Raw genomic sequence first — 288,358 nt, forward strand, 5'->3', positions numbered from 1 at the left:
TGATTTATTTCACTTAATATAATACCTTCTAGTTCCATCCACATTGTTGCAAATAACAAGATTTCATTTTTTTGATGGCTGAGTAATATTTCATCTCATATATATATATGAGATATATATATCTCGTGTATATTACATCTGCTTTTATCCATGCATCTGTCAATGGACATCTATGCTCGGGAAAATGGTTTTTAAGGCAGAGGAAATCATATGTGCAGAGGTCCTGAAATAGAAAAAATTACAGAGTTTGAGAATCATAAAGTATGCCTATTTAGCTGGAGGTTGAAAAGTGAAGAAGAGGACAGAAGATGGAACTGGAGAGGTGGGAAAATAATAAATTTCCAGTGCTTTGTAAGCAATACGAAGGATTTTATCCTAAGTACAATAGGAAGCCACTAAAGGTTTTAAAAATGGAAGAGGTTGGGCGCCTGGGTGGCTCAGTGGATTAAGCCGCTGCCTTCGGCTCAGTCATGATCTCAGGGTCCTGGGATCGAGTCCCGCATTGGGCTCTCTGCTCGGCAGGGAGTCTGCTTCTCTCTCTCTCTGCCTGCCTCTCTACTTGTGATCTCTCTCTGTCAAATAAATAAATAAAATCTTTAAAAAAAAAAAAAAGGGAAGAGGTATGACCCAATCAGCACTAAAAAAAAACAAACAACAACACACTCAAGCTGATCTGTGAGACACCGACAGAGAGAAGTCCGCGTAGAAGCAGGAAGGTCACTCAAGAGTTCAGGAGTCAACAGACGGGAGGCATGACAGTGGTTTGTCTTGGTGGCTTGCAAAGCAAACGGAGGAAGACTCTCTGGATATGTATGGAGATCAAACTGACACAGCTTAATGACGAATAATATTCCGGAGACAAGGAAGGAGAGGCAACAAGAATGACGTCAATTTTATGCTTATGCAGATTTCGAGAAAAAATCACAGGAATAGGTGAGAGTGACAGAGGTAAGAAGACCTTTTTGGCATGTTAAGCTTGAACTGCCTTGGAGACTCCGAGCAGTCATGTCAAATGTTGATATATATAGTTCTGGCATTCTGAGGAGAAGTCTTGGTTAGAAATAAACTTGTGGATATGGACATAGACACTGTATTTGAAGCCTTGGAGAGGAGGAGACAAGATATCTGGTAACTCCTGAGTCTCTTAACCTGGAGAATAGACAACAAAATTGTACCATCCACCCACCGACCCACCCATCTAACCAGGTTTGGACTATGTTGTGTCCCTCTAAGCCCTGGCCTTTTAAGCAAGCCAACCCTTCCTGCCCTACTTGGCCAGGACACAGTTGGAACGGCTCCCTCTGTTCCCAAAACTTCCCTCGCTCCCCTGTTGTTTCCCCTTACCTTTCAACCCTCTTGCCTGGTTTTTGGGTGAAGCAGATTTGCTCCTTCTTTCCAAATCTGAAGCCAATTGTGTTGCTCTAGTGCAGCCCCTGGCTCTCTCCCTCAGCGGCTCATGCCAATTCTAATCTGTGGGTTATTTCTGCTTCCCTACCTGATCTAGCCTGGCCTCGGAGATGTGCCCCTGGTGGGCTCCAACCTGTGAGAAGTAGCATCGGGCCCTTACATCACTTCATGGCAGCTGGTCACTGGCCTGACTACTGCTTTCTAGAGTTGAGGGAATGAGTAAAGCAGAGAGAGAACAGCAGATGCTGGCTTCTGGGAAACCAGCCTGGTGACCTGAAACTGGAGAAGTTCCCCAGACGGTGTGAGGGGGATTGTCCTTCTGACCCTTCACCTCCCCACAGCCCTGGGTCGCCTTCCTCTGTTTACTGAGAACACGCCTGTGAGAAAAACAGGGCCTGCCTGGGCGGGTGAGCAGTGTATGAGAGAATTTGAACTTTATCGATCTTGACATTTCTGCCTTGGTATGTGTGACTATTCTTACACATATGGATTGGATCAAATGAAATAATTTATGCGAAAGCACTTTGAAATTTTTAGAGGGCTATCTAAGGTATTGCTTGTTGTTATTATTACCATCCCACAGGAAAGACTTTCCTCTTTAACATACCTACATATTTGATTAAAATTAGGTGGCAAATTGGCAAACCCATAAAGTGATTTCTTGTTGTCACAAGGCATCACCTATACCTATGGTGACCATATGGCCTGCCTTTTCCAGGATGGTGCAGATTCCATGTCATTTTATTTTTTATAGCAAAAGTGATTTGTAAATTCTCAACTAAATGTCACTCAGTTATTAAACCTCTATAAGATTTTTCTCAAAAATAAATTCATAACTCAAAAATAAAGAACTTTGTCAGACCATGCATTTTAATTTTGGGGGCAAGACACACTCCATATTTATTAATGTCATCCATGTAGAGTGGGATGTACTCTGAGAAGTCAAGTCACCTCTTTTATCTTGAGTGTTCCCATTTGGGGAAAATGAGAGGACACCAATTCTCCTCCTTTTTACAAATGAATAGATTCAAGCCAGAATGGCCTGTATGTTGCCATGACATTGTGAGGACAGCCACCCTGCAAGTAGTCAGAGTTCAGTGGCAGGGAAATGAAGAATGAAGACTGACCACAGTACCTTTGTCCCTCATTAGTGCTCCCTCTTCTGTTTCCTTTCTGGTCATTCAACACTTGCTGACAGAGACCCTGCAGCAGGGGCAGTGATTTGGGTTCTCATTGTCCACACATGCTCCGTGTCCAGCTATGGAAGTAAGTCATGAATGGAGACTAAGAGGGGAAGATGGACTTTGGCCTCATGCATGTTACCCACAGGTTTATTCTATAGGGAAGAGAAGGAGGTCTGTGGGTTCCTTCTCTGGGACATCACTTTCTGATCTATTCTGATGTATCTGGCCCAATAGGCACCTGAGAGATGTTTCACAAATGGCCACCTCCTCTTCACTACTTCCTCTTCTTCTTCCCCTTTCAAAACACAGGCTCCTTTGAACAGCCTTCTCCTAAAACCTAGCACAGGGGCTTAGGACATATTGTTCCATAAGGAAGTCAGTGGAGAGGTCACTTTTGGTCTTTGAGTCAAGAGAATTTCTATGAGGGAGAAGAGTCCAGTTTCGAGAACATTGTATGACAGTTTGCATTTGAGCTTGAGTTAAATCTGGCCCTGACACCACTACCTGTGAGCCAGAGCAGCCCAAAGAGCACAGGAGGCCTTACTTTTCTTAACTGTGCTGTGAAGGAATGGCCCTTCGAGTTCCATGGAACCGTTCACAGAACTGAAGGCTCTGTGTCCCGGATACTCTTCACTGGGTTTCACAGTTTAAGCTTCTGTACTCAGCTCTACCACCAGGTCACATGGCTGCAATTTTTCTGCTTATATAGATCAGGTTTGATGAATGTTGGGACAGACGCCTGCTGGATGCTTAGCACTCTTACACACCTTTTTCTCCTTGAAGCTCATCTTCTAAATAACAGTATAGGGATGAGATATAATAACATGTACAAAAGTATACAAAAGAGAGAATGAGGACTCTGAGTTTCATGGACCTCATACTCCTTGATGAAGGTCGCTCAGATGAGAAGTGGCCAAAACAGGATTTCAACCTGGGCCAATGTTCTTCCCTGTGAATCACTGCAATTGCATTCAGAAGTTGTTGCTCTTTAAAAAAAAAAAAAAAAAAAAAAAAAAAAAGAAGTTGTTGCTCTTTAAAAGGGGGGGGGCGGGGAAGAAGAAGAAGAAAGAAAGAAAAGAAAAGAAAATTCTGTAATCCAGTAAGCCTGAAGTCTTCTAAAATTAAAGTTTAGGGAAGAGTGTAAGTCATTTTGAAAAGTGAATCACCACAGCATTGCCAGGCCAGAAAAACTTTTGAAAGGAAACAACTCACAAAGATATAAATTCTGACTTTTTCTGACTTTTGGTAGTATTTAGTTCATTTCATGTCCAATAAATGTGCAGTTTATTCTTCAGTATTCAGGCTGGCCATGGGGACTCTTCTCATATAGACTTACAGAAATAAACTCCATATTCTACAAGGGCCTAAAGAAGGACATTTGGAACAACTCGTTCCAGGCCAAAAGTCATATTTATACTACATGGATTGGAATCCAAAAGGGTTTTGGGGACACATAGAGCAGGATTTGGAAGGATGGAAGGAGAGGGAAGGACTATTTTTGATCCTCTAGTATATGCCAGAAAATGAGAGGTGTGCTTGCACATACGCTGTCTCGTATCATCACCCCCGCAGAGCCATGGGGCAGGCAGTGTGATCCTAGTTTTGCGAACGAGGAAGCTGAGGCTAGGCAGGATAGTGGCTTGCTCGTGGCCACTCAGCCAGTGGAGAAAAATGGAAGAATCCTGCATGAATCCCAGCATTTTTGCTTGAACAAAGGGATGAATGGTATTGCCATTTGCTGATATAAAAAACTTGCATGGGAGCATCAGTTTTGGGGTGACTGAAAAGTTTATTATGGGCACGTTGGGTTGAGCTTTCTGTGAGATATCCAAATAGGCAGCTGTCTAAACCTCAAAAGAGGACATATATAAGTGAGACATGTCAGCATATAAACAGGTACTAAAAGCCAGGCTCAGGCTGAGCGTGTAGACTGGCGCAGGTTCTACAGATAGAGGCGACCATGTAGTTTGTCATCCAAACCAGACACTTAAGAACAAGAGGTGTTATTGTTAATAACTACGCTGGGACAAGGTCCTTGGCAAACTAGAGCAATTGTGTCTTCTCTCTCTAGAAGGTAATCTGGCAATATTTGAAAATGACAAATGCACATGTTCATTCACACACTTCTGGGAATTTATCCTGCAAATTAACTATACATATTCTCACATATGTGTAAACATGGCACATTTATTAAGTATTAATTATATTATTATTGATAATGGCAAAAAATAGAAAACAACATAAATGTCGATAAATAGGGAAATGGCCAAATAAAATATAGACCCACAAAAATGGAAGGTATGAAAGGGGGAAAAGCACCACCCCCTGGGCTTGGGGACACAGCCAGAGAATGGGGTGACCCCGCAGCCTCTGCCACAGCTGGACCCTGGGCTTCTTTCCTGGTCCTCACCCTTCCTGCTCTTGGGGTGGGGAGCACCTCCCTCTTGAGAGAACTCTTTAGAGCTTGGGCTCTGTTCTGGGTTTAAAGAAAAAAAAAAAAAAAAAGGAATACAATATGGTCATTAAAAGCCAAGCTTCTAGTTACATGCAATGGAAATCTTTAAGATGTATAATTATGTTTTTTATAAGTGTGTAGTATTTGTTACTGCTTGTGGAAAAGGGGCCAGAAGATAATTTGTGCATGTATATATAAAAACTACCTCTGGGAAAATACACAAGAAATTGGTAAAATTGATTACCTACAAAGAAGGAAATTGGGTGGCTATAGAACAGTTTCCAGAAGGAAACTTTACAGCATACTTTTGTCTATCTTGAATTTTGAATCATGTTAAAATATTACTTCTTAAAGAAAAAAAATTAACTTAAAATTAAAGATCAACCAGTAAAATAAACTCAGCCTCAACTTTAACCTATAGAAGAAATGGATTGTGAAGTTGGTCATTATTTTTCTTACAAGGTGAAAACCACAAACACTTAGATCATGCAGGAAAAACAGTACTTCTCATGCATGGTGACCAAGATATCCTCTGGTGGCCACCTTGCCTGGGTGGCCCAGTTGGTTAAGCGTCGGCCTTCAGCTCAGGTCATGATTCTAGGGTCTTGGGATCGAGACCCAAGTTGGGCTCCCTGCAGGGAGTCTGCCTCTCCTTCTCCATCTGTGTGCTACTCCCCCTGCTTGTGCTTTCTCTCTCTTTCTTTCTTTCTTTCTGTCAAATAAATAAATAAATTCTTTAAAAAAATATCCTCTGTCAAACCAACAGACTGACACTAAAAAAAAGATGGAAAAATGCCATCAATCAGCATTCCAGATGAATACCTAGAAAAGGGCAATAATAGCATCCAGATGGACAGTGAATGTTAGAAAAGAGACTCCATGCACACTTGTACCCAGTACACCAGGATGGCACGGCTACCTGTCTGCTCCCGCATGACTGAATAGAAAATCACAACACAAACCAATACAAATGTTCTGCAAATGTAAAGGTAAAGAGTATAGAGGCCAAGATGCAGAGAAAGAGCATATAATTTAAAATAATTTAAAAGTAAAAGGAACTGACTAAAATGTTAGGCTGAAATTTTAAAAAAGAGTAATGTGAAATAAGAAAAAAGATATATCTATCACTCTATATAGACACATACACATATACATACACACACACACATATACACACAAACATCTATATATACACAGTTGCTGGCTGAAATTAAAAGTTGTAGGGGCACCTAGGTGGTTCACTGGGTTAAGCCTCTGCCTTTGGCTCAGGTCATGATCTCAGGGTCTCAGGATCAAGCCCCACATCCAGCTCTCTTCTTAGCATGGAGCCTGCTTCCCCCCTCTCTCTGCCTGCATCTCTGCCTACTTGTGATCTTGCTCTGTGTGTCAAATTAAAAAAAAAAAAAATCTTAAAAAAAATGTTGTAAAAAGTTTCAGCCTTCATGGATAACTGGTACCAGGCTAGTCCTTCTTTCTTAAACAATGAGGAAACTAGACAAAATACATGAAATGACTCCTTTCAGACACTGGAAAGGAGCAGAGAAGGACTGTGACAGTGAAGGAAAAGAAACAGTGGGAGAAATCGGGGCCCTACAATTACTGTGGCCTTCTGCCTGAAGGCACTTTCAGGACCTCAGCACAGTGAGGAGGAGCTCAAGCAGAACAGGGTTGTCTCGCGGGGTTGAGGAGACAGAGATTGGAATATACATGGTCTAAAGTGGCTGGAAGTTGTGAGTCAGACTATTGGAGAAAAAGAAGCAATGCAGAGAGACAGAGAGAGAGATGCAGAAATCTTCAGAGGAGTGTCTTAGAGTCTGATGTTGAATATTAAGCTATCCATACATAGGATGCAATTCCACGAAGCCATATAAAATCTACTGGTAAAGCTGAAAAACTGGCAAAGCTCACAAGATGAGAGAGATTTTCAACTTTCAACCAGCCAAAGAGAAGAGACATTGTTGAACAACTAGGCATTCAGTAGATACTCCAGAAGGGTCATGTTTTAATGGGAGGGCTAATTCAACCCAAGAAAAAAAGGCTATTCCAGATTTTCCCTTACAAAGCTTAACCAAATCCACAAAGGATCAAGCTGATCCTTTTCCAAATAAAAAGCAACTCTCTTTAAAGACAACAAAATCCAGACACTCAATAATGTTATATTCAGAATATCTAGGATCAAATAAAAAAATGACTAGACATATAAAGGAGCTTGAGTATATGATCCATAACCAAGAAAAGAATCAGTTGGTAGAAACAGACCAGAAATTATAGAGATAATGGGATTAGGAGAAAAAGGCTTTAATATAGCTATTATAAAGATGTTCAAGGATTTAGGGGGAATTATGAACATAATATGGAAAGAAAAGGGTATAAAAAAGAATCAATTGGAAATTCTAGAACTTAAAAATGCATTATCTGAAATTTAAGAATTAAATGTGCTCAGCAGAATATTACATGCAGAGCAAGAAGAGATTGGTGAATTTGAAGACAAGGCAATAGAAACTGTTCAAACAATAGAAAGCAAAACATTGAGAAAAATGAATAGAGTTAAGTGGCTCACAGGACAATATCAAATGATCATATAAATGCAGTCTCTGAAAACATTGCTCAAGTTTTAAAAAATACCTAAACACATTGAGGAATACACTATAATTATCTGTCAGAAGACTCAGTATTGAGACATTCATCTTCCCTAAATTAATCCATAGATTCAACACAATCAAAATCTCAAAAGGCTTTTGCTAGGAATTGACAAGCCAATTCTAAAATTTATACAGAAATGCAAAGATCTAAAATAGCCAAAATTGTTTTTTGAAAAAGAATAATGTTGAAAGGCTGATTTCAAGACCTATTAAAAAGCTCAGCTTAAGACCAGTGTGGTATTGGCATAAAGGTGTATATATATAGATTAATGAAACAGAATACAAGAAATAGGCCCACATCAAATACAAGCTCAAGCTATTTTGACAAAAATGCCAAAATAAAACTCAATGTGGAAAGAAAAATCTTTTCAATAAATGGTTCTGGAACAATGGATATCCTTATGAGATTGGGGAGAAAAAGAACATTTCACCCTTATTTCAAACCAAACACACAAATCCTAAAATAGATCATAACTTATATATAAATCTAAAATTCCAAGTTCTAAGAGAAAACAAAAAGAAAATCTTTGCAACAGTCAACCAGTCAACATCGGAGAAGGCAAAGAATTCTTAAACCAGATGCATAAAGCACTATCTGTAAAATTGAAAAAGACTGGCAAATTAAATTCGACAAAAATTAAAAATTTCACCTATCCAAAAGACATTTGAATTTTATATCCATATGTAAAAAAAACCCAACCCAACCCAACCCAAACCAAAACCAATCCCAAACAACTCCCTCACCTTAGACCTAAGCCTCAGACTTTTACAAAATTTAACTCCAAATGGCTCATTATACAAATTTTAGGAGAAAACTAAGGAGAAAATATTCTGGATCTAGGACTAGGTAAAGAGCTCTTAGACTTGAAACCAATAGTACAATCCATAGAAGGAAAAACTGATAAATTGGACCCCATTAAAATGAAAATTTTCATTCTGCAGAAGACCCTCTTAAGTGGAGGAAAAAACAAGCTACAAACTGGGAGAAAACATTTGCAAACTTCTTATCCAATCAAGAACTATTATTTAGGGTATATGAAGAAGTCTCAAAAGTCAAAAGTAAAAACAAAACAAAACAAAACAAAACAAAAACCACCAAAAATTCATTTAGAAAATGAGCAAAAAATCACAAAGAACATTTCACTGAAGGTGACATTTAGAAGGCAAAAAGGCACATGACAAGATATTCAACCTCATTAACCATTAGGGACATGCAAATGAGAACTACAATGAAAATCACTACATACCTATCAGAATGGCTAAAATAAAAACCAGTGACAAGATCAAATGCTGGCAAGGAGGCAGAGAAACTGGATCGCTCGGACTTTGCTAATGAGATTATAAAATGGTACAGCCACTTTGGAAAATGGTTTGGCAGTTTCTTATGGTACCAGGCATGCAATTATCATATGACCCAGCAATTGCACTCCTGGGCATTTATCCCAGAGAAATGAAAATTTATATTCACACAAAACCTGTACATGAATGTTCATAGCAGCTTTATTCATAATATCCTCAAAGTGGAAACAACCCAGATGTCTTTCTATGATTGAATAGTTAAACAAACTGGTATGTGGAATACTACTCAAAATTAAAAAGCAACAAACTACAGATACATGCAACAACTTGAATGAATCTCAAGGGAATTACGGTGTGTGGGGGGAAAAATCCCAAGAGATTGCATCCTATATGATTCCATTTTCGTGACATTCTTGAAATGAACAACACTGAGATGGAGAACAGATGAGTAATTGTCAGGGTATGGAGACAGTGCATGGGTAGGGGAAGGAAGATCTGTGGGTATGGTTATAAAGGACAACACAAGGGAGCCTTGTGTTCTGCATCTTGATTACAGATCTATGAACCTACACAAGTAATAAAATTGTCTAGAACCAAATCTACACACACACAAAGAAGTATACATAAAACTGGGAAAATCTGAATATGATGGGTAGACTGCACCTATGTCAATTTCCTGGTTGTAATGCAATACTATAATTTTACAAGATGTCACCACTGGGGGAGACTGAGTAAAGGGTACAAGAGATCTCTCTCTACTATTTTTCACAATTGTATGCAAGTCTACAATGACCTCAAAATAAAGGTTTAATTTAAAACAAAAGTTACTTCATTAAGAAACTGAGAAGGCAAGCCATAGACTGGGAGAAAATATTTTTAATGAATATATATGACAGTGGAATTGTATCTGGAATAAATAAAGAATTTTAAAACTTAATAATAGTAAGACAAACCACCCAGTGAAACAATGGGCAAATAATTTGAACACACATTTTACAAAAGATGATAAACAAGTGACAAATACAATGGGTTTTGAAAAGATGCCTCACATCATTAGTCATCAGGCAAATATAAATTAAAACCACAACGAGATAGGCTATACACCCATTACAATGGATAGAACCAGAAAATCTGAAAATACCAGCTGTTGCTGAGGATCTAGAGCAACTGGAAATCACATACATTGCTGGTGTGAGTGAAAATGGTACAGCAAATTTGGAAAACAATTTCATCTTTTAAAAAAAATAAAATCAAATACATCCTTATTATATGATCCAGCAACTCCATTCCTAATTCCAATTCCATTCCATATTCAACAGAAATGAAAATGTAAGTCTACAGAAAGATATATGTGAATTGTCATACTGTTTTATTCATAATATCTCAAAAAATAGAAGTACAAATGTTTATCAACAGGTGGATGAGTAAATCAATTATAGTATATTCACACAATGGGATACTACTTCTCAATAAAAAAGAATGAACTGACACATGCAACAACACAGATGAATCTCAAAAGCATTATGCTTGATGAAGAAAGATACAAAAGATTGCATACTATATAATTCCACTTATATGAAATTCTAGAAGAGACAAACTAATTTATGGAGGTAGAAAGCAGAGCAGCAGATACTTGCAGTCAGGTGGAAGCACTGACTGCAATGGCCAGGAGAATGTGTTTAGGGATGATGGAAACATATATCTCAATTGGAGTGGTGTGAATTCACCAACACTCATCACACTGTGTACTTTAAATAAGCATAAAGACTGGAAACCATAAAACTCCTAAAAGAATACATAAATGTAAATATTTTTTGACATGGGTCTTGGCAATGATTTTTTTATTATGACACCTAAAATACAGGCAACAAGAGAACAAACAAGTGGGACTACATCAACTACAAAGTCACGAACAATGCAGTGAAAAGATATCTTATGGAATGGGAAAAATATTTGTGACTCATATATTTGATAAGGGATTAATATTTCAAATCTTATAGAGAACTCATGTAACATACATATTATGAATAGGCATTTTTCTGAAACTATATGAATGGCCAACAGGTACATGAAAAGATGCTCAACAGCAGTCATCATTAGCTGAAGTACAAATCAAAACCACAATGAGATATCATCTCAAGCCTGGTAGATGGCCATGATTAAAGAGACAAGAGATGACAAACCATAAATCTTCTAGAAGAGAACAGGCAGTAATCTCCTTGTCATCAGCCACACAACACTTTTCTAGATATGTCTTTTCAGACAAGGGAAACAAAAGCAAAAATAAACTACAGGGACTACATCAAAATAAAAAGCTTTTGCACAGCAAAGGAAACCATCAACAAAATGAAAAGACTACTGAATGGGAGAAGATAAATACTGTATGACTTCACTGATATCTGAAATTTAAAAAATAAAAAACTCCCCAGTAGTGGGGAGAGGGGTGGGAGGGGTGAGGTCAAAAGGCACATACAAGAGTAGTCAAAAGACACAAACTTCCAGTTATAATACTGGGCATGTGATGTACAACAAGCTAACTATAATGAACACCGCCACGTGATATATAGGGCAGTTATGAAGAGAGTCAATCCTAAGAGTTCTCATCACAATGAAAAAATATTTTTCTTTCTTTGTATCTATATGAGATAACGACTGTTAACTAAACTTATTGTGATAATTATTTTACAATGTATGTAAATCAAGCCCCCCACATAGTACACCTTAAGCTTACACAGTACTGTGTGTCAATTATGTTTCAACAGCACTGGGGGGAAAATATGCCTCTTTAGCCTATATAATAAAAAGGAAGCTGGGTACAATTTGGGAGCACAACCCTTTCAGTTCTTGATAAATGATAAACAAGGCATGCATAAGGCTGGAGAATCTTAGTAACGTAATAATATTGATTAATAAATATCTTTCTACCCTAAATCTTCACCCTTTCCTCCAATATCCTGAACTATTTATTTAAATGGTCACACGTTAGGCTACAAAGAAAATGGATTTAAAAAAAGCTTGAATCAAAAATTGTACAGTCCACATTCTGAAATAATGCAAGAAAAAATAGAAATTAATGGCAAAATTATAAAATAAAAGTCCCCATTGCTTAGGAATTAGAATGCACAGTACGTAATACTTGGGTCGAGATGCAAAACTAAAATTAAGAATATTCTGTCAGTTGCATGGTTAAGCAACAAAACCTGATCAGATTATATGAAACTGAGGGATATATTGAGGTGATCCTGATGTAACACAAGGAACTGAAAGTCAAGAAGATGCCAGGTGTCTCAGGAAAGCCAAGGAGGGCTGTTCCAGGACTCTCACACTGGGAGCTCATGAGTTTTCACTAAGGCTTTAGCTAACCCTGGAAGTAGCGGGTTCAGTAGACAAAAACAATAGCTCATAGATGAGAAATTAAAAAACATTAAATCATTTCATTTTTAATAAGTGAAAAGGTAAATAAATTTCACTTAAGTTAAAACAGGAAACATCCTCACTACACCATCTCCCAAAAGGAAAGAAATAAGAAAAAAATAATAAAAGCAAACTGAAATTTTAATAGAGAATTAGTATTAAATCTAAGAATTGATTCTTTTTTTTTTTTTTTTTTAAAGAAAGAGAGAGAATGCATGAGTGGGATGGTATAGGGGAATGGGGAGGAAGGACAGAGGGCAGAAGGAGAGACTGAATCCCAAGCAGGCTCCACACCCAGTGCAGAGCAGACATGCAGCTCGATTTCACAACTTTGAGATCACTATCCAAGCCAAAATCCAGAGTCAGATGCTCAACTGATGAGCCACCTGGGCACCCCTAAGAATTGATTCTTTGCAAAAAATAATCAAGTACCAAATCACTAAAAGTTTAACCAAAAAATACACTTTTTTTTTTAAAGTTTTTATTCATCCACCCATTTGACAGGTAGAGATCACAAGTAGGCAGAGAGGCAGGCAGAGAGAGAGAGAGAGGGAAGCAGGCTCCCCACTGAGCAGAGAGCCTGATGCAGGGCTCGATCCCAGGACCTCAAGATCATGACCCAAGCCAAAGGCAGTGGCCTAACCCACTGAGCCACCCAGGCACCCCGAACCAAAAAATATACTAAACTAGACCACCAGAGAAATCCAGTAGGAACTGTTTGTAATTCTATGCTAATCAATTTGAAATTCTCAATGCAATGGTCATTTATGCAGAAAAATTTTAAGTAATAAAATTGACAAAAGAGGAAATAAAAATCCTTAATTAGTCAATAATTATGAGTAAAGCAGAAGGTGTCAGAATATTACCTCTAACAAAAGCTCCAAACCCAAAAGTTTGATGAACAAGTTTTAAATGGTTTTTAAGAAAAATAATTCCTGTTACATAGCTAGAAAATAAGGAAAGTTTTCTAATTTATTTTATGATTCTACATATCCCTCAAGAATATAAACTTGGTACTTGTAAAACTGAAAAATATAAGCCAATCTTACTTTTGACTTGAGTACAAGTCAAATACAGCAGCTTATTTAAACAAAGAACACAGCAAAATCAGGAATTCTAAAATGGTTGGCTGATAGAACGTCTATTGATATAATTCATTTTCTTCATAAACAGAAGAATGAGTTGCATGATTATCTTCCTAGAGGCCAAAATCCACTTGACAATTTTCAATGTTGTTGTTGATTTTTACCAAAAAATGTTAAAACAAAACTTCTTAGCAAAAAGAATAAGAGACTTCCTTAATGAGAGAAAGAATATTTATGTCTAATTGGCAGATATCACATTTAATTGGGCAACCTGGATATTAAAGTCAGACCTAGCCATGGGAGCTTGCTCTCATCACAACTTTTTAATATTTTCCTGGAACTCTTAATCAACAGTACATCAACAGAAAGAAATATGGAGTATAAATATTGGAAAGGAGAGAAACACTGTGATTTGCCTCAGAGGTTATGAGAATAATATTCTTGATGGGCTCAGGCTTTTGGAAACCAAATTCTCCTTATTTTCTGTTTTTTTTGCCTAGTTCATTTCTCCCCTGGGGCAATGAGCAACAAGGCTTCTATCTGCTTCAAGTAGAGAGGGAAGGAAAAGGGTTATATACAGAAAAAAAAGACAAGAGGAACTGGGAACTGCTCAAAAATATTACTGCACACATTCACACACACACAGAACACAAATCTAGAGAAAAGGGTAACAGGTCATATACCAGGACGTATTCCTTGACAGTAAAATAACAATTGATTTTTTCCTTTATGCTGTTTTACAATATCCAAATTTTCTACAGTGACCATTTATTACTCATGTAGTAGGGAAAATTTATATTACTGAAAAAGAAGAGGCAAATGAGGGGATTGTAAGAAACCATACCAGAGCTGTGAGGCATTGGGGAGCAGAATCCAAGGGCAATGGGTCACTGTGGTGTATTGAAAGAACTGTGACTCTACCTACAAATCTGGATGCATTTCTGGTTGTGCCATTGATAAGCCTGTTAACTCCAGGGAAATCCCTTAAATCTCTGAGCCTCAATTTCCTTTGGGGAAAACTCCAATGCCCTGCTCTTCATGTTCCCTAGAGATTTAAGGTCTTCCTTTGCTAGACACTGGGGCTTATGGTTCAAGTCACCATACATCACAATTTGCCCAGTCCCATTAATGCTCTTTTCTCATGATATTTATTCATTTCTTCCCTTTTCACTCTCAAAACTCTCTTGGCCTAAACACTAAATTATGTGGTCACTCTACCCATGGCAGTTTTATCCATGGGAAAATGGCCATTTTCATAGTTTTAAATAAACATGGACTATAGCAAACTGTGACTGTCAGAATGAGAAGTCTGCTGGGGTCTTGGTGAAGCCATGTGCCTCTGTGTCTTCTGCACATCACCTGTAACTACCCAGGCATGAGGAATTATTGTCACCTGTCAGGCATCAGTAGGCATAACTGTGCTTGCAGCTTTGACTGTGAATCACAGACAAGTGTGCAGGCCAAGAATTTAAATTGTGTAGTCAGCACTCATCTATAGAGCCCCAAGGTGTCTTGTGCCGGGCACAGGTAGATCAGATGTCTCAGATGTCATCTCACTGTGTTGCTTTGGATCCCATTCGGAGCTAAGGGAGAGAGAAGAGGGATTCAAAGCCCAGTTGGATTCACCTGGCTTATTCACACTTTCCAGAAGTCACCCCAGTTTGGCTCTGATTTGTTAAATACACAAGCACCAACCAAGATTTTAGATTTTAGGACCTATATTGTGAGTTAATCCGCAGATTTTTCTCCTTCCCTCAAATAGTGCTGGCCTCTGGCAACACTGAATACTGCATTCTGAAAAAAAGAATTGTGATAAGTTAACTTCTTTGGTGGCTGGAGATTTCTTGTGGTTTTAAATTTTGCGGAATATGGGCCTGATGCGATAATAATCTTATGTGTTCCATTAACTCTTTGAACTCTTTAAAAATGGGGCTCCTGAGAGACCATGAAGAAGCCACACCCATTCCCATGGAAGACAGCCCAGTCTGCAGCTGCTAGAGGCCAAGACCCTCTGTTTGAGACTGAGCAGGACTGGAAATGGAGAAATGAAATTTTGGATATGAACTCCTTTGCATATCAAGTCTCAGGAAAAACTAAAAATTCAAATTCATCTTTAATTTCTTTGGACTTTTAACCTCACAAGTTAAGGAAATTTAACTTTGGACTTTACTTCTGTTGGACTGAAACTTCTTTGGACTTTCTTTAGAAGAGTATTATTTAATTTTTGGACTTCAAGATCTCCTTTGGAATTTCCTAACGGGCAGGAGTTCATATTCAAATTTGGTCCCCTCTATGTTGCTGGCATGATGTAATTGAGTATATTGTTATTTTACCACACTGCAAAACTTCTGAAAAGAATTATATCAAAGGACATGGCTGAACAGTCTTGTGGGGAGGAAAGCAGAATCACAAGCGCATTTGCACTTAAATTAAGGTAGTCTTTAGATCCATTCAGAGTCTCCTGAGGGCAAATTCCAAACTGTCTACCTGTGATCCCAGAAGAATTTTCTAAAGGCGATGTGGCTAGTACTGGAGGGCTGATCTTATAAAGTGGGAGCAGCAATGCTATGAGAAAAAGCCTTCTTAGGACAAAGAACCACATCTGTGATGACCATGAGCTTGGGGGTGAAACTCAGTACTTTGAACAAAAGAGCCGCGATATACCAGGAGAAATCACCTCCCGTCCTCTCCTCGTGTTTCTATGAGTAATATTGTGGGCTCTCCCGCCCCCTCACCCACTCATCCCTGCAGGAGGATGGAATTACCCATTCATGAAATGACAGCCTTTAGCAGATGCTTCTCAGTTGCAGGGAGCTCACCTACCAAAAGCCTTTAAGCATGAGCTTGTGCTCCTCCTGGATTCTTGATCATTGAAATCTGCTGTAAAGACCCGAACTCGTGCTTAAATGGGCGGCCCCGGGTCTATGCTGATCTGAGTTGTGTGTGTGCTGTGGGGACTGGGGCAGGAATGCTAACTGACTTCTTGACTACGTCTGCCACTCTGCCTGGTAACTTTTATCAGTAACAAAGCTGACGGTTTCCTCTTCACTGGCCTGGCACCTGTAGGTTCTAAACTTGGGCAAGAACAGGGGTATTTGTTTAGTCCATAGAACCCCCAAGAAACCTCACCTTTAAAGGCTGAAATAAGGACTGCTACCACACAGAGCTGTATCGGAAAGTTAAGCAGATAATGGATATGAACATATTTTGTGGATTCCTGATGATGATGTAGTTTGGCCAAAGACCGTGGTTAACCTTTATTAGTTCTAAGATAAGCATCGCCCACTTTGAAAACCAGAATTTAAAAGGGCACTGCAGGCTGTCACGTACTGGTAGAGTGAGTGGGCACCACTTACTCTCTCCCTACTCCGTGCTGGGCACTCAGGACAGTTTCCCACTCTGGGCATCTCCGGCTCTCTCGACAGGACAGCTTTCCTCAGACCGTGAGGGGAGAGGAAGTCCGTGAGAGAACGCTGCAGTGTGTGCCGAAGGGAGGCCCCGGGTGCCCTTTCTGCTAAATACAGAATAAATACATTTGCTATTGACACTGCCTCATGCAAAAAGAGCTGGGGAGGAACCGTTCCCGCTCCGCACTCTTCTTCAAGGTTGGAAAGGGGCATCGCTCACCCACCTCTTCTCTCTGAACCGGATATCTCTGTGTGTCAACTTCCCATTAGCTATTCTGCCGACAGGGCCGCCGGCCCCAGCTGCCCCGTGCACCCTATCCCCCAAGCAAAGATAATGAGACAGTGCTACTTATATAACCTGGTCTGATTAGAGTCTCAGATCTTTGCACCTCAACAGCTGTGTGTTGTCACCAATGGAAATTTTTAACTCGTCTGCCAATTCCCAGGTCGCCCAAATAAGTGGCTGAAAGAGTGGTTGCTGTTTCATCGTTTATTAGAACGGAATTTAGGTTCTGATAAACCCTAATGCTGAAAATTAGCTCCGAGGAAACTGGCTGCAGTTCCTGGTCTCTGGCTGATAGGAACAAGTAGAATTTATTCAGGTGGGTTTTTTTTTATCCTGTAGCCAGTTCAGCACACAAATTACTTCAGAGCTATTTTTAAAAACGTAATAAGACCAATACTTAGGAGAGCCAGATGCAGTGTGAGGAGGATCAGAAAGCATCTATTATGGGCTCGAAGTTCGCTCTCCCACAAAGCCTCGAATGATATTGAAAAATCTCTTCCTGGTCTTCCTGGTGGCTTAGCCACGTCGCTGGAATCCTCTGGGTGTTGGTGGGACTTGCCATGGGTGGGGAAGTCATTTTAGCCTGCAAAGTCATGTTGGAATTAGCCTTTTGATACAGGCCGAGTGAGAGGGGTTGAGAGTGAGGCTTTTCAGACTGGGTGTTACATGGAGAGGTTGCCTCAAGGACGATGGTTCTACATTCCGCTCATTCAAAACTCTGGCCCTTGAACATTCTTTTCAAGGTCTGCAACGAAAGAGGCTTTGCCTCCTTTGGTCGTGTGTTCGAGTGTCTCACATCCACTTCAGGGGGAAAAGGCAAAATTATTTTTCAGACACCTTCTAGAACTTTCCTTCTTGTTCTGACACTAGGAAGCACAAACATTCCTCTATCACCACGCCCCTCTGATTCCTTTATGCACAGTTCTTGGAGGTTGTAATGAAGTCCCTCCCCTCAGCCTTTCCTTTTGCAGACAGAATGATCAGGAGATCAACCAGGATACTCACGTTCCCAGTGGGGACCCTCAGTGGGAGAGGCAGAGGCCAGCCACTGAGCAAAGTTATAGGACACTGTTCCTGGCCTCTTTGGAACTGACCATTTAGTGAACAAATTCTTTAATTTTTCCCTGTCAGGCAGAGTTTTCTTGCCTCTCCCCCGAGCTCTTGTTCATTTTGGCCTTGTCCTTCCCAAGCCTTTCCAAGTTCTCCCGATTCCTTCTTCTTGTTGGACGTCCAGCTTGAAACTCGTACAGGAAAACAATAATCTTATTTTAAAACATTTCTAAATTCAAAAAGCTATAATATCTTGCTTACATTATTTTAAAATTCAAATGGGAAATCAGGGGGATTTGAAGCTAGTTTGAGTTCTGGCTCTGCCACTGCCCGGCTGTTCAAGGTCAGGTGAGGCCCCTGACCTTTCTCAGCCTCAGTTAGGCCACCTCTGAACCGTGGCTAACCAGTCATTACAGGCTTGCCTGGAGTATCAGAGATGAAGTAGTGAAAGCTCCCTGCACCGACTTTTTCCTTTTAGTGAAAAATTAAAAATGCTAAAAATTACTACTGCCTTCTGTGGATTAAAATAAAACAGGCTCAGGGCGCCTGGGTGACTCAGGTCATGGTCCCGGGGTCCTGGGATGGAGCCCAGCATGGGGCTCCCTGCTCAGCGGGGGTCTGCTTCTCCCTCTCCTTCTGCCTGCTGCTCTGGCTCCTTGTGATCTCTCTCTGTGTGTCAAATAAATAAATAAAATCTTTAAAAAAAAATAAATAAAACAGGCGCATGGTTCTCAAAGGCAACAGCAGTGTCCCCAGTACCTCCTCTGGGACAACTTTCCTAGGTCTGGATTTGCACAGCCAGCCCCTATGGCCGTGTTTCAGGGGTGTCCTGTTCACAGGGTGTCCTGGAACTGTGTGTCCATAAACCAGCCCCTCCCTTGGGTAATGAAGCCCCCGGGCAATGTGGCGCATCTCCCCCTACCCCCAGCGGTCCCCAGCACGTCCACACTCATCTCCCAGCTTATAAAGCACTTCCTCGTGTACAATCACACGATCTCATTTAATCTTTCCAACACTCACGTGAGCCTGTTCCTTGGGTCCCATGTTACAGAGAATAAAATGCGCTTAGAAAAAGCAAGTAATTTTCCCGTATCAGAAAGCTCATGAACAAGGTGACTTGAACATGCACCGGGGCCGTCTGATTGTAAAGGTTGTGTTTCTATGGCCTCTCTGTCCCACAGGCCCGGGGCTCTCTGTTTCTGCTTCCCTGGCTATCCCTTTCACACAGTCAATACCCTCCTCTGTGGCCTGGAGCTGAATTCCACCTCTCGCCGGACCCCCGCACCCAGGTAGACTGGAGGCTCAAGCAGTCCCCGGTGTGTGAAATCCAGGAACATGGTTCAAGTCCCCGGGTCCCCACAATGCACCGAAGCCCACACACTTGCTTGGCAGCCCTGTTTCTTCTGAGCACTAGAATCCTTCCTGAAAGGGCTCTGTAGGATCCACAAAAGCATCATGAGTAGTTTTAAACTCCTAAGAAGGGTTCCTGGGGCTATCAGGAGACACATTGTTGCGTTAGACTCCGAGTCTAAACAACTTCTGGTGGCTTCTGACATGAAGTCTGATTAAGCATTACTGCCTCATCACCAAAATGCTTAGCAAGTGCAGAGAAGGAGATCTCTGGGCGGAGCATGACCAGATTTCTTTTTCTGAGTTAGAGCATGCCACAGTTCCTCCCCATTATGGATCCCGGGACACCCCCAGGTGATATTCCTCGGCCTCTGCGCAGTTCCTTGCTCAAGGCTCTGTCTGAGCGGAAGTGTGGCCAATCCCTGTGTGCTCCACAAAATGCTTGTCGCTTCCTCCTCTTGGTGAGAGGGAAAGGGCTCTTACTGCTCCCTTAACCCCTAGTCTTACATCCCTACTGATTCTGGAAGCTCTGTGTTGTCTGCCTAGCTCTGTGTGTGTGGCAGGGAGGGAACAGGAGCTGTCTTCCACTCCTTTCAGACAGAACCTAGGTTCCGAGATAAAAATGGATTCCTTGGTGGACAGAAGCTTTCCTCTTCGTTGCCAGTCTAGCTGATTATAGCAGCCTGCTCTGGAACACTTTTTCTACTCATTTCCACTTGTGGGTGGCTGGCGCTGTGTGCAGGGACCAGACCTTTGCTGACATCTTCACCTGAATAAGAAGGGAACTGGCATGCCTCCAGCGTCCTTGAGTGCCGGAGTGAAGTGCTCCTTTTCATCCCCTGTGTCCTGCATACAGCCCAAGGACAGCAAAGTGGGGAGCCAGATAAAGGGGGAACGAAATAGGGAGGATAGCCCTGGCTGCTATAAGGCTTAACTACTTTTTCCCGTGGATTTATCATCTTGTGTCTCTTTTTCCTCTCTTTTTCTTTCTCACCTTTAAACCGTCGTATGAAGGTATGATTGACATACAATAAACTGTACATATATAAAGTGTGCTCTTTGATAAGTTTTGACGTATGCAAACCCTCATGTACAGGTCACCACAGGCAAGCTAGTGAATATCTCTATCACCCTGTCAAGCTTCCCCATGCCCATTTTTTAACCTCCTCCTCTACCCCAGCCACTGCTGATCTGCTTCCTCTCACCATAGATTAGTTTACCATTTCTAGAATTTCATAAAAAATGGAATCCCAGGGGGTGCCTGGGTGGCTCAGTCATTAAGCTCAGGTCATGATCCCGGGATCCTGAGATAGAGCCCTGCATGGGGATTTCTACTCAGCAGGAAGCCTGCTTCTCCCTCTCCCACTCCCCCTACTTCTGTTCCCTTTCTCGCTGTGTCCCTCTCTGTCAAATAAATGAAATATTAAAAAAAAATGGAATCCCATAGTGCATAATTAAAAATAAGCAGTTTATTGAGATGTAATTCATATACAATACAAGGTACTTATTTTAAGTGTAACATCCGTCAGGGTTCTCCGGAGAAACATAGCTAATATATATATGGGGAGAGAGCGAGCGAGAGAGTAATTTTAAGGAATTGGCTCATATGATCGTGGGGGCTGGCAAGTCTGAATTTCTAGAGTAGGCCAGGAGGCTAGGAAGAAACAGAAGTTGATGTTACAATCGTGAGGCAGAATTTCTTTTCCTGGAAACTTCAGTTTTTGCTCTTATTAAGGTCTTTTCACTGATTTCACAAGGACCATCCACACTATCAAAAGGAAATCCCTTTTTCTTAAAGTCAACTGATGGTAGATATTAACTGTACCCATAAAATACCTTCACCGCCATACCTAGAGAAGTGCTTAATGAAATGAATAGGTACGGTAGCCCAGCCAAGGTGATATAAAACTAGCCAGCAGGTGTACAACTCTGTAATTTTCATCTCTTCATTTACTAGAGTGTGTCACTATCACCTACAACCCAATTTTATTTTATTTTAGATTTTATTTAGTTATTTGACAGACAGAGGTCACCAGTAGGCATAAAAGCAGGCAGAGAGAGAGGAGGAAGCAAGCTCCCTGCTGGGCAGAGAGCCCGACATGGGGCTTGATCCCAGAACCCTGAGATCATGACCAGAGCCAAAGGCAGAGGCTTTAACCCACTGAGCCACCCAGGTGCCCCACCTACAACCTAATTTTAGAACAGTTTTGTCACCCCAAGGTCTTGAACACATTATCGTTAGAGTTTATCTATGTCTCTTCTTTCTTTCTTCCTTTCTTTCTTTCTTTCTTTCTTTCTTTCTTTCTTTCTTTCTTTCTTTCTTTTTTTTTTTTTTTGCCATCTAGGTTATGAGATGGAGAAGGACCAAAGCTACCTCTAGTCTAATTCTTTAGATCTTCTAATCTATTTTAGTAAGGCTTTTCTGTAATAGCTTACTGAATGATCTATTACTTATCAATATACCAAAACTGAAAAAGTTAGTCTCTAACATGGGCTGGTTTCTTTTCTTTTCTTTTCTTTCTTTTTTTTTTTTTTTGTTAGTTTTTTGTTTGGGAAGATTATTTTGAGAGAGAGAGTGTGTGTGTGTGTGAGCAAGGGGTTGAGGGCAGAGGGAGAGAGAATCTTCATGCTCAGCTAGAGCTCTGCCCAGGGCTTGATCTCACCACCCTGAGATCACGACCTGAGGGAAAATCAACATTTGAGTGCTTAATTGACTCAGACACCCAGGCGCCACAAGGGCCAATTTCTTGATTCACATTTAAGAGCACTGAAGTCTCCTGGTAGGTGTTGAGTTCTGCTCTCTGCCAGGTATGTTCACAGGAGTCATCCCATTTGATTCTTACTACAACCTCACAAAGAAAGGAGGAGTCAGCCCATTTTGCAGAACACAGGGGAGTCCCAGAGAGGCCAAGAACTGACACATTCAATCAATAGATAAACTGAGATTTGAAAAGAGCCCTTCTGATCATAAGTCTTTCTGTTGCCCCCGAGACGCCGACTTTAGAAGTCACATGTTGTATGTACTTTCAAGAGCTTGGCAGCGTGTCCTGCGCATGTGATTAAACCTTGCAGGGTTGAAGACAAGCCTTATGAAGGTCCTGAATGCAGGAAGCTTGGTGGGGGGGATGTGAGAATTCCCAGGCTTGAGAAAGGATGCTGCCAAAGGGCGCTGGCATAATTATGTAGATTTCTTTGTTACAATTGCTGAAGTCCTTGGATTTTAGAAAGCTAAGTTAGAGCATGTTGGGAAAAGCACCCTTCCCAGATTTATTCCCTCTTGTCGCTCTCTTACCAACACAGTGCTCTGTTAGGCAGAAAGAGCCCAGCACCTTGTGAGGGACCTGGAGCATTTTGCCTAAGGCTTTGTGTCTCCTTTGCTCCTTCCCCACTTCCTGCACCTGCTGCCTTTGCCACGGGCTCCTTCTCCTCTGCCATTCTGATGAATGTCAAGGTGAAGCTCCACGTTCTGCTGTCATTTCTGAGGAATGGATGCCATCAATCATGTCTCCTGTGCTCCCACAAAGGAACAGACTTCTCTTTACTCCCCGCATCAAAATGTGTCCTATAGGACAGAACCTCGGTATCACTTCTACGTGTGCCTAAGGCCTCTGAGAATTTACTTAACTGAACTTCTCTTCAGCATGAAACTCTGTTCCATGCCAGCATAACCTGCCATGCTAGAAAATTTCTTCTGTTCTTGTTTTAAGATCAAATACATATTGTATCACATATCTGAATGTTGCTAAGAGAGTAGATCTTAAAAGTTTTCATCACAAGAAAAAATTTTTTTAAAGATTTATTTATTTATTTATTTGACAGAGAGAGAGAAAGAGAGATTGGAAGTAGGCAGAGAGGCAGGCAGAGAGAGGGGGAAGCAGGCTCTCCACTGAGCAGAGAGCCGGATGCCGGGCTTGATCTCAAGACCCTGAGACCACGACCCGAGACAAAGGCAGAGGCTTTAACCCACTGAGCCACCCAGGCGCCCTCCCCCCAAAAGTTTTTGTAACTATGTGTGGTGACAGATATTAACTAGACTTAACTATGGTGATCATTTTGTAATACATACAAATATTGAATCGTAATGTTGTACACCTGCCACTAATAAAACATTGTATGTCAACTATAACTCAATTTAAAAACATCAAGTACATATACCGGCCTTTCTCTTCGTTTTCCCTCTTCTTCCACTCTGACATTCCTACTTACCAAAATACAGTCAAACAATTAAGGGAAAAGAGTAGTGGCTGGGATGAAAACTATATGCTATGCAAATTAGCATATGCTTACAAACTTAAAAGGCTTTGGCCAGTACAATAAGATTCAACATGGAAGAAAGGTTTAGCCCGATGCACAGGCACTTCCCGGAGCTTCTGAACATACCACTTCTCTACCATCAATATGCCAACTCTGCTAAGCCTGAAGAAAGGGCCGATTTTTAAAAGGCTCATTATACAGGAAGAGATTTCTTTTTGGTTTCCTTGCAAAGTCAGGGTAAGTTTCCCAGAAGAGCTGGTTCGATTTCTGTTCTCACCTCTTGCCCATTCAGTGAACTTAGGGAAGTGATAGATTCTTGGGCCTCAGCCCACACATACGTAAGGATGGTGAAGACAAGAACCGGTTGTTTTAATAAGTTCTCAAAAATAAGAACATGAAGGCACCAGTGCATCACTTAGTGGCTGATTTTGTGGCTTATACCATGGAACTTCAGAATTTTCCAGGACAAACCCAGTGTCAGATACAGCTCTACTTGTCAAGCCCCGAGTTCTGATTCTTGGCTTACAAAATATGATCACCTTGGTTATAGGTGAGCCTGTGTTAGTTGAGGTCATTTTGGTAACGAAATTTTCTTGGATGGTGTCAAAGATGACTCTGAGCTCTACCAAACTGTACAAATGAGTCATATTATTGAGATGATACAGTGCAGTTACCAGGTGGTTCTGCTAATAATTAGAAACACATTTCCATATTTCACAGAACCAAGGCAAGGAAAACATGACCAGGAAAATGTTACATGTGGGGACAATTATTCAATAGGTCCTTGGCTGAGATTTGTGGATATGAACATAATTCAGAGGCAAAAATGAAATACTGGAAGAATACATGGAGATTTCTTTTATTGATGCTGCATTACGGAACACAGGAATTAGCATTCAGCCAAGTCTTGATTATTCAAGGACTGATGACCCAATCTGCAGATTACCAAACCTTTTCCTCCCTTTTCTCATTGCCATAGTCCAGGGCTTCTCAAATTTGAGTAATGCGTTCAGGGAAAAAAAAAATCCCTAAAAGGCCAGAGTATTTCTTAAATTATTTATACTAAAACTGTAAAATTTGCATAGAATTATACTTTAAGATGGAATGCTTATGCTTTCATAAATAAAAGTAATTCAGAAAGTAAAAAAGTAAAAATCACAAAATCAATCGAGCATTCACAACACTAATTTATACTGGCAGCTGACGTCGTTTTGCTGAAACAACATGGGACAGACATCGCAATCTCTCCCTGTGACCAGAGCAGAGGAGAAGGAAATATTAGAGACCAGAGTGAGAGACCCACAAGGCCCAAATCCTCCCAGAAGACAGCATGTTCCCCCGCCCCAGGGATTTAGGAATCTTGGCTTGAGAAATACTGCTTTTATCCATTTAGAACTGATGATCTGTCTCTCTAGCTCAAGATATGCAAGGGCAAGGAGAAAATGTGAAACCCAAATGGGTCTCTGTCCTTCTTGTTGGTAAAGTTGTCACTAAAGGGAACTGAGGGTGATTTGCAGATTTCAATCAGATCAATTTTTGACCTCCTTTTATTGGTTTCTCATTGGCCTGGCTATTAGAGGATTATCTAAAATACCGCATCTCCAGAATTGCGGGCCTCCTGCTCAGAATGGTCCGTAGCACAGCATGCAGACGCATGGCCTTTCCAGAAACTCTCACATTGATTTTTGCAAGACTGGAGCACATCTATGAGGACTCCCTCACGTTGTAAGCAGATCCCCTTGAAGGAGCAGCCAACTCATGTATTGTAATGTAAATGATGTTGTTCCACACCCAGCACTTTCATCTTCTAAGAGTTTCACAAACACTGACTAATTAATAAGCCTCCCTTCAGGGTTGGCAGGGAGAAGTTGTAAGGAAAGAGTGATGGGTGGTTTTCCAGAAAAACACATGTTCGTTTTTATCTAAGGCTAAGGAGAAAGAAACCGAAAGGTATAGAGCTGAACGCTTGCTGTGTTTGCCACTTTCACATTCTTTATTTTATTGAAACCTTTCAACAGTCTTGGCAGGGAAAGATCTTGGCACAAAGATCTTCCTGTCACCAGTTTTACAGCTGGGGAAATTACAGCTCCTAAAGATACTTTTCCGATAGTTACACAGTTATGAGTGGAGGCTGGAGGGGGGATTTGAACTCAGGTCTGCTAATTTCCAGGACTCACACTCTGTTACTCCATCGTACACAGGCTAGAAGCTTCGCGTTTTCGCTGTATTGGTCATTATCATTGTTACTGTTAGCAACAAGTGTTATTATTATTCGATGACCATAATCTTTCTAAATTATTTAGTCATGATCTTTGAGGCACTTAGAGTTTTACATAGCTATTCTGCTCTTGCTCACTTCAGAAATGGCAAATATTTGGATTTGATATTAGAAGTCACTTTGGTCTCATTTCTGTCTTACGAGCAATTTTTCATGGGTTCAAACTCTTGGAACTCGCAAAAATCTGGAATTGAAAACAATGCTTGCTCTGTCCTCAAAAATTATGTTCAAGACACACCAGATGTTCTGGTCTGTGATTAAAAACAAAACAAAACAAAAAACCCAACTCTTCTTCATTTTGAATGGAAGAAATCATAGACTGGTGTTAAGGACACATCTTTCACTCTCCTATTATCATTTACAAAGAACTGAGACTGTGGCTTCTCCTGAGTGTGTCACTCCTGGGTATGCAGAGTGCTAGAGAACTTCCTGGCATGGGGCTGGTTCCTCCACCTTGAAATTTACCATTGGTTCACAGCGCATCATGACCGAATAATGGTCCCAGTGCCGTTCACTCTTTCATCCACAAAAGAGACAGTGCCCTGACTCTTTCCCTTTTGAGCACCTGGCTGAGAGGCAGCTGAGGCCCTGAGGGAGATGTGAACTGATCCCAAGGCAGGAACAGGTGCTGTCGCTCTGCTCTTTCAAAGACGATAAACTAGTGTCCATTGGGTTTCAGTGCTCACTCAGTTCTCACACTTGCCAGTGGGAGACCTGGGTTGCAAACCCGAGTCTGGGGGAGTCTGATGTGTATATGTCTGTATACATAGATGTGTATACATATACATATATACATATATGTGTATATGTCTGTATACATAGATGTGTATATATAATCCTCAGCTATGTGCATTTTTAGTCATCAGCTGGTACAGCTTATGAAAGGGTGAAGGAAAAAAATAGAAGCATCTGGAAAATTAAGGCCACATTTGAGGGAGTACAGAGGAGGACAAGCATGTGAATAGAAATCTACAGGTGTATTAAGAGTCCATGGTGGCTAGAGACCGTGATAGGTATGAATGATGGATACTGGAGATCCAGCATATGAACAACTGGAGTCTCCAGCAAGAAGGACCAGAATGAAGGAACAGAGAACGTATTTTAAGTTACAATTAAAGTTTCCAAAATGAAAGAAGCCTTGAAGCTACACATTGAGAGGGAATGCTGCATCCCAAGGGGAAAAAAAATACACAGAACATCAACACTAAGACAAATCACTGGACTTCATCTACAAAGAAAGGTAGTTTTGGCAGGCAGATAAAAATATCAAGGGTGATCAACTGTCAGTTTGCATGTTTTCCAAGCATCATTATTTACTGGGCCCCCTTGCATGCTCAGAAATGTCATGACTTACACGACAAATGACAGATTTTCTTGCTTATATAGGGGAATAAAAGAGAAGAATGAGGAGAGACATGACTTAGGACATCACCACGGCAACATTCAATCTTGGGAACTTGCTTTACAAAATACCTCTCATATGAAATTCTCAGAGAAAGAAAGTGTAACCCCAGAAATTTTATACCCAACCAAACAGACATTCAAAGAGAAATAGAGCCATCATTTAAAAAAAAAAAAAAATATATATATATGTATTTGTATATCCATCCACTAAAGAGTATAATTCTCCAGAGTTCTTAAATAAACTGTGGAAAACAATCTTCAGTTAACCAAGAAAGAAAAAAGGAACCAGAGTAGTTATGCCCCAATTTATAATCATTATATCTCTCCATTCCCCACACTACGTTCCTCTTTATTCCCTACTTCAGTTAATGTTAGCACAGAATCCAATTGTCTAGCTAGCAGACTGGGACTTATATTAGTCCTGTCTTCTCCCTCATTCCCACATCTAATCAGTCAGTAAAGGCCTGTCAAACTGAAAGGCTTTCTTTCAAATCTTTCCACTACTTTCCATCTCTACTGGCAATCCTCAGGTCAGGTATGAGTCACTTTTATCGGGATTATTATAGTGAACTGCAGGGTCATTTAAAAGCACTTACTGGCTGGCATGGCGCAGGTACTGACCAGTCAAAATAGGTGTCTGTTGTAGGCACTGGTATAGCACACTGGTGCGTATCAGCTGTCTTTTGTCCCTCATCTGCTTGGTCTCTTTGCCTCCAATATCCACCTGCTTCAATCCAGAATCCATATTATAGCTACTGTGATTTTTTCTACAACATACAGTGTATTGTCTCACTCCTTGACAGGTTCCTGGAAGTTTCCCATTACCTGCTGCATGGTCCTGGTGATGCAGTCTAAACTCTCTGGCATAAAGATCCTTTAGGACCTTGCTCCCACCTCATCCGTAAAGTCTCACATTCACTCTGTCTTATTCATTGCCCTACAGTCGCTGTGAACTTGCAGTTTGGTGAAGGCACTATAAGCTCTTTGCGATTCAAGTGTGCAGCCAACAAGTCGAGCGTCATATCTGGAACAGGAATGGAATGCACATTTTCCTAAAAGGCCCTGGTTCTGGTTCTGGAATTACATCTGAGCATCATGAAAGTCCATATGGGATAAGTTCCAGGGCCAAGGGGCAAAGCAACTGACCTAAGAGGCTACCAGCCAGAGGCTTCTGCTTCCTCACTTCCTCCCTTTTTGAGATTTCTATGTTTATTAAGCAACAAGCCACATCACATTATAGACACACTTCATCACTTTTTTTGATTAGTTGACTGACAAGATACTCCCTAAGGAGTGGACTCTCCAAGTGATGCTATTTCCTCTCATTTGTGACAGATTGGCTACCTCTCCCACACGACAAGGCAGAGCTGCCTCTTGGGCTCAGCATCCAATATGCTCATTCACTAATTTAACAGGTATCTGTTAGGCACCTCTGGCACTGAACTAGGTGCTCCACAGGAAGTACTGAGAGTTATAAGGCCCTTGTACTTGTGAGCCTTCAGTCTAAAGTACACAATGAGTGAATACAAATTGTGATAAAAACACAAGCAGAGCTCAGTTAAAGAGAGTCACTGGGAAGCTTGCATGGTCAGAGGTCAGCCAAGACCTCCATAAGTAGAAGATACTTGAACCAGGCCCGAAGGAGGAGAGGATGCCAGGCTGCACAGAGCAAGCTCTTCCCCATGAGAAGATCAAGGGTGAGCTCTGTCCAGGCAGACATCTTGTCTTCACAGAGAAAAAGAAAACTGCAGTGGGGGCTTTCTCAGAGTCGTGCTCAGCAAGAGCATCTCATCCACTCATGCAAGGGACACAATTTATGTTTTCACGATAATTTGTGTTTTCAAGAACACTCTACCCTTGTAGAGAGAAATGAGATAATCCAATTATGTGTATGCTTGTGAACAGTCTGCTAGAAAATGACATTTAGAATCACATTCACCTAAATGTGCTTTGTGAACTTCCCTTTACAGGTCTTGGTTTGCGATGGCTTTCCCATCTGCAGTGCTCCCTACCAACCTCTGCAAGCAAAATTCCTACCATTCTTGGAAGGCTCATCCAGCCTTACCTCCCCCATGGAACCTTCTCTGATCATTCCAACCCTCTGTGATTGCTGTGTTCTCTGAGCTCCTGCAGCCTTTCTATCTTCCTGTATGAACCATTGCCTATGGGTCATCCCCTTCCAGGGGTATACATCTTGCTGTCTTCTAAGAAGAGATCTAAGATTGGCCTCAAGCCTTCGTGTCCAGCCTCTAGCTCTTCACTGTCTGACGAATCAGTTTTAACATTATTCAACATGCAGTTTCAAACCTAAGCAGACCACCTACTTACCTACCTCAAGAATTCCGTATGACCAAAGACCAACTTAGGCAGTAGGATCCTTTTGAGTATTTATGAAGGAATTCGACCAGATGGATATACAGGTGAATACATAGAGAAAAATGACCTAAAGTCATACATATTCTTTCTTCCAAGTGAACAGCTCAGAAAGCTTTCCATGTAAGCAAAAGCTGTAGTAAGATTTCCTCAACCAGAGCTCAGGGACTAGCAGTTATGAGAAAATCCCCAAACTGAAGAACAAATCCCAAACTAATTTTTTTCACTTCAGGAAAAAAAAAAGGCAAAGTTCCAATCATTTTTTACAGTACAAAAATTTTATTTTTTGTTAGGATAATTTAAAGTTTAAAACTGAAGTAGACATATTCATTTTACAAACAAGATATTCTTTAATAAGTAAGACCATTAAAAACAGTAAACAAAAAAGCTGTCTTTACAAAAAGCTCTGTGCATAGCAACTTTATACTGTATATAACTGACAAAGCAAAACGATAAAATGAAACTATACAGTTTGAAAATGAGACTTTACTATACAAAAGGTAGAGAAGATAATGGTTTTTAAACCATGCATATTGAAATGTGCAAAGAAAAACTGGAAAAAATATGACGCTATAACAAAAAATGAGATAAATAATGAAGTAAATTGTCCCCTTAAATGGAAAATCTTACACAGCTCCTCTTACAAAGATAGGATAGAATTTGTAGTTACCTATAGAAATACTCGTATTCCAAGTGGCACAAAATTAACCTGGGACTGGAATGATTCAACAGCAAGACTGAAGAGGACCGAGTAGCTTTGTTCTTAATTTATTAGTACACTAAAAATAATCCTTACACACATTTGTACAATTAAATAGATCTGTTGCTGCCAAGATTCTAGCTCAATGGTCAAGGATGTCTGGTATTTAGTTACACACATTTTTCGGTGTAAAGCTACCAACAAATTCTACAATCAATTTGAAGACAGTACTGCATCATCTTCATGCAAGAGCAAAATTCACAGATTCTAAAAGCAATGCTACTTAAAAAAAACATTTCCTTATGTTGGATTGGCTCGAATCCAGGTTGAAACATGCTTAGTTTTGTTCCACCTTCACTTTGGGACGGTCATGTTTGTATTCTGCACACCCTTCCCCTTCGATCAGATTTCTCATGGGAGAGCTTTCTCTTGTGTGCCTGTGTCTTGGTGCCATAAGCCCTGACCACGAAGGACCATCAGCAGTAATTCTAAGCATGCCAAGTTTCCAAAACTTTGGATTCTCATGTGCATAGGAATTATATTTGGGTCATATTGAGTAATTCCAGAATAGTTGAAGACAAATGAGACTGTTGGAGGCTGAATAGCTGTGAACAGGTATCAATGTGACAAACAGAAGGGAGGCGGCATTTGTGAGGTCCTCTAAAACTGGCTCAGATGCACGAAAGATGTTCTTCCATGAGAGCTGCCACAACTTTCACTGTTAGAACCCCAGACGAAAATCTGTATATGGATTGTATTATGGTACTAATGAGTCAACAAGAAAAACCCTTACTGGATATCCAAGTAGGAAGAAATGGCATCCTTATTGGAAATCCAAATAAGTCCAGATACATCTTCAGGATCAAACAGACTTTCAAAACTCAGCCACTGTTAGCAGCTCCTGCAACATTTCTTGGCCTAAGAGCTAGTTCCAGAAGTATGGAGAGCCCACTGCAGCCCTGGGTCTTTGTGCTGCTTGGAACACAGAAACCCCTAATCTCTAATCCTGCTAAGAATCTGGGTTTCCATCTTTTTGAACATTAGGAGAGGAGTTTAGGGCTTTTAACACTCCTCTTCCACACACCATCCCTTTCTTGCCTGGAAACTGTCAGCTAAGATACGTATCTTTTTAAGTGAGTTGAATGCCATGAGAGGGGAAATCTGCAGAGAGAAGAAAGGACATGGACATTCTAAGATTCATGCTTAAGAGTCCAAGGAACAGGATCATCTTCCTTAAATCCTGTCTCTGAAGTTCTGTGGGGCTCACACCTCTGTGCTCAACCAGGTAACCAAAGAGGAGGGGGTGTGTGGCTCTGTCAAGGGAGAATTCCAAAGGGGCCACTTGGTTGGGAAAGTCACATGGCTTTGGCTCTTCTTTTAGGTGAGACACGTGTCTCTGCTCGGGAGGCAAAGCCTGGGATGCACTACCACATGGGAATTCTCTGCACTGCTCAAGAGGAGAAGGTTGAAAGCTAATATAAATTTTTAAAAAATCCACAAAGAGTGAATACCAAAAGGGACATGTAGACTATTTAGAAAGTGGATGGAGCTGGGAATGAATGAACTGATGAGTTTGAGTATTTGTGTACACACATGGACCGAATCACTGTTTCTGTATCAGGCTGTTCTGTAGGAATCTATATAATGTACATGTTCTTGCCCATGGGTCAATCAAATGATGGAAAAAGAGGGGGATGCAGGATGGGGGATAAAAGTCTAGTAAGTAACTGCAGTAATAATCACACACCTTTTAAACTTGTTACTACTGGTTTGCATCATTTTCATTTTACAACAGGAAGAGAAATTCCTCTCTCTTCCAAAAAGGTCTTAATTTCTACCTCTACTTACAATAAGTTACACGTTTATTTATTTAAATAATTGTAAAACATTTTAAAATTTTTCCCTTTTTTTGTTTTTTTTTTGTTGTTTTTTAAAGAGATTAAACTATAAGCAAACACACATACAACAACATTTCATCATTCAATTCAGGTTTTGTTTAAGAAAGTCTTCCATGCTGGTACCCTGTTTTGTTCAATTTTTTTTTCTGCATAAACTAAATTGGTATCTGAAAGGCTTCATAGAAAATAGAAACTTTCAACTTTTTTTTTCCTACAAAGAAAAACAAATAGTATCCAAAATATTAAGCATGAATTGTTTGCCAATTTTTTTTCTTAAATATTTTACAAACATAGGAAGGTGGTTCTCATAATGTTCATTAACAAAGAGTTGCATTTCTGCTCTTAGCACTGACTACGTCAATGACATCTTTTGTCCTTGTCCCCAAGAGGGTCAGTTTGTGTAGCCACCATGAGAGCTAGATGAGAAACGTGAGACCAGGTAAGATGCAGGTCCTTGCATACCTAAATCTGTCCGTCATGTTCATTCTGGGGCACAACTATCCCCGAAGAGCTCCTAGTGCTTTCTTCATTATTGGTCCATCAGAGTAAGTAGTTTTGTGCTCTCAGAAAGCAGTTCTTCCTCTTCTTTACATTGGGGGCACGACAAGCCCGGTCATGGCTGCAAGGAAAGAGAGAGATGGGAATGAGACTCAGAGATGCTTGTGCTTTGGTTTCTAACCCAGAGAGAGGGGCAGGGGTGGGGACTGACAGAGTCCGGTACAACGCAGGGAGATGGTGTGCTCCGCTGATGTGGGAACCCATTTTCTCCAGGTTTGGTCTAAACACAGCCTATCAGTGGCACGGAAGCCTTATTATCAAATCACTGCAATATAAACAGGCTGGTTGAAATTCTGCGGGGAGGCCAAGAGCTAGGTTTTGCCTTGTGTTATATTAATGGTTTGTATACTTGATATGATAGACACAAACATACAAAAAAACTATGTTTTAATGTATTTGCAAAATATATATTTTTCATCATTAGACTATCCTAATTTCTAGATTATATCTAGATTACATATTCTAGAACTATCTAGAAAACTCCAGGTGCCAAGCCTATCAAGTAACTTTCCAGGCATCATTTATAACATCATATATAACATTTATAACAAACAGGGCTTTCTATGATTCTAGGTTTCTATCCACTCTGGCTGAAATGTGGTGGGCTTCCCCCCCAACCCCCAAGCTCATCTGTCTTTAATGCTTACTACTGGTATGTGATGCTTGTTCACTGATGAATACTGATCCACTGAGATTGAAGACTTAATTTAGTTACTAATTTGGGAGTCACCCAATCTCCACTCTTCACCCCTCCCATTCCCTAGTAGTGCCCAATGTTTCCTCCAGCTAATGAAGACACAGATAATCCTTGTGCGGGGTACTGGGTCCAAGGTTTCCCCTTGATGTGGGAAACAAAGCAGCATCAGCAAAATGGGGAAAAATCACACAGCAAAATGCACCCCTCTGACCTTGGCTTTCAGGTGATGAACCCATAGAATTTTCACATTCTTGGAAATCACCAGAGTAGTTGCCTTGTGTCAAAACTTCAAGCCATATCTAGTATTTGATCCTTTGAGTTTTATTGTCTCTGGCTCATCTGGAGCTTATCAATGATCACAGAAGTATTTTGCTGAGTGGTGCTTACTAAACTGACAAGCAAATGGCCAAAATTCTTCCAGCTTGCCCCCAACACCCCCCCCCCCGCCGCCCCTTCTCTCCATGCCAGCTAGTCTTCTCAGGCAAAGCTGTCAGCTGCCTATTTCCCTGCCCATACAGCCTTTATTGAATGTTTGTGAGATCTGGATTAAGGTCTTACACAGCTAGCAAAGCCTTAATTATTTTTGCCTGTATTACTATATATTGAATCGATGTAACTTTTCAATAAAGGGAGTTCAATTCTGGACACTCCCTGATGATTTGGAGACATAGCAACCCTGGTAATTATCCCAGAGTGTAGGAGGGTTTTTTTTTTTTTTTTTCTTTTCCTGGAGGGAGCTGGAAAATGAATCAGGCACATAGTGCATAATATTATCTTGACAATCTATACTCATCACTGCAAATGCCTGATAAATGAGGTAGAAGGTGGGACAGTGAACACTGCACATAAGCTCTCTGGCAGTAGGATTCTGGCTCATTCTTTCAACTTGAACTTGTCTATTACACTTAAAACTCATCAGCCACTTCTTTTTTCTGGGTCCTCAGAGAGTTACCGAAGGAGCTCATTAAAAGGGCAGAATGCTCAAAGAAGAAGATCCAGTGCCATCTCTGCTATGTGGTGATCCTGAATTTCTGCTTGTAGAAACCATAGCCAACAGACAGAAAGCAGAAGTTAATTGGGAAAAAAGTAAGCTTGTGTATGGCGTTGGGGGTGGGGAGTATGTGGACCTGCACTTTGTCCAATTTCTTTCTGCCTTTGGCATTTCATGAGAAGGCAATAATCTCGCTTTGGTCCAGGTGGAAAGTAGGTATGGGTGAAGGGTGCGGAGAGGAACTGCACTATTCTTGTCCGTGGTGAGACAGTGGGCTGTCACAGCACAGGCCCTGGAGCCGAAATGTCTGAGGGTCATTTTACTGTGTGGCCTTGGGGAAAACTACTTCACTGAAGATGATGAGGATGGTATGACCTTCCCCTTCCAGTCACATGTGAGGCTTGAGCAAGATAATTTGTGTAAAGCGCTTGGTTCAAGGTCTTGCTGAAAACCAGCCAGTCTCAGAGAGGGCTGGTTGTACATGGCCTCTGCAGATGACTGAGACCATCTCACCTTACAAGTCACGAGCAGAACCTCTCCATCAGCCTATGATCACTCAAGCACCTCAGAACACACTTTGCCTCTCCTACTGTCTGTTTCTAAAAAGGTGAAGCTTCGTGTTTATCACCCCTAGAATCCCAGGAATCCTTCACTCAGTAACCATGACTAGAGCATTTGATGTCAACTCATTTTCTCCCTCTACGCATCGGACCTGGATGCAAACTGAGGAAGCATGGGAGTCTGTATGCTCTTCTCCCCTTCCTCCTCACCCTCCTTTCCCAGTCTTCCTTCTTCTTAAGATTCAGATCACCAGAGAAATTGAGAGGGAATTGTAGGATCTAAAGCAGGCTTCGGGGGGCACCTGGGTGGCTCAGTGGGTTAAGCCTCTCCCTTCAGTTCAGGTCATGATCTCAGGGTCCTGGGATCGAGCCATGCATTGGGCTCTCTGCTCCGCAGTGAGACTGCTTCCTCCTCTTTCTCTCTCTCTGCCTGCCTCTCTGCCTACTTGTGATCTCTGTCTGTCAAATAAAATCTTTTTAAAAAAATTAAAAAATAAAAAATAAAACAGGCTTGGGAGTTCTCAGTGTTCTATAGAAATGAGACTAGATCCCAGAGCCTACGTGTAACTGATGACATCATCACGTCCACAGACAAAGAACGGATGGCTCAGCCACTTCCTCGGTCTAACTATTCTGACCTGTGCTGACCAGGAGCTCACATGGCTAAGGACCCTAGAGAGATCCTTATTTTGGCTATTTCAGCTACTGCTACCTCCACAGAGAGACCTCACTATGACCACACAGATACTTCCAGCTCTTTGAGCCAACTCAACCCGGAGCAGGTAATACCACAGCAAGACTTGGGCATGCAGCAACAGGCAGGGTAGGGATTCGAGGCCATGGGAGCCAGTGAAAAATTGATCCTGGCCTAGTGGGTGGGCCAAAGCCAAACAAGCCCTATATGTGAGTCTCTCTGGACAGTACAGACCCAGAAGATCTGGGACCACCAGCTCAACTTCCCCAATGTGCTAGAGAGGAGGTAAGGGAGGGGCGGTAAGTGGAAGTCACGTTATACTTTTTCTCCTCAAAGTGAAGTTGAAAATGTTGGCCAGGGCTGTCTGGAACAAGGAAAGGTCTGCATCCCTCCTGACTTTCACCTACACCTATACTCCCTCTTAGCCTTTCATGGGGTTCCCACTCTGCATTTCCCCAATGAGACCTGTGGGCCCCCACTTGGTTAAGGAATGGACTAAAACCACAGAACTTAGAAAGGGGAGATATTGCCACTGAAGTAGGCATGCAGAAGGGAAAGATAAAGCAAAAACTTAACAGTTGCCAACAGTTATCAGTCTGGAGATGAAGCCATTCATAGAAAAAGTTCTGAGCATATCCACGAAGGGTGAGATGGAAACCACTGGCCCTTGAGGAGAGACAGGGCAAGTGGGCAACACAGCTACAGGCTGAACCTGTTTCCCTAGGGATCCGACATCTAGATGAAAATGAAATATATATATATATATACCTATTTTTCCCTCTCAAATAGACAGATGCTTCTGGATGTTCACACACTGGGTGGCATGTTACCCAGCTGCTTTGTCTAGATGGAAGTAAGACTTTTCAGGGACTCTTCTGAGTGCTGGGTTTCAGTTCCTATTTCAGAGTTTCTCTGTCAAGTCACTTGATTTTGAGGAGACACCCCTGTCTTTTATGGTAGAATGACACAGGAACCTACCATACCTCCCAGAGCTCTGCTCAGCCACAACTGGTGGATGAACCTTTACATGTGACCCAGAGGATCAGGAATCTATGCACAATCGTAAAGCTACTAGACAGATGCCGTCCCAGGGATCACACAGCTCATGCAAGGCTCTGCTGTCCTCAGAGGCTTTGAGAGGCAAGGGGTTAACCAACTTCTGCCCTGCTTGGTTTTATCAAACACTTGCTTGTCATGAATGTTTTCAGGTCAAGACATGAAGAAGAGCCTAAAAATAATGTGGCTTGTCAGGATCCATAGTCTTCAACAGGTTCCAATTTTCTCTTTCATCTTCAGCTGCCTCCCATTCACAGTGAGATGATTAGATTCTCATGTATTCATCACACTTCCTTTATGTTACGTCATGCTATATTTTCAGACATCGCTCAAAAATTGGTTTGATGGGTGATATTAATTTTTGTTCTTAGACAGTGTATGTCTTTTTTTTCTTTCTTTCCTGCTCCACCCTTATCTGACACCTGCTATCAATGTGACTGGCATGGAACCAGATTTCTCACAATGTGCTGGTCGCTCCTATCCATGTATACCGTGGGCATAGGTATGCACTGCAGATGGACAAGCCTATTAGGTAAGTAGCAGTCACCATGTGGTCTGCTGTGATCTGATGTGACCAGGCACCCTCTAGGAAATCATGACATGGGCCTATGGAAAGCAAAGGTCTGGGAATTCCAGACAGTCCTGGAAGATACATATGGCTCTATCATACTTAATTTTGTGACCTTGAAGAGCTGTCCGACTTCTCAGTTTTCCCCCTTCTTGTTCTCGGGTGGTGCAGTGGCTCAGTTGTACAAGCCTTCTGTGTCCCATGATGGAAACAACAAAGCATCTCTTTGTAGATAAATGGCTAGAGATAGGGACCGATGCTGTGCTGTCTGCTCTTACTTTGTTGGTCCTGTGGCCCATTTATTATGGTGGTACCAAAGTGATATCTTTGCTTACCTCTGAATCCATTTCCATTGCCACTGGAGCAGGCAGGTGAAGGGGAGCCTTGTGGCCTGATGACAGGGGCAAAGGCACTCTTCTGTTTGACAGCAGGAAAAACTGAAGAGGAAAATGGGAGGATGGAGGACGTGCTAGAAGATCCAACAGTGGGACTTGATGACATGACTGGAAAGCAAACGCACAATCTTCTTAGGAAAGGACAAACCTCTGAGTTAAATTCTGTCTTCAAGACATATAACCTGTATACATTCATTGAGAAATTACTCATTCACTCCAGGCACTATCCCAGATTCTAGGGATTATAACAAGTTGAATGTGACAGCATCCCTGCCTTGCCCTGTGGGGGGAACATACAAACAAAACAATGTCTAGGGTAACAACCCTACTGGAGGAATGTACACAATGCTGGCGAGACTCAGCAGGGAGACTGTTCTTCTGCCAGGGAATCAGGAAGGCAGCAGCAGGAGGTAATACTCTGATAGGTCTTTGTTCATGAGGAGAAGCCTTGACAGGAGAACATGGAGATCAACATGTGAAAAATCATCAAATCTACTCAAGAATGGAAACTTTTTTCACCCTAGAAAGAAGTCCTGTCTGGGTTCTCTGTGCTTTCCTGGCAATTCTCAGGGCTCCAGAGGTTTGATCTATGGAGTTAACATCTCTGAGAGTGCCATCTCTATGGGCCACTGCCTCATTAAATGTAAACGTTTATTAATATCTAGATTACCTCCCTCTCTCTCTACTTTCAGAGCTCCTGGGAAATGAAGTTGCAAGTCAGACCCCTCTGATGTAATGCTCAGAAAAAACACCAATATTAACAATAAAATTACTTAAAGGAAGCCAAAAGCTAAGTGTTTTAATTTCCAAGAAAAATAAAGGCGATTTCCACAATGAAATGCCCTACCTCTTAATGTCAGATACTCTACCAAGTTACATCATACAAGAAGATAATTTTATCTTCTATGTTCAACTAGCTCAAGTAAGGGGTAAACTAGAGTTCACAAGGGTAAAATTGTCAGATACAGCATCTTGTGGAATAAGGTCAAGTTCCAGGGACTTATTTTAGCACAATCTCCAGATTTCTGAGCTGTCACATGAGTTGGTACAAGAATTACTGGAACCTAGTGGTCAAAGCCAGGAATGGAAACTTCTGGTTCATATCTCCAGTGACCCAGCTACTCCACAAAGTAAATTTTGAAAGTGAGGACATGAGAGTGACCGACGATTCAAAGGCCAAGTCAAGGTGAATTGAAGGTCAGCTGTTCTGATGACCTGTGTAAGATTCAGTCCCCATTTCTCCCCTCTTACTATAAAGATATATTTTGTGCTAGGTCACAGAATTGCATATATAAAGCAATCATACAGCATACCTCCAATATGATGTCTTATATAGACAAACCAAAGACTTCAAACAAAGAGCTTTATCTAAAAACTGCTCATCCTTATATAGTCCTGATTTAAAGAGCTATGTAGAAGGAAGTATCCAAGCACATCTCTTTCTTTCCTCAAGTAACATAAATCAAAAGAATTGGAAAGGAGGGTAAAGTCTTGGAAGAATCTCACATAATACTTGAAGATGAAAAGGAGGACAAAATTGGGCTAATTCACTATTATAGAATAGGATACAGGGTTAAACATTGAGAATGGATTATAGTCACACTCTCAAGCAAAATCGCCTCTTTTCACATTGGCTTCAGCGTCAACGAAATGGGGTCAGGGACCTTTCCTCTTTGTGTAAGGCGCAGAATTAGAGGCCAAAGAAAAGCTGAGACTCAGGAGGCCCTGATTCTGACCACAGTCCAATCTCTGCTGCCATGATATGAACCATGAAGGCATCAAGATGGCGCCTTGGTTTCTGTGTCTGCTATACCACCACCTTCCCTCCTACACTGTTACAGAGGAGGGTTTTTATAAGGTGAATTAAGCCTACATATACACACCTGATTCTGTTTATATTCAGTGCAGGACTCACTTTTACAAATATTTCTTTTCTAAATAACAGTCCTCAACCTAAAGTAGATGCATTAGGTCAAACGTGGCTGCCTCAGTGGAAGAGTCACCTCAAACTTCACTTTAAGTGACATAAGACAACTGTTGCAGGATTGAATAAGCACAGGGCTATAAAACGCCCATTTAAAATAGGGGTGTATTTTTTTAGGATTTTATTCATTTATTTTATTTATTTTTTTATTATTTTATTTTTTTAGAGTTCCAAGATTCATTATTTATGCACCACCCCCAGTGCTCCATGCAATAATATGTGCCCTCCTTAATACCCATCACCAGGCTCACCAACCCCCCACCCTCTCCCCTCCAAAACCTTCAGTTTGTTTCTCAGAGTCCACAGTCTCTCATGCTTCATCCCCCCTCGGATTTTCCTCAATTCACTTATCCTTTCCTTCTCCTAATGTCCCCCCTGTTATTCCTTATGCTCCACAAGTAAGTAAAACCACATGATAATTGAAAGAGCCAAGATGACCTTCAACAGATGAATGGATAAAGAAGATACGGTCTGTACATACAATAGAATATTATGCCTCCTTCAGAAAGGATGAATACCATTTAAAATAGTTTTTATGTAATTTTTGTAAAATGCTAAATTAACTTCCAAATTAATTTAAAATTTAATGCCACTATATTCAAAATCCCAAAAGGAATTTTAATTTGTGTATTTCAACAAACACAATTTCTATGTTTGTCTGTTTAAAAAACAACAACACTGTAAGACCCAGAAAGTTTTGTGAATACTTCATAAGTACTAAGGAGGCATTTATCTTAACAGATATTAAAACTTAACAAAAAATTTACATCAATGAAGTCAGTGTTATACTAACACAGAAACAGGCAGACAAATCCCTGGAGAAAAAAGAGGCCAGAAACAGACCTGGATATATATGAGAACTGAAACTTAATAAAGGCGACATTTCAAATTAATGGGGACATAAATGCATGGGAACAATATGCAAGTCCCCCAGAGACAGAAATTTAAAGCGATTCCTCATGTTAAACACTAAGGTAAATGTAAGTGGACTAATCAGTTATTTGTTAAAACAAAATTATGAAGGCACTAGTAGAAAAATTAGGAAGGTTATATAATTTACATAATTCTTTCAACCTCAAAGCCTAAGGAGAACATCACAAGACTGGTCATGTGACCAAAAAAACCTTCCATAACAGAGAAAAGACAAGTTAGAAAAATCTTCCTGATAATTATTTAGATATGTTCATATCCTTGATAACTGATAGGTTTCTTACAAATTAATTAGAAAAAAGAAAACATCCCAATTAGAAAAGTGGGCAAAGGAAAGGAAAAGCAAAGTCACCAAAGGAGACAGGAAGGAAAATGACCAAAAGGTCTTTACAGACCTGAAAACCTTCAAACTGCTAAGTAATCAAATGCAAATTAAAACAGTAACAAGAGGATACTTACCACTTTGCGAAATTGACAAAGATTAAGAAGAAATGAACAGGCCAGGGAAACAGATACTCTTCCTTTTCTAAGGGGAGCATTCATCTCTCTGGGGAGGACTTTGGCAATGTGTATTTAAAACCAAAGTGTTTTAAAATGTGCATATTTTTTAACCTCGTAATTTAATTTTGAGAAATTAATCCCAAGGAGATAATCATAAATTTGCAAAAAAAAAAAAAAAAAAATAGATTCAAGGACATTTTTATAATTGTGAGAAATTGGGGAAAAAAACCCAGAAGTGACTAAGCAACAGGGTAAAGTATATTCACTCTATAAAATAGAATGCTATGCAAATTTTAATGCTAATGTTGGAGAAGAATATTTGATGACTCAGAAAGATATGCCTCCTAAGATGAATAATGCAAATTATGTCATAACATGTACCTCAAACCCAGGCTTATTTTTTAAGAAAACATACAAAGTAAAAGTTTAGAAGGATGCGATATAATCCAAACTTTTAACAATGTTCTCTCTGGTCAATGGATTATGAATGCTCTTGAATTTACTCCTTTCACTTGTCCCTATTTGCAAAGTTTTCTGTAATGAACTTGCATTACTTTTGATGTAGCAAAAACCAAAGCTGTTAAAATAAACAAGTGGAAAATCTCCATTGGGGGGGGGGGTGTAAAAAAACCAATATAACCCTTAACAATAGGCATAACAGATTTCCTGTGTGTTAATGCTCCTCTTCGATTTAAGGCTTTACTACCTGCAAACCAGGTTGCCTTTTAACCTTTCTGCTACACACACACACACACACACATACACACAAAGGCAAAGAGACTAATAAATTCTCAAATTCCTGGGAAAAGCTTCTTGATTGCCGTGAACTTCGCAAAGCAAACATCACTTCTCATCTCTGTTCCCCAGTCTTAGGATACAAGTCTGCATCATTGACAGATTTTACGGAGCCTAGCTTCATATCTGCGACTTTGATAATTCTGCCACTTTTCTTCCACTCCCTCTTTCATTTATCTCATGGCAGAATCCCATTAGCTGTGCATCAGAGTAGACATTATAATTTCCAAAATGTATCCTTCTATGGCTGGAAGGCCATACTTTAAAAGTTAACAATGGTCATGCCTGCACAGAAATAAAGTGTGTCATTTTTCTTTCCTTTTTTACGTATACATGCTTCTTAAATTGTGCATAATGAGAATGTTACTATTGTAACAGGATTTTTTTCTTTCCTGGAGAAGAAGACAATAGCAATATGTCAAGATGTTAACAAGGTTGGGTTGTTTTTTATGGTGGGAGTAGGCTTTCTTTTTGAAACTATTTCCATATGTTCTAAATTTTCTATAATCATCATTTAATACTCTACAATAGAAAATGTCTTGATATTTATTTTGAAAATATAAAAATATTGAGCCCCAGGGCATAGTCTAAGGCGATGTCAATGAAGTAGGACTCCCTGAACATAGGTTGGATTTCTGTATAGATTCTGTCCCAAACTTTGGAACTGTTTAGTGGCGATTCTGCTTTGGAAGAAGTGGGCCCATGGGTGTTGCAAGCTTGTCGAGTAGACCAACTGTGGGGACACCAGAGTGCACCATTTTAGGAAAGCTGATCACAACTGAGAATTTCTCTGGACATCTCTCTCTCTCTCTATGGACAGAGGCCAAAGAAAAGGCGAGGAAGTCTGGCCCCCAAATCTCTGTGAACATGGGGAGTTAAGGAAAAACCACTTTTCTTCTTATAAGGATTGACTGGCTTGCCGAGTCCCAGCTGGAACTCACCGGCCACCATATCCTCCTTTGCACTGAGCCATTGCATTTGCTGGCGCTAAGGGGTCTGTCAGCATTTCATTATAACCCCCTATTGTCAGGGGTTTAGAATTCAGCCATAAAAACTTGCACTGAGCTGGAACTTGGCACACACTGCTACCGCCAGGAAGTGAAGTTTGTATGTGAAATTGAAAAAACATCTGTTTGGCCATTTTTGAAGTCGTGTGAGAGCAAGAGCAGTAAAGATGCAGGTTTCTGATACTCTGCATTGGCCGCAATGCGAATCAACTTGACCGAGAGGCTTGGCTTTATTTCTTCTGAACGACTCTGGCAAACGATTGCTCCATGCCCTGGTCTGGCCGCATCGGACTCGTTTAAAAAAGACAACGAAAAATTGTAGACTGGTGTTTTTTAGACACAGGCAACAGAATTGACAAAATGGTTTCCCCTGGGCTGTTTTTTGGTATTTCCCAGAGAAGTTAAGACTTAGCTGGCTAGAAATACAGGTCAGATGTTATTGTAATGAACTCCGTGGGGTATTCAGTATTTTTGCAGTAGGGGATTTTATCGTAATGCAGGCACTGTTTGGAATCCATTCCCAGTCTGCGACTTCTTCAGACCCTCCTTCAGAAAAAAAAGGTGCAGATCAGAGGGACCCAGTAGGCACAAGGAGCAGGTTTGCTGTTGCGTTTCCCCCTTCCCGTGGGCAAGGGTCCTCTTTCTATTCTGCATACACTGTCTTGTTTTAGTGGGTGACTTAATGGGTGCTATCATTTTCCTTGCGGCAATGGGACTGGATAATCAAGCAAGGCTAGTGGAAGGAAGTTGTTACTTGCTGGAGTGGGACGGTCCCTTTCTGACTAAAGGAATTACCTTGTAAGAAACATCAAGCAATTACCCAGTGGATATATTCATTTATCTCTTCATCCTCTCTCTGTGTCTGTCTGTCTCTCTCTCTCAACCCTACTCACCTAACCCCTCCCTGTCTGTCTTTTGCTCTCTCTCCCTCATCACCACACTACTACTACTATATTATTATATTGGCCATTTTTGAGCTACAAAAAATGACAATTTATGTGGTTCAGCCTCATACACAGATGCTTGTTCATAAATGGTACATCAAACATGTAAAATTACCATTTGGAGAAACAAAACAAGTAATTCTATAGGGGTCAGTTTAATTGTATATTATAAATACATGAAATATTTCTTATATTATTGAATGATTTTAGAACATGGTCTTCTGAATCTGACCACCTATTTCTATTCCTATTTTTACTTTTATGAATCGTTAAGTCATGCTTATTCTTCATATCTTATAGGGGAAAATGATAGTAATAATTATGATTATAGCATGGCATAAGGTTGTTCTGAGGAGGCAATTGGACTCAATATGTGAACACGCTTTCTAGGCTGCGAAGCAGAATGCAGTTGTGGGTTACTCTTATTGTTGTCGCCATCATTCTATCATAACCTTTCATAGTGGCTCCCCTGCCCTTGTGTCACTTGCTGAAGATGTGGTCCCTTCTACACATGGGGTAACCTCTCTACAGTGATTCATGGGACAAGTCTCTCCACGATCTCAGCAACAGAAAAATCATGTTTCTCCTGTGCTACCCTACCCCCAACCCCAGTGAAACTGTGTGGACATAAAATCTGATAACAAAGAGTGTTTCTCTCTTTGCTTTCCCTTCTTGTAAGCCTCCAAACCAAGTCAATGGCTCCCTTGAATACACTGAATAACATCCAGACTAGACCTTGAGTTCATCTGATTTTCCTATCCATATTTTTTTCTTTTATCTCAGTTTCTTATAGCTGTTATTTTATACTTTCATAACACTCATCTCACTATTAGTATCTCCCAAAATGTTTTGGAACAAGAGAAGGTAAAAATAAGTAAAGAAATAAATCAAGCCAGCACAAGTTTATTCATCGAGACCACTCGGATCTAATAGATCTGGGCCATCCAACATGACACAACATAGAACTCATGTCTTGGCAGCAACAAGATTTTAGTTTTAGTAGAAGAAACAGCCTCTATTACCTCTGCTGTTTGGTCACTATGTCCTTAACACACTGAGTAGACTCTCAAGGCTAATGAAGTAAATAGGGAACCCAGAAGTAACCCCTGGTTGTATGTCCCCAGGGAAGCAACAAGGCTGCAGAAGAAGCCTCCAGACCCTTGGCATGTCACTCCCTGAGCTGCGTGGAAATGGCTGTGTGGTGTCCTTGACTCATGCTTGTTCCTGGCATAGGGGAACCACTACTCTGGGTGAAGACAGGGTCTGCTCTAGAGCCTTGCGACAGGAGCCAGCATTTCAAGAACATTCCACTCACTCACACAGACCCTCCATGGTGGTTTCTCTCCTGGCCTAAAGTATTATTCTCTAGGTAGGTTTGAGGACACATATTCTCTCAGGCTTCTTAGTCCTCAAAGCACCCAAATGAGTTTTCACAAACCCCTAGGACATCTAGCTAGCCCAGATTAAGATCAAGAAGTCCATCTCAGATCACTCTCTCATGAGTAGCTAAATTCCATCTCTCAGAAGGTACACAAGGAAGGGAGGGCCATGTAACAAAGTGACCCAAGAGTGTGGTATGACACACAGGTGACCAAGCCACAAATTGTGTTCAAATGATGGCTCTGCACTATCCTACTGGTGTGATCTTGGATGAGTAAACTGCTGTGCACCTCATCCCCCTCACCCACAACAATGAGAAAGTTCTCACGAGGATGAAAGAAAAACCTCTGAAATTGCCTAATGAAGAGCATAATAGTAACTGAAATGGAAACTTCATTCCTTGTTCCCATCCACACAAGCCACATACATCTGCCCTCTCTTTATATAAAGCAAATAGCTTCACTCCTTTTCTTCCCTTCAGAAGGTTTGGAGCAACTAAGTGCACCAAAGTCTAGCTAAGGGAAAAGAACAAAAGGCATGAAAGACATTTCCTTGGAAAATTGGGCTACTCCTCAAGAAGTCAGTAAGACATCGGTAGGGGTGTAAGTCTCCCTCAAAAGGCTGAAGAGTAAAACCCAGGGACAGAGACACGGGGAGAGCCGGAGAGATGGAAAAGCCACTTACTTCCATAAGGGGAGCCTGTGGGGGAGCCGTTTAGAAATCCTGGTGACCCTGGGACGCCCAGATTGGCCATGGGGACGTTGCTGTAGCCATTCATACTGTTACTTGAGGTGCTGTAGTTAGACTGCTGGGGGGTGGAGCTGGAAGAGTAGCCCCGTGGAGAGATGCTGCTTGTGTTGCGGATGTACCCTGGACAGCAAGGAAAAAGCCCAGATAAATGAAATGGCAGAGACCAAATATGGCGGCATAGGCCCACATGGTCCCCCTGATTATAGATTATAGGTCCCCCCGATTATAGATTATAGGTCCCCTTGATTATAGAGCGCTCCAAGCCACCCCTGGGCAGGGGCGGAAGGTCTGCAGTTTGTCTTCAGCGTTTATATCCTCCTTTCCCTTCCCCATCCTACACAAGGCCATGTCTCTGAGGGTCCCTCCTTCCTCTTTGTTCCCATTTGCCGTCAACATCTCCAGCTCACACAAAGGAGTGATGACTAATCTTCCTAACTCATGAGAGCCCTATGAGATCTTAATGACTATCACTGAGGCAAGCATTTTGTGATCAAGTAAAGCCTGGCAGATATTGTGTGCTATAGCCATTCCTTGAAGATTCGCATACGTGGGTCCCAGAGAATAAATAAACCAGTTTAACTTTGCTAACCTAGTGTTTCCCAAATTTAGCACACCACAGTATCTTTTCTGGGAATGGTGAGCAAAAGGCATCCTAATAACATCTCAAGGGCCACTCGTAATCTGCAGATCATACCTTTAGAAAAGTTAGTTCAAGGCTATTACCATGCCCGAGTGGAGGTGGGGAACATCTTTATTTAAAAATTGTTGCCAAGTTCATCTAAATGCGCTATTCTTTGACCAAAGACGTGGAAGCATCAGCAATTGATTATAGGGAGATCTGGTCTGTGGGAGGAATGTGGAAGGAACAAGTCCTCTCCATACTTCCAAAACCCTGGCACGGAGAGACCACCTAAACCATCCTGAAATAACCCACTTCAGGTAATAGTCCCTAAAGCTATTTTTTGAAAAGCTCTTTTTTAAATTTGAAGGGGAAAAAAAAAAAAAAGGCAATCATCTGTCTGCACCCACCCTGCTGTAAGAAAAACTCACCCTGGTCATGAGAATGAGGACTTCCCTTCCAGTGGATGAGTGAAACTGGAAATACAACTATGCCAAGGTTAGGGACATCCTTAGGAAATTTATGATTTAATTTTTAAAAATGATAAAAAATGATTTGTGATCAACTTAGCCCCTTAGCAAAATCAACCTCAGTGACAAAAATCTTTATGCAATATACTTCACGTGTGAAAAGCACAGATAACTGTAAAGTGTGCTGCTCTGCATTTGCAAATGAGACGATACACAAACAGAAGTCACTAAAGGAGACCGAACCACTCTGCCTCTGCTGCTGCGAAGAGAGGGTCATGCATAACAAATGACAATGGCAATGACTCATCTTCCTTCCACTGTCGAAGATGATAATCACAATAGCAGAACTGCACATTTTCGTCAAACTACACCTGTAAGTCTAGTTTCAGGAAGTCAAAACCCTTTGAAGTTAATCATAGTTCATCTTAACCTTAAATATTTGCAATTAAAGGGTCCCAACTGGGCCCAAAATAGCCCCCCAATCTCACAAAACACCACCTATCATGTTGAGATAATCCAATATAGGATGGTACTGCTTATCTGGGGACATGCTTCTTTGATTGTATACGAATCAAGCTTTACCTCCCTCTGCTTAAGCAAAACCAACCTTGTAAATGGATAGGATGTTTGGAATTTCGACTCTGAGAAAGGGTAGTACCTTGATTATTTCCCTGTGTTGACTCTGAGATGCTGACCCCAAGCTGGCTGCTGTAGGAATTGATGCCCATCATGCCACTGTGAGCCGGGGAACTGGAGAGAGCTGGGAGCTGGCTGGGGTTCCTGGGGACGCTGTACAGGGCTTCAGCAATGTCTGCAGCTCGCTTCAAAATGATGTCCTGGAAAATGGCAGGTGGAGGTGAACATTTTTAGGCAGCGCCAAGAGTCATACTCAACAGTGTAAGATGGGAGCATCTAACCTGGTTATTGTGTGGGGTGCCATAGAGGGCCTCCACTAGATCCGCCGCTCTTTTCAATAGCATCTCCTAGAAAAAAAAGCAGAAGGGGTGAGGAAGAAGCAAAGGTAAAACCCGCAAATGGCCAACTCAAATGAAAATTATGTATAAAAACAAAAAGTCTAGATGTCATCCCTAAAATATAAATAACTGGCTACGAGGTCCTCTATTTGGTTTGACAGGCAGAATTTAACTGCACATATAAATCCCTCTCTAAATACATATGTACACAGAATCCATCTAGACAAAACGGTTCCTTCCATCCGTGATTGCGCCACCAAAATAAAAAATGACCAGATGAAAGATGGAGTTGGTTGAAATTACTAAGTCATGGAAGTGCCATTAAAAACTTTCAGACCATTCCATTAAAGAATCTGGTACTCTAATTAACCAAAAATTCTTAGAATGATTGACTGACCTGAGTTTAGCTGCTTGCCAAGGAGTTGTTCGTAATACTGAAATTATCTTGGCAGTGCCTTCTGCAAAATTCTATTCTAATAAAGATGAATTCTTTCAATAATATTTCCCCCTGTTCACTTTAACCAGAGAGAATTAGTAATCAGTAATCCCTTTCGTCTCATTTTGTCTTTTCTACCTCCTGTTTTTAACAGCCTTTTAAATTGCTATTAACCTACTTTCCAGATATCATCTAATTTAATGGTGGGGCTGGGGATTTTTCCAAGAGGAAAATGAAGGTGTGATGCAGAAGCAAATGTGGTACTTGAATTTTACTCACAGTACAGAAAAGAGAACATGGCATATGATAATTTGTGTGCTCAAAATGCAAATGTAGATGTTAAAATTTAATAACATCTCATTAATTGAATAGCTAATAAATTAATGTATTTTTCAATGACAAAAGCTAGAATAATGGGCCAGATTTATGATATGATTGTCATAAGCAAGTTCACTTAAAAGCAAAACACTTCATAGACATTTTCTATGGAGGCATTTTTTGCTTAATTTAATATCTATATACAGGGTAGTTCCTCGATGAATAAATGACTGTAGATTAACGTGTCCCTGCAATTATGGGTGAATAAAATTATATTCAAATACAAAGGAGCGGGAACTTACATTTTTAAGCCATTACGCAATTATTTATTTTCATAAAGTTGCCAATGTTTCATAAGCTGGATACTTGTAGTGTATCTATTTCATAGGACCCAATTTTCAGATTTCCTATTCCCTTGGATATTAATCACACTATATCTCGGAGTTAGAAGATATTTTATGTGTACCTAAAGCTTAGCCAAATTTCAGGGCCTAATGTAATTTTAAAGGGACTTAATTTGCTGGATTTATCTAAGTTTGCTGAAATCCCATAATAAGGTTTTCACCTGTCAATTTCTAAAAGGTTTTTGTTTTTGTTTTTGTTTTTTTTACCTTAGCTAATCTCTCTGGGTCTCCAGGATGCCTTGGGATGACCTTCTGGAGTCTCTGAAAGCCATAGTCTATGGTGGGTTCATTTAATGCTGAAAAAGAAAAGTCCTCTTTTTGAGTATGTTTCATGGCCATAAACAAAGCCTCTAATTAAGTCTTCCACTGGTAATAGAAAGGTGCTGGTATTATCTGAGAATTGACGCATAATGGATACGATTAGTTAAGGATAAAGGTGACATTGGTTAATTCACATTTATAAGTCTGGAATGCATAGTAGTTTAATGTCTTTGCACTAGAATGATATTTCAAAACATCAGGTTGATTACACTTACTTTATTATTTCTGCCCAAAGTGCACACAACTTAAAATTTTCTGCTCACTCTCAAATAATCAGAAATATTACACAATTAACCATATCCCAGTTTTTTATAAAGATAATAAACTACCCTTACATGTGTTTTCCTCCTTCCCCCTTCTCTTTCCCAAGTATACCTTTATCATCTATTCATTCTCCTAATTATCACTTTTTCTTATTCTCTCAAATATTTACATACATCCATATACAAACCTTCTGTGAGTTTATTCTCATAAAGCCCTGTTCTTATGCATAGTACACTTGCAGAATTTGCAATTACCGTTTGCTACATGTACATTCATTCGATGTCAGGCTCTACCATAGCCGGAAAGAGTCATAAAATAGGATGCATACTTGCTTTGTGTTGCGGAAGACAGTGTCGGGCACATAGGAGGGGCTTAGTGCTTAATGTCAGTGGTTGTACAATGAGGGAGGCAGGGCATGAATGAACGCTTAACTTCGCATTTCTACTGTGCTGAAGAGTTTTTGGAGTTGAGCCCCTTCTTCTTTCACCTTCCTCTCTTCCTCGACTTCTTTTATTTTTTTTAAAGATTTTATTTATTTTTATTTGAGACAGAGATAGTGAGAGAGAGCACGTGAGCAGGGGGGGGAGGGAGAAGCAGTCTCCCCACTGAGCAGGGAGCCTGACTCGGGGCTCTATCCCAGGACTCTGGGATCTGAAGGAGGTCCCCCAACTGATTGAGCCACCCAGGTGCCCCTCTTCCTCGACTTCTTAAAAGTCTTTTGTTTAAATTTTATAGTTTCAAAGTTAATGCATAATCAAAGTAAAGAAAAAAGATGCAAAAGATAAAATAATAACCACCTGCACTCCCATTAGGCAGCAGTAAACACAGGAGGGTGTACTTCCTTTTTAATCTTCCTTTTTGCACATGTGTTTTGTGAATATTTGTTGCTGTTATTCTAAGTATCAAAGCAACACCTTTTGTTTTAAAAGAATTATAAAAAAATTTAAATGTGGAAGTAAAAATACAATCATCCATAACCTCACCATTTCAGAGATGATCTGGGTTAACATTTTTGCTTATATCTTTTCAGATTTAAACACATGCACATACTTAAAATCATTCAGAGACATCCTATTCACACCATTACATAACCTACTTTTTATCAATTTAACAATATATCAAAATTTCCCCAGGTTATTAATTATTCTTTTATAATGTTATTTAAAATTCCTGAATATTTTTCCATGACATGGTCTATAATTTATTTAAATGGCTTCTTAATGTTTGGCATTTAACGTGATCCGTAATTTCTCACTATTATAAAAATCAGAGCAATAATTATCCACCATGTATAGCCTTAATGATTTCAATGGGAAAACTCCAAGAATCAGAATAACTGGACCAAAAACTGTATTTAAGGACTAACACACATCACGTCGAACACTTCTCAGAAGAATGTATAAATTCATACTCCCTCCAGCAATGCATGTGGTCACTTCTATTTGGTTATTAATCAGTGAGATTGAAGAACTTCTTATACCAGCTGATAGTTTTAATTTTTTCTTTTATGACCTGCTCATTGATACTTTCTGCATTCTTCTGTTAGGGGCTAGTTAGGGGCTGTTAGGGGCTAGTCATTTTCTTTTTTTTTGTAAAAACACTTTACATATTCATATTTTTAATGCTCTGGCACCATGTTACAGTATCCTAACATGTCTTTAGGTATTATATGTAGAAAGACCATCCCAATTCCACAGTAAGTACGCATGCGTGCGTCTGTGCCCACACACATACACACACAATATGTGTGTGTATTTGCATATACATATACCAACATATATGAATTCCTCTCCTTTAGCTCTACCAGTAAAATGTGTACTGCTTATCATCTAGGTAATAAGTTTTTTATTTTTTATTTTGTTTTTTGCTATGTTTTTATCATCTTCATGTTTTATCATCTTTTTGTAAATATGATTACTCCCTCTTCACATTTTCTACAAGTTTTACTGGTGCCTAGAAACCCTTTTGGTTTTTATATGTCTGTTCAGGCAGCTTGTGAGGGGAGTGGTGGCTGAATATGGCAGAGTCATTAAGAGAATCAGTTTTAGAGTCAAACTGATCTTGGGTTTGAATTCCAGCTCCACTATTAATTTCTCTACACTTATGTTTAAGATCCATTTTATGGGTCTGCTGTAAAAATTAAAAGGAACCACTTATAGAATGCCCCCAACATAGTTCTTGGCACAGAAAAGTTCTTAACCAATGGTAGTTATCTGCTATTTTGTAACCAACCCCCTGTCAGATATCATTAATTATTTCTGTTCATTCTTAGGATCATACGTTCACAGCATCTATGTATTTTATCTGTATATTAATTCCAATTAGTTCTTTAATCCCACTCTTGTGTTGGCTAAAATGTCCCCTACTGCCTAAAAATGAGGATGATGGTGGATATCCTTGCTTATTTTTCTCTGAATGGGAATGACGCTAACATTTTATCATCATTATCTCTTGGCTAAAAGTTTGAAAGAACCCTGTGAAATTTCTCTTGTCAAAGTCACCGAAAATATTTTAGTCAAATGAAGAGGAAATTTTCCATTCTTTTTTTTTTTTTTTAAGATCTATTTATTTGAGGCAGGGGGAATAGCGAAGAGGAGAGGGAGAGGAAGAGAGAGACCATCCCAAGCAGACTCTCCATTGAGTGTGGAGCCTGACTTGGGGCTCCATCCCATGATCCTGAGCTAAAACCAAGAGTCAATTGCTTATCCAATGGAATCACCCAGGTGACCCAGAAATTTTCCATTCTTATCATAAATGTGAGTTATGACACTGAAAATACTCTCCTGCTGGAAATGTATCCACCCACACCTTTCCTAAATGTGTACTTCCCTGTTTCACGCCTACCTCCCCAGCCACGCATCTCAGTCCACATTGAGGGCCACTCTTCCTCCATCTTACAAGCACTGCTGCTCCTCACACCTGTTTACCAAGCCGCTCTTCTGTCTGGTTATATGTTCTCCTGCATCAACCTCATCAGTGCCCCTGTGATTTCCATGTCAAACTACACGCTAACTGTCACAAATCTTTATCTCTAGTCCAGATAGCTTGCCTGAGATTCTGCCTTATCTTTCCAAGTATTGGCTGGAAATTTCCCCCGGGATGGCCCATAGACTCCTCCCACCCAAGATACCCCAAGCTCACCCGACTTTGAGAGAATAGCCATCATCCATCAGATTGCCAATCAGAAACCTTAGGGTCATTCCTTACTTCTTAATATCATTTGTATTTTTCTAGAAAACTCATGTACCTCATCAATATTTTAAATGTTCTAGCACAGATTCTACACAGATATCTAAAATTTCTAATCTATTTGTGGTTTTCTCCCTCCAAACCCTGATTTTTGCAACTTTCTAAGTAATCACATTTCTAATTTTATCTTCCTTTTGTTCCGAAGAGAATATCCTAAAATTTTGAGATGCCTGGATATTAGTTAGTTATTCTAGTTCATTGCATTGGATTCAAAAAGGTGTCCTTCAGAATATCTGTCTTTTGGAATTTATGTTTTTTATGTATTAGTACAAATGAATTTTTTCTGTGTTCCATGGGTAAGGCTTTAAATGCATTATGTAATGTATCTCTTTGACTCTATTATTTAACATATTGTTATTGCTACTCTAAATTTACCCTTCCACATTCTCTTCGTATCTTTCTGATAGTTTTTTAGTGAATATATTTTTCTCTAGTAATGGGAAAGGTACACATCCTATTTTAATTGAAAGTAGTACTTTCAGATTTTTCTAAAAATATTTCTATATTTCTAATTGTTTGAGTCTGATAAGCCCCTCCACATATAAGGAATTTTGCCCACCTTTCATTCCTGCACCTCACACTTTCCACTTTTACATTTTGGTCAGTCACTTTCTTCAGCTAATATTACTATCTTTAGATCTTCTATGATCTGTATCTTTTAGACTAGTTTTCACATTGACATTAAGCTTTGCCATTATATTAACAATAATTGAGATATCTAATTTCACTACTTTTTCTCCCGGCCAGGAGTCCTGTGATACTATAACTTTCCCATTCTTGGGTTCTTTCCTGGTTCAGTCCTCCAGCAATCAGGGTCCGTTGGTAAGAATAAGAGTTGAATCCTGTCCATGCCCTTGAAATAAGAGAGTATCTTTGTGTTCCTCCCATGTAAATGACAGTGTCACTGCATGCAGCATTGTTAGGAACGCTCTCTCTATTCAAAATCGAATTTCTGTCTGTGTTCTCGTTCTTACCCTGAGAGGTGGGGACGGAGGAGGCCTAGAGGGAACGGCGAGTCCAGCTTCCACACATGCTCCGAGAGGACTCTGTCCACTCCCACCAGTACGACAGCACAGAATTTCTGGAATATTGATGACACCAGCCTAGCTTCAACCACGAATACTAGATTTCCCTTTTTTGTTGTTGTTTTGTTTTCTTGAAAATATCCTCTGGTATATTCTGGGACTGGGGGCAGAATAAACACTTGGACTCAAATTACCATTTTACCCGGGAACGCATGTAAAAATAGCTGCGTGTATCATTGGAATCATTCTGTAAACTTTTTTCCCCCCCACTTAGCATTATAACGTCAGCAGGTTCTGAAGTTTGTTTGTTTGTTTTTAATAACAGTATTTTCCACGGCTGTATTCAATAATGAAAATCGTTACTGCCGCTGTTAGAATTTACCAAAGGCTTGCTATAGTACGGGCACTGTGCTAAGCCTTTTACATATGTTAGCTCATTTAACCCTCATTACAATCCCACAATTTGGGTTTTATCTCTATTTTCAATGCAGTTCCAGGCAGTAAAGGTGGAATTTGTACCCTCGTTTCTCTAACTCCAAGGCCTATGCTTTAACTTTTTCTGCTGAATTAGAGATGTTGTTCCAAGCCCTATCTATATATGCCAACAGCTGCCTGGGCCAAAGCCTACCTCTCTGCTCTGAGCTGGTGAGGAGCAGAGAAGAGTGCTGAAAAGTGGCCATGCCATCTCCTTCCACCCACACCCCTGCACCCACTCACCCCCCATGCTTCCTCTTCAGCTTCTAGCAAAGGGCTGCAGATCTGCAAAGTTCAGCCCTGCCGGGTTGCCTGACTTCTCAATCACGGAGTATGGGAGAAGGGCCCCATGTGGTATCAATCAGCAAGCACAAAAAGCTGCCCCCCCCAACCCGTGCTGCATGGCCAACAGACCTAGTGACAAAATGCTCTAAATCAATCATTGCCTCGTCTTTTTTCAAATAGGCACTATTTCATTACGTAGGGTACCGATTTTCTTACATGGAGAAAATGGAAATGATAGATATGGGTGTGCTCACAATATGTTGGCTATAAGGTAAGGGACTATCCCCTGAGGCAGACTGTCTAACCCCTCCAAGGCCCCTCTGGTCTCTACTACTGTCTTTGTCCTTTCTTCCCATTTGCACAACCACTCCCCCAAGCAAGCTCTCACTCCCTCTCACTAGAGCTCCAGGGGTCTCCCCATGACCACCACTAATCTCATTATCCCTTGTCCTTCCTGCTGCTTGCAGATGAATTCTCTAAAGCCAGGCTTTAATCAGCACGGGGAGGTGGGATGTAGATGGTGCTTTCTCTTTCACAGAATTGATCCCACATTTGTACCCACTGTTGTTCCCATTAAATAGGAAACTGCTGGGACACATGGGTAATGTCTGGTTTATCTTGCCTGCCCTCCCGTTCTCAGTCCCAACCCAAATCCGAAATAGCAGACTACCTTGACCACACTGGTTTAGCAACTCGTGTTTTAAAATGAGTAAGTAGACTAGGCATACTCATCTATTTCTGATGTTGAGCGTTTTTTGGCAGGCCCCTGCCAGACTTCATAGCGCAAACAGTGGGATGGGCGGTGTACCCCAGAGGACAATGGTAAAAACATGCTGTCATCTATACAGACAGGGAAAAAAAATCTCATGCGCGTGCACACACGATTTCATTTAATCATGTGCTCTCTTGAAATACAAACCGTGAAGTCGAAACCATTTAGTCAATACCAAACCATAAGAAGGAAAGTTAGTCAATCCTTACAGTTTTCAGCCTTCAAAACATGGAGATGAGGTTGGACAACTTTGACTTTGGTTCCAAACTGACTTCCCAACTGACCAGTTGCTTTTTGCATCCTACATATTCAGCCTCATGTTGAATCCCAGTTTCATTCCATCTACCACCCCCAACCCCCAACCTCCCTGGGTGTTCTCTGATATTTCAGGCCTGGTGTGAGCCAAGCAAACCTCAATTAGCTAATGAGGTGCCCAAGACCAGCACCAAGACTGCCTCTAAGGGCCGACCAGATCATTAACCGCCATCATCAGTGTGAATTTACAACCTCTCCTACCACATGGGCGGGGAGTGGAGGGGGGTGCTGTGAAGTGCTGCCAAGCCCTTGGCTGACAGGGACACAGAGAAGTGCTAGCAAGGCAAAAACAGAGTAAATTAAAAATACGCTTCGATCTATAGGCTCTATTTATCTATGTCTTTCTTTAGTAACATAACATTAAGGTAAAAGGTCATATCCCCACTGAAATATAATTTATATTTACCTTTTATTAAATAATTATGGCATGGCATGAAGTTAAATATTACAGAAGCTAATCAAGGGGGAATTCAATAGAGAAAACTCAGACATGAGAATTTCGTCTTTGCTATACATAGAATGTCTTAATCCTCCACTGGGAGTCATTCGGGTTTGCTTAAGGAGTTTAATAATACACATTTCAACTGCCACAGAATCTAAATCCCATTTGGATCAGCCTTGGAAAAACTTTCATCAATACCTTGAGATTTCATAATATTTCTCCTGAGAGCCTGGATCTTATGTGTCATTTCTCATTTTGATTGCAGGTATAATATATGAGGTTACTTACATATCTTGGACCCAGCAAATAGATATAAAGTTTAAGCAATGTGTAAAGGTTTTATTTTATAAGTAAATAGTATTTAACTAAAAATATGTACTGGGAACTACTCATTAAAAAAAAAAACTGGCTGGTGTTCAATATTAATTTTCCCAAGAGGCTGGTGAGATGTATAAATTCTGTATGTTTTTTTTTTTTCCTTAAGAGGAGGCACAGAGACCAGATAACGCTTACTCTAGCTAACACCTCTACTTGTTTCCCAAAAATATAGGGGACACGGGCTAATATGGAAAGGGGACTCTGTTAGAGTTCTGGTCAACCCTGAACAAAGACAGCATTGACATTGCAGGCAGGATCATTTATGTTCTGACCAATAGGAGTACTCGTCACAAAAATGGCAGCATCAAAGGCTGATCAAATTCCTTTGCAAAAATTTGAGATGAGACAAATAAGATGATGGAGTGAGGGAACATCTGAGTGATCAGTTGGGTGGTTGCTCTGGGATTTTGGATTTTCTCACTAGTAAGTATCTAGTTGGAGCCTAGGATCATCATGGAGTGTATGGATGTCCATCAAGAAGCCAAGAAAATTCCAGAAGTCAGAGCCTAGCTGTATGTTTGCACATATGTGCATTCATCTGCAGCAAAGGATCTTCACTTTCATCAGGTATGCATAAAGCCCACGGTACCCTGAGGACCATGTGGGTCTAGCCCACAGAACCAGAGGCTCTCTCCAGTCCTAACTTGAATTCTTATCCTTCTCTAATAATAAAGAAAACAATGGAAAAGGATCCTGCCTAAAAAACCTAAAATCTATATAATGTGACTGCCAGACAAACACCAGATCAGAAGATGGACTTTGATAAATAAGCAAAGGAGAAACCATGCATCAGGAATGCCTCTCTGTGTGGCTCTGGTCAAAGACAGTTACTCTGGTAGCAGGCCAGGAAGGTGTAGAGCAATCTAGCATTGGGAAGAATTCAGATATACAGACTCCAGCTCTTGCCTTCATGTTACTTCTGGGACTTCTCTATTCTGCTTTCCCCCCAGGATCCATGTCTTCAAAGAGCCTTGAGTCTCCACATTGATTCCTGTAAGGTCTGCCTTCTTTGTGCTTTGATTGCGTTCCTCTGTCTCTCCCACCACTTCCTCCCAATTTCATTGTCTAATTGTCTACCTTCTTCCCTAGTGCTTATGGGTCCAGCGTGCAGAGCCTATGTTCAATTAGCATTTTAATGCTCTCAAGCTATATTTTTTTGTAGCATCTGATAGTCCAAGGAGATAAAAACTGGTCTGGCCTGGTATCTGCTTTACATCCCACCCCTGACTGACCATTCATCACCTTCAAGGCCTGGTGGACTTTGGTTTATCTCCCTGCAGAGAAAAACAGTTGGGCTAAATGGCCTCTAAGATCCCTTGTGAGCTCTTGCATTATATGATTCTAAGACAATTACCTACTTGGCACAGTGAAATTCTGCGAGAAGTGGAGATGGGTGGGGTTGAAATCATAGGCTGTTGAATTATGTTGTTGTTAACCGTTGCTACATTGAAATCTTTCCCTACATCCGTTTATTTCAATGCAGCAAAAGTTCAGTGTCACCAATTAAAAAAAAAGGACAAAGATAATATAGGAACACATTATTAAGAGGCAGCACCTGCCTTTGTGGATACAGGAACAAGAACACGAGGTGAGAACCAGCAGTGCACAAGTGAAAGATTAGACGGAAGCTTTTGATATTTAATTTAAAATGAAATATTAATTTAATATTTAATTATGCTTTGGCTTCAAGAAAAACTGCAGCAGGAAGACAGATTATTTGAAGAAGGGAGTAATATACATGGTTAAGGAGACAACTGTAAAAATTAAAGATAAATTTCAAGGGTAAATCTAAATGCCACAATGGAGCAGTTATGAATGTGCTCCTGCCCTCGGTAATGTGTATTTAGAATATTATAGCCGAGATCACCAGGCCATTAAGGGGCTGGGATGTCTCCGGTGAAACACCAGCCCCCTATACTGGGGCTTCCAACGGAGACATCATTCTTCAGACTCAGCCGGAGGACGGATCTGGATTTCACAAGAGGTGAGGGTAGAAGCAACCTCAGTAAAACTACGGGCTACCAGGAGGGCTGTTGAGTCAACCTGTTTCCAGTGTGAATGGGGAACAATTGTACTCAGGCCAGTTTTTGATGTTTGAATGGGGTATTTTTAACTCAAAATCAGATTCGTTTCTTAAATGGGATTTTTTTCAATCAGGGTAATGTTATATGAAAAAAAGAAAGGAATGTGAAGTAGCTGAGCTATTAACATTTGCAGTCCTGCATGCACACCTGTCCACAGAAGCTTTATGCAAAGAAGACCCCACACCCCACACCGAGCCTCGGGAACAAGACTGTTCAGGGTATGATCCGGTGATTTGTGGAAAAATCTAGGCCTCCCATTTCTCCTCCAAACTGCTGCCTGTTCCTGGTCATTTTCTTATGAACCCTTTCTCCCAAATAATAAACAGGGGTGTGTAATCAAATGCATTTGCTTGTGCTAGAGTAAAAGATAAGAAGTTTTCTAATCTTTGGGGGAGGAGGTTAGTTGACATGGATTCTTCGGTTTCTCAGTGTCTCCACTAGTTCTCATTTGCCAGCTTCTAAGGTCCACCACACACCTTGACAAGCAGCTCTTCCGTGTGCACCTGGGCTCATCTGGCCAAGTGAGCATCTCTTGCTCCTTCTTTCTTTCTCCATTGAAAACCCGCTCTCCCTTCACTTCACCTACAGAGCCATGTTCTCAGGTTGCCTTGGCCTTCTTCATCACCGACAAAATCCTCATTTCTAACTAGATCCAGATATTAAGGGCACAGTATTGTAGGTCTTTCAAGAAGCCTCTTATAGAAGGGGAGACATGCAAAAACATCCATACTCCCTCCAGCAGTGATGAGGGCAAAGCCACCTAGAACTCATCCCAGGAATTGTATGCCTCTGCCAAATGCTGACAGTAGTGAAGTAGACTTTTAGTTTTAAATTTCTGTCCATAATGCACTTGTGTATCTATCATTTCATTTTCCCTGTAAGAGAAATACCTTCCTGTTTGTTCACTCAGAAAACCGAGGTACAGAATGGTTAAGTGATTTGCAGGAATGTTGGGGCTCAGACCAAGGCCTCTAGTCTTGGTCATGGTCTTCCATCCTGGCGCTGAGTTCTCTGTTAATAACAGAGTGGAGGGGCGCCTGGGTGGCTCAGTGGGTTAAGCCGCTGCCTTCGGCTCAGGTCATGATCTCAGGGTGCTGGGATCGAGTTCCGCATCGGGCTCTCTGCTCAGCAGGGAGCCTGCTTCCTCCTCTCTCTCTCTGCCTGCCTCTCTGCCTACTTGTGATCTCTCTCTGTCAAATAAATAAATAAATAAATAATCTTTAAAAAAAAAAAAAATAACAGAGTGGAGCTAGTACTCCTTTGCCTTCCGCAGGTTCAGTTACTCATGGACAGGAGAGTTTCTATGCCTTCCAGGGAACTTGAGGCACTCAGAAGTTTCCAGCCTATCACATAATAGAAACATCCCACTTTGCAATGTGGAACACCAGGCAGGGCATCCTCTGAGCCCCCTCCGGGCTCACTGGCCAGGCGTGTTTCCTGTGCATTTCCTTAGAAGAACAACCAGAGAGCCAAGGCCATTGGCATTTGCAGGTAAAACTACTGGGTGAAGTCAAACAGATAGGCTTTGTTTAATTTCTCCTATGAAGCTACACGGGATTGGTCAGTAGCACAGATCAGTGGTGGAGAGAGCAGCTTTGGAAGTAGACCGCTATGACTGCACCTAACTTGCTGACCTCAGGCCACAGGATTCTTATCTCTAAAGTGGATACACTAAAAGAACCATGGCAGCGAGGAAAGGCAGTGATGACAGGAGCTCATACGACAGAGCCCGGCTCTACCTCCTCAAACAATGACAGGTGGGAATACTGAATTACTATCACCATTTTTTTCTTCTTATGAGTTCCACCTGATGACAGAACTTACAGGAGAGTTCTTAACCAACAATCAAATGTTTCAACCAGACTCTGCACAGAGCCATAGGAATAATACTGAAAAGCTGTGCTCATCTACCCCCGCACACTCAGTGACCTGCCATGGCCACATACATCCTGGCTTTACACTGGTCTCGGGGGGCGGGGGGTGGGGGTACAGTGGGCAGATTTTATCATTATACACAATGGCCATTCCACCAGAAATGCATGCACCAGACACTCTCTTCCTGCATCCTCAAAACAGCCAAGCAAGCCCGCACAGCCAATGACCATGAACCCACTGGGTGCCCCACCAGGATTATTTTTCTGCCCTGCCGGTTCTCTGTGGAGAAGTGTTCGAGGAAAGCAGAGGACCCTCTCTCCTCGGCGCCCAGGCTGGCATACCTACCACCCCTAGGTCTCCAAGCAGACCTTCCCAGAGGTGCTATATTCTCATGTGGATCTCTCAGCGCTGAAGCAGCAAGCTGCACTTTAGCAAAACCATGGTTGGAGGAAAATAGACCTGCAAAGTCACACGTGTGAAGAAAATGTGTTGTTTTTCAGAGCCCTGATGTTGTTTATGCTGTACTTGGCAGCAACAGCCATGGGGACTGATTACTGCGTTTTGGCTAATTATACAGGTAAGTTACATTTAATAGGCTTGGGTTTATTGTGGTGGTGTATCCTTGGATACAGGAACAATCAATGGTTGGATCTGCGAGCCTCCTTTCCCACCTCTTGCTTTTTGAGTCTCCTTCTAGAAAGTTCCACTTAAGAAGAAATACTGCGCTCACCAGGGGATGAACTGCCCCATGTGCAGAGTGCTTTACCAGCCAGAACATCTCCACAACGGCCCGATGAGCAGGACTCAGGTTTCTCAAACTCCTTTCTTTGTTTAAAATACAGATTCTTAGACCCTCTCAAAAGAATATGATTTGGTATGTCTGGAATGGAGCCAAGCATGATTCTCATACTCAGCCAAATTGGGGAAACACCTATGGGTAATAATATAATTAGTACCAGAGCTTTACAGATGAAGAAAATGAGGCTCGGCGAGGTTAGGTGACTTGTCAAAAGGACAAACAAGTCACTGATGCTCCTGCCGTCATCTGAAAGCAGGTTTTCTGGCAGAGTCTGGTGAATCCTCCTCTCAGATGCCACCCTCACGCTGGTCTCACTCTGTCCCCACTAAAGCTCTCAAGACCTCTCAAAATTTTCTTTTCCTCTGGAATCAAGATGATATTTTCCACCTGACCAATGGAGCAGAGTATTGGTCTGGATAGTGTATCCAGACTGGATAATGTACCCATCCATCGGCAGATGGATATGGCGGTTTCTGATACTCTGTCCTGCAGTTGAGCACGTTCTGAGGCTCAGAACGTGTGGCTCAAGCAGGCTGGACCCCCACAAGTTCTCTGCCCATCCCCCTCGCCCCACCCCCCACGAAAGAGAAGGCCGGGATTCTCCAGGCTCAGAAAAGGTAGGCCTCAGCTCTAAGAAAAGCCCCACCCCCAGTCACCTAGGGAAGCCACTGCCTTTCCAGTTATTGGACTAAGATCCCCAATGGATTGTAAAGTGGTTTCCATGCCGGTTGCTTCTCCTTGAGTGGGCCAGACTAGAGATCACCAATCCATTTCCTCTAGTGCTTGGGCCCCTCCCTGAGTAACATTCGCCAGGTGTCTCTACCAACCTGAGTTGCATTTGGCTCAGTAGTCTCACGTGGAAGTTTCTAGAGGGAGTGACCAGCCTCCCAAGTTATCCTTGACAGAGTTTGTATTTTTATTTTCTTCTCTGCTTGTGAAAGAATGTATAGCTTTTCCCCACCCTCCTCACCCTTAACTGCCTCCCATGGTCCTTCCTTCTCCAAAGCAGTCTTCAGGAAGAAGCTTCACTGCTTCCTTGGCTGGAAATACTCTTTCTGTACCTAAAGAACCAAGTTTACCAATGTATGCTGTTTCAGTATTTCAATATGTGGGACACTAATTTTTTACACCACATTTTCTTTCATTATTAATTAATTTTTTCAGAAAATGATACATATAAGTAAGCAAAGTTTAAACAACAAATAATAATACCAACATCTAGAAGCCACCATTGGTAGTGCCTTCATATGCAGGTTTCTATATCTTACTTGGGTTTTTTACACAGCTATTCTTTTTTCATATATATATGAATTGGACCATACTGTGCATATAGTTTTTTAAAAACCTCTATCACAGACATCTTTCATGCAACTAAATATCCATTCACAGCACTACTTTTAGTGTCCAAAAAGTGTTTCAGTATAAGGATTGTTCACTGTTTATTTAACGAGTCCCCTCATGGACACTAAGGATATTTTCAATTCTTCACTACCACAAACAGTGCTCCAATGAACAGCCTTCAGGCAAACTCAGTGATTTCCTAAGTATACGTTCCAGAAAAGCAGAATTGTTAGGTCAAAGGGTATATACGTTTTTCTGAATGGTAATTTTAATTTTATTACATTGATATAAATAAAAATCATTTTTAAAGCTAGTACCATCGAGATACTCTCCTAGAGCCTTCTACCCTCCTACAGGAATATGTTAGAAAGTCCCCACTTTCTCTTATTTTGCCAATTTGGAGATTTTCATTTGTTAAAAAAGAAAATCTTTGCCAACTTAATGGGGGGAAATGTCATCCTGTTGTCTTAATTTGCATGTATTTATTTATTAATGTGATTGGGATTTTAAAAATGTTTACTGTTAAATTCCTTACTGAATTAACTCCTGATATTCCTTGCTAGCTTTTCATTTACATACTTCTTTTTCTTTTTAATTTGTGAGATATCTAACATTCACCTCTTTATCTGCGATGCATAACTTAGTTGTTGACAAATATAGGCATAAAATAAGCTTTTGCTGAACAAATGAGTGAATCTCTTTACACGTAAGACAGTATGTCACACGTAATGAATATGTTCTCACTTTGTCCTTTTCCTTTTGATTTAATGACCATCACCTCAAGATGCGAAAATTTTCTTTTTACATAATCATAGATTTATGCTTGATGGTTTCCTTGGGGTCAAGCTTAGTAAGGCTCCAGATTATAATAACAATATTTTGCAAATGTGTACATTTTTAATTAAAAGACTTAATTCAAATGTTTTTGTTTATAATAAAATTAGCTATCTAACTTTTTTTTTTTTTTTGGATACTTAGCTAGTTGATCTAATACCATTTGTTAAACATTCCATCTTTTCCACATTGCCTGGGATGGCTTCTCACCTATACACATGTTTAGGTGTTTATATCATTAATGTGTATGAGAACTGTTTATTTTTAAATGTTCTCTTCCATTGAATAACATTTCTACATGTACCTCCAAAGCCCCATATTCTTCTAATTACTCAAAATAGTTTTAAGTCTGGTAGGGCATGGCCCTCTCATTTTTCAGAATGAGGGGTCCTATTTTAACACCTTTATTTTTCCAGGTGAACTCTTGTAAATTTTCCCCAAACATTTTGTTGGTACTTTGATTGGCATTGTGTTAAATTTATGCATTAATTGACATCTTTACAATATTAAATCTTCCCACCTCTCCACCAGCTGGAAGTATTTTGTCCTTCCTCTGAACTCCCTTAGCAATTTATACCTTTTTAAAAATCACTTTCTACACTATACCCACCCAATTTTTCAAACCTGAAACCTGAGAGGCATCTCTTCCCCTTCCTCCTTCAACCTTCATCCCGTCCAATCCATCATCAAGCGCTGCCAGTCCGACCCCCTAGCTTCCAACCCCTTCTGCCTGTCCCCACTACCAGTATTCTAGTCCAAGATGCCATCATTTCTGGCTGAGGACACCATACTGGCCTCTGACTGACCTCCTTGAATCTACCCTGGCTTCCAAGGCCATTCTCTGCAATTCAACCAGAATGACCTTTTAAAAGGCAAATCTGATCATTGCACTCCCCAGCTTTCAAATAGTCCAATAGCCCCCCACAGCTCTTAGGGTAGAGCCAAACAAGCAGGTCCCAACCCTACCTTCCAGTTTGAGACCAACCGTTCTTTAACTCATTTTTTCTGCCCTGTTCATAGTAGCCATCATATATACCCCATGTCCTTTCTTACTCCAGGGCCTTTGCACATTCTGTCTCTTGTGTTTGCACTATTCTTAGCCTTCCCCATTATCTTAGTTTAAGAAGGTTCAATTTCCCAGGTGTATATTCCCAGCATCTTGTATAACTTCATTTTAGTACTCATCACATTTGTAATTACTTGTTCAAGTTTCCATGGTAATAACCCTAATAGAAGAAGTTTCCATGCTGGTTACCCAATAGTAATCATAAGAATATTATTAATAATAAATACCCTTGAATAGTAAGATACAGTCATTGTCTATCCCAAGTACTTACATGAAGAGGTGCTCTAGACTTGGATTCTGCCAGCCTGTGACAGCAGGTTGTTAATAGTTCAGAAATAATGTGAGCCAGCTCATGTCATACTGGTAGCTTGAAATCAGCCATAGTCAGAGTATTTGCACCATGGAAATCAGCAAATACCACCCTCCCGCTTCCTCCCCACCACTTTTCCCTGGAGAGCCAAACACCACTGTTGGTATGCACAATATTATTTAGTCTCACCACAGTCCTGTGAGATAGATGGCCCATTTTACAGATGGGGAAACTAAGAAGTTAAGTCACTTACATGAGATTTAAGAACTAGAGGCATCCCAGAAGCCCAAACCTAGAGCCCAAGTAGTTCATCTTCACATCACTATACCATATTGAAGAAAGGATCCTGCTGGTCTGACTCCTCTACAGTGTTCCCAGCACACAGCACAGAGCTGAGCATGGTGGGTGGGCTCAGCTGACATTTGCTTCATGAATAAGTCAATAAAATTTCAGCACGTCAGGAAAACAGAGATATTTGCTGACAATAATTGCTAAATAAGAGATACCAGGCAGCATGGCCAAAGACCTGAGTCCTTGTTCTAATTCCACCTTGATTTCAATGGACAATTGTGAACAAATTGCTTCTGCCTGGGTCTTAGTTCTCCCATCTGCAAAAGAGGGAGTTTGATCAGGTGACCTCCAATGTCTCACCATCTCTATAATTCTTTGAATTTACAAGTAGCATAATATCTATTATTTTCATGGTTATGTGGGCTCCCCTTTCAGCAGACACTTTGTTTCCACAAACTGTGGATCATGGCCTCCTCTGTTCTGTGTGGCAAATTCCCACTTCACTGTAGAAATGTCACTCTTTTGTCACCTCCTCCAGAAAGCCGTCACTGAGTCCCTAAAGTCAGCCACTCCTTGCTCAGTGCTTCTTGCATTTATAACTCATATGGGACTTAATCCAATTATCATAATCTCCAGGTGTCTATCTCCCCTTCTAGAACTGTAAGCTGCTAGAGGCATACTGAAATTACTGATTTTGTGCCTTGAGCATAATTTAGAACTGATGTTTGTTGAATGAATAGATCAAGTACACTGATACGTGGGTCCTGCCCTCAGAGATTCAGAGCTGCTTGGTCTGGGGCCCAGGTGTTGGTGATTTAAAGTGCAGCCAAGGGTGAGGACCTGTGCTGCAGAGAGAGTTTTCACATGTATACACACATGTGCGTGCACGTGCACACAACACCAGGCTCCACACGTCCACAGCCTCACTGAGTATCTTTCATTACTTTAGAAGAGAGTTGAGGATTGGTTGCAACCTGGTTTGTCCTACCTGTCTCCTCACAGCCCAGATGGTCATCCATATACAGTGGGTAGATAAAACAGAGATGCCAGAGCCCTAGAAGTGGAAGTTATCCCAAAGTGAGACCCATTCCTCACCTAACCTCAGGGACAGGTTTCCCCCTACCCCACCAGCCACTTCTTCTCAGTCACCTTCATTGGCTCCTCCTGTCACGCTGAGCCCTATATCCTGGAGCTCCTGAGGTGCCATCTCGAGACTTCTTCCATCCTGTAGTGCCACTCTCTTCTGGGGCCATCCCCTTCAGCCCTGTGGCTTCAGATCTTGTCTGGATGCTGATTGCTCCCTTACTCAACATCCACAGTGTCTTCCCATCCAAACCCCTTGCCCGACCTGCGTTTCCTCCCTCATCTCCCACTGATCTCCTCCCCACCAGCACCACTCTGGCCAGAGGTATTCATGCCCTTTCCTGATGATGCCGGGCTTATTCCCACCTCTCAGGCTATAATCAGTCCTCTGCCTGGGACACTCACCCCCAATTCACTGATAGTCAGTCTATTCTAGAGAACACTGGTGAACCAAAGAGAAATACAACCCTGGAGAGTTCCAGGCACAGAAGGAAGACAACGTGAATGCAGAGGAGAAAAGGTCAGAAAGATATGGGGCAGGGGGACAGATTTCCACACCTGTAATATGGGTCTCCATTCAGAGTCCCTTCCTCAGAGACCCTCCCTGCACCCAAAAGCCCCCCTCATTCTCTATCCCTTACTTATTACTGTTGAAATTATATCATCTATTTTCTGTGTTGTCTGTCTTCCCCTCTAAAAAATAAGTTTTATCAAGACGAGGGATTTTATCTTGCCCATTTCTATATCTCAGAGCCTAGAGTTGTGCCAGCCCATGGTACTAGTCATGTCATAAATACTCATTTAAATGAATGAATAAACTATGTCCCTTTGGGGGCTAGAACAGTAAATATTTTACTATGATTACAATGGCATCTTCCATAGAAACACGCACACTATAACCCAACCAAGATGCATCTATCTCAAGAGAGAAAGTTCAAAGATGAAATTTTAAATAAATATACCTAAAAATTACCCTCCTCCATCTACCCTCAGTGATATCTAACCAGGCATTTACACATAAACAAGAAGGGGAGGCTGGATCCAAACGAGAGAAGACACTATAAAATATTATTAGAATTTCATAGTGTCCCTGATATATTTTCTAAGTTTATATATTTCTTTGTCCATAGCCCTCATTTTCTCCTTCAAAGTACAATGTCCTAGTTGATCCTCCTGTCTTCAATCATTCTCCTGACTAACTCAATCTTTATATCAATAGCATTTGTGTTTGTTATGAGAACCCCTTTGAGTTACTCTCCATTGCATGGAAACACTTGATGTGGTCTTACGAATCAAGTCTCATTCCCATACTAAGCTTTGCGGTGTTTTGTTTTGTTTTTCATTTTTTAAAACTGTGGTAAAACACACATGATAATATTTACCATCCAAAGCTATTTCTAAGTGTATAGTTTAGTTAGTACCTTCACACTGTGCAACCAATCTCCAGAACTTCTCATCTCACAAAACTGAAACTCTGTTCCCATTAAACATCACTCCCTTTCTCCCTACCCCAACACCTGAGCACCACCATTTGATTTACCATCTCTGAATTTGACCATTCTAGGTACCCTACAGGGCTTTTAGGCTGTTTTATGTTTTCCTTCCCTCCCATTCCTCGCTCATGTGGGCTGAATTGTGGTCTAAGTTCTACCCAAGTACATTGCCACAGCTGTAAACCAGCCTTCTCTCCTTCAGACACATGCTCACCTTACTCACTGGGCTCTAGCACATGAGATTCCCATAGTTAGGACATTCTTCCTTCTTCTCCAACTATTCAAATCCTTCCCACCCATAGAAATAATTTTTGATTTCCACCTCCTCCTTGAAAACCCTTCTGTCTACCCTAGTCCACACTAAACTCTGTCTTTCTGTAACTCATATTCCATTCATTGGAAACACGAAACATTTTGAATGTTCTAATTCCCCAGCTGTTCTGTGCAATATACCATTGCCTCCTCTAAAAATTTCTACATTTCCAAATAGGGACCGTGTCTCATAAGTTATTATGCCTTCCACCTAGAAAAAGTAGATATTCAACAAATTTTAAACAAATAATCAACAAATTTCAACAAAAATTGAAATCATAGATAATTCCAACTTTCATAAAATTTTAAAGTAATTTGAATCATTCTGCAGCACCACTGGGCAATTTTTACGGACCCTTTTCAAGAAAATTCAGCTCTCAACTTGGTCTAATTTTTCATCCGATCGCTTAGATAAAAGTCTGTTCTAGCATGGTTGTAGCCGAGTCAAATTTATAAAGATGCACATGAAATGAGCTCCCATGATCATCTCCCAGACTATTCAGAAATTGATTGAATAAAATAAAATTGAAAACCAAGTCTACACTTCTCCCATTCAATGCCTATCATTCAGTCCATTCTTCCCACACTAGTAAAAAGACCTAGAAATGTAAAATCATTATAAAGCGGAGACACTGGGAAGTAGAGCAAAGGTGAACCAGGAGCCTGTCTCCCTTGGATCATTTTCTCACCCACCTGTGTAAATGAATCTCCCTGGAGCTCCTTTGCAGAACTGTTTGGATTTATAAGATAATGTCACTTCCACTACTCCAGGGATGTGCCGAGGAGGGGTCTGCACTCTGATGGCATGAGGAGTTATTAGCTGAGGAATGAACAGGCAGAGAAATAAAATACCTCTTATACAAGTTATCACCGAGGCTACAGAGGACAGGAGCATCTCTAACGACAACCCCCTCCCCCCCCCCACCACCACCCAGGGACAAACTGGCTGTACTCTTGGCGCCAAAGGCCCTGTCCCTCTCTCTCACATTTCTCCCTCCCACCCTGGAATTTCCTCGCAACTTAACCTGTCCAGATCCTTCCTTCCCAACAGCCCAGCTCAAGACTACCCCCACCTCCAGGGCCCAGCCCTGTATTCACTCCCTCCCTGTTTCCTACACTGCTATTCTCTCCTGTAGTGACTTGGCAATTCCCACATTCAACCTAGCACTGTTACTTTTCTTTTTGTAATGTCTTGTTGGTTTATGAAACTAGAACATATGCACCTTACAAAATTAGGAAATTACAGAAAAATATGAAGAAAAAGATTAGCCTTGTGTAACCCAGAGATGGCCATTGTTAATTCTGGTGTGTTTCCAAGACTTTTCTGTGGATAGCTGTTATATAATGAGATTTTATATCTGTAGACACCATCGTCCTGATTTTTTTTTTCCACTTAGCATGATAGCATAAATATATTCTCCTGTGCCATTAGAACTTTTTCAAAACCAAATTTTTAATGGTGGAATTGAACCATTCTCCTATTATTCAATATTTAGGCTGTTTCTAATTTTTAGGCTATATTCTAATATTTAGGCTGTTTCTAATTTTTCACAATTATAAGCAATGGTGCAATAAATATTTATTTTTTAAGGGATCCATGCCTACAATAAAGTGTAGTTTACGTCTTAATTCTTGGTGCCTTGCTCATAGTAGGTTCTCAGTAATGCACATTCATGTCACTGATTCATGTCACTGATGCTCCAGGAATTACATTTCCCCAAATCAAAACCATCTTCGGGCCAAAGAAAATCACGGAAGCCAGTAGCCTTTGCCTACCTCACTCCATACAAGCATGGTCCCAAACACCACTTGGAGGCCATCAAAGAAGTTGTCTCCAATGATGATGACCATGGCTCCTCCTGTGGTCCAGCCTTCACTTGGGCTAATGGCTTTGATGCAGGGGGTAGCTAAGAATATAGAAAAGAAAAAGTCAAGGCTGTCCTTTGTTGGTTGAAATCTGAAGTTTTGAGGATTGGTTGCTCTTGCAAGCTGTTGGTTATTCCAGGTTCAAGTCGAGCTTTGCTGACTTGCCATCATTCCCTAATTGGTTGTTGGTTTTCACCAGATCATTAAAGCTTAATGAGTTGACCACTATGTATGAAAACGTGGAACACTTAACTAATTGTGCCAGGAGTGTTTTTAAAACCATGTTGTTTTTCCCCATATTTTTATAAGTTGATTACACTGGAAATGTGTAAATCCCTTTTCTCTCCCCACCTCCTCTGCCCCAAGACGTTAAGATTTACAAGGCCTGCTAATGTGCTAGAGAGAAGGAGAAAGTAAAATCTATCATAGTTGGGTTTTTTTTTTCAACTCTATCAAGAGACAATTTCTAATCACTTTCCTAACTTTGTAGGACAGATTTAGCACCCCCCCCTTCCATATGTTCAAGGCCTCTGGACTTTGCATCCCAACAGGAACCCAATATGGTTTTCAGGCCATAACTAAAGTCAATCCATCACTCCATTTCCAAAGTTGACAGGGTCAAAGGTGGAGGAGAACTTTGGCAGGACTCCAAAAACATGAGCCCCCTTTGAACAGCCAGTCAATCACATCCAATCAGTCAAAAGAAACTGGATGGGTTCCTAGTTCTGAACCCTGGGATTTTCTTCTCCCCTTTCAGTGCCCACTGTGGGAGAATTAACACCACTCCAAATTCTTTACTGATTCAATCATTTTCTTTCAGTTCATTAATTCCTATTTAAATTGATACAAGACACATTTTAAGGGCCAAGCTGAGCTGGGAGCTGGTGGGTAGTATACAGCAAAACATCACACTAAAATAGTAGCCTAGGTTAGCCATTCACCCTATATTATAAAGCCTTACTAGCCCAGTGAGTTGGGGAGTGTAAAAGATGGAATTTACTCAGGTATTTGTCAGTTATCTTCCTTGATATGCTTTAATTTTTTTGGACAACTTGAAGTTGAACAGTTACCAGTATTTCTGACGACTTTAATGCACATGGAAAAGTACCCAGAGCAGATCATGATTTCTTCTTGTCCAAGCAAACAAAAATCAATTAGTGTCAATTTCATTCTGCACATTGTTTTGTTCTGGCCACAATCTGTTTAAGGGCACATCTGACACTTATTCATACACGTCTGCACTGTAATGTTCCTGTTTAACTAAGATGTCATAGGCTTAGGTTTGCCTCAATGCCCGTCTAGCAAAAAGAAAAACATAGGACTGGATGGCAGAGGCAGGGATACATGGAGGCCAGAGCGTCGGCTGGGAGGCATGCGGGGTTGCAACAAAACAGGCAGGAGTCAGTGTTTACAAGTTCACTTAAAACCCACATGATCTTGTGTACTTTCTCCATGCCCTCCCAGAGAGAAATTTAAAATTCAAACCAAGACCATGGCGGAGACCTTGATTTGTTGGCCCATTCTCAGCCGGGATGACAGGCAGCCTTACCTTCTGATGGGTCCAGCCTTCTTGCTCGCCGGCCATGCTTGGAGTTGTTATGAACAAACATGTTGTCGGAAACAGCCAGCACATGTCCATCCACGTTCACCGTTGTTGACAACACAACCTGCATATTTAAAGTAAAAAATTGGCGGGGGGAGTTAGCTGTACATAAAGTAGGAAAAGTCACAGTCTACTGTCTTGCAGACTTCCCTATGGCTAATAAGAGATGGAACAGAATCTTGGGCCAGGGCCATGCCCTTGGCATCTCAACAGGTCATCCTCCCCCTGTGATTATGGCCGAACTTCCTGGAAAAAGAGGCCACACTTCACTCGCATGCTGTTACTTATTTGCGTTCAAGGCATGCCCTGGTGATGGAGTGGGGTGATGGAGTTCTCTCTTACAGGACCTGGACAATCCATTCCCAGCTGACCCTGGAGCTGTGGTCACGCCAAGGAGCCAACTGTGTGCACTCGGGAAGGGAAGACCGCAACACCAGCTGGGAGGACATGTCTCCCAGCTTGGCAATGGGTTCTCGCACTTCTAATGGCTGCTGACGTCATGCTGGGTGCAGAGATGGGTCTGAGGAGCCGTTGGTGGGTTGTCCCCACCCGCTAGAGAGCAGTGGCAGAGAAGCTCTGATTTCTGGTGAGGAGATGAATTTGCTGGAATTCGGTGTTGAAAATGTAGGATATTTAGTAATCTAGGCAGAGGGAAGGGAAGATTTGGGTGTGGGGCAGTGGAAGAACGTGGATTGGGAGTCAGAGAGAACTAAAAACACAACAACTGTTGTTTTGCCACCCGGTAACATGAGACAAATTACCTCAACTTCTCTAATCTCCATTTTTCGCATCTGTAAAACGTAATCAACAATGACTATCTCCAGGGCTCAATAAATAAACTAAGGATAAAATAGGATATTACATGTAAAGCCCTAGGTGCAGGGCCTGGTGCATGCCACACGGAGATGAGTTCCCCCCTAACTGCCTCTTCTCTGCCTCGTTTGGCCTGTCACCAGGACAGGCGACATTACTCATTGAGCCCCTTCTATAGTGTAAGCTCTGAGGGAGGCTCTAGAAAGGCAGACACACAGGCTGGACCCTATCCTCAGAGAGCTCGCTTTTGGGTGATCAAGTAGAGTTCGACCTGTGTGCTGTAGTTCCAAGAGGCAGAGGTCAGGGAAGACCAGAGCCATTGGGAAAGTATAGAAGAAGTGTGTGGACTTGAGTGCACCCATTACCTACTTGACCCAGGAGGATGGGCTGTCTTAGACATGAGTCTGTGTGTCTGTTTTGCATGTCATTTTTTTGGAGAAAAAAACTTGTTATATACATTTTCATATATACACACACACACACACCCCTCTGAAGGAAAGGCATTGAATAGGTATGTAATGGGAGCTCTATTTAAAAAATGACTCTTCCTGTCTACTCCCAAAATAAATTTGCTGATATTCTACTTATAATTTTTCTGCCACCCTTCCTTCTCATGAAATGAAGGTGAGGGGAACCTCGGCTCTACTTTATCTCTAATGTGAAGTAAGATTCATTAGATGGCATTTAAAATTTTCAACTGTGAGTAATTTCAAGCAAACAAAGTGAATGGGGTAGTATAATAAATCCATCCTTTTTTTTTTAAGGTGAAATTTACATACATTGAAATGCACAAATCTTAGCTGCACAGTTTTGACAGATACGTCCAGGTAAGACAGACATCAGGGTACAGAACATTTCCATCTCCCCAGAAAGTGTCCCTTTTCAGTCAATCCTCCCCACTCCCTAACCCCCACCCCAAGGAAACCCTTCTGAATTTTTTATTTTTTACCTTCAATGGAGTTTTAGATGGTAGCTTTTAATTTTTTAAATATATATTTTAATATATTAGAGGTTCAGGGGAACCCTTAAAAGCATGAGTCCCCAAAATGTTTCACCTAACCTTGGTCCCATGGGCATGACAGTAGCATACAGGAATTTTCCACAGACATCAGCGGGTTTCAATCATTCATCCCAAAAGCATTCACTGAACTCCCACTACATGTTGGGTATTACATCAGACCCTGGAGATTCAAAGACGACAGAACGTGTTCCCAGTCAGCTATGTGTCTCTCCCATACTTCAGTTCCTCTCCTGTGAATACACTACAGGTATGGTGTCCCCACCTCTCTGTGACATCAAAAGGAACTTAACAGAATCTCCATTGTCATTCAGAAAATGATTGTCCATAGCCCATAATTCAGGGATGCACCCTGTCTAGCTCTGGATCTGGATTGTCCCATGTCAACATGTTCAGAGTCTGGGGAAAATGCTTTCAGAAATTTCCTATCGTACGGTGGCCACCGTAAGATGTAGACGTCCGTCGCTGTCCACGAGTGTTTGGAGGCCCAAGTCCTTGTCAGGGCAAGCACAAGATGGCATCATAGTCAAAGGAAGAGAGAAGCCCAGGCTCCTGGCATGGGGTTAAGGGGAGTATGAGGGTTGAAAGCATTCACCTCTGCAAGCGCTTACCCTCTGAAAATAACAGGAGAAGGTGTAGTAACAAGAGGAATCAGGTAACTTTTATAAATTGTGTGTGTAAACTGACTGACGTAGCTGCCATCTCCGGAAAGCCTAGAAACAAGAGGGCGCTTCAGGCTTTAATTGCTAATGAGCTGTGCTAGGCACAGGGAGGGGAACCCCAGGCTGTCTGAGGATTATGGGGAGAGAGAGAGCATTCTCTCTGAGACCATTTTAATTCATTCCACAAGCTTCTTGTCATACTGTACTTTCGTGCTCCTCATGCATTCCTGCCACAAAATATGGGGCTTTCTCGAGCCAGCTGATTTCATCATTGTCCATTTGGGTGGAGTGAGATTCAGTTCCAAAGTGAACATTTCCCGAATGACATACCCTGATGGTTCAGATGCACTTCATTATTTTCTATTAACAATGGAAATAAATTTTAATCTCTTGCTGGCTAGCGCTGGCCTCTCATGACAGCAAGGGAATTAACCTGAATTATTTCAGTGTCTGCAAAATTTATTACAAGATTTTAAATTATGTCCAAATGTATGTGCGTGTGTGTGTATATATATAGATACGAGGCAAGTTCCCATTTTTAATATTTCAAATATCTTGGGCTGTGGGATATCTAGAAGAGTCTGTCAATTAAAAGGAACTGGGAAAACGTACAGAATTTAATCCTCCAACTTCAGCATGCAAAACAGGACGTGTTTGCTCATTGTTTTTATACACACACACACACACACACACACAAACAAACACAAATACTGATTTTTACATACATCCACTCTCCTTCTGGAAGAAAATGAACTACATTATGGAGGTGAAGATACATTTGGTCCATTCAAAGCTTTGAATTTAACTTGGTCCATTCAAAGCTTTGAATTTAACTTCCTTCCCTGTTTTCTGATGAATGATGACAACACTGATATTATTCTATTCAGACAAGTTAAAGTTTCTGAATGTTTGGGGACTAAAGGAAGTGGAATGTGCATTCCAGCGTCGTCTCACTCCCAGGCCTTCCCTTTCCACAAGCCAACTTCTTTCCCCTAGTGAGTATTTCCTGGGTCACGAAGGCTGACCTTTTCCATCTGGAATCAATCAGTCAACCCCTGACAACTTCCTGAAACACCTCACTCCATTTCCTGTTCTCCCCCCTTCTCTCTTTTCCCCTGGTTTGCTTCACTCTTCAAAACTGCAGGCCACAGCAGCTTAATGTTAGAGGGTCAGACACAGTTAGACTCCAAAACACTACACAAGGACACCTTTGACCTTCAAAAATCTTTACATCTTAGCTAAACAAATCAAGGTCAACATTTCTTACCATTACCTTGTTAACTATTTGTATGCATCTTTGCCAACGATCTTCTGATCATATAACCATCAGTACCACTTGTTCTCCCGAGCTCATGAGCTGATCTGTTTTCAGGGTAGCAAATTTAGTCAAAGGGTGCTGTTTTGGAGGTAGCAGAAACTAGAAGTCACGGGCCTTATAACAAACATATGGAGAATATTGCCGACAAAGGAACTTCTATGTCTCATCAGTGTCTCCTATCACCTAAACCTGATACCTGGTCTTTTCTAAAGCTGTCAGCCTCTCTTGGCACTGCCGTTATGCTGGCATGGCCCAAAAGAATGCCAATTAGGAATACAGATGTCTATAATTTGTGTGGGACGGACCCCTGGTTTTTGCTGCTGACACTGTGACAGCTTTCATTTGTTTCTCATAGTTGAGAAATATCTGTATTTTAGCTCAAAGCTCCGAAGGGAAAGCCTGCAGGTCAGAAACCCAAGCTACCATGGATTACAGTTCTCCTCGACTGAGACATTTCAACACAAAAGCAATAACCCATGATACTCATGCAAATATTTTTTATGACATGGCACTTTAAAAAGACAAAATTCCGAGAGAGAGAAGTAGGGATCCATTGAAATTGCTTGCATTTTTTAAGTGGAAGTAGTTTCTCCAATTTTTGCGATTCCTTATTTTGCTTCATGTGATCTCGAATTTTTAGTGAGTTTTCACACAGAGCAACTGGAGAGTGGCAGTGTAGGTTCTGTTCTGAATCATTCGATGTGGCAGTTTTAGCCACATGAAGAAAAAGTCAGTAGCTCCCCTTGAAAAATACAAGACAGTTTTGAGACCGAAATCTGCAACTGTGTTAGCAATCTGCTGAAAGTACTCAAGAAAACGGATTGGCTTTCTCAAATTATTTTTTTTTTCTTCTCATTATCTAAAAGTACTCCCACGTCCCTCACTCTAATAATTTACACGAAGCAGGAGCTGAGTTGTAAAGCGCTCTTTCCTGCCCATACAAGGCCACGGTGGGAGTTACTCTTTAGGTGGGCACATCCGTTAATCTGTACAATCAGGTTTCCAATGGAGGAACGGCTCCTTTGGTATTGGAATGATAGCAGGCGACATGGGAACCCTTACCAACCTGACTTACTTACATAAAAATGCCCACCCATGGGGCATTTTTATGTCTCACTCTAAAATGTCTTCGGCTTTGTTGGAACATCACACTTTAAATTTTTTTTTTTTTTTTAACATCTCTCTTTCTCCAAGCTATAACTGTATGATTCGGTTGAATTACTCAAGTCAGAGGGACGACCAGCTTGGAGTCTACCCCCAGCCAGCCTTTCTCAGCTCATGCCCAGGTGTTCCTACAAAGGCCTTACGTCTCACATAGAAGGGTAAAGGAAAAAGAGAAGTCGTTATGAAAAATGTGTGGAATGACTACATGATCTGCTCTTTGAAACAGATGAGTATCCTAGCGTCTGTACCCACGGGAGAATAATTGCACTGGGTTAGAAACCTTCCCATACGGATCAGAGTCCTTGCTTTGAAAACACACCCATTTCAACCATTTGGCGGACACATTTCCCCTCCGTTTCAATGAAGGTCATGTACCTTCTCGCTGAACGTGGATCTTTGGTAGTTTAATCTCAGTAAAGCCCGGATGTGTAGCATTTAGAGCACACCCGAGGTGCAAGGCTTTCTGATACCTACCCACAAACACGCATCCACCAAGCTAAATAAAATGGTCTTGAAAATTCCTGTTATTTTGCCAAGTATGGAAAAAAAATTCTTTATGACATTTTACATCTGGAAATGGAATTAAATTCATGATGTGCTTTTCCCTTATAACTGTTCAGTTGCTATATATGTTATTTCAGCTTTCCCAAAGCGTAACTATTATGTGGGATTTTATTTTCCACCTGTGGTAGGAGGAAAGAGACATAGAGACCATTAAAGGGACAGAGAAAAGCAAGACAGACTTCTGGTTGTGCTGGCAACCAAGTCTGGAGTCTACACCATGAGGAAAAAATACTCCGTTGGTGTTTTTATACACTGGCTAATTTTCGCATTCGACAAGGGGACTCTGATGAAACAATTTTGTCTAAGCCTCCATTAATCCAACCCAGGCTAACAACAAACAATTGGCTACTGCAAATTGTTTCTCCCCACCACTTTATTCTTGGCACACATCGTATTTTCAAACCAGATTTAAAGCCTAGATTCTTCTTTGTTACTGGACTCCAGGGTCTCCAAAATTACCTTTAAACACCTACCCCACAAGTATGGATTTTGTCATCTTTTTTTTTCTTTTTTAAAGGAATTCCCAGAATTCTTAGCAATCACTGTTGTTTCATATTCCCTAAGGCTAAATTTTCTGTTCGTTTAAGGATCAAGTGCCAAACGAGAGAACACGAAGTTGATTGCTGTCGAGACAGATGTGGGGCGTGTGGGAGCTGCTCACACCAAGGGAGGGGAGACTGTGGCATTAATGATATAGCTCCTGAGAAGACACTTTCTTTAGTAAGAAGACAGCCCTATGTTTTGATCAGTCAGATGTGGTTTTTGACACTCCCGGTGACGTTCCCAGTGACACGGTACTGCTGCGTGCAATGGAGACTCACAGAAAACATTGTCATGACTTCAAGGAGCTTACCAGGGAGTTGATGAAGCATAACAAACACTACATATAATCAGAAGAGATGACTAGATAGCAATGCATAACTGAGGACTAAACTGTGTGGCCACCGTATAATCCAGGAGCCCAGAGGTGAGAAAAATGAACCTATAATGAAGGCGGTGACTATCAATTCCATCAAGGAAATGAGATTTGAGAGAGGCCTTAAAGAGTTGAAAAAGTTTTGTTACACAACTCGAGGTCACTGAAACCATTCTTCTGGCACTTAAAAAATAAAATCTAATTGGCATAAGCGCAGTAGTATACTGAAGACCATTTCCACTGGCACGATTTGCAAATTTGGCTTAGGATAGCCATCTTTTAAGAGTTTGTTTTTTAAAAACCAGTTAGAATGTGGCAATTTTTTTTTCAACCAGCCTCTCATGTCGTCAGGAAGCCTGCTTTACTACTAAATTCCCCCATCTCAAAGGTCATACATAGACACTGGCTACATCTACCCTACCTCATTTTATTCCATTGAACCCATTGCTTTCCCCAAGTGGGATGGTTATGGTCAAGGGCAGTATTTTACTAGCAAACATTTTGAGAGCCACAGGGGAGCCTTAACATATTTGATGTAGTTCTTGACTCGCTGGGCCATTCTCTTCCACCAAACCCTGCCCCCCAGGGACCTCATGAATCACCTCTCGTTCATCAAAAACCAGGAGCATGTAGTCCCCATAAGCAGCTACAAACCGATGTACTCCTATTGCAAAACTAAGAAAGCTTTGCTTTCCAGGAAGTTCTGCATCTGATTGTTCTGGAATGTGTTTGGTGTTAGGCTTTAGCACCCAAATTTGAGTCTCCTGAAATGTTTCAGCCTTTAAGCTTTGTTTCCACCTGCCTGAAATCTGACAATCTTTCCCAAGAGTTACACGCAGGCAGCTACTTTCTATTGCTTCTCTTCCTTTTCTCCCATGAATAACTCAAAACACATTCCCTTTGTGGGTTGGTTAAAATTTTTATCACCCTGGTTCTTGTCCCCATTTGAGATGCAAAAAGGCATGGGGTAGGGATGGCAGAAGGGTATCCTATGAGAAGACAAAAGCTTGAAGTAACGCATAGAAAACCTTCCCCAAGCTTAAAGCACTGGACCAAGGGAAATATCCTCAGACCCTCAGAGGTTTTTTGTCTTCTTTTTTCCTGACTCCAAGTAGATAATTATGATTTCTCAGACTATCTGGTTTGTTTTACCACCAGATAATGGACTCACCTGTTGATTAGAGAGGCCATAAGTCAAGTGATTTTCATTATGAGCTTTAAAACTGCTGCTCGGTAGCACAGCAACCTTCAAATGGTGCATGAGATCACAGAGCAGCTGGAGTAGCTCTTGAATTGAAAGATCTGAACTGAAGAGACCTGCAGGCAGCTGGAGCTGTGTTAAATTTTTACCATTTGGAGTTAATTTAAACTCTCGTTTCCCTCTTCAATGGGTGTGAGAGAAACACTCAACGTTTTTTATTTAAGGAAAATAGATGGTGGTGCCATTAAAAAGTTTTATATAAGAACTGGGGGTTTAAGAAATCATAAGAGTTTGTTGGATGGCTCTTGGCCCCGTTCCAAGACATGAGTAGCCGTGCCCTTTGCTCCTGCGTCGTTCAGTCAAACAGACTGGTGGCTAACGCCCCGCTGTGTGGACTGGGTGTCTCTGTCATCCACATTAATTTCCCCATTGTTCCCGTGCAGTGGCTGCATCCAGGCCCAAGGCCTCTCACAGTATCAACTACCCCACTGATGCCAGTTGGTGCTCACATGGCCTCACTTCCTTTCTTCATCCTGATAGAGATCTTTGCGTCTTCCATTCCCCTCTCCCCGCCACCATGCACTGCTCTCTCTTCCTCAGATGTCTGACAGACCTGTTAGCTGTGTCCCCCCACAGCACAACTCTTTCCCTCACCCCCTCCAAGGACCCTCAAAATTCCCTTTTGTTAGGCCCATCCTGGAGGCATGTGCAGAGCCCCCATAAACAAGAATCAGCTCAGCCCCGATGTCCCTCCCTAGTCTGGCTCCCAAAATAACTTTTCTTTCATTGCAAATGTCTGCATGTGCTCCCCATCTATCTTGACCTTTTATGTCTTGAGGCAACAGATGGCAAGACCTTCCAGGATATATTTCTTAGTCTTCTCCCTAGAATAAGTACATAAAAATTGATGATTTTGGTGGACCTAAACTAAAAATGGAATAATTTAGGGGTGAATCTGAGACACACAAGACTCACTCAGAAAAGTTCAGCAAATGATGGTAAGAATCTTATCCTCACTACATGAAAGCTATAAGTTTGTAAATAAAGGAGTTTATATAAAATTATCCTAAGGTTAGAGATATAGCCAGGTGCATGCTCCTAATTCCAGAATGACTAACAGGCAAGTTGGTGTTTACCCGTGTGATGGAAAATACCCCAGGCCTCTACAGTGATCATGCCTGCTTAAAACAAAGTCTTATTGGGGTGCCTGGCTGGCTCAGTGGGTTAAAGCCTCTGCCTTCGGCTCAGGTCATGATCTCAGGGTCCTGGGATCGGGCCCTACATCGGGCTCTCTGCTCATCGGGGAGCCTGCTTTCTCCTCTCTCTCTCTGCCTGCCTCTCTGCCTACTTGTGATCCCTGTTTGTCAAATAAATAAATAAAATCTTTAAAAAAATAAAACAAAGTCTTGTTGAGGCAAAGGAAAATAACTGGCACCCAGATCTTGAATGTTCTCAATACCAACTAAGTGAGTGATCTGCTGACATCAGTGTCGTGTTATAGCTGATACCACGGAAAACTTAGAAAACCACTGGGAAGAGCATCCACACTTACTATCATTATAATGGCAGGCATCCCTGAGATTCTACCTCAGTTGCCCATGACCACAGCACTAAGTCTCAGTACTCAGCACCAGCCAACTGGCATCACGCCAGGCCCCATGCTTCCAGGCAGGTCACTTGAAGACCACAGAGAAACGTAGCTAAGCTATGTGAGTCACTCGTTTGTCATATTCTCCTTATCTCCCCACTGGGAGGGAAGTCCCTCAAGGGTGGCAAATTATATCTGTTTGGCTTGTTGATGTATCTCTAGCACCTAGGATAGTTCCTGGCACACAGAGTGTCCTCAGTAATACCGAGTGGGTGGCTGGACAAATGAATGAGTGCATCAGTGTTTTCACCATGACTGGGAGGAGACCCAGTCCACCTATCTCTGAGAATGAGTTGGCAACAGTTGCCCAAACGTCACCAACTTCTGTGTTTTAAAACCTGAATGTGGGCACAATATGTTTGACTTCTCCTTGGCTTGGCTTGGTTTTCTTCCGGATTTTCCAACCGCCTGCCCTCTACCCACAATGCAGAGAAATAAAGAATGGGGTTCATCATCTCTTAACAGGACTGTTAGCTTCAAGCAGACATAAATTTCTTTCTTTTCCTTCACTGAGCTGTTAATCTGGGTGTTTCACCCAATTGTTCCATTTCAATAAGGGCAGGAATGATTTTCTGCATGTATGGCCCATGGGGTTAGATACTTTGGGACCACAAAAAATCTTTCCTTTTTTCCCTTTATTTCTTCCTTTTTTTCCTTCTCTCTCTTAAAAAAATATTTAAAAACAATTTATTGAACTCTTTACAGTGGCAGGTATTATGCTAGGCACTGGGGAGAAATACAAAAATTAAAAAAAAATATGTTACCCTCAAGCAGCACAGTCTCTTAGATGAACAATAATGGCAAGACAATGTGATTGATGGTGTGGTAGCAATGTGTAGAGAATGGAACAATAGCCCAGAAGAAGGAGCCAATGAATCTGCCAGAGAGAGTCTGAAAAATGCCTCAAAAAGTAGGTGCCATTCACGTATAGTCTTGAAGCATGGGTAAAAGTCACAAATTAAAGGGGGCAAAGGGATCTCAGGCAGAGGGGCAAATGTGTGGAAAGGTTCAAGTAATAGTCCACGTAATAGAAATCAGTGAGGTGTGCCTAGTGAGCGGTGGGTATATGGAAACAACAGGGGATGTGCCGGGCATGAAGATACTAAGCAGCCGTGCCTTTCCAAATCTGAGCTTTAGGACTGGACAAGGAAGAAGGAGAAGCAGGGACCTATTGCGGTTGTGTTCAGGAGAAGAGATAGACTTAGCATATACTTAGGGGGAGGAAGTGACACTTCACCAATAAATGAGGAAGGCACGGATCCATAGAGCAAGTATTGAATTCTGCCATGAACATGTGCTCATTAGTAACCCGAGGGAAGATGCCCAGGAAGAAGGTGGAGTGGGATTTCTGCAGCTCCAGAGAAGGCTGAGGTCTAAGGATATGGATCCAGGAGTCACCTGGAACAGATGGCACTTTTAAGAAGGTGGGAAGATTATCAAGTGAACTCCCAAGGGGACAGGTCCCCTTTGTAAGAGTTAAATTACATGGAGGATACCCATTTGGTAGATGAATTTCATTTCCTTAGGTCAGGAGACCATGGAACCCTAAGAGATGTGGGAACACCTGACATTTTAAGCAAAGCTTGGCTTAAATGCAGCTTTTTATGGCAATAGAATCTATAGCTTTTACCAAATTTTCAAAAAGATCTGAGCTGAAAAAGGATTAAAATCTATTGTGTTTTGATAAATAGGTATATATATTTATTTATGTCTGAGATACTTGGGACTTGGACTGAATTAAAGAGAGGTTTGTTTCAGGCTTGAAAAAAAATAATGTAATGATTTTGTTCTCATTTGGTCATTATGGGAAAAAGAATACAAGTTCCACAAATGTTTGGGGACAGGGGAAAGAAGAGAGGTGGGAGAGAAGAGGGAGTTTGTTTGGATTCATGATTTGGTAAGAAGAATTTCCTATTTCTATGCTGTTCTCAACAAATCTCTACAAAAGAATGCTTCAGATTAAATATGTTTGATCAGCGGGTGCTGTAGCTTAGCTGGTCAAAGCTCCTCTCTAGGAAATATATTTGATCGATCATATAACAAAATGGAGGAACAAAGTAACTGTCTATATGGTTTTAAAGTATTATCTTTGTCATTCTGAATAAATATGTATTTCAGAAATTCCTAAGTTACCATTCCTTCAGATCCTCTCGCCATGACTACCTACAATCTCCGGTTTGGTTTCATATTTTGAACTTGATCCAAGTCTCTCACTTGACCATTACAGCACATAGTCAAGACTTTCTCCACAGTAGCCTTCTCCATGTAAAGAGTGCTCATTAAAGGTTATACTCTTAATAGAATCTGAGCACAGTATAAAAATTATCAATTATTTTGTACATCAAGGGGCACGATCAAGAAGGTGAGAAGACAGTCATGGAATAGGAAAAAAATACTTGCAAATCACTTATTTGATAAGGAAGGGCCTGGTATCCCAAATATATATATATATATATATATATATGTCTTACTACTCAACAATAAAAAGATCCATAGCCCAATTTAACAATGAATAAAGGATTTGAACAAATATTTCTCCAAAGAAGATATACAAATAAAGGGCCAATGAACACATGAAAAAAAATGCTCACATCTTTAGGGAAAGACAAATCAAAACCACAATGAGATACTGCTTCACACGCATAGGATGGCTAGAAATTAAAACAAAAACAAAAGACCAAATAAAACAAAAAAAAAAAACCCTAGAAAATAACAAGTGTTGGCAAAGATGTGGGGAAATTGGAACCTTCATACATTACTGGTGGGAATATAAAATGAAGCAGCCACTGTGGAAAACAGTTTGGCAGTTCCTCAAAAAGCTAAAGATAGAGTTAACATATGACTCAGAAATTCTACTCTTAGATATATACTCAAGAGAATTGAAAACATATGTTCACACACCAAAAAGCTTGTACACAAATGTTCATAGCAGCATTATTTATAAAAGCCTAAAAGTAGAAACAACCCAAGTGTCCATCAACTGATGTAGAGATAAACAAAATGTGCTAACTTTTACAATGGAATATTATTCAGCCATAAAAAGGAATGAACTACTCATACCTGCTACAAGGATAAACCTGAAAACATGATGCTAAGAGAAAGAGACCAGACACGAAAATTGTATGTATTGTTGATTTGTGTATTGTTGACATGTATTATTGAATGATTCCAATTATATGAAATGTCCCAAATAGAAGAATCCATAGACAGAGAAAGTGATGAATCCATGGTTGTCAGTGGGTGGGGAGAAAGGGGAATTGGGAGGGATGGGGTTTCATCTGGAGATGCTGAAAATGTTCTGGAATTGTAGGGTGGTGATGGTTGCACAACATTGTGAATATACTAAAGGTCACTGAATTGCACAATTTGAAATGGTTAAAATGATGAATATGTTATATGAATTTTATCTCAAGAAAAAAATACTCACAAAATTGCCAGTTAATTTTAGCTCTATCCCCAAAATAAGACAATTAGAATCTAATTGTCTAAAGTTAGTTTAATCTAAACTTAAGTTTAGTTTAATCTAAACTTAAAAAAAAAATTCTTTCCCTTTCTTTGTTGAAGTCAAATATTTTCACATTGGATGAGAATCTCCCATCATTTTGAGATCAGTAGTATTTGTTCTAATGCTGTTAAAAGCTCAGGCACACTGAAACATGAAACCATTACTTAGTAAATAATGGAAAAAGTATAGGAAATACGAACATGTCTGTGCTTAGTTTGTACATTTCCAAAATTTGAGAAAAATAAAATACCAAGACATTCTGTTAAAAGCCTCTTGAAATTGATGGGAGCATTCTCAAATTTAAAAGTCTATGGAAGTGATGGTAAAGTAGGGGATAGGAATCCAAACTGCCAACCCCTCTTCCTACTTCTGTTTCTTCAGGAAGTGAAAGCCAAGCTTTGGCCATCAAGGTGCTCTGGAATCCTTTTGAATCTTGTACATTTTTTTGGACTGATATTATTTACGTTTGCATTTGGAACACAAAACACCATCAACCTCCTCCCCGCACAATGCTCCGTGTGGTCCCCAAGAAAGCTCATTTTATTTCTGCTCGTCTTTACACCGTGCAAAAGGGGAAAATTTGTATGGTGGAGAGGAGGGGGTTGACTTTTTTAAGAGAGGCTGGTAATCATGTTAAATAACTAACCAAAAATGTCCCAGTGTCAGCAAGGCTGTTTGAAGACCATGACATGGGCGGGGGGGGGGGGGGGGGGGGAGGGGAATGACTTGAGTTGTTTTTTTTTTTTTTTAACTAAGTAATTTTCTCACCTTATGTGTGCCCATCTCCCCCGTTAACTCCTGAAGGACTCTGTTCCTAAGCCCCAGAAGCTCTCCGGGTGGCAAGCAGGAGCAGCCCCTTGACTGGCGCAATCCTGTGCTAAACGAGTGTATGTGACCCCTGACTCAGAAATTATGAAGAATTTCAAAAAGCCAACAACTAGGCATCCACTTAGCAGCTGCCGACGGTGCAAACTCGTGGTCTGGTGGAAGGGGTTTGACCAGATAGACCCTCCTGGTTCCTGGTTCCACTGTACCCTTCCTGTGATTCGAGGCGAGTTACCAAACCCTCAGAACCTCACTGTTCTCACCGAAAATACGAGTCTAATATCCCCATCCCTCCCATGGCTGCCAGACTTTTTTTTTTTCTTTAAAGTCTCAAGCTTGGAGCTTGGATGCTATTGTTTAATGTGTTTTCCATGTTTCTACGGGGAAGGGCGCTCTCTATATTTCAACGGGGTGTACGAATGGCAGGAAAGCCTTTTGGCGGATTAAATAAGGGTCCTTCAAAGATTAAGGAAGGGGGCCAAGGGGGACTGCACTTCCTCTCATCTCCAACCTGACACACTTTGCCTCTCTCTGTGTTTTTATTAGCGCGTATCTTCAGTACATCAGTGGCAAGGGTGATGAAACCGGTGGCAGATTTAACTGCCAGGCAGCTGGGTCACTGTCCCGTGGGTCTTGTTGTCATGCTGCGATCTTAAAGTGACCACGGCTGTTTGGGCTGCTGCTTTCCCGAGGACTCCGAGAGAGACCACTGAATAGTTAATTGGTGGGAGAGGAAGAGAAGAGGCTGTGGCTTGCAGAGAGCACAGAGAAGCTGCTTTGAAAAATCCCAAAGTGGCTGAATATCAAGAACACGGGTCCTGCTGTGGGCAGCTGTGTGCGCGAAGGGCAGCCCGAGGGCTGAAAATCAAATCTCCAGCCGGGGTTGGTGCCCTTCCCCTGGGGCCTGGGCAACAGAGGCAAAAGGCCTAAACACGACAAAATGCAGAAACCCTCCACGCAATGAGAGTTATCTGTATTGTTAGCAGCCTCCGTGAATAATGTTTTCTAAGGGGGAAAAAAAAGAAAGAAAGGAACAAAAGTGCTAAAGAGAGAGAAAACAGGACGCCTTCTTGAACAGGGAGGAACGGCAGGCCCCTTACCTGAAACCTTCTCATGTCCCTCGGGTTTCCTGCTGTTTTCAAACAATTCTGATTGCACTTGAGGAAAAACTTTAGAAAGAATCTGTGGAGAGAAAACGATGTGTTACATGGTGGAGTAAACATTTTTTAAGAGAAAATAGATCTGCATTATATTAGATTTGATTTGAAAGGGATTGTATTTCATGTCTGGGGAGTTTCAGCCGGCCCTGCCTGGGAAGGAACACTGCTGACCTTCTGCAATTTGCAAATTTGGATGTTTGCGATCACACGCCGGCTCCAGCACCGCTGAGGCCTGCGAAGCGGTTCACAAGCTGGGCTCTGGTTTATATACCTGCCCCCCAAGCTGCAAGGGCACTCCGTCTCCCACAAATAAGGCTTCCAAAGCAGCAGTGACTCCTGCCGTGCAAAAATGTCTTGCTCCGGGGGGAAAAAAATGGCATGACTTCCCCCAGAATCCCAGGGTTTCCCACGCATGTGGCTTTCCGCCGACCACACGCACCTCCGTGCTCACATACCTCACACACAAAGCGCTCCTATTCTTTTTAACCAATGTATACAAAATCAGAAAACAGTAACGTTGCCATCCAAAGGCAGGTCAGTCTGTGCAGGTACACACTGGGGTTTTTAGGACTCGTAACAAGTGTGAATGTCCTCTCAGACCTTCTGCAGATTACCGGGAAAAATACAAAGTCACCGAATGACCGTCTGAGGTTATCATTCGTCGTGAGGCATACTGGTAAGCCAACTGTCTCCAAAATAAACTATTTGTGCAATTTCTAAATTGGGCATTTTTAATCAGACAACTACGTCGAACCAGAAAAATGGCAGAGGTGACCTTTTCAGCCATTTACCTATTTAATGTTTGGGATTTTTGTTTCAAAACACAATAAGTTTTTCATTTATCTCACTTGCAGAGTCCTTTTCCTTAAAAAAAAAAAAAAAAGAAAAAAAGAAAGAAAAAGAAAAAGAAAAGAAAAGAAAAAAATCCAGCTTTTGCAGTGTTAAAGTCCCAGGTGAGCTAGGCCTATTTCCCTTTCTGTTACTATGACAACGAAATTTTACCGCAGTCCCAAAGTCCCTCCAGAACTCTCACATCCATGCCTTGAATTAGAACTTTAAAGGAAAAGATATACATTTTTTCCTCAGGATTTACCAACAAAAATAAGTAGAAATCAACAATGCTTCCAAAAATTCTATTTTAAGGCAACGGCTGGTGAGATGCTCTCTGGGTGACCTTCTGTTTATTTTTTATTTTTTAAAGAATCACACAAAAGAATTGGACAGTGCTCCAGTTAATTGTATCTAGCACTTAAAGAAAAATAAAAATCTGATGGAAAGATAAATAGTAAATGATCAAGGAGGAGAGAATGAGAACTGTGTTCTTCAAAATGATTTCTGTATCTGAGGATGTTTTACTCTAGATTTGCTGAAAATATTTGGCCAACTGCTCCTGACCCCTAGCTACAAATAAAGGTGGGGTGGGAATTTGGAAATAACAGCTAAAATTTTGTTCATGATGTGGTAACATCTGCTTTTCCCTTCTCTCTTTTCATCTTGGCTGGGCCGGGAGGTTGGCACGACTTCCTGTGCCACGAAGGTATCCGGGTCTTCACCGGAGCTACCTCTGGAGCCACAGGGCAGAGGAATGCTCCACGTTTCTTTATTATTTGTTTGTTTGTTTGTTTGTTCCCTTTTGCTCCGCACTGCTTTATGCAGCGTTCAAATTCACAACCTGCTTTCGCTTCCTAAAGTGCTGTGAAACGTCTTCCAGTAGCACTCAGAGGTTGATCACAAGGCAAACATTTTATTTTTCTAAAGGGAAACGTCCTTGCACTTGTGCATTTACAGAAGAGGCGGCTAGAGTCACTCACAACCCACGGAGATGCTCTTACAATATGCTTCAGACTTGCTTTATTCTCTTTCGGGTCTCCTTCCGAACAATAGCCCCCCCCACACACACCACATCTATCCTCCAACACCCCCAAGCGTGATTTACACCTCTTCCCCTCCTATAGCCAAATCAAGTGCTTTTTCTTATGGAGTCCTTGATTTGGGGAAAGTTTTGCTTCGACTGAGCTCCTTATAATGCACTGCCCGTGTTTGACACATTCCCTTACCTACCCGACCCTTTCTCTAAAACATATCTGGCGAAAACATGAATGTTCGTGAAGACATTATTAGACGCATGGTGTGGAAGGTGGAAAAGTGCAGAAGGAATACATGTTTACATGAAATCGAATTGATGTAGGGAAAGAAGGAGCCTGCTGAAAGGCTCGGTTTCAATTAGGACCCTTACCAGTTCTTCGGGTGGAAAATTTTGACTCTTTTGCTGGCCTGGAGTCTAAGTCTGTAACCCGCCCAGCCCCTGCACACTAAGGATATAATCTTCTGTTCATAAAGAGGAAAAGAGCAGCGGAGGAAGGAGAGATATGTGGGGAGAGAGAGAGGGAGAGAAAATTCTCTTACACTGTACACTGCTTCCTAAAAGAAGACATAGCTGCTTCTAAATGGCTAGTCCAGAAATTATGACCTGGATATTTTATATGTGAGCCTAAAAATTAATTTAAAGGAGTCCTGGGGGTTTACTGCTCTCTCCAATTTTTTCTCTTCTTTTTACTGCCAGCTTCCACCTCCCTCCCTCCCACCCCCCCCAACCCACCCCCGCCCACCATGCTCAGGGGCTCGATACAGAACCCTTTACTAACTATACCATCCATTAACCACAGGGTGACTTGCAGGGAACAAATCCCCTGGGCCTGGATCCCTCCGAAGCCAGAGCTGCCTGGGAAATGTCAGCACTCTGCGCTCAGAAACGGGAAGCCCAAATGAACTGCAAGATTCAGACCAAATGTGCAGATTCTCATCAGGCTGGAAGTTGTTATTTCCACTTTCTCCAAACAATGTTGACTACATAAATATCATAACCACTTAGCACAGTACACTTTGCAAAGCTTCTGATCTCACCCCTTAGGAGTGGACACACCACCAACAACAGGTTTATCCTTGGTCTCTAGATACACAGGAGTAGAGAGGTGGGATCAAAATGTGAACTCAAGCAGCACATTGCAACCTGGTTCCTAGGTCAGCTGGGGTGATGCAATGAACCAAAGGGCGTTTCTTCACTCCACACATATGTATGACATGCCGCACGGTAGTCTAGTCTTGACCTGAGCCAACTGTGTAACCAAATTAGCTCACTTCTCTGGGCCTCAGTTTGTTCAACTGGGTCTAACTGGCTTATCACTAGGGTCCTTCTAACATTAATATTCTGTGATGGCAAAGAAAAGTGTGTAGAGTTGAGCCTCCAGAAATGGCTACACTGAGGGAAGAAACCACTGAAGACAAAAAGACCACGATTTGCTGCAGTCCAAGGGGGTGTGTGTGCAGGGTTTTCTGAAAGGTAGGTCAAACCCACTGACCTGAAGTGGTGGGGGGAAAAAGTAAGCATGGACTGCTGATCGGTGGGCAGTGGGGCATCTCGAGTGCAGAGAGAAAACAGGTCAGAGCAGGCAGTCCCCTGGGGCTTGACAGGCAAACTGTTGAGTGACCATCATCTTAGGCTCCCTTCTACATGCTTCTGAGGCAGGAGAAGGTGGCCCGGAACATCACCGATCAGAGCCATCTGTGTCCCTGCTCACCATCCTGTGTTGGTCCAGCAGCTGAAGGGTACAGGGATCACAGAGGAGATCCTTCGGAAGTTTGTCAGTCATCTACTCTGTGCCATACCCTGAGGCTAGGTGGAAGTACCTCATATAAAATGCGCCATTTTTTTCTTACAACAACTTGACGACTAAGGAATCATTTCACAGCTAGGAAAAATGAAGTCACCAAAAATTTAAGAAATTTGCCCAAGATCACACAGCTTGTCAGTAGCAGAAACACGGATTTGAACCTGGGTCTTTCTCACAGCAAGCTCCATCTGGCAGTCTGTTTCCTGAACCAATTAGATCGCGGTGACAGTTGCACAACTCTGTGAATACATTAGAAGCCATTGAACTGTGCACTTTAGATCAGTGAACTTTATAGTGTGTAAATTATATCTCAATATAGCGGGTTTTAGAAATTCAGAAAATGGTCTGAAAGAAAGAAGAAAGGAAAAAGGAAGGAAGGAAGGGAAATAATGAGAAGAAGAGGGACGGAGGGTGAGGAGGCGGGGAGGAACGGAGAGAGGGAGGAAAGAAAAAGAGCAATGTGAAGGATTCTGGTTTCTTGAAGAATGAGAAGACTATAGCATCCCTAGAAGAAAACACTAAGTCAAATAGAGTTGCATGGAAGTAAATGCCTACTAATGAGAATCCTTGCTGAATTAATTGATTTAACCATCTGAACAATTACGAAGTGTATAGTATGTTCCACAAAGGGTCAGACACCATGGCAAATAAGATGGACCAAATCTTGGCTGTCATGGAGCACACTACCAAGCTATTCAAAATATGCTTCTTCAGATTCTGAGAGGAATCTGGAGATCCCTGAATATGGGTCTAAGATTTCAGGGGACTGCCCAGCCACCCAGAAGTCTCTTTCTCCCGAAATCTCTGGAATATTGGAACACATAGCACTGTTTGAGAGTAGAATGAAAGTTCCTAGATGGGTCTAGATGTGTCCTGGCCCTTCCCAAACAGAAACTGAGATTCAAACTAGTTGCACAAATAAGGTGAAAAGTCAAGGTCCAGGGGTGGGGGAAGAGAAGGAGGTACTGTGTCTAAAGCAAAGGAAGGGCAAATACTTAGTATTCATGCTGGATTCCGGAATTATAACCAATGATCTGATGGATACAAAACCTAGCCTGATTTCGCCCAGATTTGTGGTAGAGGTCATTCCATTCATCTCCCATTTGAAAGCTAAGATATAGCGCCTTCTGAAAAACTGCAATACAAAAAAACGTTAAGGAAAGCACTGTGGGAAGGCATGAAAGCTTCTTTCGAGAAAAAGATTAGACAGGGATGTGTATCAAAGAATGTGAACTTAGCACTAGTAACAGCTACCATTAAGCAGAACCTTACTCTATGCAAAATAATATGTAGAATACCTTTCACTTTGAAACTTATTCCCTTAAAGAAATCTAATTCTGCCAACCCTAGGGATAACTCCTACAATGCCATGGTCACATCTTACACACCATGAGGACAAGAGCACCCCCATACTCTCCAAAAGCTAAGACCAGGGAGTGCTCTCTCTCTCTCTCTGCTGTGATGGCCACATAGGCAGGCTGGCTCACTGAAGTCTGACCTGTACATAGACTTGAATCAGCCTCACAAACCGTGTAGGTGTTTAAAAGCCTAAGGCCATTGATTTTTGAGGAAGACACATTTTATCTGGATTAACTGCTAACCCTCCTTTTCTAGAGTCCAATAAATTAAAATTCAATTGGCTTTCACTGTTTGTGTGTGCTTCTGAAAACACTTTAAAACACTCAGACCTTTCTAAGAACTGTCAAATAGTCATTTCTAAAAACTACCTGGGATATCCTGGATGATAAAATCATATTTGAAAGAAATGGGCAGCCCTCTCCCAGGGCCCTGTCAAGTTTACATCCTTAAGGGGACTAGGCAGAGTCAGGGGTCTCGTGCAGGATGGATATACCCCTGGAGCCATTTTCTCACTCGGGATGGCCAACATGGCAGCTCACTCTGCTTTATAAGGTAAGAAAACCCCTCAGTGTTAGGTTTCCACTAGAGACCAGTAAAAAACACGATGATAATGTTCCAGCTTTAATCTAGGTCTTAACTGTGATATCCTCTTTGAACCTTCCTACCACAGAAAGAATACATTTTCCTCTCCCAAAAGCCTCCAGCAGAATCCAAATCCAGGCAGTTAAAGTAAGGTGAAGGGCGCCAGTAGGCCCCACGCTTGGCTTGAAAATGACATGCCCTATTGATTGTTTAGGTGTCAGCCCAATTGAGAAAGGGCCCTGAAGCTTTAGGGCTTTGTGAAGACTCTCGTTGAAGTCCACAAAAATGAAGACACTCTGGGAGGTCAAATTCCCCATTGGTTCTTGCTGCACCTTAAAAACTTGACAGTGGGGCATCTGGGAATGCTTCGTACTTGGAATCTGCTTGGTAAGATGATGGCAGGCACAAAGTTCAAGAAGATCCATGGAAAGAGGAGAAATTTAAAAATTTTGACTGACTATCTTCCTTAGGCTTCAGTCAAATACTCATTTTTATAAGCTGATTTTCTATCTATTCCATTTATTTCAACAAGCCCTTAAAATGTAAGTATGAATACAGGACCAGATTAGGCACAGAAACTTTAATCTCTACAGACATTCCTATGGAAGAGTTTAATGACCATTAATTCACTCAGGCTATGTCAGTGAAAGGCCATCTCAGATTTGAAAAATGTAAGTCTACAAAAAACTCTGAAGCACTAAATTTTCTTTCTTACAGCTATACTCGATGTCTCTAACTCCCAAAGGCTAAAAGACTAATCATGATGATGATTATAATAATAACAAAGAAATGCCCCACCTTCATCGACCCCATATTATGGGCCATGTGTGGTTTCGTTTAATCCACCCACCTCTGACAGCAGGAGAATCAACGTCTCCATTTTACAGAGGAAATAAGCAAGGCTCAGCCAGGTTACCTTCCTTGTCCAAGCTCTACAAAAAGCTCTCTACAAAAAGAAGGTCAACGATTACCCTGAGTGGATGAGGAAGACTCGAGGCCATTTGTCCATTAAGACTATGGAGAAAAAAAGGCTGGAAGTCAAATGTATAACCTAAGAAGTTGAATTAAGTCTTGGAAAACATTTTTTCAGAGTCAAGTCACCAAGCTAAATTTTGAAAGCATTACCCAAGGGACAGTGGAGACTCTCCTCCTTTGGACATTTTTAAATAGACCAGCAAGTTAATTTCTCCGGCAGCAGATAATTTCAGTCTTTCATGTGGCAGCTTATTGGGTCCTTCCTACCAAGTCATTTCCACATGAAGCCAAAGCTTCTGTATTATTATTTTTTTATTTGCTTACTTAGTATTTAGTGTGAAAATTAGGACCCTCAGTTTCTTCCTCCTGTAATAGAGCCTCTAGGCCAGTAGTGAGGACTAGTTACCCAGGCAAAGTTAGCTCCCTCACATTTCGCTGGGCATGCTTCTGACACTCTCCTTTGAACTGCCCCTTCTTCCCCACCACCTTTTTAAAATAGCCCATTTTCCAAACGAAATTATATCAGAGGGGGTATAATTCAGATCTGGTTCTCTCTGCATTGCTTATCTGTCCCATATTAAAGTTCTTCCCTTGATTTTTTAGGGAGAGCTCTTTTCCAAAGAAAAAAAGAGTATGCCATTAACTCTATTACAACAGATTGCCAGAAAAGAGGAACAGTGGAAGATACTGGGTCAAGATCCTCACCACTGTTTTCAGTAAGCTCCGGGCAGGCAAAATCATTTGGTTCCTACCTGGCAGCAGGCCCCATCAAATCATATTCTCTTTGGTGTTCACTCCAATGACAAGCTCCTGGAAGTGGCATTTCAGTGTGGCAACAGATCCTTCGTTACCAAACACGCTGCCTCAGGAGTGAGTCTGCTGTACTCATTCAGGCGCCGGGAGGAAGCCACTTCCCCACCGTGTAATTCTGACTCTGTACTGATAGACTTCGTTTTATGATTTGTTCTGAAGTGAATGCCTCCCATAGCTCAAATGGCAAACAATTGCCAAGGTATATAACCAAGGGGCCACTTTGATTCTCCACTCACTACTGGCCGGTAACCCACTCTAGTTTCCAAGGACCTGGGGCTGGATGTTGGGACTTTTTTTTTTTTTTTTCCTCTTCTGTACTCAGACATCTTCACTCTTCTGAATTCCATTACTTGGCAACATGAGGCTGGTAGGGAAAAAAAATCTCCAAGGAAAAGTCCTTGTTTTTGCACTCGGATGAAAATCTGACACCATTAATGAAAATAATAATTGAACTCTTTGGGCTTGAATTGGAATGAAACACAACACGAAGAGCATGTTTGTAATTCTAATTGTTATCGTTAAATGTCTTTGGAGGGCTCTTTGCAATGTGCACAGTTCCATCTCTTCCTTTTTTGTTTGTTTGTTTGTTTGTTTGCTTGTTTGTTCTGTTTTGTTTTTAACCCAAATCCTCTCTTTTGCCCTATCCCTTCCTAGCCCTTCTGATCAAGAAAAGGAAAAAAGACAGAGAGAAACTGCACATGTTACTGACTGACTTTGGGAAGCATCTTTCCGTGAGCCTTCAGAATTGGGATACAAATCTATTTCCCTTTCTAATGCCACGACTACTCGGGTGAAGGAGAGAAATGAAGTTATTAGCCAGCCATCAGCTTAATGGGTCCTTACCGTCCTATTTCCTTAGCGCCCCTTCTCCCCTTGTGCAGCCTTCCCCTCCCCCTCCCGGCGCTCTGCCCTCCCTGTGAAGCTCATCTATGCTAGGCTGAGCAGTGAACACCAATTACACCAAGAGCCCTTTGCTGCTGCCTGGTCCGCTGGTTTTACTGTTTTGCCAGATGGTTGAGGCCAATGTGTAAAACTCTCTACCCTACCATTAATTCATAACTTGGTAATAACTTTCCCACGGCTCCGGGAAATTGAAATGAAGTGCAAATGTGAATATTTGGAAAGAGAATCAAGGTTGGACAACTCTTTTATACCTGCCAGAGTAGATAACAGTCAGGCAAATAGATGTCCCTTTTTACACGGGCTGGAATGTGACTTTCCCGAAACTAAAGCAGACTGTCTCAATATTCGCTGCTGGCCAAAGTGGCAAACAAAGTTCAGGGTTTGGGTCCTTCCTATCGTCGCTTTCTTTCTGCAGCTTTTAGCTTTAGACTTACTGCACCTACGGGGTCCACTCACTAATGACCTTGAGTTTGAGCATCAATTCAATACTATAGTCTTATGACAGAGTCGTAGATTAGCAGATATGAGTGCATTCTCTTGCTAAGACAGGACACCATCCAATGTTTGTTAGCATCATTAAACTAAAACTGACTTTTCACCTGCTCCCATACCATATGCAGCTGCAAATTTTTAAATTAAACTATGAAGCCATGCATAAATTTACATATATTACAGACTAGCCTCTCCATTTAACATGCAAATGTACTCCAATGTTTCAGAACACCTTCTGTCGCTAATTAATTTGCTGAATTATAATTAGACTAATCCTGCATAATTAATAAGCACAGATTTTTTTTTAATTTGTAAGCAGCTTGAGGAGATCATTCACTTCCTTCTATAAACTGCTAAGTAAGTGTTAAAAAAAATCTGGAAAGAACATGTGTGAAAAGGTATGTTTGATGTCGCATACAAACTCAAACTAGCGTGGAAGATACAGAAGTCAGTATTGATAAAGGTACATATTTGAAGCCAACATCCGAACAATCAAAAAAATCGCATTCAGAGGATGGGGACTAATTCTCCCTTTGTCTCCTTGTATATAATGTTTTATTCTTTGCCTTCTATCCGTCGGATCTTCCAAGATCACAGAGGCGGGAGAGGATTAAAGTAACCGTATGTTGTATTAGGAGAGATAATGATATTAACACTCCACTGTATATCAAAACACTCTGTGCATGCTGGGTGCTTATAAGCCCCTTTGATGGTATTTGGAATCATTTTCATTTTGGCTGCCAAAAACACCCGAGATCCATCTAGTGGAAACAATTAAGTTCCATTAGTACTGTATCCATTTGGTAATGATTACAATGAAGGGTCCCTCTTTAATGCTGAAGAGTACAGTCTCAAAGAAACGTATGCATCTGTGCTCTTGAAAATGGGAAACTGTAATAGTTTTGCAACCAAGCACGAAGCTCAATTTTGACCCCCCAAAATAAACCAGGATTGGGAGAGTCAACGTGCTTGTAGATACCTGGCTCGAAAATTTGAGGCACGGCAGGAATCTGGAAGGCCAAGGCAAGCCTAACAAATAGTGACACGAACTGAGAATGAACCTCGAGAAACAAAGTGGGAAATGCGTGTTTTGGTGGAGTTAAGTGATCAAACATTCAAAGAGACGAGGAAAGAGAGAGCTCCTTGGCCCTCCCACACAGCTAAATCACTAATATTAGCCGCCAAAAGATTGGTAGACCAAAAGAACAAGCCACTTAAAATGTGCCTGGCCGTCTATCCCTGGAGGTTTAGGTTTTTACAATGACTCTACAAACAACAGCAACTTCTTCTGAAGAATGGGAAATGATTTCTCCAGGTTCGTTACCATATACTTCCCTGTTACACGTCAGCCAATTTTTTTTTTTTTTTTTGGACAAAGTGAGGACATAAGCTAGCTTAGGAGTTGAGTTGAAAATTTAGAAGTAGTCTCAGAGGCCCATGGCCACCGCCAGGAGCAGATGCCAGGGGGTCAAACCAAGGGGCAGCTTCTGTTTCTGCCTCAAGAGGCATGTACCTTAACTCCAGCTATGTCATGGGGTTATTACAGTGACTAACCAGCCTGAGGAAAATATTTTGAAAGCACCTGGAAAAAGAGCAACAATTTTTCTGAGCTAAGCAATGTTATTACTTGGATAGTTTGGAAACGTAAGACATTTGGACAGTTTTTCTGAGCCAGACCATAGCGTTCGCCTTTGGTTTCCACCTGAAGAGATTAACCAGTTTAAGGGTATTTTTAAAAAGCCTAAAAGAAAGGGAGTTTTCTGTGTCTTTCAGAGTTATGCAGAAGGAACATAATAACAACAGCTGGAATAATATGAACAAGAGGCTAAAACTATTTTCTTTCAAAAAAATATGTGAATGGCCATGGATCCTTAATAATGTCTTTACCTTTCAAGAAAAATCATTTTAATGTACTGTGTTGGACCTAGCATGCTGCATCCTATCTGTAGAAGAGCTCAGAGCTAGAAGGAGCCAGAAGGTCACCCAGTCAAGCCCCACGCATGGAGAGACAAGTGATTTGGTTTCGGTTTGGGGTTTTTGGGATATTATCTTCAGCTTTACCCAGCCGATTTCAAAATATGTACCCGTGGGAGAGAGCCGAGAGGCAGCTGTTGGGACCTATGTGGAGTTAGGTTTTGAGATATTCCAGACAAATTATTAGGGAGAAAAAGAAACGACTTGGCGGCATTTAAAAACTAAGGTGTAGAGCAATTAGTTAACAAATCCACATTGCCCTTGGCTAATGGGTTTTTCCCCCCATATATACATTCCAGGAAATTTCTCTAATTTCACTTTTTAGTAGAAAGATTTTCCCCCACGAACATCACGTCTAGTTTATCCTCGTGATTCATTCTGTCTCCTTCTCGCTCTCTCCCCATTCCCAAATTCAAGATGGTATGTTGTGCCTCTTAAGGGCTACACAGAAGTTGTCAGGGTAGGAGGCAAGGGGTGGGTTGGGAAGAAGGGGCGACTGAAGAAAAGCATGATAATGACATCAAAGATCTACTTCATCTGAAAAGTATGACGGCTTGCCTCCACTCTGGCCACGAAGACTCATATTCACAGTTAATGTAACCTTCACGCCAAAAAAGGAAAAAAGAAAGAAAGTGTAACCTGACAGGTAGCAGGTGGTACATATGGAATTATCATTGGCTATTAACACCAGGTCGGGTATCATATTAGCCACTTTCAGACTGCATTTGCCAAACCCACATAAAAATATAAAACCAGGTATTTCAATATTCTGTCACTCCCTTAACAAAACAGATTTTCTTATATTACTCATAGTAGAGTCAGCCGGCTTTCATTAGAATTTTTTTAACTTCTTCTTTTTTTTTTTCCTTAAAGGAAGCACTAAACCTAAATGATATAAAAGAGAAACTGGGACAAAAATCAGGTCAAGAATTTGATACAAAAGGCATCCAGATAAAGCTAATAATATTCCAGAGTGTTGTCAGTGTAGCAGGATATGATGACATTAGTCTAATCTCAACCCAACCCCTATATCTACATAAGGTTCCAGGAATCAGGCATCCTTTCTGATGGTTTTTTTTTTTTTTCTTTCAAAAACTTGGTTGATTTTAAAGCCCCTATTTACTTTACAGGTATCACCAGCTTTTCAGAAATTTCCAAATCTCAGTACCAAAAATGAAATCTTGTTTCTAAATGCCAGAAAGACATTTTTTAAATCTGTTCTACTTTTCTTTATTCTCTATAATACCACTGCATTTTTTTTTTTTTTTTTTTTTTTTACTAACTCTGGTTTTCTCACAAAGGCCACTAAGTATGGGTTCTCACTTTACCCATGAATAGATAACTAGAATTTCCTCTTTTCTTTTGTTTTTCTTTAGTGGGGGAGGGGCAGAGAAGAGGAGAAAGACAGAGAGAATCTTTAAGGGGCTCTGTGATGCAGGGCTCCATCTCAGGACCATGAGAATCATGACCTGAGTCAAAATCAGAGTTGGATGGTTAACTGACTAAGTGACTCAGGCACCAGTAGAATCTCCTCTCATTTTCTCTTTAAAAAACAGAGGCTCTCGTGAAAAAATCTCCTGATAGAAGCAGATTCAAACACTCTTCAGAGAGAACAGAAGCAGTCCCTGGAACTTCTCCTGGGTCAACCCACATTCCTAACCTTTCTCTTCCACACCGTATCATATTGTTGCTCAATATGCTGGACTCCCAGAACTCGGTGATGTGGAGCCATTCTATTTCAGAAATGGAGGCTAGGCGTAAAATCCTCCCCCTGATTTGAGCGACTGGGACTTCTTCCCCAGGTCAAAGAAAGTCTAAAGGTGAATGGGGAAGATTCACAAGACATTCCTATGTCAGCCCCAGTTTGCTTAAAACAGACCCTAAGTCCATTTTAAGGTTTCAAAATTCCTAGACCTAGCATAGACAAACTCTAGCTTTTCAAATAACTTTTAAACTGATGAAAATTGTTTTTCTTTTTTTTCACCCAGTTTTATGATATACAGTGTTTTACAGGTCAGACCCTCTCTAAAGATGAGAATTGCTTTTAGGTACTTACTCCTTCCCATCATCAAATAAGATCTGATCTTACAGACAGGTATAGCAGAATATGTGTCTAAACAGTATGTTCGCTTGGGACCATATAATCACAATGCCTCGAATAAGGAAAACTTTGAGAAAAAGATCATGAGGGTGTTTGCTCTCTCTGGCTCCCCAAACATTAATAGTTCAACCACTCATTTCCTTCACCAGAACAGATATCATTGTTGCATCAAAACACACAACACACATACATATGCACGCGCGAAACAGGATAACACAAAAGTTATATAAAAGTTGCTTCTAGTCCCCCAAACCCAAACCCAGTTGAGGCTTTCAATGCCATTGGCTTTCTCACCATCCAAATGGCCTTTGAAGTAAGTGCTGGTAAGCCAAATGGACCATCGCAAGTTCTTTTTGGAATATGGTAAAGAATTCAACGAATGGCTCAAATTTTAACATCCCAAGGGGAAGGAAGTTTTGGATAACTAACAATCTCCATATTTAATAATCTGCAAGACCCAGAAACGTGGTTTTACCCCTATGAGCTTTTCCTACCCCAAAGCCTAGAGTTGAGTCTGTGGCTTCTCCTTATGCAGTGGATAATGGAACACAGCCATTAAAGAAAAAAATTACTTCCCCTGGGGAGTCAGCAGCTGACCCGGAAGTAAAACATCACAGCCCTTTACTCCGAGGCCACAGAGCCTGTTCTGCTTTCTCAGAGAGCTGCCAGGACTCCAGTGAGCAGTAGGACTGGGTCCAGGAGCATGGGAAAGCAACGGCCACAGCTCCCTAGGGAAGAAGCACGGAAGGTCACAAAGCCACGCTGGGAGAAAGGCCGCTCTGTCCAACCCAGCATCTTCTGCTGACTCAGTTGCCAGGGATCCGATGCCAGCCTCTCCCTGGTAATGCCATCAGCAGGATTGCCACCCCCAGAAATGGCCCAAAAATGCCTCTAGCCCAACACCGTCCCAAGGAAGTCATCTTGGCTCATGCAAGAGTCAGAGTTTATTGGCTGCCGTTAGTCCTGAGCTGAAGCTATAATTCTACCATTCCTCCTGGTAGAATCCTGCCTTGAAGTATGACAGAACAGGAAAAAGCATGCTCATTTTTGTTACGTCCCTCAGCTTGTCCATGTAATTACCGTTAAGCCACTCTGAGCTTATAGCTAGGCATCCAGTCCTTGTTTAAAGTTCTTCATTTTCTAAGAAAAAGGAGATTTCATCACTCCCAGGATCATGATGGCTTTAAGTTTTCTTTAGATACTGCAGGTTCTAAACTGATCAAAATGTGTTTCCATCTCCCTACTTTGTGATCCAGGGTCTTAAGTCAGGGTTGAGGGGGGACTTAAGTTCAACTTTAAGATCTAGTCCAACTGAGAGGCCCAGACGTAGTTCACCATCTTTCACAGTTCATCCTCAGCTTTAGGTTTATGATTCGTTATGAATATATTTTACCTTGAGGCTGGCCAAAGCCTTTTTTAGTGAGCTAGACAGATGGACCTTTATATTACAATTTTAAAAAGGGATAAAGCAGGAAAAAAAAAAAAAAAAGCGATAAAGCAGTTCCACAAAATGAGTGGACTCATTTTGGTTTTAAACTTGACTATTTTCACCCGACTGAATGTTTACCCTTCTCATAATGAGATGACTCATTGAAAAGTGAAGATAAATGTCACCTACTTCCACGTGATCTATAAAATTAATCTCCCATGCTTATGTTAATACCGATAATGTAGCGTAGGAGGCAGTGTGACCCAGAGAATAAGACTTAAGAGTAAGGCTAGCATGTTCAATTACTACCTGTAATACTGACAATATTTTCACCTCCCTGTTTCACTGCCTACTCTCGGCCCTCATACACATTCCCTCACATATCTTCCCTGTAAAATTGGGTATTACCTCAGGGAGATGCTGGGAGAATTACTTAGGTGCTTTGGGAGGCAACTTAAAACACCTTTTAGAACTTTCTTGTGAAATAGCAGACATTGTTAATGTCCCCACCATGGCGTCAGCCTTCGGTAAATAACCATGACACATTTAGCAAATTGTCTTTCTACTTGGTGAAAAAATGATCCCACGCAGGTAACCCTCCACCCAAAGGGTTCCGTTCATTTCCAGAGCATAGATGACACAGAAGGAGAGCTCTGTGGTTAGTAATTAAGTCACCAAGTTAAGAAGAGAGCAAAGCTTACACTTCAGGGGTTAAACCAAGAGCTGATTACAGCCAGAAGGAGTTCGTGTTCTGTATTCAGCTGTAAAACAAACTGGGAGTTCTGTGTTTGGTGTCTGAAACATCTTTTGGAACACTAAATCAATTGAATATCAATAATTGCCAGATAGAGGCTAGATGAAATGAACCAACACAGATAGCTTTGTTCACAGAGAAAACAGGGCCAAACGGCCTTCATTAGCAGGACTAAGCCCAAAGTTCTGGGGTTCGATAATCAGCCGTCTAGGCCTGAATTGTGACTCTCAAAATATATAGTTTGGCATAAGACGTTGTAAATCCAGCTTTTCTGTGCCTTTGACATACATGCAGAATATCAGAACAGCAAGGTGACATTTATAGTATCCCTATTAGCCACGACTGCACCCACTGGTGCTCGGAAACACACCAGACGCCCAGAAAATGAGGAACTCGCTCTTCAGTGCAGGGCTGAGGCTTTTCCCAGACCTGGGGTGCTTTAGAAACACCTGCTTTGGTCTTGGGGGGACAATCTTAGAGGGAATTTAAAAAACCAGGCCTTTCTTCACAGCTCTCCAGCAGCCCCGGGATGTTGGTCCCTTTCCTATTGTGGTGATTATAGGACTGAATGGGCTTTGTAACTAAAGGCTTGGTAGATTTTTCACCTCTGACCCTGAGAATATTTCCCTTTTTTTGAAAATTCAAACATCTCTTTTTTCCTCATCACTTGCCAGTTTTGAGAATTATAACAAATTTCATCCCTAAACAACACTGTGGATTTCAACTTTTCTCTCAGGCTCTCATAACTACACAAGAATGGGCTTTTCGGAAAACCAGAGGCATACAAAACGAGTCAAGGACTGGTGTAGGCGGAAACTGGAGAATTGTCAGGGCCTGGGTTCCACCACGGGCGTTTGGCCATGCAGGAAAGTGTTGGCAGAGCCCTGGAAATCTTGTAGAAGGGGGCTGCGGACATTATCATTTGCTGGTCCTGATTCTCTAATCCTCAAGTCTACCCCCTCACCCCTAACCTACCATGACATCATGTCGGCCAGTCCTTGTGAATACACTTCACCAGCTGCCCTTTGAAGAGTGAGTGAGCCTGGGAGTGTGCATCTGTGCATGTGTGTGCATGCGTGTGTGTGTGTGTGTGAACTGCCAGAAACACAGAATAGCTCTTCAGGGCCTAATCACTGGCAGCCAAGCCTCTGGACAGGCTCCTTTGGAGGTCTGTGAGCCTTGGTCAGAGCAGCTGCCTCTGAGTCATGGTGGGCTGTGGGGCCCCAAATCCCTTCATAGCTGAACTGTTGAGAGGGAAAAAGTACTCAGCTTTTCATTTCCATGACAGAAAGGAAGATTCTTTTTTTTTTTTTTTTTTTTTTTTTGCAAAACCCTTACAGCCCATACAGGGAATGCATTTTGAAATCAGGTATGACTCTCCCTATACTTTGGTTTTGAGCATCACAGACCCTGATTATAAATGATCCTAGAACACCGCTGAGACCTGCAAGTACCAGCCAACTCCTTGCAGGCTTAACTCCACTTCGCTACGCACATTGCTCACTGTAACGTTTCTCTTACTTTCCCGATTTGCACAACTGCAAAGTATTCCTCAACCGCCCTACCTAACAGGTGCCCTAAAGAGTCTTGACTCAAACAGGCAGTTAGCTCAGAGGGGCGAAGAGAGTCCTTCTCCTTTGAGGCAGGACCAATGGCCGCATGGCCCCAGATACCAAGGCCACAGTGCAAAGTGGGAAGAGGACCTCTTTATTCTCTCCACATGGCTGCCTGGTTGAGAAGTCAAGGGTTCCTGTGAAATCCCTGGGACTGAGTCAGAGGCAGGCTAGCTCACCCATGGTAGATGCTATTGCAAAAGAAGGCATTTAGGAGACCTCATGCCTAGCCCATGAAATCCCTCTACCCACCCCCACCCCTTGTCCTTCTACTGTTCTTCTCAAGGCTTGCTACGAACAATACACTGGTGCTTGGACTGGATGGTAATCAAGTCTCTTGGGAAAGAGCGTGAAGAGGTGGGTAAGACTTGTGTCTCCATGGGTGGAACATCAGTGTTTATACCTCACCTTTGGCAAAGGAGACAGAGCTTTCTCTCTAGGCATTCCCCTTCTGATTCAGAGTTCACCATATTAAGGGTTCTCCTTTAGTCAAAGAGCGTCCCACTCAGTGGTCTCATTGGTCCCACTCATGACTCTCATTGACACCCCGGACGTGTTCCACCAACTCAGAGAGGCACGAGTCCCTCCCACGTTTCCAGGCTATTTCCTATGAGATTTGAACACCATCCACCCAGGCAGTCGTTTATTGTTGCATATAAGACTTGAGAATTACATTAGAAAGTTCTATTCATAACCTTTGGAGCCATTGAGGTTCACCAAACTACCCAGAGGGTATGAGAAGAGAATCTCCACCAGATCAGAAATCCTCTGAAATCAAGAAGGAAGTGACTTCCCTATGATCCTATGGGGACAGCAAGAAGATCTGGAAGTCCCCGGATGCAGGAAAAGGAAGAGAGTTTCAGGACTGGGATGGTTTTGAGGGTCGGCTCCGCTAAGCTCTAACGCCCAGTTATTTAATCAAACATTAATCTAGGTGTTGCTGTGGAAACAACAACGTTTGTTATTGTTTGTAGACAAACCATGTTTGTAGAACGTGGTTAACATCTGTGATTGGTGGGCTTTAAGGAAAGGAGCTCACCTTCCTGATGTGGGTGGGTCTCAGCCAGTTAGTTGAAGGCCTAACGCAAAAACCAACATTTCCTAGAGAAGAGATTCTGCTTCGAGATTAAAGCACCAACCCCCTCCCACATTTCCAGGCTGCAAGGCTGCCCCATGGGTTTTGGACTTGCTAACCCCCACCCCAACACTGCATGAGCCAATTCATATACATACATAATCTCCTATTGATTTCTCCCTAGAAAGAATTTCCATCATTCTAGAAACTTAAAGATGCAAAGAAACAAACAGTAGCAAAAAGTAGGCATTTTCCTGCCTGGGTGGATAACTCCTGGGTGAGCCATCCTATTCTTGGTGTGCATGAAACCTCCTGGGAAACATCCTTTCTGAACGGTAGAAGAGGGGGTGGGGGAGAGGAACGGGGAGTATCGCTGTGATCCATGCTAGGCCTCACAACAGGAATTTTTACATCCCAGACTGACAAGTACTCAATTGGAACTTAAATCCTAAACAGAGTGATATGTTTCTAATAACATATACATATGTTATTATATAACATATAATAATATAACATGATATTATTGTTATTATGACACAACAAAAGTGTGTCAAGTACTGTGGGCTCTCCTTCTGTCTCTGAGAAATCCTCTATTTTTCCAGAAGAGTTCCAGAACCCTGATAAGAAAAACCTGGCCTGCATTGTCTCAGGAAAAAAACCAGAATGTATCTATTCCATTCAACAGAAATGGAAATAGAAGGTGTCATGCCCGTCGTATAAAGGGAGAAGGGTTGTCCCCTTCTCTCTGCACAACTGCAGCCAAACTGTTAGAAACAGTCAGAAATGGGTTAGAATCTGGTAGGCGTGAATGTTTTTCTTTAGGATGAACTCAGTTGGGGGAAAAAAATAAGGCGCAGTTAGCATGGATTCCTGAAATCTTTACCCTGCTTTCTTGCAGTTGCTTCGCATCCAAGATGCACAGGTTGGAGCTTCACAGGCTGTAGGAAGAGAACAGCCTTTCAGATACCTGGTCGTCATGGGCTGAAGTCTTACTGCTCGCTGTGCAAGAGAGAAAGAGAATCCCCAGATGCTTCATTTGCTCTTACTTGACATATTTCACCTTAGACATGGAGACTGAAAATGAACTAGAGGACAAGCCTCTTCCAACAGGAAGCAGACCAGATTTGGTGGGACCACAAACACACCAGGAAACAGTCTCTACTTTCCAAGATGAACCTGCTACTTGGGAGGCCCTTATCTACAGAGTGCTTAGCACATCAACACTTGATACATGATAGTAGTTAGTATTATTATTTTTGGTTCAAAAAGAACTGTACAGAGAAAGATCAACTGAAATTAATACACCTGGTAAGGGAATGCCTGGTGCTGTGGGGGAGGGGTGTCCAGGGGCTGGGCACCCTGGGGTCTGTGGTCTACAAGGGCAGAGTTCTCCTCAGCAGCATGGTGTGAGGAGGGCTTGGAGCCAGGCAGGAGGCTGGAAGCTCACATCCCATCTGTGGGGCCCAAGGTGGAGCGGCCCAGGCAGAGCCCACTTTAAAAAAAGAAAAATGAAGGGTGCCTAGGTGGCTCAGTCAATTAAGCAGCCGACACTTGATTTCAGCTTGGATCATGATCTCAGGGTGGTGAGATCGTGGCCCATGCAGGGCTCAGTAAGGAGTCTGCTGGAGATTCTCTCCCTCTCGCTCTGCCCCTCCCCCTGCTCATTTGCTCTCTCTCTCTAAATAAATTATCTTTCAGGGGCCCCTGGGTGGCTCAGTTGTTAAGAACCTGCTTTTGGCTCAGGTCATGATCCCAGGGTCCTGGGATCGATCCTCACATCAGGCTCCCTGCTCAGCGGGAAGCCTGCTTCTCCCTCTCCCCCTCCCCCTGCATGTGTTCCCTCTCTTGCTGTGTCTTTCTCTGTCAAATAATAAATAAAATCTTTTTTTAAAAAAAATCTTCTAAAAAAAGAGGAAGGAAATAATGCAGCTTCCTAAATGCTTATTGGATGTTGGCCAATGATGTGCTTGTAGTTCATATGAACACTCACAACAATCCTGTGAGACAGGTGGCTGTCATATCTTCATTGCACGCAGATAGGGAAACTGAGGCATGAAGAGGTAAAGCCACCTGCACAGGGTCCCACAGCTCCTAGATGGTGGAGGAGGGATGTGCGGCCAGGTATCCTGGCTCTAGAGCAGACTTGTTTAAACAGTGCCCTAGCTCCAACTTCTATTAGGGGAAGAAGTGATCATTGCAATTTTTATTTCTCTAAAGCATTTTATTGGTGACTTAAAGCACCTCATACACTGTTTATTGACAGCAGGCACTCAAAACAGCTATTTATTGTGTAATTATTATATTTTTAAGGCAGAAAACGTCTTCATTTCTGTTTTTATCTACTTTGCCCCTTTATTCCTTCCAGGGAAGGGGGTGGGGTCTACCCATCTTTGGGGGCACACACACACACACACACACACACATTATCTTCTTTATAAATCTCCATCCTTCAGTCCACGGTGTTGCTCCCCTCCTCGGCATATCTACAGACAATCATGAAGAAGATAATACTGATCCTGGGCATCCTTCACAGCTCCTCTCCCCAACCCCAAGCTGCGCCTGATCCAGATCCAGATAATAGAGGGGGGAGGAGGGTGCCTGGGTGGCTCAGTTAGTTAAGCTCAGGGCATGGTCCTTGGGTCCTAGGATCGAGCCCCACACCGGGCTCCTGGCTCAGTGGGGAGTCTGCTTCTTCCTCACTCTCTGCCCCTCCTCCCGCTTGTGCTCGTTCTCTCTCTCTCTCAAAGAGATAAAATCTTTTTTAAAAATAGTGAGGGGAGGAGTAATGCTGGGGCTGTGTCAGAAAGGGCTAAGGTTTACACCTCAGAGAGACAGAGGTGGGGGTAGAAGGAGGGTGAGGGATGGGGAGAACTTAGAAGAACGGAGTATGAGCAGTGGGGACACAGACGTCGTGGTAGCTGAGGATGGGAGAGGGATGGAGAAGAAAAGGAGGAGGCAAAATCGTATGAATGGAGCTCCCTTTAATTACTTTACTGTTCCTTGAAAGATGCCTGGAAGAAAATGAATTACTTCCAATTACTTTTAGCTACTGAAAGGTTCAGCTGTGACACCATGCTGAGACAGGCACGCACAGACTCGGTTTTAGGCAGACTACACTCCGAGGCCCCTCCAAGATCATGTGTACTTCTGGACAGTACTGCTCATTTGGTACTTAGTCTTGTGCTGACCCTCACTGTGTCAAGTAGAGTTGAAAAAAGAGTTCCGGAAGAACTGGGCTAGAGTCCGTGACTTCAAAGCTGTGTGGCTTTAGAGAAGTCACTGAACCACTCTGAGCCTCACTAGTAATTTCTGCAATTTCTGTTATTATCTCCCTGTGCCTAGCTGGGACTCATTAAAATCTTGCTGATTGATTGACTGATTGATTAACTCTGGCCAGCTTCCTTAAATGTGTGCTCGTTTAGTTGAGAAGTGGAAGAGCCATGTAAGTCGAGCGACATCCCAGACAATCCACAGGGCTTCACAGCAGCGTACTCCAAGAGATTTTTAAATTTAGAAATTCACTTGCAAACAAAACCTCTGTCGTTTCACGAATTTCACTTTGGTTGGGATGATGAAATTTGTCGAAGAAACAAGAATATCAGTTTGGCTAACGGCATTTTGAAGTTGGAAGAAGCCAGACTCCAAACATCAGAGTGAAGAAGTCGGCAGTGCCAGCCCCCACCTGCCTTGCCCCACCAGCTCTGGACACACAGTAGGGCATTTTTAAAAACATTGGGGATTGAGTCAAGTCTGAAATCCAGCCATCTGTCTATTGCACGGTACCCTGGACTGCCTGTAAGATTTTTGAGAAACAACTCAGAGCTTACATGACCTCATGAAAACAAAAGTGACTTGAAGTTAAATACAGTTGAAGCGAATGAAACTTCAAACTAAATTTTTATTGAAATTCTCTTCATTGTCAGCCGACATTTTCAATTTTCATTTCCCTGCCTCAGCCCATTTTGCCATAGAAACTTGGATGTTTTCATTGAACAGCAGCCAGTGAACGCTGGACTGAAGGGGCACACTATAAATTTGGAAAAATAAATAAATGCTTCAGAACTTCCACTTGAAAACCACAGCTAAAAATGAAATCAAATCTGACCCACCCCTTTTCTTTTAAATTGTGGGAACAGACTCAGTCTGCCTCAATTTTTAAGCCCATATTAAATTTTATACAAGCACCTTGGAGATCAATGCATGCATGGCCTGGTCCAGAGCACTTGTGGAATTGTGACTCATACAACAAGGTTGGGACAACCTGAACAAGAAGGTAGCATCCCTCCTACACCATCTTCCTTAATAAACATGTGTGCTTAAAAAATAAAAAGGGAGGAAAAAATCAGTTTATGGGCATAGAGAGAATAATTCACTCCAAATTGCTCCTTTGATGAATGTGGACAAAAGAATAAAATTTGTCACCCAGCTAATATTACCATCAATATTTTGTCCAGCTACATTCCTTCCAATTTAAAAACAGTTCAATATCCCTTTTACCTTCAAGTAGCAGCACTTAATAAACAGTGATGGATGGTTTTTATTTTTGTTCGTATTTCAGTCTTCCCTGCTTCTGTTACAAGGGGACTATTTTGCTTGGGGGAAATGTAGATCTTCCGTCTTCCTTGCATTGACATGCATCCCTCAAGGAAAGACGGCCATATTTAATTCATAACCCCCATCGGCTACACAAACATACAACTTCCCATCAATTAGGCAACACAGAGATGTTGTTAAAAATCAATGAGCTTATTATTAAATATATTTTTTTCATGTAGCAATAATAGTTATTGCCGCACTATTGTTATTACTGCAATGTCAGCTGTTTAGGCAGCTTTCAGAGAGTTTGATTGGTTTTGATGTTGCTAGCAAGGCATTCTATGAAACAAGGGATCGGGGCGAAGGGGGGGGGGCTTTCCTGTTGTGTCTCCTGCCATACCCAGAAGCCATCAAGAGAAGAGGGGAAAGGAGCGCTGTAGTGCCAGGAGCCTCGGAATGGAGGTGAAAGACCCGGGTTCTAGTCTCGCCCACTGCACAGAACCAGCTGTGGGAGCGTGCGTAAACCCCCTCTCTGCTCTGGGCCTTAGTTTCCTTTACTTCAAAAAATGGGAGGGCTAGCCTTTGGGATCTCTGAGGTCCCTTCCATTCTGAAATTCAGGATTTTTAATAACTGTGGTTTCTACTGGCAAACAAAAGAAGAAGAGAATAGTATGATTTGGCGACTCTCAACTGTTTCCTTTCTAAAGACTCCTGATTTTTTTTTTTTTAAGGAGGGTGTTTGAGTGCTGTTGGGAGGTGGGGGCAGTGCAGGGACACTTCTGAATCTGAAACAGACGTTAAATTGATCCGAAAACCAAATATGCCCATATCTGTGTTTTCATCCTCGTTGTGTGTTTATTAAAAATAATTTTGATATTTTGACACATGACTAACTGTGGGAGCCTCCTGCCTACAAACAGAGATGTGAAAACTGTGCCAGCACATGCAAAGGTTAAAAACAACATTGCACAGATTTTGGCAACTACATCATATGCTGTCTGGCCGCAGCTGATCTGAACTGAGTCCCCCGTAATTACAGGAGAAGGTGGAACAGGTTTGCTGCTAATTGGAAAATTCTGCAAATGGCAGCACTGAAGTAAATTGACAGTCGTTAGAATATTAGCAAAATGAGAGTACTGATTAGTAAAAAGCTCAGATGCATACTTTTTTTTTTTTTTTTTTTTTTTTACTGCCGGATTCTACTAGCAAATTGATAATAAAAGCTGAACTTAATAATAACAGCTGTTATTTGACCTGGTAATATTTTTTTTAATCTGTTGCTGTTCCCAGACCAATAACACACTAAAAAAAAAAAAAAAAAAAAAGTCTGTATCCATTGCAAAATTATTTTTAATCCCAAAAGGTAGATTCAAGCTTCAGACTCCATGTAGGCTGAGCGGGCTTCAGGGAGCAGCCCATCAGCAGGGGCATTCTAACGGAGCCACGTTCCTCTGAGACCATGCGGGGGGTCTCCTGTGCGCCACCTCCCAGCGGGTGGTGGACACATCCGGGCGTTATTGTGTCCCTTTCAGAGCTGGGCCTGAATTCTACTTTCCAGTATACTTCAAATCTGTGACTGGTACAAATGTCAAAGTTCACTAATTTTTCACCTTAAAGTGGACGAGAAGGGAAATTGGATGTTGCCAGACTATGAGGTTTCTATCAGCACTTAGCTGTTTGTACTTATTATTTTTCAAGCGCTGCAGGCAGAGAAATACAGATGGAAAGGGATTTGGGAATGTACATATTAATTAGAATTGCTGCCATGAATCTATGGACTGATCAAGACGGCAACTCCGCCACCCAGAGTTCTGTGTTATGCGGACACACATGGATATGCCCAGAAGACTTCCACTTTGGGGGACGCTGATGCCAATGGTGCTTAGAGCCTAAACTGGTACCATCTCCCTGGTCGTACAGCAATGTGGGTCAAGAATCTTAAAAATACATAGGGCCTTGGACCCAGCAATTCTATTTTAAGGGTTTGTCCCAAAGAAGGAGTCTTGGATATGCTTAACGCTTTACTTCCAAAAGATATTTCTTCCAACATCACTTGTAATAAATATCATAGTGGGAACCACATTTGCCCTGAAATGAATAATTGACTCTGACATACAGGAGAATAGCACGTCATTACCTAAAATATGTTATGTTGTAGAATATTTAATGATACTGAAGGATAGTCTAGTAAGCTTAAACACACACACACACACACACACACACACACACACACACAGAGAGAGACTACAGGAGAGCCAATATAGGATAATCCCTCTTTTAGAAGTACCGAGAAAGAAGAGCAGAAGAGGGCTAGCCAAGGGGACGGGTGCTTGTCCTGACTGGTGACCTCATGGGTCATTTCCATTTTATTCTCTTTTGCCTGTCCACATTCTGTAAATCTTACAAACCGATCATGCACTGGTTCATTTGGAAGAAAATATATAAATTGTTTTTAGGAAGGAAAAAAAAAAATCTGGAGGCTTCCTGCAGTTGTGTTAAGCAAAAATTGGAACTGTGACAGTGGGAACGACAGGACTCCTAATGCCAGGTGGGCTTGTTTGCCTTTAAGCTCTGTGGCCTTACACAACATGAGTCCACGGAAGTCAAAGAAAGGGAAAGGGTCAACTGAAAGCAGATCTCAGAACTCTATGCGAGAAACTGGCCTGCTGCTTATGGTTAATCTACACACACGCACTCACTCACTCACTCGGACCTTCTTTTTTGATAGCTAACTGTTCTCTGAAAATGCGGGTAGGTCAGCCACACCTCAGGCCCTGATACAGACAAATTTCCCATCACAACTCTGAACTTCATGTCCTGGTAATTCTACGCTTCGCTTTTGCCCTTATTATGACAACACGAACATCCCTTATTTCGAATCAGTGCAGGGAGGGAATCATGGCAAGTTTTCAAATTTTATCTATCCACTGGTCAATTCGATGGAAGTCGGGGGTTGGACCCACACAACTCCAAATCCAGCCCACAGCCTCAGAGAACACACTCTGCCCTTGCATCCTAACAAGAAAAGTTCGCTCCTCCGCTAGACGCGGTCACGCCGCGTAGGGCCCTGTTGATGGAGCTCTGTCTCTTCCACCCTCAGCCACAAAATATTAGTGCCTTGAGCTCTCATGACACTCCCGGTACTTGAGCACCAGCCAAGACGCTGAGTGAGGCTGCAGCCTTTCAGAGTCGGCCTTCCAGCGCACGTACATGGGCCGGGCCAAAGAGAGAGACGCTGCAGTTCTTAACAGGTCTGCTTTAAAAAAAAAAAAAAAAAAAATCCATCTTAACATCCTATGGCACACCATTGCCAAAAACATAAAATTCCCGAGGCCAGTCCCCTAAGTTCTAGTCCGGCCAGAAATGGTCCAGCTAGGCTGTGCCCGGGGACCGTAAGCTGCCCCGGTGGCTTCTAGCAAGGCGCACAAAGCCCGCGCCATCAGTTTCAGCCACAGGACCAAGCCACTTCCAAGCTGTTTCTCGCCAGGAGTGTGGGTGGGCAGCAGGCAGGATCCCAGCGCGACAACTAGACTCAATTGACTGTAACCCGGAATTTTTTTTTAAGTGGCTGTTTTGGACGGTGGTACCCGGGCATCACCAGCCCCCGCCCTCCCATCCTTCCTTCTTTCTAACAGTTATGCACGGGGAAAACAAAGCGGTGAGGAGGGGGAGGTGGGGTGCCGCTGCAGCCGGTGTGTTGCCAAATACAGTTAAGGGTGGAGAGGGAGGCAAGATTGGAAAGGGGGGTAAAAATCAAGTCACTTTCAATCAAGTGTCACACCTTTAAATAGTGGTTAAATCTCTGCATTATGCAGCTCATCCCTTTACAACATGGGGTTCCCTTAGAGAATTCCCTGTTTACACTGGGAATTCCTCCAGGGCCGCATCAATAAAGCTGAACAGATGTCAGGGTGGAATGCCAGCGGCAGTGGCTGTTGTCAGGGGTACGGGGGAGGCAGGCACAGAACAATGACAGAGGCATCTGCTACACAAAGCCCTCACGCGTGGGTCAGGTTCTGCCAGTGTGTAGAGATTCCGCCCTACCCTTTGTCTGGGCACATTGCCTTTCTTGTTTCTCGATGACAAGGGTTGACACATGTCACCCGGCCCTATCAGGAGTGTTATTTGTTCGCCACTTGCATATGCACCAGTGTTTCTGACCTCCCCCGCATCCCCGCCGAATGCATTGAGCAGGGCTGAAACTCTCCAGTGCTGCCCCAATCTACAATTTCATTATGCACTTTGAGTGGAAAGTGGGATGTAGATGTCCTTCTTTTTAATTAAAAACATGATTGATGAGACTTAACTGACAGTAGGAAATGCAATTTAAATATTCCTTAAAGAGGCACTAACCCTGTTTGCGCGGTGAGGGTTGCACGCCGTCCCCAAAGTTGCAACCAGCGGGAGAAAGGAAATTAAAATAAAAGCCCGTTCAAGTCCGCTCGGCTGTGCAAGGGTGGTAACGTAAGCCAGCATCTGCAGCCGCGTAACCAGAAACTTCTGCACATTAGGAGCTAATGTGAGGTGTTACTCGGTAATGGTAATGTTCAGTGTGATGAAAGGCAGCAGATGAGTGGAGAAGAACACGATATGAAATTGTGTCAAAACAAAACACGACTGTTTGACCGTGTTTTTAAGGGACGATCGGCTTCTCAAAGACCTTCTACCAAAACTCATTTGCTCGCTCTGCAGAAGTGGTTTTTCCCTCCACCGCTGTGTTGCTGGGTTCCCCCGTGCCCCGCTCCTCTCCTGGGCGACTTTCCTTACCCTGTCCTTTAATACATGCATTTTAAGGGAGGTCCTCGGTGCCCACCTGGGCGGTTCATCCACAGCCTGCAGTTAAGCTGCACTCCTGAGGCTAACGGGAAAGCATTCACGGTTTTGTTTTAAAGGACCTCTCGGATTTATTCCCTCGGCGACCGCTAAGTTATTAGGGAAAATTATGCAAACCACAGGATACAGTAATATACAAATCATGGGGACCCCAAAATGCAATAGGCAGAGTCAAGAGTAAGTTTTCCTAATTACAGGGCCTTAGCGTTGGTATTTTCAATCTAGAAATATGGACGCAGTTGAATAATCTCGCTCTGTACCAAAATAGCCTAAGTTAAAATACCAACAACAATAGCAGCTTGAAATTTATTTTCTAAATAAATCTCCCTCCTCTTTCTTGGTATTATTGACAAAAGGAACTTTTTTGTTGTTGTTTCGGGATGTTTGTTTTGTTTTGCTTTGTCTTCCATGGAAATAGCTATTTTCTGAGAAACAGCAACTTTGGAATTTTAAAAAGAGACATTTTCCTAAATATACACAGAAGGATGCCTGAGTCTACCCGATGGAGGCCTACTAAGAGCGAAATCTTTGTACATTGTTGGTGTCTAAAGATTTTATTCTAGGTTTTCAAAATCCCCTAAAGAGCTGTGGATACCACACCATATAGATCTTTTTCCACTTAATGCCTAATTAAAGACTGATTAAAAAAAGAAAAGCTTTTACTGAAATGCTTGGATTAGAGGAAAACAATTGGAGTTGATTTTTGGTGAGTATTTAACTAGCAAAGGTTAATTAGAATTGTAGCAATGGAATGTAAAAGAACAGATTCTGATCAATTGATTAATGAGATGTCAGAAGGTACAAGAATTCACCTTTGGGAGAAACATATTAAAAATGAAATACATTTGTAAAGCCATAATGTCTTCCCTCCTATTTAGTTTATTAACACTAGAGCAGCTGTAGATGTTTTTCCACCTAGGACAATGTACAGAAAATTATGACCCCCAAATCTACCAAAAAGCGGCACCAAAATATTCTCCAATTTCCCCTAACACCCGTACAAATTAACAAGGGCTCGAGGAAGAGGCCCAAACCTTCAGCCATCCCCGTGTCCGCTCCTCCTCTCTGTCCTCCCCCACCCCCGCTCCTTCCCTCTGCCTTATACATTCAGATTAATTTAAAAGATAAGTGGTTTTGAAATTCTGGATTTGAAATTATTAAAATAGGGCATGTTATGCCCATTCTGGATTTATCGATTCATTAGCCTCCTATCAATTTCACCGCTGACAAGGGGGAGGGGGGAGGGGAAAGGATCTCCCAGACGTTTTTCCTTTCTCAATCGACGGTCCTGGCGAACAAACCCATCTCCCTGTTTGTGGCATAGATGTTCTTTGTCACAATAAACCACAGTATATTCTGTTTATATATGTCCTTCAGGCATGTCACAACAGTTTGGCATTGCAAGCGGCTCTACCACTGTGTACATTAAATAGTCATGTAGTTACATTAAACAGTGGGGAGTTCACACTTCACAACCACTCAGGGTTTTAAAACAGATGTGGGCTGTCTGTTGTCAGACTCTAGTGGAGAAGCTCAGAAGGAGCTTGGTGGGAATCTCCAAACGATGGAGGGTTCCCCAAATTTTCCACTCAAGTTCCCTCAGCACCCCTATACAACACGGTGTGGGTGGGAGAGATTTGGGGAAACCGAAGAGAAAAAATAAAAAGGATGGGGGGGAAGCAACAACTTTCATGTCTTATAGTACAGAGATCTGAAAAAAAGAATTCAGAATTCGGAATAGTTTGTGGCATGGAATATTTTGAGCGGGGTGGGCTTGCCGGGGTATCGTGGGATTTACTGACAGGAGAATTTTTGACAGTTGATGGACAGATGAATTCCGTCATGGAAGCGTTAGTCGAAAGCGGCAAGGCCAGATGGAAACTCACAGCTTGTCTTTAATATTAATTTTCTTTTTTTTCAGGAGATCAGAATTCCCTAATTCCCTAAAATGTTTCAATGCATCTTGAGGTATTATTTTTCAGATGCCTTTCTCCACCTACTCTTAGTAAGAGTGTTCCTTTGTGTTAATGTTATTTTTCCTCCCTTACTTTGAGGGGGGGGAAAAAAAAGCCTGGTTTTTCTTTCTCTCTGTCTGTCTGTCTGTCGTTCTTGTTGGCTGTTGTTGTATAGCTGTTGAAATTCTTCCATCATTTCCAGTAAATACAGAAGACAAATATCTTAACCTTATAAGACGCTAAATCGAAATGCTTCCAAGGCAACTGTGATTTTGTACCACAATCACTGAAGGAGCTGACAGTAAGATTTTCTTTGTGGCTGGATAGAAGACATAAGTCTTCACACTTTCAGAGGGTGGAAGGGCAATTGTTTCTCGGGTGTCCATCTTCTGGACGGTGAGAATTAAGTCATCTACTCTGTTCAGTGATGCCGTCCGAGAGCGCAGGGCTCACACTCAGAGGCCAAAGCTGTTGGCTTGGCTCCGTCTTGCTTATTGACTAGACGGTGCCACTCAAGTCACTGCCACAGCCTGTGCCTTGCTTTCCCTACTTGTACGATATGGTTATATTGTGAGGAGGCAGGGAGTCCCAAGTGACTTCCATGTCTCCCTTTAGGAGCCTCAAAATCTTCTAAGGCAAAAGTGACTACTTGTTTCCAGCAGTCACAGATTACTTGCTTTCCTCCACTCACCACCGAGCCTCTCAGAGACCGAGGCAACCCTTCCACAGAAGCTCAGCAAACGGGATAGTGCCCTCCCCTCTACTCTCACCCTTTTCCTTCTGCACCACACAAAATGCAGCTGCCGTGAATTTTTCTGCTGTATCAACCTCCCTCTTAAGACAAACATCTTAGCATTTAAAAGTGTGTGACCCACGGTAATATTCTACATTCTAACAAAACGAAGCTCAAAGGCTGCTAACTTTTCTGTTCCCTGATCTTTTCCCCTTAGTTCCTTTATTCTTTTACATTGCTGGATTCATTCAGGTTGAGAACATGCCTTAAAACTCAGAGACAGGGGCGCCTGGGTGGCTCAGTGGGTTAAGCCTCTGCCATTGGCTCAGGTCATGATTTCAGGGTCCTGGGATCGAGCCCCGCATCGGGCTCTCTGCTCAGCAAGGAGCCTGCTTCCCCCTCTCTCTCTGCCTGCCTCTCTGCCTACTTGTGATCTCTGTCTGTCAAATAAATAAATAAAATCTTAAAAAAAAACCTCAGAGATATTTCTTCTATGTCCGTGTATTAGCTATTTTCCTTTCAAGGCTAATAGAAAAACATGAATGTGGGATGACTTCCCCCAGAGTTTTGCTCATCACTTTGGTTATAAGTTTGTTCCCAGCCTGTGTGGGTCCGAACACACACATAGGTTAATGAGTCAACCTTGGTCAACCAGGAAAACCTTTTACAATTAATGTAATGAAAACATTTAGATGAACAAAGGACTTCAAAACAAAGCAATGGATTGCGGTTTGTCTGCAAAACGGCACAGGGACTTCCCTACAGAAGTTCAAAGACCGTTTCTACGGGTCTCGGGAGGGGGACGCCATAGTGGTAAAAGCAGCTTCCTCAGGATATGTCCCACAATGTCATCAGGGATGAGCCGCTTAACCTTGTTCTTTCTGCTTATCTGTGAAGCAGAGAGAAGACAATTAACCTGGACAAGAGAGGAGTTTGAGATAGAACAAAGGTAAATAACTTTAGGTTTTTAGGGTTCCAGATGACAAAAAGTAGGATTCACCGAAGAGTAGATTTGGTTCAATTGGGGAAAAATTTGCTGAAGGGTAACACTGCTTAAAATCAAAATTGGCTCCCTTGTTAGGCCTGGTTTCCCCACCGTGATAACTAACCCATTGCCCAGAAGTCCACAAAGAAAATGCATGTTGGACTCAATGACACCGAATTTCCTTCTAATTAAAAACATCTATATTTGATGATTCTAGGATACAGAGCTAGACAAGAGGGTGTTTCACAAAAATAACCTGGAAATACCACTACAGAATAGACTATTAAAACTGAAAGAGAACTGGGAGGGACCTCTGGACAGTGCCCACATCCCCCTGAAGCTGGTGGTAGAGCCAGAGTTACAATGACCTATGTGTGAAGAGTGTCTTACACTACAGTTTTGCATATACCTCTTTTGAGCCTCCCACCAACCTGTTAAGGTGGAACTCACTGGCTGCACATTTTACTGTCACTGAAACCAAGGACAGAAAGGGTACGGCACTTGCCCAAGTCTGGGCAGCTAGCAAGTCGAAGAGTGGAGACTGGACCTCTTAGCAGCCTCCATCCCGAGCTATACCTTGGTTCCCTGACATTCTCCTCTGGAGGATTTCTGAACATTTCTTTCTTTGTCTCAGTGCTCCCGGCCACATCCAAGACCTATGCATTAAGAATTGTTAGCTGTAGTGTCCAAAATCTATAAAGAACTTAGCAAACTCAACACCCAAAGAACAAATAATCCAATGAAAAAATGGGCAGAAGACATGAACAGACATTTCTGCAAAGAAGACATCCAGATGGCCAACAGACACATGAAAAAGTGCTCCACATCACTCGCCATCAGGGAAATACAAATCAAAACCACAATGAGATATCATCTCACACCAGTCAGAATGGCTAAAATTAACAAGTCAGGAAATGACAGATGCTGGTGAGGATGCAGAGAAAGGGGAACCCTCCACTGTTGGTGGGAGTGCAAGCTAGTGCAACCACTCTGGAAAACAGCATGGAGGTTCCTCAAAATGTTGAAAATAGAACTACCCTATGACCCAGCAATTGCACTACTGGGTATTTACCCTAAAGATACAAATGTAGTGATCCGAAGGGGCAGGTGCACCCGAATGTTTATAGCAGCAATGTCCACAATAGCCAAACTATGGAAAGAACCTAGATGTCCATCAACAGATGAATGGATCGAGAAGATGTGGTATATATACACAATGGAATACTATGCAGCCATCAAAAAAATGAAATCTTGCCATTTGCGATGACGTGGCTGGAACTAGAGGGTATCGTGCTTAGTGAAATAAGTCAATCAGAGAAAGACAACTATCATATGATCTCCCTGATATGAGGAAGTGGTGATGCAACATGGGGGCTTAAGTGGGTAGGAGAAGAATAAATGAAACAAGATGGGATTGGGAGGGAGACAAACCATAAGTGACTCTTAATCTCACAAAACAAACTGAGGGTTGCTTGGGGGAGGGGGATTGGGAGAGGGGGGTGGGGTTATGGACATTGGGGAGGGTATGTGCTATGGTGAGTGCTGTGAAGTGTGTAAACCTAGCGATTCACAGATCTATACTCCTGGGGATAAAAATATATTATATGTTTATAAAAAATTAAAAATAAAAAAAAAAGAATTGTTAGCCATAGAGACTCATTAACTACCAGACATAGAAAGGAGCCTCCATTCTTTCATTTCATAAAAGGAAACTGAGGCTTGGAGAAGTCCTCATTCAGTGCACCACGTGAAATATAAACCTTGATTTCTGCATGGCTCCTCAAAGACCTTAAAGCAGGCACCCGCCCCCTTGACCAGGCAAGTCATGATTTAAACCAGGTGAGTGCAAGAATGATTTCATTCATTGCATTTTCCATGTGCCTCTTGAGGGAAGGCATGTGGAATACGTATATGGAGAGAGACCCCCAACCTCCATGGCCTCCCCCTACTTCCACACATGGTAGACTAGTAAATGTTTGCTAGCTATTTGTAAGGCTGACAGCAGGGATAATTTTTCCCATGTGCCAAACAACTTCATCCTAAAGGAAATATTTTACTCTGGCAGGATTTAATAACAATTATAATGATACTTTATATTTATACAGCACTCTATCTCTGAAATATTTTTTCAAGCATTATTTCATTGGTTAGTTGATAGGGTGTGACAGCAAACCTCATGGGTATGAAGAGTGGAGTGACACTAATGGCAGGGATACAGGCCACTCCTCTCCAGGCCCTGGGACTTTCCCAGCCCTGTGCTTCCTCTGCTACTGAGCTGGATGATGACTGGTATCTCCCAAGTCATTACTGCACCCCTCCTTTCTGCTCACCTTTGCCATCCGGATTTTTTGGGGGGGTTGGAACAACAGCTCTACAGAAGAAGCAAAGGATTCTGGGAAAGGAGGGGAGCAAAGGAGTCTGGGAAAGGAAGGGGCAATAGAAGCCATAACTCCATTATCTGACCCCATAGTCTGTGTCTTATGCACAGAGAAGCATTAAAGACACCCAGGTTGACCAGAAGGATCCAGCAAGAGTCCCAGGCCACTGGCTGCTGCCAGAGGGGCCAGACTCACATCCACACTACCCACCGCTCCTGTCCTCTCCCTTTCTTTACAAAACTCCCCACTCTCACCAAACCATGATTTAGAACATCCCAACGAAATTATTAAAATATCATGGGGGTGTCCAAAGTAAGCCATTTCCATTCCTAAGATGGCCTGTGGTTTTAGTCTCTTGTGGCTAAGTTAGGGATCACTTGTTGATTCGACAGATGTTTATTGAGTATCTATTATTTGCTGTGCTATAGCTGTGCTAGCAGCTGGAAACAGAAAGGAACTCATGGTCCAGTGGAGGAGACAAACACCAGAGACAAAACTCTAAGATGATATGTGGAGACCTGAGACAAAGGGGAGCCCAAGATGTGGGGGAAACACATGAGAAGAACAACGAACCCCATCAGGGAACATGGAACGGTTCTCGGGCATACCTGTCAACTTGAAAACTAGACTTTAAGAGCCAGCTGCAGCAACCTGTATTCTAATTCTATATCCCTGGTTGGATTTGGTGTGTGTCTTAGAGGCAGGCGGTCTAGTTAGATAGTAAGCTAAATCAGACACCACTTTTTTTGTAGAATGTACAATTCAGTTCCTTGGTATAATGTTCCTCTGCTACTGAGCTGGTAGCAGATGTTGGTTCCTTGTCAGTCCTCAGTCTGTAGAGTGAAAGAAACCCACCAGAAAAGGAGGTGTTTCCAGAGAAGTGGAAACAGAGGTGTTTCCAGAGAAGTGGAAACAGAAGTGGAAACATAAACCCTATCATGCTGTTAAGCTTTCAATTTCTCTGTCCTTTTTAAGATATGGTATATTTATATTTGATTCACTTACAGGATATTTTTTTGGAGACGTTCCTAATTTGCAGTGTGGAAAACCAATAACAAAACATACTTTCATTTTAAAAAACGGCTAACCAAAAAGGCTTACACACGGGCCCATGTGCTGACCACCAGCTCCCGGGACAGGATGGGTTTATGGACTCACTACTTGACAGTAACTCTGGGCACTCACTCAGGTTTATGTAAACTATGCAGTGTGATACTGGGAATGGCCTGCATTTCATGCCTATTAATGGGCACATGTTTCAATGTTGAAAAATGTCAAAGGATTCTTCTGAGGGATCTACTTGATTTGAGAAATTTATAAATAAATAATTTATATTTATAAATATATATATTTAATAAAATATATTACATATAATATATATTACATTAAATATATATATTTATAAAATAGAACATATATCACATATAAGAATATATGTAGGAAACAGAACATAATAAACTCCATAAGTATTTGTTGGATTCATACAAGTACCAAGACACTCAGTAACCTCAGCTGTTCCCTTGCCAACACCCTTGCCTTTTAGCAGCAGTTCTGATGTAGTAAGACAATTTTAAAACTCTCTTCTCCCTTTGCTTTCCTTCTTATATCCTGATGTTCCCCGAAACCTGAATTCCCCTCCCCCTGCCAGGGCCGAGCTCTTTGTTACCTGGAAGTTCCGGGGTCCTTAGATAGTCTGAAAATCTGTTCACCCAAGTCCTGGTGAGGAGTGAAAAAAGCTGCAAACTCCCCCCGCCCCGGCAAGAGCAAGGCTTCAGACTACAGTGTCCTGGAAATACACTGTTTTCCTTTTCCCCTTACTGGGAGAGGCATCCTCCAGCACTTGAGGGTTTTCAAAGCCTTTTACAGTCATTAGTAGCCTGACCCAACATCCCTGTAGAGCTTCTCACTCTTTTAGAGAGGCTCTGTGGGGATGGAGTGCTGTGGAAGGTCAGCGGGGGCAGAGGCTAACCCCTCGCCGCTTCCTCAGGCCGCTTCAGAGATACATATATGGTAAGATCAGTCTGCAAATAGAAACTGAAAGCCTTTCCTAACTTGACCTAAGCCTCACTTGGAGATTCTACACATATCTCCTTTCTTTGATAATTAAGTGAGGAAGTTGGGCTGTGAGGACCAGAGCAACCGTGGAAAGAGGAGCCCTGCTCGACCCCACTCACCCCTCACTTGCCAGCATGGGGGCTGCACCCCTTTGGTGCCACAGAACCAATGACTACTCTCCAGGCTCTTCTACTGGTCATGGGTTGCTGGGCGGACCTTTGTGTGGAATGGGTGGGAGGATGTTTTGCAGATGTGAATGCAGGTGAGTTTTACTTCAGTGCCTGTGTTTTACCTCAGTGAAGGGCTGACTTCCTTGGGCATATGCTTTTTCTCATGAAGCTTGCCTGAAAACCAGAGTTCACATCCAGCAGGAACTTCACAGGACTCTTGTCTCTTGCAGCCTGAGCACCAACTCGACTCAGCTGTGGAGGGCCTGAATTGGACTAAGAGCCAAACATTTGTTTCTTATATGAAAGAAAACTGGTTAAAGTAGGGTAGAACTTCAGAGGACATCTGGTAGAAACACCTCATTTAAAACCGAAGGTTCCTGCCTCCTGGTTCGCTGTCTTTTTCTCTCTACTGCCTTGCTAGCAAAGAATCTCATACATGGTTGGCCTTCCAGAAAGTAGACTGTGACTGCTTTCGTTTGGAGACCTAGTTCATGGGTTAGGTGACAATATTCTACCTCTTACAAAAACCTCTGGGTTAATCTGGGAAACTGGACAGCCCAGAAAAACACAGTTCTTCCCAAAACACTATGAAGAGGTCTATTTTGATCTGGAACATTCTTTTCCTCCTTCCCATTCCTTGTTGGAAATAGAGCAGAATAGGATACCAGAGAATCCCATGACTGTCCTGATATCTTAAGGGATCACAAATGTCCTTATCAGATTTCAAGCAGAAGAACAAGACTAGGGGAGAACATAGCCAGACCCATGGCCCCTGGGCCACACCCCAAAGGGGCCCCTGTTTCCCTTTGAAAAATGACTGTGTGAATGGATAAGCTTAAAAAAGAGGACATCTGCATTAAACAAAATTCATCTTCTTAAAATTTTTAATTTGGGTTCCTGGGTGGCCTCAGTTAAGCATCTGTCCAGGCTCTTGGGCTGGAGCCCTGCATTGGACTCCCTGCTCAGCAGGGAGCCTGCTTCTCCCTCTCCCTCTGCCCACTCTTATTCTTTCCTCTCTCAAATAAACAAATAAAATCTTTAAAAAAACCTTTTTTTAATCTAAGTTAAGCTAAGCATGCGTTATTTGCTTGGCTCATACTGGATACTCTACAGGGATAAAAGAAAAGCATAAGGCAGTGTTCCAACCCTCCAAGAAGCCACAAGCTCATGAGAGAAAAAGACACAAGTGACAGAGAGCTAGAAAGAAACTTATCACCTAACGTGTATAAACACCTGTAATGAATGTAACCATTCAGCTGAAGTAATCCTTCTCATCTCTAAACTCCCAAGAACATCCACCCTCCTGTTTCTTTTCAGACCTCCAGCGTATTGCCTGCTGTAGACAGTCCACTCCTCCTGAGTGTCAGTCTTCTCTCCCCCGATACGATGAAGTTTTTGTAGGCAGAGGTCAAGGTATGCTGCTTGAATTGCCCTTAGCATCCAGCATAGGACTTTGTACGTGCTGGACCTTCAAAAATGTGAATGTTGGGGGGCGCCTGGGTGGCTCAGTGGGTTGGGCCTCTGCCTTCTGCTCAGGTCATGATCTCGGGGTCCTGGGATCAAGCCCCGCATCAAGCTCTCTGCTCAGCGGGGAGCCTGCTTCCCCTTCTCTCTCTGCCTGCTACTCTGCCTACTTGTGATCTCTCTCTCTGTCAAATAAATAAATGAAGTCTTTAAAAAAAAAAAAAATGTGAATGTTGGTTCTGTTCTTAGGTGCGGTGGTAGATGCCATGAAGAGTCGGGGCCTAAATGGTGTTCTGACCCAAGACTCCTGTTTCATAGGATAGGATGTAGGTATTTGGGGCTGCTCTTAAGTAAAGAGCTTATGTCTTTGGGTGTGCGATATCTCAAATGTGAAACAAAACAATGGATTGGATTTTAAGGCCGGAGGGTTAGAGACCTGTCCTTCTTCCAAGTAATAATCCTTCAAGCACCTGAAGATCACTGTGCTGCCCCCTCTCCTTCCACCCCGGCCTCCTTGCTGGAAGCTTTCCCAGGCCATGTGACCAGGAATGTGGGTCCTATCACCAGCTTCCATAGCCTGCATGATTCTAATTCTCTCTTTGTCATAGACGCAGTTTGTCAATAATCTTCTGCTGTGGCCCCAGAGTTGAACTCAAGACTTTTGTCTTTTTCCATGTGAATTTCTTTTAGGCAATATCTCCCTTGTTCTATGTCACATTCTGACCTGAACATTTTTAATGGAATTCCATGGGTTGCTAACTTCAGGGGCAGCTGGGCAAAGGAAAGCCAGACAATGATGCCATCCTTTTCTGTATTTTTCCTGCATTTTATCCAAACTCTTGGCCTGAACAAAGCTTCTTGCATCACCTAGTTAGAGAGGCAGAAACAAGTCCTTCCAGGTTCACCCAATACTCAGGGGTTTTTTTATACCAAAATCAGGATGTGAGAGGCATTATTTTTACAGAATCAACTATTTCTTTCTCCTATTTTATCTCTCTTTCAGCTTAATCTGTGTTTGGTTTCCAGAGTACAGCAAAAGCCTATGAAGTTTGTTGCGGCTCATGCAATGCTTTGAGGGCCTCTGAATAATGGGTCTATACTGGGGATTATCGGGTAAAGACACAGAGGGGTGGAGGGAAGGTGGTTTTGATTTGAGCTCTGCTAAATGTTCAATGCTGTCAGACAGTAACTAAATGGATTGGGGGAAAGGGAATTTATGTTCCTGGTACTGCAAAGGATTCATGACTCCTAAAGCTTTAGAGTAGTCTCTCTTTCATTCCAAAGATGAGAGAGCCTCTTACTATTAATCAAGAATGCTTAGTGTCCAAATAAGCAAAAGGTTGGAACTGGGAGGATGGTCCAAAGTGAAGGAGAGTAGACCGCCATCTTTGTGGTCTGCTTTCTGAAACACCAGGAAGTCCTCATGGGCCAAAAAGCATTTTTCCTACCGTCTGACATGCTGGGGAAATGCCATCATTAGAACGAATTCTTCCTGATAAAGAATTTTTCCAGAATCTCCTATTAAAGTGCATCTACTTATAAGGGCCAAGTCTCTTAAGACTTTATCAGCAAACACTGTATTTGGAATGAGGCAGCAGCTAACTAAGAACTAATTCCCTTGGGCGTGGAGCCCCGTGAGCGTAAGCGCAGGATGACACAGGCCAAGGACAGTATCTAGGAAACAGATCCTGCTAACAGGACCTGTCCCTTATCCATGACTATTTCTCCAAGGCCTGGCATGGTATCTGAAAACGTATGTATTTGTTATGCTTGCTGAGAGGGAAGTGACTGAAAAGAAAATGGACACGAACGAGACTTCCTAATTTTCCCAGTCGTTACCTTGCGAGGGTGGTGAGGGGCAACTACCATGAACAAGAAAGATGGACACTTCTGGACTCAACACAGATGAAATGGTTTAACCCCTTCTCTGCCCTCCACCCACCCCATCTCCATTACCTAAACCAGCATCTACTCCCAGACTGTCCTCAGGAATGACGCCACCCTCCGTATTCAATGTGCCAACCAAGGCAGAAACTTGGGCAGGAGCCCACATTTCTCCCTCCACCTCACCTTCACATCCAACCAAGTCATGCTGATTTTACCTCAAAAGAGCCTCAAGCTTGAGGTACTTCAAGTAGTACTCCCTAAACCCACTGCTAAGCCTTCATTCAAGCTTCACCTCACTTCTTGCATGAATTAGGCCGACAGTCCCCTAACTGCCATCCTGCTACAGGCTCTCCCCTCTTACGGAACCCTCACTCCGTACCCTACCTCCAGTCAAAGGCAAATTCAATCAGGCTGCACTCCCTCTTAAAAACTTTTGATTCTTGCCCAACCATCCCCAACACTGCCACTGTGTTCAGACCGGAGTCCATGCTCCTTGGGTTGGCCTTAGAGTCCCTTAATAACTTGCCCCTATTGGTATGAGCTCTACCGGAAGTTTGCAATGTGGCACATCCTTCCTTCTCTTTCATACATTCTGTTGTTCCTTCTACCTGGATTCTGTTCCCTCCTTCCTTCCCTGCCTTGGTAGCACCTGTCTGGGACAGTCTTCACCCAGTCTAGGAAATCACACACTCTAGGAAATGATCCCAGATTCTTTATTCCCAGGCAGAAGTAGGTAGGGGGTCCCTCCTATAAATTTGATACAGACCTCTGATAAACACATTCTCTTTGGTCATTTCTGGTTTCCTCGTCTGTTTTGCTAGCTGAACTGGGACCCTCTGGAGGGCAGTGACTATGACACTCAACTCTCTCCATAGAGCAGAAAGTCAGTTACACGGAAGATGTGTAATAAATGTTTCTTAAGGGCATAATGATGCCAAAAAGTTCTTCCAAAGAGTTTGGTTGGCCAAGCATGTATTTGTTCATTCATTCATTCATTCATTTATTCATAGAGCCATTCTATAAGCCTCCTGCACCTTGGTGCTAGAATCTGATTAGAAGTTAATCCTAAGGGAGCTGCTTTTCTAAGTGATTTGATTTCTCCTTGGTCTGCCTTGAAGAAATGACAATGTGCAGTGCCTCACCTGCCACATACATTCACCCCAGCTCAGGGGTTCTGCGAATGAATGAAAACTCTAACGTGTTATTTCTCAGGAGAGCAGGCATCGTTACTCGGGGGATACAAACCAATTCTCTCACTTTGAGCAAGTATCCACAAACAACAGCTTGAAGGATGATTGGCAAGAAGGCCCTCCTTTTCCAGATACCTCTCTGATCCAGAGGAAGCAAACCAGCCCCTTGCTTCACCTTCCCCAGTTAAAATGTCTTGTGAGGGATGGGCCCAGAGTCCCACTCTAATTATACCCTGTTTGACTAGGAGACAGAGCTCTGGATCCATTCTTAAATCTCAAACTGATGTGACATTTATAACTACATTACAAAGGAAATGCTCTTTGCTGTGTGCCTTCACTAAAGATAATTGTACAGTGATAGCACTGTTGAGGCGCCTCAGGCCCTTCCCAAAATGACAGAACAGAACCATGACTCACAAAGCAAAGGAAATAGTAGTTCCCTCCTTGAGCCCTGAACACAAGGGAAATAATCGGAGCCTTAACTGAAAGATGAACATATCTCAGAGATCTCCTGGGTTTTGGAACTCTGGGAGATCTAAAGTCTAATCCTGTCTTGCCGCTGACTCCCTCTATCTCTCCGGCTATCTGCTGGAAGGGACCAACCACGATATGCCTTTAATCCAAACTCCAACTATGACTACAGACCCCCGGGCAGCTGGGAGGTGACCACAAGCAATCTAGGAATCCAAACATATATCAAAAATCATGGTTGAGTAAATAATAGGTCTTGCAAAAATACACCCCTCTACTTCTCAGATGTTCTCAGTCATCATCGTCATCTTCCTCGTCATCATCATTGCTACCATTTATTAAGGGCTTACCTCATGCCGAACACTTTCCCAGTACTATCAGCACACTGACTGATCTAATCCTCACAACCACCCAGTGAAGCACAAGACCATTGTTGCTCCTATTTTACAGATGAGAAAACTGAGGTCCAGAGAGGTCTCAGGACTTGCCCCTGTCTCACAGCAAGGAAGAAGTGGAGCTGTGATTCAAGCCAGGCCATGTGGCTGCAGCATGCCTTATCACTATGACAACACGTTGCCTCCTCCATTGCTCACAATTATTAAAAGTACCCCCATAATCATATTGGGAGTGTGGGGTTTTTTTAATATTCTTTTTCTTTAACAAGGGTCCTCATGTAGTTTGGAACTCCTAATTGGCCAAATAAGAAGGTTGCAAGAACTACTCCCTGACAGAACATTTCTACCAATGCCTCAAAGCTGGCCATCGGAGATCGCAACCATGGGTGTGAAGGGGGCCCTTATCGCGCCCTTTTAAAACGCAAGTACCCTAAGAAGGGTAATATGAAAAGTCACAGTACCTTAGTACCAGTGAGTTTTCTGGATCATTCCTTCATTAGCATGAAAGAAAAAATCAAGGCATGAGAAGGATAATGTTGGAAGTGGAGGAAGGGGACTTGAGAGTGGGGGAAAGAAAGAAAACGAAGGAAAAATGACTGCATTCGGAGGCAGTCTGGGAAGTTGAAAATAAACTTGGCCTACTTCACAGTTTTGCCTAGAGCCAGCTTGGGGGCATTCATCAGTACCACACAGGGTGACATTTTTGGTGAGATGTTTTAAAATCCGTTAAGGGCTAAATCCTTATTTCTAGAAATATTAACCTCATCACCTTTTGAAATAAAAACTGGACCAATAAGCAAGAGGCCAAATATCTCTGGGATTTTACAGAAGGCAACAAGGACATAGCACATCAGTCTGGAAATGTATTAATGAACATTGTCTGAAGACCAACTTTGATAAAGGGCAACCTCCTTAATCAGAGCATCTGAAATGAGCTGCCCCTGAAATGAGCTGTCTGTTTCCCCCTTTTATCACTGACTGCTAGATGCCATTACTTTTGCAAAGACCTCTTCCTTTAAATGCATACAATGGTCTCTCAAATTCCGTAGTTTGCTAAAACAAGAAGGCTGCCATCACCGATGCCCACCCGAATCAGATTTTCACACTTTTATTTAAAAAATTAATAGAAATGTGCAATAAAATTGGCCTCAGTTTTCAATTACAATCAACACTGGAAAACATATGCAAAGTCTCTACATAAAAGATGCTTCTGCAACACATGGGTCCTCCGAATTTAAACGCTCTTGTTTTCCTGAAGGTTCCTGGTTGCCAAGGCAGGTAGCCAAGCCACCTTTGGACACTGCCCCAGACATCTCTTCTCTATGGTTCAGAGGGAGAGAGGAGTATCCATCAATGACACTTCAAGCTTTGCTGCATCTGAGTGTTGATGTGCTAGAGCCAAATGAATAACGAAAAAACTGGGTGTCCTTCTGGGAGGAATGGGTTAAAGTCTGTTAAACCACTGACCCAGGGTCAAAGATGTCACCATAATTGTTCATCACCTGCCTCAGACCTGAATCACAAACTTGGGTTTGGGCAACCTTCAGGCAATCTTTTAAGGCCTTGGTACTCTAAATTGTCCCAGAAATGCATAATTCACAGATCAGTTAACAAACAAGGCCAATTCGCCACAATTTTAACACAAGCTGACAAGAAGAAACTAGAATAAAAATAAGTGTAACTCGGAAACAAAATGAAAATAAAAGGGTTTTTTTCTCCACCTACCCCCATACTGAGTTCCTATCCCAGCCTAGGACAAAGTAATTTTTAATAGATCTTCGAAGAAAATAAAAGTCTTTGACCATGGGGCACCTGGGTGGCTCAGTGGGTTAAACCTCTGCCTTCAGCTCAGGTCAAGATCTCAGGGTCCTGGGATTGAGTCCTGCATCAGGCTCTCTGCCCAGCAGGGAGCCTGCTTCCCCCTCTCTCTCTCTCAGCCTCTCTGCCTACTTGTGATCTCTCTCTGTCAAATAAATAAATAAAATCTTTGAAAAAAAAAGTCTCTGAGCATGGTGTACGTCTTTCTACCCAAATAACAACCCCGAAAATAGATGCTGCTCCTCTATCTGATTTGGAAATTATTTGGCATTTTTAGAAATTAATTTTTCCAGGCAATTAAATTATCAGTAATTTGATATCACCATCTTATGTCATTATATAGAACACATGCTGAAATGACACACAATCTCATTTACATTTATTATTTTTGCAAATTCAGCACTCATAAAAAGGCGTTCGATGGACTATGCCAGCAACTAGAATCTTCCCTCCTAGCTGGAAGAGATCTGAGGAGTGATTACGTGAGCTGGAGCCCAGACCCATCCAGGCTGGGATTACCAGCTGTGAGAGCAGGAGCAAGTCCCACATCGGACAGTCCTTTATTCCCTGCTCCAGAATCCTAGTTGGCCCATCCAAGTGAACATGATAAATGGCGCCACCACTGGATAGAATCCACCCCCTCACTTCCCAATGGCCACCTGGTATTTCTATGATGCCTCTGTCCAAAGAATTTTTAAACACTTTCCAAGTCATTCAACTCAGTTCTCCAACCCTTTTAGACAAAGACAGATCTTTGGAAACCTGGAAATTCACTTGGGAGGAGAGAGAACACACACACTTTGCTAAAGCAGAAATGAGAGAGTTTTTTACTTCTAAGGGTGAATTGTTATGTTCTACCAAGAGCCGAATGAGGCTGAAGATTTCTTTGGGTTCCCCATGTTCCTAGGAAGCAATTAAAGCCCCAAGCCTTTCATGGGTAAGCAAAGGCACAGAAAGGAGTAGCAATGGCTTCAAGCATACACTCTAAGACAAAAAGGCAAGGTCAAGACCAACATTCAGGATTTATCAGAAATGATACTTGTTTAATCATTCTTGATATGAACATTTTGAAGAGTGTTTGAAAGGGGCTCTGTTAATAATTACATCGGGAAAGCAGGCACATAAACCAGACCTGTCCAGGGCTACCTGAGACATGTGCTCACCCTGTGTATGTGGAATTTACAATCTGGCTGGGCAATCGTTAGGTTAAGAACTATTACAAATCATTTCAGCCTTTTGGCTCTTCCCCAATCTGCCATGTTCACTTCTTCTGCAGGCTTTGTTAATCTTTCCCAACTCCCTGCCTAGAGGGTCCTCCCTAACCTGCCCTTCATCTAAGGAAATCTTACACTTTATTTAAAACCCAAATGAATGTCCATCTCTCCCACACAGCGATTTCTGCCTACTCTAACTCATTCTACTCTCTCCCCTTTTTGAATTTTAAAAAATATTTATTGTGTGTATCATGTAACATAGCACTGGCCTACAAAAAAACTGGATTTTTTTCCTCCTTGTTCTGTGAGCATGAAGTTCTTTTCCCAACTAGTTTTAGAGTCCTTGAAAGGTTAGGATCTTTCTTGGGCTTCTCCTGCATCCTCCACTGGACAACCTCACACCTGATTCAGGAAGTTAGGATAGGAGAACAAAGAAACAAGCTTCTAAGAGACTACCTAGTCAAGTTATAGCACGAGAACCTGAGACCTCCCAGCCCTAACACAGCCTGGGATAGAGCACTCTGCTCTGGGCTTCCATGGGACCTTGTGTAATTCACTGCATGGCACACACACTGTGGTATTTCTTCACTGTAATAATTGGATGGCAATGATCTGTTTACTTAGCTGTCCATCACCATACTGGAAAGCTCTAGAGGGCAGGAACTCTGTTGCATCGATTATCATATCTTCCATAAATAAACATAACATAGAAGAGACACTGAGTAAATGTTGGTTGAATGAACAACTGAAGGAATGAAGGAACAAATGGTTTTCCTTAACGTAATAAAATAGGCACTTATTGGACTTAATCAAATTACTAAATTTAGTTAGGAGAGAAGAGACAGAAACTTCTCTTTTCTAGAAGAGAAGAGACAAGTCATAGGTAGCACACTGGGGTGGCTGATTCCCAGCTTCTGCTTGCCTTCCAGACTGGCTAGCAGAGAGCCCATTTCCATTGGCTTTCTTGCCCCATACTGTGTAGGGAAAAAAAAAAAAAAACATTGGATTCAGAGCCAGAGGACATGGTTTGGGGACCATCTTTCACTGAGTCTGCCCCACCACCAGCAAGACATGGTGCTTTAGACTTCAGACTCTCCATCAGAAATAAGGTAAGTCTGGCCCCAAAGATGATAGGGGCCCTTTCCCGTCCCAGTGCTGATTGGCCCAGTCACTAAACATTCCTCTAGGCAAATGCTGATTCCCAGGTAGGGTAACATACCAGCAGGGCTGGATACACCAGGGCTCCTGCTCTCCACAGTCAGGGACTGACAGCTTAACAGACAGAACCTCTGATTCTCCCTTCAGCTGCTTCCCAGTGGGAAAGTAAGCCTCACAGTAGCACCATTAGGTTGCATAATAAACAGATGGGATGCAGATTTGAGACCTCTTAAAGGTTGGGGCTTTTCCTTTTTATTTATTTATTTTTTTATATAAGCTGCTGTCAAGGTGTATTAGTATATCTTTATTTAAACAACCTCTCTAGTCTTGGTACACAGAGCTGGGACTCAAGAAAAAAAAAGAAATGAGTAGAATAAATAATCTATCATGCTAGCAACATAATTATAAGAACATATGTTAGCTCGAACTAGCTATATTCTAGTCATAGTAAGGGTATGTGTGGGAGAGAGAAAGATGGCAGGAGTGTCTCAAAATAGTTCAGGCGGAGGAAGAGTGAAATCAGGCTACATGGGAACCCAAACCGCTCTCCCAAAGCCTCCACTTTGGCACTCATAACATCCAGGAAGGTGGCTGGTGGTGGATGCCTGCGATTCTATATAGACACCTGGGTCTGGAGCTCCAGAAGCATCTTGCTGTTCAGCAGCCCCACCTAGGAGCACAGGTGTTCCTGCTTCACCAGGTTTCTCTCCATCAGGGGCAGAGAGAGTGCAAGTCCAGGAAGAAAGAGCCCTAAGAGGTGAGGCCAATCAATAGGTCTTGATTCTCACAAATGCCTCACACTTTGAAGTACCGAAGAAAAAGAATCCATCATTTTCACGGCCTTCCTCAAGGGAGTCAATAGGGAAATATATATATATATACACACACACACACACACACACACACACACACATATCATGTACTGTTTTTACTGTGTCTTCCTCTCTGCTCATCTAGATTTTTCCTGCCATTCAAGGCCCCACTCAAATCTCCCTTCTCACCACCCCCCCTCCAGCCCCGCACAGTCCCTCCCCTATGGAACTCCTCTCTGGCCCTGCAGCCCTGCAGGAAATCTTTCCTGCTTTCTGTCCCCGTTGGGGTCCCCTGGATATTTGCTGCTGTAGCAACCTACATTTCTGGAGGATACGAATGCCCATTGCACTTTAAATTATAATACGGCAGTCTCCTCCAAATGGATTGTTGCCTCTGCGAAGGTAGGAGCTGTGCCTCGTTTGTTAAGCGCAATGCTGGCTGTGCAGGCTCTGGGAGCTGGGGTCTCCATGCTGAGGACACAGACACAGTATGCCAGCCTGGGAGACAGCTGTAAACAAGGTGCCCTGAGCACTATGGTACACGGGGAGATCTGAGAAGGCTTGCCCAAGACAGCCCGGCACACATTCCTGAGAAGAGCTCCAGGCTGCAGCAAAGTGGAGAGACTGGACAGATCACTGCCAGCAGAGAGAGCCACGGCTCCATCTTAGCCTGGCCGAGGCAGTGACCAGGCCCCAGGGGTGGGCCTCCCTCGCAAGCACTAGGAGCCGGGGCCAGGTCCAGACACAGAGGGCAGATGCCCTCAAGTCTGTGCTCTAGAAACTTAATTTCTGAGGCAGAAGAAGGGCTTGGACACAGGAAACCAGCTGCAGGCCATTTTATTTGCCATGGTGGGAGATAAGCACCCAAATTAATAGAGGCCTTGGGAATGGAGAAGGGGACGAAATTCTCATAACTTTTGTGAGACTCCAGGCCTTTGGGGGGGCTTCAAAAGTTCACTGTATAATAGAAACTTAGTAAATGTTTGGCAACCTGTAAAATATATACACTCATGTGTCCAGGGACATACAAGAATGAAGATGGATTTTTATAAAAATCTTTTAAAACATTGTTATTTTAACACATTTTCTATATTTTTAGATAGTCTACTGACGATAAAAGGACAAGAAATAAAGGCTATGAAGGAAGGAAAAAGGACACACTCAGGAGAGTCAGCTGCTTATAGTCTCAACATTTGCCACCACAAGCGACATTCAAGGGCACTTGAATGCCCTTGCTACTAACTAAACTACCCCCTTTCAGTGTGAGCCCTTCAAAAGTTATTTTGGTACAGGTAAGTGCTACCTTTGTGTTTGATGAGGACAAATACAAAATTAAGGTACCAATACACTTTTCCTTCCTCTCAAAACGGTGACACCGAGGGGTTCAATGTGCAGATAGGTCTGCAGAGGATGGGGAATGGACAGCCTTGACTTCTGACCCAGGAACATCAGAGAAAGGGGAAAGGCAGAGGTGGAGCTCTGCATGGGGACAAGTGGCACTGGTATGACAGGGAGGGTTTCATGGTCACCTGCCCTCCAACTCTCACTTAAGTTCCATTTTAAATGCTAACATTTTAACGGTATGCCTACCCAAGACGGCACACAATTGGAATGGATGGAATCCAGACTATTATGTCAATGGCACTGATAAAGAACACATGACATCTGGGCTTATCCCCACGGAAGCTCATCAAATGGAGGAAAACAGGAAGCCCAGACTGGTATATTACCCACCGCTGTGCATTTGCCAATATTCATATTGATAAATTGGAAGTTTTGCCGAGGACCACATTTATTTCCCCATCTTCCATGGCTCTTAAAACACAGCAGAGGGGTCAGGGCATGTATCAAAAAGTACTCCCTTTCACTCTTGCAGAGAAAGATAGCAGCAGGACTTTTGTGTCCAGACGGCCCTCCTGCCTGGCAACACCTCACCAACATATTACCAAACATCTTTGTTAAAAGTGCCATTTCACTCCCAAGAGCCAGCTCCCCCTACCACCACCACCCACCCCCTTCCCACCGCCCCCACCGCCGGATGACAAAGTCCATGGCACTTTGCACAAGATAATATAAGATATTCTGCAAGACACTTTCATGCATAATTCTTCACAGGTGTCTCATCAAACAAATGAGGATCTCTAAAGTTCACTGCATGGTTATTGTTAGTCCTTTTTGGAAAATGACAAGCCAACACCTAAGGCTGGCAAAGTGACCTTGTCCAGGGTCATCATCGCCTTTCAAAGTCAGAGACCGTTCTACTCCCCCATGGGCCACTCCTTTGCTACTCCCACTCCCTCCCATCCCCGCCGCCTCTGGAACACTAGCATTTGGCTGGGGCTTCTACATTACCGGATTATGCCCAAGGCTGGATGAGGAATGGAAGGGATTAGGGTACAACCATGGAAGATAACTTCAGCCTTCCTATTAGTTAAGCCAAATAAGACAGCGTTTAAGCTCAAAGACTGTCTTGCCAGTCAGCCTAGAAAGAGTTCAACCCATCACTTCCAGACAGGGGGCGGGGATAGGAGTGGGGTTTGGTGAATGAGACAGAACCCGAGTGGCCAGGCTCCCCTCCACAGCCAATGGAGAGCATGATTGGTAGAGAGGGTCAGAGCTTCTCACTGCTTGTCTTCCCATGAGCTCCCCAGACAGACAGTTCAAGCTCTTGATTCAGGCTCTCCAGAGATGGCCCAGTCATTTCTAACTGAAGAGGATGTCGTTCCTGAGCCGAGCAGACCCCAACCGGCCACTCACACCTGGATTCAGCCTGCCTAACACCACCGAGAGCCCCCGACAGAAACAGTCCAGTCGGCCGAGAGCAGGAAAAGGTAAAAGTAAATAAACGCTGCCTTAATCTCTCCTGTAGATTGGAACAATCTGAACCAACCTGTAATTTCATCCAGACACGCGGGGAGAATAATTTTTAAAGCTTTGCTGAATAAATGCACCTCCACTCATTATGACTTCCCCAGCGTGCTTTTTTTTTTTTTTTTCCCTTCCTGCCCCCTTCTCCATCTGCACTTTATTCAATGAACACATCTGCATTCCTTCTCTCTCTTTTTTTGGCCCGAAACTCTATACAACCTTATCACTGACACCTCTCTGCAGTTTCAAATTCCAACTTTGTGCCAAATCCCCATTTCCTGCTGCTTAATTTCCATTCATTTACTCTTGTTTTTGCTTCTTCTGCCATTCCCAGCATGGACCAGCTCCAGCCCAGCTTCTTCTAATTTTTTAAGGAAGGCTCCCCATTGAGTGCTATTGGAATCTGAGCCTGTGCTCCATGCCAGTGACTGGCCATTGTTTATACTACCTAACGACAGTTGCCAATAGGACTGCTTCTTTCCCTTTCTTTGTTTCACTCCCTGAGTGTGTATCCTAAGGCCCAAGAGAACTTTTCCCCACATATGGTGACCCAGTAGGTCTGGTTTTATTATTACTTCAGTAGATTCTGAAGTAGCCCCTTTCCATCTCTTTCTCGAGAGAAAAAAATGAAAGAAAATCGAGTCTGGAAAGTTTGTTGACCCTGCCATTAGTGACATGATCCATCCTAGCCCGTTCTAACCTATTGGAAGGTCTGGGTCCTTGGGAGCCTCAGCAGGTTAGGCTCAGGAAAGGGACCAGGGGAAGGCGCTGGGGGCCAAGGGCAGGCATAAGCTGAGGCCGAACGTTTTAGTGATCTGGAGGAATCACCACTCAGTGTTCCTTGGGCTCAGGGATATCTTGTTAAGATTGTTCTGCAAAGCCAGGGGCAATCTCCGGTGGGTTTTCTGGCTTCTGGGGATAGAACTCTTTTTAAAAATAAGCTCTTAGGGACCCCTGGGTGGCTCAGTAGGTTAAGCCTCTGCCTTCAGCTCAGGTCATGATCTCAGGGTCCTGAGATCAAGCCCCACATCAGGCTCTCTGCTCAGGAAAGAGCCTGCTTCCCTCTTTCCCTCTGCCTTCTGCTCTGCCTACTTGTGATCTCTCTCTGTCAAATAAATAAATAAAATCTTTTTTAAAAAAATAAAATAAGCGCTTCTAAGCAAATGAATTGTGGTATGAAAAGGTAATCAACATTTTTTTCCACCCACATTGGGACTGATCCTGGTCTGTTGTTTGCAGTTTTGTTTTTCTTTTTATTCTTCCAAAATCTATAACTCAGGGGCCAGCTCTGTCCATCACACCAGAGCCATTTCACCATCACCGCACACATCTCTACCCCCAGGTTCTGTCCCCCTTCCTTTCCCTCTGGGTTTCATTACCTACAACTGCAACTCTGTAGTTCTATCTAAAACATGACATCCAAAATGGAAGGATGAGAAGTCAAGAATGACGATGCCTCGGTAGCTAATATGACCGAGGAGCAAGGAAAGAAAACCGTCAGTTATCACAAATGCTAAGGGACGTCAGCCACTCCTGACCATCTCTTCTCCCATTTTTCTCTGCTACTGACCCTAAGCTGTGGACCAGCCTCCCTGAAATCCGGCCACATCCAGCCTTTGGCCTCCTGATCCTTAGGTTCTCCTTACAGCATTCCTTCTCTGAAGCTGTAGTGAGAACATTTTGTATCAAGAGGAAACCTCCATCCCACAGTCTGCAAGGTTCTCAGACACAATCTCACTTTCTGCAGCCTGCATGGCAACAATATTAATTCTTAGGAGAGCAAAAGGAAGGCGCTGTTTTATGGGACAGATGTGCAGTTAAAGCATCACTTTGTGTTGATTTACTTTATTCCCATGTAAGAGCAAAGTCGTTTTTCCAGTAGAGCAGAGTTGGGTCATCCTCTTGACCCAACTCAAGCCAATAGTCTCTCAAGCGGTATAATTCTCACCTGTACAATGCAAAAGACTTGAAGGCATTTCTCAGATTTTTAAAGAGCGTGTGAGTGTGTGTGTGATAGGGAAGGGGGTTTCCGTCCTTCTCAAGAATGGGAATAATAATTAGGTAAGAGTGCCCCATCTTCCAGATAAGAAATCACAGTTCAGCGTTGCAACCAAGGCAGAATAAACACAAATGATCCAAATCTCAGGCAACTTGTCTTTCCTGGTTTCTAGTGGAGCTACCCTTGAACCCATCTATTACCCTGAAGCAATGACTTCAACATCTAAGGTGGGAGGTGATGGGAGAGCTTCACTGGTGACTCGCAGACCATGGCCGTCCACGCTGGGGTCTCCACACCAGGACTGGCAGATTTAGCCTTTGCTCAGTCATGCAGGAGTATTCAACATCAAGGCCTCATTTGAGATCCTGAGTGAAGGAAAGTCTATCATCACATGAGCAGTCTGTTTTTAAAGAAGTGGGATTCTAACCAGAAGAAGCAATTCCATACCTCAGGGCCAGCTGTGGCTCTCTTCACAGAGCTCAGCTCCAGGCCCCAAAAGCTAGCTTGGAAAATATACAGTTCTGCTTGTTGTCCCAACAATGGGCCACAAAGCGAAACCACGCTTCTGACAACAAACTTCGTGTCCATATAAATGAGTAGAGATGACCAGAATAAATATTCATCAGATCTCTCCTGTCTCATAAATGAACAAGGAATTAAAATGGTGGGGGTATAATTTGTCACATCAACAGTCAAGATGAACCTCACTGGAAAGTTTCAGTTTACTGCAAATTTTCTGCTTTGCTGGGGGATACCTTCACATGCTTATCATGGTGGATGAGTCAGTAAAAGAAGAATTGGTCCCCTGAAAATATTTTGCCTGGTAAAGAGCTTTTACTCTTTGACACTGTTCTTTCCCTACACATCATCCTAAAGTCTCTTCAGAGCTGGATATGTTGGATTGGTCAGAATTCTTTCTACCAGTGAAGACTCACTGGTAGATTCTTCAGAAAGCCAGAGTACAACACATAATTAAACTCACTAAAAGGTATCTTTCCTACCTCTTTCAATTCTCCAATTTTAGAGTCTTAAAATTACAGGTAAGGATGGTGCTACTGGTTGGGATGCATGCAAATCCATAATATATGTATATATCCACATTGTTTTTAAAATATTATGCATGGGAGCGCCTGGGTGGCTCAGTGGGTTAAAGCCTCTGCCTTCGGCTTGAGTCATCATCCCAAGACATGGGATCGAGCCCCACATCAGGCTTTCTGCTCAGCGGGGAGCCTGCCTCCTCCTCTCTCTCTGCCTGCCCCTCTGCCTACTTGTGATTTCTGTCTGTCAAATAAATAAATAAAATATTTTAAAAAATAAAACTAAAAAACAAAAAAAATATTATGTATGGTTCATAATTACCTATATATCAATGAATGTAAAAACACAACCAAAGACTCTTTTCGTGATATGCTTGGCACCTGGTGGGAAGGAGACAGATATATGGATACTATGTTGCACTGTTTCATATGAAAAAAAATTGCAGAAATTATAATTAAAATTCAAAAAGAAAGTTGGAGTAGACATGAAACATGCTTGGGTGACATAGAACACAAATTCTTCATTATGTTATTCTCCTTACTTTTCTTGCATTTGAAATGTTCCATAAGAGAAAGTTTAAAATTTAAACTTAAAAGACAAAAATTCAATTTCTATGGAGTAAAGAACATTGATTTTTAAAGATTTATTTATTTATTATTGTAGGGGTGGTAGGGGGAGAGGCAGAGGGAGAGGGAGAGAGAGAGAGAATCTCAGGTAGAATCCCCAGCTGTGCGTGGAGCCCAGACACACACTCTCGATCTCACAACCCTGAGCTGAGATCAAGAGTTGGATGCTTAACTGACAGAGTCACCCAGGTGCCCCTATAGAATGGATTTTATAATTTGTTAATTATGGGACATTTCAAGTAATCAACAACATGGAGACTCTTCCTCATTATACTGGTTTTCCTAAACTGCTCTAAACTTTTTGAACAGAAAAGATAATAATGAGTCTTTTTGGAAAGGGTCCAAGCACCAGGGGAGCATACAGTTGAAAATGGGTGGGAGGTGAACCAAATGGTATTCTGTGATCACCCTCAAGATGGAAAATGCATTTGCCATTATTCTTATGAAGTTAAAAGCTCATTTTTTATTATCTTTCTGTAGATTACAGCTTCTCCAAACTGTCCTTAGAAAATTTATAAGCCAGAGCATATTTTCCATCATCCTAAAATGTCCTTCTACCCATTACCTAGCTGACCTGGGCATAAGGAATACAAATTCTCTGGAGCAGCCAGATTTAAACAGACAATAAAGGGGAGAGGGATGTGCACTCTGAATGCCAAATCCTATTTGTTTTCTGCTCCATTCAAGTACATATTATGAGTTCAGTCTACACGTGATGGGTCAAACAAAGACACAAGAAGGTGGTCCAAATTTTGATTCCAAATCCTATCCAGGACCCACTTTCTTGAGGATTATACGCAACATGAGCACAGGGTGTTGGTGGTGTTAGTTCACTGATGCACCTGGTTTCCCCTGGACCCCAGTTGCAGGAGGGCTATTTTGGATAACAAGTTAGCCCCAGGATAACCAGCCCCTCCAGAAGCAAGAAGTATTGGCCTCAATGTAAATTCCCAGGGTCCCAAGGGATGGCAACCCCTTTGGATCAGCTTCTATTTTCCAGACTTAACTGAATCTAGCCTCTGAACCTAAAGCCATTCATCTATCACGGGTAACACCACACACTTTCTTGGATCCACATAGCCCGACTCCCCCCAACCACCACCACCAAAAAAAAAAAAAAAAAAAAAAAATCCAGCAAGTGTGTGACATCAACATGTTTTCCTCAGCTAACAAGCTTCTCTATTCACCAGCAGCCAAAAATTTTAAGTGGCTCTTAAACAAAGACAGCCCAACAAAGAATAATGATGTCAAACCCCACCAAGCCATAGTTCCGTGGTGTGAACACAAAATCTACAGGACTCAAGTTAAAAATGATTTACACACAGTTTGATCAGAGTCAGATGTAAAATGGTATCTTACTGGAGACAAGCCAGGGGCTATCAATCCGTATCCCCTACAACAAGTGATGTCATTAGTCAGAATCAATACATTATGGAGACAATTTTCTCTTCTTGTCTCTTGGCCCAGGGAATTTTCTGAGTTGAGTTTCATCACTAGACTGCAAGGCACTCATATTACAAAGTGGCTGACAGGAATCGCAACCAGGACTCGCTCACGTGGCTCTTCTGGAGGAACAGGGGAAAAGTTAAAAGAATAAATCCAATGAGACATGGGAGACTGAGAATAACACGTCCAAGGTCTCTGTTGGCAGGTCTCTTTTGAACTCATCTAGCCCATTCCTGTTGTTTTAACCCCTTTAAGGGCATGACTTTGGACTCTCAGGTGTAAGAACAACACTGGGGGAAACACTGAGTTCCATCCCCAACACCGCCCCCATCCCGCCCCCGGGAAGGAACCGTATCATCACCTTGGCTTAGCCACAACTTAGAGATAATGACTCGCTGATGAAGTCCAAGACTTCTAGTCTTCGGCTTGAGCCTCTGTGCCCTCAGTCATCTATAACACCAGATAGCCCTCATTTACCCAAAAGACCTTTATGTCCCTGCTGTCTTCTTTAAATCCTCAAGAATGGCCAGAATGTGGCCATCCAATACGAGGATAGCTCTGTAAGATCCTTCCCAGGGGTCAACAAGCAGACAGTGCTTTTTCCATCATTAACATTACCAAGGACATCTAGCCTCATAGCATTGGTGCCATCTTGTAGGATCTTCCAAAGCTCTCTTAAAGGCACGATAGAGTAAGAGTGAAAACACAGGAAAATTAAAGAAAATTAGACTCTTGTTTCCTTATTGCCTTCAAGCTCTTCCTAGAGAAAATTTCTCTATTCAGTCCCATGTGCGACTCCAACACAGGATATTTTTCCAGCTCACTGGTATTTCATAAACACATTTGTTGTCATGTGGTTAAATTAAAACTGAGGATATCAAACATCAAACAGTATGTTAATGTCAAGTATGCTTGAATAAATAGTAAGAGTTCAACTGAATGGAATATGTGGATTGCTAGCTAATTAAGCAAGAAGCAGGTGTGAAAAAAATCTAATTTAGGCAATTTTTTATAATTAATAATGTTTACTTGTAGTACCCTTCTAATGGGGCTCTAGTTTAGCCTCTTGTGAATTGCTAGGAGTTTACTCCAGTATTTTAAAATTATAATTGAATGGATAATTTTACGAGATATCAGGTTTCCTTGCTGATGAGGAAGCACAATGTACATAGAAGGTTCCTGATGGGTACTTTGTATCAATAGGATCAATTAGCAAATCACCCCCAGCAATTAAAACTTAAAACACACACAGGGATACATCCACACCTAAAAGTTCACCTACAAGCGCCAGCACCAGTGAAGGTAGACGGGAGCTTGGATGAGCCAATTTGAATGAGAATACAGTGCCGGATTCAAACCAATTGTTGGACACAGGCAAAGAGGGCTTGAGTGAATGTCAGCAAAGAGCAGCACATTCTGTTACAATTAGGAACAAAATATTAAGATCATATCTAAACTGTCCTGGCAAATTGCATACCACCAATCAATTAATCCAAGTATACATTTAGGGTTAGTTTTCTTTCCAAGAAGCCAAATGGAAGTAGAGGAGGAGAAAATGTCCGCAGATGTGAAAACAGACCTGGAATATTTCATGGACGTGACATATCTACTGCATTTAATTAAAAGAAGAATGTATGAGAACAATGTATCCTTCTCAATCCGGGTCGAGGGAACAAAACAGGACTGGATTAGATAGGACAACTGTAATCTCTAGAGACAGTCCCATGTTTAATGGGAGCGCCACATGTTTGATATGTAGGGAAGTAAGTGGGTGTCCTGGACACAATCCACTATTCATCATAATACCACAGCCCTGTTCCTTCCCAGAGAGGAGACTTAAAACCATGAAACCATATGTAGAATATTAAAAATCATTTAACGTTAAAATGCACATTATGAAAGCCTGTACTTTGGGCAAGGCTACAGTCCAAGAGAGCTCTGAGAAATCTCTAGTTCAGGAGATAATGGTTGTAAAGGTAAACGCACACACTTACACACACACACACACATGCACAAACACACACACAGAATTTCACAGAAACCTGGTTCCCCTCTCTGCAGTGCTGCCTTTTATCACTGTTTTCCTTACTGACTTCTGTAGTGAGGTCAGTATTAATAATTGACAGAGCAATGATACCTAGAGCATCAGTACACTAATTTATATTTAAAGATAAGGAACACCAGTTCCTCTCCCACCTCCCATCATTTGGTATTAAATCATATAGATTTAGATACACACACACACACACACACACACACACACACATATATGGCAGATATTAAATTGTTTCTCAGACAGAGTCAATAACCTTACTATATTTTCATGGTCTTTTCACTGCCACTGAATTAATCACAGCCCTGCCCCTAACCACATGGAATTTTATTTCCCATAAGAGCGATGTTTACTTTGGTTTACTTTGTTGGAACTCAGAGTACTTATTCAGTCTATAAAGATTTAGTGTAACCGATTTTGTTAAGCAACATTAAAAGTGCTCCCTGACAGATCTTGTCTTATATTGCTTTGCTTACATGCAGATTCTGTGCACTTTTGATTTCACCCAGTTCTCCAACAAGGCCAATGCTAAGACGAGCTCTGGTTGCATGGAAATGCTAGCAACGCCTTTTGAGAATGAGAGTTCTATTTATTTTCCTCAGTCGCCAAAAATAATATATGAAGTGAAAAGTGAATGCCCCGAACCTGAGCATGCACCCAGGGAGAAATCCTATTTGTCAGCTTTTAGCGGGAGATGACAGACACAAGATGGTACCAACTCAAGCTTCCTGTCAGTTCCTCCATTTTAACCATTCCCACTCAAAACATAAGGAGAGACAGCTGTTATGAGGGTCACCCGAGGAATTAGAGCCTCCTGGTCAAGGGGACCCACCTCCTTCCCCATCCCATCCACAAATGCATCATAGGACCCGAAAGTCATCCCTTCTGCTCATTGCCTCAGCCCCCCACCGGGTGGAGGATGGGAGGATATTTACTAGAATGGCCCACCTCAGATCAAGTGAGGCACAGAGAAAGGCAGAGTTCTGTACCTGACCAAGGGCAGCAGAGCCGTGACTTTCTCTGACAGGACATGAGCAAAATGCTTCCTGCCCCCAGTTGTACTGACTGTGGTTGGCCAGTGTACTCTGTGGCCATGACACAACTCATTTGAGAATCACTAAGTGTTGGGGAGGGGCATCACCTCCCTCCGTGACTATTTGGGGAGTAGGTTGAAACGTGCAAGGCGGGGGAAGCCAAAGGGAAGTAAGAACAGGGAACCCTCTAGCAACCCAGACACGGGTACCTATTCCACCCCACTCTGGACTGGGTCAGCCCCTCCTCAAAGGGAAAGGGGACTTTTGCTCAAGGCCGAGGCCTCAGGGACAGTCTGATCTTTCCCATCAGGGAGGGAGCTACCTCTCGGTTCTGGAGATTTTGGTTAGCAGCCTGGCAATATAAGAACAGGTATATTTGCAACTCAACACCAAAAAACACCCCCAAACAATCTGATTTTAAAATGGACAGAGAACCTGAATAGACATTTCTCTGAAGAAGACATCCAGATGGCCAACAGATATATGAAAAGATGCTCAACATCACTCATTACCAGGGAATGCAAATCAAAACCACAACGAGCTATCACCTCACAGAGTCAGAATGGCTAAAAGTCAGAACGGCTAAAATAAAAAAGACAGGAAAAAACAAGTGTTGGCGAGGGTCTGGAGAAAAAGGAGCTCTCGTACACGGTTGGTGGGAATGTAAATTGGTGCAGCCACTGTGGAAAACAATTTGGAGGTTCCTCACAAAGTTAAAAATAGAAGTATTATATAATCCAATAATTCCATAACTGTTTACTTACCTAAAGTAAATGAAAAAGCTAATTTGAAAACATGTATACACGCCTATGTTTATTACAGCATTATTTACAATAGTCAAGATATGGAAGCAATTTAAGTGTCCGTCAATTGAGGAATGGGTAAAAAAGATGTGGTATACACACACACACATGTGCTCACATGCAAGCACACACTGGAATAGTACCCAGCCATAAAAAAGGGATGAGATGTTTCCATTTGTGACAACATGGGTGGACCTAGAGGACATTAGGCTCAGTGAAATAAGTCAGACTGAGAAAGAAAATTACTATATAATCTCACTCATATGTGGAATCTAGAAAAACAAACAAATGAACAAACAAACCAACCAAAAGCAGAATCAGACCTATAAATACAGAGAAGGAACTGATGGCTGTCTGAGGGAAGAGGGTTGGGGGTGGACAAAATGGGTGAAGAGGGGGTGAGAGGTAAAGGCTTCCAGTTATGGGAAGAGCAAGTCATGGGAAGAGAAAGTACAGCATAGGGAATGCGGTCAATGGTCTTGTCATAGTATTTGGGGGTGACAGGTGGCAGCTACACTTGTGATGAGCATTGGCATAATATATAGGCTTGGTGAATCGTTATGTTGTATACCTGAAACTAATGTAACATTGCATGTCAATTCTATTCAAATTAAAAAAAATTATAAAGAATAGGTATATTTGGCATAAGTCATTCAACCTGCCACTGGGACACAAGCAGAGGGAGAAAGGAAGTTGCAAAGTGGTATAAGGCTCTGCTTTCCTCCACACACTTCCCATCCGAGCCCCAGCCTGTTCCTAGGAGACCCAAAGGAAATCACTTCCTGGACGGTTCCCTCACTCACACATTTACCAAATGACAACAACAAAAATCAATCTAGGCAGAAAGAAAAGAAGCAGGAGTTGCAAGGGTATAACTGCCATCGAAGAGTTTTGTTGTAAACCCCTGGGGCGGGAGGGCGGGGTGTGGGGCAGGGATGCTGTGTTCCTTTATATATATAAAGTATGAGACGGAGGCCTTGGAACTGTCTCACAAACCTGAGTTCTTTTCCAACCACCTGATGAGAGGGGCCCATCTCCTCTTTGAGTTCTTAAGAAAGGACAGCCTATTCTGCTGCTCCTTCCTGGTGTTTCAACTGTCTTGTCATTTGGATGGTGAAAGAATTCATAAAGCAAGGCTACCCACTTCCACTACCCACTTCCCAGTGCAGGTAGCCTGTCCCCACCCCCTGTACCAGAAGACAAAGAGGAATTCTCAAGACCAAGACAGCGAAGCTATGACAAACCTCAGGGCCCTTCCAGGCACAAGGTCGACCAGAGATCATTTTCTGTGGACTGTCCGTGGATGGCCTGCCCAGACACTATCCCCAAATATATATAATTTCTTGAGTCAGTATCAACAATGGATGGGAGAAGTAATAACGGATAAGCTGCAGTGAATACACCTACTGTAGATGAAGGGAAGGCTAATCAATAAATTCATCATCAGTGATGCTGCAGAAAAATGAAGATGAGTCTATATATCCAGGAAATCAAACCTCTAATTAATGGTGCCAACAGCAAGGTGCTGGACAGGAGCTGACACTGGGTAGGCTCCTTACCCATTCCCCATGGGGAGCAGCGCGGAGTGTAACTACAGCTCTGGAGCCAGACTGCCCAGGTTCATGTCCTGCTCCCTCATTTACTAACTCCGGCAAATTTCTCAATATCTTTAAGACTTAATATGCCCAGCTGTACAACATAGGTGATCACAGAACCTGCCACATACGAAGTGTTAGTGTGAAAATTAAATGAAGTTACCAGGGGGCGCCCCTGTGTCTCAGTGGGTTAAGCCTCTGCCTTTGGCTCAGGCCATGATCTCAGGGTCCTGGGATCAAGCCCCGCATTGCATTAGGCTCTCTGCTCGGTGGGGAACCTGCTTCTCCCTCTCCCTCTGCCCTTCTCTCCCTCTGTCCTCCCCTGACAGCTCACGCTCACGCTCATGCTCTCTCTGAAATAAATAAAACCTTTAAAAAAATAAATTAATGAAGTAGCCAGGTCCAGGTGAGATCCTTACCACAGTGCCTGGCACACACATCATGAACTCACAGTTAGGCACACCAACAGTAGGTACCTACAGGGTACAGGTTGATGGAAACAATCAGGGCCAAGGCTTTTTTTTTTCCTTAAAAAATTTTCTGGGTTGCAGGGGGTAATTTTTCTGTTCACTGGTGGGCTATATAGTGAAAGATGGAGCCGTGGAGCGCTGCCTAAGAATCTCCCAATCAAAAAGTCTGCTTCAGATGCAGATTACAGCCCCTGGTCTCCGGATCCTCCCTGCACCAAAGACTCCTTCTCTGAAGCAATCCCAAAGTCAAATGCCGGAGAATAAGGAACTGTCTTAGAAGATTTAGGTTTTCAAGATGGGATTGGGAGGGAGACAAACCATAAGTGACTCTTAATCTCACAAACAAACTGAGGGCTGCTGGGGGGTGGGGGGTTGGGATAAGGGGGGTGGGATTATGGACGTTGGGGAGGGTACGTGCTTTGGTGAGTGCTGTGAAGTGTGTAAACCTGGCGATTCACAGACCTGTACCCCTGGGGATAAAAATATATTATATGTTTATTAAAAAAAAAATAGAAGAAGATTCAGGTTTAAGTCTGATGAACAACAAAATCCATCAGTGAAAGTTGGCAAATTCCTCTGTCCCACATGGGAACTGCTACCCTGAGGCCTGGGACTGGCTCCGTTTCCGGTGGGCAGCTGAGGAAGCAGGGATAAAAGAATTCATAGAGCAGCCCGAGCTAAAAAGGGAGGTTCTGAAATCAATCACCTGTTTCAGAAAATGGAAGACAGTGGAGACTCTTGCCTTTGGAGGCAGGGCGATAGTCATATGGACCCCTCCGAGTTCCACGGGGCCTGGCAGGATACGCAACACCCACAGGTGGGGGCACCCACCCTGGGAAGACACTTTCTATACTGAAACTGTAAGAGGGCAGAGGAAATGCTAAATGAGATCATGCTTGCGTCACCCAAGCATCTCTCAGGACACTATACCTGTATTACTTGGAGGTTCTTTCTCACCCACGAGTCTCATTGGAGACGGGGTAGTTAACCACTCGGGCTTGGAATTCAGAAGAATCTGGGTTGCTGAGTAACCACGGGCGAGGAATTTCATCTTTCCTGGTACCTGCTTCCTCATGTATAACATGTGGATGACAACATCACCCGTTATTTAGGACTGCCGTAAAGACCCAGTGGTGTGATGTGTAAAACAGGCTTCATGCAGTGCCTAACACCTTACAAATGTTTGGCGAATATTCACCATCATTGTTTACTATTCTCACAACAGACCTTTCTGATCGATTTTATCATCTTGCCATTATTAGGAAGGAAGGGACCACACATCCAAGTGAGTGACTTGGATAATGTCACCCTGTCTACATTGCTCCCTCTTCTGGTTTCTGTTCTCTCTTTCAGAAGAGAAGAGCCCTTTGGATCCACCGACAGGCCAGGCAGAAGGCTCTGGTTTCCAGGTAAACCAGGAAACTGCCTCCAGGTTGGCTGCTGGCATTCCTGTCCTGGGGTCGTATGGAAGTGTAAGTGAAACACTGCGCCCCTGCTCCACCATTTGCCTCGACAGGAGCCCTCATCTGCTCTGCCTTCTGGGAGAGTGTGCTAGTCTCGGAGCCCAGCGCTGAAGCAGGTGCGGGCATATTTTAAGCTCCAGCAAATAACTTTAATTGAGCTCTCCTTAGACATATGAACCCACAGAGAGATTTTTTTCTCTCTTCTAATAAAAAAAGACCCACAACAAACCAGATGGGTCTCAGTCCCTCCCCAACACCCCCTCCCCACTCTTCAGGCTCCCCTAATAAATCTCTTAACTCTAAAGAAATTACCTTTCTTGAAGTGGGTGTTTTATCAGGTCTCGTATGTGGACTCAAGCTGCCTCTGTGGGCAAGAATGTGGGTCAGAAGGGTGCAGGCCAAAGGATGAAGCCGGAGGCTGAGCCTGCCAATTCAGGCCAGGTTAGTACCTGTATTGCGACTCATCCAGAACTTTCACCAGTTGCCTCCCTAGCCCAGCTCCCCTCAACCCTGGCTCACTGACCACCACTGTCCCTTCCCTCCCCCTCCTGCCCCCCACCCCCCACCCCAGGCACCCGCCATCTCCCTTCAGATTCAGAATCTTCACGTTTCGCCATCCTTACCTAAACTAAAATCTCCACCATGTGCGAACCCTCCAAAGGGGCTGGCTAACGAGGAAGGATCCAGACAGAATCCCTCCACTAGGAACCAGCCTACCTCCTAGACGAAGTGTCCAGAAAGAGTAATGAAGGAGCCCCATACCTCCTGTCACCCGAACAAGGCGGTGTGGGGCATGGAGTTCTGTCCCATTCTGGAGACGTGTGTTCTTTTTTAATGTCCCATATGAAGATGGCAGCAGAAGGAAGAGGGAAATACAATAGGAATGGATTCTAGACTTCCCTCAAAAGACTTCAAGAATCGCCCAGGGCAAGAGAGAGAGAAGCAACACGCTCTGAGTTCTGATTTATGGGCACTGAATTATTGGTAGGAGGGCCCAGAAGGAGTCGTTTACAACAGAAATTATTGCAGGCAAATGTTGGTTGGTATTTTAAATCACTCACTAATATTGATAGGTTAATGCCTGTCACACTTGCTTAAGGGTCATGGGGGGGGGGGGAGAACCCACACAACTTTATCTTAGAATTGTTACCAGCTAAGTATAATGATAAATACACCTTTTGGGTTTGGTTTGGTTTTGTTGTGGGTTTTGTTTTTTTTTTTCCTCAAGCAAAGCCTGCTGTATTATTTATGGTTTTCTGAGTCACTAGCTGTAGCCTGTCTCTGGATTTTAAAAGGTTGATTTGCAAAAAAACAAAAACAGGGCACCCGCCGCCTCAGAGGCTGGTGGGAAGGCAAAGCAGCCCCTGCAAGGACCGCGGAAGCAGCGGCCTGGGCGCCTCAGGGCGGCGGGGGCCAGATGGCTGGGGCATATTGTTCCCTTTCTGGTGATAGTCCTGCTGTGGCAAATAAAGTTAAATCAAAAGGTTAGTACTCTGCAAGAGGGTGGCGGAGCGGGCAGCAGCTGACAACGGGCGAGGATGCGAGCCGGAGGACACGGCTGCTCCCTCCGAGCGCAAGGAGAAGCCTGGTACACAGCTAAAGAGGAAAAGCTTGGATCTCCTTCATCCGGCCTGAGCAGAGCCTGAGAGCTGAAAACCACAATCTGGGTCTACCTAAGGCTGGGGAATGAGGGAGGTACAGTCGCCCTCCAGCTAAGGTCAGAAGAGCTAGCTAGACTTTCCCCCAGACAACAGCGCACCCCCCCTGGGGGTGATCTGGGGTTATTCTGAGGGGGTCACGTGCCCACGACCGTCACGAGTGGAACAAAGTGAGACAGAACTTTGGAATCTGGGTAAGCAGCACGGGATCCTCCGAGTGGGTGCGGAAGGCTTTTCACCCTGACACAGAAATCACGAATTAGTCCATAGAACGTCAGAGCTAGAAAGGATTTTAAGAAACTGTGGACAATTTCCAACCCCCGCCAACCCCGGCATACACACCCCCTTTTTACAGTTGGACAAAAAGGAGGCCAGAGAGGGGAAGTGATTTGCTCAAGGCTCAAGGTCGCAGGACAAGGGGCAGAGCCTGCACCCAGCGCCTGCTTCGGTCCCACACCCCCAGGGCGATGGCACCGCAGGGACCCACAGCAGGGAGGGGAGGAGGGGTTGAAGGAGACTCAACGTGTGCCAGCTGGAAACAGTAACTGAGAGATGCTGTTTTCCATAAATGTAAACAGATACAGTATACAGTAGAAAGCATTACTGGTGTTGTCTTTTAAATGACCTTTTTTATAAATCATATTTAAACTCACGTTCTATTTCAAAATCTGCTCCCCCCTCCCCGATTCCAAAGGTGGGATCTTCGGCTTTCCTCTGCTCCACTGGGCTCCGCCCTGTGCTCCGACTCCACTCCCAGATACACATCCTTGTGCTCCTTTTTTCACGGAGTTGCCAAAGCACACCGTTTACCCAGGAGGCCTGCAGTTTCCAGGGTTTGGAACACAATTAGGCGGTCTGCAGAAGCATTTGTTATTTACCTGTGAGACTCAGGCCATCCTTCAGTGCCAATTGGGTCTCACAGGTAAATATGAACTTGGGCAGACTTAAAAAAAAAAAAAAAAAGGCAAACATTAAAACATGTATTGAGGGATTTTTAAATGCTGATTTCATTCTTTTTGGTAAAGTACTTTACTTTCCACATCAGTCCCCCAAACAGAATATTATTTATGCAATTTCTGCCTTTGATGCTGTTCTAATCTAGACCATATTTATGGGCAGAACTTTGTTTCCTGCCACATTTAACTGGCTTGAGTGCACAGGGGCCCCTGTTTCTGCTAAGCAATATTTTGATTTCCCCTTTGAAAATTTACTTTAGGAGAAGGTGGGACTTCCAAAGGTATGTAAAGTCACTGATGCAACAAGTTTAACTTTAAAAAAAAAATGGAAAAGCTCTATTTCTGTTTGAGCAGAATTTGCAAACATCACAACTCTCCTCACTTCAGCTCCAACCTCAAGCCTTTCTGCTGGGCTAGACTGTTTCAGCCCTTGCCACTAGTCCAAGTGCGTTGCTTCCATCAGGAAATGTACAGGGCTCTCTGCTCCTCTGCACAGAACGTGAGGTGGGGGACCACAACCCTACTGAGAGTTCCAAGCAGAAACTATTTGAGAGATTTTAGCCTCTTGCTTAAGATCAGAGCTTCAGCCCGGGAAGAGGCAGGTGAGATTGTGCTGTCAAACTCTGATTTTACAGATGAGCTCAAGAGACACCCAGGTGAACCGACACAGGTCCCAGCTGGAGAGGGCAGGTGGAGGCCAGAGGCTGGTACCCAAGTCCCCGGACTCAGTGCTCTTGCCGGAAACTTTCACTGGCTTCCTAGCACCGCAGTCATCATTTGAGCCACCAGCAACTTTATTCTACGGGTCTGACCATCATCAGAAAATAAGAGATTTAATCAAAGTCTGGTGCATCCCCCTTGTACTCACTCTAAACTGAGAACACTCACAGATACCCTAGTCATCAAAGTGAAAACCTCCACCCTCATACCTGTCCGGGTAAACCTCTAGTTTGGATATTAGCTAGCTGCTACAGCCAAAACCTAAGCCATCTGAGTTGGAGCTTTTAATGTCATGTGACCTAAACAAGGCCCTGAGAGTTTTACTATCCAACCAAGTATTTCAAAATAGGTGTTTTTAATTCATCTTTATAAAATATTTTTTTTTCGGACAATACAGAATCATATGAACAGTGAAGTAAGTAGGACTTGAACTGCAGAACATGAGGAGCCCTGCTCCCCTTCTCTGCACCCCCTCCCCTCTCCATTCCCACCCCAGCCAAAAACTACGGTTTTCCAAGAACTGCATTTTTCTGACATCTTGTACATTCTGACGTCCGGGGAGACTTCCCATTTTCTACACTCAGCACTTTGAGGGCCACCAGGGGTCAAGGCACCAGTATTCCCAAAAGATCCCTGATAGCTCATCCAGAACAATCATGCTACTGGCTGCCCCGCCACTCTGGTTACTTGCCTGAGGCCAATTTCTCAAGTAAGTGTTACCTTTTTGTTGTTATTGTTGTTTATCAGAAATACCGAAAAAGTGAATTGGAGACACAATAAAGACAGGATAAAGTTGTAGCGGTTCCAGACCCAGGTCTAAACCCTATTCTCTAAGCACCAGTGCCCAAGTTTAAAAAAAAAAAAAAAATGAAACTACATCCTGTCTCAGAGCTTCTGTTAACACAGGAACTACTGTGCTGAACTGAAAATCACATCTTCTGCTCAACTCTGTGAGCAGGGTTACAGGGGAAAAGGAAAGAAATGGTACATGTTTCAAATTTTACAGGAGTTTACATCATGCAAAATGGAAAGGACCTTAGTGGTTTCATCCAGAATCAACAAGGTCTCAGGAAAACATGCCAGGCACACAGGTTATGTAACAAACATTGAGAGCAGTATCAGACACCTTTCCCAACTCTCATTATGATAAAATCTGGATGCAAATTTCTATTGGTTGAATAATGGGACACTGTTAAATCGGCATCCAAGCGTTCATAAGTGAAGTGATACGCCTTGTGGGTCATTAATATGATCATATGCATTGGCTTTATTAAAGGAAATATTTGAATTATGCAACCTGCTTTTTCATTTCTTAAAACTGTATGTTTTAAGACCATAAGTATGTTTTTATAAAAACAAGATATGCATTTTTTGTGTGCTATATGTATTTCTATGAACAAGATTCTAAGATTCTTTCATCTTTTTCTTGCCAACCCCAAAACTGCAGTATTATGCTAAGAAAGTAGTTTTTTATTTCCAAGCAACATGTTTTAAAGAAGGTTTTTTTCTTTTCATTTCTACAGTAACTCAAACTTATCCTAAGTTGTAAAAATTGGCATTGTGCACAGAATTACTGAGGAGGATTAACGGGCAGAAAATCATCATAGAATCTGAAAGTTCTGTCTAAGCAGAGCTGGTGACTGGTGATTTCAAATCTAAATTTGCACAGCTGCCAAAGGAAAGTTAAAAATGACATCTAAAGGATGAACAGCTGTGGTCAAAATTACGCTGCAGTGTTAATCTTTATGAGCTTCTTCGATAGGATTCAAACCAGTGCCAGAAATTTCCAAATAGATTCCTTACACAGAACGAGTCAGAATTACCATGTTCTGAGGTTTCGGTCTTCTTTAAAATAATAATAAATTCAATTACATTAAGTCTCTCCTCAGATGAAAATTTAAAACTCAGCTCTGTTGCATCATGCTTTTTTATGAAGATGAATTAAAATGTCTTCATTGCTTTTAAAGGATATGGTTTAAATTATTAAATTATTACTGAATCTCGTTCTCAAAAACCACTTGCAGCTTTTTTCCATGTTCTTCCACATGTTATAATGGAGATCCCTAAAATTTTGCCAATTTGGCAACAGGTCCAATAAATGATTATTAAGCCATGCTCGACTGTTAAGCTTTCTAACTTCTATAATATTTTGTAGTCCTCTATAGAACTCAGAGGACCATTCGCCATCTTTAGAATCACTCATAATGTTCTGGGCAAAACCATAGGAAAATGACACAGAGTTAGAGCTAGCTGCCAAGACACAATATATTTCAACTGAAGACTAATAATATTTGGAAACGATTTCCTGTATTCCTTCTCTACTTATTTGTTAATCTGATATAGTTTCCAGGGTTTGGAATGTTCATGCCTTTTGTGTCCTAAAAAGAGATTAGGGGCTCCCTGAAAAAAAAAAAAAAATCAACTCACTTTCTCTAGCTTGAGCCTGCATGCTGAAGGTCTTTCAAACCTTCTAAGTAAACAGCAATGTGCATACATTAGTGGTGCTTGCTTTGAGAAGGGGAAAAAAAAAAAAAAAAGGTTGGCCTTTTCCCTGTAAATATGGACTCTTAAGCCTCTAAATGATTTGCCAAACCGAATCGGATAATAAAGGGTTTAAACTTTGCCACTTTGGGGTTAATGTGAAAGGCTTGTCAACATCAGATTGTTTAGACATTAAAAGGAACGCGCTGTGTGCCTCCTTTTCCACCCCAGTGTTGCAGCTCCCAGTGAATTTACCCAGCTGTAAGTGATTCCAGATGCGCCGCAGTGACAAGCTTCAGTCTCAGGGTACTTATTCATTTCACATTAAAATCTCATGTTCCCAGGTCTGAGCTGTTATCTCACTGAGATCTGATTAGGGAATACAGCAGAGAGGCATTTCCAAGCCCAGAGCCTGCCCTTGCTGCCTGGCACAGGTCTCGGACCAACAGGCACTTCGGGCCGCGGGAGAGGCACGTGGAGGCAGGCAGAAGGGGGCTGGTGGGGGTTCGGGGCTACCTGGTTCCTACTCTATCACTTAGGCCAATTACTTCTACGAGGTGATCTCCTCCCTCCCAGACAGAGCCAGGCAGGCATCTCAGCTCGGCTAATTTCTCAACCTGACACAAACTTTCTCCCCCAGTGGAAAGGGGTAGGGCCCATGACTTCGTACGCCGTCTAGTGCAACACCCACATGCAGAAGGGCTCACAATCGATGCATTATGAGTGATGATTGATTTGCCAGACCCGCAAGCCTTCGCGTCTCTCTCCTGCCCCCAGCTAGTCCGGACCACGACAGCACAAGGAAAGTAGAAGTTGCGAGAGGAGAAGAAAGAAACGTAACGGAGTTCAGGCGCATGGAGAAAGCATCTCATTCAACCAGATAGCTGTGCTTTTGTTCCCGGGCAAAGGCAGTGATGGACCACCCTGCCCCAAAACCTCTGGCAATCACACATACTTCGCTCTGAGTCCGTTCTTACTCCTTTACCCAAAGTGTTGAAGTACAGATACTACTGGTGACAGTCTTTGGTAGCACACGTGAGAGACACATGGCTAGAAAAAAAGGTGAGCTGAGGCCTGCGGGCAGAGACTAAAGATAAGGGGGTACAGGTGCGGAGAAGGCCATGTCCATGATGCCCGCGAAAGGAAATGAAATAAAGGATCATTACTATTTTATTTTCCCTTCCAGCCAGGCTTTTGGTTTGCCCTGGGCTTTACTGTGTGTGTGTGTGTGTGTGTGTGTGTGTGTGTGTGTGTGTTTGTGCGTGTGTTTCTTTTTGCCCTACTCTGTTGTCACTTTGAAGAGGTAGAGAGAGAGCACCATGAACCCCCAGCTGATCAACCATGGTCACAGGCTGCTGGGCAGCCCCAGAGCCCGTCAGAAGCTCCTGTCACTGGACTCCCGTCACACTGGAAGCCCCAGAAAACATGCACTGAATACTGTAACCCCCACACCATGTGCTCAGTCTCCCCCAAGAGGAATAAAAAAGAATCACTCAAACCCCAGATTCAGAATGGAGGGGCTTCAAAAAGTCAGGGAATCCCCAGACCAGCCTTGAAGATGGTGGGGGGAACTCAGAATGGAGGGGGCGAGTAAGCTGGCCACACGGAAGGAGAGCAGCGGCATTTGGCTTGGTGGCGGGCAGATTTTCTTTTATGACTGCTAAACGCCTGCCTTTCTCCCCAAGCAATTACAGGGCTGCTTCCCATCAAGATGGCTGTTAGCAGCAGATCTCCAAGTTGCTGCACATAAATCAAGAAGGCTATTGGCAGCTGTCGTGGTGAGTGGCTCGGATGGTCCTCCTGGTCATTCCGTCGTAGAGATGAGGGGCGTCGCAGCCAGGGCCCAAGCGGAGCTGTGGTCTATGGCTAAAAGAGAGAGGGTAGCAGCCCTCCTGCAGCCTGAGCAGGTAAAAGAGGAAAGGGGCGCTTTGCCCTCCCCCTGCAGGTTCAGAACAAGAGCACCTAGCAACTTGAACTCCCCGCTGTGGCAATGCTTGGCCCCGGGAAAATTCACCAAGGCTCCGTACTCCAGCACACAGAGTGGTATCAAATGCTGTCATTACAGTTAATTAGAAGCAACACAAAAGGGTGATTCGGTGCACAGTGGACACAATTCATCCAGTAATGAAAGCCTTTACAAGACACCGCCAAAGATGCATGTTGGACACTGAAGGCAAATCGTGGGTCTGACATAGGGGCGTTTCTCTCCGGCACGTGCAGTGACTTCAGGCTGGAAAACAGGCTGCCCAAACCTCCCAGCACTTTTGACCCCCTCGCCATGAAGGGGGCTCAGGACATCGCTACCTGTCTCAGTGTGGGTGAACATGCTCCTGCCTAAAGGACCCACATGGAGAGTCCCGGGGAGGTCCCCGTTTGGTGGTACAAATCTCTGCTCACTGTCATCGCTGTGTTCCCGTCCCACAAAGCCATTAGCAGCCACTTGCTGTACGCCCCACAGATGCAAAAAGCATTTCCTCCATGACAGTGTTTGGGGATGAAATGAGAGTAAATGATTTGGGAAAGCTGCCAGCGGTGTTTGGAGCCAGGTGGGCCCTGTCCTCTGAGGGAAAGGCGTGCTGGGCTAAGCAGCGGTCCCCGCACCGGACAGGCTCCGTGTGCCAGCTGCAGACCCAAGGCCTGCCCCCGGCCCTCGAGTCACATTGTGTCATGCCACACAGCATTTGGATCAGGAGACGGCTGTGGCGTGCTGCGTAATATTTTTTAAAAGCCCATTTCCCTGTTCAGGGGGAAGCAGGTGGAAAGCAGAACCCCTGAAGGGCAGATACTTTGAAAGGCCCCACAGGCAATTCTCCAATAAAAGAGCGAGCAAAGCTGGCATATATCCCAAACTTTCAAATTGACCTTCTCTCTTGATCTGGGACTTAATGCCTCCAAACCAAACTAATTCCAAAAGTCACCTTCTCAACTTCTCTGCACAATTTTTTTTTTTTTTAAAACAAATGAAAGCTCAGGTACAGGCTCCCCTCGTAGCCCTTCTGACGTCCTTAGCTGCTCAAATTAAATCTGAATGGTTCGTCTCTTTTTATTATACGATGGGCCATATGTCACCAAAATAAAAACCCAGCTGAAATCCCAGTACAGATAAAGGGCATGAAAGGCTGTTCCGGCCACAAAATAGAGACCCTGTTTAAATCTTATTAAACAGTAACACCCACCCAACCATCCCCTCCCCCTCTGGAAAAAAATTCAGGAAGGAAATTGTGGTTAAATCATCTCATAGTTTGGCAAAAACTTCTACCTCTGAAAAATGAAAAGAGAAAAAAAAACTTCGTTCTGTGCTGGACTCACACAGGCTAATAAAAAGCAGGACTGTATTGCTTTGCACTGTAGCTGTCAAATTCTCAGCAATGAAATACAGATCCTGACTCTCCTGGTCCCTTGAGTCCTACCCCCTCAGACCACCAAAAAAGGAACAGCCAGGGGGTGGGGGGGCATCATTTATCCTCTCCCACTCCAGAGTGAATTTTGTTTGTTGCTTTGTTTTATTTTTAATTTTTGCTTTTTTGGCCTGCACGTCTCTTTTCCTGAATAAAGTTTCCACTGTTCTTATAAATACAGTTAGATAGATGTGTAAGGGGATGTTTGGGCCACTGCTTTAAAGAGCTGTGATGCGGCTTTCTTGAAAAGATGCTACACACTTAGATTCAGAGAAGTTCAGGCATTGCCACAATGGCATGTGTATCTTTAAATTAAGAAAGGGAAAGAAAGAAAGAAAGAAAGATCAAAAAGAAAAAACATTTCCATTTCACAAGGTCCCCCAGTGGCCTCAAATGCTCCTCCTCCACCATCAAAAATTCATAAAGGGGATCAGCATTCTTTACCGAATGGATCCCAGTGGCACCATAGACCTTGTTGGGGAGAGAGGCAATAAATATCGAATTATACACCTCATGGGAAGAAAGGACTGAAGACTCGGCTTCAAGCCCTCCACATGGTCCCTGGGGGAGCTGGGTCCAGACTCAAGGTCCAGCACAGAAAGGAAATGGGTCAAGTGTGTCAATTTCTAGACTGATGACCTTTGACTTGCTTAATGACACTAGGAGGCCACCACACACACAAAAAAAGATGCCAAATGCCTTGGAGGAAAGACACGGGGGTGGGGGGGAGGAAGGGGTACCATTGGGGCCACAAGGAAACTGCAGCCTCTGCACTGCAGTGGGGGATGGTCCCCAGACCCCCTGCTAACTGTGATTTGTCCTTGGGAAACTCTGATCAGGTGAGTGGTAGAAAGTCCATGAATGGAGAACTTGAATTCCCACCAATGTTTGAGTCCCAGCCCCAGGAACCCTAAATCTTCTGCCTAAAACTCCAAGAACATGGTTTGCCCATTCCACCTCCAGAATTTGCCTGGTGGAGCCACGCCCTCTCCCTACTGTGCCCCCAAAGCCCTCTTCCTCACCCCCATTGACTACCCCGCTTGCAGCTGCCATCGCCCGCACCCTGCCACACGTGTGGCCCCAACGCTTTGCCGCTTTGCACCACCCCCTTTCACATGTGCCACCTTTGCCATCTCCCCACTTCTGACTCCTGACCAGCAGGGGCTTCCTGCCCCCACCCCACCCTCCCACACCGCACACTGTGTCACAGGTGCTGATCAGTGCTCTGTCATCCATGTCGATCGATCACTGCAAAGTGAAAGGGAAGAGTCTGACTTCCAAAATGAAAATTACAGGGCAAAGAAAGTGGGAAAGAACACATAAACAGATGCATTCAGATAGCATGTATCTGCAATTTGTCCGTTTCAGAATGCATGTGCTTATGCATTCAACGCACAGTACACGGGATCGGTAACCAGGACTCCCTTCCTTAAACTGAAGGATCTACATATAAATTTTCAAAGTACTCTCACCACTTAAATGCAAATTAGGAGCCTCCAGCTGGTTAATCAAACAGAATAAAATTTTTTTACGGACCAGAACACTTTCAGGTAGTCATATAGCTCATGGACTAATCGTTTTTGTTTTTTTTTTAAAGTACTTGGCTGCACTTGTCCCAGAGGGAGGTCTCAGTCGCTTCAGCCCCTCATATTATATATAAAGTTGACCCAATTAGAGTTTGGATTTGGATGGGCATTTTTAGCTCCTGCTCTCAGACACCTGGGCTGAAGTTCCCATTTATGCTTCAAAAACTGTTGAAGTTCTTCATACTCTGGCTTTCTGGACTCTACTGCCAATTCTGTGAGCTAGTCCTTCAGACATGTGGTAAACGGTGGGCGGCAAGACAGCCGCCCAGGACACCCACACTGAGCTGCTCTCTTTCTCCCTGTTCCCAGAGCTCAGGCTCAGCGGGACAGAGCCCGAGCCCTCCACGAGCTCTGCTCCGAAGCAAAAGTTTCCCACCCAGTCAGCTGGTGGCCCTGCTTCTTCATCCTTCACCCTCCTCCTCTTTGCTTCTTGCCCCTTCCTCCGTGCATTTCACCCTCCCCAAATGGTGGGCATGGGAAGTAAAAGGCAAAATTCAGATCAGTCCCAAGAGAAGAGTTTTAATGCCAGGCTCCACCAGGAAGGAGCCTGAGACTACCATCTAAAAGGAGGCTGGGGGTTGTGTGTGGATTTCACTGATCTGTGTTTACACTGCCCTCCAAGACCATTAAGAGGCTCTTCAGTGGCCCCTAACCTTTTAAGAGTGGTAACACACTAGCACTGTCAGAATTTACCAGAATATTTCCTTCTCTCCCCTTCACCTTTACAAGGGGGGAAAAGTAACTATTCTATTTTTTTAAGTTAAGGTTGATTTAGATTATTTTGGTTTTCAGAATATGGAACCAGTCATTAAATAGTCACATGGGAGTGACATATGGTGACATATGGGCCAACCTTTCTGTGTTTATAGTATATCATGTTATTATAATATATAACAGTATATATAAATGTGTAATTATGTATCACTATATCATATTGACATATGATTAATATGTTGTATGTATATATTTCTAAGTAAGAGAGACATGATAACTCAATTCCATGATGAAGAAATGAGACTCAGAATACTTCAAATGCTCTCAACAAATCACCCAGGTAATATGCAGCAGAAAAAGGGCTCACTAAATAAATAAATAAATAAATAAATAAATAAAAATTAAAAGAAAGGAAAAAGGACTCACACCTTTATCTTCATGAGTGAATATGTTCATTGTAACATTTTTAAAAATAAAACAATGAGAACTTCAACAGATCAGAAATAATAGTGAAATGGTTATGTGAACTATGTCACATTCATCTGCTCAATGGACTAGTATTTATTCATCAAAAAAAGTAAAAGGATGAAGACTATATAAGAGCATGCCAAATGCTCATCACTCGATGAGGAAGCTAAAACAACAGAACACACAATCACATGTCCTCTGCCATGCATCATTATACACCTATAAAAAAGACTGCAGGGAACACACAAAAGTGAAAATTATAATGCTAAAGTGCTGAGCGTTGCAGTGATTTTCATCCTGCTCTTTTCCAGGCTTACGTTTTGTTTTGCTAGCTTGTTTTGCAACAGACAAGAAAACTTGAAATTAAGTCTCCTGATCCGAGCTCAGTGCTGCCTCCAGTGGGAAGATCTTTTACAAGCCTGTCTTCTCAGCCGACCATCTCCTGGCCCCCAACTGGGGAACTGGGCTTCAGGTTCCCAACACGACCCAACACGCTGGAGTGCAAGGAAGAGCCAGGGCTCTGAGCTCCAGTCTCCAGCATCCCCCCAGCCCCAGCTTCCCGGGCACTCTGCTCGCTCTGGCTGTGTGTAGCCCCGGCTCGTCAGGGGCCTCTCAGCTTATGAATTATGAAAGCTCTCTGGGTGTGCCCACTGGTGCATATGGATCAGCTGAGCCCCCCGTGCTGGAGACATAACAAAGGATTTCCCTCCTTGGGATCAGTGTCAATTTAAAAATCAAAAACTTTACTTTGTGAACTATAGCCTTCCATGTCAGTGGGGTGCTATTTAAAAGAGACCCCAAGATAACTGTTCAAGGATGCCTTCAAAAAAAAATAATAAAATCTAAGCATCTTTTTACTGGTGGATAGATTCCCTCCACATTTGTCACGGTGCCATATGCTGGGCTCTCTCCTCCAATAGAGCATGGTACCAGGGGTCAAAGAGAGAGGAAAGGAAACCAAAAGGTGTACAACTTTGTAGGCTGATGTGCGTACTTGCATACAAACTGAATCCAAAAAGGTTATTTCTGGAACATGAAATCGAAGAGGAGCTGGCTCTCCACATTTATGAAGACTATAGGAACTTGAGCATTTCAGGGAGCAGTGCAAAAAAAAAAAAAAATGGCTGTTTCATGGGAACAATCTTGGCCAACTCAACTGGAGTATCAGAGTCACACACGGCTGCATTAACCATATCATTAAAAGCGTACATAAACAGACCCGCAGACCTAGGTTGACCAACATTCACCAGCAAACAAGGCACAGAGCCTGGGAAAACTCAGCGAGGTCCATCAAACTTGTTTGTACCTCTGAAACCCCTTTTCCAGACAATGAAACTTGCCCAGCATTCCTTGATGTCTACATTTTGGGAACAGCCCAGCATTCTTTCTTTGAGTAAAGGCTGTTTGATTTTTACAGAATGAGATGTGCAAAGCTCAGATCTGCAGCTACTCATCCTGGGTGTTCTCAAAGATTTTTATCCGCCTACTCTCTGAAACTGAGAAACTTAAAAAAACAAACAAACAAACAAAAAAACTCATCTTCTGCCAAAAACAAAGACAGAGAGAGGGAGGGAGGGAGAGAGGGAGGAAAGAAGGAAGGAAGGAAGGAAAATAATGAACCTGCTTCTACAATAAGCAAAGGGAAAGGTATCTTTCTTCTGCCTCCAGATCTCAGGGGCAGTACACTCTGCTCTTCAGGGAGAGAATTGTTTTATATTTGAAAAGTGATAAAAACAGAACTGAGCAGGGTATGGGCTGTGATAGGGAGGAGTATCACCAAGGTGGGAATTACCCAGTATAACTCAAGCCTCCAATGAAGTCTCAGCATTCTCCAGGGCTCCATGTGGCTAGCCCCCTTTCTCTGCCAATGCCATATAAGACAAGCCCTTTAAAATAGGCTGGGAATTTAGCTCCTGTCTTCTTGGAAATACCCAGTGGCTACATATAAAATATATGGTGCCACAGCAGATTTCTTCGCACATGATATACACATAAAATTTCACCATACTCCATCAGTAAACCCAGGTGGTAGGTCTCCAGAGAGCAAGGATGGATAAATGATCCAGGGGACTGGAGAGGTTTCCAGAGTCAACTTGGCCCTGATGAGAAAGCCAGGCATTTACTTGAGAAGCCAGACTTCTGAACAAAGAAAATATTATAGAGCAGACACCAAGTAACTGTGTGACCTTGGGTAAGTCACTTAACCTCTCTGGCTTTCCATTTCCTCCTCTGTTAAGGTATACACTAATAGTGATTCTCAAGTCCCGGATATTTCCAGAAACACACTTCTTGATCCAGCCAAAAGAGAAGTTAAGAAGGACAGGAAGCAATGGGAATCTTGCTATTGAAAAATGAGGTTAGGTGTTGGAAAAGTTTTATGAGCTTAATAGTGATATTACCTAGCTCTAAGATACACACCCATTTATATAACACGTATTTGTTGAGGAACTATTATGTGCTGGGCACATACCCAGGAGGGCAAAAATCTATGGTTCTTGCCTTCATGAAACTCGTGGTTCAGCATGGTGGTTGTCTCTGAGCCTATCAAGCGCCCTCTCGGATGCTTATATGTACCAGGTGGGTCTACTCGTTTTCCTTTGCCCCTGCTGCAGCTCCCACTTGCAGTGCCCTCCACCTATTTCAATTCTGCCTTCCTTCATGAAGGCTTCCTTTAGTATTACTGCAGTCTACTCTGGCCTCTTCCTCCTCTGGGCTAGAGAGGAGCAAGTTTCTAGGAGCACTGTTGAGCATGAAACCATATTGCTTGTGAACTGCTGGTAAGTGCCCCCAAATTATTACCCTACTAGACAATGGCCTCCCCAGGGAAAGGGACATGCTTTATTTTGGTCATGTCTCCCACAGCACCACACGTAGCGATTTCTGAGCATCTACACCTCTACTGATGCTGGACTATTTGAAAATCTCAATTAAGGAGGCTGTTTTCTGCCTATCTGAGAGTTAATTTTTATTTCAACCTTTATTTTTAAATCCTTTCAAGCCAGATTAGTATTCCCCTTTCTTAAAGTGGCACGTCCACCAAAACAATTTTTTAAAAAACTATCTTTTTTTTTTTTTTTTGGACAGCACATTCCTTTGTGATTTGTCAGTATCACCAACATGTCTGTGTGAATTGTCCTCGACGTGGAAGGAGAAGGTCCTGAGGTGGGGGTGACTCTGCATTGACTCCGAGCCAGTGGGTCTCCAACTTATTAAATCAGCTGAACTCTTGTTAAAAACAAAACAAAACAAAACAAACACATTTCATACAGAGAAGCCCAATGTGGATAAAGGCTCTGCCATAGCCAAAATGGGGAACCCTGGCCCTTGTCTGGCTGTCCTGCCCTCACAACCCATCAGCATTCCCTTGAACCCACTATGTGAGGTCCCAAAACTACCACTTTAGACTTTAGCCTGGAATTTTAAAAAATCCATGATTTTCATTTTTTCATTAAAGAAGAAGAGGAGGATGCGGCTAAAGAGAGAAGGAGGTAGGAATCTGATTTGCTCAGGGTTCATGTTCATTAGATAATAATCCAAATTATACATGATATGCATAATGTACATATACATACACTATATATGTGTTTTGTATTAAATAAAACATTGAGTGGGCCCTCAACCATGTGTTCAAACACCATGGTTCTCCACCATTTTGCAGATAAAGAAACTGAGCCACAGAGTGGTTCAGAAGCCTGCCCAAGGTCACACAGCTAGCAATAGCAGGGCTGGGAGTAGATCCCAGGTAGTCCCAAGTCCTTCTCTTAATCACTCTACGACAGCTGGCTCTACAGGTCATTCAACTCTTCAAAAACAGCCATACCACCTTTCATTGGCTCTGTACTTTAGAGACGTCTAAGAATTTGTGTGCATCGTATCCCATCTGAGCCACTCAACTATCATGTCTGAGGACCACAGCCTCAGCTCCTCAGCTGGGCACACTGAGGCACACAAAGTTAAATTCTATTCTGAGTAACAAAGCCAAACCAAAACCTAGGTTTCCCAACCTCTATGTTCAGGGCTTCTCTATCACATAGCTCTTTTCTAAACCAAATTTCACAGGGACCCCACACCTATCTAAGGCCCCTTCGGAAAGCTTCTGCCTTGTTCCCTAGAAGTGCATCCTCCCAGGGGGTTCCAGCATGTACTCGGACTCCAGAGAGTAGCTGGGGGTCTACAAACATATCATCAGCCACTCAAGTGTATGTTACAGTAATACATAAAAAATAGTACTTAAAAAAAAAAACCTCTTGAGGTCATTTAGAGATTTGGTAGGTTTTATTTTTCATTTTACAGGGAATCTTACAATTCACTTCTCTTTCTTTCTTTCTTTCTTTTTTTTAAAAATATTTTATTTACTTATTTGACAGACAGGTTCTCTGCTAAGCAGAGAGCCCGGTGCAGGGCTCAATCCCAGGACCTTGAGATCATGACCTGAGCTGAAGGCAGAGGCTTTAGCCCACTGAGCCACCCAGGAGCCCCTCACTTTACTTTCTTGACACAGGCATATTCCAAGGAGAGCCTCGTGTTGACCAAGTGTTTTACAACAGACCTACTGTCTTAGGATTACCTGCCTCTCCTAGGCTGGCACTTCTTGTCTATAGATCTATTTGGCCAGCCACTGGATAGAAGGTTGAGGAGTATGAAGAGGTGGGAAAATAAGGAGTTGAGTATGTATTACTATCCTGACGCCCTTACCACAGCTCTGAGGGCCCTGGAAACATCAGAGAGCTGTCCACAGAGCTGTAAGAGCCATAGATCAGTAGACCAGCTTTGAACTTGCAAAGTCCCTGTGCATCAGCCATTAGTAACCCCCCACTAACAGTGAACTCCTCACATATGTGCAGAAATATTCTATGTGGTCACAAATGCACACATTTAAATAAATTGCATAAGCCCATGTACATACAGAGGAACATTGATTCAAATATATATATTAAGAAACATTTTTCAGGGGCACCTGGGTGGTTCAGTGGGTTAAAGCCTCTGCCTTCGGCTCAGGTCATGATCTCAGGGTCCTGGGATCAAGCCCCACATCGGGCTCTCTGCTCAGCGGGGAGCCTGTTTCCTCCTCTCTTTCTGCCTGCCTCTCTGCCTACTTGTGATCTCTGTCTGTCAAATAAATAAATCTTAAGAAAAAAAAGAAATATTATTCAGTCTGTCAGAAATTTTCTCTGGGATGTCACCATTTAAATGGATACATATTAGGCACCAGGAAAAAGAAACAGAAGAATGGGAAGGCATGATCTCAGCTTTCAATCAACCAGTAGGTCATTCTGCTTATATTTATCAAGTAAATTCTATGTAGGTAGCACTATGCCAGTTATAGAAATTTCTTACTTAGGCAAGTAAGAAATATACTTACTACACAAGTAGTGGGACAAAGTCCAGCAAGAAACGGACATTCTAGTTGGAGAGAAAATTATAATAACCTTCCACACTTTGCATAATAGTTTATGTTTTACAGAATGCTTTCTAAAACACCATCCCTCATGCTTTATAAGACATCTATTATAAATCAAAATGGATTTGCCCCAAATCACACCAGTAACAGGGATGAGAGTGAGAATTTCAACTCAGTGCTTCAAACTCCAAATCCATCATTCTTTCACAGAAACTACGCATGTTGTGCAAACAAGACAAAAACAGGAAAACTAAATGACAAGCATCTCACTGTCCAATTACATTAAATGACCTGTGTATGACCCAACCTTGACAGACAGCTGAGCTATAGAGGAACCAACATCAGAAAACCCGGACTCTGTAACATGCTGGTAAAAATGTATGACTTTCCATAAACCGCTTAGACTCTTTGAGCCTCAGTTTTCCGCAAAATGGGAATGATGGCAGCTACCCACTGGAGGGGTTTTAAGGTAATAAGGTATGTGAAGATGTTTTACAGACAAAAAAGGAACAACTGAACATGACTCACTAGGTGGGGACAGTAGCACAGGAGAAAGGGGGCTCCCTCTGCGGGGCATGTTGATGGATGTAACACTCATCGAGTGGGCCAAGGCCACGTTAGAGCAGGTTCACTACCTCCCATGTGAGGTGTTGAGGACAAGGTTTTGGCTTGCAGCACATTCTGAGCTATAAAGACGTATGATGTAGCCAACTTGTGAGCAAGACCTCATCAGATCCACCCTAGAAGATGTAAAAATATACAATTCGCGAAGCACATTAGTTGCCATGTGAAGCTCCAGTTCTTTAAACAAATATTCACCTAACGGGAGGGGCGGGGCGGGGTTGGAGAGTACAGGCATGCTACCATTCAGTCTCAGATATGTGAGGCCCTCGGGAATAAAAACGATGCCGAGAGATGACAATCCAGATGTTTGCAGAGAACTCTCCTACATTTACAAGTAGTTTAAATTTTTATTCCAATCTCTTTTTGGCACTCCCACAACAAAAAGGTGCCATGTATTCCATATAATAACAGGAAGAAGGGCACGAGAGTCTCCCTTTCCACAAGCTCAGTTGACTCAGCTTTCTGGATAAAAGGGCCAGTGGGTTGCCCTGTTCCTGTACTTACCAATAAAGAAATGTGATCAGCAGCAGCGGGAGCAGACTTGCCAGGAAGCCTTCCACTGAGGGTTAATGGTTTTCTTCTCTGCCAGTTCACTTGGCCCAAGGGTCAACTTCTACAGCCTAAAGCTGCATTAGGATTAGCATGGGAATTCAGCCCCTGGTGGCTCCTCTTCCCAGCCCCAAAAGTTGCAAATAGAAAAGGAAGCCCAAGATCAAGAACAAGAGTTGCAGTAATCTACACATAGTAGGTGTACGATAACATCTTACTGAAACCACTTTTACACAACCTGTCTATATATAACCTATGTAGTTATGTCCTTACACACAGGCATGCATAAAATACACTGCTTTGGGTGTACACACACACACACACACACACACACACACACACACTCCACAAAATCAATGGACCAATTTCTATAATAGCTCATCTTTCCTCTGGGCTCAAAATATTCTCCATATATGTGCATTGTTATATGAAGTAATAATAAAAAAATCTATGGGTAGAGACTTTATAAGATCATATAATATTATTTTAAACAGAAAACTTAAAATGTGTAATGCTGGAATAATCTGAAAACCCTCCCTGATGTCAATCTATGATGAAAAATAAAAAGCTAGAGGCAGTCATCTGGGGGTCAAGCACTCATATCGAGGATCATGAAGATTGTGCTGAAAAAGCAAGCAAGAAAGAAACAGAAAAGAAAGAAAGAAAGAAAGAAAGAAAGAAAGGGAGAAAGAAAGAAAAGCATGTCCTTATCCCAACAAAATCTACCATCTCCAGAACTGAATTCAAATCCTCTGCATTTTTAGGCCGAGAAAATGGAAAGGGGCTGTCCTTACCACAACAACAAAATAGACTGGAAATATTAAATTGACTCAACCCATGTTTTATTAGACACAGCTTAACAACTCTTGAGTTTACAAAACTCAGCCAAACAGCATTAGGCTTCAGCATAAACTTTTGCTAACTAGCCCACATAGTTCCCATATGCTATGAGATGCTGTTTGAGCCAACTCGGTACCTTATAATTATAAACACACGTCTTTCAGCTCTTCTGTGTATTCTTCCCAGGCAGAACGGAAATATGTCACTTAAATTAGCACTTGGAGTACAGAGTGGGTGCCAAATTTGGGTTAGCACAAACAGGGTAAATAAAGCAGCACCAAATTAAAATGGTAAAATAAACTTCTTTATGCTCCAGTGGAAACTGCTAAGTCCTAGCTGAATGGCAGCTAATGGGTCTGGGAAAAGGATATCCCTCAAACTGTAGCTCTTGGCTTTTGAATAAGATTTTCTCATCCAAGAATCTCGAAGCAATTTCTTGCAAAACCCGAGCAGTGTGAAAAAAAAGGGAGAGAGAGAGAGATGCTATTTCTTCTGTAAACTATTTTGCCATCACTTTTCTTCATCATTCTCCTCCAATAATTCTGGGAAAGTTTATATTTTTATCCTTATGTAACTCATAAGGAAGAAGAAAGATCTTAAGGAATAAATGACGGCAGATAGATGTGATATAACCTGGCAAAAGCCACAGAGCTAGATAATCACACAGAAATCCAACCATAAAAAGTCTTCCAATCAGAAGCATTTGTGCCTTCCCTGTATAATCCCAACTACCATTTATTGAGTGACTATTGTGTACCAGGACTGATTTAGAAGTCTTTCATACATTACCTCAATTTTCTTCACACCACAACCCTATGAGATAGGAATTATTCTCACCATTTTACTCAGACATCCCAAGTGCACTCAAGGACCAAAACAGGGGGAGACATGGGGGAAGTAAATGAAAGACAGTGGAAACAAAAGGGAGAATTAACGGCACCTTCAGTTTTTGTTTTTGTTTTTGTTTTTGTTTAAGATTTATTTACTTAATTTAGAGAGAAAGCATGCTCATGTGCCAGGGTGAGTGGGGGGTGGGGCAGAGGGAGAGAATCAGCTTCATTCCTAATAGTAAACACTGACCATCACTAAGAGAATATCAGTGAAGTACTACTTAGCAATCAGAGAGGAAAAGCTATTGGTAGTCAGACAAATCTTAAAAACATTTTGCTGAGTGAAAGAAACCTTCCAGAAAGGAGTACATTCTGTTTGGTTCCATTTCTATGAACTTCTAGAACAGGCAAAACAAATCCAAAGTGGTAAATGATCAGAACAGTGGTGGTCTCTCAAGGGGGAAGTTGGGACAGGGATGGGCTGAGAAGGGGCATGAGGGAAAACTCTGAGGTGACTGGAAGTTTCTCTATCTTGTCGGGGGTTGGGGTTACCAAGGTGTATTCACCTGTCACAACTCATCCAATGGTACATTTAAGATTTGTGCAGTTTGTGGTCTGTAAATTGTAGCTTAAAAGTGGGAACTGTAAACCAATATTGAATTCTAGTCAACAATACACATGCAAAAGTACTTATAGGAAGCATGCTGATGACTCATACCTAAAATTTACTTCGGGATTAAAAACAGTTTCAGATTTCTGGATGGATAGAGAGATAAGTAGGTATGTAATAGAGCAAATTTTGTAAAACCTCAATAATGGAATCTGAGGGGTAAGTATGCTGGTATCACTGTAAGATTTTTTTCAATACTATATATTTAAACAGCTTCATATTAAAGTGTTGGAAAAGAGCAGGAGGATTGGGAGAGAAGAAAGACTAGGAGGGAAAGGACAGGAAACGAGAAGGACAGAGAAGGAAGACACTGAAGAGAAGTCGAGGAAAGGAGAAGTAGAAGGAAGTCAAGTTGGAGGATGCTAGGAAATATAAACAGAGATCAGGAAGGAAGTATTAAGATAAGAAAGAAAAAATGAGAGGGAAGAGAGGACAATATATGCAATAAGAAAGGAGCAAACTAAGGGCAGATGAGGTGAGCTCAACAGGACAAAAAAGGAGAAAGGCCCCATACAGGCTGACAAGACCTGCAGCTCTGGTGTTTTCCAAACCACTCCACTCAGCGTAGCTGGACTATGACTGGCATGGCCTGTTCGGTGGCTGCCCGGCCACTTGCATTTGGTGGTGCCCTTGGTCAGAATCTGGATTAAGAGGGTGGAGAGGATTTAAGTGCATTTTGTATTAAAGCCACTTGACTCAGCAAGCTCGAAGACTAGAGACAACGTGGTATCCTGAAATGTTTTTCAAAATTTATTATTTAGTCATAAAATTGCTTTAAAGAGAAATTTTCTCTTTATATATTATAAGATTATAACAGACAAAGCAGGGAATGCTCTGGTCAACATAGAGGTCATGGGAGCTTGGTTCTGTGTGCAGAGTAATCTACCACCTCTCCCCCTCGTCCCACTCCCAGTGACCATTCCTATTTCTACACATCCCCAAGGTTCCAAATACACTAAGTAGGAAGTCCACTGCACTAAAAAACAGAACATGAGGTCATAGATTTGGCCACTAACTACGAGTGACTTCAAGCAAATCATTGAGCGACCCAGCATCTCAGTTTCATTATCTCTATCTGTACTGTCAACCACTCTGGGTAAGAAGCTCAATTAAGGCTATACTGTATAAGTTTTAAGGCACTTTGCAAATGCCCAATGGTTAGGATTCCTCTTCCCTATAAACTTGCCACAGAAATCTGTGAGCCAATTTCTGGTTCAAAATGGCCTCCAGCTAACAGCTCCCTGTCCCGCTACCTTCTTAATAGTAAGATCCAGAAAGACAGAAGAAGAAGAAAAAGAAGGAAGAGAAGAAAGAGAGCTCACAACAACATGGAAAACTACTTATAAAGTGTATCTCAAATTCATTCTGAGATACACCCTCCTCTGTAAGAACTACCTTAACAACTCTCCTAGCTGTCTCCATCCCAAACTACCTTCTGGTCCACTTTCCACACAGCAGGCAAGGAGAAAATTAAAACCAGTATGTGGACCATGAGCTTGAGATGCTCCATGGAAAACACAAGGAAATGGCAAAATAATGCAACAGATGAAAGACAACAAAATAATAGAGAAATATTTTTCTAACTTGAAGAAATGTATACAGATTTAAAGAGCTCATTATGTTCCAGGAATAATCAATGAAAATCAAAGTATTACCAGATTTTCACATTTCAACATTAAATACTAGAATACAATGGGCTATGCTTAAGTAGTTTTAAATAGAAAAGTATATGAGCCAAGAGTTTGATAGCCAATATTTTTTAAGTGAAGACCTCAGAAAAAGACTCTTAGATAAAACAAGTGTCAGAAAACATAGCACCTATGCACGCTTCCTGCCAAGAATATCAAAGATATAATCCAACTCCTAAAAAACAAAACAAAATTAGGAGTTCAAAAATGTGGGTATTATAGTATGAAGGAAGTAGTGGAGATACTGAAACCAATTAAAATAGAAGCAAGCTTAACAAGTAACACAAATATCACTATAAATTTAAATATAAATGCCAAAAAATAGTTATTCAAAGGGAGGATATATAATGAAAAAATTTGATATAATCACATCAATCTGGTTATAAAAGCCAAGTTTATTATTTTGAAAGACTATGACACAGCATAAGAACAGAGATTGGAAAAGTGATGATATAAAGGCAAATTGTGCTCAATTATTTGCATCAAATAGAGAGAGAAAGAGATGCATTTCACTCCTGGCTGGCAAGAATAGACATATATCCTAGGAAATATTTTGGAAAAAATTCTAACCAATAGCAAAATTAAAAGAAGATCTATACATCCAAAAATATTTGAGATTAAAGGTAAAAAACCAAGAGCAATATATAGAAAAAGAAGAAAGAAAATGAAGTGGAACGAAATGACAGATGTTTGATCAAAAAACACCAGCTATAACAATAAATGTATATAAAGTAAACTCTCCTATTAAAGGGGGATTGAATGAAATATTCACACTGAATCAAAAAATATCTCCAACTGAGGTGCCTGGGTGGCTCAGTCGGTTAAGCGTCTGCCTTCGGCTCAGGTCCTGATCCCAGGGGTCCTGGGATCGAGCCCCATATCGGGCTCCCTTCTCGGCAGGAAGCCTACTTCTTCCTCTCCTACTCCCCATGCTTGTGTTCTCTCTCTCACTGTGTGTCTCTCTGTCAAATAAATAAATAAATATAAAATCTATTTTAAAAAATACATCCAACTGTATGTTATTTAAAAGAACACTCAGATGTCCCGAAACAGTATCAAAAATTACACACTGAAAATGGGAGGATTTTATTTATGTCAACTCTACCTCAATAAAACTGTTTTAAATAAAAAAGCACCCAAGTCAGAAATCAGAAATAAAAGGATATGCAAGTGATTAGGAGGCAAAGATAAAAATAAAGCAGAGGTTATGAAACTAATGGTAGACAAAGTAAACTTAAAGGCAAACAACAAGAAACTAGATAAAAAAGAAAAGTTTATAATAATAAAGAGAGCTAAAATTTTTATTGAAAATAATGCATAATAATCAAGAATGCAAATACGTGTATCAAAATATATGAATCTTAAAAGTATTAGAATTCTAAGGATGTATTTGCAGAATGATAATTATAGCTAGAGATTTGCACAGCCCTCTTGCTCTTTGGCAGATCAAACAAACTAAAAAACAAAGTTGGAGAAGATGTGAATAGCATTAATAAAGTTGTGGTTTTTTTAGAATGCCCCAAAATAGAAATGGTGTGAACCTTATTTTCTAACCAAAATCCGATATTTCAAGGTAATCTCCTTAATTTTAACAAAAAATATTTCAATCACTTAGAAATCAAAACCACAATTTGAGTACTTACAAATAAATGATAATCAGAAAGAAAAACATAGGGCACCTGGGTGGCTCAGTTGGTTAAATGTCTGACTCTTGATTTCAGTTCAGGTCATTATCTTAGGGTCGTGAGGTCAAGACCCACATCAGGCTCCACACTTGGCAGGGAGACTGCCTGAAGATTCTCTTCTCTGCCCCTCCCCACTTCAAATAAATAAAAAAATCTTTAAAAAATATAAAGAAAAACATATTAAAACTCATGGAAACTCAAGGCCAAATCTGTACACAGAGGAAAATGCATGTCCCCAAATGTTTTCTTTGATTAAAAAAAGAAAAGACAGAAGAAAAAAAAAAAACACACTAAATAAATAAAGAAAGAAATAAACTAAAATTTCAGTCAGTGAAACTTAAAAGTGAAACAAACCTATGAAAAGGAAGAAGATGGAATTGGCAGAAATGAAAGCAGACCATAAGTAAGTAGAATTGACAAATAATCTTAAATAAATAATTTAAATATAAATTAGAAAAACTGCCAAGGATAAGAGGAAGAGAGGGTAAGAGAGTGAGAGAGAACACAAATGTATCTACCTCCTCCAGAATGAGGGACTTGGGAAATGTACCACAGTTCAAGTGGGGATCTTTAAAATTATAGGGGATCATTATATATAACTACATGTTAATAAGTATGAAAATATTGACTTACATCTGCTACTTTTAAAATAATACTGAATTTTAGAATAAAACTTCCTCAAGGAGAAAATGTAAACTGATCAAAAAAATTATTATAAAGCTGGGAAGATTTTCAAAGGGATCCTTTTAAAAAATTTTTTATTTTTGAAGGATAGTTGACATACAACATTATGTTAGTCTCAGGTGTAAAACAGAGTGATTTGACAATTCTTTATAGTATGCAATGTCCACCATGAGGGTCGTTACCACCTGTCACCATACAAGGTTATTACAATATTAGTGACAATATTCCCTACGCTGTACATTACATTCCCCATGATTTATTTGTTTTATAACTGGAAACTTGTACCTCTTAATCCCCTCACCTATTTTGTTTGCTCCTAAATCCATCTCCCTCCAGCAACCAGCAGTTTATTCTCTACATTTATAAATGTTTCTTTTTTTCTTTTTCTTTTTTTTTTTTTTTCTTTTTTCTGCTTGTCAGTAGCTGGCATATATACATGGTAGAATATTACTCAGCCATAAAGAAGAATGAGATCCTGCCATTTGCAACAACATAGGTGGACCTAGAGGGTATTATACTAAGTAAAATAGGTAAAAAGGCATCTTGGAGCCAAGACTCTGTATTCCAAATGGTCAGGAACACCTGGGAGGTGGAGGGGAGGAGTCAGCATGAAATCCCGGAGATCGCACAGCTGGAGGGGACCTTACAGTTTTCATTGTGTAACCCACCCACCCCCAGCCCATCCTGTGCTAAAATACATTCTATTTCAAGCTAGGATTACACTATACTGAGATCAGTAGGTCCCAAGCTACATTCCTCAGATTGTCACCATTGTTTAGGCAATCCCCATTTTGTTTTTTAATCTAACAGACCAATTCCAACCATCTCCATGTGACACAGGGTATAGCAGAAAGAGCATTTAAACTGAGGCCCAGAACCCTGAATTCTAGTCCTGTTCTACCACCAACAACAGTTTGAATACTATCAGGGAAAAGGCAGTGTCTCTCTCTGGCCCACACCTGCCACATAAGGTTCAGTTTGCATATGCTATGATCCAGAGCTAGTTTTCACACAAACCTGAGAGAAAGAACAGCAACATTGGTTCCAAAAGCAGTTTCCTCGGCACACATATTTCTACCTTCTCCCCCTCCCCCTCCTTGCCCTGGGAAGACGGGACAGAACCTAGAAACTTTCACTTGGAAGCTTCCACTGGACACCAACTCTGCAAAATAAAATGAGACATAACCCTACTCATGAGAGGCTCACCATGTCATGAAAGAGAGACAACTGATGACATCAAGCAGTGACAGAAAAGAGAAGAGAATTAAGTAACCAAAGAGGCAGTTTAGGCAATAGTTGTGCAAGCAGATAGATGAGGACCTTAGTGCAAAGGAGAATGAGCGAGGCGGACTCCGGGGCCGAAGCCAAACTTGAACTTCCACGCAGTATTTCAGACAGTGCACAAGGAAGAAATGTCAGGTCTTGAAGGAGTCCCAGGCAACCCAAAGAAAGGTTAGGAGAGCGCATTTTAAGTGGCTATGTTAGCACCAAACTGCCATAAGTTGAATAGTCTCTGCATTGTAACTGAGAGAAATCATCCCACATACACTCTTCTTGGTAACGTTCTGCTTTCTTCCCATTTATTTGTAGTACTTTCTGGGTTGTGTTTCAGAGTGTCATTTAATGTCATTTTATGACTCCCTGGTTGTAAGTGTCTGAGTATTACCAGGGCTTAGAGATTTACAGCCTATTTTAAACTCAGATAATGATGTTTAATTTGTTATTGGCTGTGTAAAGGTTAACAAAGAAATAACTCAAATTATCATCTCAGGGATAACACATTACAAGAGGGCAATTAAGCGCAGTACCTGGCATTACACAAAAGATTGATATCTCGTTACAAGAGTGCAGATGAGTTCTGATTTCACAATACAGGAAATGCACTCGTCACTGCCCCCTCTCTCTGAATAAACAAATAGCGGGTTCCACTTATCAGCACTGCAGAGGAACCGCCCCAGAGGAACCCCGCGAGGGGAAGAAAACAGTTTTCCAGAAAACGAAAGACGGACATCCAGCCAATTTCTTGGAGAAAAGCTGGAGAAGAAAGAAAGAAGCTCGGTCTCCTAGGGAAACTGAGGTTGAAACTTCTCAAGTAAAAGATCGGGTTCCCTCTCAGTTGTAAACAAAGGACGCTCACAGGCAAGCAAAACAGACAGGGGTCCAGTAGGCCCCTGAGAAGAGGAAGCAAAATAAATAAAAGCATCAAAGCCAAATTGTTATTAAATTGTCTCTGAAATGGAAAATGAAAAACAATCTATTGCAACAATCATTTTTGTCTCTTTTCTTCTCCCCCCCAACACCTTTCTGTGGCGATTTGGTCTACATTCTGAGGGTTTGGGTGCCAATGAAAATATAAATACATAATATTTTTAAAAACTCATCAGGTGGAAAATATTTTTGTATTTCTCAGCTCCCACCTTTCTCGGGTCACCCAACAAATGTACTGTGTCTCGTAGAAAGTCTCATCTGACTAATGCTCTATTTATCTCCCTCAAAGAGCACTTACTTTTTTTTTTTTTTTTTTTTTTTTTGGTCTATATTCATTTTCCATCTCTTGCCTTTCCTTCCCTCTGCAGTCGGGGTCTCTCTCCATCTGGGTTCTTAATTTCCTCCTTCATTTCCGTACATACGGTCTCACTCTAGGTCCCGTCTTTTCCTTTTTTCCCCTTTGCCTCTCATTTCCCAAACCAGCCCCACGTGCTCACATTTCCTCTTCCTCTTCTCTCACATTTCCACATTTCCGATAATGCTCCTTCCATGAGTGGCCTCGTCCTCCCCCCCCCCCCCGGTTGTTACCTTCAGTCTCCCCCCACCCCCACTTCTGCTTCGTCTGTTTTGCCCACAATCCCATTCTGCAGCAAGTCTCTGTTCTCTCCCCTTTTTCTTCACTTCCCACCTTCCACCGAACTTCCCCAGCTCCAGCTGTGTGGCTCAAACTCTTGCTCCTTTTGGACCAAGATATCTAATCAAAGTCTTGGAAATGGGCATTCCCCTAGTTGACTTTGACCTCAGAACCGACAGCATCAGTAGCTCAAAAACAACAGATCTGTCCACCATGGCTGAAAACTCCCCAGTAGCCAGATGCTGCAAAATGGGCCAGGAAAATTGTAGAAATCACACTGTTACTGTCCAGTATGTGTTTGGAGTCCTAGAACCTCCTAAATTACTGTCCAATGAGAACCTGGCATTTCAAATCCTTCCTCCCAAATCACGTGACCCCTGGAGCTCTGAAGTAGGCCCAGTCTTGTGTTTGGCTTTACGTTGAAAGCAGCCCAGGATGGAGCAGAGGGCTTGCCATCAGACCTCACATCGTTTGGCTCGCCCAATTAGCAAAGCAACACAAATACTAGCAAATACCACTGTTCTCGACATTATGGAGCAGCATTTACGAAGCACAGACATAGACTGCCTCCAGTGCCAGGCGTTGCGGAGGATGGACAGGAGACATGGTCCCTGCCGTCTCAGCACATGCAGCCTGGGAACAGGCGCCACCAGCAAGGTTCACCAGTGCTGAGGCCATACCGTACGAGAAAAAACAGACAGTCAAATTCAGTAAGTAGCCTCTGTTGACACATAAATGAATGCACTATTCATTTGTTCCTTTAATCAACTGGCTGTACCTTAGTTCTGTTAGCCCCCTAATAAATGGAATGGTTAGTATTTCATAAGGATGTGTACATTCTAACAGTCTTGAATGTCACACCAGGGAGCCAAGCCCAGACAACACTGTCATATGGAAACACCTGGGATCAAGGGATAACGCATTAGTTAAGCAAACTAACCTTGAGCTTTTGGAACTGAAATATCAACAAAAGGATAAAATAAATGTGCAAATTGTTCTTCCCCGCGGACATTACCCACGCCTTTGTTCTTTAGCCAACAACAATCAACAGGCACGACACAACCGTAAAAATGCCAGCCGAGAAGCTAATCCAATAAATCAAGAAAAATCCTCGTATTATGGATAGGCCACCAATGGTCAAGTGTGGAGAGCGAGCAGTGAATTCCAGTAAGAGAGGGGAGGGAAGAGTCGAAGTCAGACCGACCTCAGGGAGGAGCTCTGACTGCTCACATAAATTCCAGATTTAACGCTTTCTTTAGCATATGATTTCTAGCATGCAAAGCAACCACATGGCGTGTGGGGTACCTAGAAAAATTGCAGTAAAGCGTAACTCAGGGAGGACTGAGTGCATGCGAAGTGCCAGGCACCGTGCCTGGCAATGGTTTGCTCCCACTCAAAAGGCCAAATCCCCCTAAGCCATTCATGTATGCCTGCAACGGGAAGGAAAGGCAAACATGAGCCAGCATTTTCTAAAACTGGCTTCCACATTTCAAACACCTTACATAGACTGTTGACCCTTGGAACAACTTGGGTTTGAACTGTGTGGGTCTGCTTACACATTTTTTTCCTATAAGATACAGTACTAGGAATGTATTTTCTTAACATTTTCTCTTCTCCAGCTTACTTTTTTATACGAACATAGTATATAATACTTGTAACCAATGAAATATGTGTTCGCCAACTGTTTATGGTATTGGTAAGGCTTCCGGTCAATAGTGGGCCATTAGTCGTTAAGTTTTGGGGAAGTCTATGTTATACCTGGATTTGGGGCTGGGAGGAGATGGTCAGCCCCCTTAACCCTAACCCTCACATTGTTGAAGGGTCAATTGTATTGCTAGGAAAAAAGGAAGGACGGAAGAGAGGGAAGGAGGAAAGAGGTTGATAGAAAGAGATCTAACTAGGTTAACTAGGTATCTGGAAGGATATTAACCACATTTGGTTATTAGAGGTTAGTCCTAGCTTGTGAGCTGGGTCTGGTTTTTTGTTTTTGTTTTGTTTTGTTTATGATGTGTATAATTTCAAGTCATCTTTCTCCATTAAGCGTGGCAGATGCAGAAATATATTTAGTATATATATTTAAAACAGCTCTACTGTTTGCCCTCCCCCGCCCGCTCCCTAAGCAGCCTCCAGATGCTGCTGACGCTGTTCACATGGGGGCACCAGAACTAGGAAGGATGAAGAACAAAAGTGACCTGAAGTAAAGCGAGTTCAGAAAAATGATTATGAAAACTAAGAGAACTTCCCTTTATGAGGCAAGAGAGCCAGAAGAATCTTGGTACTCCCCGACTTGAGCAGGCCAAGGTGAGTGAAGTATTCAGAAAAAGGGGAGAAGAAGGGATCTGGGGCCTCTTGCCTCAAGCCATGTTCAAGGTCCCAGCCAGGGCCAGGAGCCCACTCTGGAGCCGATGGCCTCCTTGTCCAAGATGACACTCAGAAGTCTGCCACGGTGGGGCAAAGTGGGGGAGAGAGTGCTGAGGGATGGGCTTGATAGAAGATGGATTTTATCTGTTGTTCGGTTCTTGGATAAGGGTATTAGGAAAAAATTATTGATGAACTACTTTGTCATCGTTAAGAGTATTGCTGACACGCTCCCAGCAGGCCCACTGCGAGGCAGACAGCGCCAGTCTACCCAACGCCTTTTGTAGCCGAGACATGTGCTGTGCATTAGGCAAGGTGTGTAAATTATGACAGCCCAAGTTCTTCGGCGAGGGCCCGGTCTGAGCACTCTTCTGCCTCCTTCTCCCTTCTGTGTTCTATTTCCCCATGGCCCTTGCCTCAAAGCAAGTGGCGTTCCTCAGAGAGAACGTTAACAGGCAGAGGCTCTGGCTTGGAGTAAATATTGCAGGATTGAAATGCAGAGGGAATTATATTCCTTTCCCTTGCAGACTTTGGAGTGCTGGGTGAGAAATAAATAATGAGGGTAATAATGGGCCCGATTCTTCCCGGCTGTGCCTCTCCCCCTGGGTGTGGAGCATCTCCTAAAGTCAGTGTGGCTGCTTGTGGTAATAGATTCAATCTTGCAGCCGATGGATAGCCAGTCTTAGGCAGGAGAGCAGGTGCCTAGAAGAAGCCATGCTCCAGGACAGTTCCAGAGGCTTTCATCTGGGGACGGTGTCTTTCCTGTTCCTGGCCTCATTTTGCAGACAAGGAGCCTGGAGAACAAAGAAAACCCCCCAATCTTTTGGGGGAAGGAATATAATCCTAGTTTGCCTTCCAAGAGACTATTTTGAGTGGCTCCTTCTCAAGCCAGAGTAGGAGTGCCTGGGAACTTTGAACAAAAATGGTGCTGGGAGGGTTTGAGTATCATGTGTGATGGATATAAAAGGGGGATAACTCATCCGTGGGCACTGAGCCTGTGGGAAAACCTGCTAGAAAATGGCTGGAAACTTCAGGCCCTTTGAGAAAAGCGCTGAGTGGCCTACTGCTTCTTCTTCCACACCCTTATACAATCCCTGCTGCTAAATTATTTTCCATGAGTGAGAATTGTCAGGATTTCTCTGATAGCTCTGTCTTTTCCCACTACTCCCAATCCTTTCTTCAAAAGAGGGCAAATGAACATCATTGACAATTCCTTATATGCAGCTAAAGCAGCAGGTAGATCAATGTCCTGCACTTGAACTTCTGGAATCAGATCCAGCCTCGGGAGGACAGAGCCTGCAGCCTCAGGAGGATGGAGCTGTTTCTATGGTGAGCACAGGTGGTGCAGGGGGTGGCGGGGGGTGGAGAGCGGGGAGGTAGCACATCTCCTTGGTCACAGGCAAGCTCACGTTGATATCTGAAGCTCTGTAAGTTGCAGCTCCAGGAATTGTTTGGGGCAACGCTCATGGCAGGTGAGATAAAGAAGCAGGTCTTAGAACACTGAGTGTCTGCACAGGTGGGCGAGGGACTGCCCTGCTTCTGCTCAGAAGTGATCCGTAGGAGCCAGTAATGGTCAGATTTGCTTCTAGCCATGCCCTGAGACGGCAAATGTTACTGACCCTCCCCACTCCCTAATTCTCAGTTTCTTTCATCTGAGCTCACATGTTCTCCAGAAAAATCACCTCTCTGGCAAAGCACCAAGAGAACAGTTAGGAATTAACCAAAGTGTTCTCTCTTGCCAGCAAGACTTCGGACTCTCCAGGGATGGCGAGGCGGGGGGTGGGGGGGTGCAGTTTATACCAAAGCTCTTTGTCTCTAGAACTCCCTCATCTTTGTTTACCATCTCATTAGGAAAGGCATTTTCCTCCTACTCTTGCAAAAGATTTTTCCTTCTAGGTGTCATTTAATTGTTGAATTAGTATTTTCCCCACGCCTAAAGAATTTCCTCAGGACAACAGTGACATGTTGAAAAAAAAGGGATTAAAACCGCTCAAAATAAAGTCAACATGTAATTTGTTGTTACTATCGGTTTCAATATTTATAAACCCTTCACACACTGGCTTTCCCTGGAATACAATTTTAAACTGTGTCTCTAAAGCAGCACACATTCAGTAAAATTACTGTAAGAAAAATTAACAAGATAGAATTATTTCATGACTTTTATTAATACTCAACCTCCAAATTGTACTCCAAGTGCAAATTACCTCAGCTATTGAGACAGGACCAAAATCAAAGTGGTCCCTTATATAATGTTACCTATTAAAACTACCCCATGGGGCGCCTGGGTGGCTCAGCCAAAGCCTCTGCCTTTGGCTCAGGTCATGATCCCTGAGTCCTGGGATCGAGCCCTGAATTGGGCTCTCTGCTCAGCGGGGAGCCTGCTTTCTCCTCTCTCTCTGTTTCTGCCTGCCTCTCTGCCTACTTGTGAACTCTGTCTGTCAAATAAATAAATAAATCTTAAAAAAAAAAAAAAACCTACCCCACCAAAATCAAAACTGTAATTTTTTAAAGTACGATAGTCCCCTAAAAGACACCTAAGCCGGGATGCCTGGTTAAGCACCTGCCTTCGGCTTAGGTCGTGATCCCTGAGTCCTGGGATCAAGGCCCACATCGGGCTCCCTGCTCAGCAGGGAGTCAGCTTCTCCCTCTCCTCTTCCTCTGCCTTCCTCCTGCTTATGCTTTCTCTTTCTCTCTCTGTCAAATAAATAAGTGAAATCTTAAAAAAAAAAAAAAAAAAAAAGACACCTAAACCCCTCAACATTCCAAATGGTAGCTTTATAACCAGGGCTAAGAGATGGGTTTCCTAGCTCAAACTGAGCCCTACCTCACCCCACAATATAGATAACAGAATTATCTTTAATTTCTTCATTCATCCAGAACAATGGGATTATACACAACAGTCCCGTGGGGCTGCCGATATTCCTTTGAGGTAGACAAGGGACATGAAGAAGATAATTGAGGCACATAGAGGAAGAACCACCTGTCCAGAAACACAAATTTAACAGCAAAAATCAAATTAAAGTGCAGGATTTTCTTTTCTTTTTTTACCAGGTCATTAAAAAAAAGCTTAGGGAACATTGCTAAGGAGTTACTTGGATACTGGAAAACAGCTGGGTTATTTTTTTCTAAGAGATGTTTTCTACACTGATGTGCACAGCAATGACTCTATTATGAGATCGAGTACCCTGTGTGTTATTTTAATGGGAAGAGTTTAAAATGATAGTAGAAACTGGACCATTCCATACGTGATGACGCCAAAGCAGGAGTCTTTTCCAAAAATAACCACAATTTAATTTCCATTTTAAAAATGGCCAGGGCCTCCATGTAGCACATCTCCATCAGCAACCTGGTTCCTCCTTAGCACAAGGAAAAAAAAAAAAAATCCCTTCCTGCAGGATAAAGACTCATTTTTACAAATGGCTAAACATCTTGGAACATAGATGAACCCAGAGAGGGAATAGGAAGTTAAAACTACTCTGAGTCAAGTCATCAAAAAGCTGGTCTGTGTGATCCTTCTTGGGAACATTGGTTGTAATTACATTAGGGAAGGAGAATAAAAGAAAATAAAAAACAGATCCAGAGCCATAACTGCACCACCTTAACCACTGATGACTTTACTCTCTCTGCTTCCTGTGGCATGCTTTACAGAGCAGCAATCTGTGTATTGACAACAATTCTGTTTTTCACAAAACATTTTCCCACATTGCTAGCCAGCCCCCATAGTTCTCTTCAATGGCTCTTCTCCTGCTGCATCAGACTGCTATGCTATCTCTGCTTACCCATTCTCTCTCCTCGCCACAACATGCTTTAGGTTGTTCAGGTCTTCGCTTTTCTGGATAATACACAAGGCAATGAACATCTTCATGGAGGGAGGGATTTTTTCTGTTACATTATCCCCTAGGAACCTACTTTTAAGTAAGCAACCTCCTATGTACTTCCTAGTGAGAAAACTCCATTGTCCAGTTAATTACCTTCTCCCAACACCATCTCCTTGCCAGTGCCCAGCAGGAATGCTTTCAAAGCAAAACTTAGAAGCCCACTAGCAAGGCTGATGTTGGCTTCAGTGAGACATGGCATACTGCCAAAGCCTCGTCCCTCTGTTTCTGAGAGACTGGAAATAGCATTTTCACTGCTGAGTTGTGTCCCTTCAGAACCAGAGTAATTTCTTTTCCCCTTAGAGGTCGTGGGACTCAGCAATATGAACACAGCAGAACCCACTCAGCACATAGTTTTCAGTCCACAGTCCCTTGCAATTATCATCAAGGAAATGCTCCTTGGCTATCTTTACATTGTCACCTCGGTGTGGCGCAAGATGACAGCGCAGATTTCCTCCCCAGAAGGGACAAATAAGTCTATCTGTTACCGAAGAAGGGGCCTTTCCAGGAAGCCATGGTAGCAAAGACACTGAGTTAATAGAAGCCTGAAGACATATCCTCACTGAGAACTGAAGCATAACCCAACAAGACCTGCGGTCCATCCTTGCTCCTTTGGGCCAAGCTACTTCAGCGAAGGTTGTTCCTGTGGCCTGATCATTTCATATCACCAAGTTTAAATGACTGGGCCAACAGAGGGAGAGGCGGGCTTTTGGGTGAGTTATCAGGACACCAGGCTTTCTGTCCTGCCTTCCACACTGACTCACTCCGCGGCCTTGACCAAGTCCCCGAGCACTCCCTGCAGCCTCTGACATTCTCTACTCACAAAATATGAATCATTTTGGTATCAGTTCCTTTGGGAAACCAGAGATGCAATTTGCTTCATCATGTTTTCCTGCCCATATTGTCATTTACTATTTGTTCTCCTCAAGTTTACTTGAGTTGCGCTTTAAAAAATCATCAAATCTAGGCTCAATTTGTTTAAAAAAAAAAAAAAAAGCTATGGAAAGCAATGGATACTAAAATAGCCTCAGTTAGAAAACAAAAGCACCCATAGGGGCTGCTAGGAAGGGTCAGACTGAGAGGATGGAGAAGTGTAAAAGACACAGAAAACTTCCACATCCTTCCTAGAGATCCCAGACTCACGCTGGGCCTCCAAACCAAAGAGTAGCAGCTGGGCTACAAGATTGGGATCGTCCCAGATTCCTAGATCGGACTCAGACCTTGACCTCCCCACCCCCACCCTGAAGGACCATCACTTTCTTAGCTGTTCACAACTTTTTGCACACCCCACACGCGCAAAATGCACACACCAAAAAGAAAGCAGTCCCAAGGTCACAATGGAGCCCAGCCTGGTATAACTGGAAAAGTGTGGCCCTTAGGTTCCCCTCAAAAAATAATTTTACCAGATATCTCAGCATTTCTCCCTGAAAAAAAAAAAGAAGAAGAAGAAGAAGAAGATATCATTGCATAGTTTCCAAGTGAAATCGTTTTAAATGTCCTACATTTGGGCTGTTCACAGAGGCTAATATTTGAATTCACTTGGGAGACTGTGTCCCCAATTCCAATGCAATCATCATGACCAGCAGGGCCTGGGATATCTTCGAGGTCAATATGAGTTTTCACAAATTGCGTACAAGACCGACCTCGGCGATACACGGGCGTGGGCTTGTTTTTACAAAGCAGGGAAGCCTTCTAACGCCCAATCCCCAGGAAGTACACCGAAAATCCCAACACTTGGCTCAAGGCTCAGCTTGCATTGATACTTTTTTCTCCGTCTTTTACTCCAGTTCCCTTCACACCCCTCCAAGGCTGTGTTCAACCAATAAACCTGCAAAACACGTTCTGCTTTATCACTGTGAGAAGCCTCGGTTGACAAGGACCTGGTGAGGTCATGATCCATGGCCACTAAATTGATGTTTAAGCTACCATTCAAGAGCAAAACGTCGGTCTGCCGGGGGCCACAGAGACAGACTGGGTGCTGCCGGAGCCAGTTGGCACAATGACCTACTCAGTTAACCACCAAAATATTCACTAAGATAACGGTAATTAACCGAGGGGGGGGGGCAGGGGGAAGCCCTCTGTTGAAAAGGGCAGTAAGTAGAGTTAGGACAAGAATTGTGGTTTTACACCTTATTTTCCCCCCTTCACCTGAAATTCTAATACCAACATTAAATTAGCAGCTTGTTATCAGCCTCGCTTTTCATACTCCAAGCGTTTGTTCCCCTAGAAACTAAACATTAGAGAAAAAAATGGACTCTACATAGAAACACCCAGTTAACTAACCTTCCCCAGCATAAACAAACTACTCCTAGTCTTATTTATTCACCACTCACAAATAAAACACTTAAACTAAAATCAAAACAACACACCACGTGTGTATAAAATCGTAGGCAAAGCTAGCTAAGCCAGAGAGCTTGTGATATTTTATACAGCATGCTCACAAACTGAAAACAAATTTTTGATTGCTTATATATTCTGAAGTGTTTCCTGCCTACGTACCCTCAGAAATCCCAGGAGCTTTCCTGGACACATGGAAAATTTCAAGTTGAGCCATTTTTAAGTTATCCATGAGTGAAAGGGAAAAAGGGGGAGGAAAAAAAAAAAAAAGCACATGGAGTAGGAGTTTGAATTTGTCATAAAAGAAGAAAAAAGTTTTGTTCTTTGCCTCTCTTTGAGTTACTTGACAATGGCTGAACATCCTTTACCCAAGTTTTTTAATTTTTTTCAGAGAGAGAAGAATCATCTTTGTGCTAAAGCCAAGTATGAACGTATTCAGCATGTTCTCTCTATACAAATGTGCACCAGGGAATTCTTGAGGCAGATCTATGTGTAACCGTAAAACGAGCATTACCAGACACAAATCAGATCGCACATCATAATGATAAATAACTTCGAGAATAGGAAAGCAAGCATGTACTTAGTATCCTGCATCCAAAAAAAAAAAAAAAAAAGAATTCGATGTTTAAAATTATTTTAAAGCATTGAACACGGAAATAATCCTTTCCAAGATAGAGATCCTTGACAGAAAGGCCAACATGGCCAAAGCTGGGCCACGGGGTGCTGACGAGTTCTCACGTCCTCCGGCCGTGACTCTGAGGAACGCTGTCCCCAAATTAAAGGTTTCCGAAATTCTTTGCAAACTGCCTCCACGTGGGATCTGGTATAGCCTGGCGAGCGTGTGCCAGTAACGGGCGGGGCAGAGAGGTATAGACATTCTGGAACGTTGCAAGTAAAAGAGATGAACAAGTTAAGTGGAGGGTAGAGGCCAGCCCTGTTTTTGCAGGGAAACACCCCACTCAGAAATTCCATCCCTGGCCTCATTTCACGAATCTCGCATAAATATCTGAGGAGATTGCCGACATCCTAGAGCCAAGAGGAAAAACATGCATTGCAGGAACGAGCCGGGGAAGCCAGAACACGGAATAATCATCTCGCTGGCCGCCCTCCACCTCAGATACCGTGGGCTGAGGCTCCCGGTAGGCAGGAACAGAGAAAATGGATGAGAGACCCTGCCCAGCCAGGAAGGGAAGAAACTTTGCTTTTATAAATAAACTTGTCACGGAGATAGGCCACACATCAAAAAGGGAAGTAAGGGGGGCAACCTGGACGGACAGGGGGGCCCGAGGTAAGCGGAGCCCTCCTGTCTCCCATCTCGGCTGGTGCACGAGGGGAAACCGAATATGCGCATTGTCTGGCCCCCGGGCGGTTTTTTTCCTTCTCATAATATAACTTTGTGAATATGTTTAAGCGAGTGTCTGCTGTTATTGGTCTAATGAGCGAACTCTGAAATCTGAGCTAAAGACAGCTCCCTAGTGGCTGCTCACTGTTCCACAGAGCGAAAGGAAACTCCTTTCAGGGGCCCATCAGGGCGAACCACTGCTGACAGCTTGGAACGGCACAGCACACAGATTTATTTCACAGACAGCCACAGACAGGAATTTAGCACCCTGGGCTGGCCTCCTGCTTAGTGGAGAAGGTGTTAAAATGCAACCATGCAGAGCTCTCCCTTGAACAAAACCCAGTAGCGACTAATCAAGCGGTCACCCGTCCCCCGGCAGAAAATTCCGGGTGCCGAGCAGCTGAGCGCCGAGCGCGGGAGCCTCATCCTGACAGCTGCTGCTCGGGCGCCCGCCGCAGCTTTGCGCGCTGCCTCGGCAATCGCTAAATATTTTGCGTGACCTTTCAACTTACAAATTAATTGATTTATAAACAACGGCAAATGTTATTTATTTATTTCTGACATCTTGGAATGCCTTCCCTCGGATTTAAGGGCACAAAGCTGGCGAGAATATTCCCTGAGGCCTGCCGGCGCATCAGACCCGGAGGGCGGAGGCTCTTGCTGTCCCCCGTGCTGTCCCTCATCAGCGGGCCTTTGCCGAGGGACGGATGGCTGCAAGGTGGGGACTCAAGTGGGCACTGATGTGGAGACGTTCACCTGCCCCCACTAAGCAGGTCTGCAGCATGGTCCGCCCCCCCACGGAACATGTATATACGTGTGTGGGGGCGTATAGGCCTATTTACGCGTGTGCCATGTGTGCCTATACGTGTGTGTATTCATGAAATATATATACCCGTACAGATACGTCTCTGAGGCAGCCTCCACCTTCAGATTTGCAGCAAAAGTTCCTAACTCTCTCCACAGCCCCTGGTTCTAAACAAGTACTCAACGCTGATCAGCTGAGCTATTTAGGGATAAAGGCAAACTACATTTATCCAAGCAGTTGAAATTGCATCCTGGTCACTGGGGGTTGTTCCCAAGGAAATTGCATACAGCCAGTGATATTGTTTATATTGATTATTTTGCTAATCTCGCTCTCCCTCACATGGGCTCTGCTTTCTTAGACTTAGTTGGTGTGTTTATGAGACTACCAAGTTGTTCTGGCAAAAGGACGAAAGAGAAAGAAAAGAGGAGGAGGAAGAACAGAAGAAACATTTCACTTTCGGATTTTCTGTGTTGGGAATAAGCCTCCCCCCCCACCACCCTTCTCTCATTTTTAATGGCTCTGAATGTTGTCCTCACCTACTGTATTCCCACTAAATATATCCCCCAGCTCACTTCTCCCTCTCTCCCCACCTCAACTCTTAAAGTTTGCCAATCAATAAATAATAATGACCAGATGCTCTCTCTGTCCAGGGCATAGCGCTGTGGGAAGAACACAACAATGTGCGTCCCAGAGGTCTTTCCCCAAGTGCTGCAGGAGTGAGATGCGTTAGCATCATCTGCTAAAAGGATCCTGCCCAAGACCCCAAAATGCATCTTCCCAGAATCGAGTCCACGTTTGTTGCAACAGCCCTGTGCACCTCTAAGGTGCTATTCACCATCCTGCCAACATTGTTAGGGGAAAATAACATTTATTTGGACATTTTTTTTAAACCCACGTGTTATCAAATTTCAGGGGCACTTGCCCAGCCAACAAAAAGGCACAGTATGAATAAGAAGCTGATGCCTGGGCAAGTGGTCCTCCCAGAGCTCCTCCCCCAGAGCGGTAAACGCTTCCCCACCTCACTGTGCTAACTTTACAAAGGGAGCCTTGAAAGAGCCAGAGCTTCAGAAAACCGAAGTGGGGAAAGAAACCTCATCACCTTAGGAAGCCAAATCTGTCTGCTTCCATTCCAAGACAGAAAAGAAAAAAAAATTATGCCCTGTTTATTTTTCTACTTCTCTCACTTCTTTGTAAGCATATCACTTTCCTAGAGTTCTTGTGTTATAGATTTTGGTTAAAGAAATGAGACTGTATTTCTGTCCCTAAAGTCAAAAGTGGTGGGTGTATGTGGGGGGGGGGCGGTTGGGCAAAGGAGAGGAAGCCACAGGCAAGATGTGTCAGAGGAACCTTCTCTGGAGGGGTCCCTTTGCGCGCGCACACACACACACACGCATATATGCGTATACACACACACACACATACATATAAAGTTAACATGACACTTAATTAGTATAGGAAACATTAGGAAAAGTGTATTATCATTTATATGAAAGTAGTAGCTTATAATCCTATGCAAAGAAAAATGCAATAAAAAATAACTAGCTTAAAATAGAGAAACTGGCCTTAACCTCAAGCTGAAAATCACTGAAGTGAGTCCTGATGCTTACTAAGCTTGACCCTCTCACACGTACTCTTTTGTCTCTTCCTGGAGTCAGTATGTAGTACATGAAACAGGTCCATTCATTCTACAAGTAAGTGTTTGCATTCCAGATGAAATCTATTAAGACAAGGACGAAGTATAAGCCAAGATGGGCAGATAGGATTCTTAACTCTTCCACTAATGGACATGGTTACAGTTTTTATTCTGGACTTCCATAACATGTTCTGCCTTTGAGACATTTTCCCGTTTGTGCTGTTTGCTAGATTTCAAACAGGTGCTACCAGTGAGACACCCCGGTAGAGGGAAATTTCCCTGTCTCCTTGGTCAGTGTGCAGTGTGTATGCTCAAAGCATTCCTGGTACCTCTGACCACTGAAACATTAAACAAAGGCTTCCATAATGTAGGTCTTCTTTTAGTCACTCATTAAATAAACATTCATTGATACCTACTCTGTTAGATATTATTCTAGATGTTGGGGATAAACCACTGAATAGAAAGATAAAAACCTCTCTGTCCCCCCGTAGGGGGAGTCAGGGAGGGCAATATCCACAAACAACAAATGAGTAAAATAGCACATTAATTGGTGAAAAGTGTGATGTGACAAATCAAGTAGGGAAGGGGGTTTAGAAGTGCGGGACCCGGAAGGAGGCACTTCACCGAGGTGACGGCTAAGACCCAAGGACATCTGAGCAAAAACTTGACACTGAAACACAGAGTCACAATTTAAAAATAGCTATGAATTAACTAAGACTTTAATTACTGATTACAGCCAATAGTAAAACAGCTGAATTTCTCCCCGTTTTCCTTCCAGACACAAGGTTGCGCTTTCCCGCACCCTTTGCTGCTTCTTTCCCACTGAACTTGCACCATTTGGTTCCTGCTGTCTTAACAGCAGGTTCTGTCATTCCTTTAAGTCATATTTGCCGAGTGTCTACTCTGTGTCAACATTTCGAGGAGGAAATATCAAAATGGTGTTGAAGGAATATCTATGACGTCACATGACTCTTTTCCCTACTGTCTCTTCCCTCCCCCATTCTACTTGCTCTGCTTCCTCTTTTTTTCCTTTAAGATTTTATTTATTTATTTGAGAGAGAGAGAATGAGAGAGATCCAGAGAGAACACGAGAAGAGGGTAGGGTCAGAGGGAGAAGCAGACTCCCCACTGAGCAGGGGGCCCTATGCAGGACTCAATCCTGGGACTCCAGAATCACAACCTGAGCTGAAGGCAATTGCTTAACCAACTGAGCCACCCAGGCTCCCCTGCTCTGCTTCCTTCTTAAGGCAGAAACATTCAGAGATCCCCATACAGTACTTGGGATTTTTAATTTCAGGCACCCCCCAACGCTGTAAACAGATGTGCTCCAGTTATGACAATTCAGATTCCCTGGTTTTCTGATACATGTGTCCCAAAATCACATTTCTACTCACTATTAAAAAATCAAGGCAAGCCACAACAAAATGACTCCATGCAATTTTGTATCACAGGTAAAAGAAAACCTTGTCGATATGAAATCAGACAGTGTAAAATTCTCTCCCAGAGGAATCTGGCATTATTACATCCCCCATCAATCATGGTATTGTTTCTCCAACAACTGTATCAGATGCAGCAGCCGGATATTGCTATGTCATCCTTCCAATTCAGCAGGGAAGTCAGATACCATTACCAACAATTCTAGGCCCACCAAAATCTGAACTCTGCCTAGAGATTTCAAAGTCCTCATTTGTTTCCAACAATGATCTCCAAATCTCAGGACTTTGCCATTGACTGTAATGGAATTTGACCTAAATATTTGTGTGTGACCTGTACATGTACATTTATGAGGAAACTATTAATCTGACTGGACATATACAAAGAAACACCATATACACATTATCATTGACTAATATATGATAATATATTATTGGATGGCATATAGTTCAAATCTTAACTCATTAAAGATTAGTTCCTTAACTTATCAAGGATTAGCTCTGGATATTCTACGAATTCCCTCCAGCCCATATCATGGATCACCTATAGATCATATCTGGGCAATGCTCCAAGTATCCAGGATATAATAGATAGACACACTAATGGACCCAGCAAAGCATCTGCCTTCTGAATTTAGGTGGTTTTTTTTTTTTCAGTAAATAGAGAATTTGGGGTTTTATCTCATTAGATACTCCCATTGTGGGTAAAAATCACAAAACCAAGCTTAAGCTGAAATATGGATATCAGCTGAATTTTCAAATTATCTTTTCTTCATCCTCTTATGCCATTAGGATAAAAACAGTTCTCCCTCTGCCCCCCTTCCTCACCCCCTACACACACACACAAAGTTGACTTAGAAGGTTTCCATTTCGCGTAACACTTCCCTTTGTCCCTGCCACTGATAACCCAAAGCCAGTGAAGTGAGGGTCTTGCCTTTGCCCCCGCACAGAAAACACCCACAGTACATCCACCTTATGTGCCTTATTTATAATCCTCTGTAAATTCACCCAAAAGTCATGAACTACATAATACTAATTCTTATAGGTTGACATATTTCCCTGATCTTTCATGAGCCACATGGGGAAACAGTTTTCTCCTGATCTGAATGAAGAAGAAAAACAGTGATCCTAATCAACCATTTGCCCTTAGTGGCTTCCCTAAACAAATCTGGGAAAGCGCTTAAAGGCTTGGGAATAACCATGACCCTGCTTGATGCACTGTAATAACCCTACCTAATTATACTGATATAAAAACTAATTGGAAAGATAGCAAATGTCAGGGTAAGATGCAAATTGTAGGGTGTTAATTGCTGAACAGGTGCTGGAATAGAATTAAATGAGCATTCTGATTAAAAGAGTGGAAGAAACAAATGTGGACCCCCGGTACAAACTTGGCCATGTGACTTCTTCGGCGGTCCATTCCACCAGGAAAAGGTCATGGTGCTCTGACCTCTGTTTTGTGATGGGTGGACCAAGAAAATAATAGTGGCCACAGAAGAAAAAACAACCTAGCCACAGTATCAACATGACTTCCAGACGCGACTGCTTGGTTTCAGCCCCAGAGACTTGCAATGTGTTTTAAGAGTTCTTAGATACAGAAACAAGCCTCGAGCATGCATACACGCTCATCTTTCCCCTTCCACCTCGAACCAGAAGTCTTCCTGTCCCCCCTCTCCTTGCCTACAGCACTGCCACAGTGCTTAAGGGCTCATCTGGGCGGCAACCGAGGGCTTGATTAATTAACTGAATCTATAGCATTGCTTGTCTTCAATAAGGTGAAACGGCATGAGAACGGCAGCAGTGTGGGATGACAGGACCGAGAATACATCAGAGGTTCCAACTGCTATAAACTGGTCATTCTTATTGCAAGCAGCATTTACGAAGGCTCTAGCAATCCAAACCGTAAACCATATCCATAAAGGCAATTTTCTCCTTAGCCCGGTGTATACTAATGAAGAAGCCTTCTTCATAAACTCCTGGTCCCTTGGTCAAACTTGAGGCCAATCATCATTAATCTCCTGATGTTTGGCAAACCCTGAACCAATAGCACCTGTCTGCTGAGCCCATCTAAAGAGGACACCCTGATGGCAGCCACTGCAGGTGCGTGCTGGGGGACAGTAGAGACAGCCTCCAAGTTCCAACTCGATATGACCCCTTCCAAATACTGTGACACCATCCATGCTTGCACCTCCCAAAAAAGTCCTTTGCTTTGGCCCCACAAGGCCCTCAACCCAAAAGAAATGCTCTATGCCAAGGCCCTAATATTTTCGCCATCATATAGCCCCAAAGAACCTAGAAGGAAATTATTCCATTTCCAGGAAGGATGCTTTAGCTGAAATGTTCTTTACTCCCCAGAGTTGACAGGGACTTGAGATTTATGATGCCAGAAACCTAAACCAGTTCTTCAGGGCAGGGAGGCTGAAGCGGCTCAGTCCTGCCCTATTCTACTGATATTTCTCACTCCACCCGGCCCCGGGGTAGAACAGCAATTCATTTACTGTGTTCATTCCACTGGGGGGCCTCTTCGCCTGGTGTCTGTCAACTGCACACCGTTCCACCTACATATATTTGGTTTTGGAGATATAGCCTAGGGACAGCAGGGTACACAAAGCAGCAAAGTTAATCCTTTGCACTCAGACCTGTGTCTACTAAAGTTAGAGCAGAAAGTTGATCAACCCAGTTTGCTTCCTTTTATTTATTTTTTTTTTTTCTTTGTATTTCATCAATTTGGCCTCCGCTTACACTGGGCAAAAGAAAATAATACGATGGTTACATTAGACAACGCCTTAACTCAGCAACCCAATTTCAAAGTGCAAACAGAGGAGCTCCCAAATGCTTTAAGAGGGGAATGTGGCTACAGGAGGCATGGGTGAGATTTCACCTTATTTATTTATGCTTTTATAAGGACACTGAGAATAATAATAAAACAGAATGGGAAAGAGAAAATTTTGCTCCAGCATAGAGATGGGTGGGTATAATCTCCTTGCTCTTTCCTTTTCTTTGATCTTAAGAAAAGCTCGCTCTCTCTTGTTCACTCTCTCCTTAAGGAAAAAAAATAAACTGTCTCCTGAGTAATAAAGTCAAGACACTTGCCAGTAAAAATTGGTTAAGGTCATCACTTCCGAAGGTCAAACGAGTTTTAGACAAGATGCCATGTGGGATCACCAAGCAGCACATTTAGTTAAATGGTTAAAAATAATAAAAATAATGACAGTAGTGGAGTTATTTAAAAAAAAAAAAAGCACAGAAGTCAGAGAGAAAATGAGAGAACCAGATGTCTTGAAGGAATGCTGGGAAATGCTTAAGAGAAAGATTTCTCCCACCCCAAACAAAAGCTTCCCCAAGGATCTTTTGAGATGTGCTGTCAGTATCTGATGTCGCTACAACATCATATATCTTTTTTTGTGTTTTGCTGTGCGGTTTCCTTATTTATTTATTTTATTTTAACAAAGAAGACGCAATAGGGAAAACTTTTTTAAAAGGATGGCAATTCAAGTTGACCCCAAAGCAAGCATTTCCCCAGATCCCTTGTGCATCTATCCGCCTTGTCAAAAGATCCGAAAGACAGCAGAAGCAGTGTTGCTCCAGTAGTAGATGGGAACAGAAAGAGGCCAAGCTCACACTCAGCGTTCCTGAAAACGATACCATCGATTTTCAGTGAGGAGAGGATACCACAGTGTCTGCAGGTTCCAAAGGAAGAATTCGCCTTTTTATAAAAAAAAAAAAAAAAAGAAAGAAAGAAAAAGAGCACGAACAGGTGGAGGCCAAAAGACTGTTACGAGATGCAAATGAGCTCTCACGGGAGACCTCTCCCGCTCCAAAAACAAACTCGGAATCCGCACTGACAGCACAGTCCAGGTTCCAAGTTATGTCACATCCCTCCACAGGGCAGCAGTGGGCAGTCAGGCCTGGCACTTTCTATGATCCGTTGCTTTGTCAGGCCACAGCTCACCCACGGAACCAAAAAGTCTCCCGTGCCAAGTGATGCTTTAAAACTCCGGTGAGGCCACCACAAGACTCAAGTTCCAAGTACTGCTCGTTGCCAGTGACAATTAGAACAATCTGAAAATGTTCCTCCTGGAAAAATACACTCTTTTTTGTTGTAACAGGGGTGTAAACGCCAGCCAATCTCTTTTGGCACCCAGTGCTGTAAGAAGTGCTTTCACTCTGCCACCTCTGGACAAAAACGCCCTCAACGAGCATCCTCCAAGGACCAGCTCTGAAAAGGGGTTTTGCGTATCAGGTTAATGCATGCACTTGGCACGGCCCAACTTTTGCACCAAGGCTCTGGGGTATGGGGTGATAAGAGCCAGGTTCTGTTTGTTAACGATAAGGCAATTATTTCTTTGGTACTTCATAGGGGAAAAAAAAAAAATCTTACAGCAAAGATTCAAACAAGGATCCCTAGGGAGACAACGGAACTCGTAGGTTGGAAAAGTTTCTTTTTTTTTTCCTTCTCAGGAGCAAACAAATGGGCCATTGAGAGCAACAGAACGGCTGAGACCAAGTTCCCGACAAACACGCTGGCAGTTGGCTCCCGAGCAAGTCCACGATAACTTAGGGAGGGGAAGGCGGGAGGCAAGGGGAAGGAGAGAGAGGAAAAAAGGCACAGAGTGAGAGGAAATGAAAAGAGAAAAGGAGGCAAGAACAAGAGTAGAATAGGAGTAAAGAGGCAAGAAAGAGAACAAAGCGGGTGGTGACGGGATAAGATAAAAGAAAGGGCACAATGCATCCTTGGTGGAAGTTTCAGTGTGTTCAGAGATTGAAGAGGTCCGTGAACTTGGAAGGGTAAACATTCGATCTTTATTTTCACTGACCTCTAACTGAAATTTAGCATCTCCTTCTATTTGAAATGTAGACAACAAGCCCCAATAGGATTATAGATTCATGGGCTTCCCTGACCCATCAACAGCATCTGTGGTTTAAAAAAAAAAAAAAAAAAAGTTGGGGTGGGGGAATGGGGAAGGGAAGGATGCAAACACTGACACCTTGGGAAGGTATTAGACATCCTCTTCCTCTGCAGTCATAATATTTCAGAGGATAGATATGTGTGACTTGGGTTTGGAAAAAAGATACTTCCATTTACCCTCTGGCTCTGGTTTCCTGTCTTTTGTCCATGGCTTCCTTAACCTTCCCTGAATCCGCTTATGTGCAACAAGTCTAGGCTTCCCATGCCAGAGAGCGTTCAGGAAGTTTTTCTCAAGGTCATCACATCTGATTAACAGCTGAGAGTCAGTTCCATAGTTCTGCAGGTCAGGTCAAGCATGACAATCTTTCGGGCACAATTTTGCTCAGCTGGTTCTTGCTAAATGCTGTAAAACTCAAAAAATTGAAGGCTATGACTTCCTGAAGAAGCATGTCACTGACGCCTCATTTTTAGTTTCCTACAGAGGGGGAAAAATGCTGAAGAGACCAAGACAATCTATAGACGGAATGGGTCTCAAAACAACCAGCCTTCTGTTCAACCTTCCTTGTACTTGGAATTACATCACAGAATCGGAGCTTCAAACCCTGCTGTCAAGGTAGACTAGCAGCCACCAGTCAGTGGACCACTGACCCCACAACCTATAGAGTAATCTACTAGTTATGGCCCTTTACGGATGTGAGTGGGGAACAGCTGAGCCCATGTCCTTGGAAAATCCCTACCTCCTGTTCCAGTATCACAGGTCAGGATGGCCCAACTGACAGAAATCATGCCAACTCACCAAACTGATCTTTCTGTCCTGGTCTGCAGATACTCAGGCTTGGGCTCTATTCCAGAGGTTTCTAAACCAAAGCATTCCCCCACCGCCTTCATGAAGCAAGGAGACCTAACACCTTGACCAGGGGCTTCTTGATGCTGGGACGAGTTTGCAAACTTTTAGAATAGATCTCTCACTCAAATCCAAATCACTCGGATGTAACCTCATATCTCACTCAAATCCAGCTGCCTCATTCGAGGTTACAAAGTGGGGAGGCAGCCTTTTTCAGGGTTTGAAAAACTTGACACGCTTGTCTCATCTAAAGAAGGGATGGTCTGAAAGGACAGGGGAGGGCTTCTCAAAGCAGAGCCCACAGCTCCACATCCTCTTCGGAGAAAGAGCGTTTCTACCTGACAAGAATAGTTTGCGGGACTCTAGACCCTAAGTTACACCCGTAAGCAGGCAGGTGCCAGCCATCAGAGTAGCGGAGGTCAGGCACAAGATGGAGAAAGATGCTAAACCAGATAGACCCGGACCAAAATCACATCCAGGCTTACCTCACTGTCTGGTTAATTTGCTTCCAGTCTCAGTGATGGGAATTAGACAATTGCTTTAAAAACTCAGAAGCCACCATAAAAATAGAAAATTATTGCTTCCTGTCATGACCAAATATTAAACACAGTGCACACCTAATGACTCTATCCCTCCCCAGGGAAGAAGCTTTATGAACAATAAAATCCCAGCAGACTTCTACTGTTTGGGTTTGGAGGTCTCATTACGGGCTCACTGATCCAATACAATTTACAAGCTCAATGGACTCCACTCGAAGTGAAAACCGCCAAGCCGGAGTTATAAACGGAACACCTACAGTGAAGCCGGCATTTCATTCTTCATCAGGGAACGAAAAGAAGAAAGAGGGGATTGAGGAGAGAGGCATTAGGGTACAAGTTGCTCGCGGAAATGTTTCTGACAGCCTGTGTCGGAATCAAGGTTAGACACCTCACTGAAAATGCGAGGCAAGGTGCGGGGGGGCGGGGGGGTGGCAGGGATGCAGGGAGACCCGAAAACCAGAGGCAGGAAGTAAAAAGAAAGGTCAACAAAGGGAAAAAAGAGGGAGATGGGGCGTGGGTGGGGTGCAAGGGAAGTGAAGAAAGCAAGAGGACCGTTTTGGAATCTGCCATCCATCTTTCAACATAGGTTGACTCAAAAATGACACCAAATTTTCAAAGTTGGATTTTTTTTTTCAGTTCACTAAATTACCCAGATATATGTATAAGTGGTAGTTATCCTTCATCTTGTGACTCAACATCTGGATGATAAAATGCATTAGCCACTCTACATTTACTTGGGCAAGCATCAAGTGAACTGTTAGCATTAAATCGAAGTCAAGTCTGGCTCTTGTTCAAACGTCAGCCAGGACCAAGTGGGGAAAGAGGAGCTTCCCCTTTACCTTTAACTCTGGGCAATTTATCACTCGAGCCTAAACAATCCCACATGTTGGAAGCGCTGAGGGAGACTTAGGGAACGCTGAACAAAGGCTTTCAGGGAAGTCAGAATGAAAGTGAACAGGAGATGGACAGTGGACACTAAGCAAAAGCAATGCAAGAGAGGCGACAAGTCCATAAAACAGGGTCTAGACAGAGCATGAGAGCAAGGCACTGAGAGGTGACAAAAAGAGACAAGAGACAGAACTCTGAGGAGGGGGTCTGGGTGGAGAAACTGGCAAAGACTGAGGGCGGCAGGGTGGGGGGGGGCGGTGAGGCAGTCAGGGAATGCTGATGGTTCCCAATCTTGCTTTCTGCTCACCTATCAGCCTCCTAAATGAATCTCCTAAGTGTGAGTCAACTTCCACATAGACAAGAAGGTAATGAAGACCCCTGTCTGAAGGGAGGAATAAAAACAAAAAACAAAACAAAACATGGAAAGGAAGGAACCAAGCATGTGTTGATCAGCCCTAGGGCCAATCATGGAGCAGAGCTCTCATACACATCATCTCTCCCCCATCCCGGTGCTGTGAGGCAGCCCTAAGTCTCCTATTTTTCAGATAAGAAACTGGGATTTAGGTAGGGTTGCCAAATCAAATACAGGAAGTTCAGTTAATTTTGAATTTCAGATAACGACGAAGGATTTTTTTTTTTTAATCTAAGTATATCCGAAATATTGCCTGGGAAAGGTTTATCCTGAAAATATATTTGCTGTTTATTTGAAATACAAATTTAATTAGGATGTATTTACACCAAAAAAAAAAAAATCACTCAAGTTTATGTGATATTTAAATTTAACTGGGCATCCCGTATTTTTATTTGCTAAATCTGGCAAATTCAAACTCAATGAGAGGCAGGAAATGAATGAGTGGGTAAAGGGATGACTGGCATAGAAGAGTGGTCAAACCTAGGTCTGAAGCCAGATTCTGCTACACTTATTATCACATTGCAGGAATAATAGCCACCTCAAGCATATGAACCACATGTCATAAATCTGTGTTGGGCGTACATCCTTTTACACAGAACAAACTGGCTACATACAAAATTACTGATTATAGCAAAGGAAAATGTCATCAGTCTGACCCATGGCATGATGCCTGAAAGGTGATGAATCCTCCAATGCTCCAGTCCAATTAGAAGCTTTGAGACTCAGCGACACTGTATTCGGCATGAATGCCATTGTATCTCCTGTCCTCTCCTTGCATAGACCGCCACAGTTTTGTCCTAGGATCTAGAGATCTTGCCGCTAATCCCAGCTGAATCTTTGACCTGCTTGCTGCACGGCCATTGAACAAGTTGCTCTTCAACTGAGTTTTCTCATCTGAAACGTGGGGTGACAGTCCCAGTATGTAGCTAAGATGAGTCACGTGCATAGCTTTAAATCAATCAGGAAAATGTCCTGCACACCTGTACAAATCTGGACCCAAAACAAACAAACAAAAGGCTTTCTCTTTGTCTCCATAGAGACCCACCTCAGGGCTTTATAGGAGGGCCTCTGTGTGCACAACAGCATGTGAAGGTACAACAACCCAGAATGCATGACCATTTTGTGAGTTCTCTTTCTAAAAACTCCTGGCACCCTCTGTGCCTCAAAAAATGCAGGTGTTAACCCCAAAGTGCTGGCCTGACTCCATCTGGATCCATCCCTGCAAATTCTTCCATTCCTGCCATCCTATCAGTGGGATTAGGAATTTCTCCCTATTTCCTTTTCAAAAGCTCCTGTTATATGTGAGCAGCTGCAGCATTTCTCACCAGTTCTGGCTCCTTGGTGGTCTTGAGGGGGCTGGGAGAGTTTTAGAACAAAACCTTCCTGGAAGACAATGATTTAATTAATTACCCAGTCCAGGCTGATGAAATGCTCACTCTTTATAGACTTGGGTCTAGGCTGCCTGACATGCTTTGAGCCTCTTGTCACCCAACCACTTTCCTTTCAAGCAAACGCCCCCTCCAATTGCAATCCTAGGTCAATATGAAGAACAGAGCAACAGAGAACAATTCTTCTAAGATTTCTATCAACAAATCATCTAATCCAGTCCTAATGGGTAGAACCCCAAGTCTGGAAAATCATTTGTGGGTAACTTCCTTCTTGTCTCCTTGGGATATCTCATATTTCCCAACCATCTGGCTTGCTAGCCTCTTGGCTAGTAAAAAATAGAGCCAGAAGAACTTATCTAGCCCCATTTCCTCACATAGAAAAAGAAAGAAAGAACTGGAAGTTCTAGAAGGTTCTCTCTAAATGAATGTGTAGTCTTATCAATCTTTCTCCAGGTACAAGTCCTTTGTTCCCCCTGAGAGCCCGCTAGACAACTCTGAAAAGAAATACCTTTCCTAGAAATAAACATCTATTTTTTATTATTAGCACAGAACAACTTTGGAATACTGTTCTTCTACTCTTGACTCATCCTCTTCCTGGCAATCCTGCTATTTAATCACATCATGCAATTTTATGAGGAAGAAGCTGGACATTGAAGCATATCATTATTTGTTCTGCATAACTGCATACAACCACTTGGTCCTTTGATTTTCACTGGGAATTGGTCCAGGGGACCTGTGCAAGCACTCTGGATGAAAGAATGCTAGTAAAGATGAGCTGGTTTGGGTTTTTTCACCTCTTTTCTAAAGAATTACTTGTAAATGGTTTGGATTCTGGCCTCTGAGTTCCGGCTTTCTCACAAACATCCAGGCTACTAAAAAATTCACAGATTGCCAGATGGTACAACAGCAGTTCTTTGCAAAGGATCTGAGCTTTCCAGTGAACAAAGGACGTGTACTCATGGGGACAAGTGGCAACATCAGCAAAAGCTTTGGAGTGGTGGGTGTATTGGGGGAGGGGAAGTGAAATGTGGAGAGGTGAGAAAATGGGTCTTTTACCTCCAGTGACTGCTATCTGGCAGGGAAACCCAAGTCCCAACCACTACTGGTGGTAGAAGGGAGCACATCCAGAAGAAGATGAAAGAAATAAATCAAAAACTGGGATATTTTTATAGGAAGCCACAAAATTTGAAGCTGCCCATCTTCCCAATTCCTGATGGTACAAGGCAATGGAAATATGCCCAAGCTCTGGCAGATAAACTGATAAATTCCCCCAAAAAGGCACAAAAAGAAAAGCATTTGTGAACTATTGGTAACACCTTCCTAATAGGTTCCCTTACTTCCATTCCCGATTTTCTAATTCATCTTCAGAGTTATCTCTCCAAAATATTGACCTGACCATGAAATTGCATTACTCAAAATCTTCTGATGTCTTTCCACCGAACAACAAAATACGTCAGAATACTTTTGTACAGCCATATAAAATCTTACAAAATCTGGACCCAAATAATCTTTCTTACTTCTCCTACTGCTCCCACTTCACACATATCCCTGCACTTGTAAAACTACGAGCAGCCTTTCCTTTCATATATCTTCTCCTACATACTTTCCTCCTAGAATGACCTTTGGCCTCAACCAGGAATGTCTAAGTTACAGTCATCACCCTTTACACCTCTACCTACATGAAAATCTAGGTCTTCAGAGCTTAAATCTCTGCCTCTTTTATGGCAGTTTTTACATTTTCCATTGCATCACATTTTTTTTTTTCTGCACATCCTTTGTTTTTCCATCTGAACTGCAAGCTCAGATGATGGGACAGCTTCGTATTCAATGTTCTTATCCCTAAGAGCACCTTTCAAAGTCTATAATATAAGAGACCCTTGATAAACATTTATTGAGTGATTCATTCTGCCTCACAACCCTAGATATCTGTTCCTGGCATTGTTTTTTACCTGTCTGCCACTGGGGGTAAGACTGCTAAGCAACAGTCAAATACAACTAGTTACAGGAAAGGTCCTACATGAATTGGCAAAGGACTCTGTCATCCAAACTCTTCAAGGCTTGGCAGTCACAGATTAGTCTGCCAATATTTACTGAGTGACTGTAGTATCCAAGCCACTTGATAGATACTGTGGAAGATACAAGGTAATAATTGACATAACTTTTTTTTAAGCATCTCTTCTGTTATGTACTGTGGTAGTCACCTTACACACACTAATGTTTTTAATACCACAACTCACTGAGAAAGGCAGTATTATCAGCACCATCATAAAACTAAAAAAAAAAAAAAAAAAAAAAAGATAGACTTAAGTGACACATGGCATCTGGCATCCAAGAATTATAATATGCTTGCAAATGTCAGGCAAACCCAAATAGATTTAAGAAATGATCATATCTATACTTCCTAACAAGAGGAAGCACAGGTGTCAAAGGTCAAGTGAGAAGACTCTGGCTATAAGAACTGATATCTTTTTTTTTGGGGGGGGGGTAAGATTTTATTTATTTATTTAATAGACAGAGATCACAAGTAGGCAAAGAGGCAGGCAGAGAGAGAGAGGAAAAAGCAGGCTTCCCGCCGAGCAGAGAGCCCGATGTGGGGCTTGATTCCAGGACCCTGGGATCATGACCTGAGCCGAAGGCAGAGGCTTTAACCCACTGAGCCACCCAGGCGCCCCAAGAACTGAAATCTTTGAAGAGGCAGAATCTGAAGCAGGTCTTAAAAAATGGACAGGATTTATACCGACGGAGTTTGGGGTGGGTACTCCAGGTAGAGCTGGTGTGTGCAAAGGGAGGGAGGACATATTCAAGGTCTGCTTGATGAAACAGATTTTGATTCCGTTTTGATTCATGAGGAAAGAAATGATGGGACTAGAAAGTTAGAACTTACCTGCCAGCCATTCACCTAGTCTTCCCTGTACTTTTCACAGTTGGTAAATAAATGTGTGACTGTTTAAGCTGTCAGTTCCGTGAGAACAGGAACCATGGCAGTTATATTCTCTGATGGTCTCTTAGTGCCAGGAGTTCACAAATAATTTGCTAACTAGTTGAACAACAGAAATATATCCTAAATGAATGAATGATGGAGTGACCTGATGCACAGATGATTGAGCTAATCTGTGCCAAATCTTAAAGTTCTGCAAGTCTAAGAAGGCTGGTCCATCGAATAGAATAAGGATAATTCTTAAACACTAACCCAAGAACAGAAGTAAACTTCATAACTCTTCTGTGCCATCTCTTTAATCAGCAGGAAGAGAGGGATTTTCTCAAAGGAAATTTCATTTCTTATTTACCACTTGGTCCAGGCTGTCATCCCATGATGTGTTTCAACCAAAAAGCATGTTTTTTTCTACACCAGCAAGTGGAAGAGTCCCTTCTATCTGTGTCCCCCTAAAATGGCCAAGACACTAGCAAAGGTTTTACTAGACAACAAAGGACAAAGAACAAGAAAGAATGATGCATTCACTTTAGGAAGATAATCTGTGTTTTTTAGTAAGAAAATCTACACCCTCTCTGAGAAAATGGAATTTTCGCTTAAAAAAAAAAATAGCCCAGGGCCAGGTTTTTGTAGACTTTTCATAGCACTGGGCTTCCCCACAGCAGAGATGGGAAGACCGGGCATGGAAGGCGCACATTAATAGCTCCCGTAAATTATTGATGAGCAAGGCTGATGAATTAGCATTCAGGCCCCAAACCTGGGCCCTCAGCTAGAATCAGAGAATTCAGAGCTGGAAGGTAATGTGAAGGTCATCCATTAATCCAATGCACTTCTTTTTACAGATGGGGAAACTGAGACCCAAAGAGGCAACTTGTGACCTCTGTAATATTATACAGCCAGTTAGTGAATGATCTGGGGCCAGAAGCAGGCATCCTATTCCTAGTCCAAGGCCATATCTCGCTATACAGTGCTGCCTTTCTGCCATGGGGACTGAGGACTGATATTCCATCAAACCTGTCACACATGAATGTGACTTGTACAACCTCAAAGTTAAATGGCACTTCAGAAGCCAGCAGTGCCCACCACTTCCCAAAAAACAGATCCCTTCTCTAAGAGCCCATCAAGAGTGCCTCCAGACCATAGTCCCAGGTTTTTCCACTCTTACACAGCTCTGAATTCTGGAAGTTTTTCCTTCCTTTAGACAAAAGTCTTTTTCTCTGGAACTTCTACCCATTAACTACACTCTAATTTCACCACTGAAACTAGCCTGTGACCTTGGCTAAGTTCTCCAACTCCTTAAGACTCATTTTTTCCTCCATATAATTGAAACTTTTCTCAACCATTGAAGATTATTAAGAAGATTATTTAATGAGCACAAACTGCTTAGCACAATGCCCATCATCCAGTTAGTGCTAATTAAATATTGAGCACTGGTCTTACCCAACCTTCTCGGAGACAGAAGTCTTTGTTCAGGAGGTATGTCTACTGATGTATCAGGCTTGTCCATTTCCAGAGAAAGGGAGGGAGTGGTCAAAGATTGAAAACCAGCCTGAGTGGCCTAAGATGGCAGGAACCCTCTTGGCTTTGTGGACATAAATCTTAGCAAGAGCTCAACTCCAACTACCATCCAAATACTGCTTCTACGCTAGAGGAAATACTGAGGTTCGAAGCTGAATCTTCACCATAAATCAAGGAGAGATTAATGTGGAGTTCATTTGATAAATTAACAAAAATTCTGGTGTTCAGGTTGAGTGCCGTACCCTCTAGCATGCATGGAAGGTCAGTAAGGGCTTTACCCCCCACAGTTGTTCTCTGGAAGTTCCCATCCCACAAATGATACTTTGCTGGAGTTAAGCGATACACTGAAGAGAGGAATAACAAGTATGGGCCAAAGGAAGGAGGATCTAAGCATGCACTCCAATGGAACAAGGCAGTTGATGAGGTAGAAAGAGGCAAGAAAAGGATTTGCCAAGTGGCAGAGAAAGAGCAAACAGGAAGCCTGAACCAGAGGGGAAAGCAGCAGGTGAAGATGCCTACCAAGATGACAATAGGAGAAAAACTTGGGATTATAACTATTTAAAAAAAAAAAAAAAAAAAGAGCGGTGCCTGGGTGCCTGGGTGGCTGGGTCGGTTCAGCATCCAACTCTTGGTTTCAGCTCAGGTCATGATCTCAGGGTTGTGGGATCAAGCCCTGTGTCAGGCTCTGGGCTCAGCAGGGAGTCTGCTTGAGATTCTTCCCTCCTTCTCCCTCCCTCTGCTCTTCCCCCTGTTCCCACACACATGCCCTTGCGCTCTCTCCCTCTCAAATACATAAATACACAAATAAATAAACACATAAATAAATAAGTAAATAAATAAAATCTTGAAAGAAAGAAAATGTCCCGTTATGTGGGGATGTGAAGAAATTGGGTCCTTTGTGCATGGTTGGTGGGAACATAAAATGAGGTAGCTGCTATGGAAATGGTTTGGTCGTTCCTCAAATTATCATATGGCCCAGCAATCCCACTTCTGGATATATATCCAGAAGAAGGGAAAACAAAGAATCAAAGAGATACTTGTACACCAATGTTCGTAGCAGCATTGTTCACAAATAGCTCAAAGACTGGAGGAACCCAAGTGTCCATCGACCGATGAGTAGATAAACAAACGTGATATATTCAGAATGGAGTATTATTCAGCTTTAGAAAGGAAGGCAACTTTTGACACATGCTACAACATAAGCGAAGCTTCAGGACATTAGGCTAAGTGAAATAAGCCAGTCACAAAAGGACAAACACAGTATGACTTTGCTTATGTGATGTCCCCAAAGTAAACTCACAGAGACAGAAAGTGGAATGGGGGATGTCAGGGGCTGGAGGTGGGGGAGAGTGGACAGTTAGTGCTCAATGGGGACAGAGGTTTAGTTTTGTAAGATATAAGAGTTCTGTAGAGGCATGGTGGCACTCACTGCACAACAATGTGCATGAACCTAAACCACTTAGCTGCATGCTTAAAAATGGTTAAGAAGGTCAATTTTCGGTTGAGTGTATTTTTCCACAACAAAAAGCTTATTTTAAAAAAAGGTGGGGGCGCTTGGGTGGCTCAGTGAGTTAAAGCCTCTGCCTTTGGCTCAGGTCACAATCCCAGGGTCCTGGGATCGAGCCCCAAATAGGGCTCTCTCCTCAGCAGGGAGCATGCTTCTTCCTCTCTCTCTCTCTGCTGCCTCTCTGCCTACTTGTGGTCTCTGTCTGTCAAATAAATAAATAAAATCTTAAAAAAAAAATTCTTTTAATTTAAAAAAAAAGAAGATAACATCAGGAAAACCCCCTTGTACGTACCTATATGCCAGATCTTTTCAAGTCAACCTTTCGAATGAGGTTCATTTTTTTTCTTTAGCTTTTTTTTTTAATTTTTTATTTTTTATAAACATATATTTTTATCCCCAGGGGTACAGGTCTGTGAATCGCCAGGTTTACACACTTCACAGCACTCGAATGAGGTTCATTTTGTTGTTTGTCTGGCTTCTTGAAAAAAGAAAATAAACAAAAATACATCAACACAGAAAATGGCACTCCTGGAAACGGAGTTCAGAAATGTGGAGACCAATGTCCCAAGACCAAAAGCTGGGATATTTAGGATGTGAAACATAGGTTGATGTGCCCTTTGAAGAGAAAATATCACACCACTATACACGGGGGCAGGGACAGCCTACAAAGACTCAAAAAGAACTCTTGCCCTCGCCATCCATCTGACTTTTGATGGGGCTGTAAGAACTGGAAGAGCAAGGGTTCTTTTTCACTCACCTACAGTGGTGAACCTGTCCCTAAAACACTCTTCCCATGGAGCACCAGATTATCCTAAGAACCCCAGAGTTTCAGTAGATATTCAGAACAGGCTTCCAGACAGAGAAGAGAGTCTGAGAAGAATACAGCCCAGAATAAATAAGGTTGGACTAGCTCTGAGACCACAAAATACAAATCAGGCTTGAGCCTTTTAATTTTTATTTACCACACACAGATCTTTATAAACAAGATTTAGGCTGCAGACCCAAGTAAGGATTATGGTTTCATTGTTGGTTTTGTTTTGTTCTGCTCTGCTGTTTTTTTTTTTTTTTTTTCCTTTCCAATAGGAACTTTGGATTTTTACACTAAAAACTGATAAACCCCATTGCCACTCTACATACGCACACATTTGTACACAGAAGGAAGGCTCTGCTGGGGGTCCATGATTCAGCAGCAAGTCCTGCTGAGCTGTGTGTTGGCCTGGCGTTTTGGAGAGGGGTGTGGCTGCCCAGGAATTCACAAAAGCATGCTGAAAAGACAGATAAGCTTCTAGAGAAATCAGGGCAGGGAATAATTTAGTAGAAAAAAACAAACGAAAAAACAAAAAACCCTGGTCTGGGGCTAAGTTTTAGGAAACGAAGAACCAAATCTCTAATGGGTGATGCCCTTTTATAAATCCAATGATTCTCAGTGAAGGAGCCACAGAGTAGTAAAAGCTATTTTTCACACTTCAAGCAGCCTATTGGAAACTGAGTATCTGCCCAGGATGTGGTCACATGGGCTAAGTGAAAAGTCAAGTTGTTTTGTGTTTGAGCTGGAAGTCTACAGACTCAGTGTGCTAACACTGGTTGCCTCATCCCAGTCAAAACTTCTCATTGGCCATTGATGAGATCACGGACATTTCTGGAATGAGGTTTTCCTTCCCATTCTGCTGTATGTCTTTGATTAATAAAAATGGAATTACAACTGAATGATTACTTGTTAACTGCAGTTTAGCAGACAAAATCTTAAAAACGCTGGGTTAGCCAAGGGAAACAACAGAAGGGGTCCTTTGTGGTGAAAACTTTGGGAGCCACCCTTGAGCTCCCCATTCCTTTCCCTGAACATGCACAATTCCAAGGGAATAAACAGGCTTCCCTGGAGCCAGAGTGGAGCGTGCCTGTTGTGTGAGAAAACTCAAAGAGAGACAGTGTAAATTAACTGCATCTGGTTAGACTGAGTGAGCAGGGGGAGGAGATAATTAGTTGGCATTATAGGAACAAGGGCAAAGATGAGAGTTCTATATTTACTCAGAGGAAATCCGAAATAGACTACTTTGCACCCGTTTGGTGCTCATGGGGGAATCTCAACATCTCTAATTGGCAGACGTTGAACACAGGGAGTGAACGCACAACTCAACCAAACCCCTGAATGACACAAACCACCCGTCCCACTTCCAACACATGGAAACCTGACTCTAGCTCCTGTTACTTCCACAACGAAGGGAAGAAGGCCAAGGTAAGTCACAAAGATACCCAGGAGCAATAATAAAACCAGAAGGAACAATGTCATCAAACGAAAGCCTGACAGTGAGTAGACAGAACAAATGCATCTGTGTATCATAAAATGGGTTCTCGAAACACCGGATGATGGCCAATTTACCTGTACTCTTGGATATTTATGTCTCCATGTGTAGATGAGCAACATTTCAAAAGTAATACGTATTTCAAGTGATGCAGAGACATCACTGGGCTGTTTTACTCTGCAAATGATAGTAAAAAATAAATGCCATTGCCACATAAAGCTCTATCACATGCAGCCAAAATACAATGTCCACCTTCTGAGAAGAATGCAAGGCATTCTAGCACAAACCATGAAAGCACCTAATTTGAAACTCTTCTCTCTGTGGAGACTCTACACAGAGATGTAGATAAAAGACTACCTTCTCTTGTACATGTAATGTGTTCACATAGGATGAAAATGTAAATATGTTTGGCTTTATCCTCAGGTGCAGGCTCCTTGGGTTTCTTAATGCAAGAACGGCTCCATGAGGAGTCTTCAGGATGTGTGCTGATGAGATGTAAGGTGCAGCTCAGCATTTGTATGTTTGCAACCATTTCTAAAGCTGGTTTGTGGGTTATTCACCACAAGAGAAGAGGTACTTGTCATGAGGTTGGAGGAGCATCTTGAAAGGGAGCAAAAGTGTGTGAAGGAGAGATGATTGGTGAGGTCAGTGTGCATGCCAGGAGGGACAGGGTCTGCATCTAGCTTGTTCTCATAGGCTTCAGATTTCCCCCCAGGGATCCTTAGGGCATCCTGGGATGTTGGGAAATGGGGCCATGTGCAATCAACACATCCAAGTCACATAAGTCAAGACAGACAGTGCCAGGAGAAGGAGGCTGTGGCAGCAAAGGGAACATGAGCCAAGAAGGACGGATGGCTTGCTCTAGGACCAGCTTTATTCCACTCAGCTGTGCAATCATGGGCAAGTCATATCAGCATTCTTGGGCCAGTTTCCATCTGTCAAATGAGGAAGATGGCTGACCCCAAAGAGTTCTTACAACTCTTTCATTGGGAGCTTCCATGCACTTTCAGAAAAAAAGAGAAACCAAAACCAAAAAAGGAAATTCCAAGCAGCTCCCTAAAATGAGTCTCACCTAAAACTCCTATGTTGGCAAAAGTACTCCTACAACCAACAAACATTTGACATTTGGTTATTATCCTCTTCTAAGCATCTCAGAGAAGACTGCAAAACTGCCATGGGTAGATACTTCTGGAGCCTCCTGAAACCTAGAGTGGCAGGCAGTACCCTTCGGTCATACCACTGAAGAGCAGAGATGCTGAGTGCTTTGTCCAAGGTCAGGAATGAGGACAGGATCAGTATTCCAGGCTCCTCATTCCTAGGGCTATGCTATACTTTCCACAAAGAAACCAAGCTGGCTTTCTGGGAAGAATGCCAGAGGTTCCATTCTCCCAGCTGAGAATTCATTGGAATATTGGAATAACAACTTTGGAGACTGTGGTCTCTCCAATCCATTTCAGGACCTGGCTAGAAACATGAAAACCCAAAGAAAGAAGCAATAGGGAATTATTCCGTTTTTTAACGAAAGAGAAAAAATTAGGGGTGGGAATAGGGGATTTCTTAAAAATTACATGATTGCTGGAAGTTAATTTGGTATTTCTTCATTGGTTTGTAAGTTCTGTTTCCAATCACAAAAACAGACAGCTGAGGATGCCTAAATCACATTTCAATGAATTAGCATCTTGTCCCAGAGAATCTTTCCCACTCTGAATATAACATAAGACCCAGAATGCAATGCTCTGTGGTAAAACAGAATCTCCCTCAGTGCAAGAGAGAGCTTGTCACAATCCCCTAAACTGTAATCTAAACTGATAGTCTTCAAACCCAACAGCAATCACTGAGAATGATAAAGGAGTTGCCGCTTAACTTGGGGGACACTGCCTCTTCCAAGAAACTTACTGAGACCCAGCTCTGCCAGATAGGAGAGCAGGAATCCTTTACCATCCACATACTCCTTATTAGGTTGACATCAGTGCACCTGGAAAAGAACCCCATCATAGATTTAGAGACACGGGTTCAGAAAAGAAGGTTCTGACTTCTTCCAAGAAAGTTCAACCAGAACAAGAAAACACATGTTGGACTGGCTTTGCCTTGAAGACATGAAACCAACCTTATGGCAAATCCCAAGCAATTGGTACTCAGCGTTGAGATTCATAAAGGAAAGAAACCAGGAATAATCGCTTCAATTGCTTTCTCCCCCTACCTGTCGATGATGACGGGGTCTGAAGGAGTCTCATTTCTGTTCCCACAACTTTTCTTCTCACAACATCGACTGTAGATTGGGAAGGAACCAAGAGAATAAAAGAAATTTGTTAAAATCAACAAAATACAATGAGCATACAATGTAGAAACATTCACAAAAGTGATTATGTCCTAGGTAACCTCTTAGCATTCAGTTGCTTGAGCTCAGGATTTATGGCTATGTTTAAACACAACACTGAACCCTAAGCCCAAAGATACTCTCTCAAATTCTCACTCTATAACTTATAACTGGGTAATTTTCAGCAAATCACAACTTTCCCAGGAGCCATACCTGTATTCTGAACCACGGGCGTTGGATTTTTTAATCTATAAGGTCACTTCCAGTTCCATATGGACTGATTTTATGATTGTGTCTTTTAGATCTGTGTGTCTTAATAAATATTTGAAGAAAGAAGGGAAAGGAGAAGGCATAAAATAGACCCCGAGTAGCTGCCTGGCTTTATCAACCTTATGTACATAATAATAATATCTTTCCAGAGAACTCAGTATACTTTATAAACATTTAGTTATTTATCCATTTCTCTCATTTTCTAAAGATGAAGGAGGAAGACCAGAACCATGATGTACATTGTAAAATTGGGAGAAAATGAGGCAGAGAGACACAAAATGAGGTAGAGAGACCTAAAATGATCTTTCGCATGATTTCCACCAACGTCAAGAACAGAATTGGGACTTCCTGTGTAAGTCCCAACCTGAAGCTGCTACCTCCCAAGACTTCCACCTAGCAAAGTGCTGGGTACCTGGTAGATGCTGGAGAAAGGCTTGTGGAAGTATCTGGGAGAGAGAAAGAAAAGAAGAAGCCATACAGCAACTACAGCAGATAGGAAGGACTCTGTCGGACCTGAGCCGTGAGAAAATGCTCTGATCCAAAGGTGTCTTTAAGAAGGACCTAGACAGATGTGACAAAAGCAAAGGAGACTGGGTGGTGGAGAAGCACTCGAAAATCATCTCCCCTTGAGGCTGCCCACTGCCACCAGACCTCAGGCTTCCAAATACCTCTTGGCTCATTCAAGCACCTGGTCTACCATCAACAGGGTTGCTTAAGAACATAGCCTTGACATTGCATAGAAAAAAAAAAAAATGACCATCCACACTGGTCGGAGACTATGCCTCATAACCATCAGGAAATAAGCAAACTAGATGCCAGCACTGCCCTTCCTACAATCTGTTTAAGTTTGAGAACAAAGCAACACAATGGAAAGATGGCTGAAGTGAGAATCGGGGCTCTGGCGTCCCATAGACACTGTCACCAAGCAGCTGAGAGAAGGTAGTCAAATCTGTTTAATCCCTCTGGGCTTTGCCAACCTTATATATAAAATTAAAGTACTGGACTAGATTATCTCCAGAGGCCCTTCTTTGTTTCGGAAGCAGTGAGGCAGTGAGATCCCCAAGCCCTCTTTGGAAGTGATGACAAAACAAGGCAAAGAGCAAGACCACAAGGCAACAGGGACTCTGAGGCCTACCACCAGTCCAGACACAGTTTGCTTTGTGGCTCCCTCCAGTCCACTTGCCCTCTCTGGTCCTCCACAGAATTAAAAAAACAAACAAACGAATAAAGAAGTCTTTGTAAAACTTTTCAAGTTCACTCCTAGAAGGGTATGTGGGATTACCTGGCGACTTACTCTACCTTTCTCCAAGAGCAAGATAGACTGGAGAAGTGCTAAACAAGTTTCACCAAATGAGCGCTAGGAGGTTTTAAGAAATTTAATCAAATTAGAAGGAAGTAAAAGAAAAACTGTCTCAATGTTCTTAAATACCAGAGCTTGCCACTGGGGACTCTCTGAAATAATATTTTGCCTTTGAAATTATATTGGGTCTTAACTTTTAAAATTTCAATCCATCCCAAGATTAACACCAATAAAAATGCTGGCCAGCTGCTTTCCCACCTCCCCAAGCCCTTGTCTCTCTTCCCAACTCCCTACCACCACCCACTCCCCTCACCTACCTCTCCCTACTTCTGTTGCTGATGTCAGCAGAATACCTCTGTAGCTCAGGCAAAGCTTTTTTTTCTTAGCAACACAATTTCAGAAGTCCAGGCATGCTTGTTACCTAAAGACCTTCTAGCTAGACTCCCCTTTGACATCAGTAGTATGTCAATCTAACCCAAATATGTGTGCGACACCAGTACAATTTAATTACAAGAGCACGGACTGTCAGGTTGTGCCAATCTGTTTAGTTTGAGAAGGAATGATTCTGAAGAGGCCGAGTAAGTTTGCAGAATTGCTGAGCTGAATTCAGCTGCTTTCCATGGGGATTTTCTCCGAAGGAATAGAAAAACAGATAAAAATGGAAGCCTGGTGCCTCTCATAGAAGAAGGAAATGATATTCAAGGAACAATGCAGAGAAACCTTAGGACTCAATCTTTCATGTTCCAATGGTAACATATTTAAGTACAATCTCTAATGTTAATAGCACAGAAGAGATGTAGGAGATACTTACTTGGTCCAGGCTATAATAGTAAAAGAATAAAAATAATAGGAATGGACTGCATGTGCTCCATCTGAGCCCCTCTCAAAATTTCTCAGGGTGAGGCAAAACTACTTCTTTTCCTTTCTTTAAAAAAAAAAAAAAAAAAGTTCTCATTAAGAAGTCTTAGTTACTTTTTTGTTTAAATCTGGTTTCTTAAATGACATTCCATCCTCATGCCAGTAATATTAACATAAGCAAGGGGAAGTGGAAAGTGGAGGACATTCATGAACCCCCAGTCTGCAAACAATCGTGCTGGGATCAGATATGTGTTTGGTGGATGAGAAGGACTGGGGCCCTGAATTACTCAGATAACAAACTCCATTCTCCTCTCCCTTTGCTGTAGAGACAAAGCCTGTGCAACCAACTTCAGGTTCAGCTACTTTAGTGAAAAGGCTTTATAGGGTTATCTTCCAACCAGCAATGCTCTAGGTCTGATGTTCCTGGTGTTTCCTTAAATCAGAAGATTTCAAGACTGTAAAATAGGAAAGGAAGGGGGAAAATAAACAAAGAGAAGAGGAAACTGAACTTGGCACTAGGTTGACTGTGTTCCTAACTACCACAGAGAGGCTCAGAAGGGCTTTTTCTCCCTAATGAATGAAAACGCAGGTTGGTCCTCCACTCCGCAGTTTGGCCGTGTTTGATTTATTTTATTCTAATTCTTAACTCAGAGAACCTTTTCCCTGAAACGCTCTCAACCTTTTCCCTCAAATGCTACAGGACTCTCTGGTCCTCCCCAGCTCACAGAGTCTCTAGAGAGGGAAAGAGAAAAAATAAACCAAGTTGGTGATGAGGCTGGGGGACTATGGAAAATCGCATCCCAGTCCTGAATCTTACCTGCATTTTTCCAAAAGGAAGAAGAAAGGGGGCCAAAGGATGGCTGAAGAAGAAAAAAAGCCCCAGCCTTGGACACAGGGTGTCCAGTCCGTCAAACTCCTGTTCAAGACAAGCGAATGTGCCCTTTCCCCTCCAAAATCGTTTTTAAAATTCAAGCCTCAACTTTCAAAAATCTGTCTCTAATTTCAAACTCAAATAAGCGCACAGCATGGTGGCTTTTGTTTTGTTTTCTTCTCCCCAACTCCTCCCTGCGATTGCATAACAAAAGTGTCTAAATTCACACCATCTGGCCGGTAAAGACACTGGCCCCACTGCCCGGCTGGCCCATCTGATTAGGACCCTGTCTAGCCTGCGCCTTGTGGCGAAAAGTCACAGCTGTGGGGTTTGCTCGCGCTCAATACAGCTCTGTTATTAGCCAGCTGTAGGCCTTGAGACGACTTCTGTTCAAATTATAATATCTTTTAACCCTCTGAGCATTGAGGGCACAGGGCTGGCTGGCAGCAACATAACAACTAGATCTCTCCTTGCTAATAATTGGCAAAATGAACTAAAGCAGGGAAGAGAGGAGCAGAGACAACTGGGAAAGGGAGAAAAAGTTATTCCTAAAGAGATTTATTTTGTTCTCTCTGAAAGTTCAATGCCAATTTATGAGCTTTTTTTTTTTTTCTTTTCCTAAGGATTACAGAACATAAAACCATTCAAGGAAATTTTCAGGTATGCCCAAGACCAAAGGGAACGAAGAGTAGGAAATAACCCCTCAGAACAGCTCATCTGATTCATCCTTCAATCACTGGCTGCTCTCCCTGGCCCCTAAAATGTGGGAGAAGGAACTTTTTTCCACTTACTGGACAATCAACCAGCTCTAACTGACAAATTGAGATCTTCCCCTCTGATTACATCCAATATTTGCCATCACCCCAACTATCTCCCAAAACACACACACACACACACAAAACACACACACACACAACACACACACACCCCATACACAGTACTCATCCAACGGATCATTTATTTATCCATAATTAATATTTGTTTTAAATTCTAGTTTGGGGAAGAAAATCACAGAACGTCTTCCCAGGTCTCAGACGCAGAGAAGTTACAGTACATTAAATTTTTATATTGTGTTACTAATGCAGACTAAACTAGAGGCTTTAAAAATTGATGCTGTTACTTAAACAGCATAAAATGAGGAGGATTTGATTGGGCTTAAAAATAAAAATGTCAGCCTTAACTACAGCTGGATGGGGCGTGCGAGTGTTATTTAAAGTGATAGGTATAATTTGTCAGACAATGGGCCAGTTTGGGGGTTTGTTTTCCTTTCTTTTAAGAAGATAATCTCTCCAAACAAAGACATTTAAAAGTATAAAGAGGGATAAAAAAAAAAAAAGTCCTTCAGTTACCCAACCAAATCAAAGTGTTCCATTTAATCTCAGGTATTACATGCAAGCTCTTCTTGGAATTGCATTTCCTTTTTGAAGGAATCTATCAGGGACCCTGGGATAATGGAGTGGCTATCTGCTCACTCCATTACCCATGGCCTCTCCCAGTTACTCAGGCAGGGAAACGCCATTCTCCTCCGCTGAGGCCACGAGCAGAATTGAACTTTGCATTTGGCAAAGTTTGTTTTTCTAATACTTGGTCAAAACCAAAACAAACATGGCTGATTGTTATGGTTTCTTTCTGACTGGGTTGGGAGGGAGTCCAGGCAGCTGGGAGCTGCCCATAAAACAGTCCAAACTAAATCAGATGGCCCGCAATTATCCAAAACTAGCAAGTCTGGAGCTGGTGGACGTTCACTGGGACAACAGCAGAGTAAGGAAGAACAGGCTTTTCTCTTCAATCCGAGATTTGGGAGGAAGAAAAACGTGTATGACCTTGACATTTAAATGTTTATAGTCAAATAGCCACCTCTTTCCAGAGTTTCCGTTTCTCTTTTGCTGTGGTGGGTCCCCAGTACTTAAAAGTTTGTTCAAAGGATGGATAATTAAGTGTGTGGATGAATTTCTTCTAATTTTTAATTCTCTTCTAGTCAAGCAGAAGAAGGGACTTAAATGGAACGATTGGTCTCCGGAAAGAAGATGGGGGAAAATGCAGGGATCTGGAGACTACACCGCTCACAACTTGATGCTCAGAATCCAACTGTTGCTCTGGACCCCTGTAATGAGGTCGTCTCCCCGCTTCTCCCACTAGTGGTCAACGGGACTGCTCTTTCTCTCCAGTAGTTTCTCCTGACCTCAGAAACTCCCCTGACAAGGGAAATCTTCGGAGAAGCGACATCCCCCGAGGAAGGAAACCCTTCGGCATCACAGAAATGTGCCACTGTGGTTGGGGTTGGGGGGATTCACCCTCGGGTAGTTCCTCTCCCAGACTGCAAGTCTGTTCCAGTGCTTTGACTCCATATTCCACAAGTAGCCCCTCCTGGAAATCTACCAGGAGCGTGCAGAACAGGCTGGAACCTAGCCGTGCGGACCTCGGGTAGAGTCCCAAAGTCTGCAACCCCAAACTTGGCCGGGAGCTGCCCGGCCCCTCCCTGCGCTACCACTGACCTCGGGACAACAGAGACATTCCTCATAACGGAGGAAACTCCTGAGATGCCGGGCTTTAAAATCCTGAGTGGTTCTTAGTTTCCTTTTGGAGTCCTAAGGGATATGCTCTAAGAATCTGGCCTTTAAGGGGGAGTTCTGGCAGATCAGCCCCCCGGGGTAAGGCCTCCATCCCGTGGAGCCACCACTCCTGAAAGTCAATGGCTGGGAGGCACGCAAGCCAGCCAGCGCGGCTCACCTGTCCCGCTTTCCAGCAAAGCCCGCAGGAAAAAGAGACACTTACCTGCACATCACTTCATGGGTCAGGAGAACGCGGCACATTTCTGGATTCTTATTTTGTCCCTCGTAAGCTATGGGCTGCAAAGGAGTGTGGGGAGTTTGTGGGGAGGCAGGAAGAGAACACAGGAGGGCCATGGAGAGACAAAGGAAAGGGGACTTCAGAACGAGCACAGAACTGATGTTTCCCCCTCTGCCCACTACTTCATTAGGAGTTAGCACAGAACCTGAGCTGTGGCCTGATTAATTCAAGCGAAAGAATAATAGAGAAGTTTGCCCTAGTGAGGACATATTTCCTGCAAAAGGGAACGTTTGGGAGGATGGGATCTCCCACCAATTGCTTCCTCTCTTCACCCCTTTGCTCTCCTATCCCCAACCCCAACCAGAAAGAAAGAGGACACGGTGGGGAGAATGGGAAAAAAATGGCTCTCCAGGTTGGACAAGGTGCTAGTTGATGTGGAGAGGCATGTGAAGTCCGACCCAGGCAATCGTGGGGAGGTAGGCAGAGGTCGGGGGAGGGGGGCGGGGGAGGGAAGGTGCGGTGCTGGGGGGTCAGGGGTGCCCGAGAGTAAAGGAGACCAGTGCCGGCTCACCTGCTTGGTGACTGAGTCGATGAGCCTGACGTATAGGTCCTGCTCCGTGCGGACGCCTGTGGGGGAGGGTTGGGGGCAAGAGGTAAGGGCCACGGAGCTGCTGGCAGCACCCAAACCAGTCCCTGCTCCGGGGGATGGAAGTCCAGGCAGCAGCCCCCGGCTCCCGAATTCCTGCAAGCACTTGGGCTGTGCGGTCCTGGGAGCAAAGACGACGCACTCGCCTCTGTCCCTGCCTGAGCCTCCTGCAGCCCTGCGTTCCCCTGTCTGGAGGCTGACTGCAAGCGACTGCGACGTGGTCAGTCGCCCTCCTAGCAAGAGAAATGAGCAGGCACCGCCAACGCTATGCGCTTACCATTGCTGTAGAGGAGCTGTAACTTATAGTGGGTGCCGTTGTTGGTCTTCTCGTTGCCTTGTTCCTGAAAAGACAAGCAATGTTCGAGTCCCTTGCCTTCCAGCACCCCCCACCCAGTGAAGGAAAAACTAGAGAGCTCGCCCCGCACGGCCTCCCACCGCCTTTCCTGCCGCTCACTCCTCAGCTTTGAACAACCCCCTGCCCAGCCCCAGGTCAAAGGGCACTAGCATCTGCCCTGGGCCAACCTCTGAAACTTGCTATGGCTCTGGCCACTTGACCCTGGGCCACCCCTCTGTCCCTCCCCCTTAAAAATGTCCTCAGAAGTGTGACGAAGCCCCCCAGGAGCTGACAATAGGACACTCCACCAAGGATGCCTTTAAACCCGCCCCTCCCAACCCAACGGGTCTCTGTCCCTCCTTAAGGAGTCCCAAGGCTTCCCTTGGCAGAAAGATGCAGGGACCTGTCATTGGCAATGGCAGCATTTGGCTCTATCCCGTCAAGACTGGAGCCTCTGGGGCCACAAGCTCAGGGACCAGGGCCCAAATTCGAGGGGGACCTCAGGAAGCTTCTGCCCTAAAGCTCCGCAGGCCTAGAGAGGGCAAAAGACTTTCCTTTTGTCACATGTCCATTTCGTCTGAGATCGAATCCAGCCCCCAAACTCAAGCCTGGGTCAGCGTGGACACTGCACAGGGGAGCGAGAATGGAAAAGTGGGCTCAAAATAGGGAAGGCGGGTCAAGACTGGGCTCTAGGTCTCCACTCCGCGGGCGCTGGCAGGTGTGTATAAAATAGAATAACCCCGGAAAAGGACATGCTCTGGTCTGAAGGGGGTTTGCTCCATGGTCAGTCCATGCGCAGGCTCTGCTAATGACCCAGAGGCTGGGTTCATACAGCCGCCAGCACCCCCGCAGCGAGGAGGTACCCGAAATTGACTGACTCAGAGGCTGGGGCCAGAAGCCTCGATTTATCATTCCTGATGATATGAGTGGAAAGGTGTCTCGAATGACAGATGGAATCTTTAGTATTGTGCAAGGAGGTAGTTATCAGGCCGTGAGGAGAAGAGGGGGCCCTCGCTTACTTTGTCGTTCTCCACAAAATCAACGAAGGCTGTGCGCTCAATCTCCACCGGCTGCCCCTGCCTGTCATAGAGCGCCAGAACGAAGTGAAAGAAGTTGGATTTCCTCAAGTTGGAGGGAGGCTGCTTCTCAAAGTGGGCCCGAGACAGGGCGACTCCGCTGAGCAGGAAGAGACACGGGGGACACCAGACAGAGGGAAGGAGAGAAAGACACCACATTACCAACGTGCCCACACAAATACCACGGGGGGGTGGGGTTGTCAAGGGTTCTGGTCCCCGGTCCAGAGTTCTGGGCCCCTCAGACCTTTTTGCAATTGAATGTAAGAAAAGGGAATGCTTTCGAGTAATTGCAGTGGGCACAGGGGTCGGCTTAACGGGACCACTGTCCTGTACACCGCCACCACGGGCTGTTCCAACCTCCGGGGCATCCCAGCGCTCTGCAGCTCACAGTCTGGCCTTTACTGGAGACCGAAAGATCCCCAGTGCGGACCAATGTCCCAAACAACCCCAGAGGTGGCAGCCCGAGTCTTGTCCCCATAGGGCCGTCCCTATCCTCACTCTCAGGTAAAGCCCCTAGCTGGATCAGGATTTGGAACTAGGCCCCTGGGATCAGAGCAATAAATGCCTCCTTACTTTTGAAGAAGCGACCCTTTTCCTTCATCTTCATTGGAGCTAACTGACCTATTGCTACCGGTCACTACACCTTCCTTGCTCTCTCCCAAAAATTGGTGGGTGGGGAACCCCCTGGGGCCGGGCAGAAAACCCAGAGCCCAAGCCTCAACCTACCGGGAGAGGCCTCTCCTCCCGCTTCCCTCGCTCTTCCGAAAAGTTGCTCCCGGGACAGTGGCAGAGTGGAATCCCCAGGACCAAGGATCGCGGGCCACTGCGGACGAAGTGATACTAGGGACCCCGCCCCCAGAACTGCTGCGCTTGGAGAAGGCAAAATGTTATTAAGAGGCGGAGAGCGTCCTCGCCTGGGGCCAGGGGGATCCCTGCTTAAGCTGCATCTTCTGGCGGCGACAGCCAAACCCGCTGACCGCGAAACCCAAGTTGGAGGACCCGGGAGGCGCCCTCGAGCGTTTTGAATGTGTGCACACACCTCCCTGCAGACCTGTCGCGGCCGGGGACAAACTAGCCGCCAGATCACATTTAACAGAAGTCTCGGGGCCCAGGCGAGCGCGCAGATGGCCAGGACTGCCCCGCGGCGCTGGGATCTCTGGGCCTCCTACCCCAGGGCGCGAGCACTTTCACTCTTCTGAATGGCGTAGAATTCTGGCTAGAGTCCGTCACTCGGGCTGCGTATTACAAGTTTAACAATTATTTGATCCGGGTAAAGGAGGAAAGTAGGGGAGGTGTCTTTAAGGTGCTTGGCTAAGGAAATGCGCTTCGGAGCCGGGTCTGCGAAGCTGCCTGATTTCCCTCGGCGGAAGCTCTAAGAGACCCCAGACCTCGGCGGAAAGGCGTCTCTGCCTTGTGCCGTCTGCCTGGGGTGGGGGTGGGGGGATGGCAGCGCCCCGGGCTCCCGGCGAAGGGAGGGAGCCGCGGCCGCCCGGGTCTCCTCTCCTCGGAGGGTGGCGGCTGGTTCGCTCTACCCGGGACACCTGGAGATGTGGCCTGTCTGGGAAAGGAGGCATTTCTCTGAGTGATGTCAGGACTTAGAGGGAGATGGCCAGGGGAGAGGATAGGAAGGCTGGAGTCGTGGGAAGAAGTTCGTAGGCTCTTTGGGGTTTGTGTGAGGAAGGCTGTCTTTCGAAGGCAAGGACGCAGAAACCATAAATCCCAGCTCAGTAGTGGTGATGAGGGAAAGGGACCAGAATGTCTTCGTGGGGTGGCACCCTAGACAAGGCGTTTACTATCTCAGCACGCGGACTCTTAGAAACAAAGTCAACTTCAGTAACTAGCAAAACTAAAGGCTGCTGATGCCTGCGTTTGCCGCCGGTCTCCTCTCCTCGCCTTTCTTCCTCTTCTGCAGCTCTTTCTACTGTTATTCCTTCGTCTTCCCTTTTTAATCTCTTGTCTCCCCTCACCCCCTCTTCCTTAGGTCTGGTCCACTGTTTTATCTCTGCGCCTGGACCTCCAGCCTGCCCCCACCCCGTCCCCCACCCCGGAGCTCCCGGCCGCTTTGCCTTCCCGGCAGCGGCTCCGGCCTCTCCCACTCCTCGCGTCGCCGCCGCCATCTGGCCGCGGGGCTTCCGGCCTTCAGGAATCACCCGGCAAGATGCGGGAGGAGAGGCGCTTGCGAGCGGCGTGGCGAAACCCGGGAGGCGCCGGGAAGCCCGGCTCTCCGGCGGCCGCCGCTGCCAGCTCGCGTCCTCGCACTCAGCTCCCGGCTGGGCCCGCATCGCTGGACTAAGGGCTGAGCCGCAAGGCGTTGGATGCCACTTTGTTATTTTTCTTCCCAAAGAGTGGTCTGTGGGGAAGGAGTGGGGGAGAAACACAAACGACCTAGGCAGTTCGGAAACTCGAGTGTTGGCTGCGGGGTAAGTGTCCCCCTAATTGCAGCGACCTGCTTGCCCCAGGTCCAGCTCCAGCGCGCAGGGCCAGGACGACAGATGGGGGGAGACAGAGGGGGCACACAGACAGACAGACGGTGAGAGCGAGAAAGGGAACGAAGAAAAGACTTTAAGAACATAATAATGGTGAGGCCGTATCATTACCTCTGCGCCGCGACATTGGCGTCCACCACGCCGACATTCCGGACCCAGGACCTGACCGAATCCATCTCGGCACCCAGCGACTTCTCTTTCAGAGCTGGTCCTCTTCCTAAAGTATCTTGAATCCCAAACATTTAAAAAGTCTGGTCTACTGTCGCTTTAAAAATACGAGTTACAACACTGTCCCTACTGTTCCCAATGCTGTCACCAAACACCAAAACGTCTCCTCCAAAGCAATCCAAGAAAGGGGATCAAGAGCCGAAGTTTGAGTCTCTCTTGGGGGGGCAGGGGGCGGTAAAAAGAGATAACCCGTCCTTTGCTCCGCGCGTGAGGTGCGGGCTGATGTAGTTAAAGTTTGCTATTTATCCTGCGCAAGTTCAGATCTGCCGCCTCAGGGCCTCCGTCCTAGGTCGCTCGCATCCTTCCAGCTGCAGCGCTGCCTCCAGAAAGTGATCACAATTTAGAAGCATCACCTGTTCTGGGAGAAACAGGAGGAGATTGATGGCTGCCTAATCGCTCCCCTTCCTCCTGGTCCCCCCTCCCTGCTCCTCCTCCCCACCGCTCGAATTTAGAAAAAAAAAAAAAAATCCCCAACAGGATCAGTTGTAAAAGGAAGGGAAAGACCCGGAGCGGAGAGGAGGCGGTGGCTGCGAGCACCGCGGAACCGGGCTGCAGCCGTGCGCGGGCCCCATGAATGGGTTACCGCGGCCGCCACCGCGGGAGGCGGAGCCGCGGCCCGATAAGGAGCCTCATTTGCATGGACGCTCGGGATTGGCCGGCGCTGGGCAGGCCGGGCCGACGTCCTCCGGCGGCGCGCGCCACGCTCAGCGTTGCTGGGAGTCCGGGAGGTGAAAGGGGACAGAAAGCTGTGGACGCTGCGTCCTTCCCCGAACCCCGTGTGCGTGCGTGGGCTGGGGCCCCCAAATCAAGCCGAATAGTCGGGCCCTGCAGGTTGGGATGTGCCGGCTCAGTCTGGCCGCGGGAGCGGGAAGCTTCCGTGGATCGCATCACTAGATGCAAATTTTTGTAGCCTGCGGGGAGGCATATTCATTCTTATTCTCGGGACTTGAATCTGTGTGCATGTTTGTGAAGAAGCGGAGAGTGTGACCACATGTACTTATGTTTTGTGCAAACGTTCCCCAAAGCAACCCAGTGCCCTGAATGGCTCTCCCCAAGTCTCCCGGAGTTTCGTGGTGACACTCAGATTTCGTGTGCGGTTTACAGGTTGTTGAGAGAGGAGGATGTATGAATGAAAGCCGCAGGGTGGGGGACAAGCAAGGCTCAAGTGCTATTCAAATAAATAGAGTGTCACGGAAAACGGTCAAGGAGCTAAGGAAAATACCCCCGGGCAGACACGAGCCAGAGTCGCACCCGTGCAGATGAGAGCTTGCTGACAGCTCGTGGTTCGCTGAGCGCGAGAGCTTCCCGGCGTTGTCCCGGGAGCTCCCCATTCCACCCCACTCCAGTTCCCGAAGCCCCGGGAAGCCAGCAGAGGAGCCGCAGGGAGGCATCGGGGAAATCGCGGAAACTTTGCCCACCGCGCGCGGTCGCCGCGTTGCTGCTCATGGGCTGGTGGCCGGGAGGCGGCGGCGGCTCAGCCAAACAGCTGAAACCCTAGACGGCTTTTTAACTATGCCGGGCAGCTCGCGGTGCCTATTAAAAATCCTCCTGGCTGGGTGTTATTTTCTTGCTTCTCCTTTTGTATTCTGATCTGCGCGTAGATCTGCTGCTGAAATCTAGAACACCAGCGCGAAAACAGATTTGAAGACAATGAATGCAAATCTGTGCTCAAAGACCATCTGCCATGGAGGAGACAAATCAGCTGTTCCACAGTTCGAGCGACTGCGCCCAAGCCTCCCGGCTTCATTACTGAGAGGGCCTTGGCTAAAGCCTGGATTACATTCAGGAGACTTTCCCCCCTTTTAGGACTCAAATTTGAGCGTGAATTGACTCTCGACCAGATCCCTTAGGTGTAGGAGAGCGCTCAGAAATGAACTGCGAGAGTTTGCCGCTAGAGGACACAGCGCCTTGCAACTCCTTTGCCAGAGCGGACTGGAAGCTCGCACTTTCAGAAAATGCTGCTCTCTTGAGAGAGGGACCGGTCTGCGCCTCTCCTCTACCCCAGGGGCAAACCGCAACCCTAGACAGCGCCCGCGGATCGCGCTCAGGATGCGCAGGTCTCTATTACAGATATTCACTTGAAAACCAAAGAGGAGGGGATGGGGGAGGGTGAGCGAACCCTTTATGTACAAATCCAGGGGCCAGGGATGGGGTAGTTAATTTAGGGGGCGGAGAAGGTGAAACCCCCTCCTCTGGGTTGTGCTGATTGTGGCACTGCGACCCCAGGGCTCCGGCTTGGTCCTGTTGGACAAAAGGGAGCAATGAAAAAAGACTGGGGGCCAGAATATGGCACGGGACTGTTGTAAAAACAAAGATAGGAGTTGTCCATAGAAAGAAGGAGGGTGGGAGAGAAATTTGTAGGATTGAAACTTCTACTCTGTTTCAATCTGGCAATTTTCTATTATAGGCAGGCTTTATGGATACTTCGGTCCGTGCAAACACTAAGCTCTCAGAGTCTTCTACCCTGGCCCGCTCTCTTTTAAATCTCTCTGAACCTAAACCACCCACCCCATTCTCATCTGCGGTCTGTGCCAAGCGGAGCCCATGCCTCCGGTGGCGGCGGAGAGTGTGGAACAGCCCTTGAGTTCTTCAAGATGTGTTCATGAGCCCGGAGATTTTTTTTTCAAGGGGCCTCTGATCTGCTGCACCTCCACGCTGCCCTAGAGAGGTACCGAGCAAAGTCCGAGGGACGGCAAGGCAACCGTGGGCCTGAGCCTGGCGAGACAGCCTGGCCCTCAGGTCCGGAGTAGCTGGGGTTAAAGGGCAGAGCCAGGGTCGAGGACGCTGGCTCTTCTCTCCCGCAACAGCTGCCACCCAAATTATGCCCCTCAGGAAGCGAATGAATTGGTCCTTTCTACCGGCTCACTGCCGCCCGCCCCAAACCAGACGGCCGCGCAGCGCGGGCGCCCCCACCCCACCTCCCAGAGAGAAGTTCTGCGGCCGCCGTGCCCAGCAAGGAGGTAGCCTGGGAGAGCCGAGACCCCGGAACTTTGACCTGGGAAGAGTGGGAGCTGCACCTCACCACCCTCCACTCCCAAGCCGGTTGCGCTAGGGGCGCCCTCACTGAGCTGCTTTGGGAGCTCCGGGCAAACAGCCCTGTACTGCCGCGGGCCCACCGGCTGCGAGCCGCGGGCGTCCAAGTTCCCTCTGGGCGGAGATGAAGTTCCTGGGCTAGCACGGAAGGAGGGCTGAGGGGACAAGGGAATAGGGGGAAGAAGCCTTGGTCCCAACGAGGCGGCGCCTTGACCTTTGGGGAGCAGGGAGCGTCCTTGCCAAATGAGTTGGGTTTAATTAGCTCTGTGTATGTCTGGGGGAGGATGGACTCAGAGTTGGCCACCCGCGCAGAAGGAGCGTTGGTTGATGGTGAAGTGAGCCGTTGCTCCTGGAGGGTCACTCTCGTCTCTGTAGCCGCCGGCTACCCCCCAACAAACCTCCTTTTAGAGCACGCCACAGAAATCCTTCTCTGAGCCGCGCGGGGGCCCGGCTGGCGCAGCTGCGGCCCCGGGAAGGACTGCACTGCGGGGGTGCGGAGCCCGCGCGCGCATCTCCGACTCCCGCCCGCGAGCTTCGTTCTGCCCCTTGCCAGGGTCAAGAGAAAAATCTAAAATGACCACTACTAAAATTCTTTACGACACTCTTATTTACAAAAAATTGAGGTGGGGGTGGGGGTGTTCCGTCTTTTACCCCGTCCGCTTCTTTGTTCACTCTTCCCCAGGAACTCCCCAGTCTTCTATCCGTTCACGTTTCACATCCGCGCCTTAGTGCGGTATGTTCAATTTCCTCCGGATCGGTTTTAAGGCCCATTTCCCCTAATATCGTTCGGTCCAGTCTCCTGGGCGCCGCATCTCTCCTCCGGGTCAGAGGTTCGGAAATTTTTCTTAGAAAATTGTTCACCAAGCCTCGTTCTCGTCAGGCAGTACTCTGGGGTGAAATCAGAAGTGTGAAAACACCCCTCCCTTGCAACCTGACCTTCACCCACACCCCTCAGACACTCACGGAGGCGCCTGGGTCTATGCAACCCAAAGAACAGAGCCTGGCTGGTACCCAGGGAATTCGATCCATAGGGACAGTCAGTCTGGGTTTTGTAAATGGAAAAAGTAAGCCTCTCAGTGATTTTTCCAAATTGTTTGTTTATTTTAGTTGGAACATTTTCTTTTTATTTGCTGGAATAGAAATCAATGGATTTGCTCTCCATCTCAGAATCCTGCCGAATATTTAGCTCACAATTCTTCGCGGATATTTTAGAAAATTATCCAACTCTACTAACTCGCACTTCAAATTTCAACGCAGATATTTGTCTTGCAGAAACTTGACTTGTATGCTTCATAAATAAAAATTCCCTAGAGAGGGAGGGGGGAAAGATACTACTGTATTCACAAATGCACCACAAAAATTTCAGGAGGACTCCACCATCCATGCAGAACAATTCTCTTTCAGGACAATTTGGTAAAAAAGTTATATTCGCTTCTTGATTTGTTTTTGCATAGTGAAGAGGACTGCAACAGGAACAGCTGCAGAAATGCTGTGGCACGGAAGAACATTTTATAGACACACGATACTGCTTGCACCCAGGCCACTCGGGTCACTACAATGAGTTTGCCCAAAACTACTGAAAGAGCCAGAATTGGCTCTGCCCTAGCACTTGGCAACTCCAGAAACCTCTTCCTCCTCTCTCCACTTTTTCTTCCCCCTCTCTGGCTTGCTCCCTTTCCCTTAGTATCATCTGTCTGAAATACCCTTTCTTCCCATTTTCTTATCCAGGTGCAGAAAGCATCAGAGCCCGAACCCAGGCAAAGAAGCAGAAAGGTCAAGAGAACAAATTTGCGAAGCAGCAGCCGAGTTTGGACGTTGGGAGAGCTGGCGTTGGAACTGGGCCTGCGGCTGCTTGGGAATGGCTGCCCAGGAGGTGTGTGTGTAGGGAGGCAGGTGATCTGTAGAGAAAGAGGTGCTTTGTGCAGCCTCCAAGAGAGCCAGGGGGCCTGGCTTCCTGGGTGAGTGGGGTGGCCTGAGCGTCAAGCCCGGGCTTGGCGCTGTGATGGGGTGAACTGGTGGGTTGCCACCCCTTCCATGTACCTATGTGCAGAGACGTTGGCATCTCGGTCACCACAGCAGTTAAGGCATAGCAATCGAGGGGCTAATTGACCAGCATTAAGAGACCTAGTCCAGTAGGTCTTCACTCAAGATAAGGCGGAGAGTAAGATGCAGGAGAACGGAGGCTGGACCCAGCACTTCTGGGAGCTAGGTACTGCCACACAGTATCCTTAAACTCAGCAGCAATATTTGCAGTGGGATTATTTGCTCCCAGTTTACAAATGTACAAAATTGGATGGGAGATGGCCTCTCGACCAATAAACTGGAAAACTGGGGACAAAGACCCACGCTAGTCTTCCACCTTCAATACACCACATTTGGCATGCAATATAAGGCCTTTAAACAGAAAAAGTATAAATATGACTTCTTCCCACTCTCCCTTTTTTCGGTTTCTCAGCTCAGTTGAGGCGAAAGATAACTGAAGAGCCACTCTGAAATGCCCCCCTCTTTTCCTGGTGGTCCCCGCCTCCCGCCAGCCGGCTGGGGAAAGCCCTCGGGACCTCCCAGCTCCCTCCCAGCTCTCGGCGGAGGTGTGAGCGATGTGTTGATTATTCATATTTTTGCCGAGCATACAACTCCGCCGCGGCGGGCGCCGCCACATTTCACACGTACACTCACGTACACACATGTACACGCGCTCACTCCGGCCCCGTCGCTCCGCACTCTGTGCGCAGGGGATCGCAGCCCCCCAGCAGGCACCACCCTCCTCGGATAGTGGAGGAGTGACAAAAGGCTCCCACTCATCCTCCCCAGGTCCCCTTCTTCCTCCTGGCCCCCAAGAAACACACTCTTGGCTTTCAGATCCAACTTCCTTCTCCATAAGACACTTGTCTTCCCAACTCCCCCCTCCAGAGTTGGGAGTGGAGGAGTGCGGTAACAACTACAAATACCGCACCAGCTAGAATTTCCATTTGGCATTAAGATCTCTTCTTCCAACACACAAACATCACTGTCACCTCCGCCCGCATCACACCCTTCAGGTGGCAAGAGAGAAAAATCGAGAAAAAAAGAGCACTTGGGCAAAACGCATGCTTTCAAGTTGTCTTCAAAAGCGTAAACAGGACTTTAACTGTGGAATCTCCTCCAATGCGACCCAAGGCCTAGGAACTCCGTCTCTGTCCGATGGGGACCCCCTACACCTCCTCACCTCCAGGAACTAGACACTCATTTCGGGGCTGGTGGGTCCAGGGCGTGCGGGACGTGGCGCTGGCTGTGAAATCTCAGAACCCGCTGGGAACACAGAGCTAGTTCGCCGGGCTGAGCAGCTCCGTCCCACCCTTCAAGGGGCGGCTTACTTCCATTTATTCTGGTTTCCCGAAGGAGAGCCGAAGGGGGTCACAGGCTTGGCGGTCTCACGCGTGGGAGCGGTCCCAGCGGCAGGCTGCAATTCGAGCGGGGTTTTGAGCAATGCCGGGCGCTCCGTGTAGGGGGCGCTGGACTAAAGGCCACGAAGCCCGGGTAACTCCGCACTTCGGCTCTGACCCAGGACAAGCTGGGGCGCTCCAATGGTCCCTACAGGGCCGGCTACGTGACCAAGGAGAAACTCTTCCAGCTTTGGTGTCGGCAGACCCGGGTTAGAGCCGTGCATTTACCGGCGAGGTCTTGGGGATTTGATCTGTCTCTCTGAGCCTCAGTTTCCAAACCAGTGAAATGGGAGTGTTATTCCTCTGAATCTCAGTTTCCTTATGGATAAAATGGGGGATATTTAGGCCTCCAGAGCTACACTTGCCTTAGGGGTAAGAAAGTGGTTTAGATGAGAGTATCCGGCCCGTAGTAAGTGTTCAAGAAACTCTCGTTTGCCTTCAACGTCTGCATCTGTAAAATGAGCGTGATGGTGTTTCTTGTACCTCCCTGGGTCTCGTGAGTCTCCTGTGCGGGTGGTTTTTCTCTCTGCCGGGCCTGCGGGCTTCTTGAGACCAGAATTCGGACTCACTTGTCTTTACAGCTCTTTGGCCTGGCACGGGGCTGGCTCCCGCCGTGGGCGCCGCGTCATTGGGTTTAGGGTGGAATTAGATCTAAGGAAGTGCTTTGGAGTGTGGTGCTCGCAGGTGTCAGAGGGCGCGGACGGCAGTCAACTGGTGGGGCTTCCCGCGGAGGGAATGCGACTCCCTAGGAGTTCGCTTTTGGGGGCTCTGCGCTGCCTTTTCGCGCCGCAGTTGACAGGTCGCAAGCCTGTCGCAAGGAGCCGAGTGTGGTTAGCTGTGGGGACCGCAGCAGACGGGCAGGCGTCAGGGATCGCGGGAATCGCCGGGGAGCTGAAGAAAATCACAAAGAGCTCTGGAAAGGTCTTCCGGCTAGTGTGACAGACACCAGTTGACCGGTGTTCAGGGAGAGCCAGGAGCCTCTCTTCCGGCTCAGCACCCTCCGCGGGAGACGCGGCACCCCTGGAGCGCGGGGTCACCGTCTCTGCGGAGCTGAGCTCCTGAGCAGCGCTTCCCGGAGACGTCGGTGAAGGAAGCTGGGGTCAGGGAAGCAAGGAGGCGGAAGAAGCCGGAGGGAGCAAGCCTGGAGTTCGCAGAAAAGGGGGGGAAGAGGACAGAAGGAGGAGTGGGTCCCAAGATTTTGTTTTCAGCAGGACTAGAGCCTGCTAGAATCCCCCTTTTAAACTGCACCTTTTATGCAAAGGCAGTGCATGTGTATTGCAGGGAAAAAATATATATGAAAACAAGAACAACCACGACAGAATAAATTCATAACCATCCCTAACCGCATCAACATCAGCTCTTGCTCATATTTCAGTGGGTTTCCTGCCAGTCTTTCTCCTATGCATATCTTCATATTCTGATTTGTAATCTTTTGACTCACTTATAACATATATTTCCATATCATTAAATATTTCCCTACGGTAACACTTAATATTGGACGTAGTATTTCATTATCTGGAGAAGTCATACCATAAATTGTTTAATTGGTTTGCTGTTGTTGAAGATAAATTGTTTCTTTTTTTTTTTAAGATTTTATTTATATATTTGACAGAGAGAGATCACAAGTAGGCAGAGAGGCAGGCAGAGAGAGAGAGAGGAGGAAGCAGGCTCCCTGCTGAGCAGAGAGCCCGATGCGGGACTCGATCCCAGGACCCTGAGATCATGACCCCAGCCGAAGGCAGCGGCTTAACCCACTGAGCCACCCAGGCGCCCCGAAGATAAATTGTTTCTAATCCTTCACCATTATAAGCAATACTGTGATGAACATCTCTGTGGCTATAGCTTTTCACATAACTGTAATTCTTTCCTTAAGATAAAGTCCTTAACGTAAAACTGCAAATTCAAGACTATGCCTGTTTTGAAGCCTATATACAGATCAGCAGATTGTCCTCTTAAGAGATTAAATTTACACTCTCTTATGCCCCCAGCCCAACCTTCCTTAATCCTTAAGTTACTTTCTTATTTAAAACTCTGCCGATATTATATGTCTTTTGGTATTTTTATTTGCATTTTATCTCTCTTTCATGAATTTCCTTCCACTCAGGGGAAACTATTTTTTATCCATTTGTGGTCATCATACATCTTTGGGGAGATGCGAATTCTTATGTTAATAAAGATATTGCATTTTAATGTATCACATATATTGCAAATATTTCCCCAGTCTTTGTTTGCCTTTAATTTTATTTATGGAATTTTTTGGTGGTGGCTATAGTTGTATATTTCACTTAGAAGGTTTTCATCTACAAATAACAAATTCAGTGGCCAACAGTGACTTGAGCAATAAAAACACTTAATTATCTAATATAACAAGAAGTCTGGGGGCGGATGGCCCCAGGTTAGGTGTAATGCTCACTAGTGCCATAAACACCCCATTTCCTTAGCTCTTCACCCCATCATCCTCTGCATAATGTTTTTAATCTCATGTTCACTATCTCATGGTGTTAGTATAGTTGATACAGAAGCAGACATCATAGCACATATACAAGGCAGGAAGCAAGAAGAACAGAGATACCAGAAAATTCTGTACCTTTGTGTAGTAAAGTTAAAGCTTTTCCAGATACAGTCCTATGTCCCCTTGGCTATAACTAAATCACATATTGTATCCATAGTCAGATGGGTAACTGAGAAGGCAAGCACCCACTTTTCCACAGTCTGTCTGATAGGCCTCAGAGATGGGAGTTAGGAATGGCCCTTGTATTAGACAAACAAACCCACCAGAAAAAAAAAAAGTGTCTTCAATTGTATGTGATTTTATCCGTTCATCTTTCCCTTTAAAATATTTTCCTTTTGAGTTATTCTCAGGTAATCTTTCCCCATTCTAAAATAATTTTAATATTGACCTCTATTTTTTTATGGTCTCTTTTTTAAATTAAAATTTTTTCCCTTAATAACCAAATTTGTTTCTGTGGTCTTGGTTCCACTTTCATCAGTATGCACCAACATTTTGAAAGACTAATTTAAATAGATTAGTTATAATGCATCTAAATATTTAATTTATTCTGTCTTTCATTCAAAATGTATTTGATGTTTATATATCAACTCTATGCCATCAACTCTATTGTGGTTTATGTTATGAAATAGAAGTCAAACTTCTGTCACCAAATTGTTATTTGTACTAATAGCACTTATTAAATAATCCACAATTTCCCCCCAAATGTGAAATGTCACTATATATGTAAAATAAATATTGAGATTTTTAAATTAGAATTGGAAATTTGGGATATATTTAGAAACTAGAAAAACCATGTACTATCCATTTTCTTTTATGCCCTACAGTAAAACTTTATAGTATTCTTCATATGGTTCTAGCAAATTTTTATTTAAATTATTGCTAGGTAGTTTGTGAATATATTTTTTTCAATTATAGTTACTAACTGGTTTTTGTTGAAAAAAGGGAAATTGTTTGTTTATGATGCAATCAGTCATCTTATTTACCTCTTATTAGTTGTTGTAGTTTAACTGATTCAGTTAGACTTCCCAAATAAACAATTATATTACCTACTTATTGATATTTGGTTTCTTTCTTTCCAACAAATACACATGATTTATTTTACTTGTTTTATCACATTGGCTAGGACCTCCAATATAAAGGCAAATAGTAGAAGTGTTTGAGATAAACTTTGTCTTTGTCTGAATATTACAGATACTTTTGTAATATGCCATTATTAATTTGACTATTGTGTCAAATATTATTAATTAAGTATGTTTCTTAGGTTTTTAAGAATTCAGGTCAAGAATATATGTTGAATTGTATCAAGTACACTCTTAGCACTTATTAGAATGAATATAGAACTTTTCTCCTCTTTCTATTATTAAGATTAATTGTTAACACATTTACTAATGTTAGTCTGTCCTTGCATTTCTATAATAAACCCAACAGGAACAATCATTTATTCATTCATTATGAATTTATCAAACCTCACTTGCCGGAGATGCCATGCCAAACAATGCCCCATCTGTGCCCTTGTGGAATTTATATTACTGTGGGAAATATGAAAATTGATCTACAGTTTCTCTTGTTAAATCTGTCTTTGCAAGTCTGTGATGTATTTAATCTCTTGACACTCAGAATTCATTCCCATCACCTATGACTTCCGGTCCTGGAGGTTAACTTCTTTAATGCTCTGAGAGTCATTCCTAAATACCTACTTAGAGTCTGCCTCTCCAATTATTCCAAAACTTTTGCAAACTCCAAATTTCCCTTATTGAATTTCTTCCTGCTTATATGTTTAGAACAGTTAATATTTTTTGTGCTAAACTCTAACTAGCACATCAGGTTTTAGTATCAAGGTTACACAAATACTGTAAAAAATCATCTTGGGGCGCCTGGGTGGCTCAGTCAGTTAAGCATCTGCCTTCAGTTCCATCATGATCCCAGGATCCTTGGACTGAGCCCTGCGATGGGGTCCCTGGTCAGTGAAGAGCCTGCTTCTCTCTCTCCCTCTGCTGCTCCCCCTGCTTGTATTCCATCTTTCTCTTTCTCTAATAAATAAAGTCCTTTTTTAAAAAAGATTTTATTTATTTATTTGACAGAGAGAGATCACGAGAAAGCAGAACAGCAGGCAGAGAGGAAGGGAGGGGGAAGCAGTCTCCCCACTGAGCACAGAGTCTGATGTGAGGGTTGATTCCAGGACCCTGAGATCATAAGGCAGAGGCTTAACCCACTGAGCCACCCAGGTGTCCCTAAATAAAGTCTTTAAAAAAAAAAAAAACCTCTATCCTTTCTTATGTTCAGGATTAGTTTAAATAGCATATGACCTATGTTTTTTATAAATTAACAGTATTTTCCCATATGATACTTTATCTAATTTATCTAATTTATTTGATAAGTTATCTAATTTATTTGATGACTTGATTTATTCAAGTTTTCTCTCTTGATGAGTATATTTGGATAATTTTTATTCTCATAGAAAATTATTTATATCATTGGTATTTTAAAGTGTACAGTCATAGAGATATACCTTGTTTTCTGCTGTAATTTTAATTTTCTATATCTGAAATAATTCTCATTTCCATTGTTACATCTTTGAATTTTTGTTCTATTTTGTTTTAATTCTTCAAGACTATTCCAGTTTACATTCCCATCAACAGTGTGCCAAAAAAATTATTATTATCTGACTTTCTAATTTTGGCCAAGCTGATATATATAAAGTTATACCTCACTGTTGCTTTAATGTGCATTTCTTTAATTGCTCATGGGGTTGAGCATCTCTTCAGATACTTCTAAGCCATTGGGGTCCCCCTCCAGTTAACCACTTCCTCCTAGCATTCCTCATTCTCCCATTGGATTTTCAGTCTTGGAGATTGTTGCTGCTAATGCTTTTTGCTACTGCCGTTGTTGGTGTTGATGATTTGCAGGAGTACCTTGTATGCTGAGATATTAATCAGTGGAGAGTTTTAGATGTTACAACTATTATCTCTTGTCATTTATCCATAACTTGGTCAGTATCATCTTTTTTTCTTTTTACCAGAAATTCTTTATTTTTATATTATCGATTCCATTTATTTTGGTGCTTTCTGGTCTTATTTAAAAAGTCTCCCTGTCTTCAAGGTCACAAAGAAATACCCTGACACTTTTATTATAGTTTTAGATTTCATATTCATGTGCTTAATCTCTCTTGAGTTTAACTTGTAACATGGTCTAAGATAATGATCTAAATTTTGTTTTCTCTACTGAACAAGACACAAAAATGTGATTGCTAAATTGTAGCATGGTAAGAAAGGAAATTTTCCCAAATCTGGTTTAGGACAGAACTTCCTTATGTATGTGATATAACTTACACATCTTTCTAGGAAATGCTTGGCATTCTTAAGCAATTTTTGATAGACTTTACTGAAACTAAAAGCACCTTCTGAGTTGTGAGTTTTGAGAGGAATCTGATATTAACTGGCACCCTTTTTTTGTATCAAATTTCTTCTGAAATTTTATTTTCCAAGAGAACAGTCTTTTTTTTTTTAAGATTTTATTTATTTATTTGACACAGAGAGAGAGAGATTACAAGTAGGAAGAACAGCAGGCAGAGAAAGAGGGGGGAGCAAGCTCCCCGCTGAGCAGAGAGCCTGATGTAGGACTTAATCCCAGGACCCTAAGATCATGACCTGACCAAAGGCAGAGAGGCCCAACCCACTGAGCCACCCAGGCACCCAAAGGGAACAGTCTCTGAAATGACCAGCTCAGGACACTCTTCCTTCATGGAAACTTTGAAATAAAGCTTCGACAGGGACCTGGAATCATTTTTCCAGAAAAGTTGTTTTCATGACCCTGTGTGTATAGTCTTCAGCTCTTCATTTAGACACACTTCTCAGTTCACCAAAGTACCTCTTGAAGTAATTTTTGGGAAATGATATATGGATATTATCATTTTTTACAACAACATCACTGCCTCCATTACAGTTCTGTTTGGTAATAATCTCCAAGAATTCCTTATATTCCCCTCATAGAGTGTTGACAATAAGGGTCAGCTCCCAGTGAATTCTTTACTCTCATTGTGATGACAATTAAGAGTTACATTGCTAAAACTCGTATTTTTCCAGTGATTCTACACAGCTGCAGCAGACTGATCCTTCTCTTTTAAATACAAACTCTCCTTAAAAATAAATAAATAAATAATCTCTTTAAATGTCAAAAAACTATGACTATCCAGTGATTTCGCTTCTTCTGGGGGCAAGTCCGCTTGAGTATCCTGAGCAAGGACACCTTCTGTACTTCCAGTTCATCTACAAAATGGGATAATGATGTATTTTAGCTCTTCTTCTTCTGTTTTCAGCTTCTTCTGTTTTCAGGTAATGGGAGTTGAGATAGAGTCTTGTATGGATTTTGTTGAGCTCCTCTAGGACTCAGAAGAAAGAAGAGAAATACTTAGAATTACTATACGTTTTACTTTTCTAAATTTAAGATTTTCATTCTATGGAGAATGATGAGGTAGCTATAGCAAGATGCAGCTATACTGAAAAGAGCATCATCTTGGGGTGCCTGGGTGGCTCAGTGGGTTAAGTGTCTGCCTTTAGCTCAGGTCATGATCCCAGGGTCCCGGGATCAAGATTGCACTGGGCTCCTTGGTCTTCAGGGAAATCTGCTTTTCCCTCTGCCTCTGCCTGCTGCTCCCCCTGCTTGTGCTCTCTCTCTCTAGCAAATAAATAAAATCTTCATTTAAAAAAAAGAAAGAGCATCATCCTTATGTCTGAGAGTTTTATTTTCATGTGTATTGTGTTAATCTGGGGGCATTGTTCTATTAGAGCAGTGACCTTTTGTTTTGGAGGCTCCTCTGCCCTTACTGTGGCCAGTCTCTGCAGGGCACAGGCTGTATTTAGGATACAACCCCAAATAGATATCTATTCAGAGTGCTAGAATAGTTCCCTCACCCTGACACCCTCACTATGTCCAGTGCATGGCTCTGTGGCACAGAGAGAATGAAATTCTCCCAGACCATCTGCAGTCCCAGATGCTTTGAGTTAGGGTATGTTGGTGGGTTGACTGCCACTGGGCCCTAGTAGTTTTTCAACTGAAGAAAATACTTGAAATGAATACAAAAGAAACACCTACTAGGCAGACCCTTCCCTCGATCCAGTCTCACCTGCAATATATTTTGGAGAAATTCCGTGAAGTTTATAGTATGAGAATGGCAAATTTCTCTAGTTTCCAGCAATAATATGTCTTTTTATTATAATATTCTTTTGGCAATTTCAATAGGAATTTGAAGCATGGGCTCAGAGAATTGGAATCTCTTACTCAGTTCTCTATTCCCAGCACCTAGTAAAATGTAATACAGGTGAGAAATGTGTGTGTGAGGAAGAAGAGATGAATTCAGTGAATTGTGATCACATAATTTAAAGTCTAAGTCAAGATCCTTGTAAGAATTAAAGGAAATACTGGCTAGGTGAATCATCCAATTTGCAGTAGTAAAATAGTACTGTCCCGGGCAAACCAGGATATATGGTCACCCTATGCTTAAGGGAAACGGGGAAGAAAGAGGAGAAAGAAAGAGGAAAAATAGTGGGGTGAAAGGATGAGAGAGAAGATAATGGGTTGGATCCCTGGGAAAGTAAGTCTGAGATGAAGTCTGGGCTGCAGAAAGTTGATTGAGGAATGTCCTTGTCAATAGTCACTGAGGGGTGTGAGCGGAGGAAGACTGGGCAGAGGGAGAAGTTCACTTCTCCCGAGAAGTCTGAAACCAAAATGGCCTTCAGAGATGACCCAAGTCAAGGCACAGAGCCTGTGCCTTTGACAGCTGGTCATGAGATGGTAGCCTCCTTCCATGGAGGTCACTTCCCTTCCATGGCCTCTCACCAGCCAACACACCCAGCACTAGGGCATGAAATTGTATGACCACAGGGGGCAGTAACACATAATGAGCTTCTTTGGGCAGTGCTTTGATAGGCTTGTGTGCAAAGGGAAATCTCTGAGGACCAGAGACTTTCCAGAGACCAGGGACCACCATCTGGAGAGAAAGAATGTGAGAAAACTAGCTGGAGAGAAAGGAGTGAGAGGGTGGTAGGTGTCTGGGAGATGTCACTCAGCAGCACAGAGAGCAGTCTCTGGTTTGGGAGAGCTCCAAAGGGCAGCCATGGCTTGCAGGGTTTAGTGGCCCCCCTGGTTTGCCTTCTCTTTGGCCAGCAGATGCTGGATACAGATGCTCTGCAGAGTACGCCAAGTAAGCAGGGTCTCCATGGCTCAAAATCTACTTGTGCTATATTTAAGGCAAGTGGATGCTTTAAATTTAAAATTTGGATTTTGACCACAGCAGGCTTCTGTGCTCATGATCTCAGTCTGCTCAGAAGAAATAAACAACCTAGAGGCAACATGCAGGGGCCAGCTTTGGCTCATTTATACAACAATGCCATGTCCTCCTAACCATCTCTGTCCTTCTTTCTGTGTCAGGCCCTCTGGCTGGTGCTCTGACTTTGCTAGCTCTGATCATTGCCTCTAGCTTGGTCTCAAGGCCATGTGCCTCTACTTGGCCTCTGTTATTTAGAGAGCTTCTCATCTCCCTTGCTATGGAAGCCCAATCACCTAAGAGCTCTCCTGCCACCTGCCCTGGCCACCAGAGGTCAGCCTCCTCCCCTCCCCTAACTCCACAAATTTCTCCAAAATGCCAATGCTCCCTCTGGCATTCCTTATGCCTTGGTGAACAGAATGCCCTCCAGGTTCTCCAGGGAATATGGCTGGCTGGTGAGTTTTCCAGCCTTACATGGCATGCCCTCTTCAGTGAAGCTTTTGACTCCTTCTTCTATTGCCTTTGACAAGCTTCTTCAAACCATTTCAAGTATGCTAGCAATGTCTCCCAAGATTCCAAAGTCTCAGGGACCCTGGACTTTGACAGCATACTAAATACTACAGTGTGCCCCATATCCACAGATCCTCCTTTCCCCAACTCTGTGCTCTACCCACCTTGCCCCAGTGCCCTCAGGATTCATCCTCACACAGAGTCTCCTGGCTCTTGTTAGTACACAGGGTGTGAGCCCTGTGGCTGGTTGGGGGCATAGTCTTCTGTCAGTGGGCTCAATGCTTTCCTGGCCCTGTTATGTTAGGACCTTGGTCCAATGGATAGGTCCTGAGAGGGCTATGTGCCACCTTGTAGGGTGGAGTCCTGTGCATTTGCATGTAAATAGAGCAGTAGCCACTTATTCAGGCCCAGGATCTTCACAGAACTCTGGGAATTCAAGATGTCCAAGTGTAGAAGTCACCTTCCAATCCCTCAGGGCCCCATTCTTCTCGATCAGAACTCTTGACATCTGAGACTCCAGGTGACGATCAATCTCCCTCAGTCCTTCATGGTCTTCTCTAAGGCATCAACTGCTCTCAGCAACAGGGATCCACTTCCACAGAGCTTGAAATGACTACTACCCTGGATGTTGTTAGACTGAATGTCTGTGCACTGCCCCCAACAATTCATATGTTGAAGCCCTAACTCCACATGTTGTGGTATTTGGAGAAGGGGCTGTTGGAGGTGATGAGGTTTAGATGAGGTCATGAGGGTGAGGCCCTCGCGATGGGATTAGTGGCTTTGTCAGAGACTGGAGAGCTTTCCCTGGACTCTGAGGACAAGCAAGAAGGCAGCCATCTGCAAACCACTGAGCAGGCCCCCACTAAGAATCGAATCTGCTCACACCTTGACCTTGGACTTTCCATTTTCCAGAGCTGTGAAAAATAAGTGTGTGTTGTTGAAGCCGTCCAGTCTGTGGTATTTTGTTACAGCAGCCTGAGCAGAGACACCGGCTCATCTCAGAGGCCCGAGTTGTCTCAGTCACCAGGACCATCTTCTTGCACAACAGCCTTGTGCGAGGGCCTCTCCGGACTCACCTGCCACCAGTGTTCCAGCCCACACACCAGCCTGCCGGCAGGTAAGTAACCCCATTTTTAGGGCCTGCTTCCTAGGACCACTCCTAATACCCACTATTATGGGTTGAGATCCCAAGGAAACAGATTCTGAGACTGAGATTTGAGAGCAGAAGTTGTATTGGGAAGTACTCTTGGAATCCAAACTTGTGAAGGAGCAAGGGAATTAGAATCGGGCAAAGGGGGAAGCTGACCACTTCAAGGAGCACTGAAGTTGGGATGGTCCTTCAGAGACATCCTGAATCAAAGGAAGGGACTAGGCTTTTGTACTTTTGCATCAAGGCATCACAGGATGCAGGGGAGGAGGAGCTGGGGGAGGTAGGGAGGGGGCCCGACCTTGCTTGAGGTAGCTTCCTTTGGGCAAGAATGATTTGTAGAGAAGGAACCAACTATGAGCTATCAGCAGCCACCCCTCCAAGTAGCTGGGGACTGAGCATCTCTGTGCTAAAGGACAGCACACTACAGTGCCCACTCCAGCCTGAATCACGAGCCTTCTTAAATATAAAAGGGCAAATGCTGGAAACATCTGGGTGGCTTAGTCAGTTTAGAGACTGCCTTCAGCTCAGGTCATGAACTCGGGTTCCTGGGATCGAGCCCCACGTCCCCCGCTCAGGGGCGGGGGTCAGCTTCTCCCTCTCTCTCTGCCATTCTCCGTGCTCGTGATCTTTCTTTCTCTCAAATAAATAATAAAACCTTTTAAAAAATGCAAATTTTGTCTCTCTGCCATTCTGTTGGGAGTTGCCAAGGGGGAACAGTAGCATATCCTCTAGCAAGTAGCATACCTGAGCCCTGTCTAGGCTTGTTTAACATCTTTCCCAAAACTTTCTTTTGTATGTCACACATATCTCTCTTACACTCCTTGACTGTATCCCTCATTTTTCCCCCTTTTTTAGCCCCTCACACCCTCTTTCCTGGCATACAACACTTGCTTGACAGTAATTTTGAATTGTGTCCCTCCATATGTTGTAGTCTTAGACCTCCAGTGTCCCAGAACATGGCCTTCTTTGGACATAGAGTGTCTTTGCAGATATAATTAGTTAAGATGAGGTCAGGAGGGTAGCCCCTAATCCAATATGACTGATGTCCTTATGAAAAGGGGAAAGAGGGGTGCCCAGGTGGCTCAGTCAGTTAAGCATTTGACTCTTGATTTAGGCTCAGGTCATGATCTCAGGGTCATGAGATCAAGTCCCATGTGGGGCTCCATGCTGAATGTGGAGCCTGTTTAAGATTCTCTCTCTCCCTCTCCCTCTGCCCCTCCCCACTCTAAAAAAAAAGAGGGGGGAAAGAAATATATACACAGACACACTGAGAGACTTCCATGTGAATATGAGGGCACAAATCGGAGTAATGTTTCTTCAAGTTAGGGAAAACTAAAGATCACCAGCCGACTCCCAGAAGCTAGAGCAGCAGATTGAAACAGAGTTCTCTTCATGGCCCTCAGAAGGAACCAACCCTGCCTCTAGCTTGGTCTCAAGGCCATGTGCCCCTACTTGGGGCATAGTCTGGATCTCAGACTTCCAGCCTCCAGGACTATGAGATGGTACATTTCTGTTGTCTCAGGCCCTCATTTACAGTACTTCCTTATAGCAGCCCCAGCAAATGAACACAGCAAGTTTGCTGCGAGTAAACAAAGTCCATTTAGAGAGTGAGGAGTTTAGCAGATTCGATGTCCCCCCAGCAAGGGGTCTGTCACAGTTGGAGACTTTCCCAATTCCATTTTTCAAGTCCAAATTGCAGAGCAAACTTCTCTTTACTGTGCCCAGCGTGTGTTTAATGAAGGGGGCCAGCCCTGGTGGGCTCCTGAAGGATCGCTCTTGGACACTCAAGGGCTCCTTCTGAATACTATGTGAGAAATGGGACACCCCTCCCAGGGATGCAAGGATTTATGTCGAAAAGAGAGAGATAAAGATGGAAGGAGGAAGGGAAGGGAAATGTGGTGGTCGCTGGAAGTTCACAGAGTGTACAAATCTACTTTGAGCCTTTTCCAAAGGTAATGGAAAAAGTCCATGTTCTCCTCAAACTGCCTCAGCTGATTTGACTAAATAATAACCAACAGCCAAAGGAAACACTAATTTGATCCAGAACGGATCAGAGAGAAGATTCCCCTCGTGGCAATTATGCAAATAATTCCTCCCCCCTATTTTATGTCCTGGGGAAGTGGGGAAGTGGCATGGGTACAGTTTAACCACGATTCAAACACTACACAGGACTAGTCCTAGACTTCACCGGGGTGTCACCCGGGGTGTCCTCCACCGGGGTGTCCTAGACTTCAGCCAGACTCCCGAAGTTCACCAGCCACATTGCATTCAGAACTTTCAGCAAAACCGTTTTCCTTTATGGTTTGGGTAACAGATGCCCAGTTATGGGTGTGGTAAGGGGACGGCTCTGGGAACAGTTTCAGACTCCCTCCACTCGGGATTTATTTAACGAGCATAGAAAGTCCACAAGAGTGATTTAAATAAAAAGTTTGATGATTACATTGGGTGATGATAAAGATCAAGATGCCATCAGGGGACACCCGACAGGTTCACTCAGAAGAGCATGTGACTCTTGATCTTGAGGCTGTGAGTTTGAGCCCGATGTTAGGTGTAGAGATTACTTAAAAATAAAATTGTAAGGAAAAAAAAAAAAAAGATGGCAGTCAGGATGGTAAGAATATCATGCTTATGAAGCCACAGTCCTGTTTTCTTTTCCTTCATTACTACTTATAACACCTCAACCCATCTGAAATGCCCAGTGCCTGGGCAAGAAGCTACAGGGAAGCCAAAGTAAACCCATCGAAGCCCAGATCCCACCAGCAGTGGCAGCTTCCCATACCAAGGACAGCAGAACTCAGGATTTTTAAATATTTATACCTATTATGGGTTAAGACTCTGTGAAGAATTTGGAATACGTGGGTGGCTCTGTTGGTTAAGTGTCTGCCTCTGGCTCGGGTCATGATCTCAGAGTTCTTGAATGGAGCCCTGCCTAGAGCTCCCTTCTCTGAGGCAAGGAGACTGCTTCTCCCTCTTCTTCTGCCCCTGTTCCACACCCCCCCACCCCATGCATGTTCTCTCTCAAATAAAGAAATAAAATCTTAAGGGGAAAAAAAGCTTCTGTAAAACCTTAAATCTTCCCTACCTTATCCACAAGTGGGACAGGAAGCAGAAAGAAAGTGAATATTTTGTATGAAGGGGTAACCAGTAGTCGAGCTGTGCTGTCCAAGATGGTAGCCATCAGCCACATGTGGCTCTGAGCCCTGGAAGAGTAGAACTGAGAAACCAGATTTTCAGTTATATTTCATTTTAATGAATGTGAATTTCAGTAGACACATGTGGTGGGACAGCACTGAGTTAAAGGAAGAGAAAGGACAGAACCGCAAAATAGTTCCTTTTTCTCAGTGACTTTGATGTTGAGTTTCTAATCTGAGTCTCCTAACTTTGAACGTTGCACAGGTTGAGTAGGTAATGTTATCTGCATTTTAAGCAGACATGAAAAAGACAAGCACACTCATTTAGAGTCATTAGGTAATTTGTAATGGAAGCATGCCTCCAACTCACAATTTCTGACAACTAGCTCAGAGCTGTCCTTGATATCTGTATAATAATGATGACAATAGCATTAACGACAAAGCTAATATTATGAATCTCTTGCTATGTGCAAAGAAGCTCTTGGTATGTGTTGCTTGGTGGTTGTCAACAGTTGCACATTGTGATACCCAGAGAAAATGTTTCATGAGAAATTTAAGCTTCCTGCTCTGACCAGATCTTTTAAATATCAAATTCTAGGTTTGAAATGTCTATGCACAATTCCTGACCAAATCTTTTTAAAGGTGTCCTTTTGAATTCTTGATGTTCACCACTGAAGAGAAATTTTGTTCACACAATAAGGTCAAAAAATACATTCAAAAAATACCATTGACCAATACAGTCAAAAAATACCATTCAAAAACATACAACAGTTGAAATTATAGTTGAAGAAACTGTAAGTTCTTTTATTGACAAATATAACATCATTTCTTGTGATAATGTTAGTGCTTTGAACCCCATCGAACCTTGTTAATGGTGAATATTTCAAAATCATGATGACATTTTAATGTTGGGACATACACGTATTGTGAGAGGGGGTCACTACAGTTAGCTCAGGTGACACTGAGAAAGGACACATCATCCTCAGGTAAACAGAAGCATCTGATTTGAGTAAAGACAAAGCATTAGTATCTCATAGCATTTGAAAAGCATTTGAAAAGCATTTGACTGTCCCCTGAAGCAAGACACACCAGGAGCACCTGAGTCCCCTGCCAGTCCCCCTCCCCACCAGCACACTGGACACTTGGAACATGAACACTATGAACACTGCTGTAGCCCCACTGGCCCCTTGCCAGTGGTGGGCAGAGGAACATTCGAGGGCTCACTACTGTTGTTGATTTCAGTTTTGAAGGTTCAGACCCCATGACCCCCTCAACACACTGAAATGGAGCAAGAGCTGATGTCACTCATCACGCTTGACACCAGCAGGCAGATTCAGCTTTGTGGACGTATAGCCTGGGCAATCACACAGGGCCCCGCCATCAGAAGGACCCCACCCTTGATTTCATGTTCTCTTTTACCATCTTGAGATTCTTCACGAATTTTTAACAGGAGACTCTGCATTATCTTTTCACTCACCATTATGTTGCCAATGCCCTAGACACAGCTCATGGCCGAAGGCTGGCTGCCAGACCTGAGGGGAGACCCTCTGCTCTGTGGGAGGGGTTCATTATCTCACAGCACGTTGTACACGGGCATGCAGGCTGGGAAGCTTGTTAGTATCTCATATCTTTCCAGCAATCCTATCAGGCTGTTACTATTATTGTCCTCACGTTAGAGATGAGAAAATTAAGACTCAGAATGGCCAAGTAACAACTCAAGGACCAAACAGCTCTAGAGAAGTTAGCTTCACAGGTGACTAGACAGACGGACTTAGAGACCAACTTCCTAAGTTTGCTTGTTTTCAGGCCTGGGCTTCATCCACTGAATCTCCATTACCAATCCTAGAAAAGGTAGCAAGGAAAACAACGTAAAAAAAAGATTCCGAGAGCTACTCTGAAGAATATATTTTAAAGAACCACCTTGAAAGCTAAACTCAAAGGATTTCCCTAATTGTCATAAATACAAAATACAAACTAACTTTGTTGTGACACATTCATGGCATCTCTAAGATTATAAGCATAAACCACTGCCTGACTTGGACCATTCTGGGCTTATGAAATGTGAAAGGCTGGCTCAGGGACCTTTCAGGGAGATGACGCAGGGCTCTGCCTCCCCGGGGCTGCCCCTCTTCAATCCTTCCGAGCGCTCACACACTATCCCTGCCGCCAGCCCTCAGCATTAGCGACATTGGCTGGGCACACGTGTGCTGGCTTCTTTCACTTGAACACAACTCTGAGAGAGGCATGGAGACAAGCCCGTGCTCTCTAGCCACCCCCATGTACACGTGTGTAAATGTACATATTCATGTGCACATGCATATGCATGTATGTGTGTACTTACATGTATAGAGATGCACGTGTGTGCACCATATAGACCCACATTTGCACACACGCAGATATGCACACTTATACACATGCATGCATCTATGTACATACACATGTGCACATACACATATGCGGGCACATGCACGCACATATATACATAAACATGGCTTCGGATACACATGTGCACACATGCATACTTACATATAAACTTACATGGCTGCATGCGCACTCCCAGGTAAGCACACAGACATGTGTGTGTGTGCATGTGTGGGCCTTGTGTGTGCATGTGTGTGCACATGTGCGCATACATCTACACATACAGATACAATACACCCCACACACACACACACATGCCCACATACACACACGGACAGACAGACATACACACAGACACACACAGCTTTGGGGCAGGCGGACCCTCCGCCCTCTGTGAGAAGCCGTGGTCAGTTCGGTCTAAACACTGCAGAAGGCAGCACTCTTTCCCTGACCCCTGTTCACTACACAGAAACAAACTCTTGACAAAGTTTGGGTTTTCATTCATGATTTGCATGCAATTTCCACCTGAGCGCTGTTGGAAAGATCCTTGCCCTTGAGAGATAGAAAGCGCCAGAAGCTGATGCCACTCCTGTGAGTTGCTGCTGATGTCCTGAGTGGTTTCACGGCAAGGAATGGATATCAGAGGCTTGCCCCTTCACACAGGGCACAGCCTGTCAATGCTGGAGGACTCACTCCTCCAATGTGCCCACCCCCAGAGCCTGCGGCCTCTTGCCAGCAGCCCTTGCCTTCCTGGGCCGTGTTCAGGGCTCCAGAGCCTTAGGGGAACAAAGACTTTTATGACAAGTTTTATTAGTGATGCCTCCCGGGCTAACTCTCTGGGATAGGTCAATGTTATTAACCCCATTTTACAGAAAGGGAAACAGACCCAGGGAGGTCAGATGCTTCACCCGAGGTCACATAGCAGGCAGCGGGCGGAGGTAGGACAATTAGCCCCAGACTGTCTGTTGGGTCAGGCCACAGGATTTGTAACGCAGGACTCTAGCGAGGCCACTCGGAAGGTCCTGGACCTCCGGCTTCAGGAGGCCAGAGATGGGCAAGGGGGCAGGATCCAGCCCTTCGTGGTTATGTGACACCCTCACACACACACCCTTCGTGGTTATGTGACACCCTCACACACACACCGCTCTCCCTGGCTCCCTCCACCAGCCCTCATCCGCCTGCTTTTCCACCAGCGGGTGAAGTCCTCCGATTGCCCAAATGCCACTAGCTCGTGGCTTATTAAGAACTTCAGTAGCTGTAGGACCTTTGGGGATCATGAGCTGGAGTCCAAAGGCAGAGAAGAAAGAGACTGGACTACACTGTCTGGATTTTTCCTCTGATGCTGAAACACACACCTCTCCCCAGTTGAATCCCTGGCCCCTCATGGTGAGGGGTGGGGCGCTCCGTCTGTTCCATGTTCCTCCCTCAGTCCCCCAGCACTTAACATGGGGCTGGATAGAAACAAGAGACGCTTACCCACTTATAAAAAGGAAACGAAAGAAGAAGGTAAGGTGAAGATGACAGACGTGCAAACTGGGAAAACACAAAACCAAAGGCCACAAACCTCAGCTCAGAAAGCAGGTCCCCTCAGCCAAGGCATGTGTTTATGCCTGGCTCTCCCAGGGAGCTTTACAACTGGCAAGGCGGTCTGTGTGTGCTGGTAACCGGTGCGTCCTGGGAAGGAGCCCAGACCCTCGGTGCGCGCCACTGAGCTTGTGAATTTCGGCTGCCAGGGGCACGTGCATTTGCCAAATCCAACTTGGCCTTGCCAGTTTTGGAGGTTCCCAAGAATACACAGACCCAGGACTCCCACGCTTCTCCACACGGGTTGACGGAGCATGTAGGAAGTCCGTCTCGGGGGGAGCCTTCAATGCCTTCCTGCTCAAAACGCTGCCCTTTCTTAATCCTCCAGGTCTTTCTTCCCGAAGGTCTCCCTTTTAGCAAATCTTCACCCATTCTTGTGAGTGACATGGAACAGCCTCTGGCAAGTTGGGGTGGGGAGAGCACAGGCACATTTGTCATCTGTTTTGGCTCTTCAACACTCTACCCCCTTTTGCTTCCCCTTCCCCTGCTCAGCACTACCTTCTGTCTTCTGCTTACGCCACCATAACAAAATGCCACAAAATACCACAGCCTGGTGGGCTCACGGAACAGACATTCATGGTCTCCCAGCTCTGGAGGCTGGAAATCTGAGGTCAAGGTGAAGGCGGGGTTGGTTTCTCCTGAGGTCTCTGTCCTTGGCTTGCGGACCACCACCCTCTGGCTGGGTCTTCACGTGGTCTTTCTTCTGTGTACGCACGCACTTGGTTTCCTCGGTGTGCCAGCAGTTTCTCTTCTTGTAAGGACACTAGTCAGACTGGATCAGAGCCCCTCTAACACCCTCCCTTTAACAAGATGACCTCTTCGGAGGCCCTGTCTCCAAACACAGTCACATTCTGGGCTGCTGGGGCTTCGGGCTTCAACACAGAAATTTGGAGAGGACACAGCTCAACCCATGATACCCTCAGGGGAGTCTGAACAGGAGGCAGGGTCTGATCTCCATGGTGGAAGCTGAGGATGCTCTACACCCCCCGCCTTCCTCTCTGGTGCTGGACCGGGTGCGGGACTCCCACTCTGCCGTGGAGGCTCATGCCCTGGACGTAGGGTCTGGAGCATGTGAGGCAGGCACCAGGCAAAGGCGGCAGCCTGGCAGGAACAGCCAGACCCTCCTCCGGCACAGAGGAGGGGCTGTGGCTCGCAGGGAAGGCCACTTCTGCCAGTCTGCACTCCTGGCACAGAGCAGAGCATCAAGTACGGAGCTGTCTCTGGTGCTCAGTTTAGCCATAGAGGTTTCCAGTTTCCACAGCATGGTTTTGGGCATGGTTCCCGGCTGCTTAGCCTCAAAATCTGGTTCTCTACCCCTCTCTATGATTCTGGGAGCTGCCTGATACGCTTTCTAGTAACTTCCTTGTCTGCTTTAAAGGAGCTAAAGCCAGATTCTGTTGCTTGCAATTGAGAATTCTACCTATGACACAAGGGAAACTTTTCCCTTTATAGTCAGATGCCTATCTGACTTTAAATAAAGAAGTGAATAAAGTCCATTTCTATTGCAATTCAGGAACAAAAAAAGACTCTCAACATAACAATTAAATGAATTGCATAAAAAATAAATGGAAGTTTCACCTCCAGACCAATCTTCATAAAACACTCTTCCTTAAGACCTTATGATGGCTCCTTACTGCCCAGGGTTTCAAGTTTAAGTTCCTTTGGCTTTCAAGAACCTCTAACATCTTTACAGCCTGTCTGGCCTATCTCATGCCCTACTGCTGAGGTCTTCTGCACAAGAAAGGCCTCCTGCTCAGTGGTGAGCACAGGCTTTCACATCAGACTGCATGAACTTGGATACTTGAAATTTCTCAGCCTCAATTTCCTTGTGTATAAGGTAGAGACGAGATGGTCCATAGAAGGCATTAATATTGACCTCTCCACATCTGTGCCATCCCGGTCCATGCATCTGAACCAGCAGGTCTCAAGTGTAGTGGCTGGACCTGCAGCAAGTTCTGGGAACTTTCGGAAGTGTCAAATCTCAGGCCATCCCAGACCAGCGGCATCAGACCATCTGGGCGTGGAGCCCAGTAGTTTGTCCCAACAAGCAGTCCAGGGCTCTTCTGATGCAACCTGCTTGAGGACCGGCACTCAAGGCAACTGCAGGTGCCATCCCCACTGGGGACCAGCACTCTAGACTACTGCAGGCTCCATCCCCACAGAGGACCAGCACTCTAGGCTACTGCAGGCTCCATCTCCACTGAAGACCAGCACTCTAGACAACTGTAGGATCCATTCCCACTGAGAACCAGCACTCTAGACTACTGAAGGCTCCATCCCCACTGGGGACCAGCCCTCTAGACTACTGCAGGCTCCATCCCCACTGAGGACCAGCACTCCAGACTATTGCAGGTTCCATCCTCACTGAGGACCAGCACTCTAGGCTACTGCAGGCTCCATCCCCACTGAGGACAGCACTCCCGACTACTGAAGGCTCAGTCCCCCCTGGGGACCAGCCCTCTAGACTACTGTAGGCTCCATCCCCACTGTGAGTGGCTGGTTTCAGGATAGCCAGGATGAAGGCCTCTAAAACAGAAGCTTCTTGACTCCTTAGTGAAAGCCACCAACCGCCAAGCCCCCTCTTCCTCGTGAGCATGGAGGAAATACATTGCAGTCCTGAGGGGAGAGGCAGCTGCTGAGTGGGGCAGGTGGGAGGAAGAAGCACTGAGAAACAGAGCCAGAGCAGCGGGAGAAACCCTCCCCATTATCCAGGTAGCCGAGCCAGGAAAATGCCTGATTTTGCAGCTGACTGGAGTCAGGCTTCTGTGACTTGTAGCCAGAAGAAACCTAAGGATGTATCTCCTGGGGTTGCTATGAGGGACGATTGCCTAGCACAGTAGCCTATACCTCAAAACACTTGGGAGGTGCCTTTCCTCACCATGGCTGGTATCATCTGCCTCTCCCGCCCTGAACACACACCATACCCTGCTTTTCTAAATCTCCCTCCCCAATTCAAGGCCTGACTCACAGGGCACCTCTTCTAGAGCCCATGAGAATCACCCAGGCCTCTTCCAGCTCTCTCCCCTGAGTCCTTCTCATAACCTCAGTCTTACCAGGTTTGGCAGGTGACTGAGGTATCACTGTTTCAAGCGGGGAAGGCTGTGCAGCCTCCTCTGCCATACAGTCAGTGTTTTCTCTTCCCAACTAGAATGCGAGCTCATTGTGAGCAAAGTCCACACGTTCTTTGTTCCTCTGCATGACCTAGTATGATGCTGAGGGCTGGGACGAAGGGGACTGACATTTATGGAGTATCCTTCAGACACTCTGGGAATGCCCTCCCTATATTATCGCATTTAAAGCACATGGTGCTATGAGGTAGTTAGGACTTTCTGTATTCCTTGGGCCACATCAGCGTGGCACTAAGTATAGTTGCAATAGGAATGTTAAAAGACTATGTTCTCTGGCTTCAAACTTGCTGGGAATGCCAGACCATCTCAGAGACCCCCAGAATTGTTCTGAGATTGCCCCCGAAGCGTGGCTCACCTGTGGACCATCCTCTTGGCCAACCCCTGGGATCTGCCTTCTTCTGCTCTCATCCTCCAGAACCTAGCCCAGATGTCCACACTGTCCCTGGGACCGCCACAGACCCACATGTCAGGCCCACTGGTGTCCAGTGCCGCTGTGTCGTGTGTAGGACCAAGACGGAGAACGCTGTGGGTACTGTAAGCCCCAGACACACGGATGACACACCGCAGACATGCACCTTTCCCACTCTCTGACCTTGACGCATGTGCTGTCTTCCTTCTTGTCACTTCTCATCCTATCACGTGTCGCAAATTCACTCGCATCTTCCTTCTTTGCAAACACGGGAAGCCTGTGCTGATCTATTTCGCCTCCTCCTTTCCGGTTCCTGGGTGCCGAGCACAGGGAAGCACAAACCTCAGCTGCCTGCGTTCGTTCCCAGTGACACTTGGGAATTCTTTTATTCATTTCCTGCTGACCGTTAAACTCTCTTCCAGGTCTCCGGTCCTCCTCCAGAGACGTCCCGCCCACCTCAGCTTCCAACTCTTAGAGATAACTTCATCTCCCATTCACGGAGGTCACACGGACTTGTTTTCTTGCCTTGACCGTCCAACATCTCTGGACCCTCACCTCCCTCCTTCATCTCCACATTGCAGACTCGGCAAAAGACGGAGGCTGCCTTTGTTGCCAAAACCAGCCTCGGCCCCAACATTCCCCACTCCTCCGGAACCACAAGCTGTCAACTCTTTGCTTCCCCTCTTTGGCTTCTCCTCTCCAGATTCCACTCCTTTCACATGTCTACGTGGGACTGTGTTTGTCCTCACTGATGAAATCCCAGCTCTAGCCCCTGCACCCCTCTTTCCACAAGCTTCTGCTCTCCTCCCCGCTGTTCACCACTCACCTTCCAGAAACCACATCACCTCTGCCATCTCCCCCTTCCTTACTTGTCCCACGTTCTCCTCAATTTGGCCTCTCACCCACTCTTTTCCCAAAACTGCTTCCTCCAAGGTGAGCAGTGACCCTCTTGGCACCATCCATCCACCTGTTCATGATGGACCCGAGCCTGTAGAGTAACGTCTCTTTTGTGAGAAGCTTTTCCCACTGCTTTCATGACCCTGGGCTATTCTCTGCCTATCTCCCCTCTCTGACTTCCTAGGAGCACCTCCCATCTCTATGCCCTGCTTTCTTCCCTTCTCCTGCTCTGCTGTCTCCCAAATGATCAACCTCCGCCCACAGTTCCAACCACCTCTTCTGTCTAACAAGATGAGGCTCCATCCACATCTCTTGCCTGACCTCCTTCCCAAGCTCCAAACCTGCAGACCAGCTCCTTTTGGAATTGATCCTACTAGTTTTCTCTTCCTAAAGCTGAGTTTAGTCATGTCCCTCCCTTGGTCAGGGATCTTCAACTCTACTTATCCCCAGAATCATGAAATCATGGAATTTCATTGGAAGGAGACTTTAGGATTATTGTCTACTTCAAACTCTGATCCAGTGTAGAATACTTGGCACTGTATTTTTGAACAGATGATCATCTGGTCTTTGTTTAACTCTTGCTCTGTTTTAAATTAGTTACTAAGTAGTTGTTGAGTTCATCTAGCCATTGATCCTACAGCGCCCCTTGTCATAATACGCTCTTCTCTCCCTCTTCTCTCTCACATCTGTCCTAGATTTTAGCCAAATTGGATTACTCCCTGTGGCCCTTACTCACCCATCCCTCTCTCCTGCTCCACACTCTTGCTAATGCTTATTCTCGTCAGCAGTGCCCAGCACCTCAGCTCAGAATTTCCATCCTACAAGACAGTGACAGATGCCGGCTCCTCCAGGAATGCTACCTGACCTCACCAACTAAATGCCTTTTGTCCTCTCCTGAAACTGTAAAAACGAATTTGCTTATGCTTTTTATCCACTCATCTTTCATTCTACTCATTCATGTATTCATTCTGAACTTGAACTCACACCCTAGCCCAGACTCTGGGCTAGGCCCTGGAGACAGAGCAGGGAACCAGGTACGGAGTCCCTCCCTGGGAGAAACATGTCTTCCCCCCCCGACCCATAAAGGCAGGCCTTAAATATTGATCACCATAAAAATGTGATGTCTGGGATCACAGACATTAAGACACCACAGACATCAAGATATCACAGACGTCAAGGAGACTTCGGGGTAGTCTGAGAGGGCATGGCAGGAAGATCTAACTGGGTCCATGTTGGGAGTACATCTCTGAAGAGGCTTGGCTACAATGAGCCCCTGAGGCCACGTGTGTGGGAAGCAGCAAGGGTGTTTTGGCTACAGGGCTAGGGGGCCACCCGGGTGGGGTGGGGTGGGGCAGGACCACAGGAGCAAAGCCTGGAGAAAGACAGCACCTTCATGCAAGAATCTGAAGGAAGGTCTGCGTGGATGGTGTGCAGAAGAGGAGAGGAGAAATAAGGAAGTAAGGAATTTTAGAGGACTTTGGAAAGCAGGTTAAGAATACTGCTTTCAAGACGCCTGGGTGGCTCAGTGGGTTAAGCCGCTGACTTTGACTCAGGTCATGATCCCAGGGTTCTGGGATCGAGTCCCACATCGGGCTCCTTGCTCAGCAGGGAGCCTGCCTCTCTCTCCGCCTCTTCCTGCCTGCCTCTCTGCCTGCTTGTGTGCTTTCTCTCTCTTTCTTTCTGGAAAATAAATAAATAAAATCTTAAAAAAAAAAAACGAATACTGCTTTCATTTTGAAGGTAGCTGGAGGCCCCTAAAAGACTCTACAGAAAAGGAACACGTTCAGTTTATCGGTTTTGCAACATCTCTCTTGTGTTCTTTCTTATGGCCATGTTTATGGGTCTTCCCTCTTCCCCCATTCAATTATAACTTTCTGGCATTCAGGCCTGTGCCTTTTTCACCCCCAGAATGCATGGCCAAATGTAAAGGGCACAGCAGGCGGGGTCATTAATAAATGCTTATAGAACTGAATGTAGGAAAGGAAACACCTGTGGTCACTATCTTCTGCAAGACGGAAGCAAGAACTGCATGACTATAGGTCACAAAACCAAAAAGGGCAGTAATAAGTTAAATGAATATATTTGTTCATTGAAATATACTAGGAGGCACACCCTAAAACCTAAAGGGTATCTGGGGCCCATCAGTTAACCCTTTGATGTCTTGGGAGCAGCTTCCACCTGAACAAGAGATTTCAAGGATATTCATGTCTGGCCCTCCTTTGGGCAAACAGAACCTTACTCTAGGCTAGGCTGGGGGGATCCTGGGGCACAGGGACAGAAAAAGGGCAGGCCTATCCCCTAGATGACTTAGGTCAATGGGGGAAATGCGGTCCATATCCCTCACATTCATTTTGACAAATGTGCCATGACCATGACATGACAGGGGAGGCTGGCACAGGGCGAGGGGTCACAGGAACTCGACTGTCTTTGCAACTTTGCTGTCAATCTAAAATTAATCCCTCCCAAAATTTATTTAGAAGAAGCAGGAGGGAGATCAAATCAGGCATCCCAAATGAGGGAAGGGCAGCCCTGAAAACACCTCATGGATGGTCTGGGCCAGCACCGGCAGGGAAGGGAAGATGAGAACCCGGTCCTCACGAGGCTCAAGCAGAGCTTAGAGTAGAACGAAGATGGCACCACGGAGCCCGAGCCCACGTGGAACAGGTGGGCTCATCTGTTCCCACCTGGAGAAGCACTCCGGTTCACAGTTAGTTTTTAAAAACCTAGCGTATCAGCGTCTGTTTACATGTGGACAGAACTGTGTCGATGTAGAAAATCATTATTTTTTGCATGAGTCTCTACTGACGGGGACAAGTGAGTGAATAAATCAATAAATAGGGAGGAACGATACAGGTCGCTTGCAGAGGAGTCCTAGTAACCTGTAGCACCTGCTCCACTCTAGGAGAGAGCTGGGGTGGGCTGGAATTAGTGACTTGCTTCCAAAGAACAGACAGGGAAAGGGAAAAATAATAACTTTACAGAGAAGAAGCCTGACAAACGTGACTTTGTCATGTTTGAAAAATAAAAGCCTCACTCACATGACAAGTGGTCAGGTGAACCTGACCCATGATGTCATGTGGCCATGATACACCCCAGATATGCTGTGATGAGAATGGTCTTCATCTCAGTGATATGCCTGTGACCTCATCTGATCATGAGGAAAATGTCAGACAAACCCAGACTGGGGCACATTCCAAAAAACCTGAGCATTCTCAAAACTGTCTCCGTCAGGGGTGCCTGGGTGGCTCAGTTGGTTAAGCATCTGTCTTCAGCTTGGGTCATGGTTCCAGGGTCCTGGGATCAAGCCCCATGCCAGGCTCTCTGCTCAGCAGAGATCCTGCTTCTCCCTCTGCCCCTGCCTGCTTCTCTGCCTACTTGTTCTCTCCCTCTCTCTTTCTCTGTCAAATAAAGAAAGAAAATCTTTCAAAAAAATGTCTTGTTCATGAAAAGTACAGAAAGACGGAAATGCTGTCACAGCCTAAACACAAGGTAGACAGGACAAGGAAATGCAGTGTGGTGTCCTGGATGGGATCCTGGAGTAGAAAGGGGATACAAATGGAAAAACTCTAGAAGCCAAACAAAGTCTGGAATTTGGTTTGAAAAATGTACTATAACAATGAAAGATCCGTTACTTTAAGGGAAGCTGAGAGAAGGGTGTCTCTCTTGGCAACTTTTCTACAAATCTAAAATTAGTCCAAAATTAAGTTTATTCTAAAAGCAAGATCTAGGGGTGCCTGGATCGTTCCGTTGGTTAAGCATCCGACTCTTGGTTTAAGCTCAGGTCATGATCTCATGGGTCATGGGATCAAGCCTGAGTCAGACTTGCCGGAGTCTGCTTGAGGATTCTTTCTCTCCCTCTGCATCTTACCCCCCAACTAAAATAAATAAATAAATCTTTAAAAATGGCTCAGTGGGTTAAGCTGCTGCCTTCGGCTCAGGTCATGATCTCAGGGTCCTGGGATCGAGTCCAGCATTGGGCTCTCTGCTCAGCAAGGAGCCTGCTTCCTCCTCTCTCTCTCTCTCTCTCTCTGCCTGCCTCTCTGCCTACTTGTGATCTCTCTCTGTCAAATAAATAAATAAAATCTTAAAAATAAATAAATAAATACATACATACATACATACAAAATAAAAACAAGGTGTAGAAGAAGACATAAATAACATGCAACAATAAGTGCTATTTTCACTTGTGACAATGGCAATTGTTTGTGATTAACAGTCTTGGTGTTTAGAGGACACTCTCTGGAATCCAGAAGAACTGCGCCCTCTAACATCCGGGCACTTGAATGTGAACGGGACTGTCTTGTTCCCCAGTCTGTGTGGTCACTCTTCTGATGACACAAATCCTTGGTGAAATTGTACCGTAGGTCAGAACAAATAGGATGAGGGGTTCACTCATGGCTACAGTGTGTTCTGCAACCAGACACCTCCCCCCAGGTGAAGAACATTCTGGTTCCTAGAGCACGGCTGAACATTCTGCAAGGCTCAGGGCGAGGAGTGGCTGATGATGAAGGATGGCCAGCAAGGTTTTGTCAATGATGCTCCCCCTCCTCCACCACCTGTGCACTCCAAGTTCAAATTCTCTATTTCACATTCTTAAAATTCACAGTCCGGGGGGGCACATCTAATTGACCTAGGGACTTTGAGCTTCAAACCAAACGTAGGGCATGTGCTCTGATGCATCTGAAGCTCATTCGTGTATACACTGAGCATATGTTCCTCGGGGCCATGCTCCGTGCCAGGCACCGTCCCACCCGGTGTACATTCTGGGTGGGGAGCCAGATTAGAAACAGAAGCAAACCAGGAAGATCATTTCTGACCATGTTCGTCCACTGGAGCTGCCATAACAAAACACTGCAGGCTGAGTGGGTCGAGCAACAGAAGTCAATGTTCTCACAGTTCCGGAGGCTGGATGTCCAAGATCAAAGTGTCGGCAGGGTTGGTTTCTCCCGAGACCGCTGTCTGTGGTTTGCAGCCAGCCACCCTCCTGCCGTGTCCTCGTGTGGCATTCCCTCCCTGCACACAACCATGGTGTCTCCTCCTCTTCGGTCCTGTTGGCTAAGGGCCCCACCTTCATGGTCCCATTGAACCTTAATTACCTCCTTGGAGGCTCTATCTCCAAATACAGTCATGTTGGGGATTAGGGCTTCAACATATAAATGGGATGGGGGGCACACTCAGACTATAATGTCAGTAGTGATAAATATAATGAAGAAGATAACCCTAATATTGCCTATGAAGTCTGAGGGCCTGACTTTAGATTGGGATGGCCAAGGAAGCTCTATCCTAGGAGACTGAGGCCTGACCAAGTAGACACCTGCTCCCAGATGAGCACCACTTATAACATTTAACATTCATAAAAATCAGACTATGAGAAGAATTTACCATTAAGCTGGTCCAAATCCCTCATCTCATAGATGACTGAGGCCCAGGAAAGATGAACAGTAATTTACAATCATTTAGCACTTAGAACATCTGGTTCCATACTTAAACTAGCCTCGTCATGGCTGAATATGTTCTAACCTTTCATTTTGGAACATTTTAAGCAGGTACAAAGGTAGGCACGCTAGCACACAGACCCCCACTCATTTTCAAAGACGTGTTAGTCTTTCTGTCATCGAATACCTTTTTATTCCCCTAGAATACTTTAAAATAAATTCCACATCTGGTTTCACCAGTAAATATTTTGGTCTGCATCACCAGCGAATAAAAGAGAGTTCTTTGTTGTAATTTTTTTTTTTTAATAGTCTGCTGAGTTTTACTCTTACCCTCAGTGAAGAAACTGAGACCCTGAGACCTAGCTAGTGTCACAGCTCGGGAAGAACCTTGTCCCTAAGATGCCTTTATCTGACTCCAATCAAGGATGCCTTTTACCACACAGATAAAGTGGTAGGAATCATTGCCAATAATTTACTTTTTAATTTTTATTTTTTAAAAGATTTTATTTATTTACTTTGACAGAGAGAGACACAGTGAGAGAGGGAACACAAGCAGGGGAATGAGAGAGAGAGAAGCATGCTTCCTGATGAGCAGAGAGCCCCATGCGGGGCTCGATCCCAGGATCCTGGCATCATGACCTGAGCTGAAGGCAGACGATTAACGACTAAGCCACCTAGGCACCCCTCATTGCCAATAATTTAAAAATCATTTCCTGAAATGTGTAATGTAATTAATCCAGTCTATACACATCTTTTTAGGAACATGGTTAAATAAACAACAGAACATCAGTCTTTCTTTTTTTTTGCTGCCTGCTTAAAAAAAATGAGTATGGAGTGAGAGAGAGAAGGGAATTCTTCTAGTAGAAACTGAAATATCTAGGTGAAGAATCAATAGGCCTTGTGTTAATTTGCCTCCAGGACTTTGGCATTAATACCAAAATCTGTCTCCCTGCCAAGACTGGAGACTATTTGCCTGGACTGGGGCGCCATCTAGTGGACATTTCCACACGGCGCCCGGAGTGGCCAAGTGGAGCCGAGCCTCACACCGAACGCAAGGTGGCCTGCTCAGTCTCTCACATTCACCCTAGGCAGGGCCTTTGGTTTAAAAAAAAAAAAAAAAAAGATTTCACTAGGACAAGCATATTTTGGTATTTCTTTTCCTTGGAAGAAGCATCTGCATATCACAGACCATTTCAGCATTGAAACTTTATGAATTCTCATTCCTGGATTTTGTGTAGATTTGTTTTTAGAATTAGTCTACAGTGTGATATTCATGTCAGGTGTACAATATAGTCATTCAACACCACCGTGCATCACCCAGTGCTCATCACGGTTTTTTGTTTGTTTGTTTTGTATAAATCTCCATCGTTCCTGGTACCACAGTCTCCAGACAGGGGTGTGTGTGTGTGTGCACGCGCGCGTATACGTGCATTAGTGACCAAAGTCTTCCCGGGAGGTTACCACACCCAGAGCAGCTTGTACAAACGGGACCACCCTGCGACAGCCCACCCAGGATGGCAGCCATCACACACAGAGCATGTGGGCTGCGGGGATGGTAAGGTAGTGAGAGGCTCTGTTCTCTCCAGCCAGGCCTGCCGTGTAGCTAGGCTGATGTTTTCCAGAGGCTGGGTCACCGCTGCAACTGTTCTCATGGAGGGCTGGAGGGGTGTGCCCTCAGAGGGAAGTTTCCTGAACATTCCCAGCCTACACGGGTGGTGAAGACAGCCTACTGTTAAGTCACTCAGAACACACTAGAACAGGTGATGTCTCCAATTGATTGATCCACCTGGTGAATTTTATTAGCACTTACCCTCCATCTGGGGTTCTTTCTGTACCAATAACCTCTGAGGCACTTGGGGAAGGAGAGAGCACATTTTCAAGCTCCTTGAAGGAACCAAGTGCTATTTCTGTTTAAAAATACACCCTCTGCCTCCCTAGAATCTAGGTCTTACAGAATGGTTACGTGAATCAAATGAGGGGTTTTTTTTGCAGAATCTTCACGGGAGTATATTTTAGTAAGGACAATGTTTCTTCATTGGGAGGGAGTGGCAGTATAGAATCTTCTCAGAGTTAAAAAAATATTAATCCTCTCTAGAAAAATATGCTCAAATATAGGACATTTGGATTCTCTGCCTCCCAGAGGGGCTTAAAAACTCTATCACCAGAGAAAAGGAATAAGCAGTGCTGTGGCTCATAGACTTTTCAGCAGCCAGAAGTTCTTTTCAAGTCAACTTTCTTCAACAAATCATGGGAGCGTTTGCCAGGTCCTGGGCACCAGGCGCGGGGCTGAGTGAGTATACAAAAATAAACAGACGTGGTCCCTGACTTCAAGAGATGCCGCAACATGTCCTCAGTCTACAACTTCTCCTCTGTAGATCTTAGTTTTGAAAGGTTTTATTCATAAAACTTCAATTATTGATTATTCTCTATTTGTCAATGTTACTGCCATGAAGAATCCAGAGCCATGTACGGGTACCTACAGGTGCTCAGGACATGTTTGATCAGCTATATTGAATTGAGTTGAAAAAATTCTAATAAAAAGTTAAAAAAAAAAAAAGGAAAGGAAAAAGAAATTTTGTCATGAATAAAACTTTTTTTTCTAAAGGATAAACTGATTTCTTTTTTTTTCCTTTATTTTTTAAAAGATTTTATTTATTTATTTATTTGGCAGAGATAGAGAGAAAGCACAAGCAGGGGGAGTAGCAGAGGGAGAGGGAGAAGCAGGCTGTCTGCTGAGCAGGGAGCCCAATGCTGGGCTTGATCACAGGACCCTGGAATCATGACCTGAGCCGAAGCCAGACGCTTAACTGCCTGAGCCACCCAAGCATCCCTGAGTGAAAGGTTTGACCCCAAACCTTCAGCTCAAACACCCAGTTGCCCCAAACTGATTTCTGATAGACCTTTGAAATATTGAAGCAAATCTCTGAACACTGTTCAGTCAAAGAACTAAGTTGCCAAGAGCCGCAGACTAGAAAAATCAGAATCTGCTCTTTGAAAAAATGCTTTACTTTTTAAGAATTTCAATTATTCAATAAAAGTCGCCGAGATTTTTTTTTTTAATTTCAGCTGTCTTTTTTTTTTTTTTTGTCCCTGAGATGTTTGATTACAAAAGGAAGAAATGCATATGAATCCTTCTCTCATAGCCAAACCCCAAACCAATTCTAAGAAGTGAAAGAGTTAAATGTTTCAAAGTGAAAGAAAGAAAGAGGAGGAGAAAGAAAGAGGAGGGGAAGGTAAGAAAGGAAGAAAGGAGGGACAGAGGAATAAGGGACTATATAAATGAATGTATGATTTCTGGGTAGGGACTTCCTAAGCATAAAAACAAGTTAAGGGATGTCTGGGTGGCTCAGCTGGTTAAGAGTCTGACTCTTGGTTTCAGCCCAGGTCATGATCTCAGGGTTGTTAGATCGAGCTCCACATGGGGCTCTGCATTCAGTGGGAAGTCGGCTTGAGAATTCTCTCTATCCCTCTGCCCCTCTTCCCACATGTGTTCCCATTCTCTCTCTCTAAAATTAACTAAGTAAAAAATCTTTTTAAAAAATTCAACATTTAGGGGCGCCTGGGTGGCTCAGTGGGTTAAGCCGCTGCCTTCGGCTCAGGTCATGATCTCAGGGTCCTGGGATCAAGCCCCACACTGGGCTCTCTGCTCAACAGGGAGCCAACTTCCCCCTCTCTCTCTGCCTGACTCTCTGCCTACTTGTGATCTCTGTCAAATAAATAAATAAAATCTTTTTTAAAAATTTCAACATTTAACTTTTCGAAAACCCTAAAAGGCAAGTAGCAAACTGGGAAATAAACTTCCAACAAATATGGCAAAGGCTGAGTGATACTAATGGAAAGAGCAAAGCATATTATGAAGAGAATAGACTACCGGGCAGAGGGGAGGTCCAGGCACGGCCAACAGCTCCTTAGTGCCCTCCTGCACCCCGAGACCAGAAAGCTGAAAACTGCATTGCTCCAACTCCCTGCTGGAAGGTGTTCATCTCAGCAAAAATATGTGAGTATATATATGAAAAATTCTGCAAGCAACTTATATGCTCACAGTTAATGGGAACATTAAGTAAACTCCAGTGAATCTATAGAGGTTATTACATAGTCATTTCAAATGATGTCTAAGAAAGGTTTTTAATAACCTGCGATTAGGAAGATTCCCCAGGAAAATTACCTCTGTGGCCTCGACCTTCCCCCAACCTTAATTCCAAAACATGAGCATTTGTCCTTCTCTTGAGAATCAAACAAAACTGACATTAACAAGACTGTGAATATTGTCTTTTGTTCTCTGAATCTCTCTTTATTGTGTCTCCTTCTTTGCTTAAAGGAGTATTCATTTTCAAGAAACTTACTTACCTTGTAATTAGTAATGGGGGAAATGTGTTTATTGCCACTGATGTGAAGTGGGAAGGAGTAAGAAAACCAGATCCAGCCCTCTAGGGTTTGTTTTAATGGGGAGGTGGTTGATTTTTGTGGTTTTTTTTTTTTTCTGTTTGCAATTTTATACCTTTATTTGACAATCAGCCGATAGTTCTCACCCACATTAATTGTCTATAGATTTTTGAAAATGGTGAAAGGCACATAGGAAACCAACGTCTAGAGCTTATTTAGTGAGTTGTCATCCTTGCTATGTTTTCTGGACAACTGCCCAGGGATATGGTATGGAACATTCTTTATTCCTTTGGCCCAGACAGCTGTGTTGAGCCTGGGTCAAGGCGCACATCTGGGGTTCCCATCTCCGAATTCCTGGATCTCCTTGAGTGTGCTGGTGAATGTTTATGGTGTGTTCTCCGATCCCTACCTTGTTGATGGCAGCATGCCTTTCTTCTTCTCCTCACTGACCTTTTCTTGGCAGGAGCCATTCTCCCGGGCCCCGGTTGGAAAAGCTCTCTAGGGTTTTTTAGGACTGAGACTTTGAGACTCAAACCATGGAGCGGAAGGTAAGGAAGTGGGCCAATCAACAATCTAAATTATAATTCCTTGTTCTTAAACCAGACAAGACCAGACCCACCCAAGGGCCCTTTCAGGGTAGAAAGATGGGTCAGTGAAAAGACAGATGGTGGATAGATATGAAGATAGGTAGATAAATAATCAAATGTTACAGGAGATATACATATAGTTACACATATACGAGATTAGAAAATGCTTTGTTATCAGTGCTTCAAATAAGATGAAAAAAACCAAACTTAGATGAATTGATAAGCTTGTAACTTTTGCTGTAAGTGAAATAGTAAGATATTTCCTGATGTTTCCTCATCTCAGAATAGTTACCCTGTCATATTTGCAGAGGTTGGAGCTGAAGGTTTGGGGTCAAACCTTTCACTCAGAGATGCCTGGGTGGCTCAGGCAGTTAAGTGTCTGCCTTTGGCTCAGGTCATGATCTCAGGGTCCTGGGATCAAGCCCCATGTCAGGTTCCTTGGTCAGTGGGGACCCTTCTTCTTCTCCCTCTGCCTATGGATCCACTTGCTTGTGCTCTCTCATTCTCTCTCTCTCTCTCTCTCTGACAAATAAATAAATCAATAAATCTTAAAAAAAAAAAAAAAAAAAAGCTTTCATTCTGTCCTAGTTCCATACCAGTTCTAGGGCTCAGACATCATTTGAATTAGGGTAGACTACAACTCATGGACAAAGGACCAGAGTATAGGTCCTATCTGGCCTGGAAAATAATCTTAACAAAGGTCATGTCTCCTGGTGTCCAACAGCTTCTGTTTTATTAAAATCAAAATGCTTTTTTAAACAGTCTTGTTTAGAGAGGAAGAGCCTCTAACTTAGATCCCAAGACACCTAATGAAAATCCCATTCTATACAGTATCTATTCCGATATAAAAACCAGGCTACCAAATTCATATGCATACTAGGAGCTCAACTAAAAAAAAAAAAAACAACAACTAAGGCTGCACCCCTAACGAGCCAGTGAATATAGATATCCAAGACAGCAGTTGGCCATATCACAGAAGGAGAGAACACCAGCTAGTGTGCGACTCCCGACGGACTAACACAGCACTACCGTGAAGTAGGCTTCCGGAGATACCAAAACTGAATTTCACCAAGCGTCTACACTCACCTACCAACTTACAGGGACGCGGGAACTACCTTACATGACAGAATGGAGGTGAGAAGAGCAAAACCCAGAATTCAAATCAAGAAATCAGACAAGTACAGTCCCATGTAAATGACAGGGCGGTGGGGATAAGAGTGGAGGGGAGCCTCCAGAGGACAATGGTCCCGGGCGACGCATAAGCCGAGGAGACCGAGAGTAGTGGGGGTGACTTTCTCAAAGTAAATCACCAGAAAGCCATCCACAGTCCAATAATTTCGGAGAATTGACAGTTAAAATAATTTTTCAAAGTAGACGCTGTCTACAATAAATGCCAAATAAATATTCTGCATGTTTCAGGAAGTCGATTCCAGAGCAGGGGTTTATAGGAAGAATATTGAAAATGGTAAGTGAGGGACGGACTGCAAAATGGTCTTCTTCCCCTTCTCTTAATTGCTTTAAAGGGCAACTGACTGTTTAAAGCAAAACTCATAGCATAGTATTGCGGGCTTTATAGTATGTGCAGAAATGAGACACTTGACAGCAGTAACAGAAAGCACAGGTGTGGTAGACTGGGGGGGTGTGGAACATGTCCACAACAGGTTATTGTCACATGTTCTTCCAGACAGTCGATGCTGCTTTCAAAAGCTGGAGTGCAATGACCTTCTTCTTTTTCTTTTTTAATTTTTTAAAGATATTTTTTATTTATCTGACAGAGAAAGAGAGAGAGAGAGAGAGGTCACAAGTAGTCAGAGAAGCAGCCAGAGAGAGAGGAGGAAGCAGGCTCTCTGCTAAGCAGAGAGCCTGATGCGGGGCTAAATCCCAGGACCCTGGGATCATGACCCGAGCAGAAGGCAGAGGCTTTAACCCACTGAGCCACCAAGGTGCCCCCAATGACCTTCTTCTTGAACATGAGCTGGACTCCATGGCGTCCTCAAAAATTTGAATGTGGCAAAAAATATTATGTTCATGGTGTTTTTTATTTTATGATGTTTTGACATCTTGGGAGACCTTGCTGGTGGGGGAGAGACTGCCTCCCCGGGGGCCAGCGAATTCCCAAGGTCATGCAAAACCACTCAGAAACATGTCCTTTGTATGTAGACCAACTGCTCCTGAGATGTATCTCCAAACACCTTTCCCTAACTCTCTTACCTGGCCCTGGATCACCTCAGGGCCTGGGACGGGGCCACTGGAGATCACCCTGGAGCAGATTATCAGTCCTAAACTGCTGTCCCTGGCCTTCTTTGCTTCTCCTACGGAAAACATAGTAAAAGCCCTCGGCATGCTTTCCCCTAGCTCTTGCTTCTGCCTCCTGACAAACGTGGTGCTTTCCCTGGCTGCCCAACCTGGCATTGCATGCTTCCTTCTCTAGGAAACTATAGGGAATAAATTCTGTTTTCGATGGCACTGATTTCTCTGCGTCATCACTCAAGTCACCTCTATAAATTAAAATTCTGTGGATACGATCATTGATAGGGATAACACTCCCAGAGCTAAGTCATAAAGGGCGATATGCCACTCACCTGGGTTTTTTCTCTTGGAACCCTTGTAACCATGTTGTAAAGGAGCCCAGGCCACCTGGGGAGCTCACATGTAAATGTTTCAGCTAATAGCCCCAGCTAATGTCCCAGCCAAGAACCAACATCAACTGCGAGGCATACGAATGAATGATCTTGTAGACGTTTCCAGGCCCGGGCTTTCAAGTCCTCTGGCTGTGTTCCCAGCACTGAGAAGCAAAGACCAACCATCCCCACTGTGTCCTGTCCAAGTTCCTGACCCACAGAATTCATGAGTCTAATACGCATTGCTTTTGCTCATGCAACCAAATTAACTAGAAGAGAGAGTGCCGTACTTTGTAATGTACAAAATAAACAAACAAATTAAACCAAAGCACGTGGGAGTGGCTCTGGGACCAGGCAGCGGGTAGAAGCTGGAAGGACTTCGAGCAGAGTGTTAATGAAAGTGAGAAGGGCCTCAGGAACACTGTTAACAGAAGTCTCATGACTCTTGAGAAAATCGTCAGCAAGTTGAAAGAAACACGAAGGAAATATTATTGGAAATTGAAGGAAAGGGACTTTATTATATATTGGTAGAAAATTTTGCAACAGTGCTGCCTAGGGTAATGTGTAAAATATAAATTATACCTAATAACCTGGATACTCTCTTCAAGGAGAATCCCAGGAAGGGTGTCAGAGGCTCTTCCCGGATTCTTCTAGCTCCCTATCGTAAAATGAGGGAGGCGAGACATGAGCTGAACAGTGAATCATCCCCTTTTTAAGTGAAATTTATAGAAAATATGAAGGATCCAGAATTTCCTAGGTTAAAAAAAAAATCTAGGGGCACCTGGGTGGCTCAGTCAGTTAAGCATCTGACTCTTGATTTCAGAGCGGGTCATGATCTCAGGGTCATGAGATCAAGCCCCACATAGCTCTCCGTACTCAGTGCGGAGTAAGCTTGAGATTTTCTCTCTCTCTCCCCCTGCTCTCTCTGTCCCTCCCCCTGCTGTGTGCTCTCTCTCTCAAATAAAGAAGTAAATAATTAAATAAATAAATAAAATCTTTTTTAAAAAGATCAATTTATCAGTTCCAACATTTTCAAAATTCTCAAATGTAGAAGGAGCATTAGAACAATGATCAAATCCTATGTGTGATTATGTGGTCATCTGTTAAGACCTCAGTGAGATCTAAATAGTTGCCTCCAAGAAATATTCAGTAAGACTAAAAGTTCTCTGAGGATCCCAGGAGCATGGTACAAATATTTTCCTGTGACAGTACAGTACAGTTTCTTTCTTTTTTTTTTTGACAGTACAGTTTCTAAGAATGTTAAGAATGTTGCCCTCTGCAGCTTTACAGGAATCTCAAAACAGAGAAGAATTTATCTCCATGAAATGTCTGGGTATGGCTTTTGTCTAATGTGATCTCACATAAATTCATAGAAAGATCACAAAGCTTTAAAGAGAATTGCAGTAATAAAACATTCTCAGCTTGAACTAAAAAGAGAGATAGATGATGCAAAATGAAAAGAAGCCCATGGACCTCCAAACCACTACCAACAGGAAGCATCGAAAAACACTGCAACTTCAAACACTGGGCATTTCGCACAAAAAAGAAAAGATGACATAAAGGGTAGAAGAAAGAGCTGAGGGTAGAGACAAGGACCATGGAGAACCATTCCCAGAAAGAAGGATCAGGACCCAATCAAGGAACTGGGAACACGTCTCTAGCTGGATTTCACAATGACCATGGACCAGTTCCTCTTGGACACCTCCTGTGTCCACTCATCTTCTGAATATCAGCGTCTGTACTCCTTGTCATATAGCTGTCCCACTGCCATTGGTTTGGGTGGGGAAGCAGATAACTTGTCTCTTTAGTTTACAGGCCTTCAGGAGGTATCATGGAGATATGATTTGCAGACAAGGTGTACCCTCAAGGTGCCTCATCCACATGTGGGTCTGATGGAGAGCATAACACTCTAGACATTGAGACTGAGCCTGATCCTATCCAAGTACGAGACTTCAGGAAGTCACAGGGAAGGAGGGAACCTATTTTATATGCGCGAGGGGAGGAACTGTGGCCAGAGGGCAGACTGTGGTCAAGTGTATTTTTTCTGGTCCCATAGTTGCTCCTTGACACTCCTTCCATAACAGGGTGAAGTCTAATTTCCTTCCCCTTGAATATGGCCTGGGCTTTGCAACAGCTGCCTTGACAAGTAGAATGTGGCAAAAGATACAGAGTGACTTCCAAAGCTAGATCATAAAGGCTAGTTAGGCTTCCCCCCAAGTCTGTCTTTCTCTCAGATGCTCATTCTGTAATGCAGTCCTCATATTGCCACAAAGCCCCATAGAGAGGCTGTGTGTAGTTCCAGCTGACAGACCCAGACAACCAGAGTCAAATGCCAGATAAACAAATAAATGAGCCTTTGGATAATTCCTGTCCCCAGGGTTCAAGTCTTCTAGCTGAGTTTCTGGATATGAATGAAGAGAGAGAATTCATCCCCAGCTGTATCCTGTCCAAATTTCTGACCCACAGAATCCATAAGCATAATAAATGTTTGCTTATTTCACTAAATTTTGGGGTCACTTGTCAGGCAGACAGAATAACGAGAACAATCACAGCCAATGGAATTATGCTGCTGTAAGATATTTATATTTCATGTGAAATAATACAATATTAACTCTAAGTAGTCTATGATAAATGAGTGATGCATATTGTAACCAGTAAAACATTTAAATATACTAAAAAGTGTACATAAAAAGCCTAAGAAATCAAAAGGCAATACTAAACAAAATTTGATTTGCTCAAAAAGCAGGCAGGAAAGGAGAGACGGAAAAACAAATAAAGAATAGATTGAGCAAATAATGACTTGGTAGACTTCAACCCATAGCATGTCAATAATATCGTTAAATGTAAATGGATTAAATATTTCATTAAAAAACAGATGTTGTTGGACTGGGTTTTAGAAATCAAACCAAGTACAAACTGTCTGTAAGTACATGCATTTATATATAAACACAAGTATATGTAGTATACTAATGAGGCCAATGCTATTTTTGATGTCTGACTGCTGATAGATTGCAAGCCTGACATTCTTCCTTTCATCCCATATACAGGCAGTTCTATAAGAAAGCCCACAGGTCCCCCCCTTGGCACTGCTGGAAGCCAAACCAACAAGCCCCCCTTGCTGACCTGCCCTCTAGCCACAAAAAAAAAAAAAAAAAAACCCAAATCCACATGCCATTCACCCTCCTCCTTCACTCAAGACAGTCAGGACCTTGGATGCCTGGGTGGCTCAGTCATGGGACATCTGCCTTTGGCTCAGGTCATGATCCCCGAGTCCCAGGATCAAGCCCCACGTCTGGCTCCCTGCTCAGTGGGGTGTCTGCTTCTCCCTCAGCCCCTCTCACTGCTTGTGCTCTGTTTCTCTTTCTCTCAAATAAAGAAATGAAATCTTTAAAAAAAAAGCAGTTAGGGCCTGCCTGGGCCTACCTGCTTGCCCCAGAAAGTCCCATCATGTGAGTCATAAATCTTTTCATACCATCTTGGTGTGTACAGCATCTTCACTCTTGACATGCAGACTTATTTTGGGTGGGAAATTAATGCTACGCACCCTAGGGCAGCCACACGATAGATCTGGTGGAGGTGCAAAATGAAAAAATCTCCCTGAAAACAGTATGAGAGCTTCCTGTAAACTTAAACATACACCTCCTGTAACAGAACTACTCCGTTATTACATACTTATTCAAGGAAAATGAAAATATATGTCCATAAAAACACCTGTACAAAATATTTTATAGCAGCTTTAATCATGTGTAAATACTATGTGCATATGTATTCATAATTTTTATGGGTATGTGTAACTTTTATCTCAATTTTTTAAAAAAAGACATATCAGGGATGCCTGGGTAGCTCAGTTGCCGTAAGCATCTGCCTTTGGCTCAGGTCATGATCCCAGGGTCCTGGCTTCGAGCCCCACTTCAGGGTCCCTGCACCTCCCTCTCCTTTGTGCTCTCTCTTGCTCAAACACATAAACCTTTAAAAAAAAATTTTAAAAAGACACATCAGTCTCATATCCTGTCAAAACTTAATATGGATCCAGATTATCATTCAATATGTTATTTTTTAAGTAATTTGAAATTTGAATACTAACTGGATATATGATAACACTATGGAATTACTGTTATTTACAGATGATATAATGATAATGTATTTATATTTCTTAAAGAGTACTTATCTTTTAGAAATACATCCTGAAATACTTTTGGATGAAATAAAAAAATGAAGTCTATCAGAAAAACTGTAAAGAGGGATGCCTGGGTGGGTCAGCCTGTGAAGTGTCTGCCGTTGGCTCAGGTCATGATCCCAGGGTCCTGGGGTCAAATCCTGCATCAGTGTCCCTGCTCAGCTGGGAGTCTGCTTGTCCCTCTGCCCTTTCCCCCCACTCATGCTCTCTTTCTCTCCCTCTCCCTCTCTCTCTCTCAAATAAATAGATAATCTTTAAAAAAAGAAAAAGAAAAACTGTGAAGAAAACGCCACAGAGGAAAGATTGGAAGGAACTCTACCACGCTTCGGATGATATGATCGTGGATAGCTTTTTTCTGTTTTTGTGTTCTTTCAAAATCTTCTACAAGAAGCATATCTCTTTTTGATCAAACAAAAAATAAATAAACAAAACTAAAATTTAAAAAACAGAGGGATAGACAAGATTAGAGGTCAACAGAATTTTCTGTAAGGAACCAGATAGTAGGGGCACCTGGGTGGCTCAGCGGATGAAGCATCTGCCTTCCCCTCAGATCATGATCCCAGGGTCCCCAGATGGGGTGTTGTGTTGGGCTCCCTCCTTGAGGGGGAGCCCACTTCTCCCTCTCCCTCTGCTTGTGCTTGCTCTGTCTGTGTGTCAAATAAATAAATCTTTAAAAGAATTTTAAAAAAAGAATCAGACAGTAAATATTTTAAGCTTTGTCTGTCACAATCCTCAGCTCCTTTGTACAAAAGCAGCATTGACAATATATAAATGAATGAGCATAGATGTGTTCTAATGAATTTTATTTTTTTAAGGCAAAACTGGAGATGTGACATTTACATGGATTGAGCTTAAAAATAATGAATTAATTTATTTTTATAGAAATAGCAGGAAAAAATGCCTAAAAGTTGGTAGGAAAACAAACAAACAAACAAACAAACAAAAAACCTGGGAAGTTCAAGTGTGAATAAATAAAGCATTAATATTAGGAGGATGGGACATGGCCACAAGAGTTTTGGGGGAATACTGGAGGTGCAGGCAGAGCAGAGTGGTTGTTCTGGGAAATTATCTGAGAAGCACCAGATGACTGGCTAGTGACTAGTGCTCTTCATCCTCCTATTGCAGAGAAAAGAGCTAGTAAGAGCTAGACAGGAAACCAGGACCATTGCCTACTTTTGCTTCATAGGAAAACTCAGCTTCTTCAGGGAGCTTGAAGCACTAGGTAGAGAAATTGGAAAAACTATGGGAAAAAACCCAAGACAGGATCCCAATAGTGTGGATTTAGGTCAATACTGGGAGAACGGAGTTCTGTGTAGCGGGGCTTGGGCTGGCCCTGTGGGCTTGCTCCTCATAAAGTGGGTTAGATGCTAGGGGTAAAGATATGGTTATAATTCTTGAGTTAGGGGCACCTGGGTGACTTGGTCAGCTGAGTGTCTGCCTTCGGCTAGGGTCATGATCCCAAGGTCCCAGGTTTGAGCCCCACATCAGGCTCCCTGCTGCCCCCACCCCCCGGCTTATGTGAGCTCACTCTTCCCCTCTCTGCCCATGCCCTGTCAAATAAATAAATAAATAAAATATTTTTAAAAAAAACCAAAAACAATATTGAGTTAGGCCCATATCTAAGAATGGAAAGCAGCCATTGACACAGTAGCTGGGAGCTACGAAAGATAAAGTCCAGGGAAATGAGGTAGAGAATGACACCATTTATCATTTGGGTAAATGTGCATGTGATGAGCTTAAGGCAGCCACAGGGTACCTGGGTGGCTCGGTAGGTTAAATGTCTGACTTTGGCCCAGGTCATGATTTTGGGGTGCTGGGATCAAGCCCTCCATCCAGCTCCTCACTCAGCGGGGAATCTGCTTCTCCTTCCCCCACGGCCCCTCCTCCCTCTTGTGCTTGCTCTTTCTCAAATAAATGAATAAAATCTTTAAAAAAAAAAAAAAAGATTAAGCCTCAAGAGGAAATAAATAACATTCTGGAAGGAGACCCAGCACAACAGGGAACTGGAAACGTCCACGAGAAGAAAACTTCCCCTGTGAGTATCCAGAGTCCTGGAAGAGTGAGTAATGAAGGAAGTCACGAGGGACCCGAAAGGGGAATGTGGCAGGAGAATGATCCCAGTAATTGTAGCTAGAAGGCAGGCGGGAGAGAGAGAGAAATGGAGGATAGACATCAAAAGAGACCAAAGAGCTCTCTTCGACACTAAAAATCTCCCTCTTCTGAAGCCATAATCAGTTTGGGCACAATTCAATATGGCATTTGGAAATACCGTGAGGTCTTGATTTGTTGATGTACCTCCCTTTTTAAAGCAATCCCTCCTGAAAGCATGTATTACTACTACTTCCAAGGAGTACATCCAGCCATTGAGTGCAATGCATTTCCCAGGTGTCTAATTAGGACTTCTGGTCAAACTAAGTGTGACAGTAGATGTGGTGACCTGCCAGGGTCCTGAAACATGATGTCTGCTAGGTCCATTTGCCTGAGCTCTTGACCTAAATTCTCAGTTCCCATGCCTCTCACCTCATTTACCCCCAAGGCCCATGTCCTGCACTGAACCTAGCCTGCTTGGCTGTGTTCCCAGCACCTCTGTCAACTCTCATCATTCCTGAGTGTCAAAGCTCCCCACGTATTTCCTGCTTCCTGGCCTTTAGAGGCCAATGTCCTGAGTGTACACGTATTCCTCTAGCTGAACCCACGTGGATGCCTGGCATCTCTATGTGTCACATACCACTCCCTGGTTTGGACTTCCAAGTTGGGATTCTTAGGATGAAGCCTAACCTTGCCCTGCGTCTGGACCTTGAAGACACTGTATGTCCAGAATTGGTGCAATGGCCTCTATCACCAGGCCAGTGCTCCTGCCCAAATGATAACCTCTCCCCGAGGAGACGCAGTGCCATCCCTACCAGCTCACCCCCACCTCTGCCGTCCTGCCCACCTCCTTCCGCGTGCTCTATTCTGGATTTCATTCAAATCTGAACACAAGATTTCACTTAAATAAATGGTGTTCTTTAAACAATTGAGAAGTCCTGATTGTTTCTAATTTTGTAGTCACTTTTGAGGATAAAAAAATATCCTCTGAATCGTGAACAAACGCTAGCTATAGAGCTGTGAGTTATTTTTTCCCACGGGGGGGGCACTCAATGTCAATTCAGCCCCTCGCATTGGCGAAAGAGCGCCACTTAATGGAGAGTAAGTTGTGTAGCGTGCAAGCGCGGGAAATAAACGGAGAGGACAGAATGACAGCTATTACTGATACTAGAGATGTTTGGGATCCAATGAGGACAAAGTACCCTGCTGAAAACAGGAAATAGTTATATCTCTTGAAGATACAAAATCATTTGCGTAAAACTTTTTTGGCACCATTTCAGAAAGAATATATGAATACATTTTCAGATAGACAGTCAAGTACTCTGTTAGGGTATTATATCACTGAACTTTACACCCCCTGTTCTTAGGCAGATGTGCAGATAACAAGTTAGAAACTAATAATAGCCAGTCACTAAAGAAAAATTATATCCAATATGTGTCAGAGAAGCAAAACAATTTCGACTCACTCTCCTACTTTCTATGGCTCCTACACAGTGAATTGAATGCTCAGAGAGACGAACTAAAGAAGTCATTCTCCAGTAGTGTACAGAAGAGCCACTTTTTTTTAAAAGATTTTATTTATTCATTTGATAGAGAGAGATCACAAGCAGGCAGAGAGGCAGGCAGAGAGAGAGGAAGGGAAGCAGACCCCCCGCTGAGCAGATAGCCCGATGTGGGACTCGATCCCAGGACCCTGAGATCACGACCCGAGCCAAAGGCAGCGGCTTAAGCCACTGAGTCACCCAGGCACCCCGAAGAGCCACTTTTTATTTACTTTTTTAAATTAATTAATTAATTAATTTTTAAAGCGTTTCTTTTTTTTAGGATTTTGTTTATTTATTTGAGAAAGAGAGAAACATGAGCAGGGTGAGGTGCAGAGGGAGTGGGAGAAACAGGCTCCCCACTGAGCAAGGAGCCTGATGCAGGACTCCATCCCAGGACCTTGGGATCTTGACCTAAGCTGAAGGCGGACGTTTCACTGACTGAGCCACCCAAGCACCCTGAGAGCCACCTTTATAAACACAGAGTGTAGGGGTGTCAAGTAAATAAATGAAATCTTTTTTAAAAAAAATAAACACAGAGTGTTTTTTTGTTTGTTTGTTTTTAAATTCCTGGTCTCTAATTCCAGCAGCTCAGATTTCACAGGTCTGGATTGGGGCCCAGAAATTTGCATATTTTTATCAGCACACTAAGTGATGCTAACGCACATGCTCTCTTTACAGGCTTGAAGAGATTATTGAAGACACTCTAGGATGCCATAGTTCTTCTGAATCATTAGAGAACAATGAAGTGATGTGTATTCAAATTGCGCTTTAATGGTTGGAAAGCGGCTAACCTTCCTGTGAGTCACCGGGCATCCTCTCTGAAATCAGCACACTTGATGATACAAAACAATTCAATACCTGAGCAGGTTGAGTAAGAGGGAACACAGAGCCCCTGAGGGTGAAACACCCTCACAACCACTAATCTGCTTTCAGCCTCTGGATTTACCTATTGGGGATATTCCACATAAAAAGACTCGTACAAGATATGTGACCTTTGGTGTCTGCTGTCTTTCATGTAGCATCACCTTCTCGTGGTTTAGCCATGTTGCAGCACGTGTCAGCACCTCATTCTTTTCATAGCTGAATAATACCCCAGTGCATGGATAAGCCATGTTTTGTTTGTCCAGTGTTGTCCAGGGGATGGACATGGGAGTTGTTTCTGCTTTTTCCCTATTGCAAAGAATGTCATGTTATATTCTATTGTAAGGAATGCTGCTGTGAACATTCAAGTACAAATTCTTTTTTTGAATATCTGATTTCAAATTTTTTGGTTGCATACGTAGAAGTAGAATTGCTGGATCATGTGGTAAACTTAACTTTGGGAAGATCTGCCAAGCAGTTTTCTATAGTGGCTGTTATCATATCATAATCCTTCCAAAAATGTTCCAATTTCTCCACATCCTTCTTTTTTTTTTTTTTTTAAGATTTTGTTTATTTGTCAGAGAGAGAGAGAGCGAGACAGCATAAGCAGACTCCCCACTGAGCAAGGAGTCCACTGTGGGACTCGATCCCAAGACTCTGGGATCATGAACCAAGCTGAAGGCTGACGCCCAGCCGACTGAATCACCCAGGCATCCCAGTTTCTCCACGTGCTTACCAAGAGTTGTATTGCAATCCCTCTTTTTTTTTTTTTTAATAGCATTCTAGTGGGTATAAATTGGTTTTCTTTGTGCTTTTCATATGCATTTCTTTTATTATGAGTAACATTGTTGAATAACTTTTCATGTTCTTGTTGTCCATTTGTATATCTTTTTTGGAGAAATGTCCATCTAAGTCCCATTTTTAAATTGGTTGGCTTGTCTTTTTATTGTTGTCGAGCTATAGGAGGTCTGCATATGTTCTGGATATCAAATCCTTACCAGATATATGATTTGCAAATATTTTCTCCCATTCTGTAGAGGGGTTTTTCATTTTTCTTGATAGTGCCCTTTGACACACCATTTTTTTTTAATTTTGATGAAATCTGATTCATCTATTTTCATCTTTCACTGATTTTGTTTTTGGTGTCATTCCATTGTGAAATCTGAAGTCATGACAATTTGCCCCTATGTTTTCTCCTTGGAGTTTTATCATTTTGTTTTTACATTTAGGTCTTCTATTCATTTCAAATAAATTTTTGCTTAGCCAGTGGGTAGGCATTGGAATTTTAAAAGCTATCATGATGATTCTAATGGCAGGCAAGTTGAGAATGGCTGGTCTAAGCAGGTAAGGAAGCAGGTCCAGAAGGACACCTACATATGTTTATTTAAAGAAAGTGTGATGGAATTGGGCTGAAAGACAGGAGCCAGGATTTTCCAAATTGGCCAGTTCTTTAACCCTCCATTCATTCCACAATATTTTTAAGTGCTTACTATGTGCCAGACACTGTTCTAGGCCCTTGAGGAAAAAGGTGAACAAGACAAGCTTCTAGTTTGCATGCCACTTGGGGGGAAAGACAGATAAACACATTAATTTCAAATGATGACAACTTTGAAGTCAAAGACGATGAAAAATACGCCATGTGATAGCATCAGAGCATGGGATGGGCAGTGGGGCCCAGTAATCCCATACAATGGTAAGGGGTAACATCTGAGTTGAGGCCTGGGCATTAAAAAGCTGGGGAAGTGAACATCTGGGACAAGAGCATTTCACTCTGGAGCAAACGATGGAGAGCCACATATTCTCTGCCTCTCTCTCCATTGACAGATGGGATCTATGAATCTAGCTGGATCCTCTGAATCTGTCTAGGCTCCAGGACAGCCTTGACCAATAGAATATAGCAGGACAGATGCTGGGTCAGTTTCCAGGCCATCAGAGATAGGCAGCTTCCACTTCTTATCTCTTGGGACACTTATTCTGGGACCCCTGACCCAAGTGAGAAGTCAAACTCCTGAGAAGGGCCTGACCTTCCAGAACCTTCCAGAGCCTTCCAGCTGTCCCTGCCCAGAGACTGACATATGAGTAAGGTCATCTTAGACCTGCCAGACCAGACCAGCCACCAGCTGAATATCAGCAGGTGACTCACATCAACATCATGAGGAATGGAAGAACTGCCCAGTTGAGCTCTGCCCAGATTTCCGACCCATAAAATCATGAAAAATAATACAATGGTGGTGTTAGTCAACTACTAAATTGCAGGGTAATCTGTCAGTCCAAGAGGATGACAGATGCAGAAGTTGTGAGGCAAGAACAACTTTTGGAGTGTTCAAGAGACCCAAATAAGGCCAGTAGGGCTGAAGTTCATACAAGGGTAGAGAAGAATAGCAGGGGAGTTGTAGGCATTGAGAAGAGACAGGTGGTGTGGTGCCTGGCAGGCCAGGCAGTGGGCAGATACTGAAAGGACTGAGGAGATGAGTGCTATGTTCTGAATTTCAAAAGTCCTTTCTGGCTGCCGTGTGGCAAACAGACCATAGCGGAGCCGTAGTGGACAGAGAACAGCCAGTTAGAAAGCTGTTGCAACTGGTGACTTTTCCTGGCTGGGAATTTGATCCAATATGTAGAAACTTACCCTGCAACATTTTCGCTGACTTCCTGATCTTTGTTCCAGTTCAAGCAACTGGACCTTTGCCTTACTTCTGTAACTTGTCCTTCACTTTGCCTTGCAGTCCTAACAATGGTGTCTCTCTCTTGCTCCCCAGTGTCCCATGTTAACAGAAGCAGGAATATGGGGGAATCTGCATCCTCCTGCTGGGTCCTTATGTGTAGACGCCCCACTGGTATGCCCTTGGGAGGAGAGTAACTTATTGGGGAATAAACATGTTGGGCGTACAAAGCTTGACTCCCCGCTGCCCACAGATAGCATGAGTCCTCTGTACTTTCGTCCTTGTGATGAAATAGTCCTGTCCCCTATTGAAGAGGCTCAAGGTGGCCAGGTGTTGCTGTGACTAAGGAGTAAGTCTGCTTTATTCTGGGATTCAGTATTAGGACACTCCCTCCCCTATTGATATAAGCAATTTTTCAATATCAGCTTTATCAGTAAGATGAAGGCCTCTGTTGTCTGATTCCTATCTTTTAATTGGATTAAAACTCAAGTAGAGAAAAGGGGGCCTATTTATTGGGATCCTAAGTACACCTAAGATCCTGTATCAATAATCTGCCAGGTAGTCAAGAACCTTGCTCTACTCATTAATGTGCCCAGGAATTACCTGTCCCAGACTCTTCTGTCTATGACCACCTGGTTGTCTAGCTGGATTTCCACACATTTCCAGTTCCTAGACTTTTCCATTGCCACATGACAATCACCTGTCCCCAAGGCTGCCCGTCACCTCTGGTTGTATTTCCCAAACTGAGTGGCCCACTTCCCAGTCTATCACAGGTCATCCAAGTCTGGAGCCGGGCACAGACTTTCTTCCATTTCCATCAGCTGGACCTACTCTGTTAAGTCTGTCCTTACGTGGACCACAGTAGGTGTGTTTTATTCACACGTCTGAGCCCCCTACCCCACGCGGACTGAACCCACAGCCTACTGACCTAAGAGTTCCCATCCTTACAACTTGAATAAGAGAGGACAATAGTGTTGAATGTTCTAGAGGTTTTTTTTTTTGAGATTTTATTTATTTATTCATGAGAGGGAGAGGCATAGGGAGAAGCAGGCTCCCAGCAGAGCAAGAAGCCCAATGTGGGACTCGATCCCAGAACCCTGGGATCATGACAGGAACCAAAGGCAGATGCTTAACCAGCTGAGCCACCCAGGTGCAAGAGATTTCTAGACTTCTACCCGATGTTATCTGTATGTCATTCGGCTAATTTCTTAATTTCTCTGTCCCTCAGTTTCCTCATCTGTGAAATGGAGATAGCGATTATAGCATCTACTTATTTCCATGAGATCTGAGATAACGCCTGCAGATAACTAATATTAACATCCCTAGCACATAATAAGGGCTTGATAAATATTACCTGATACTGGGCAAACCGTCTCCTCATGCACTTTCACAGTTGGTTTTGAATACAAGTGGAAAAAGGTCGTGACAGGAGAGCACAAAGGTCAAGACTCACAGAGAAGAACACAAATGTCCCACTAGGACCAAGGGTGAGTTCATTGAGACCATGGGTTGTGGCTTCTCAGTTTTTGCATCTCTGACACGTAGCTTGGTGCCAAGCACATAGTAGGCACTCAATAAATGGTTGTTGAATAATTTCAACGAGCATCCCCCAAATGATCAGGCATGACTGGGGAAGTCACTTCACAAAACTCCAGGGGACAGTTGACCAGATGTGTGTACTTCAACTCATCTCTCTCCTTTTCCCTTGTAAGATCAGTGAGGGCAGACCCAAGAGCTTTCTCTCGCCCTCCAGGTCCCTGCATTTGCAGATTGGGGCTGGACCCAGCCTGTGAGACCCGCCTCCTCTGAGCAACATAGCACTGCAGGCAACGCTCTGTTCCTGCAAGGCTGGGCAGACACTGTAATGAAATAATGAAGGTATGCCAGGCCTTCTAATCTGGGGAGCTGCTGCCATTTCCATTAAGCCATGGCCGTGAGAGATAAGGACTGGAATTTGAATTGCTATTGTGCTCCCCTCTGCAAGCGTACTAGAGGTTTTTCTGTTGAGTCCTTTGTAATACCAGATGGCAATAATTATGGTGAACTCAGAATGGGCGAATAATGAAGCTCTTCCTTTCTCACTGGTTCCTGTTGGACTTGAGCTTTCCTTCCACCAACAATGCCCATGATTTGATATCAACAGAGACACGAATGTATGAATAGAGAACATGGTGGTGAGAGTCTCAGGCTCTGATTTCTCAACTCTACAGCCGGCCGCCTGCCAGGGGCACTGAACAGACCATCTCCCCCCGCTGCCCCACCGTGGAGGCTCTGCCTCAGTTTCCGTCTTTAGAACCCAGAGTTTGTAATACACCTGCCCTTCCCTCTGTCTGGGTGATGGGACACTGTGAGCATCTCAGAGGCAGGCAGGAGCAGGAAGCAGTGTGCCCTGGGGATGCAGCAAGGGTAAGGTGGTAGCTCCTATTTTGGGCTGCGAGTCTTGTCTCCTCATCTAGATCATCTCCTGCTGAGTGCTGTACTATCCTGCTTCTACCTCTTTACAGCGTGCAGTCCTGGAAGAGAGCCCATGTCAGGACGATCTCTCTCAACTGAGAAGCTTGTCTCCTCAATTTGGCACCAGCTTTGCGGTCCCCAAGGCATTCACTCATGCCTTCTCCAGCCCTTGATCTGAGCATGCTTCTTTTCCCCCAGCTTCCTGGAGGTATAATTGTATATAAAAACAAAAACAAAAAAAAAAAAAAAAAACCTGCCTATAATTAGTGGACACAATTCGAATTTGACCAATAAGCATACACTCATGTCACCATCACCACAATCAAGATAAAAAACATTCACGTCACCTCCAAAAGTTTCCTTGTGCCCCTTTGCTGTTGCTGTGGGTTTTGTTTCGTTTCGCTCTGTTTTTGTGGTAAGAACACTGAACGTGAAATTCACCCTTAGCAAATTTGTCAGTGCACAATGCGGCATTGTTAACTGCCAGCGCTATGTTGTACAGCAGGTTTCTGGAACTTGCTCCTCTTGGGTACCCATTAAACATCTACTCCCTATCCCTCCTCCCACGCCCCTCAGTAACCACCATCTACTGTTTACTTCTACACGTGTGGCTATTTTAGATGCCTTCTATAAGTGGAAACATGAAGTACTTGTCCTTCTGTGACTGGCTCGTGTCACTTGGCATAATGTCTTCCAGGTCCATCAGTGTTGCAGTCTGTGACAGGACTTCCTTCATTTATAAGGCTGAATAATATCCCATTGTACGTATATGTCACATATATTTGTCAATGACCATTTGGGGTTCTTGCTTACTCTCAAATCAACCTTGCCTCCGGATGCCTCTCGCTGTCACCTCTAGAAGTGACCCCAGTCCGGATCACCTGGTGGGGACTGAGGCGGGAACAGTGCACCTGCCCAGAAAAGGAGCAGGGCAGGCACTTTCCTTTCAAAAAGCTGCCAGACGGGGCACCTGGGTGGCTCAGTGGATTAAGCCTCTGCTTTCGGCTCAGGTCATGATCTCAGGGTCCTGGAATCAAGCCCCGCATCGGGCTCTCTGCTCTGCAGGGAGCCTGCTTCCTCCTCTCTCTCTCTCTGCCTGCCTCTCTGCCTACTTGTGATCTCTGTCTGTCAAATAAATAAATAAAATCTTTTTAAAAAAAATGTTCTTTGCTTCCATGAAACCACTCTCTTGGTTTCCCTCCTATCTCATTGTATACTCCTTCCAATTCTTAAAAAAAAAAAAAAAAAAAAGCTGCCAGACATCACTGGGCATGGAGCCTGCTTGAGATTCTCTCTCTCCCTCTCTCTTTGCCCCTCTCTGCACCCTCCACCCCCACCCCGCCGCACATGCATGCACGTGCACATGCACCCCCCCTCTCTCATTCTCTCTTAAAAAGAAAAGAAAAAAAGGATGCTGCCACAAAGCAGAGGGGCTGGAAGTGACCCTTTGTATATTGCTTTTGGAAGTTGGGGCTTGGTGTCAGAGGCACGGGTCAAGCACATAATCTTAGGTTCTGCTTCCCCTGGGAAGTTGTTGGCCATAATTAAAAGAGTCTACTCCTTTACTGTTCGTCAAGGTCACAAACCAAAGCTATCTGTGGAAACTCCATAGCTTCCATTAGGACCCAAGTTTGAGTTGGAAACTTATCTTCCCAGGGGCCCCGCAGATGACTTGACAGACTTTCCTCAGACTCAATCTGGGTACGTCCACTCAGATTACACTAGAACTCCTCATACAGCTTCATAAAGACTGTTTCTTTAATGGATACATACGCTCCTACATTAAATTTTATATTAATTTTCATTTCATTATAAACATTGAAAGGATACAAAAAAAGTCAGAAAGGAAAAAAAGTATCCATAATCTCACCACCAGGAAATAATTTCCCATTAAGCTTTTGTTTTTCCCCTTCTTTTTGCTGGGTACATTGTTTTATTCAATAAAGATTCTATATTACTTCTTACATTTTAAACACCAGGGTGCCTGGGTGGCTCAGTTTGTTAAGCATTTGTCTTCAACTCAGTTCATGATCCTAGGGTCCTGGGATCAAGCCCCACATTAGGCTCCCTGCTCAGCCAGGAGCCTGCTTCTCTCTCTCTCCCTCTTCTTCTGGGTGTGCTCTCTTTCTAGCCTTCACTCTCTCTAATAAATAAATAAATAAAATCCTTTTAAAAAAATTTTAACACCATTATTTTAACTATAGAAATAATATGGGTTTGCTGTAAAAAGTTTGAAAAGCTTTTAAAGATTTTTTAAAATTATTTATTTGACAGAGATCACAAGCAGGCGAAGAGGCAGGCAGAGAGAGAGGAGGAAGCAGGTTCCCTGCTGAGCAGAGAGCCCGATGCGGGGCTCGATCCCAGGACCGTGAGACCATGACCTGAGCTGAAGGCAGAGGCTTAACCCACCATCCAGGTGCCCCTGAAAAGCTTTTAAAAATGCAAGAGGGAAAATAGCAATCCTTTGAGTACTGTCACCCAGAACTTATCACCATAAACATTTTGGTTTTTTCTCTTAAAGTCTATTTTTTGGCAACTGTTCCAGTCAAATATTATTCCTTCAGATCTCCTGAATGTATGTATATATGACTACCAATGTGTTTCATGTCTTTTTTTTTTTTTACCTTTTGTTTTCTTTCACTCATTTCTTCCACCCCTACCCTTAAAATCTATTTTATTGATTCCACATATATACTTGTTTTTAAGTGATTAATACAGAAAGATTCACAAGTCCTAAGAATGACAATAATAGAAATAGGGGCTTTATCATGTAGGGAAATGTGTATTTAAGTTCCTAAACTAAGATATAAACAGTGGCTGTCTCCTGATGGTAGGATTATGAAGACGTTCTTATTTCCTTCTTTTCACTTGTCAAGTTTCCAAATCTTCCACAACAAGCACTAATTGAGTAATAAGAGAAATAAAACAAACTTATTTAAGTCACAGATACCCCAATTCACCGATGTGTTTTCAAGCCTTGCTTCTCTTGGTTGTCCCCATCCCTGAACCTCCTCTTTCTTTGTCTTCTTACTCTTTTCTTTGTTTTCTAAAAGATTTTATTTATTTGACAGAGAGAGACACAGTGAGAAAGGGAACACAAGCAGATGGAGTAGGAGAGGGAGAAGCAGGCTTCTTGCTGAGCAGGGAGCCCTATGCAGGGCTCAGTCCTAGGGTCCTGGGATCATGACCTGAACTTAATGACTTAACAGCTGAGCCACACAGGCGCCCCCTTCTTATTCTTTTCTGGAAGTGGGTCTTTGACTAAAGACCCTGGTAGCCTCAACATGTCTAAGGTGTTCAAGGAAAGGCAGTGAGACTGCCAGGAACATGTTCCTTGTCTCAGGGATGGGTCACCCTAAAGAATTGGAAGGTCTTGATGTCCTTCCAGGGACACACTGGACATTAGGACCTGCTGCTGCCACCACACCCACCTTCAGGAGAGAGCTTGGATGCTGGAAGGACAGTAGAGGGGTTAACAAGGCCATGGCATGAGAGGGCACAGAGGGAGGACACAGGGGAAGAGTGAACATTTAGATGCGTAGGAGGAATGGGCTCCACAGGGGCTAGCAGGTGACAACACGGGAACAACACTCAGTGTTTTATACTTCTGGGCTCCAGCGGTCTGCAGTGCAGTAACAGTACGGTCACCACCTGGGTTAGCTATACTAGGAAAAGGTGGAACATGATGACCACCAGGTGGCACATTACTTTGTCAAAAGTAAAACAAGTAAAAAAAAAAAAAATTATATTGGCAAAAGAATAGACAAATAGATCAATGGAACAGAAGAGAAATCCCAGAAATAGATCCACAGAAATATCATCTACTGATCTTTGACAAAGGAGCAAAGATAAAGCAGTGGAGCAAAGATAGATTTTTCCGCAAATGGTGTCCGGATGCCTGGATATCTCATGCAAAAAAAAAAAAAAAAAAAAAAAAGCATACACAGATTTTTCACCCCTCACAAAAGTTAACTCAAAATGGATCACAGGGCGCCTGGGTGGCTCAGTGGGTTAAGCCGCTGCCTTCGGCTCAGGTCATGATCTCAGGGTCCTGGGATCGAGTCCCGCATCGGGCTCTCTGCTCAGCAGGGAGCCTGCTTCCTCCTCTCTCTCTCTGCCTCTCTGCCTACTTGTGATCTCTCTCTGTCAAATAAATAAATAAAATCTTTAAAAAAAAAATGGATCACAGACATAAATGTAAAACACAAAACTATAAAGCTCCTAGGAGATGATGCAGGAGAAAATCTCAATGACCCTGCATTTGGCAATGATTTTTAGATACGACACCAAAGCCATGATCACAAAAGAAAAAAAAAAAAAGATGAGCTAGGCTTCATTAAAATTAAAATGCTCTGCTCTGTGAAAGACAATGTCAAAAGAAAGAAAATACATGCCACAGACTGGGAGAAAATATTGCAAATGACACATCTGATTAAAGGACTGCTGCCCCAAATATATGATGAACACTGAAAACTCAACAGTAAGAAAACAATCTGATTTTAAAAATGGCCCAAAAGCCTTAACAGACACCTCACTGTAGAAGATGCACAGAGGGCAAATACGTATACCAACAGATGCTCCACATCCTATGTTCTCAGGGAAAGGCAAATTAACACAACGAGAAGTCACTACACATCTAGCAGAAGGGCCAGAATCCAGAACACCGACACCACCAAGTGCTGGTGAGGACGTGGAGTCACGGGAACCCTCATTCCTCACTGGTGGGAATGGAAAATGGTACGGCCACTTTGGAAGACAGTTGGGCAGTTTCTTACAAAACTAAACATCCTCTTACCATACCATCAGCAAGTGTGCTCCTTCATATTTAACCAAAAAAGTTGAAAACTTGCATGTGAATGTTTATAACAGCTTTATTCATAATTGACTAAACTTGGAAGCAAGCAAGATGTCCTTCAGTAGGTGAATAGCTAAATCAGGGTACACCTGGCAAAGCAATATTAGTCACCACTAAAAAGAAATGAGCTATTAAGCCATGCAGAAACAGGGAGGAAACTTAGATGAATATTATCAAGGAAAAGAAGTCCATCTGAAAAGGCTACAAACTGTATGATCCCAACTTTATAACATTCTGGAAAAGGCAAAGCTAGAGACAGTAAAAAGGTCTGCAGTTTCCAGGGCTTGAGGGACAGAAGGATGAATAGGCAGAGCAAAAAGATTTTAGGGCAGTGAAAGTACTTTGTAGGATACTGTGATGCCCCTAATGGTGGACACAAGACATTATATGACTGTCCAGACCCATAGAATGTACAACACCAAGCATAAACCCTCAGGTGAACTGTGGATTCTGAGTGACTATGATGGGTCACTGTAGGTTGAAAATTATAACCAACGTCCTACTCTGGTAGGGGATGTTGATAATGCAGGAGGCTGTGCATGTGTAGGGACAGGGGTCAATGAGAAATCTCTCTATCTTCCTCTCAATTCTGCTGTGATGGTAAAAATTCTTTTAAAAAATTAGCCCTGAAATTCCAAGTCTTTAAAAAAAATATATATATATAAATAAAATTTAAAAATTAACTAATCAAATTAACTAAAATACAAAATAACCACTTCTGTAATATGAGATTTTTAGATGCAAAAAATTATTCTCTTGGTCTGTGCAGCTCTGCCAAGAGGTTATTCCCACCCCACAATTATCTTAGCCCGCAGTTCCAAACATGCAAAATAAAGCCATTTTTTTGGAGAGCATACCGGTTTAGGTGATTACTTTTAGTGGTCATAACAAAACTATACATGCTAACCACAGGTAGAAGGATAGGAAGCAAGAAGCCCATTTCCTGGCCCAGAGGAGAAGTCAAAGCAGAGGGATGGCCGGGGTAAGAACTCAGCATGTTGAGTTTCATCCCCAGCCTATAAAACTCACTGGAATGCAGTCCACCCGAATGCCTGAGTTTGACCCTAAACCAAGAAAATTCTTCTTCTGAAGGTTTTGTGTGTGTGTGTGTGTGTGTTTTAGTAGGATAACTTACCCATGCTTGAGTCCTTAATTTTGATTTATCTTTAAGTTGGTGATATCAAGCAATATTTCTCAAGAAGAACACCTGGTTAGTATATTTTGTGAGCTCTACATGCCAAAGAATATCTTTATGTTATTCTCATGTGAAGCAAATGTTACAACATACAAAATACTCAGAACACTATTATTGCGGATACTTTTTTCCTGACATTCCATTTTGCAAAAGAGAAGTCTGTGACCAGTCCAGTTTTCTTTCCTTGTAGGGTATCAGTTTTCAAGTCAAAGTAACACATAAAATATTTTTCTTTATCCTTGTCATTCAAAACTTTTTCCTGGAAGTGAGATGCTTTTTTTTCAAAGACTCACTTTGAAACAGAATGATTCTTTTTTATTTAAGTATTTAATGCTTTTTTTCCAAAAAGCTTTCTTCAATTTTATCTTTGATTATGGCTTTAGTTTGAGTTGTTCTGTTTCTTAAGGAATTGCCATAAACCTTGGGTTGAATCTCCAAAGCTCTATGTTCCATTTCTATTACTTATTTATTTATTATTACTTATTTCTATCATCCCTCACAATGGCCTTTATCTTTGTTGCTCAAGAGCTTTTTGGACTTGTTTCCCACTTCACTGGTTTAGCTTACCCATTATGTCAGCCCCATCCTTTGGGCTTCACATGGTTTTAATGATGCTCCAGTTACCTTCCCGATCTTTAGCAGTTATCAAGGACAATTAACCAAAAATTCTGACTCAGTTCAATTTTACACAATAAAATCTATTATTTCACATAACCAGGACTTCTCAGGCCATCACTTGGATATTAGGATGATATTACATAGCTGTGAATCCAATTTTCATTATCATCTACTGTCTTTGCTGGACTCAAATGGAATCCTCTCCCACTTCCACTGCCTCTTTCTTGGATTTAATTATCAATTGAAATACATAAAAAGATAGAATCCTGGAGACCGGGACTCCCTGACTTTGCCTACAGTATTTCCTTGAGTGTTCTTTCCAGGATGAACCAGGAAGCAATGTAATTCTCCCCAGCAATAACTCATTCCTCTCTCTCTCTCTCTCTCTTACACACACACACACACACACACACACACACACACTTCCTTTCCATCTCTGAGAGCTGCACTCATTGTATAGAGGTGTTCTGAACTGTAGTAATATGAGGCAAGGATTGAGAATGGAATCGTGTTGGTCACAGCTCAGATCTATCTTAGAGTGTTGGCTTCACCATTCTTTGATTTGGTTCAAGCCTTGAGGGTTATTTTGTGTGTGTGTGTGTGTGTGTGTGTGTGTGTGTGTGTGTATGTGTGTGTGTGTGTTTAATCTTAATTCCAGCAAGTTAACATACAGTGTTATATTAGTTTTGTGTGTACAACATAGTGATTCAACAATTCCATACAACACCCAGTGCTCATCACAAGTGCCCTCCTTAATCTCCATCACCTACTTCAAGTTCACTCATCCCCCCACCCCAAGCCTTGAGTTTTGGGTTCAGAATAAGGACTAAGAGGTAAACACCACTATTTCAAGTTGGCAGCAGATTGAGCATGAGTGGTTCATTCATTTGTTTTCACTGTGATTCCCTTGGCCTATTCTTTGCAGACGTCTCTTCCAAATTCAGGCATTATTAGTGTGACAGTCAGAACTAGCTTAGGACGATTAGCAAGGGTTGGACTTTTCCTGTGACCATATAGAGGTATCTTTATCTTTGTCTGAACTTGCACTACTCAGAAAGTATGCTACTCTTCACGAAAATATTTACCCCAAATCCACTTTCCTAATTTAAAATCTTCTTTAGGAAAGTTGCGTACCTGAACCAGTGAGCACACCAAGCAGCCAGAGTCCAGGTTACAGGATGTAGTGAGCGATCACCCTCCTCACCCTCTAGGGATGGAGTTCCTCATGGTTTCCGTGTTAGATTCCCCAAGGCACTTGGGGGCACTAACAACCTGGGTCCAATGCAGACAGAAACTTTACTGCTTTGGACGTATTATTTCATTATCAACTTACCCTGCAGCACATGTCCACGGCGTGCTATGGAGGGAAAACAAATTTGGAACTGATATGGCTCAGTGATGTTGCCTATGTCCCACAAAGGGACCTGCTGAGTTCATTAACTGTTATGCAACGGAGGCTTCAAAACACCGTATTTTATTTAGAAATCCTGTTTGTGTTTTTTTTTAAAGATTGTATTTATTTGTTTGTTTGTTTGTTTGAGGGATAGTGAGAGAGCAGGGGCAGAGGGAGAAGCAGACTCCCTGCTGAGCAGAGAGCCTGATATGGGGCTTGATCCCAGGACCCTGAGATCATGACCTGAGCCAAAGGGAGATGCTTAATTGACTGAGCCACCCAGGCACCCCTTATTTAGAACTTCTTAATGGGGTTTTGTACATGTTGTTGAAGAGTATCTTAGTGAGGTGTTTTTTTGCTTGTTTGTGTGTCTGTTTGTTTTTAAATTTTCAGCAAAAAGAGAATTGAGGTTTTCGGTGACAAGGGAAGCACTATGATTTTTCCCTCTTAAAAAAAAAAATGCCTCCAATTCTCTAAAAAATTGTTATTCAGCACATTTTCAAGAGTTAGAGTTAACTATGTGGTGGGGGGGCACTGTATTTCAATAGGAAGTTGGGAATTCTGTCAAGCGCTCCTGGCCAATGGCATTTTCCTTCCCTGCTTGACCTACTCTTTCTTCTCCCTTCTTCCTTCCAGACCATAGCAGATGGATGCGGCCCAGTTTTTATCTCTGCAATATCTTGGAACTCTGGGGCTGCATTGCTGTCAACCTTTGTCTCTAATGACTGACCACAGCAGGCAGCCAAGTTTACTCCTGGTGGCAGAATGTACAGGCCAAGACGAGTAATAAATAATGGCGGACTGCAGTTGCACAATGAAGAACTGAAGCAAAGAAAGATTGGCTTGATGCCTGTGGAAAAGGAAAGACGCCTCTCGTAGTCCCCCACACCTTCCTTCTCTCTTCTTCTTTCACACACACACACACACACACACACACACACATATGCACACATGGACACATGAATGCACACGTGTACGCACACGTGCATGTGCTTTTCATGCTATGCACAGCACAAAGAATTAAATAACATTAAAGAAACTAATCCATCCTCCCTTCCTTCAAATCCTCCAAGGCCTGGCAACTGGTAAAGGTTGCTCTCACAGGCATCATGTGTCAGTGATAACCGAATGATCTCATTATTTCCTCATCAAAATAGCATTTTCTCACATCACCATTGGCAGAAATTGGCTTTAAAAAAGAAAGAAAGAAAGAAAGAAAACTGCGCTAATCCGACAATGTCTGATTTATTTTTTCAGTCAAATATCTAAGCTTGAACCAAAGACATTATTTTTGCCTCCTCTTTGCCTTGCCCCCCCCATAATCCTGCCATTTTTTTTTTTGAAAAATTAGAGCTACAGAAAAGTGCTTTGTCTGTATATAAAACATTTGCTGTCATTTGTTAGCCCAGGAAATGGCAAATTACAGCCTTCAGGCCAAATCTAATCCACTGACCATTTTTGAGAAGACTGCGAACTAAAAATAGTTTTTACATTTTTAAATTGTTGGGGAGAATCAAAAGAACCCTTTGAGATGTTTGAAAGTCACACAAAATTCAAATTTTGGTGTCCACAGTGTCAGCCGGGGCTCAGTCGCGCCCATGCGCTTACACAGTCTACGGCTGCTTTTGTTCTCCGACAGTAAAACTGCATAGTTGTAACAGGATCGAGCGGCCCATAAAGTTTAAAACATCTATCATCTTGTCCTTAGAAAAACATTTTTTCACTTCCCATATCAGTCCATTAAAATAAACAAAGAAAAAAATTAAAATGTTGGATGATATTCTTAGGATATCTTACATTATTAGTGATCAGAGTAGCCTACCAGAGCTTACACAATCTTAAAGAAACCAAGGAATAATCACTCTCTCTCTGGATGTTATTTACCTACAAAGAAGCTCAGAGACGGCTAGGAAAAGTTGCTGAGTCAAAACCTTAGAAAAATCAGAAGAACTCACACATGAGGTTGAAAACTCTGTCCCGTGCATTTAGAGATGCCAGACAAGTCTATGCCTTTGTTTTATGTAACTGTCACTACCCTCTTCCTTGGAGTAGAAAAGGTGGGAAGTCGGTGAGTCTAACTTGGGTTTCTTTGGTCTCTTCCCAGTAAAACCGTTTTTCAAGATTTCTGGTCCTCTCCCATCGCCACCTGGCCTTCAGTTGTAGAAAAAAGCTTACCAGGAGCTTAGCTTCAGGAGGAGAATCTCAGATCAAAGTGTGGGTCCTTAAGCAAGAGTCAAAGTTTCTCATCCCCGCTGGTCATGTGTGCCCTCTCGCACCTTTCCTCCCAACTCTGCCATCCTGGTTCTATCTGGCTCTCACTGGTGTTGCAAACGCTCTGAATCTTGACAGTGTCCTCTTTCACTCTGTGGCCTGGCTCTCTACCCACTACCTCTTCTGTAGGGTCCCCACTGCCCGGTGTGGCCCCAGAGCCAGTCCCTTGGCTCACAACTCAGGTACCTTTTGTATTTTCCACCCGCAGGGCACAGGGCCATCCGGGCCCTTTCTCTGCCACACAGGAACCTAGAAACACTTGCAGGGTGGGGCTATCCTTGTCTTATCTCTGTCTAGGCCCTTCCTTCAGCCCTTTCTAGCTCACCATGAGACCATGTTGGACGTAGCTAGTCTCTGGGACTTGTCATTTCCCCAGTCTACACCTGGAAAAGCAAGGGAAGCAGCCACCGCTATGAGATTCCCCCAAACAACCTCAAAGTTTCTAACATGGCCTACTTTCAGAGCCAGAACACACACAAGGGTCTGATGATTTTACCTCCCATCTGAACCCTTCTTGTTTGGTCAGAGCCTCCCTAATGAAGTCACCTGAGTTCTCTCTACCTAAGGCGTATACACCTAAAACACCAGCTTTAACTTTCCATATATAAAAAGGGCTTTTAAAGTTCAGAAAATAAACATTTTCTCTCTCCATAAAGCCCGGCTTTTAAAACTAGAATTTCAATATGGAATCAACAAAGTCCGCTTTTGAAAATCAAAGCTCATCAATGGCCTTTTTATTCCAGGCACTACCAACTCTCACCTTCCCTGCCACTTACGGCTTAGCATTCATGGTGGAAGGCTGTGGGGTTACAGGATTTACAGGGGTGGGAAAAACATGTCAGTTTAATATTTCAAAATATTATTCCTGTTACCTTTGCTCAATGAAACTTCTCTCTAAACATTATCATCCTTAAAAAAAATTACATACCTCAGCAGCATTATACCTTGTACATTACATTATCTTATATTACATTATGTCTTATACCTTATAGTCCATTATATCATATGTTATACCTTAGCTCTGGGCGAAGCTGTTGTAGAAGTTTTCTCCAGCCGCCATCACAGAATACCACAGCCTGGGTGGTTCAAACAACAGACATTTATTTTCTCACAGCTCTGGAGGCTGGAAGTCTAAGATGCCAGCAGGGCTGGTTTTTCCTGAGGCCTCCCTCCTTGGCTTACAGACGGCCATTTTCTCTCTGTGTCCTCGCATGGTCTTTCCTCTGTGTGAGTCGATGTCTATGTTCTAATCACCTCCTCTCACAAGGACACGAGTCATATTGGATTAGAGCCCACACTGGTGACTTCATTTTGACTTAATCACCTCCTTAAAGGCCCTTTCTAAACACAGTCACATTGGGAGTTCAGGGCCTCAATGTGAATTTGCGGGGACACAATTCCATCCATAATGGTCATCAAAGCCAGCAGCAAATGAAGATTTTATGTGTTTGCAGCTGGTACATTTTCTGCAAAGGATTACAGGAGTACAGAGTTTGGTGGACATGCACGGGTCGATCACATGAATTCTCACTCATACGACAGGTTCTTCATATTGTCTGAGCCCAGGGTTCTCCAGGGCGAGCAACAGCGACACAATTCATTTTCAAGCAGTGGGGCTCAGCTGCTCAGCCCTGGCTACACACCAGAATCACCTCCAGAGCCTTAAGAGGAATGACTTGTAGCACATTGAAAAAAAAAAAAAAAAAAGAAAAAAGAAAAGAAAAAGAAAAAGCCATGATCTCGATGGTTACCACCTGAGTTCCTCTTGGAGGAGGGACCTTTCTGTTTAGGAAAGCATGTTGCAGTACAGAAGGTGAGCAGAGGACAGCCTCTGAGAGCCGAGGCTGGAAGACTGTGAGGGAGGAAGTAGCTAACTGTCCTGCATGAGAAGTAAGATGGAATTAGGGGACAAGAGAGAAGGAAAGAGAAGGGAGGAGAAGGAGAAGAGATGCCAGGGGAGGAGGGGGAACCTGAGGATGAAGCCACCTGAAGGGGAACAATCCTGTCGGTAAGTAGATATATTTCTCGGCTGGGGCTGCCCTGACACAGTGCCACACACCAGGGGGCCTTAAAAGAAACGTATTTCTCACAGTTCTGGATGCTAGAAATCTAAAATCAAAAGATCTGCAGGGTTGGTCCCTTCCAAGAGCCATGAGGGAGAATCTGTTCCAGGCCCCTCTCCTTGGCTTATAGATGGCCATCTTCATGCTCCCATGATGTTCTTCCTACGCATGCTTAAGTCCAGATTTCCTCTTCCTATAAGGACATCAGTCATCTTAGATTTGGTTCCACCCTAATGACCTATTTTAACAGATTACTTCACATTCTAAAAGGGCTAGGGTTCCAACATATCTTTTTTTGGAGGAACATGATGCAATCCATATCAGTAGGCCAAAGAACACACCGTGGTGTCTAACATTCAAGGCAGAGTTGTTTTTGTTCTAGGAGTAAGACTCTATTTCCTTGGAGCAAAAACACTAGGGATATAGAGGTCTGACAGCCAGGAGCGTCCTGCCCATGTCCACCTCACACTGCCAGCCAGGTGGGGGGAGGGATGCTGATCAGAAGCAAAGCTGAGCTTCCCACAGTTTAGCTGAGAGATGCCCAGAAAACACATAGAGTAAGACCCCAAACTCTTTCCTTAAATGGATTATCTTGAAAAGAGGGAAATGGCCATCAGACCCAACTAGAGACAAACAGGGCCTCCCCAGCCCTACAGAATCAGAATATGAAGAACAGAAAATTTTCTAATCACCCCACAAGGTGATCCTGATGCCATGTTTTAGAACCATTGCAGTCACCTACAGAAGAAAGGGTCACCTCCAGAACTGAGCATATTTAACC

At 43.4% G+C, this 288,358-nt stretch overlaps 1 protein-coding gene across 2 annotated transcripts; it reads right to left on the reverse strand.

The window, feature by feature from the left end:
* Positions 1–32,506: 32,506 nt before the first annotated feature.
* Positions 32,507–220,562, reverse strand: EBF2 (EBF transcription factor 2). Of its 2 annotated transcripts, none has more exons than XM_032332212.1 (16): positions 219,857–220,562; positions 217,203–217,359; positions 216,127–216,190; positions 215,775–215,830; positions 215,189–215,262; positions 208,998–209,066; positions 86,734–86,815; positions 71,946–72,063; positions 70,307–70,437; positions 69,224–69,350; positions 49,725–49,813; positions 48,303–48,368; positions 48,044–48,221; positions 46,231–46,416; positions 37,946–38,113; positions 32,507–33,105 (listed from the first exon to the last, which is right to left on the reverse strand). In XM_032332212.1, the coding sequence occupies exons 1-16, from the start codon at positions 219,985–219,987 to the stop codon at positions 33,074–33,076; spliced, it is 1,728 nt and encodes a 575-aa protein (XP_032188103.1). In that variant the 5' UTR covers positions 219,988–220,562; the 3' UTR covers positions 32,507–33,073. The 2 variants fall into 2 exon arrangements, with proteins under 2 accessions (XP_032188103.1, XP_032188104.1); XM_032332213.1 differs by lacking the exon at positions 219,857–220,562 and adding an exon at positions 217,986–218,067.
* Positions 220,563–288,358: the final 67,796 nt, after the last annotated feature.

Source organism: Mustela erminea, chromosome 2 (genome assembly GCF_009829155.1).
Source record: "Mustela erminea isolate mMusErm1 chromosome 2, mMusErm1.Pri, whole genome shotgun sequence".
Taxonomy (NCBI): Eukaryota; Metazoa; Chordata; class Mammalia; order Carnivora; family Mustelidae; genus Mustela; species Mustela erminea.

What these genes read in the sequence shown, in the direction of transcription:
- EBF2 (XM_032332212.1), bottom strand. Translation starts at nt 219,987, where the DNA reads ATGTTTGGGATTCAAGATACTTTAGGAAGAGGACCAGCTCTGAAAGAG. An exon ending in TCGACTCAGTCACCAAGCAG is followed by an intron (nt 215,263 to 215,774) that starts GTGAGCCGGCAC and finishes ACTCCTTTGCAG; the next exon opens with CCCATAGCTTACGAGGGACA. An exon ending in ACCCAGAGAGATTAGCTAAG is followed by an intron (nt 48,369 to 49,724) that starts GTAAAAAAAACA and finishes TTTTTTTTCTAG; the next exon opens with GAGATGCTATTGAAAAGAGC.